The 246,089-nt window shown below is 43.2% G+C and overlaps 1 protein-coding gene across 3 annotated transcripts; it reads left to right on the top strand.

Annotated features, from left to right (window-relative positions):
- The first annotated feature begins 22,487 nt into the window (after positions 1–22,487).
- Positions 22,488–136,457, top strand: TGFA (transforming growth factor alpha). Of its 3 annotated transcripts, none has more exons than XM_055242549.2 (6): positions 22,488–22,835; positions 62,056–62,109; positions 118,738–118,855; positions 126,951–127,100; positions 130,122–130,231; positions 132,883–136,457. In XM_055242549.2, exons 1-6 carry the CDS (start codon positions 22,796–22,798, stop codon positions 132,888–132,890), a joined length of 480 nt encoding a protein of 159 aa, XP_055098524.1. In that variant the 5' UTR covers positions 22,488–22,795; the 3' UTR covers positions 132,891–136,457. The 3 variants fall into 3 exon arrangements, with proteins under 3 accessions (XP_055098524.1, XP_055098523.1, XP_063473954.1); XM_055242548.2 differs by having other exon boundaries at positions 22,538–22,835; positions 118,735–118,855; XM_063617884.1 differs by lacking the exons at positions 22,488–22,835; positions 62,056–62,109 and adding an exon at positions 102,796–102,857 and having other exon boundaries at positions 118,735–118,855.
- Positions 136,458–246,089: the final 109,632 nt, after the last annotated feature.

Consider the following 246,089-nt stretch of genomic DNA (forward strand, 5'->3'; position numbering starts at 1 on the left):
ATTGCTTGATCAACATATTTTTATCTATACAATTTGTTTAGGTATCTTGGGTTGCAATGGAGTATATCATAATTTTTCCAGTTAAAGTTAATGAATGAAAAAATCTTTTTATTTAATGGCTTTTTACCTAGCAGCAGGGTTTCCAAGAGTGGATTAAAGTCCTTAAGCAAGCCGTAGGTGTATATTGCTTAGTTTTGCCTGATCTTTGTATTTTATATAAATGGAATCATATTATATATATTCTTATGGAACATGCTTCTTTAACTAAATATTATGTTTTTATATTTATCCATGTTTCTGTATAATCTGTAATTTGTTTTGCTTATTTTTCTGTGGTTTATTATTGTTATGAATATGTCACGATTCATGTGACCTACTTTTTATTTTATTTTTTGTAGAGTCTTGCTATGTTGCCCAGGTGGGTCTTGAACTTCTGGCCTCAAGCCATCCCTCCACCTTGGACTCCCAAAGTGCTGAGATTACAGTCATGAGCCACTGCGCTCAGCCCTCATCTGACATAGTTTTGATGAAAATTTGGGTGGTTTCCTATTGTTCACTACTATAAACCATGCTGCTATAAACATTCATTGCATATAGGATATATAACTAGAAGTTGAATTTCTGGGTCAAAGAGTATCTACATGTTCAACTTTATTGGGTAATCTGAACAGTTTTCCAATGTATTTGTACCTCTCCAATCAGCCAACTATGAGAGTTCCCACTGCTTTATATTTACTGGAGCAAATAAATCCAAATATTTCAGTAGCTTAACACAATAGAATTGTCTAATGTGTAGTTTCTGGTTTGTAGTGGGGCTTAAGGAGAAGGCTGTGCTCCACACAGTCATTCAGGGACCTTGGCTGATAGAGCACATGCCATATTCAACTAATGGCTTCTAAGGTCACCAGCATCAACAGCTAGCTGGCAGAAAAGGGAGAAGAAGGTATAATGACTTTTTAACTACAGTGGTCTGGAAATAACATGTGTAACATTCATTAATGAGAATTAGTGCATGGCCTGTCCTAGATACAGGAAAAGCTGGGAAATGTAGTTCCTGTCTGGGAAGCTGCCTGCTGACAACTCTGTGCCATGGAAAGGGGAGCATAAGCTATGGTGGTCAGTTAGACAGTTCTGCCATGGATGGGTTCCTGTTCACAAATTTTGAGTGAGATGCAAGGAATTCTTCTGCTATTACCTAGAGTTCAAATACTTTTCTTCTGCCATATCTTTGATTATTTCTGGTCTGCTTTGTTCTGGTTCTTCTTCAGTGGTGTCAGTTAGCTGAATGTTGGCCGCCAATCTATACCTATTATCTTATCTCTTGTTTTCATGACTTGCCCCTTTCATCTTTATTATGAGGTGTTTTTTCCTGTTTTTTTTTCATTCTCATAACTAATTCAGTTTTCTTCAGCACTAATTCTGCTTTTTACTGAACTCAAAGTGAATTTTAATCTATTATATTTTAGTTTCCATTAAAAACTTCCTTATATCATTCTTGTCCCTTTCCCTAAAAAATAGGGTGGTGGTGTATGCCAGTTTTCTCAGGACAGTCTGGTTATACACTTAATATTCTGGCATATTTTTTTCTGTTTTTTCTTTCTACTTTTTAGTAGGGGTATAATATACATTTAGTAAAATATGTGGAATCACTAATCTTAAACGTATAGCTCAATGAATTTTTTCATATGTATTTTCTAGTGTAACTACCATCCAGATCAAGATACAGAATGCTTCTAACATCCCAGAAAGCTCCCTTGTTCCTCCTACCCCTGCAAAGTAACCACTATTCTGACTTCTATTATGTTGATTTTGTCTGCTCTTGAACTTCATATGAGGTAGTCCCTGGATTATCCATGTGGTATATGTTACAAGACCCCTAGTAGATGCCTGAAACTGTAGATAATACCAAACTTCATCTATACTATGTTTTTTTCCCTGTACTTACATACCTATGATAAAGTGTAATTTACAAATTAGGCATAGCAAGAGGTTAACAATAACCGTAAAATAGAACAATAATACACTGCAATAAAAATTATGTAAATATGGTCTCTCTCCCTCTCTCCCCCAATCTCTCCCAAAATATCTTATTGTACTCTACTCACCTATTTTTGGACCGAGGTTGACCACTGGCACCTAAACCGCAGAAAGCAAAACCACGGATAAAGGGGGACTACTATGAATGGAAACATACAGTATGTATTCTTTCATGCCCATTTATTTTGCTCAACTTACTGTCTGGGATCTTTATCCATGCTTTTGTGGTATGAGTAGTTTGTTCTTTTTATTGTTGCGTATTCTGTCGTGTAAATATACCATAATTTATTGCCCATTCTTCTGTTTATGAACATTTTCACTGTTTCCAGTTTGGGGATGTTATTAATTAAGGCGCTGTGAACATTGTTGTATATACCTTTTGGTGAACATATGAACTCTTTTCTAGTGGGTGTATACCTAGCAGTGAAATTTCTGGGTCATAAGGTAGAACTACATTTAGCTTTAATGGATATTGCCAAACAATTTTCCAAATTGGTCACACTGTTTTATACTACCATCCGCAGTATATAAAGGTTCCAGTTTCTCCACATCACTGCCAATGCTTACTCTTGTTAGTTTTGATTTTAGCCATTCTGATGAGAGTGTGGTGGTTTCTCATTGTGGTTTCAATTCCTATTTCCTGATGAATAATAATATTGAAAACTTGATATATGCTTATTAGCTATTTAGACACTCTGTTTTATAAAGTGACTGTTTAAGGGTTTTGTGAACATTTTTATTGGGTTGTTGTCTTTTTATTCTTACTTTTTGGCATTCTTTTACGTACTATATACAAGTCCTTTTGTCAGATATGGTTTATGAAAACTTCTCCCATTTTGTCACTCAGCTTCTCATTCTCTTCTGATAAGTAGTATCTTCTGATAAACTGAAGTTCTTAATTTTAATGAAATCCAATATATCATTTTTTAAAGCTTGTGGTTAGCTCTTTTTGTATCCTGATTGAGAAACTTCTGTGTATTCCAAGGTCCCTGTTCTGGCTTCTCTTGCTACCTAACAACCAATTTCAAAACAGTGATTGAAAACAACAACAGTCATTTATTATCTCTCAGGGTTTCTGTGGGAAGGAATTTGGGAAGGGCTTAGCTCTATGCTTCTGGGGTCTCTCATGCAATTGCAGTTGGATGATGGCTGGAGCTGGAACAGCAAGGAACTAGAGCAGCTAGGGGCTGGCCAGGCATTCATATCATCTTCTTTTTGTGTAGACTTGGGACCTCTCCATGTGATCCCTCCAGATAGGCTGACTTTGGGCTTCCTCACGTCATGGTGCCTCAGTTCAGCTGGACTGCTTAGGTGACAGTTGAAGTCTAAAACAATGGCTATTCCTGTAATCCAGGTTGAAGCTGAATTGCCATTTATCACCTGCTGAGGAAGCCATGAAGCATATAAACCTATCTAGATTCAAAGAGAGAAAAAGTAAACTTCTATTGATGGGGCAGTGGCAAAGCCATATTGTGGAAGAATATTTGGGATTTTGATTGGGATTATAATAGAATTTAGTGAGGACTGATGTCTTAACAATACTGTATGCTTTGATCCACAAACATGGTATATTCCTCCATTTATTTTGGTCTTTTAAACATTTTCCCTTCAGTGTTTTATAGTTTTCAATGTAGCAATCTTAAACATATTCTGTTGTATTTATTCTTTAATATTTGATGATTTTATGTTGTTGTATATAGTATTTTTACTTCATTTAAAATTATTTATTGCTAGTACATAGAAATTAATTGACCTTGTATTCTGCATCCTTGCTCAGGTCACTTATTAGTCCTAATTATTTGTACATCCTGTTGAATTTTATATCCCCTTTTCAGACCTGGAGTACAAGTTGACATGCATGAGTCCAGACCGATTTTCAGTTTCTAGCAGGCATGCACCAAATAACAGTTTCATTTTACTGAGGTAGCACATTCCCCATCTAGTTCTCTATTCTTGTGACCCATAGAGTCACCTGCAAAACTGCAATTGATAGAGTGTCCTGCTATTAGGAATCTTCCTGTCTCCACCCTGGCCTGTAGTGTTTAGCTTGTAAAGTTAAAGTTACACCTCCCAAGATACAGTACAAATTGCTGGTTCTCCTTCTTCCTACCCCTCCCCCACATATACACACACTTCCTGGCCAGTTATTTCCTGGGAGATGCTATCTCCAAATAGATGTAGTACTGGCATCCTCAAAAAGCAGCACTTGCATGGCACATGGGTGCCCGCTTAGTGTTCTGGTTGGTGCAGACCGTGAATCTCTGTGTCTCTAAGAAAATAGAGGCAGCTGGCTTCCCATTGACTTCTATTACATGAGGCATAATTTGGATGGGTTTGTATCAGTCCTATGTTTCTTGCCTTATAATTAAGAACAATGCTTCCAAGAATCTGGATAAGTCTTTGATTGGGTCAAAGTTTCTGGTGCTTGTTGTTTTGAGTTCTTGTCTTTTTCTTTGTTTTCAAAGATATCATAGGAAAGTTGGGAGAGGCTGCCCGAGACATTTCTAGCCAAATGACATTTAAAGCCAGAAGTTATTTCTTTGTGGCCACCTATTTTTATATATGTGTTTAGATCTGTCATTAGGGGAAGAGGCAAAATGCCAGAAATCTGCCAAATAGTATTGTTTTTGGTTGAGCAGAATGACATAAAGAAATAGAATCCATACACTAGAGAATGCTATTATCTTGTCACTTGTAATGACATATTTATACAAGACCTGTTTTTCTCTATATATCAGATATATCAGACATCATTGCATTGATTTCAGCATGAAGGGATCCTCTTTCTTGCCTCTCCTCCAGTCCCCCTCTTGCCAGGTCATCTTTTCTGACCATAGGACACTGTGCTAGCGTCTTCCTCATCAGCTGAGATCTCCTAGAGTGCAGATCTTCTCATAGTATGTTCTTTGCAAAGTGAACACTGCAGTCTCAGCTGCTCATTTCTCAACCTGCTTCCTGAGTTTATTCTTGTAAAACTATTTGATCAGGCAGTTAAATCTGGAAAAACATAAGAGAAAAGGGTGATCTGGTAGGACCATGAGAGGCGGAAGGTGAGCACTTGATTAAGAAATCTAATCCATAGGGTGTGAGGCCGACTCGTTGTTGTCTTCTTACCTTTTTTTAAAAAAAAAAACAACAACCTGTTTTTCAAAAGTGATGCTGTCATATCCCGAGAGTGATGCTGTATGAAAAAAAAAATTTAAAAATAAAAACAAAACAAAACAAACCTAAGCTTTCAGACTTGCAAGGCTAACATAGACTAGTTCCCAAAGACATGTGGGGTAGTCGTGGTTTTATGATTTTGCTTTGGTCAAAGGTTCCAACAAAAGGGTTTGGGATTATTGGAATATTTAAGGAGTTTCAAGGATTAGTTCACTCATTCATTAAATGAATATTGATTGAGAATCAAGCACCTTCTAGACTTTGTGCTAGGTATATACACTTCTAACAGAGGAAGGTAGACATGAAAACTAACAATTTTAGAAGTCCTTATGTAATTATAATTGTGCTATGGGCATAATAGTTATAAATTTAGATGAAAGAAAAGACCTTTTAAATCTGGCTTGAGAAATTAAATCTGGCTTGAGAAGCCCAGGCTGTCGATGTTCAGCCGTTGATCCCTGCTATTCCTGGGTGACATCATCCAGGAAAATGAGATAGAGCCCTATTCCTCAGGCTGGGTGGCTCCGACAGGGGCTGGCCTCTGTGGAGGAACCCCTCCTTCTATGCTTGACTATGGCAAGCCCCCATTGAGGGACCCAAGTTCACAGGCTTAGTGCCTGGACTTCACAGCACCTTAGCAGCTCTCCATCAGAGGCCTTATCACTGCTGGGAAGATGGCACCATGTGGTTGAGCTCATAGAATCAGCGACTTTCTTCTCTAAGCCCAATCCCCATGGTTCCAACGCCCAGCTTCGTTCCCACTTCCACCTAGGAGGCACACAGCCTCCGCATCCTTCTGGGGATCCTTCCACTGAGCACCCTAAGATGCTTGCAAGGTCAAGAGAATCCAGTGAGAGGTATATTGGGGTGGAAGGGCATCCATACCTGCATTGTGGGATCAGACAAAACACGCTGAGATGGGGACAAAGGAAGTGCTATGAGTGCCACTGGGAGGTCTATAGGGCAGTATCAGAGTCCATGGGTGCCCTGACAATGTTTAAGGAATCAAGGGGGCCCCTGAAAAGGTGAGGTTTTGGCTGAGCCCTTAAAGGCAACTAGGAGTTAACAGGAGTCATTTAAACTTGGAAGCATGGAAGGTTGTTTGTGTGTGTGTGCACACACTTCTGAGAATATGAGAATGCAGTAAGTGTGGAAATCATTCTAATAGAATTAGAAGGATGGCATTTTGATTGGGAGCATAGCTGGTGAGTAGGGTTGCCTCAACCATGTCTCATGTCTAGATATCCCTTATCTTCCTGGGACTTCCAGAGACATTCCCAAGGGCACAGTACTGGTTCTGACTGCCCAGCTGAATTCTGCAAGAGCAAGGGAACTCAGAGATGTCTCCCAAATTTTACATTGTTTATTATGATCTCCAGGGGTAAATCATTAAACATGTTCCAGGTTCTTCCTTATACTAACTACAAATTCCTTCAAATCATTCACACCACCATGCATGTGAGAACATGTTTGATGTCAAGATTCCCGTACGTGAAAGCGGCGAGGGTAGAGCCCCGCCCACAGGCCGCATACTCGGCATTCCTCATTCTTAGTCACTAGGTTCTCTACCCAGCTCCTATGTAGCTTCTTTCAGCTGTAATGTTTTCAAGCAGTTTTTAAAAACTTGTCCCTTTCTTCTCCTTTCCCCCAAGTTTTAAAAATAATACATGGGCAAAGCCAGCTTTCTTTTCAGGATCAAAATACAGAACAAATGAAAAAACTTACGGTATTTAACCTTCCCAAGTTTGAGCCTTCGCAAAGAACGTAGCCAAGTTTTATATTTGTAACAGCCCTTCTACGTACACTTTACCTTCTCTAACTTGGTTCCAAGCTTTATCTTCATTCCCAATTATGCCAATTCCATTTTTATTTAAAAAGAAAAAGCCTTCCCAGTTGTTATTAGAAACTACTATTTAGCTTCCCCTCTCTGCTACCTAGCAAACCACAGAGAGGAGTGTCCTAGGAGTAGCCAGTCCTATGTGACTCATGGGGCCACTTAGTCTTTATATGAACCTGGCCGCTAACATGTCTGTTTTATTGTGGTAATGACTCTCAACTGTTATCCTTTGTGAGAAATAGGTGATTCCCTTCTTTTACATGCAGTGGTACATAAGGTAGCAGTCTCATCAGTTGAGCTGGCAGGGGACATCCAAGAGATCCATGAAGCTCCGAGATCTGAATAATGAACATCACAACAGAACTGGGTCTTTAATTCCTCTTTGCCAGGGGTCCTGGTGGTGGGGATGTCCTTCCCTGAAGAGCTGGTCCTACAAGACAGAAGTGATGACTTTTCTTTAGCTCATGGCAGGTGTGATGGGAAGAAGAAACGTCTGCTGGGCCCACTCTGTGCCAGGCCCTGGATCTCAAGTTCAGAAGGCCAGGGTTCAAATTCTCACCCTGACGTTTCCTGGCTGTGTGACCCTAGACAAGTCACCTAGTTTCTGTGAGTCTCAGTTTTCACATCTTTAAATTGGGGATGATAACATTAGTAGCTTCACCTCCCAGGGGTGGTGTAAGGATCAAACAGATAATTATTCAGAAGCTCTTTGCAAGTGGCACCATGAGAAGGAAAATTTGGTCATCTCATTCAGTGTGATCCAACAGTAATATCAGGGGATCTATCCCACCCAGGAGTCTCATCCAGGGGAATCCCAAAGTCCTGCCCAACTGGAGAAGCAGGTTACTCACCTGACTTGTGTCTGGCATCAGGAAGAGACTGATGGCCAGATCTTTAGTGATATCTAAGTCAAGGACCAGGCGGGCACATTTTTCTCAGATCTGAGGTGCAGTTTCAGAGCATAGGTGAAGGCTGTGTCATGGGCAAGAACTGGATTATGCTGAGTTACTTACTACTATATTTGCAAACATACATTTTCAAGTTTATAAAAATGCTTGCAAGAAAACACACACACACACACACACACACACACACTAGAGGTCCAGTTACCTAACAGTAAGAAATAAAATGGCAGGATAAAACACCTTTCAGATCAGCACAGAAGTCAAAGGATTGTTGTTAATTTAAAAGACATGCACACAAAGTGGGAAAAAATTTAAGTGAATTACATCTGAATAAGGTCAACTAAATTTAGGTTTTTAATTAAAACAAGAAAAAACGACAACATAAAGATCTCTTAAAATCAATGATGTTAACATTAAATAAAAAATCTTATAGATGGTTACTTTCTCCTATTGCTGGTAAACAGAGAGAGAAAGTGAGAAATAGGAAGAGAGAGAGGACAAGAGGGAAAGGAAAATGTGATAGGAAAGCAAGGCCCAGTGGGGCGGCAAGGAGAGAGACAACACAGCCCAGGGAAAGGAAGCAACAAAAGGTTCTTTTTTTCTTTTCCTTTTCTTCTTTTTTTTTTTTTTTTGAGACGGAGTCTCCCTCTGTCACCAGGCTAGAGTGCAGTGGCGCGATCTCAGCTCACTGTAACCTCTGCCTCCTGGGTTCAAGGGATTCTCCTGCCTCAGCCTCCCGAGTAGCTGGGACTACAGGCGCCCGCCACCACACCCAGCTAATTTTTGTATTTTTAGTAGAGACAGGGTTTCACCATGTTGGCCAGGATGTTCTTGATCTTTTGACCTCGTGATCCACCTGCCTTGGCCTCCCAAAGTGCTGGGATTACAGGCGTGAGCCACCGCGCCTGGCCAACAAAAGGTTCTAAAGTGAGCGTGGAGCCCAACAAATGGCTCCTGTCCCCTGAAGCATCAATCACCAAATAAATTACTGACTTTACTGACTCTTGGTTTTCCGACAGTTTCTCAGAGCAATCACTTCTGCTCTCAACATCACTCATCTACCTGTGGGGGAATAAATGCTTGTTCTCATCGGAATTCGGAAAACATGATGTGTAAAGAAATGATGTATGTTTAGGGGATTTTCTTTGTGTGATCTTGGCTATATCTTAAAATCTGTTGGCTCACAGTGGGTCCTCAAATAATGTTTTTTTCACTGTCGTTTTGTTATAATGTTGATGAGAAAAAAAATCAATTTCTGGCTGGAGCCACTGTCTGAGTGGAGTCTGCATATTCTCCCTGTGTCCGTGTGGGCTTTCTCCAGGCTCTCCAGTTCCTTCCCACATCCCAGAGATGTGCATGTCAGGTTCTTTGTTGTGTCTACAGGGACCCAGTGAATGAGTGCGGGTGTGTGTGTGAGCGCCCTACGGTGGACCGGTGCCCTGTCCAGGGCTGTTTCCCACCTGGTGCTCTGAGCTGCCAGGGTAGGTTCCAGCCACCCCTTCCCCTGAACTGGAATAAGTGGGTAAATAATAATCTTACTTGTTTTTATTCATCTTTCTTAAATGTAAGTATAGCTCACATTTATTTTGATGTTTAATACTAGAAGTGTTTTAGTCTTTATGCAGAAATTTGGTGATTTTTTTTGTAACCAGAAATATGCCGTAAGAACTTAACTCTTGTTTATGTCAATTAGCCTATGGTAAAACTGGTTTCGTTATACGTTGCAGTTTCCAAGAACCCATCAATGATCTTAAATGAGGGTTTACTACACTTTGTCTTTCTGCATTCCTGCTGGTGGCCAGTAGAAACTCGAGATAAAAAGAAGTGGGAAGGCCCTGCCATGGTGCTTGTGATTCCACTCCTTGTGTCAGACCTTTGGAGATTCAACTCTGCATAGCACCCCCAAAAGGGCTGACTGAGTATATGACTCAAAGTTCTCCAGAGAAACAAGAACAATAGGGGCTATGGAGATACAGAGAAAGAGATTTATTAGGAGGGCTTGGCTCACACCATTACTGAAGCTAAGAAGTCCCAAATCTGCCATCCCAGCTAAGCCAGTGATGTAGTTCCAGTCCAAGCCTTAAGGGCCGAGAACGAGGGGAGCCAAGGTTGTAAGTCCCAGTCTCAGTTCAAAGATTCAAGAAGTGAGGGCCAATGGTGTAAGGCCCCATTCATGTCTGAGGACTCAAGAACCAGGAATGCTAATGTCCAAGACCAGGAGAAGATGGATGTCTCAGCTCAATCAGAAGAAATTTGCCCTTCCTCCACCTTTTAATTCTATTCAGGCCCTGGTTGGGTAGGGTAATACCCACTGTTAATGATGAGGGCAGATTTTTACTCTGTTTACCGATTCAAAGGCTAATCTCTTCCGGAAACAACCTCACTTACACACACAGCTATTTGGGCATCCCTTAGCCCTGTCAAGTTGACATATAAGATTAACTGTCACACTGAGGAACCCTTATGACCTGGGATACAACAAGCAAATGTCACTTCAGATACTTGCTCCTGATGATGTTAGTAATGGTTAGAGTTGACAGGGCAGAAGATGATAAAATGGATCAAAATTAGCAGGCTCCCTTTCCCCTTTCTGTATCATTCATGTGCACATCACATCCCTGTCGGGGCATCTCTCATCACAGGTGGGCACTCTCACTCTCACAGTACTGGAAGAGCAGGGCAGATATGGAGTACAAAAGCCCTTCCCAAGATTTCTATATCCACTTCCTTTGGTAATTACTGATATTATGGTAGTTACCCAACAACAAGCCAGTATCAGACAGAAAATCACTGTCCTGGCAAACTACTTTTCTAGTCCTATACACACGCCACTTTAGCCCCATCTTCCTGGACTGGGCGAATGCTGTAACCACCTTTTCCACGTGAGGTGACAACAGTTGCAAGTCACAGCAGTGATGGCAGCCACTATGCATTGAGTGATTTGCATGTGCCAGGCTCTGACTTACACCCTTTCATACACATTGTCTCATTTGATCTTCATAATGACTTTATATGCTGGGTACTACCATATCCCCCATTTTACAGGTAAGGAAATTGACAATCAGAAACGTTCAGAAAGTTGTCCTTAGCCATTAGTGCTGGAGCTAAGATTTGAACCCAGACACACAAAAGGCCACACAGTTTCCACCTTACCACCATGGAGTTCAAGGTCTTATTCCCTATAGTGCTAGGCACAGTCTTTCAATGTGGGATCACTTAGACTTTGATGATTTAAAGACTTCTATGTCTGATACAAACTCTATGTCTTAGCAGGTCTAATTGAGGGGGGTTTTGAATGAGCATCTGAAAGGAAAGGAGTATTTCGAAGTGTGTGGGAGGTTGGACAAAAGGAAGGAGTGTTTCCATAATTATGTGAGTACTTCCAGCCTAGAATGAGCTTATTGCCAAAGGTCAAAGGTCACTTGGCCCAACTGACCAAGGAATTGGGAATGCCTCATTTCTTGGGAAATGAATGGGCAATTCAGAGGCCTAGTCAGTCACTGCTACTTCTTAAGCTTTAAGTCATAAATCTAAAAAACATAGTAAACAAGGGAAGCTCTTTAAGACTCCTTCAGCAATCTAGTCTGATTGATTTTATTCACGGAAGATGCCAAAAAAATCTCTGACTTACTACAATTTGTTTTTTTGTAAGAAACTGAAAAGAGGAAAAACTCAAATGTTGTTGCTGTCCTTCATTTGAACATTTCTAATCCAAAGTAAACAGGGGACCTCTGTCCTTTGTGTTGGACAGTGGAAGACACAGGGCCCTTGTTCCAGGAATGAGCAGTATCGGCCCATCACAGGCCCCGGTTCACACTGAGGTGCCTGTGTCCAGGCAGTGAGATTGGCCCAGACAGCCTCTGATTCCTGCCTGCCCTGGTGCACCAGTGCAAACAGTTGATGTTCAAACTTCACTCTCCACGACCCCCTAATCATCTCTACCCACAAAGGAAGAGAAACTCTCCCACCTCTCATTCCCTGTAGCTCTGTAACCAACCAAACCATTCTCACTGCTTTTCCTTCTGAAAGAAATTAATCTGTTTCTTATTACAAAAGTGAAATATATTCATTGTGGAAAATTTAAATAAAGAAACAGAGAATAGACAAAGAATCACTCAATGTTACCACCCATAGTATTGAAACATTTTGCTATATCTGCAGCTTTCTGTTTCTCTATGCATGTATATAACATATTTATGGGGAGGGACAAAAATTGGATCATACTGTACATTTTTAGGAATATATTGTAAATAGTCATCAAAATACATTTCCATTGAATTAAAGAGCTAAAAATGTAAAATGTAAATGTGCAAGAATAAGTATAGATGAATATTTACTGCAGATGTTGTTAACCTGGCATCCATCATAAACTCCAGAGAGTCTATAAACACCTATAATAATATGTGCAATTTGGTATATAGAGACACGGATATAAATATAAATATATATGGGAGTAGTAGGCAAAACAGTTCATAGTTTTCACCAGATTCTCCAAGCTGTAGGTGACCCAAAAAATCAATAATTTATATTAACTTGGCTTGGGGAAAAAGGCCCAATGTTGGAAACAGCCTACCACACAGCTGGTAGGAATGTTAATTGGTAAAACTTTTCTATAGGGAAGTTTCGGGGGAGGGGGGTGTGTGTATGTGTGTATGTGTGATTTAAAATAGTCATAAGAACACATTATGAAGTTAAATTAATGCAAAACAGTGTGAAGTTGTGGGAGGGGACAGAGATAGAGAAATAATTAATACAGAATATAAATCCTGAGGGGGGGGCATGGAACCAAGAATATTAAAGAATTTACCATATGATAAAAGTATTATTTCAAACAATACCTTGTTTGAAGTGGGGAAAGAATGGATAAATGTACTCAGTATCAAAAAACCTTAAGATTCTTCACCACAAATCAAACTGTATGGAAAATGTTATATAATTGTGGTTAAATTGGCATCCTTGTTTGGTCCCATTAATAAGAATACTTCAAATGTCTTAATATGAAGGATTTTATCAATGCTGATTTGACAGAGGTATTCTTTACATAAATGAAATACCCTATTTCTAGTTAACAAAGAAATTTTCCAGCCACTGTAGATAATTATAAGTTTTATCTTTGATTTTAAGATGTAATTATTTATATTGATGAAACATTGCCTGAATTACTAGAACAAACTCTACTTGGTCACACTGTATTATTTTTAATAACATTTTAGTTTTGATTTGCTAGCATTTTATTTACCTTTTTTCATCTATACTCTTAGGTCAGATCGGTCTTTTGTTTTCTTTTTTGCTTTTTGTTTTTGCTAATTTAGTTAGTTTGGGGTATCAGCATTTCCTTAGTTTCAAAAGCTGAATTGGGACCTGTTTCATTCTTTTTTAATGTTCTGGAATATTTTAAACAGCAAGAACATTAAATTTCTGGAATGAAAAGAAATCCACGGTATAACTCTATGGAACAGGCCTTTTTTATAGAGTAATTATTTAACAACATATCCCTTTCTTCTTTGATTATTAGTCTTTTCAAGTTTTCTAGTTCTTGAGTCAATTTAGCAATTATATTTTCCTGGAAAATTTATTAATTTTAATAAAATTTTAAAATTCATTAACGATTACACATTTTCTTACAATTAAAATACCTTTTCTATGCCACTTCTCATTCCCAACATTGTGCATTTTCAATTTTCTCACTACTGTTCACGATTAGTCTTGTTCATTATTTTCAAAATGCTCTTGCGTTTCTTTCCAATCTTTAAATTCATTAAGGTATGCTTTAATTGTAAACCCATATTTTTGCCTTCTTTAGTTTTACTTTATTGCTTTTTCCTTCTCATTTTAGTTAAATTGTTACTTTAGTGAGTTTTGTTTCTTGATAATAAAAGAAAATTTGTGTCTACAAATTTTTCTTTACGTATAACTTTAGCTGAATCCCAAATGTTTTGATTTTGCTGTCATAACCATTTTGTAGCATACATTTTCTCTTTGATCCAAGAGTAATACGGATTAAAAAAATTTATTTCCAAGTGATTAGATGTTTAAGTTGTCCTTTGGTCATTAAGTTCTAGTTTAATTGTATTATAGTCAATGGCTATAACTTAAAAAGTGTTTTTTTAGTTTTTTTTGAGATGGAGGGTGGAGTGCAGTGGTGCAATCCCGGTTTGCTGCAACCTCTGCCTCCTGGGTTCAGGTGATTCTCCTGCCTCAGACTCCTGAGTGGGTGAGATTACAGGCGTGTGCCACCCACATCTGGCTAATTTTTGTATTTTTAGTAGAGACGGGGTTTCACTATGTTAGCCAGGCTGGTCTCAAACTTCTGACCTCAAGTGATCTGCCCGCCTCGGCCTCCCAAAATGCTGGGATTACAGACGTGAGCCACCGCGCCCGGCAAAAGTGTTTTCTTAGAATTACTTAAGATTCTGAGGGTTGGCATATGATCATTTCTTTAAAATCTTCTACAGATACTTGAAAGGAATGCACATTTACAGAGTAGAAAATTTTGATTTGTATGTATTAATTATATCAGACAAATTATTCAAATTAATCATAACTGTACTTAATTTCTTTCCTTTTGAGGAGCCACAGACAGAAAGAGATGCTCGGGTTTGACAAAGTGTGGTCATCACTTACTGCTGCATAACAAGCCCCACTAAAATTTAGTGACTTAAAACAATGGCATTTTATTATTTATCACAATTCTATGGGCTGACTGGGTTCACTCTTACAGCCAAATTCAACTGGTAGGTGGGGTGGGGGGCTGGATTCAGTAATGGGGGCTGTGCTCCACGCGGCCCCTCATTAGCCTCTAGTAGCCTAGATTGGCAGCTGTTCATGACGCAGAAAAGTTCCAAGAGCACAAGCCCTAATGCACAGGAGTTTATGAAGTCTCTGCATCATTCTCTTTACTCACATCCCATCAACCAAAGTAAGTCTCATGGCCAAACCCACAGTCCATGTGGGAGGGGACCACACGAAGACAGGGTAATGGGAAGTTTGCTTCATTGGGGGCCATTAAGGTTACAATCTACCAACACAAAGGAATTATAAATTTGTCCTGTAGTTTTTCTTATATTTCTAACAGTTTTGACTAAAATGATCCTGTGTATATATTAATTTCTTTTTTGTTGTGAATTTTAGTTTTCTCCTCATTGTATCACCTCCCCAGGTTTTGTTTGGTTTGCATTTACTGAGCAATGGTTTTTGCTTAATAGTGATATAAATCACTATTGGGTGTGTTTCTTATAAGCCTCTAGTCAGATTTTGTATTTTAAAGGAGCAGTTAAACCTATTCATGATTTACGAGAACACTGATGTATTTGTGCTTACTTCTACCATCTGATCATATTATATATGCTTCCTGGTTTTTCTATCTTGGGATTTTCCTTGTTCTTTCTTCTTGCTACATTAATGTTACACACAACATCTCTTGCTCACTCGCTTTGTTCTTTTAGAAATTTGGATAAATTCTATTTTTATTCTATTACTAGTTACCTTTAACTTTTTAAATTAATTTTAAATTTCTCTATCAGAGGAAAGATTTCACTGTAGCTATTAATTCTCTCAACAAAAGATGAGCCTGGTACGGTGGCTCACACCTGTAATCCCAGCACTTTGGGAGACCGAGACAGGCAGATCACCTGTGGTCAGGAGTTTGAGACCACCCTGGCCAACATAGTGAAACCCCATCTCTACTAAAAATACAAAAATTAGCCAGGTGTGGTGGCACATGCCTGTAATCCCAGCTACTTGGGAGGCTGAGGTGGGAGAATCGCTTGAATCCAGGAGGTGGAGGTGAACTGAGATCACACCATTACACTCCAGCCTGGGTGAGAGGGCGAGACTTGGAAGGAAGGAAAGAAGGAAAAGGAAGGAAGGAAGGAAGGAAGGAAGGAAGGAAGGAAGGAAGGAAGGAAGGGCACATTTTTACTTTCCCTTCTCCTATGCCACCCCATCCTCCCAGTTTCTAAGACAATAATATGGGCCTTTAGATTTACTTTATTATTATTTAGTCCCAATTCCTAATCCATGTATATTGTTTTAGAACTCTCTTCCACATCTCAGACATTATGAAGATGTAATTATCCCACATAGAAACATGGGTGAAAGAAACAGGTCCAGGGCTGGCTCAGCAGCTAGCTCTTCAATGTCAAGGTGGGCATGTCTCAGATTCTGTTGGCCTCCTCCTCAAAGTCACAAGATGGATGCCACAACTCCAGATATTTCATCTTTTGACAACCAACTTTGAGGCAAAAAGTCAAGCTACCTTGCTGCCTGACTTTATCAAGAAGCAAATTCCTTCCCAGAAAGCCTAACAAGAGACTCCCCCTGACATTTCATTGGCCAGATTTCGTCATGTGCCTGCCCCCAGTCCAATCATTAGCAAAGGCCAAGGGATTGTCTTGTCTCCTCCTGTGGGCGGAGGCAGGCTGTCGACCAAACAAAACTGAGATTCTGTTAGCAGGAAGGAAAGTAAAATCTCCATCCTATTGACAACCAACAGTAAGCAGTACAATGTATTAAAAATCAGGAGTTAGGTTCAACATTAAATTTTATTGCTGTCATTCACTGACATTTCTTTTACTTTATTGAGCTTATTTGCTTGGCTGGAATATTTTCTGTGGATTCTTTTGTTTTCATTTGGAGTGGTACATAAATGGTTTACTTTTAAATAGATTATCTGAAAATATGTTGGTAAGAAACAGAATTTTTTGTCACAATCATTTCCCTTCAAAATTCCATGGGTATTGCTTTGTTTACTTTGGCAATTATGTCAAATGTCAACGTCAATTATGATTTTTTTTAACTTTGGAGGTAACCTCATTCTTTTGCCTGAGTAGCTCCACAAAGCAGAAAACACTCCACTTGTCCATTGTTGAATACCTAGTGCCTAACCCAGTGCCTGGAACACAACAGGCTTGCAATGGACACATGTGGAATAAAGAGATGAAAGAAAACTATCAAGAGCCAGTGGTGCTCTGTGGGGGCCCCCGAGAGAGCAGAGTTTCACCTTCATATTGAAGAGTTTCTTTTCCCTGCATGTTGTAAACACATAAAGCCAGCAAGGAGCTTGTGTGGCTGCCTTCGCCACTGCCCCCCAGCAATGTTTTCTCTGTACCAGACACCAAATTAGGATCCCCTCCTACCTGGGCACTTCCTAAATGTTTCAAGAGGATGGAGACTTGCCTCACATGAGTTTTCTGTGGTTTATTCTTTTATTTATTTGAGACTGAGTCATGCTCTGCCGCCCAGGTTGGAGTGCAGTGGCGCAAGCTCGGCCTACTACAACTTCTGCCTCTCGGGTTCAAGAGATTCTCCTGCCTCAGCCTCCGGAGTAACTGGGATTACAGGTGCCCATCACCGCACCCAGCTGATTTTTTTGTATTTTTAGCAGAGACAAGGTTTCGCTATGTTGACCAGGCTGGTCTCGAACTCTGACCTCAGGTGATCCACGCACCTCGGCCTCCCAAAGTGCTGGGATTACAGGCGTGAGCCACCATGCCCAGCCTCTGTGGTTTATTTTTGCCTGCAGCTCTTGTCATGACCAATTTGGGAGCATTACTGAGTCTGGGGTTGGGGGCGGGGGTCCTTCCCTGGAGAGGCTTTTCTCAGAGGTGAATTGAAGGTTGTCAAATCCTTCTGTCAAACTGGTCTCATCTGCATTAAGTCTTACAGAAATTCCTTAAAACGTCTGGCATGTGGGTGGAATCCTTCTTTCAGTTTTGAACAATGACATAGATTTTCCCCTAACATTATTTTCATTTGGTTCTTCAATGGGAGTTTGGAAGCAGGGGGTGGGGGTGGGATGAGAAGTTCAAGGTGAGGGTTTGGATGTCTGTCACAGAATGTAAGTTTATCCTTGCACCTTTCGTAGTCCCTTTAGACAAGATCCTCTCCACATTATAGACCTATGGGATGCATAACACCCTCTTCCCATCACTAGTCCCTCCTGCTGGGGGATATGAGAAGTTTCTCCTCCGTCAGCTCTTTGCTTTCTTTCTGAGTGCTCTATTAGTATTTTGGATATTCTGGCTTTGGCTTTGTCTCATACCTTAGCTCTCTCAATTTATTTTCCCTTTTCCTCTGAGCTTGGGGAGAATCTCTTGAGTTTATCAGGCACACTGACCCATCACTGAAAAATAAATTATCAAGCCACCTTTTCAGCTCTCTATAGTTCTTTGATTTCTCCTTCCTTGATTCTTCGTATTTTCTTTCTCCTCTCTCTCTTTTGCTTCTATTAATCATCACTACCCTATTTCCATCAACATCATTAAGTGTACTTGCCTGAGGATTTCCGGGTGCTTGATTTAGGACCTTCCCAGGGGCACTCCTGCTGGGGCAATCTTTCCAGTCTCTGGAAGGGTATGGCTGTGTGGTTGAGACTGCTGAGGACAGTAGCAAAGATAGGAGGACAGAACTGAATGCAGAGTTATCCTGCCTCCAAGCATGCTTAATGGAACGGCTTCACGGTGGCTGTGCTCAATCCTGTGGGTACCGCTACTGCATCCTGTCGTCTAGGAAGTTCACAAACTATATAATGTCTTTCACGTGGTAGCCACCTGGTGGCCCTGAGTCCCAGAGACTCTGACCTAGCACCTTGACTAGCACATGGAGCTTCTTGGACCACCAGTGGAACACCAACCTCCACACTTCAATACTGGGCTGTAGAGCCATTCTGTGAAATCTCCTCTGGAAAGAAAAGATTTGAGCTTCAATTTCAACTTCAACGTGCATTCCAAAGGTAGGCCTGAGAGCTGGGGGTTGGAAGATGTTAAGGAGAAGGTCAGACCAGTCTTCGGACAACACTGGCAATGAAAATCACGCAGGTAGCTGAGAACAAAGCAAATGCCTCTTATCTCTTCTTACCTCGCCCATTATGCTGGTGATGAAAACTGTAAAAATGAGCCCAGCATAAGGTTTCCTACTTTTTACTTTGGCAAGAGATAAGGAACACACTAATAGCTAAGGCCCCAGAGGGAGCTGATATTTAGACAATAGATTTCTTTTTCTAAATCCCTTAACACATTAAAATCTCCTCACTCTCCCTAAACACAGTTCTCCAGAGTCCTTAATAAAACTTCCCTCTTTCTCACACACAGATGACATCTCTCCTTTGCCCTCCTACTGCACAAGGTGCCCCATCCTGTTTTCCCTCTGAGCCTGGCTGTCTGCTGCTGTCACCCAGGAAGGTCCTGCAGCCACCTGAAGCCAGCCCAGTCACTGCTCCCTGGGGCTTGACTGTGGGAATTGTAATTCCTTCAATGCTGGGCCCATGGCTGTGCTTCCTCCCAAAGAATGTCTGGGCTATTCACTCCCCAGTATCTTGGGTAACTGCTGATCTAAAACAGCCAGCTCAGCTGGCCTGAATTATTCAGGGAAGGCTCTGGTGCTCGTAGCTCCACAATCACTTCCACAAATGAATCAGGAAGGAAGGCGAGGCTGATCACAGTGAAGAAGAGGGCTCTTTAAACACACCCTCTATAATAAGCATGTAGGAGAAAGGAAAGGGAAAACTGACAGGGGGTTTTACTGGCTCTCAGTAGAGCATAACATAGTTCTCTTGTTTGCACAGGGAGGAGAGGCTGTGATTGGCTTCTCACAGAAGAGATTATACTGAGCTCAAGGCCAGCTGCAGCAAGTGTGTGCAAAGGCAGTCCAGGCAGATTCTTAGTGGGAAGGCCACATAATCATCAGGCTCCACATGCAGAGAAACAGGAGCTGCAGTGGCCACGTGAGACAGAGGCAGTGTCTGTAGGGGAAGGTGCATACCTGAGTCTCCGCACAGCTTCAAGGGGCTACAGTTGGAATTTCACTCAGCTCAGAGAGTGAGGTGTTCCAATACAAAATGTCACACCACCCTTTAGGAAAAATGATTGCTTTGCTCTAAATTGCATTCTGTCAATTTTTTTCTAATTTCTTTCACACCACAGCTGAGAAACAACTCCATACCTCCCGATTCACCTATGAAAGTATTTCCCATAGGAAGAGGTGTGCACGTGCCATGTACATGCATATGCTCAAGCAAAGGAGCTGATATGAAAATGATAACATAAAGATAGTGGTAAGGAACTAAGAGAAGGGAAAGGTGTGTCCACTGAGGGAGTTTTCTTTTAAATAACAGGTAGCTTTGTTGATGTCAAATATTATGCTAAGTATGCAAATAAATTCTTGCATTTAGTACTCACATCAACCCAATGAGTTAAGCATTATCCTTATTTAAAATGTGGAAACTGAGGCAGTATAGCATAGAAGCCAGCACATGAGCCTTGGAACCAGCTTGTTCTGCTTTCAAAATCAAGCTCTGCCCCTTATTGGCTGTGTAATTCTGGGTAAGTTACTAAATTCACTCAGCCTTGATTGTTCTCTTACAAAAGGGGATGGGGTCTATCCCATAAGATTATTGTGAGGATTAAATGAGATATATAAAATGCAAAAGATACAGCATCAACAATTTAGGATATTAGGTTTCCTCTATGACTAAATGTTTAAAAATCATTTCAATTCAGTTTACCAAAAAAAGATCTTTAAGTTAAAAAAAAACAAAAAAACAAAAAACACCCAGCCCCTGATGACCTGTTTGACATGAATGAATTGGAGGGTTATAAAACCGCAGATATGGACCAGCTGTTGAAAATCTTGGAGGGAGAATTAATGATTTTCAAGCATTAGAATGTACTTTGATTTGGATACTCTTTAGTTTGTAAGATGGCAAATTATCTCTTTTTTTTTTTTTTTTTTTTTGATACAGAGTCTTGTTCTGTCATCCAGGCTGGAGTGCAGTGGCACAATCTCGGCTCACTGCAACCTCTGCCTCTGAGGTTCAAGTGATTCTTGTGCTTCAGCCTCCCAAGTAGCTGGGACTACAGACGCACGCCACCATGTCTGGCTAATTTTTTGTATTTTTAGTAGAAATGGGGGTTTTACCATGTTGCCCAGCCTGGTCTGGAACTCCTGAGCTCAAGCAATCCGCCCACCTCAGCCTCCCAAAGTGATGATATTACAGGTGTGAGCCACCGTGCCTGGCCTGCAAGTTACCTCTTGATTTAAAATATTTTCCAATCATGAAGGAAATTGGCTTGATTCTGCTACTTCCCTCCACCTTTGACTTTGGGGTAGGGGACAGATAAGCAGAAACTGCTGAACATGACTCTCAGCCGGCTGGGCAGCCATCCCTCAGCCACAGTGAGCTTGATTTGCATGTTCCAGGAGGAAGCAAGGAGTCAGGTCCTTCTCCAGTCCTGGGGAACAGGAGAAGGGTGAGGGAACCCCTGATTCCTCCCCTTCTGTAGCCAAAGCAGACTAGTTTAGGGAGGAGACAGGGAAACCACCAGAGCAGGTCAAGATCAACCTGAAGGAAGTGGGAGTCAGGGACAACCTACTAAAGGAAGTGCATGTGTGCCTTGTACACGCATGGGGTGGACCAAGGAAAAGATTTACCCTAAAAGAATAAAGTATGCTCCGACAAATCTATTGAAAGGAATGATTTACACTGGTGCTTCCTGCCCAAATGTTGAGACCAATGGCCTGATGCTTCCTTCTTGAAACTAGGTTGCTCTGCTTACATGAAACAAACTGGGCAGAAGTCAACCGTGAGAGCCTGAGCCTCTCCAAGTAAACAGCAAAAGATTCCCCAGGCCCAACAGCCCCCATCCCCACCTCCAAGGAAAGCGGATCTACCCGGAGCACGTAGGCCAGAGGAGGCAGGAGAAGAGGGTCAGTCTGTGAGCTCCGGGTACCTGGAGAACATGAATCTCCCGGGTGTACTGTCCCCATGAGGGTCACCGAGGAACCTATGGATCTTCCACTCTTCGCCCAGAATGTCTTCCCTCTATCCCCTCCACCTCCCCAAATTCCAGCACCAGGGGCCACCCCAGAGTCACAAATCCTGAAAGGACCACCCAGGTGACTCGGGCCCACACACCCCTCTTTCGGGGTACACTTGGTGGCAGACTAGCAGGCTTTTGGCCTCAGCTGGTGGTGCTATATAACCAGATTCGTCATAGAGACCCATCTTTTATCAGTCCCAGGCCAGAAGTACGAAGACTGATCTTAACGATGTGGCCTGCCTGGGGGGTAAGGCGGCAGGCGTTGCCAGAATTGATGGGAACTGGGGCACAGGTGGGAAACCTGGTTTAACAAATTCTTCATTGATTCAGGGGACCACTTTCCTTGAGCCAAGTCTTGGCAAGCGGCCGGCGAAACTCGCAGGTCCCTTTCCTGGCTGCGTCCCCAGCCTCCAGCCTTCCCCGTCCCAGAGATGCCCCAGAAGCGGCCCCTCGGTGTAGGTAACGGGCGCCCGGGCGGCTCCGCTCCGCCGCCTAGAGCCTGGAAGCCGCCACTGCGGCCCGGGACAATCCGGCTGCGCGGCGGACGCCGACCCCGCAAGCTGGAGTCCGCCGCCGCACGGCGCTGGCAGTCGGGGGTGGTGTCTGAAGTCAGGCGCTTCCTGCCTTTTCCTCGGCCCGGGTGCCCGACTCGCGCCGCCAGGCTCTGGGATCCCAGGTCGCCCCGCCCAGCAGCCCGCGCCCTGCTCGGTGCGCTCAGCGTCCCCGCCCCTTACCCCAAACCCCCACCCTCTGTGCCCTCAGGGGGGCACCCCCATCGGGGCGGGAGGGGGGGTCAGCCGTGCCCCGGTCGCCGAGTGGCGAGGAGGTGACGGTAGCCGCCTTCCTATTTCCGCCCGGCGGGCAGCGCTGCGGGGCGAGTGCCAGCAGAGAGGCGCTCGGTCCTCCCTCCGCCCGCCCGCGCCGGGGGCAGGCCCTGCCTCGTCGCCTTTTTCCCCCGCACCGCGGCGCCGCTCCGCCACTCGGGCACCGCAGGTAGGGCAGGAGGCTGGAGCGCCTGCTGCCCGCCCGCCCGTAAAATGGTCCCCTCGGCTGGACAGCTCGCCCTGTTCGCGCTGGGTACGTACGCTGCCTGCGGCGCCCCCTGCGCTCCGCGACACCCTGCTTCCCCCGGTCCCCGCCGAGTTCCCCTTTCCAGGGGTTTCTGCGCCCGCCTGGGAGAGTGGAGAGAAGCGAATAGTCTCAATGGGTTGGCGCCTGGGAGGCAAAGGGAGTCATTAAGAATGACAAAGAGGGGACTGTCCGGTCTAGCGCCGAGGCTTCCCCGGGAAAGTGGCTGCCTGGGCCGTGCGCGAGAACGCCTGGGAAGGGGAAGCGGAGTGTGAACGGGCTTGAACTTTAATCCTCCGCGGCTGTGTGTCTGCTCAGACACATGCCTACACCTACCTGCTTACCTGGCCGCCTCCAAGCCCGGCTCAGCCGGCGTCGGTGGCGTGTAGACTGGGCCGCCTCGGAACGGGGGCCGGCGTCTGACCCTCTGGCCGGGTCTTGCCTGCGCCCCTTTGGCACCCCCTGCCCACCCCTAAGCCCCAGCGACGAGCAGAGATGTTCAGGATCGGCAAAGGCGCCTTCAATCGCCTTTCTGAGCTCTTGAGCTTTGGGGGTAGGTTTTGGATTTTTGTGCGGATTAATGGTTCCTTTAATTAACTTCCCTGGGAGAAGTGGTTTCGGTGTCAGCTGAGGGCAGGAGCGAAACCCTAGACCGAGTGTTGCCAGTTTCCTTTGAGTATGTCCTTGGAAATGAAGGAGGGATGGGAAAGGTGAGGGGAAGTTAAACCCCTCTCCCAGGTCGGGTCTGCGGAGCGGTGAGTTTTTTGGCGGCGAAGTTCAAGGGTCTGTCTGGACGCGGTGAGGGCGCAGCGCCGCGCGCCGCCTGGCCAGCTCTTGCCCCTTGTGCTGGTGGGTCTCTCTGGTGTTGAGATAGCTGATCAACAGCGCAGGTGTCCTGGTTATTGCTAGTCTTCCGTGAAGTGAATTGTTCGTTCGATATGCCCCGAGTTTAACCCTGTATAGCATGCGGCTCGCTACAGGGTGGCTAGAGTCTGTGGAAAGCCATGGAAATCCTCCCCAGAAATGCCCAGAGCCGCAGCCTCACCCAGCTCCGTGTACAACTCCAGGGGGTTCGCGGCCCCGCCTGCAAGCCTGCCCTAGAAACGCTGATTAAAAAACTACAGCAGAAGGGGAGGCATCCTCTAAGAGAAATACAAGGCAGTCTTGGAACCAGATGCTCCCAGCTACACCCTTACCTGAAACTCACCAGCAGGTGACATGGGTATGGGAGGCTTTTCCCCCACATTTTTGAAGAATTACTTTTTTTGTGTGCGTGTATTGACTGTTGCTCTGATTTAAATTTTAGAAAAAGCAATAAAACATTACCAATACAAGGGAAGCTTCCTGGATATAATTATCCCTTGTAATGTTTTTGCAAATAATAGTAAGTAGTAGTAATAATAACAGCTGATGCTATTCGAGCATTTTACTCTGTGTCAGACACAGTTCAAGTGCTTTACATTTATTCATAGTTTTCACACCAACCTGATAAAGAAGATATTAATATTATTCGCATTATATAGCAGAGGAAAGTAAAGCACACAGGGTCCACAGTTAGTAAGTAGCTGGACCAGGATTGTCGAAGAACGTGGAAGGAACGTGAGTATGAAAAGTCACCTAACTTGTAGTCATTATAGTCCCATCTCTCTTTTGGGACTTTGCCTTAAAGAGAGATTATGTGGAATACCCTGGAACTTGCTGTTAAATTGACTTTCCTATTGAATTCCTGGGATCTCAAGGTGGTTATTCCGTAAAAATTAGAGGCAGGAAATGATGAAGATAAGCACATTTGAGTAAGTGTTTGAAAGTTGTCCCTACACCCCACACTCCCATCCCAGAATACTCGCCCGCGAAGACTGCATTCATTCATCATGTAATTTTTCTCTTTTGCCTGAATGTTCTTTTCAGCTTGATCTTTGTTTCCTTCCTTAAGAAAATGATGTATAAACTTTAAAAGATTGATCAATATGTAAAAGCTGGCTCACACAGTTCCAGAATGTGAGCAGTTGAAAAAAGTGGAGAAAAAAAAAGGCAGGAGTAATTTACACCAGTGAGGACTCCTTTTTATTTATATGTCTTTAAAAGAAAAATCAGAGCCGTGAGTTCTGTGCATTTACTAGAACTGCTGCCTCCCACATATAGCTTTACTTTGCACGTTTCCTTCAAAGCTGCTTTCCCCTCTGATTTTTCTTAAATAGTTGAAGGCCGTTCCAGGAGAATCAACCAGTGTTCCATCACTACCCAAGATCCAGGAAACCTTCGTGGGGCTAGTCTGAGAAGGAACTGGCTGTTAGGAGTCTCGGTTAATGTTTGATTACTTGGAACCTGAGCATTGATTAATGTTTTCAGTAAGAGAATGTGAAGACTGTTGCCCAAATGGCAACACTGGAAACATAACCCAGGTTCCTGTGGTGGCTGCCCTCCCATGTCAGGTTTCCATCACTGGCAGGCAGACCGCACAGGGGCTTGGCATTTCCAGTTACATTTCCTCCTCTGTGTTCACGGAGCAAGATGTGTAATCTTGGGCAAGTTACTTAGCTTTTCTATGCCTTGTTTTTCTCACCTGCAAAATGGGGATATTAATAGGGTTGTTGAATATATTTAATATATGCAGAAGGGTGCCTGGTATGTAGTAAGAGCTTAATTTTATCATCATCATCATCATTGTTGTTACTTTGAGCCCCATAGAATTCCAGACATCATTGCAGGTTATGTGAGTTGTATAACTGGGAGAGTTTGTAGGTTTTCATTTATCTCATCTCCATGCTCTTTACCATTCCTTAGAAAAATATCACCCAACCTAAAAACCTACCTAGGTAATTTCTGGTGAATATGATTTGGCCGATGACAAAATTCAAGCAAATCTGGAGGTGTTTTGTTTTGTTTTGTTTTGTTTTTGAGACGGAGTCTCGCTGTGTCTCCCAGGCTGGAGTGCAGTGGCGCGATCTCAGCTCACTGCAAGCTCCGCCTCCCGGGTTCACGCCATTCTCCTGCCTCAGCCTCCTGAGTAGCTGGGACTACAGGCGCCCGCCACCACGCCCGGCTAATTTTTTTTTTTATATTTTTAGTAGAGACAGGGTTTCACCGTGTTAGCCAGGATGGTCTCCATCTCCTGACTTCGTGATCCGCCCACCTCGGCCTCCCAAAGTGCTGGGATTACAGACTTGAGCCACCGTGCCCAGACCTGGAGGTTCTTTTAGACATCATGAATTCTTTAATTCTTTTTAATTTTTAATTCTTTTTAATTTTAATTATTTTAATTCTTTAATTTTTTATGCAAATTTTTTGTATCTCCTTTAGTATTCAATGATCAGTTGTTTATGGAAGTTAACACTAAGTTCCAGTTTTCCCATCTGTAAAGTGGGAGTAATAAAACTGTGCCCACCTCACAGGCTGTTGTAAGACTCAAATGAGATGGTAAATATAGAAGCTATTTATAAAAAAAATAAGGACTGCACACAAAATGCAACTGATCTTATGATACAAAAATGGATTTTATAATCCAGAGATAAGCTTTATTATTTTTATGGCAACTCCCATAAGTAAGGACCGAATGTGGACCTAAAGAATGATGTCATAGGAAACGAAGTAGCATTAAGGATGGGCAGAGGCGAAATAGATCACCTTCCCTGTTTAAGTCAGGACTGAGGGACCAGTACGGGAACTGAAAGAAGACGTTTCTTTTCTCTATTGCCTGTACGTGATGTCTTTCAGAGTAGACAGTGGAGGTTTTCCTAGGACACATGTTTTCCGTATTGGGCAGCCATAATTAGAGAGTGTTCGCTTAGAACATGGGCTGTAAAGGTGTATATGGAAGCCTTAGAGGCTGAGTTTTCCATATTTGCTTTTCCAGATTTTGGATTCCTCAGGATAAAGTGATCTTTCTGTAAATACTCAATGTCCCCTGCAAAGGGGACTTTTCTTATAGGAATAAGTGATGCTTCTTGTTACTGTTACTGTGGCAACATATGAAAAATAGATGACTTTCCCATTAGGCCTATCTAAGGACCTTTTCAAAGTGTGTCTTGAACAAGGTCCTACTCTTTGCACTGCCGTCTAAAAGGGATGGGCAACGGGAAGAGGAGGTTTGGTTAATGGAAATGAAAATGGCTTGTACACACTGAATTAGGCATCTTGTGCTTGGTGTCACACTCAAAACCTCTGTAGTTATCTTCTACAGCAGGCCTTACATTGGAATGATCAGGAGGGCTGGTTAAAATGGATTGCCAGACCCCCTCCACTGCAGTTGTGATTCTGTGGGTGGGAGGTTTGCCTGGCTAACAAGTTCCCAGGTGTGGCTTATGTTGCTGATGGGGAAAGGGCAGAAGGGACCTTTGGAGAACCACTGCTTTTCAGTCAGTTGCTGTTAGGGAAACTTTTGACTTAACCAATCGCATGTTACCTAAAGTACGTTCAGACATTTGTAAATGCCACCGTGAATTTACAAGCTATTATTAAAGGCACTTTAAGGCCTGTTGTGCTGACCAGGACAGAGTTAGCCCTCTTGCTGAGATCTCTTCATGTTAAGTGTTCTTGTTCTTTATCCATGGAAAATGTAACGATCCCATGTTATTAAACTTAAGCTTACCAGTGCTAATCATGTCACCTTTTCCTTTGGATTGCCAAAAGCTGACCATTGTTTTGCTGCCGTTTTAAATATTTTTAATCACCTAATTAAAAAATATGAACATAGCTCTCTGCTAAAGGGCTAATATGTTTAAGATTGCACCTAGATAGAGGAAGATTGGGAGACTTTTATGGTGGCTTTTGGTTTTGTTTAGCCTTTTCTTCCCCCTAGGAAATGTCAAGTATAAAAATCTTTCATAGACTCAAGAAAGCCAGAAATCTAGACGACCGAAACCATCTCTTAGGGGCTCTTCAAGTTCAAGGCACATTCCCTTTAGAATAACACTAAAAATCTAGGTAAAAACTGGGTAAAATGGTAAATTCTGTTAAAGATTACACATTTGTTGTACTGAGTATGACTTAAGAAATAAATAGTTGCCACCTGGGCTTAGAAAAAGTTGGACGTTTATTGAGGTGGAATTTAATGTATTTTGCTAGTGCTCTAAGTCAGAGGAAACAAATTGGTTTCACATGGAGCTGCTTCCCTAGTCAAGTGAGTTCTATGCCTAGCACTTTTGGCTTTAATTTTTTGTTGTTGTTGTTGTTCCCTTACTGTGAAAGGCTTTCTGTTTTCTTCACCTTCACTTGTGTACCCTTGAAGTATTTGCTGCTGCTTAGGGTGTCCTCAAGGTGGAACCCCTTTATGTAACAACCAGGCTGGCATTGCTTCACCTGTTTTCATCTTGGAATGTGTTAACGTTTCCAGCTGGGAACCCCGGTAGCGGAGCCCTGGCCCCACTGTGTTCTGGTTTGGATTGATGTTGATTGGTGCTTAACCTCTCTCCTCTATCAGTTTGAGGGCTTCTTCCTCCTCACCTCTGTGTTCGGCACCTCTGAGCACAGGCCGAGCCTCAGCAGGGACCAATAAGTATTTGATGACCTCTTGGGGACTCGGTGCAGGATACTCTGAGGTACTCAGTTGGCAAATTCTTGGTGGTGTTCATGTTAATCCTGAAAAATTCTTTATTATGACAATCAAGGGTGGTTGCATGTAAAGTCTTGCGTCACTAATGCTGGTAGTCTTCAGGATAGTGTTTTATTGTTTTAAAAAAATAGATTATAATTTAATGTCTTCACAATTGCAAATCATATTTTTTCTCTGGAACACTTGGAAAATTAAGACAAGTGTAAGAGAGTGTTTTAATGACCTATAATACCACCACTGAAAGATAACTGATTAACATTTTGTTTTAGAACCTGATGGATCTATTCTTTATAGTATACTATCTATAGTATACTATCTATTATATATATAGATAGTATATATTGTATAGATGGTATACTATATACATATATATAATATAGTATACTATCTATATATCTAATATAGTAGTATAAGTGTAGATAATATACTATCTATGCTTATTCTATTCTTATACTATTATATAGATAGTGTAAGTATCTATTCTTGAAAAGCATATATGAATTCCAGTGGGTTCACACTGTTTAATATACTTGCTTTTGTAACTTAATCTTTCATAATAGTTTTTTTTGTTTTTTGTGTTTTTTTTTTTTTTCTTGAGATGGAGCCTCGCTCTGTTGCCCGGGCTGGAGTGCAGTGGCATGATCTAGGCTCACTGCAACCTCTGCTTCCCAGGTTTAAGTGATTTCCAGCTAATTTTTGTGTTTTTAGTAGAGACAGGGTTTCTCCATGTTGGCCAGGCTGGTCTTGAACTCCTGACCTCAGGCAATCTGCCCGCCTAGGCCTCCCAAAGTGCTGGATTACAGGCGTGAGCCACCATGCCCAGCCAACAAACATTTTTTGAGTCATTAAACATTCATCTATAGCATTTCTAGTGGCTGGGAAATACTCCCTTGACTATATATATATTATAACGACTTTTGAAGCACTTTGACCATATAGATTTTTCCTATTTGTCATTTTTATGAATAATCCACACATTGTTGTGGGAATATTAACTGATACAACATTTTTTTTTTAAAAGTCAGCATGGCAATAGCTACAAATTTTAAGTGGGCATAACTTCTGAGTCATCGATTTCACTTTTTGATATATCCTACATAAATACGTGTTGAAATGTGCGAAGAAAAATGTAGAAGATGGTGACTGTTGAATTGTTTGTAAGAACAAATTGCTAGTACCACACTGCTATAATTATTTAAGATTTCTTAAATCCTTTATTTTTCTATGTCAGTGCAATGATTTACTGTGTAGCTATTTAAAAGATTTAGCTATTAAAAGGTTTTCTGGCCAAGCAAGATGGCTCACACCTGTAATCCCAGTCCTTTGGGAGGTTGAGCAGGCAGATCACTTGAGCCCAGGAGTTCAAGACCAGCCTGGGCAACATAGTGAGACTCCCGCCGTGGCTGGATCAAAGATGGCCAAATAGGAACAGCTTTGTCTGCAGCTCCCAGCGAGAGACTCCCCCCAATCTCTGCAAAAAAAAAAAAATTAAAAAGAAAAATTAGTGGGGTGTCATAGTGCATGCCTGTAGTCCCAGCTATTCGGGAGGCTGAGGCTGGTGGATCACTGGAGCCTCAGAGGTCGAGGTTGCCATGAGTCATGATTGAGCCACTGCACTCCAGCCTGGCCCTGTCTCAAAAAAAAAAAAAAAAAAAAGGTTTTCATTGGGGTGCAGAGAGGGAGTAAGTTTTGAAAAACTATCTATTGGGCACCATGCTTACTATCTGGTAACAATGAATTGTACCCCATATCACAGAATTACACAATATACCCATGTAACAAACCTGCACATATGCCCCTGAATCTAAAAATAAAAGCTGACATTAAAAATAAAAATAAAATTAATGAAGCGTTTTCACAATACACTAAATTTAAAAGGGCAGGTTCCAGTACTATATGTATAGTACAGTGTCTTGCTCTGAATTGGTTAATTTTTTATAAGAAGCATATATTAAATCTATAGTGCCTAAAGTCAAAGAGTATAAGTAATACAACAGACATTCTTGTACAGAAATGTTTGGCACATCTTTTAATATTAGAATAAATTTCTATAAATTGGCCTTTTCTCTCACTTTCTTTATTCTTCCATAACACTATAAGTTAGATTTAACATTTGCCAAGTTGATTGGAGAAAAACGATCTCAGCCCAGTTTTCATATTTAGTATTTGTTAGGGTCAGTAAATTTGTTGGACATTTGTCATTTTGCTACTTGCATCTTAACCTTTAAAAAATTTTTTCTTATTGATTGATCATCCTTTTCTTGGAGTTTTATAATAACACTTTATATGAAAAGAATAGTAATCCTTTTTCAGTCATATATTGCAAGTATTTTCCCCCATTTATTTTTTATCTTTTACTGTTTTGTTTATGGTATTTTGACATACCTAAGGTTTTTATTTTTATGCAGCAGAAACTATACATCCTTCCCCATTAGTGTTCTACCTTTACTTATATATTTGGAAAAACCTTTTCTTATTCCAAGATACGCCAATATTTTCTTACCTTTTTTCTTGTAATTCTTGAGTGATCTCATATATTATGTTGAAATATTTTAATTTTTCTAGGTTATGTTGTGAGATGTAACTCATTTTCATTTTTTGAAACAGTCAACCAGTTAGTAGTCTAAAATGCTATTTATGGAATAATCTACCCTTCCCCCTGTGGTTTGAAATTCCATTTTCATCATATGACAAATTCTGTTTTTTTTAAACAATTAAAACCGGTTCTTTGTAAAATGATAAGATCTGGGGCACACTGTAGCATAGGAACTAAGCGCACAAGACTTGGACTCTCACAGACTCTGGATTCAAATCTCAGTTCTGCCCTACTAGCAGTTTAAAATGAGACACAATATGCTTTCTTTGTCGTCGTCATCGTCTTCTTCTTCTTCTTCTTCTTCTTCTTCTTCTTCTTCTTCTTCTTCTTTCTTCTTTCTTTCTTCTTCTTCTTTCTTCTTCTTCATCTTCGTCTTCTTTGTCTTCTTGGTCTCCTTCCAACATTTTTACAACTTTTAATTCTTGTGGGCACATAGTAGGTATATATATTTATAGGGTACCTGAGATATTTTGATATATAGGCATGCAATGTGTAATAAACACATCAAGGTAAGTGGAGCATCTACCTCAAGCATTTATCCCTTGTGATACAAACAATCCAATTATACTCTTTTAGCTATTTTAAAATATAAAATTAAATTATTATTACTATAGTCCTCTGTTCTGCTATCAAATACTAGATCTTATTCTTTCTAACTATGTTTTGTACCCTTTAACCACCTCCACTCCCACACCACTCACTACCCTTTCTAGCCTCTGGTAACCATCATTCTACTCTGTCTCCATGAGTTCAATTGTTTTCATTTTCAGCTGCCATGAATAAGTGAGAATATGTGAAGTTTATCTTTCTGTGCCTGGTTTATTTTCATATGCTAAATTCTTAAGTATTGGAATCTGTTTATGGAATATCACTTTGGTTCCATTATTTGGTATTTTTGCCCTTATTGTGAATTTGTTCCCTCATTTATTCTACAAATAATTACTAAGCACCTGTTCTGTGCTGGGACCACTTCTAGATTCTAGGGATTCAGCCAAGAATGAGGCAGAGTTCCAGTTCTCATGGACCTGTGTTCTAATGTGGGAGACATTTCCCCCTGCTATCTATTCTAATTGGTTATTGCTGGTATATAGAAGCTTTTTTTTTCATATTTATATCTTAACAAGTTTTGTTAATTCTAATAGTCCTTCAGTTGATCCTCTTAGGTTTTCTAGGTAGATGATCATTTAAGCTTGAATAATAATAACTTTGCCTCCTTCCTTTTAATATTTTAATCTCTTATTAAATATCTTATTTTAATCTTTTATTAAATTATTAATATTTGAATCTCTTCTTACTTATAGCACAGACCAGGACTTTAAGAGCATGGTTTCTTAAAAGGCAGTAGATATCCTTGTATTTTTCATGGCTTTACGGATAATGTTTGTGCATTTAACAGTTAAGTATGAAACTGACTTTTTAGTTATATATGTTATATATACACATATATTCTTTATGATGTTAAAATATGTTTCTCATCATAATTTACTAAAAGAGGTGGCATTTTTGTTTTGTTAGTTTTTTAAAGCAGGAGGCAATAATGTGTGGGTTTTTTTCCTCAAATGTTTTGAGGACATTGATTGACTCAATTATGTTAAAGCCACCTTTAAATTCTTGAAATAAACTCTTCTTGGCTATGTGGTATTATTCTCTGTATAAACTGCTAGATCTGATCCATTATGAAGTATTTGGGGCTTTGTTTTCTTTTTTAGATTTTGATATTAATATTATGTCAGCTTTATAAAATATATTTTAAAGCATTTCATCTTTTTTGTGTTCTGCCAGTTGAAGTATCAGGAAAACCAACGGTTTTGTGAAGCCTTGAAAGAAATTTCTATGAAGCTTCTGGCCTGGTCCCTTCTTAGTGGTCAGTTCAAATTTTCTACTTTTTGAGTCAGTTTTGGTAATTACGTATTTTCCTCACAATCTATTCAACTCAAATTTCTAAAATTTTAGCATAGATTTATAAATGAACTCCTTTTAATTAAAGAAACATTTTTTGTATCTGTGGCCCCAGTTAATATAACCTTTTTTTTTTTTTTTTTTTTTTTTTTTTTGAGACAGAGTCTCACTCTGTCGCCCAGGCTAGAGTGAAGTGGCGTGATCTCAGCTCACTGCAACCTCTGCCTCCTGAGTTCAAGCAATTCTTGTGCCTCAGCCTCCCAAGTAGCTGGGATTACAGCTGTGTACCATGCCCAGCTAATTTTTGTATTCTTTAGTAGAGACGGGGTTTTGCCATGTTGGCCAGGCTGGTCTCAAACTCCTGGACTCGAGATCCACCTGCCTCGGCCTCCCAAAGTGCTGGGATTACAGGCATGAGCCACCATGCCAGGCCTAGTTAATATAACTTTAACAAATATGAAATAAAGTAAGTATCAAGGCCCCCAAAATAAGACATATTTTAAAGTTTGCTTTTCTTGATGATATTTAGGGGGAAAAAAACCCTTCTTTTATTTTTTGTTTTTATTTTTATTTTTTTTTTTTAGGTGGAGTTTCACTCTTGTTACCCAGGCTGGAGTGCAATGGCGCGATCTTGGCTCACTGCAACCTCCACCTCCCGGGTTCAAGCGATTCTCCTGCTTCAGCCTCCCAAGTACCTGGGATTACAGGCGCCCGCCACTACACCTGGCTAATTTTTGTATTTTTAGTAGAGATAGGGTTTCACCATGTTGGCCAGGCTGGTCTCGAACTCCTGACCTTAAATGATCTGCCCACCTCGGCCTACCAAAGTGCAAATACCCTTCTTTTAAATAAAATTGAAGGAAAAGTTTCATAAGTAACAGTGTTCCCATAAGCCCAGGTAAATAACCTTAGTTTGTTTGCATATGTGCATATACCACAGTTGTTGTAGCAATGCCACTTCTGATTTGGAGAGTATATGACATTGTAATTTGTAGCTGAGGCTGCTAAGCAGCATCTTGATGCTTTGCTAAACTTTAAAAAGCTTAAAAACCTCCAAATGCACCTTAAAAACCTCCAGATTTACCATTGTGTCCGTTAGGTGCACAACCAATGCTTATGTGAGAGAATTTATTATTGGTTGGTTGTTTTTTGTTTATTTTCTGTTGTGTTTTTAAAGCCAGTACTTCTAGGTTAGAATATTAGATTCTTACAATGAGACCGTATCTTCAGCTTGGGTTCCTCAGGGGCTTTAGTCTGAGTTTGAATGAGGTCAGTAAACAATTCTCCTGGGCGCTGAGAGGATAGATGCACCTTTACTCGTTTTCATCATCTCTCGCCTGGTCTGAGGCATTCTCTTTGTAATTACTGTACTTCCAAGAGGCGTAGGAGATTAACTGGCTAATAGTTCAGGTAATGTGGTCACAAAAAAGTGGCTGAAGCTGATAAACAAGGGGTTTGAAATTACACACTTTCCTCCCTTCCCTCTCCCAGTTCTTAGCAACTAACAAGGAAAACTCAAATTTATGATATATATATATTTTTTTGATTGACAGAGCTTAAGATCTGTAACTTCCACCATGGCAGCAGCCCTGAGGAATTGCCATATGAGTTATGGTGGCCATAACCTGTCCATCTTATTTGTCACTGAGCGCAGTTGGAAATTTTTGGCTGGAACCCTTCTCACCTCGGGATGATTTCTGGGTTTTAAGTTTTGCAATGGAGGATTGCATCATCAGGCCGGTCTGCGTGCTGTACGCACTCCCTGACAGCAAATTTCAACAATGACAGATGTTTTTTGCACATAGCAGACCTCAGGTGTTATAATTAGGGTTTCAGGGGATGAATCATAGGTCCCTGAACTGGAATGAAAGCAAGCCTGGGGCCTGAGCAGTTTTTAGGAATGTGAGGTAAACTCAGATCACACAGATGGAGAATCCTTCTGGATCTGGACTCTCTCTGAATCTCATCAAGCACTCTCCTCCCGCAACAAAGAAAATCCTCAAAACAAGCACACCCCTGTGCTGGCCACAGCGCCAGCCTCTTCTCATTCATAGAACATGTGCATCCTCTGCTGCCATCTCCCTGTGTGAGCTCTTCACGACACACTCCTTTTCCACCAGCCTCAGTTCAATCCTGCACGTTGTTTTCCCAAAATGAAGCAGAAATCAGAATCTGCAAACAGAGTGTAAAAACATCCCCAGATTGACTCACCAGAGACATCCTCTTACTAGATTTAACTACCAGGTGTCCTACCAGCCTTCTTTCTGGGCAAGGATACAGATATTTGTATAGTCATTTTTTTCCCTTCACAACATTGCTAGATTCTGTTTTAAAATCTGCTTTTCGCTTACAGTATATGGGGAAAATATTTCTGTGGCAAACAGATAAATATATCTATAAACTATTAATTTTTAATGGCTAGGATATATTCTGTTATACAACTCTTATCACTTATTAATCCATCCCTTATTGATGGAGATATAAATTGCTTTAAACTTATAAATATTCAAGACTGAAATGAAAATTCTTGCCACTGAGTTATTATCAGCATTTTAAAATTATTTTCTATGGATGAATCATCAGAAATTGATCACTAGGTCAAAAGTTTCACACTTTTTTTGTCTCTTAATATATTTTGACAACAGAAAAGCTGTACATGTTTATACTTCTATTGTCTATGTGTGAATGCCTATTTATTGCCAAATTTGCTCATTGTGAATATTTTCATTCTCTAGACTTTGCTAATTCTGTTGGCAAAATGGTATCTCATTATTTTAATTTGTATTTCTTTGGTTTTCAGTAAGATTGAATGCTGCTTCATGGTTGAGTATTTAAATTTATTTTCTTGTGAGTTACCTGTTTGTATCCTTAGGCCATGTTTTGGGTAGGTTAGTGATTTTATTATTGATTTGTAAGCAGTTTTTAAAAATACACACTGAAAATATTTTGTCATCTTGCCTTTTAAATTCATGTGAGCTGTATTTAGGTTTCCTAAAAGTGTGATTTTTGTTTTTAACCTTTAGGGACTAAAATTCTGTTCATAATCCCTTTATGATTTCTACTTTTGTATAATACTTAGTCTTGGGGTAGAAAGGATTTTCTGTGACCCTTTGATCTCTGATTTCCCCTCATACCTTTATGTAGTTACCTTCAAATCTAAATTTTAATTCTTTGGGTATGGATTTTGCTGTAAGATGTGGGATAAACATCTAACTTGCCTTTTTGTCAAATAATGATCCAGTTATTCTAACATCATTTATTGAATAGTTTATTCTCCACTCACTGATCTCAAATCTCACTTTGTCACTTGATACATTCTTAGGAGTACTTGGGTCTGTCTGTCGAGTTTCTGTTCTGTTCCATTGATCTAAGGATCTTGGCTATAATGAACCACTCTTATGAGTTGGATGTGTTATTGCACTAGAAAATTGAGGCAGAAAATATTTAGAACCAAGAAGATAAAGTGTATTACAGTGGATACCCATCACTTCTAACCCTCATAATGAGACCTTGACTTCCCTCCTACCTAGGTGGTGTTGAAGGGAAGGATTACTTACCACGTTTCTCTCCCTGTTCTCTGGCCATTCTCTCACTTGGCCAGAGACTGGTGGGCACTGGATCTTACTGTACTGAAAGGCATGGTGAACCTGCTTATCCTCTCTCCTATTGTTTCTGGAACTTTGTGTTTTATAAGAATTGGGCTGGGTCATGAGGCAGGCCTGCAATCCTCCACATTCTGGTGAACTGAGACTGTCTATTTTTATGTCCCCTTCTCAAATGGGAGTACTAGTATAGAGTATGCCATGGCATATGTGGAACCACAGACCACACCTGGCATGGGAACAACTAGAGAATGAAAAAGGAACTTAACTGGCAAGTCATAACATTGTTTCCTATATTAAAACAAACTTAGATATGTTAATGAATAGGATGCAAGATTGAAATATCAAAGTTGTCTGGGTGCGGTGTCTCACACCTGTAATCCCAGCACTTTGGGAGGCTGAGGTGGGCAGATCACTTGAGGTCACGAGTTCAAGACCAGCCTGGCCAACATGGTGAAACCCCAACTCTACTAAAAATATAAAAATTAGCTGGGCATAGTGGCAGGTGCCTGTAATCCCAGCTACTCGGGAGGCCGAGACAGGAGAATCACTTGAACCTGGGAGGCGGAGGTTGCAGTGTGCTGAGATTGTGCCACTTCACTCCAGCCTGGGCGACAGAGTGAGACTCCACCTCAAACAAACAAACAAAAATATCAAAGTTAATTTTTAGGATAAAAGATAAGATTTTATGTAAATTGTGATTTTTTTTTCTTCCATTGGATTGCTTCAGGCTGTGTTCCCAGACTAGAGGGATAGGTATGAGTTCCCTCTCTCTGCCATTTTATGGGGGTTTGATGGAAAAGCTTGAGAAGTATAGGCATACCTCAGAGATATAGCAGGCCCAGTTCCAGGCCACCACAATAAAGCAGATATCACAATAAAGTGAGTCACATGAACTTTTTGGTTTCCCAGTGCATATAAAAGTTATGTTTACACTATACTGTGTTCTATTAAGTGTGCAATAGCATTATGTCTAAACAAATTACATACCTTAATTAAAAATACTGTATTGTTAAAAATGCTAACAATTTTCTAAGCCTTTAGCAAATCATAATCTTTGTTGGTGAAGGATCTCCCCTTGATGTTGTTGGCTGCTGACTGATCAGGGTTGTGGTTGCTGAAGGTTAAGGTAACTGGAGCAATTTCTTAAAATAAGACAACGATGAAATTTGCCATGCTAATTGACTCTTCCTTTCATGAAAGATTTCTCTGTGGCATGTGATTCTGTTTGATAGCATTTTACTCACAGTAGAACTTCTTTCAAACTTGGAGTCAGTCCTCTCAAACCCTACCACTGCCTTACCAACTAAGTTTATGGAATGCTCTTAAGTCCTGTGTTGTCATTTCCACAATGTTCACAGCATCTTCACCAGGAGTAGGTTCCATCTCAGGAAACCACTTTCTTTGTTCATCCAGAAGAAATAACTCTACATCCGTTCAAATTTTACTGCAATTGCAGCAATTCAGTCTCATCTTCAGATTTTACTTCTAATTCCAGTTCTCTTGCTATTCCCACCACATCTGTAGTTGCTTCCTCCACTGAAGTCTCAAACCCCTCAAGGTCAGTCATCAGGGTTGGAATCAACTTCTTCCAAACTCCTATTAATGTTGATATTTTGACCTACTCCCATGAATTACAAATGTTCTTAATGTCATCTAGAATGGTGAATCATTTCCACAAGATTTTTAATTTACTTTACCCAGACCCATCAGTGGAATCACAAATCTGTGGCAGCAATAGCATTATAAAATGTAGGTCTTAAGACTTGAAATTTGAAATTGCTTTTTAATCCATGGGCTGCATAGTGGTTGCTGTGTTAGCAGTCATGGAAACAACTTTAAGCTCCTTGTACAGCTCCATCAAGAGCTCTTGGGTAACCCAGGTGCATTGTCAATGAATAGTAACATTTTGAAAGAAATTTTTTTTTTTTTCTGAGCAGTAGATCTCAACAGTGGGCTTAAAATATTCCATAAACCATACTGTAAACAGATATGCCGTAATCAGGCTTTGCTGTTCCATTTGTAGAGGACAGGCAGAGTAGATTTAGCATAAGGACTTTGGAATCTTGAATGGTAAATGAACATTGGCTTCAACCTAAAGTCACCAGCTGCATTAGCCCCAAACAAGAGAATCAGCCTGTCTTTTGAAGCTTTTAAGCCAGGCATTGACTTCTCCCTAGCTACAAACGTCCTAGATGGCATCATCTTCTAATTGAAGGCTGTTTCATCTGCACTGAAAATTTATTGTTCAGAGTAGCCACCTTCATCAATGGTCTTAGCTAGATCTTCTGGATAACTTGCTGCAGCTCCTATGTCAGCACTTGCTGCTTCGCTGTGCACTGTCATGTTATGGAGAGGGCATCTTTCCTTAAACCTCTTGAACCAACCTCTGCTAGCTTCCAACTTTCTTCTGCAGCTTCTTCACCTCTCTCAGAATCAAAGAACTAGGGGCTTACTCTGGATTAGGCTTTGGTTTAAGGGCAAGTTTTAGCTGGTTTGATCTTCTTTCCAGACCACTAAAACTTTCTCCATATGAACTGTAAGGCTATTTTGCTCTCTTATCATTTGTGTGTTCACTGGAGTAGCACTTTTAATTTTCCCCAAGAACTTTCCCTTCGCATTCACAACTTAGCTAATTGTTTGGAGCAAGAGGCCTAGCTTTTAGCCTATCTCTGCTTGCAACATGCAGACCTCACTAAGTGCAATCATTTCTAGCTTTTAAAGTGAGAGACATGCCGCTCTTCCTTTCACTTCAAAACTGAGAGGCCATTGTAGGGTTATTGATTGGCCTAGTTTTACTATTATTGTGTCTCAGGGAATAGGGAGGCCTGAGGAGAAGGAGAGAGATGGAGAAATGACTGATAAATGTGTGTTCTGACTGCTCCATTGATCAGCTAAGTTTGCTGTCTTCTATGGGTGTGGTTCGTGGCACCCCAAAACAATTACAATAGTAACATCAAAGATCACTGAGCACAGCTCACCATAACAGATATTATAATAATAATGAATTGTGAGAATTACCAAAATGTGACACAGAGACACGAAGTGAGTGCTTGCTGTTGGATAGATGCCACAAACTTTAAATTTGTTAAAAAAGAAAAAAAGAAAAGAAAAAAGAAAACAAAAAACCACAGTATCTGTGAGGCACAATAAAGCGAAGTTCTATCAAATGAAATATGCCTATGCTATCCCATGTGGATGACTAATTTTCAGATACTCAGCACAGAGCAAAACAGTAACTAAAATGAATAACTTCATCTTTCTTCTGTTTACTTTGCACTTAATTGGCTCTTCTCTTTCTAGTTTCCTAAAGTGGAAGCTTAGAGTATTGATTTTAGATGTCTCTTCTTTGTAATATATTCAGTAAGTGCTATAAATCTTCCTGTAAGCACTGCTTTTGCTGCCTCCCACACATTTTGAGAAGTTGTCTTTTTATTTTCATTTAGTTCAAAATATTTTTAACTGCTCTTGAGTTTCCTTTTTGACCCATGTGTTGTTTAGAAGTGTTTCTTCTCCAGTACTGGGGGATTTTTCAGCTGTCTTTCTGTTATTGATTTCTAGTTTATGTCCATTGTGGTCTGAGAGCATGCATTGTATGATTTCTATTCCTTTAAATATGTTAAGGTATATTTTATGGCCCAGAACATGGTCTCTCTTGGTGAATGTTCCACAGGAGCTTAAGAAGAATGTGTATTCTGCTGTTGCCAGAGCTCAACTATGTCCTTACTGATTTCTGCCTGTCAGATCTAACCACTTCTGCTAGAGGGATATTGAAGTTGCTACCCATAATAGTGGATTCCTCTATTTCTGCTTGCTGTTCTATTAGTTTTTGCCTCATGGATTTTGACACTGTTGTTAGGTGCACATACACGTTAAGGATTGCCTAGTAACTTCATCATTCTTTAATGATTGAGAAGCTATTTCTGCATCTCTCAATAAAGGTCTTCTCTAATAAACTCTATGCTCATGTGGTACCTGTAGTTGACATAGTCTCCCTCAGTACTTGTGAATGAGAAGTTCCAGTGAGTTCAGTTTTCTTCCTGACTTAGTTAAACAGAACTCTGCTCAATTTTAACTTTAATTATGCAGAGAGAAAGAAAAAAAGCATTACTCCAATTTCCTGGACAAGTGTTCTACTAGGGTCAAGATAATGGGGCTTTCTTTTATTGAGGTCATAATTTCAAATAAATTCTTTTTTGAATCTTCTATGGGTTGTAGAAGATTTTGGCTAACAGACTGGTATTGCACCAGTGAACCACTTCAAAGTTAGGGATTTACTCTTAGGAAAACAACATCAACTCACTGTGTAATACGACCTTATTTTCTTGTGAAGTGTCTCTTTCCCATACTGTGCAACAGAGGGAAAAATAAACAAAACAGTCCCTTCAACTAAATTGGATGTTTTGGATTTCAGATAAAAAGCAGGGCATTTTTCTTTTAATAGTGAGAGCAGAGACATGTGGAATATCTCTGTTATCATCCCATGTAGGATATATCTAAGTGATCAAACAGTAGTTGTGATTTTTGTGAACTAGGCCTAATGCAACATTTGGTGGTTAATTCACCTGAGGTAGCTACTTTCTTTACTTAATGCTTATAGAGGCAATGGAATGAATAACAAAACTAAGATCAGCACAAAGTGGGAGATGCTATGTATCTACATATTTATTTTGGTGATTTATTTTGTGGATTGTTCACTTTAGTAAACATTTAACTATATATTAGATACTCTGCTGGGTCTGGTGTTATTAATGCAAAGAGAACCATGACCTAGCCCTTGCCCTCAGCTCCTGAATTTCTTATAGATGGTAGCAGGAGCAGACACACAGTTTTTTACAATATGACATGAGGTACACAGTGGACACCTTGGGCACCTTCTTGGTATGACAGGGCAAGGGTGCTTTCTTCTAAAAGATAATGGCCAACAGTTAGAAGGTTGCCTGGCTCATAGTTCTTCCAGTATCTTACATGTACAAACTCCTTTAACCCACCTAGCAATCTTATGAGATATGGTATCTCCATTTTATAGATTAAAAAAAAAACTGAACTGAGGCACAAAATTGTTAGGTGACTTGCCCAAGTTCCCTCTGCCAGCAAGTAGCAGAATGAGGATTTGAGCCCAGGACCCTTGCCTGCCATCCTAGCCACACTGCTTCCATTCTGACTCTCCATATCAGCCATAGAAGGCTGCGGATGCTGAGGTGCTTGGAGTTGTTTGTGTGTGAGAGCACCATCGTGTAACAGACTTGGGCTAAATGCAGCCAGACTTTCAGACAGCCACGCTCCGACATATTTACCATGATGAGAGTAATTCCCACTTAGGTGGTTGTCATGCTGATTAAAAAGAAACACTGCCGTTCCCAGTGCTAGGAAATAAAAAAACAAGTATGGTAGAGTGGTTTTTTTCTCTCCTTCAGTCAACAGTTCAGGTGTTCAGATGATCACATGAGGCACACTATTTGACATATTTTATTATGACCAAGGAACCTCTAATAATAAATTCATCAATGGGGGCTTGTTTGCTTTTCTACCATAAAGTGTTTTAAAAGGTGTTTGATTTGAAGAGTGATCTGTTGATGTAGGCAGTCTGTCCCTCAGTGAGTGACACGCCTGGAAGTCATGGGGCACGTGAGCTGCAGCCCCTGGGGCACTGGCTTCACCTCCTCCTCATCCCCCCTCTACACCTCCCCATCAACATTTCCCCCAGACAATGGCAGAAGGCTGCAGAGTCTTTAACACTTTTACTTTAACACTTTTAGTTCTTCACAGTCCAACTAAAGATAGAACCTGCGAGAGCACAGTTGCTAATAGCTGGCTTACTTTCAGACTTGTCCCCACCAACTTTAGCGATGACATGTACCTACAAAAAGCACAGGCATTTCCACTGACTTGAAGGAACAGCAGATGAGAACAAAAATAGCATTTGCTCTTTTACTTGTGTGTAAGAACTTCATTCAGCTGGCAGCATATTTGGGTGGTCTTTGTACCTCCGAATAGTGGACACTTCAGTATCTGGTTCGGGTCTGGATCCACAGGTGTTAGAGCAGGGCCGCAGTGTGTGCATTCTACAAATGTTTGTTAAAGGTGTATTTTTTTTTCCTTTAGATAAAGAGAGTTGTGCGCATTAGCAAACAGTGTATTGCTAACACAAAAAAACAACCAGTGAGACAGACTTCTTTGCAATGAATGAGCTTCTGGGAAAAAAAAATGTGAATTTTAAACATCTGTCTCTTATTTAAAGGACCTTATGGTCTTCCCTTAGGAGAGTTTCCCCTTAATTTGCTTGTAATTCCTAATCATTCACTTCTCTGAATTACTTGAAGCAGATTACATCTACTGCAGGGCCCACCCCTTCTCCTCAACAAAAGTTGACTACTTGTTAACTGTGTAAAAGCCTATGCTGCTGGTCTATGGGGGAGGAAGAGTTGATGTTTTCAGAAGCCAAGAAACTAACCTATCTCCTGAGGTTTAAACACACAGACATCAGCTTCTTTTAAAAATTCTGCTGCTCAGACCAGAGGCCCTTGTGGTATTTTCGGCAGTTTTTGTCCACATTGCACTATAGGCTTCCTTGATCTTCATCTGGGTCGGCTAATCTTTGTGACCCACAATCTAAAATTTTTCTTCCTCATCTGATTGATGTGCTTCAGTTGTAACATTCAGCAGGTGTCAGGGGGTGGGGGTAGGGGGAAAAGGTTTAACCTTTTATAACAGAGCAGTCCCTTTGGGTCGAAATTTCTTCATCTTTTCAGCTTGTACCTCAGAACACAAGGAGCCCAAACTGCACAGAGCTGGTGAGTGATAACAAGGAAAAGACGCTGTTTTCCAGCAGTAAAGAAAATAAACCGCTGGGCGTGGTGGCTCACGCCTGTAATCCCAGCACTTTGGGAGGCTGAAATGGGTGGATCACTTGAGCCCAGAGTTTGAGACCAGGTAATATGGTGAAACCCTGTCTCTATGAAAAAAAAAATACAAAAATTAGCTGGGCGTGGTTGTGTGCATCTGTCACCCCAGCTACTTGGGAGGCTGAGGTGAGAGAGTCACTTGAGCCCAGAGAGGTCGAGGCTGCAGTGAGCAGTGATTGTGCCACTGCACTCCAGCCTGGGCAACAGAGTGAGGCCCTGTTAAAAAAAAAAAAAAAGAAAGAAAAAGAATATACATTTGCTTAATTATTCAGAGATGTGCTTCACCTACAATCAGGGAACAGCACTTTCTGGCTGTTTTTGGCTCCTCTGGGGGAGGAACTGCCTAAAGCAGGGAGAGGGTTCTGCTCTAGCGGTGACTGTTCACAGGCCACGGATGGGGATGGGCTAAGAGAGGATGGGCAGTTTATCTGAGTCCCCAGCCTTGAGAAATGAATCACAGGCGTAGGAGGGTAGGGTATGTTTTTTATCCCAGTAAATAAGATATGATATGCATCTTCCCTTGAGTATACTTTAAACAAGGCAGGCACCAGCCGCCCTTGTGAATGAGGAAGAGGATTGTGTTGGAAAGGGAATCCCTATCTTTGTGTGCATGCTCCTCTTCCCTGAGCCAAGGCCCCAGAGGCTGGAGGCACAGCCAAGCGTGCCTGCTCTCTGGGGGCTGTGATGTCATCTGACTCCACTGGGGGCAGAGCAAAAGTAGATGAATGGCCTCCCTGCTTGGCCTTGAAGATAAAGTCATTAACTTTGGGAAAACTCATGTTTAGGTTCCCAATAAGATAATTAGAAAGCAAGAATGAAATCTGGATTGTTCTAAACTCCCTAGCTATGTGCTTGTTTGGGTTTTCTCTATTTTAGCTTCTCCCATAAATGGTTCCGTTGCTTTCAACTGGTCTGTTTATCACCTGATGAGCTATTTTCAGAGGCTTCACAGGCAGAAATTTTCTGAAAATCTGGAACTTTGTTTATACAAAAACCATTTGCTTTAAGGAGATAGATAGATTGGTATGAATAGCTGTTGATATTCTTGTGTAGCGCCTCCCTTATACTGGGGGGGAAAGAATCCACTTTCATTTTGTAGTCAATACCAACGAGTATCTCTGGATGACCTCTTGCTCCGTTGGCAATAATTTTGTGTGAGTATGTGAGAGTGTGGGTGTGTTTCAAGTGGAGGTTTCATTTCCTACTTCATGGACTTTTTATTTCACCTTTCCTCTTGCCCTTGTATTCATTCTCTGCAGTGACATTCAAGAGTTGATCAATGTTTTCATTGATGACATACTTTACCCTTAAGAGTCTCTCTTGACTTTCCTCTTTTTTTCCTTCCACCCACATCCTTGACATAGCAACAGATATTGTTTGAAGTAAGTGTGAAATATTCCATCTTCTGTGCCAACTGTGATCATTTGGAAGTGGCTGTTTAGAAGGGCTTGGAAGCTGCATCTGAGTTCAACAGGAAGTAGTGCTGTGATCAATTAGTAATGTCTGCTGTGGGTTCTGTATGGAGGTGGTGATACAAGCGCAGTGTATTTGCATTCTTGCTTGAGATGGTGGACTCTTTTCCTTAAGAATGAGGAAAAAGCCGGGCGCGGTGGCTCACGCCTGTAATCCCAGCACTTTGGGAGGCCGAGGCAGGCGGATCACGAGGTCAGGAGATCGAGACCATCCTGGCTAACACGGTGAAACCCTGTCTCTATTAAAAATACAAAAAAAATTAGCCGGGCGAGGTGGCGGGCGCCTGTAGTCCCAGCTACGCCGGAGGCTGAGGCAGGAGAATGGCGCGAACCCCGGTGGGCGGAGCCTGCAGTGAGCCAAGATTGCGCCACTGCACTCCAGCCTGGGTGAAAGAGCGAGACTCCGTCTCAAAAAAAAAAAAGAATGAGGAAAATATGTGTTTCTAAGAATTAGTTGAAGGTGTCCCCACTTATGTTGCTTATATCTCATGGCTTTTTGTTTTTTTAGATGCAGTACTTGAGGCTTTAAAAGGTGTTCCATAAATCTAGTACCATAGCCATGGAGAATCACTACAGAGTCCTGTTAGACAGGATTGGCTTCCCAGCAAGGCAAAGAGCCCATGAGGGTGTGGACTGGTATGTTTGAAATCCTTCAGGACACACTGGGGTATTTGCCTCCCCTCAAAGTAAGAGGCAAAAAAACGCAGCTAATGGGACTGACTCTGTGTGGACGTTCAGGTCTGTCAACCTTGGGCCCTTGTTGAGTTATCACATGAGTGTTCTGTCTGGCTCCTAGTCAGAAGGAACACTGCCTTCTACCTTTTCTTAGAGGGAAGGACTCCTTTCCCTGGAGGATATAGGGCATGTCTCAGTGCTCCTGCCCGAGCAGCCAGCTTAGCATCATCACACCCACTTCAGTGGGGGTGGCTATCTCTGTTAAACTCTCTCCCACAGATGCAGTGTGGAGATATAAAGGAAAGTGGAGACCTGGGGCCTCAGGGATTGCTGCAGAGGTGGTACATTGAGGGCATAGAAACCTAGAGGAGAGCACAGTCTTGGGCTGGGCATTTGCAGCTTGCACATGCTCTGGTACCAGGTCAGCACCAAGCCTGTTTGCTTTGCTCTTTGTGGACCCTTCACCTCTGAGCTTGGGTTGCTGTCAGACCTGCCTGCGGGTGGTATTGCTGAGGTCTGTGCTGAGCTGGATGAGACACTGTGTGAGCTTCCAGAAAGCCTTGAGCAGAGCCGTTGTCATCTGGAGGCTAATTTCTCCTGGGTGTTTAATGCATGTCTCATAAGTAAACCTGGGGTTACCTTAGACCAAGTTTGTCCAACCTGTGGCCCAGGAGGGCTTTGAATGTGGCCCAACACAAATTCATAAACTTTCTTAAAACATTACGAGATTTTTTTGTGATTTTATTTTTAGCTTATCAGCTATTGTTAGTGTATTTTATGTGTGTTCTTCTTCTTCCAATGTGGCCCAGGGAAGCCAAAAGATTGGACACCACTGCCTTAGATGGAGATCCCTGGGATCTGCCTGTGAATGACCAAGGACAAAGCCTTCATTCCAGGTGGCAGCATCCTGAAGTGTTAATATTTCAGGGATGGTGGGCAGACCCTGGAAGGGAACTTGAAAGTGCTTTAGAGAAGTTTTAAACTATCCAGACCAAGATAAGATTTACTCATGTAGATCTGACTCTCACAGGAGTTGAGCCTGCTAATGGATATCTCTAAGCCTGTGTTCCTACTTCTTCATGTTTGCTTTTTAAATTTTTTTGAGGGAGACAGAATCTCCCATCTGCGGTGGTCAGGAAAGGTTCTTGCAGACATTGGTACTTGAACTGGCCTTGGAGGTTGAACATGGCCTAGGAAGTAGAAGGAGAAGGCAGGGAATAGTATAGATAGAGGCAGAGGGAAGAACGAGGCCAAAGTATACCCCCACATTCAGTCCCTCAGGAAGTTCTGCTGGCTCTGTTTCTGTTATGTTCTATGTCTGACAACTCTCATGTCCCAGTGGCCACCCCACTGTGACCTTTGCCTGAACTTCTGCAGTGATCTCATCCCATTCTTCCAGTTCCCACTTGTGCCTACTTAAGGCCTCTTCTGTCCCCAGGACCCTGAGTGTCTCTTCTGACACATGCATCAGATGTTATTGCTCCTCTGTTCAAAGTCTTCCAGGGGCTGCCCAGCTTGGAATAGAGTCCAGGCCCCTAGTGCTGCCCACTGAAGGTGTCTGCCCCAGCATCTCTCCAGCCTCATTGCCCAGTGTGCCCTCCCTCAGGCCCAGCAGCCGCCTGCTCTTTTCTGGGACTGGAGGGGTTCACTCCTCAGGACCTTTGCACGTGCTCTTCCTCCAGATATTTCCAGGTCTGGCTCCCTCATTTTATTCAGGGCTGTGTCAGATGTCATCTGTTCAGAAAAGACATCCATGATGACTATTTATCTATTTACATGCATCCGTGATGAAAAATGCTCCAGTGTCTGTGTTATTTGTTGGAGAACTGTCATCACAGAAAGGTTTGAACAGTGTCTCCTTACTCCAGATGGAAATCACTTAGATTCCACAAGGCGCTTATAAAGTGCTGCTGCTCAAATAGGAGAGTCCAAGTGTTGTCTTCTGTAGTTCATGCCCCCTGGATGTCTCTGTGGAACTGCCCGGCAGGTTTGGCTTGAAAAGAAACAATTCATTCAGCAAGTATTTGTTGAGAGCTTGTCTATGTGTCAGGCACTGTTCTGGGCAATGAGAATACGGTGAACCAAAAACACTCCCCTCCACCTCACACACCTGACTTGGTCCCAAGGAGACAGAAAACAAACAGACATACATACCATAAAATGTCAGGTTGTAACAGTGCTGGGAACAGAGATAAAGCCAGGGATGGGACTGAGCTGCTTGCTACACATTTTCACCAGAGGTGGATGCTGGACAATTAAAAGCCCCCCTCATCCCACCCAGTGCTCTCTTGTTCCTTTCTCTCCTGAAGTGTAAGAAGGAACAGGAAGAGGAGGCTGGAAGAGTTCTGTGTAGCTGTAGCTTCATTTTATGATAAAGGCCGTGTCTGATACCCACTTGGGAGCCCTCTCTTGTATAGCTGGAGGGTCAAGAAGTTGAATTAAACCACCCTTGTAGTAACTCTTAGGTTCTGCCCTCTTGGTCACAGAGCTCACTGACAATAGATTTTTAAAAATTGTATTGATAACTTATCCCCAGCTGAGAGCCAGAGCACCTAAGATACATCATCTTTTTTGTGGGAAACCACACAAGCAAGGCCACTTGCACTAAAACCAGGATACTGGCTTTTCTTGGTTGTTTCAAAGGCTGCTCAGATGGCTGACTGTGTGCCTGTCAACCTTTCTACTAGAGGACTTCTCTGGAAGACCCCCTCCCACAACGTTCTACCTTTCCCTCCCCACTCCCCCAACCCCTGCCTTTTCCATGCCTCTTTCCACAGGGATAATGGTTTTTCTCGGCCTCCTCTCGTCTGACAAGCTCCCAGTGTGAAAGTGAGGCTTGGGGTACAGGGCAGCCCAGCCCGGCGAGAAGAGCTACTGACTGAAGCTGGTCATTGCTTCTCCCTGGGAGCCACTGTGAATACATGCTACTATGACCCTGTTATTAACATGTGATATTGGTGTAGTATGTTTATTACAATTAATGAGCAGTTGTTCAAAATGTATCAAAAATATCGATGCATTATTAACTAAAGTTAAGACTAGTTGACTAAAATTAGATGTTACTGAACATAGCCCTTCAACACCTTTCACCATAGGTGAGAAATAAGCGTGCTCCTGCCCTCTCTGTTTTCAGCAGGGTAGAATTCATAGTGATGGCAAAGGCTGGAAGTGAGCTTTGTCTGTCTTTGCAATCAGCCAAGCCCACAGGGCAGCAGATGAGGCTGAGAGCCACAATGCTCCGTAGAAGGCTGCTCGTCCACGACTAAGCAGTGTCTCCTCTGCATTTCCAGAAATGTCTGACTCAAGCTGCCCCTGCCATGGCTTCCTTAGAAGGACATTGTACTTGAACCTAGGGAAACGGTATGACTAGACAATCCAGAGTGCAGAGTAAAGTCATCCAACTTCACAGTGCTGCAACTGTCATCAGCTGGTAATAGAATACTTTTTTAGAGTAGCTTTAGATTTACAGAAAAATTGAGCAGGAGGCACAGAGAGCTTTACCCCACTGCATAGTTTCGCCTATTATTAACATCCTGCCTTGGTGTGATATGTTTGTTACAATTGATGAGTCAATTTTGGCACATTATTAACTAAAGTTAATATTAGTTAACTAAAGTTAGATATAAACTAAAGTCCCTCGTTTACATTAGGGCTCACTCTTGTAGTTGTACATTCTATGTATTTGGACAGATTTATAATGACACATACCCACCATTATAGTATTGTACGGAGTCATTTCACTGACCTAAAAATTGCCTGTGCTACACCTGTTCATCCCTTTCTCCCCCCTCCCCGTCCCCTGGCAACTACTGATCTTTTTACGATCTCTACAGTTTTGCCTTTTTCAGACTGTCATATAGTTAGAATCATACAATATACAGCCTTTTCAGACTGGCGTCTTTCACGCAGTAATATGCATTTAAGCTTTCTCCATGTGACTTGATGGCTTATTTATTTTCATTGCTGTAAAATATCCCATTGTATGAATGTACCACAATTTGTTTATCCATTTACCTACTGAAGAACATTTTGGTTGCTTCCAAGTTTTCACAGTTATGATTAAAGCTACTATAAGCCTCTATATGCAGATTTTTCTTTGAAGATAAGTTTTCAACTAATTTGGGTAAATACCAAGGAGCACTATTGCTGGATTGTATAAGGGTATGTTTGATTTTGTAAGAAACTGAAAAACTGTCTTCTAAAGTGTCTGGACCACTTTATCAACTGGTTTTGACTCCTGAACCACTTTCATTTAGATGAGTCTAATTTTTCCAGGAAATACTTCAGAAATACACTAACTGTTAGTAACCTGAAACCCTTTTCTCACTGCACTCTTACATGGGACTTAAACGTGAAATGCCTCCACCTTCATTCTTCTTTCTGTGGTCTTCCTGCTGGTCTCTGTTCTTGCTAGAACTAAACCATCCTAGCAGAAAACTTCCTCTTTTCCCTCTCCCTCCTTTTTGCTTCTCATCACCGCCCTTTCCCCAACAAAAGTTAAAGGGGAAAATGGGCTAGAGCAGGGTTGGCAGGGGAGATCCCACTCCCATTTTCCCATAGAAAAGCTATTGCGTTTTCTCCGGGATTTTTTTTTTCCTTTAAAATGTTTTAAATTGACACTGCTAAAAGGTACATGATGCTCTCTGCCCCACAGCTCTGGGGTTGGCATGCTTTGTTCCTTACTGGTTTGTCTCAAGTCAGTAAATGAGATTCTGCCCATACAACTAAGTGCATTTGGGGCATTAACTGAACAGCTTTGCTACACATGGCTGGTAAGAACATGTATTGACCTGAGGGAGATACATTAGGGGCCCTAAAATCTGGCAGTGGACCAAAAGAAAGTCAAATGCATCACCCCCATGTGTTTCTTCCCTCTTGGGGCTTCCGAGTCTCATTGGAACCCCACGACTATAAAACACCTGGAGTGGGTTTTGTGACTTGTCAGTCTTGTTACTTTGTAAATAGGCTTCATGTTGTGTAACCTGAATGCTTTCGGTTAATACAAAGAGACAGACAAGACAGGCACAGGTTGATGACCTGGAGAATAGAGGGAAGAGCTGACAGGAAAGAGAGCATTCCAGGTAAATGGGAGCAGGTTGGATCACCATGGTCCCTCTGTGACCATTTTCAAGGCTCTAATGAGTGGCTCTGTCTGCTCATGTGACTACCAGCTTGTTCCATTTCCCCTGAGTTTTGGGTACATCTACCCATATACAGTTGGAAACTAAATGGCCTGCAGTTGAAAGGACTTTCTCTATTGGGGCCTAGAATTTCTCAACAGAGTGCACTATCAATATCTTAAGCAAGACAAGGTTCTGTGCATTACAGAAATCAGAAACTTAGCATCCCTGGCCCCACCATTAAGTACCAGTAGTGCCCCCTAGTCCTTGTGACAGTCAGAAAGCACCTCCCACCACAGGTTCTCAGATGCTCCCTAAGGGGCATCTGCTACCAGTGGTAAGAACCCCTGGGCTAGCGGGTGGTCTGGTCGAGGTCTCCCAGTGAAAGGGAGTAAATCTGAGTACCACCCCGTCCACTCCTCCTCTTCAGCACCTGGAGCCTGCACTTGTTGCCCAGGCCTTTCTCCCCTACTAGCCTCTTCTCCCTCCTCCTGCCCCTTGCTTCTGGGGCCCAAGGAGGAGAACTTAGAGATACTGCCAGTTTGCAGTGTGATGTGGGTTGAGAAATGTGGGGCTGCAAGAAGTAAGTGTATTGGCCGGGTGCAGTGGCTCACGCTTGTAATCCCAGCACTTTGGGAGGCCGAGGCAGGCGGATCACGAGGTCAGGAGATCGAGACCACGGTGAAACCCCGTCTCTACTAAAAATACAAAAAATTAGCCGGGCGTGGTGGCGGGCGCCTGTAGTTCCAGCTACTCGGAGAGGCTGAGGCAGGAGAATGGCGTGAACCTAGGAGGCGGAGCTTGCAGTGAGCCGAGATTGCGCCACTGCACTCCAGCCTGGGTGACAGAGCAAGACTCCGTCTCAAAAAAAAAAAAAAAAAGTAAGTGTATTTACCCCTTAACTCTTGAAAACCTGTAGTTCTGGGGATTTGTTTCCTTCTTGATTGAACTTGCTTCTTAATCAGCCACCCTTATCAACTCAAGTGAGCACGCCTAAGGGGTATCCTGTGGCCAGCCCCCAAGGTGGACGGTGGGGATTAGCAATGGGACAGCATTGTCCCCTTCCCCCATCCCCTACTTCCAGGCTGATGCTGCATTGATCTGAAATTCTGCCAAGTCACACTGGTATTTGTGTTGGCCCAAACCCAAAGCCTCACAATGCCTTCTGCAGGGTGGTTCCGGGGTGTCCAGGGTGTCGTGCACCAGGGTGCAGGGATGAGTTTGTCATCACCAAGCTATTCACATGGAGGAAATGGGACAGAGTTCAAGGATTGCTTGTTTTTACCTCCTCCCTGCTCATACCCTACTTTCAAGCCACTTGTGTGAATGATGCCCCCACATGGCTTTGACTGAGCTGAGGGGATGGGCTTGGTTTGATTTCAGCCACCGAGAGTCTAACTTTGCTGGCCCAAGGTGCACACCAGCAGAACCACTGCTCACCTGGGCCCAGAGGATGGCAATCCTGAGACATCACAGGCCAGGGAAGTTGAGATGGGGCCAATGGGCCTCCACGGATAGGGAGGGACTTATAACATCCCCATGCATCCTTCCAGAGGTGATGTTTGGTTCCTGTACTTCTTGTCAGCCAGGTGCCCTCTGCTCAGCTGGTTCACAATGCAAAGGGCCCGGGGCCCTGTGGATATAGCTATAGCATCTGCCACTTTATCCCCAGCTTTGTCCCTAGCCCACTGCTCCCATCCCCTTCTTCCTCCCTCCTGGACTCTGGGAAAATCAAGTGTCACCCTTTCCAGAGACATCTCAAAGCCTCACGTCACAGTGCCAGTCAGCTGGAACAGGTTTTTAGAGAGCCTCAGCTTGGCACGGCTTCTCTGCAACCTCAGAACTCGGCCCTGGTAGAGCCTGTTGGTGATTCAGCAGCTGGGGAACTCCAGCCAGCCCGAGAGGGCTCGGCGATACTCACCCTGTTGCCTTGCAATTCCAGGAATTTGGATGGGGGCCCTCAGCCAGCCAGTGCGTGAGCAGGCCTGGGGAAGAGGAAGGTTGACTCAGTACCCAGCCCCTGGTCTAAGTCTTTGATAAGGCTTTAACTCTTCAGAAGAGACAATTGCTTCCTCCTGGCACAAAAGGGTGTGGCATAGATCTGCACAGGTGGGAGCAAGCACAGGGCCTTCTTCACCTCTAGCCAGATGCGTGCTGCATCCTGGTTAACACTGGCTAAAGATGTTTTACCTATCTGCTATTTGCTTTGCTTTATGAGAGAGGGTTCTCTCGGACCACCAGATCAGTGGGCAGCCTTATTCTATAAGGCTTTGAAGTGGGTAACATGTTGGGGAGAATACAGGAAGATGTCTGTGTGGCAGTGTGAGTTGTTGCATCACAGTGGCCAGGCCTTAGAAACAAAAGTGTCTCAACAGGAAGCAACTGGCTCCTCCTCCAAGGGTCTCTGTGCCTTTTTTATTTAGTTGTTTATCTTTTGCATGCTTCTCCAGATGTCAGGAAAAGCATTTCACCTCCTTTTGCAGCTATGTTGCTTCTCTGTTAACATAGCTGCAATGGGCTGTGTAACAACTATGTTACTTCTGTGGTGTCAGTTCTGGGCACTTGTTAGTGGCATTGACTCTAAAGAGTTCAAAGCATTTTGCCAGTATTCTCATTTGTCTCTTGAAGTAGGCAAAGATAGTAACCAGCTCTCCTAAATCAGTAATGGTGGGAAACGAGTTCTGGGCTGAGAGAAGGAGGGACAGGACGTACTAGTCCATACGAGTGACCTGATCTTACACCCAGCCCAGTGCTGGTGGGTGTTAGGAGGTGCAGGCAGGGAGCTCTGTCTGCCAGAGTGGTCAGGGGGCATCGTGGAGGACTTGGGGATTGAGCTCGACCTGGAAGGCTGGTAGAAATGACGTCAGGCAGTAAGGAGGCTTTTCTAGGCAGAAGAGGAGTTAGTGTTTGTAAGAGACCCGGACTAGGTAGAAACATTTGGGTGGAAGAAAGGGCTGCAATAGGGGGCATCAGAGATACAGGAACACCACTGAGTGTGTTTGCTTCTATCATCTGGATTGTAAACTCCTTGTGGCAAGTCTTGCCTTTGCTTGAAGAGCCCTGGGATACACGTTCACAACAAACGTTCACAATGAGCGTTCACTCCTCTGTCTTAGCCTCCTTGGGATATGGTCAGGCCTCTTTGGGGTCACTGGACAGAAGTCTTTGTGTTCTTATAAAAGTTTCAGGAAAAGCCAACAAAATGAGTTAAGGGTAGGAAAATAAAATATTTCAGGGGTCATCTCATCGGGTGACCAAACAACACAGGATCAACTTGACAGGCCACTTCAGCAGACTTAACTCCGGGCTTTGGGTAAGGATGACAGTTCCTTCATTCCTCATGGATTTTTCAATATTGTGGTGGCACTATTTAATATTATTTAAATAGAAAAACACCGATTTAACTTACCACCCAACTGAACAATGCTATAGCTATTTATACTGGAGTTCAATGGTTTTTGAGAATTGGAAGGATTCTTTCTCATAGGAAGGGACTTTGCATTCATCGCTCTCTGCCCAGCACCTAGAACAATGTCCCGCTAATGGTGCAGCAGGTGCTCAGTGAGCACTTGTTGAATGAATGAATGTCAGAATTCAAGTGCTCTGTGCAGCAAACCACCATGGCACACGTCTACCTAAGTAACAAACCTGCACATCCTGCATGTGTACCCCTGAACTTAAAATAAAAGTTGGCTGTAATCCCAGCACTTTGGGAGGTCAAGGCAGGCGGATCACTTAAGGTTGGGAGCTCAAGACCAGCCTGGCCAACATGGTGAAACCTCGTCTCTACCAAAAATATAAAAAATTAGCTGGGTGTGATGGCACACACCTGTATCCCAGCTATTCAGGAGGCTGAGGCAGGAGAATTGCTTGAACCTGGGAGGTGGAGGTTGCAATGAGCTGAGATCATGCCACTGTACTCCAGCCTGGGCAACAGAGTAAGACTCCATCACAAAAAAAATAAATAAAAAATAACAGTTGGAAATAAAAATTCAAGTGCTCCCCAACTCCACTGAAATTAGAGTAAGAACCAAGGCCTAGAGCTGTAGCGGCAGGGATGTAGAATAGAAGCAAAGGAATTCCGAGGATCTGCAGGTTTTCCCATTCCCCATCTGTACACCCTCAGTACTCACTACCCAGCACCTAGTCCAAGTCTTTGATAAGACTTTAACTCTGTTTTCAAGCTGGTGACCTCTTAGAGAAATTCAGTTCAACATAAATGTATTAAAATCCTATGTAGGTGCATTAGGCCAGGTGTAAGGATAGAGATGATTTAGCCACAGCTCCTGACCACACTAGAGAGGAGAGACAGGTAAGATGTAAAAACTTCTGAACTGCAAGGCAGAATAAAGTAAGGATTCCTCTGAGGAAGAAATGATTATTTCTGACATTTGAGCAAGGCTTTGAGAGGCCAATTTGATTCCCATGGGTAGAGGACGGGATATGCCGACTTGAGAGATCAGCATGATGTGAATGAAAACTGTCAGTAGGCTGGGTATGGTGGCTCACGCCTGTAGTCCCAGCACTTTGGGAGGCCAAGGCAGGTGAATCACGAGGTCAGGAGTTCAAGACCAGCCTGGCCAATATGGTGAAACCCCGTCTCTACTAAAACTACAAAAATTAGCCAGGCGTGGTGGCACGTGCCTGTAGTCCCGGCTACTCGGGAGGCGGAGGCAGAAGAATCACTTGAAACCGGGAGGCAGAGGTTGCAGTGAGCCAAGATCGTGCCACTGCACTCCAGCCTAGGAGACAGAGCGAGACTCAAAAAAAAAAAAACAATAGTAGCAGCTACCATTTGTTGCATGTTTATTGTGTGTCACTCAATATACCACATTTTTCTCATGTGTCCCTCATTTAATCTCTAAACAACCCTGTGCAAGAGTTGGATATCTTTATCTGCTTTTACAGTGAAGGAAACTGAGGCTCAGGCAGCTAAACTAAAGTCAGCAGCCATAAGAAGTTGGGTGAGGATCCTAGTAGCATGAACCCAAGGCACCAAGCTGGGAGTGCCAATTTTTGTGCAGGGAAAAGGGGCAGTGCTGGGCAGCTGGGGTCAGAGGACCTGACAGGAGGGAATGGGTGGAGTTTAGGTGGAAACGGGGTCTAGGATCAGGTTATGCATGCTAAATCTCCACTCAGGACTTGGGGCTGGGTTCTGTTTCTGCGCTGGGTTCTGTGAGTGGAGAGCTTAGAGGAAAGGAGTGATTTCATTCATCAAGGTCAGTAGTAGGAGCAAAGATTTTTTTTTAAGCTGTTGGCAAGAAAACCAGTCTAACAACTATTTTGATAGCACAGGGAGAGATGATAGGGCCTGAATTGGGGCAGTAACAGCAGGGATGCAGGGGGATGGATAGGTTGGACGGTGTGGAGGCTGGGTGTGTAGGAGGGCTTGGCTTGGATACTGGGTGAAGGAGAGGGAGGGGCTGACAGTGACTGCCTAGTTATCAGTCCCGCCCAGAACCAAGGAAGAGGTGGAAGACATGAGTTTAATTTTGAACACATGATCTGGGGTACAGGCCTTGTGGAGAGTGGTGGAGGTTGGAGATAGTGTTTGGGCATGGAAGCAGGGGAAGCATCTATAGGAATATAGGGTCAGTCCAGTGCCTTGGTGGGCTATAGTGATAACTTCAACAGCCTACACTTGTCTGCCTTTGTTGAAGTATGGAGGATTCCATTTTTCTCGGGTAGTTGCTGTCCCATGTGACTTGAACATTTTAAGGGAAAGTCAAAGGTCTCAGATTTCTCTTTTTTTACTTAATTTGCTCACAGTAGGTAGGTGCTCAATAAATATTTGATTAGTTAACATAAGTAAATAACAATTTTTTTTTTTTGGAGTGGGAGTCTCACTCTGTCACCCAGGCTGGAGTGCAGTGGCACAATCTTGGCTTACTGCAACCTCCGCCTCCCAGGTTCAAACAATTCTGCCTCTGCCTCCCAAGTAGCTGGTGTTACAGATGCCCACCACCACACCCGGCTGATTTTTGTATTTTTAGTAGAGTCCGGGTTTCACCATGTTGACTATTTAAACCCTCAAAAGGTGTAAAAGGCATGCTATTTCAAGATCAGTCCATGGAACATCAGTAGCCTGCAGCTGAGCGACCCCGAGGCCTCAAGTAAAACCCTTTGTTGAAGTTCCCTTAGTGACTTCCAAAGGGAGGAGGGTCATGACCACCTCCTCGTCATCCTGAACTTCCTGGAAGTTATGATGAAACAGGATCAACATGAAGCGCCATCAAGTGCTGTGTTCAGTGGGTGCTCATGGTGACTTATGGACCTCATGTACTCTATTTCATTTTGTTTCACTTAATCCTTGCAAGTCCCATGAAGAGCTGTTATCCTTGTTTTATGGATGAGCACACCAAGCCTCAGCAAGGGTACATAACAGAGCCAAGGTCTCACAGTGAAGGAGTGGCAGAGCCAGGATTTGCACCCAGGCTCCTTTCTGCTGTGCCATGACAGGCTAGAAAGTGGTAGGGGGTTGTGGTGCAGGCACCCGTCTGCCCATCTCTCTTGCCTCCCTGATCCTGAAGGTTCATTCTGAATACTTTGTTTTTTGCTATTGTCAGATATGTTTAGATGGATACAGAAAATTCCTATGAGCTTTCAGGTAATGCTGGATCGTTTCCTGTGATGTCATAATCATGAAGTATTTCCCGAGATTTATCAAGTTGGAACTTGCTGCTGTTCAATGGAGATGCCACATGGCTGCTTTTGGCCTTAATATCCTAATGAGTTTGTGGATAGTCCATGGTACGCTCCTACCAGCCTTGCTTGTAGTCCTTCTCTGCAGGGCCTTCCCTTTTTCCTTCTTAATCGGTTCTTACCCTGAAGCCGGCATCCTCACCTGGCTGTCAACCTCTTAGATTTAAAAATATTGATGAAATCATACAATTTAGTGATTTTTGCTACGCAGTTAAAATCCTGCCATGCTTGCAAATAAAATTTAAATGCTGGGATATAATTCATAAGGGAAGATGCCATGAGCCTATACTGACTGGTCCTGGGTTCTCTGTGGCCCATTTCTTTATATATTTGTGCCCACATGGGAGCCTTTGCAGACCTCTCCCTGAGTAGCGGGATTCCCACCGTCTACGTACCACTAACTACTTCCTGTTCCTTAGGACCTGCCAGGTCTAAGAACGGTAGGGGAGGAAGGGGGAAACCTGCAGCCCTCTGAATACCCACACTCCCTTTTGCCCTGCCCTCTAGTACAATTCCTATCCTCCCGCCCTGAGCGTGTTCTTCATCCAAAGGCCTTTCCTCACCACCTCTTCTGAATCCAGAGCATCCTTCATCCAAAAGGACCTGCTGCAGCCTCTTCATCCTCCTGCATCCCCCCGAAAACAAAAACCCACCTTTCGCCCCTTCATGCAGGAAGTCTGGCTTAGAGGATCCCAAACAGGTGAAAGGTAGAACTCTTGATATTCTAGAGGGAGCAACTGATCCATGCAATGGAGTACATAGGGGCCTGAAAGCAAACACCAGCCCCAGCAGAGGCCAGAGCAGGACATGGTCCACTCTGCTGAGGTGGTCAGGGGCCAGAGGATGCTCCTCCCAGCTCCAGGCACTATAGCTGAGTGTCCACAGAAGAGGTGGTCTCCAGGTCAATGGGTGGTTGAGGATGAAGGATGTCCGACGCTGAAGGCACAGCCTGGGTATCTGTGCAGAATTGCTAGTCCCGTGCCTGAGTGAGGGGTTGGAGTGGGGGTGTCCTGCTCTGGGGCCCAGGGGAGAGGGGTGTCCAGCCTCTCTCAAGAGCATTTCCTATTGACACATCAGCACATAGGTTTCGGGATGGCTCCACTTCTGGGGACTCATCAGCTAAATCCTTTTTACCTTGTTTCTGTTGGGAACATTTACCTGAGTACCAAACAGCTGAACTATAAGCATGGCAACACTTGTCCTTCCTAACTGCAGACCAGGTTCCCACTCTATTTTGGGGGACACAGAATCAGCCTTTCATAAGGGTTTTCTTCCGTTGCATGTGGTTTTCCCCTTGATACCACCCCCTTCTTTTCTTTTTTCTTTTTGAAGTCCACAGTCTTGGGATTCCCCTCTTTGGAGCTATTTAAACAGAAATAGGATGCCAGCAGGAGTGGCCTAGAAGGGATTCCTAGAAGCCTTCCTGTCCTGAGGGCCTGCGGCAGGCAAGGGCCAGCTTTGAAACTTAGGAAGGAGGAGCCTGTGGCTGTGGGCCACAAGGCCTGTGCACTGAGTGTCTCCCTGAGCCACTGCATGTGGCTGCGGTGCCTGTGGCTGTCCTCTCCCCATCCTTCCTTTGTTTGGAATGACCCTTGGAGCCTGCCAAGGCCACATGTTTCTGGAAGGCCCTCACACAGCCTGGCTTTCTAAGCACAGTCGTGTGGCCAGAGGGCCGGGCAGCTAGTGAGCCTGGGTGCTCATACCTTTGCCCCTCATTAGACCTTGTTCATGGCAGGGATATTGGAGGCAGTGGGAGAATCCCTAAGAGGCAATTCATGGCTCTCAGGGAGAGAGGGATCAAGGCTCAGCCACTGGGCCTACAGAGTCTGTTGTTTGGACTCACTTGGGGTTTGTGACTGCTGAATACATACATGTGTCACAATTGGCCATGGTCAGAAGGACTGTGGTGTGGTCTGGTAATTAGACACTGTCTTGTGCATGGGAGTTGCAGACACTTGAGTTTGAATGTGGCTGCAGGAGCTTGGGCAAATTTCTTAACCTCTCTAAGCCTCAGTTTCTTCATCTCTATGACTGGGCATTTCTACCGGCTGGACCAGAAGGTTGGGAGGCACCTATGTCATGAGTTATTATGAGGACTAAGTGAGAGAACACATGGAGAACCTTAGCACTGGGCCTGGGACTAGGTCATGCCCAAAAAGTGGTGCACATCCACCTGCAAAGTGAGAGACCTGAGCCCTGTCCTCCTGCTCCAGGGTCCTCTTAGGCTCACCACGTAATGAAGACAAAGCAGAGGCCTTGCTGCTCATCACAAGGCCTCAGCTGATGCTGGGCATGGATCAAGATTGCAGAGTGAAGCCCAGCGCACCAAGAAGTTGTTTTCCGTGGGAATGTGAGGGTATAGAAAGGACCTATTCTTCTTGTGTTGCTCAAATTATGAGTAAAAAGCCAGTGTCTTTCATCTGTGGAACATCGTGGTTTTGCAAACTTTAATTCATTCCCAAAACACCTCTGTGAGTTTAGCAGCTGCGAGCTCACAGGTGAGGAACAGAAGGTGAAGTAATTTGCCCCAAGGCTGGGGAGCGGGCCCCCATTGCACACCCTCATCTTCCTGGAGCAGTGGTGCTCATCAGTGCCTTGTCCTGGATTCAGCTGTACAGTGTTTGCTTTCTTGTCTGGGTTTTGCTTAAGCAGAGGCCAACACGGAGCCCAAGAACCATGCTGACTGGGTTCGCCCTGACCGACAGGATAGGGAGCAGGAACAGGGCATGAAGATAATTCTTTAGTTCAGGGGCAGTTTGTGACAGGCAAGTCATGCTTCCCCTCAGAGTATGCAAAGCATCCCCGGTGTCATCCTTGGACACTATTATGAGCCACTGGCTGACTTTAGCCAAGGGTGGTTTGTGGCAGTGCCAGCGAAGTCAGAACATGACCGTTCCCCAGCTTCAAGTGGGCAACCGCTGACTTTTCCCGGCTTGGATGGGGATGCCTTGTTTTAACACTGGTGTGTGGGTGACAGAGGGGCCCTGGGAGCCGTGCTTCCAAAATTAGCATCAATTGGACAGCAAGAAAGAATTGCACAGGGAAGACATGCATGATTTTACTGATTTTCTCTCCTTGTCCCCCTGCCCTGCCTCCAACTCCAGCCCAAACATCTGGCTTAGGATTCTGCCAAAGTCTTTGGGAGGTCCATGCCAGACCTCCAGTAAAAGCAATCTGAAGTTCTTATGTTTCTCATTTCAGAGGTTGAAACGAACGTCGGGAGCATGATTGCTTTATCTACTCCAAGTGCGTTTTGTTCTTTGAGAGTCAGGACTTCTGTGTCTACACCCTAAGTGAAAAGGGGCAAGGAACCCTCACAGCCTGCAGAGTAGGGGGCTGCATCGATCCTGTAACAGAACTTTGCTTGTTTCCTGTGCTAACTTGATTCATCTGCCTTCTGGGCTAACCTGTCAGAGGCCCTGCCCCTCGGCACAGCAACTGTGGCATCTTTTTGCATTTCAGTTTTGGGAAGTCATTCTAATGTGGCTCGTGCTGATTGCATAACTCAGAAGAGGTTCCTTCTTCACTGGAAGGTTGCTACTGTTTCCAGAAACCTCGAGTACTGTAATCTGAAGGCACATAAATGTCATCTGTTGGCAGGGCTGGCTTTATGGGCATGCAACCTGTATAGGTCACACAGGACCCCATGCTCACAAGGGCCCTGAGCTTGAGGTTTAACACTCTGCAGTTGCAGTCTTAAAAATCTTGTAGTTTTATCTTTAAATTCGTGTCTTGTAGGTGAAGTCCAGTGGGACAACACAGTATGCACCGGGGGCTTGGAGGCTTGGTTCCCACGGTCCTGCTTATTGCTATCTCCCCGCCTCCCCTAGGTTTTCTTGCTCCTGCCATGCTCTATCCTTGGTGGGGCCTGGGGTTAAGTACATGGCATCTCAGGGTACGGCATGGCAGCAGCTGTCCCCATTCTGGACTGGCAGCTCCATGGCATCTTCAGTGGGCAACCAAAGAGGGGTGAGCTGCTTGACTCCCCCTGATCCAGGTACCTAGTACATCCTGGCAGGGAGGAGGCAATATCCGTAAGGGGTCACCTATCCATCTTGGGTTGGGACAGCCAGTTCCTGGGAATAAGAGATACCTGACTAGACCCCTCAACCCCCAGCTGGGTCACAGCACATTGGCCCGGCTGCCAGCTGGAAGGAAACCCCAGAGGCAGTGGGTCCTTTGCTCCCTTACACACTCTGTCCCTGGAGTGCACCTGTGAGAGGCTACACTCAACCTGTGGGTATCCTCATACCCAAAGGACAGCAATGACATAAATAGCAAACAAACATGATGACATGAACGACAGGGTGAAGGTACTTAATGTCACTGAAATGTACAATTAAAATGGTTGAAATGTTAAATTTTATGTTATGCATATTTTCCCACCATAAAAAAATACGTATTTATAAGGTGTTAAGAAAAAACAAAAGCCAAAACCACCCTGACAGATGGAGAGAGAGACTGGGAGGAAGCGGAAGGCTCTGGATTTCAGTGCTTTTCATGGGCATTTTCTTCTTACTTTTTCAACAATGTGTCCCATGTGCTCCTTTGCACTGATATCCACAAATTCTGTACCCAAGCCTGTCTGCCAGCCACTCTGTAAAACTACCGAGCATTCGCCTGCCAAAGGGCCTGCCCTCTAAGCGTCTGAGGACATCATTTGCCAAGCAGACTCTGACCTTTTCCCTCTTCTCCTCCACCCAACAGGTATTGTGTTGGCCGCGTGCCAGGCCTTGGAGAACAGCACGTCCCCGCTGAGCGGTGAGTGCAGCTGCCGTGGGTGTGTGGATGGTGTGTGGGAAGGGAGCGGGCCTGCTGCTGTGTGGAACCTCAAGAGCTCCCTCCCTGGCCTCCTGCCCACCGAGCACACGCCTGTCCCGGAGTCCTCTCTGCCCCCTCCTCAGGGGCGAGGTGGCGCTCGCTGGAAGGTCTTAACTGCAAGCCCAAGGGGGGCTGTTCCTGGCCTCCTCAGGGGCCTCCCCTCCGTGTCTCTCTCCAGCTGTTCAGACAATTCCTGTGGGCACATGTGCCGAAACAGGGCCTGCAGAACCCCAGAGCTTGAGGCCAGCTATGTTTTCCCCACTCTCCTAATAGTACACCTGAAGTAGGACCCAGATTTCTGAACCCCCATCGGTGACCTTTGTGTAGTTATTTTCTGGTTTACGTTTTAATACTTGTAGTAAAAAAAAAATTGGTATTTTTTTAATTATTATTTTAAAGATCCTAAATCAAAATAGTGGAGAGCTTGGGAGATGTAGGAGGCAAACCACCGGTGGTCACAGCACTGCAGGGGAGCAACCTCTGTTTGATTTGCATGTTGCTTTTGCCCTTTCTCCATGTGTGTTAATATTTTTATACGATTAGTCCTGGTGAGGAAACAATGTAGATTCCTGCTTTTTAAGCTTAAATGTTGAGGCTGTGCATTGTTCCATGTTGCTGGAAAGTCTTGAAATCTATTCTCTTAAAATGTCACGCTGTCCCATTAAAGTGAACATGTGTGATTTAATGAAACATTTCCCATTGGATATTTACGGTGCCTCTAGTTTCTTAAGTTATGATGCTACCTCTTCATGCCTAGAAGCTTTTTCCTTCTTTTGGATTCTTTCCTCAGAACGTGTCTCCGGAAACAGGAATAAATACAGATTTATGACCCTTGGTACAAACTGCCAGATAGCTTTCCGAGTGAATGGTGCTGATTTTTCCCAGCAGTGTGTGAGTGCACCAGTTCCACAACTGCCTGGTTAGCATAGAGTGTGTTTCAGTAACTTCTGCTCCCATCTGTTACTGCACTAGCCTCCTGCTGTGTCTCCATAGTTATTTCAGAGAGGTTCCGGTGCGGGGGCTGGGGGGGCAGGTTTCTTACCTACTCATAAATTCTGTAGCCAACCACACTGTGTCCCTGGTACCTTGCTCTTCTCCTCCTTCAGGCCTTTCCCTCCAAACCCACTGGAGGCGACACTGCCAGTCCCACTGGGTACCACTGCTGCTGCAGCCCCACCAGCCCCCCTTGCTACTGTTATCCTTGATGCTCTTGGACCCTTAAGGTGCCTAAGCCACTTGGTGGTCCATGATGACACAGAAGAAAATGCCTCTCCCACTCTGTGTCGTGCTTTGTTGGGGCTGGAAGTAGAAGGGTGTGAGTGAGTCCACCCCAAAACAGTGCTTCCGGAGTCCAGGGTCTACTTGGGTTTCCATAAAGCAGTACTTTCACTTTTTAATTACCTCCCATCCACAGAGGACTCAAGTGAACATATAGGGAGGAAAAAGAGGATAGCTTAGTAACTCCACCATGCCGTTCTCAGAATTGCCCCAACCCCCTTTCTAGAATGCACTTGCCCCAAGCTTCACCTTCTGCCCCTCCTACAGATAGACCTGTGGTGACCTGCCCAAACACTAGAAAGTACTGATACTCTAGCAACACTTACACACTGGGTATCATTTGAGAGAACCTGGACACTGGGCCAGTTGGGCCAGTTGGACACTCATTTTGATACCTATCACTATTATCTCCAGGCATCTCCATGGGCTGAGAAGCCTCCTGTGTTTTCCTCACCCTCCCTGCTCTCTTCTAAGCCAAATTGGGTGGAACTGAGGTATAAAGGCCTTGAGATTAAGCCAGAAGGGGGAGATGGAGTCCTGTGCCCCAGGCCTCTATCCCAAGTTTCCCAGCTCTGTGGTGAAGCCTTCCTCCCGATCCTCCTGATTCACACTCTAAAGAAGGCCAAGAGTCATGTTCTCTACTGAGTCAGGTGACAAGTTGCAATGATGGCAAGTGCTGACACTGCCATGCATAGAGAAGGGGGTCCTCTTGGTTATTTGACCCCCTCCTCCAAGTCTCCATCCATTCAGACAGACAAGAAAAGGGATGTCGCCCTTGAGCCTGTTCTCCAGGAGCCTGGCATAACTCCTGCCTAGGCCTTTTGGGGTTCCCCAGGCCCTGCTGAGCAGATGTGGGCAGACCTGATAAATTTTTCCAGAAGGGGACTATTCTTTTTGCAGTTGTGAACAACCTCTGTTCCATCTTTTCTTCCTGAACTTTCTGTGAGAACATCTCTTAGGTTTACTTCCCCTCATTGTGACACACTGTGATCAGAAAACAGCAGTTGAATCCCTGCTATGTTGCATATTACCCTATTACCAGCTCGGTGCCACTCTGGGGCCTGAGGTGGTCTGTGAGAGCAGAGGCAGTGCCACACCTTCTAAAGTCCAGAGAGCCTCAAGCCCCCCGGGTTGGCTGGCAGTCTGCAGAGGAGGGAGGTGGCTGCCCGTCTGCCCTCTCTGTTGCTCTCTGTTTGATGGGTCACTGAGCTACAAAACTTGCACCCCAGGGCCTTAGAGATTTAATGAAATTACTCTTTCCAGAGTTATTTACTCTTGGCCCTGCCCCATGAGACCCAGACATGAATCCAGAGAGGGCTGGGCCAGGAGAAAAGTCCAAGTGGTGATGACCGTGTTACAGTCACACCTCCAAAGGCTGGGGCTTTATGACTAGATCAGGCTTATGCTTAACTTTCTTTCCTTTAGGGTGTCCTTCCTGTCCCCTAGAGGACTGCTCAGGCCCTGGTAGGCCTTCGCACCCCATCCCACCCACTCTCTCATCACCGCACAGGGCTGAAATCCTGTGGTGGGCGCAGCTCAAACTGGGGACTAACTCCCACCAGCCACACTCACTGCCCGTCATTGTAGCAAGTGTGTGTGTGTGTGTGTGTGTGTGTGTACTCATGGCTAATAAGTAAAACTCTCTGTTAACATTGTATTAGAGAAATCTTCATCCACAGAAGAAGAGATAGTGAAATCAGTTCCTGTATACACATCACCCAGCTTTGACAATTAGCATCATTCTGTCATTTTTCTTTGATCTATTCTCCTTATCTTTCTAATTTTTCCCTTTGCTGGGGTATTTTAAAGCAAAGCCCACTTCACTCATAACACTTCAACACGTATACCTAACAGATAAAGGCTTTTAAAACATCACTGCAATTCCATTACTGCACCAGCAAAGGCAATGATGATTCCTTTTTGTTAGATCCTCAGATATGGAAGGTAGATGATGCTGTATTTAATTTTGTGCTACTTCGTTTTAATTTGTGTTTACTTTCATGTTTTTGTATCTTGAGTTCTACTTATAATTCTTTTCAGGTGAACACTGTTTTCATAAAATGTATTCATGTCTCTGCTGGGTGACTTTCACATCTGAGTGCCCCTAACTCCCAATGTTCTGGATGCTGGTGGGCTCCTTTACTCAATCCCAGAATCAATCCAGAAACAAACCATCCAGAAAAATATAAATGGTGTGAAACCATCCCCACCAGTTAGGTGTGAAAATGGGTAATTTTAGAACAAAAGCTGTAAGGACTTTACCCATGATGTAAATTTGCAGGCCTTCTCACTGTAAGAGTTGATGGGAATGAGAAATAATAATGGATGCAAGATAGGTTTTGATACATTCCTGAGTGACAGCACTAGAGCATAGGGCAACAGGAGTACTCAGGGTGAAGCCGTCACACTTTAATGGAACATTGTGGAGAGAAAATTGCAAACTCCATGTGCTAATCAAAGGTGTCAAATGGGCTCAAAAGAGCACGGGGCTTATCTCATGTGGCTTTCTTGTGCATTTTTTTCTTTTATTTTTAGAAATGAGATCTTGCTACGTTGCCCAGGCTGGTCTCAAATTCCTGGGCTCCAGCAGTCCTCCCACTTTGTCCTCCCAAAGTGCTGGGATTACAAGCATGAGTCACCACGCCTGGCCTTTCTTGTGCATTTTGGGAAAAAAAAAAAAAAAAAAAGTTCCGTGTTCTTATTGCTTGACCATTGCTCTTGGCCTTTCTTCTTGACATTTCGTTGGTTTCTTCCTGTCTTCCTTTCTCTTAGATCCCCAAATATAGAGGGCAGATGATGCCAGCATCGTAGGAAACTGGCATTGTCATTAGTAAACGCTTCTCAGACAATTTGAGTGGGACAGCAGAGGGATGTGGTGCCTGAGGCTGGAGGTGAGAGATCATGGGTTTTGGGCCATTTGGTCTCAGTTTTTTCTGAGTTTTCTGAGGGTTTTTTTGAGTTTTTTTGTCCAGTCGCTGGGCAAGTTAGTTTTCTGGTTCCTGTTTGGATTCATTTCCTCATCTATTGCACTTGAATCAGAAGTGGCCTGTGAGATTTTTCACATGACCACACACTGATGGATTGGCAGAGATGCCTTGGAGAGCCAGGGTGGGGAGGGTTATAAGGCTGACTGCAGATTTTTAGGAAGTACTGCATTGATCCATTGGTGATGCCAATTGTCATAGGCCCAAGGTAGGGAAGTGGTAGTGTCACTGACACGTATTTGATTTTCTTGGAAATAGATGCTTTTTTACATTCAGGTTCAAAGATTCTAGTTGCTGGAACTATACAAAGGAGCAGGCTTTCTCTGCCTTGCCCTCAAGGAGCCTCCCATGCAGGTGAGAAAAGACAGCATGGGAACCCATGGGGGAATGTGTCACTATGATACGGGCAACCTTGGCTAACTGCTTAATGCATGATTTAGAAAATAGGTGCCATGGGAGTGAAATCAACAGCATGGTTGGGGACAGTATTTTTATCAAGTTGGTTGTCAATTTGTAAAGCATGCAGAGAAACATTAGCTGGAGGCAGGACAAGGGTGGCAGCACCTATAGCTTAGAACACCTGTCACACCCTCTCCAGGAAGGAGTTATGACCTATCTTCAAAAGACACTTTTAAATGCCCCTTAAGAGGGACAGAATGCACCCTGGTTAAGAAGTCGTTTGGTGGCTACTTGCTTAACCCTGAGAAATGTTGCACAGTTCCCAGGCTGCCCATCTGGTTCTCATATTTTCATGAGACTCACGCTAATGACCAAGGGGGTGTGGTGAGGGCATTACTCAGGCACCCGGGAGCCAGCCTCCAGGCTTCCATCTGCTATCTGCCTTGCATGAGCTGGGTACTCAGGGCGGCACTTTAAACCTCTGAACTTCTGCTCCTTCCTCTGGCCTGTGTCTAGGGACACCCACCTAGAATCAAGGCATGGTTGAAGGCTTGCTTAATTTAGTGTCTGGGAGACTTCTCAGAGGTGAGGATGAAAGAACAAGGAAATTTACAGTGCGATTATTCATGGGGAATGTCACCATTGTCAGCTGGCTTAGGGAGATGGTGATCAGATCTCAGCAGTGACCCTGGCCTTAAATATGTTTAGGTGGCAAGTTTGAGCTGGGGGTGCGCAGAGGGAGGGCAGATGAGATTATAGGGAAAAGCCTTTGAAGGCTTTACTTGTTTGGAAAACAGGTAGAACGTGTGTCAGCTAGCAAGCGAGTGATCTGGTTATTGCTCATCTCGCCTAACAAAAGCTTTTCAGAACTGCAAACTGCTTCCCCGTTCCATTGTCTAGAGTTTTCCCACGTGGAGCTGAAGTCCTTCTAAAATTAGAAGGCTCATGTGCTCTACCCAGGTACTACATGTCTCACCTGCTCCAAATATGTATCTATAACACAAGACACTTGGTATGTCTTAGTTTGGGGATAAAACCACATACACCCATTTGTGCTTACTTTAAAGAATGCTTAGAAGAGCATTAGGTGGGAATGAGGGATTCTTCCTTTCCTCTCCAAGATTTATCCTTGTCGTCCACATTCTCATTTCACCTTCTACTTTTTTTGCAAAGGAAATTGTGCTGGGTCAGTGCTTTTTGAGCAAAGGCTGCTCAGGGTAGTAGACAGAACACAGGATATGCAATCCAGAATCGTAATTCTGACTCACTGGCTGCAGCACCTTAACAGAGCTCTTAAATCTTCTTGAACCTCAGTTCTGTCGTCAATAAAATGAAGGAGTGGAATGAAGTCAATGTCTTTTCAAACTGAGTTGCAGAATCACTTTACGGGTCATAACCAACATTTTTTTCCTCTTTTTTATTTATTTATTTATTTATTTATTTAATTTTTTAATTTTTTTAATTTTTTTATTATACTTTAAGTTTTAGGGTACATGTGCACAACGTGCAGGTTAGTTACATATGTATACATGTGCCATGTTGGTGTGTTGCACCCATCAACTCGTCATTTAACATTAGGTATATCTCCTAATGCTATCCCTCCCCCCTCCCCCCACCCCACAACAGGCCCCAGTGTGTGATGTCAGGAAGGGGAACGTAACCAACGTTTTTAAAAGTGGAATTGAATAGTTGAGAATAGAGAATTTCAGAGTGCATTACATGGAGGAAGGACAGGTACCGTTTCATGACTCTTGGTTTAGTAATTAATAGATTCATATATTGGCATTCTGCATCACTTTACTTGCATGAACTACACCCATATCACTTCTTCTATAATTTCCAGGTTTGATTTATTCATAAATAAGAGCTTAGACACTTGCAGAGTAAGTGCCATAAATCTTTCTAGACCTATAACATTCCCCCCTTCACCTCCCTAGTTTTTTGTTTTGAGATGTAGTTTTGTTCTTGTCACCCAGGCTAGCATGCAACGGCGCAATCTTGGCTCACTGCAACCTCCGCTTCCCAGGTTCAAGTGATTCTCCTGCCTCAGCCTCCCCAGTAGCTGGGATTACAGGCACCGGCCACCACGCCCAGCTAATTTTTGTATTTTTAGTGGAGACATGATTTCGCCATGTAGGCCAGGCTGGTCTCGAACTCCCGACCTCAAATGATCCACCCACCTCAGCATCCCAAAGTGCTGGGTTTACAGGCGTGGGCCACCATGCCCGGCCCTCCTAGTCTTTTATAGTTGTCTTATCCACCCCTAACTTAACAGCAGTTCATCTTCATTTTTCCAAAACTCTCTACTTACAGAAACAACAGCTCTTTTTTTATGCACAGGTATTTCATTAATTTACATAATATGTAATTAAGTTACATAAGTACAATAATGAGTACAGCTGACATAAACAGGTTTGGCAGCAAATGCAAATGGCCTCTTGGTAAATATATAGCCTAACTGTTGAGAACAGAAATAGGTTGATAAACTAGAGTAGCCACCTGAGCTTTTGCATGCTGAGGGCATTTGTCTAGATGCTTTAGCAAAGAAATGGAGAGTATGGGGTTGGGTAAATCAGGGCCTTTGTTTAAGTAGAACTCAGTTAATAGAGCTTCTACCATCTTCAAAAGAGGCAAGGCAAATGACAAAACTAATGGATGTGAATATGGACATAACCTCCTGAGGTTATGCTTAACAATGCTTAACATTAATAGCAAACTGAATTCCTTAGTATTAGTAAGTGAAAACTTAAAAATTGTATATGCCCTGTGACCCAACTATCGTACTTAGGGATCTGTTTTACAGAACAATCAGATGTTAGGTTATTATCCAATAGAGTGAAAAGTAGCCAATGTCAACAGGAGGAAAATAGTTATGGAACAGGTAGACAGATAGGCTATTATATAGCCCTTTAAAATCATGTTGATGAGGAATGTTTAAAGATTGATCTATACATAGAAAAAGTAGTATATAAAATTGGATGATGTAACTCGAACTGATCAACTATACACACAGATGCAAAAATACAGGGCATATAGTATTCACATTAATGATCTCTGGTTAATGAGACTATATGTGAATTTCATTTGCATTGTGCTTTCCTGTTTTTCCAGTGTCTAGAAAGAAGAGGCAGTGGCCGCCCTGCAGGTCTGTTGGCCAGTGTGCACTGAGTGCAGGCTGCCTTGGCCTTGCAGTCCAGTGACTGCAGCTGTCTCCGAGGCTCAGGCAGTATGGCTGTTTCTAGAGCATGGGGAAACAGTGGCGCCTTGCATGAGGGACACCCATTTTTGTAGCTTGGCTCCCAGGCCTCACTCCCCTGCACAGCAGCCCTCACAGGACCTTTGCTGTCTGGATGAGTAGTCCCCAACATTTGCCACTTTGCCTCAGAAATCTGGGAATGTTCATCCAAACTCCTTCAGTGCCCGTGACTCCTAAATATTGACCCACTTTGCAGAAATTTCAAGTACTTAACACTTCTAGGTTTCAACAGAGAGGTTGGACCTTTCTGGGCATTCAGGTCTATGGTCAGTCTCTCAAATGTGAAGACTCTGAAACCAGACAGTCCAAGTTCAAATTCCACCTCTGCCACTTACTAGCTGTGAGACCTTGGGCAAGATACTTAACCTCTCTGTGCCTGGCTTCCTTGCCTGTAGAATGGGGATAATAATAGTACCTATCATAGGGTTGATGTGACAATTAAGAGTTGGCTATAAAGCACTTGCAACTGTTTGTATACAAGGCAGCTACTCTAAGTGTTAGCTGCTGCTGCTGCTATTACTACCCTTACTATCATTGCTGGTGACGCATATAGTGTGAAACAAAGCTGTATCTTTATGGTTACTTTTTGCCATCTGGAGTTAAGTCCTATGGTAGTGGTCTTACATTTCAGTGTGCATAACAGTCATCCTGCTGGCCCCTACAGCATGCGATCCAGAAATCTGCATTTTTAGTCATCAACCATATTTTGAGTTGGATAGGAAGATGAGACTGAATGTACTGTCCTTGTAGGCTGAGATGCTCTCACCAGAAGGTGACAGCACTTCTCCATCCCCCAAGTTCTTGCTTTACCTCAGCCGGACAGTGCTGGTCACTGGGAGTCTGTGAAATGTGTGTGACCCAGGACTGACTTTCTAGTATTCACCCAGGACTTTGGTAAAGAAAAGTCAAAAACCTCAGAACTTGGGCCACCTCAAACCTCAAACGTCTTCTCTCTCATTGGCCTTACTGTGATGAAATGATGAACACAGCGGCTTTCTGGTAAAACATCGGTTCTGTTTTCTGGCTGTGCAAGCCCAAACTCCTGGCTTCTGAGTTCAGAGATTGACCTGGAGCATCTGGTTATTTACTGATGAAGAGACCTGCAGCTATTTTAATCCAGTGAGACTCAGATGTCCCCGTAAGCAGGCTCTCCCACTGTTTGCTTTATGGATTTGTTCAGAATCTCCCTTCCTTGTTTCCTGTCTTGAAAGTTACAGCCCAATTACCTTATCAGAATGTGTAATGGAAAGTGATTTCACACATCTGGCCATTTTATCACCAGGTTGCATTGACTAAAATGTTTCTTAAATACCAGAACAGAGGAGAAAATGGATTAGATGAAGTAGAATGGAGGGCCTCAGTTCTATTCACAGTGTAGCCTGGGACTCAAAAGGAGAAAGTGTTTTTTTCCTTCCTAGTTGTCACTTAGCAGCTTCAGGAAGAATCCCTCTTTTAGGGTCTTTTTTCATTTTGACTTTTGAGGGCTTGGATTTAATGAACATCTCTCCCTGCCTTGCACAGTAGGTCCAGAAAAGTATCTTTAAGATCTTGAAAGTGAAACCTGTCAGGTATTGCTATGAAATCTGCCACAAATGAATCTTCCTGGTGCTCTTAGATGTGAAAAATAGAAATACAATTAATCACCTAACAGTCCACGGGAGCCTCTATGAAACTCAGTTTCTAGCAGGCTTTCTACCTGATATCCTGTTAAATAAACAGCCCAGCACAGTGAAAGGCTCTAGAAACCTAGACGCACACCTGACCAAATGATAACCAGATTGCAGTTGCCATTGTGGGCAATTTCCCAAGGATTCAGCCCTTGATCAGTGCTTCCCAGCCTTTTTCAGAATAAAGATCCATTTTTAACATCAAAACTGTGTGAGACCCCACAGAGAGTAGTTGTGCCTTTACTATTAACCTAAATTATATTGAATGAATTAATAAACATAATGGTCAAAAGCTGCTATGAGAACTCAGTGACACTTTAAAGTGAATTTGTATTTTATCAATCACAATAGAATTTACATAATAATATGAACTAACACTTACAGAGTACTCCCTATATGCTTGGTGCTGCTCCACTTAGCTTTATTTATTTCTACAACTCTAATAAGAAGATACTACTATTAGCTCCATTTTACAGGTGGCAAAATTGAGGCACAGAGAAGTTTAGTAACTTGCCCAAGGTCACCTAGTTAGAAAGTGGCAGAGCTGGGATTTAAACCCAGGTAACTGGCTGCAGAATTCTAAGCACTTCACCACTATGCTTCAAAAACATACACACACACAGATACGCATCCATCTCACTCAGACCACAGATGTTATTTGAGGGGAGATTTGCAAACACTTTGCATTAAATAACTGTGTGACTCTCTTTCTTCCCCTTCTCCAAGATAAATTGGAAACCACTTTCTTGGGTTTTTAACCCTTCGTTTCATTAAAATTTAGACATACAGCTTAAAGCCAGGTATGTGTGTGTATAACTATATGTGTGAATGTGCACATGTATACATATATACCAATGCACATGTGAGTATATGCATGTATGTATATATAAGCTTTTATTTTTATCTTATCACAAAACTATGGAATCTTTTCTGTGTGTGTGTGTGTGTGTGTGTGTGTGTATGTATGTATATATATATATTTGTTTTGTTTTGTTTTTGGTTTTGATACAGAGTCTCGCTCTACTGCCCAGGCTGGAGTGCAGTGACGCTATCTCAGCTCACTGCAACTTCCGCCTCCTGGGCTCAAGTAATCCTCCCAACTCAGCCTCCCAAGTAGCTGGGACTACAGGCACATGCCACCACACAGAATAATTTTTGTGTTTTTTGTAGAGGTGAGTTTTTGCCACGTTGCCCAGGCTCATCTCAAACTCCTGAGCTCAAGTGATCCACCCGCCTCGGCCTCCCAGTGTTGGGATTACAGGCATGAGTCCCCATGCCCAGCCTGTATACATTTTCTTCCACTCAACAAACACTGACTTGTTTCCTGTGATGGACTTTGTTCTGTGGTGTCTAGGTTCTTATTATTGTAAATGTTTTTGCACAAATCTGGTCACAAATAGATGTTTCCTAAAAGAGTCTTTTCGTGAATTGACTGAAGATGACTGTCAGTAGGCTTATGAAGCACAGGGGATTGAACCTGTCAGACTCCAAAATCACAAATTCAGTGGGGATGAAAACGCAGTCTTCCCTCTCCTTAGCTTGATTCTGTGCACAGAGCTCCCGATCCGCTAGCCACCTTGGGTGTACGTCCAAGGATGGGGCCTCTAGGTCAGAGAAATGCATCTCATTAACATGTGAGGAAATCATGCCTTTTTATTATTTAAATTTGGCTTGATGAAAAGTTGCCTAAAAATAAAAACTGTAAGTATTTGATAGCACAGTGGTTAAAGTCAGGAGCCAGATGACCTAGATTTAAATCTTAACTGTGACCTTAGGCAAGTTTCTTAGCCACTCTGTGCCTCCATCCCCCATCTGTAACGTGGAGATAACAGCAGAACCTACCCCACAGGGTCTCCGTGAGAAAGAAATGAGAGAATATTCGTAAAGCACTTAGAACAGGGCCAGGCTTACATAGGACACAGGTAAGTCCTATGTAAGTATTTGTTATAATTCTTTTCATTTAGATTTACAAAGACAGAAAGCAATAACATTCAAGTAAGAAATGGCATCTGAAATACCAAGATGGCCTGAGCCAGTTGATGGCAGAGACATGATTTGAGCTTAAAGTCATAAGGGCCATGACAGGATCAATCGCATAACTCAACACTAAGGAGTTATTTTCGACACTTAAAGAACAGATCAGCTGGGTGTGGTGGCTCACGCCTGTAATCCCAGCACTTTGGGAGGCCAAGGTGGCAGATCACTTGAGGTCAGGAGTTCAAGACCAACCTGGCCAACATGGTAAAATCCCATCTTAGCCAGGCATGGTGGCTCGCACCTGTAATCCCAGCTACTCGGGAGGCTGAGGCATGAGAACCACTTGAACCCGGGAAGTGAAGGTTGCAGTGAGCCTAGATCATGCCACTGCACTCCAGCCTGGGCAACCGAGTGAGTCTCCATCTCAAAAACAAAAACAAAAACAAACAAAAACAGATCAAAGGAAGCCACACTTTGGCTGTTGGGAAGTGGGGTCATGGAACCCGCTATTCCTGTAGATGCCAAAACACTGAGCTTTACTTTTAGAATTACGGCACCCAAAGCAGAGAAAACACACCCCCTCGGTGGTTTGCTTTACTTATGGGAGACGTGGAATGCTTTGCACTATATTCCAGCAACAAGATTCAGGAGGAACATTGAGAAATTGGAGGGAACCACCAGGGCTGCTGTGTGGAAAGGCTGAAGGCCAGAGAAGCAGAGGCACAGGAGGGCAGAAGAAGAAGGTGAAGGAAGGTTTCAGCTCCCTGCAAGTGCCCAGCACCTGCTACACAAGCACAGAAGTGAAAACAGCAGGACATTTGCTTGAGGAAGTCAAGTTCTCACTTGCTGGCTCGCTCCACAGAAGCCCTTTTCACACTGTTCTTTAAAATACAAACAGGTTGCTCTCCTTTGGTGTGAAAGGTTCAGGGAGCAGTGATGATCACAGGTGGAGACTACTCATAGCACTTTATGTGGGAAAAGTTAGCGCCTAATTTCCCTTTTGATGTTAATACTGTAAGAATCGAAGTGAGAGTACAAGTTAGAAATGTATAAAGATGGAAAATAATTAGCTCATTAAATGGAGAGTATACCTAATTGGGGAACTAGAGCTATTTGAGATTAAATTCTTTACCATCTGGGGGACAACATGGAAGAAAATCATACCTGCTCTAAAAAAGGAAAAGAGAGTTCTTCGGTACCCTAGAGAAAGAGGGTATTATTATACTGAAGGGCTCTTTGGCCCAATTTAAGTTGACTTTCTCTCTTCCTTGTTTAAGCATTTTTGTGAGTGAGCAGGAGGGCTTACTGCAGAAGGCTGTACTGGGCATCAGAGATGAACCAAGGACAGTCATTGCCCTTGGGTTCTTCTCAGTGGTGAAGGTGACAGATAGAACTGCAAACCATTGCCTGAATTAAATGACTGTCTGCCAGACTTATGAACAAAATGGTGTTAGAAAGGATGCAGGCTGTCCTCTCTTGAGGGCACTGAAGAAGTGTCCCTGGAGGAGAAAAAAAAACATTTGCAAGCAAAGAGCACTTTAAAAATTTTTTTCTTTAAAATTTTTTTGACCAAAAAATGTATGTGGTGTACATGTTCCAATATATGTATACATTAGGGAATAGCTAAATCAAGCTAATTAACATATGCATGAGTTCACGTACTTAAGACCCTCATCGCATAACAAATACAAAAATTGACTCAAAATGGGTGAAGATTTAAAAGTAAGATCTGAAACTGTGAAACTACTAGAAGAAAACAGAGACAGAGCTCCATAACATCAGCCTCTGCAATTTTTTTTTTGGAGATGGCCCTAAAAGCACAGGCAACAAAAACAAAATAGAGAAAAGGATTACACCCAATTAAAATGCTTCTGCAAGGCCCGGGCACGGTGGCTCACGCCTGTAATCCCAGCACTTTGGGAGGCCGAGGTGGGCGGATCACCTGAGGTCAGGAGGTCGAGACCAGCCTCAACGTGGAGAAACCCCATCTCTACTAAAAATACAAAATTAGCAGGGTGTGATGTTCCATGCCTGTAATCCCAGCTACTCGGGAGGCTGAGGTAGGAGAATTGCTTGAACCTGGGAGGCGGAGGTTGTGGTGAGCCGAGATCGCACCATTGCACTCCAGCAGCCTGGGCAACAAGAGCAAAACTCCGTCTCCAAAAAAAAAGAGGAAAAAAAAAGCTTCTGCGCAGCCAAGGAAACAATCAACAGTGTGAAGAGACAACCTATGGAATGGGAGAAAATATTTGCAAGCCATCCGTCTGATAAGGGGGCTTATATGGAAGCCTGCACAAGGAGTTCCTATATAAAGAACTCAAATGGCTCAGAGCAAGGGTGCCCAGGACCAGCTCTTCTAGGAGAGAGAGCCCCTTTGATTTAGGATACAGTGGAGGCAGCATCAGACAGTCTGTTTTACTGCACTGGGGGAAGGAGCTGAGTTGAGCAGTTCTTCCTCCCTACTGGTCACGTTTCAAATCAAAATGATCAACCTTGGTAGAGTGTTGGTACTACAGGGCTATTCAAATAGATGCTCTTGGAATAAAATAGTACTGGCTTATTTAGCCACAAGAATTCTCCAAAAGTACATTTTGCCATTAAGACTACAAGTTAACTTTTTTTTTTTTTTTTTTTTTTAACTCTGCTTAAGTAGTATAACTTTGTGAGTGAATGTAGCCCCTGAACCAGGATGTTGTTTGGGGAGAGAGCTTTGATGATACCAGTATTTTAAAATATCAGTGTATTTTTATTGGTGTTCAAAGGCTGATACTATTAAAAATCTGGTCCAGAGAGGATTCTCAGTTAATATTTAAGTAAAAGAGTTCCTGATGCCCAGGCCACTTGCATGTGGTACCTCATTGAAGAGGATGTCCTGGGAAGCCTCTGGCAGCTCTGTCTATAACTACTGCATCATCCAATATGGCAGCCACATGCAGCTGTGGAGTGCTTGACACATGGCTAGTTCCAATGGAGATGTGTTGAAGATAGATACCATATACCATATAGTGAAGACTTAGTACATTAAAACTGAATATCTTATCAATAAATGTTTGTATTGCTTGTTTATTGAAGTAACACTATTTTGACCTTATTTGGTTAAATACATTATTCAAATCAATTTCACCTTTTTATCCTAAAGGTGGCTACTAGAATATATAGAATTACTTATGCGGCTTACATTTATTTCACAGTTTTAGAACCTTGCAACACATTTGTTTTCACTCACATCCTTTCCTTCAATCCTGAGTTTCTCCCTAAACGCCAGCCCCAGGGTCATCTTTCCTCAGTCTCACCCCAATATTGTGCTGCAGCCAGCTGTTGAGTGCTTTCTCATGTTCCTGTGCTTGTGAGAATGCTCTGCATATGGATGAACCCCTAGTGCAATGTCTGACACAATAGATACAAAATAAAAGTTGAGTAAATAAATGAATACTAGCTCCCTGTAGCTCACCAATTTCTTTACAAAGAAATGAAGTACAGAAAGTTAATATGGCATTGAGGTTACTTCTAAAAGTGCAGACCATAGGCTGTTGGCATAAGAATCACCCAGAACGCTTGTAAAAATTAGGATTTACTCCAGACTAAAAGGTTCAGTAAGGAGACGTTAGGTTAGGCTGCAGTGACAAAATTTCACTGGCTTAACAGCAGATTTAACTCTCGGTCACTCTGTGTCCACTGTGGGCCCTGGGACACTCCCCAGGAAAACTGATAGTTCAGGTTAAACCTCCGTATCAGCAAGTGGGATCCATCGGCAAGCTGGGTGCTCCCACATAGTTATGCATTACTTGTCAGTGCTCACATTTCATTCTCTGAAACAACTCGTATGGCCATACCTAGCTCCAAGGAGACGGGGAAGGCCTCTGCATACCTAGAAGTAGAGGTGATTGTACACTGGTAAGCAATGGGAATGTCTGCTTCACAGACCAAATACAAATCGCAGAGGTAGGGCCTAGGGATCTGCATTTTTAACTCCCCTCATGATTCATATTCACTGTAAGTTTGAGGACCATTGAGTAGAACTAGAGTTCTCAACTATGGCTGCACGTTAGAATTACCCGGGGAGTTTTAAAAACATTAGTGTCCTGGCCCCACCTCAGAGAATCTAAGTTACAGGACCTGGGGATGGCATGCAGGCATCAGTAATTTTTAAAACCTCCCCCAGAGATTCTAGTATGCAGCCAGGGTTGAAAACCACAAGTGTAGGGGAAAAAGAGGGAAGGACTCTTGAATCCTGATTCTAACACAGACTGAATCTGGTTTTGCATGTCTATTGAAGGCAATAAAGATCAAACGAATGTGAAAGCATTTGTCAACTATAATATAGAACAAATACTGGCCATTATACACTGGCAGGTGTGGACTTTTATGCAAACTAGATGTGTGCAAGCTGTCATATATGTACGACATGATCTCACTGCCACACACAAAACCAGGAGAGGAGGGGCAGCATCCACCACACCTTTGCACCTGCCATCTTTTATAGTCAGTAAATGGGTGGTCCCTTCTACCTCCCCTCCCCTCCACTTATCTTGATGATAAAGGGGATAAAGAGAAGAAAAAACTCATTCCTTGTCTTGATTTTTTTTCTCTCCAGCCTGTTCCAAAACCCTTAGCCCAAGCCCTGTTCCCCTTACTCTCTGTTAACCTGAAACTGGTGCCTCAAACCTCTGGTCCTCTGCAACCTCATCTCCTCCTCTTCCTGCAGCCTATTTCCCACCTGCCACCCTAGTCCCATGCCAGGAAAGGCAGGGCCCTGGGGGAGCCCCAAGCCTGCTGGCTGATGGTTTGAACAGCATAAGGAATCCATATTCTCAGAAAATTTGTGCCCAACATTGTCCCTGGTGGTATTGTTAAGAATGGCAGATTCAGCAGCACTCTGTTTGAGAGGTGAGGTATGCAATAGGTTAAGACCAGCTTTTATGAGCTGCTCCAGCTCTTTCACCCACTTTTTGTAATATTCTGTTTCCTGTGGATTCTGAGATCTCACCAAATGATTTGCAAACACGCTCTTGGAATGCTACTGTTATGTAAACTGGAAATTGTACCAACAGTCAGTTTTCTTTGGTTATAAAAATACCACATTGGCTTTCTTCCATTGGCAGAGCTAAGAGTTAATGCTGGAATAAGCTGTTTTTAGTTAGTTTTCCTCTTGTGTCTAACAATTTTCAAGGCAGAACAATGCAAGAGTACCTCAAGTAAATAACTGTAACACCTTTTGTGAAAATACAGATTTGTGCATTTGATATGAATTAGCTTTAAAAAATGATGGAAAGAATTGCTCAGCCTGGATAGCTGTGATATAGTTTCTGTAAAATGATTCTTACTGGTCAGGCTGACATGGCCAAGGTTCTTGGCAGTGGAAGTTTTATGTCAAGCAGCAGATCACAGGCCACCACTGTCTTTTCAAAACCTGGAGGCCACTTTCTCTTGTCCTACCCACCAGCCTGACCCTCCTTTCTACAGCTGGTTCTTAATCAGAAGTTAGCAGGGCTGGGATGCAATGTGCCCAAAGGAGATGATGCTCAAGGACCTCAGCTCCTTGTGGGCAGTGACCACTGGCGCAGGCTTTTCTTATTTCAGTGCCTCCCATATAGTAGGTGAAGAAAGTGCTTTTCATTATTTTGTGCATGGTGTTAGGTCTGGTTGTGGACCGTGGAGATTCGCTGAATTAAACAGAAATGCTTAGCAATCTTAAAATGAGCCTCCTAAATTAAGATCTATGTCATATACTTTGTTGCAAAGAAAATAGTTAAAAATGTGTGTAAGCTTCTGGTTTAAATGGCAAACCCAATACTTCATCCCTCATATCAACAGCTACAAGAACATACATAGTAACATACTCTCAGAGTAAAGTCCAAGCTCTCCCTTGCCCTGCAGGGCTCTGACGGGTGCAACACCCATTCCCACTCCATCTGTACCTCATACCTCTTTCCTCCTTACTTTCTATGCTCCAGTTCCCTGGTCTCCTTTCTTTTTCCCAGATGTATCAGGTCCTTCTCTAACTTCTAGGCTTTGCGCTTGCTCCTCCTTCTGCCTGGAATGCTCTTTCCCCAGTTTTTCCAGTGGCTGACTCATTCATGTCCTTTGGGTCTCAGATGTGCTTCACCATTTCAGAGAAGTTTTCCCTGCATGGTGATTCTGGCAGTAGCTCTTCATCACATCTCTGTGCATTTCCTTAGTAGCACCCAGTGCTGTCTATAATGAGTTCATTTGTTTATTTACTTATTTGCCTGCCTCCCCCATTAGACTTAAGTTCCTTGAGGGCAGGGACCTTGTCTGTCTAGTTAATTAATGGATCCCCAGTGCCCAGCACAGTGCATGACACATACAAGACACTTGATATTTTGTGGAGTGAGTAAATGAAGGAAGGAAGTAAAGAAGGAAGGAACACTATGCACCATACCAAGTGCTTTATATCACCCATTTCGCCTTTATAACATTCCCTATTGATTCATGGGGAAACTGATCCCCAGAGAGTTTCAGTGACTTGCCCAAGGTCCGAATTAGTAAGTCACAAAGAGCCAATATTTGATCTCAGGTTTGTCTGCCTATAAAGGTTTGTGCCAGAGTCAGGTCTGAGGTTATGGTTCAATATTAAGTTTTTGCCTCTTTCTGTATCTTCATAGCTATAATAGCATGAAGTATTCTGTTTTTTTTTTTTTCCTGTGGCTCAAAATGTTTGTCCATGGCCTTTCAAATAGGTCCTTTCCTGCTATTTTCAGCAAAAGAACTTGGTGGTAACAAGAAAGGGTTCTGGTAGAAGCATATTTTGGAGGGAGCTGTGGAGATCTGCTTGAGCGTGAAGATTACGAATGACTCTTATTTGAGAAGCAATATGTGTCTTAAAGTCTCATTTTTAGAAAACAATAAAAATAATTTATGGCAGCAACTGGAAAGCAGTGTCCAAGCTTCAGATAACAGTGATAATGCTCTGGTAACACCACCTCCTTCCCCTAGTCTCTGGGCCTTCAGGTTCACACATGTGGGTACGGCAGCAGCTTTGCAGTGTTCAGCTCAGATCTCACGGCAGCCAGGCTCCTCGGTGCTCAGGAGCCTCTGGTTGGAAAAGAGATCGATCACTATTTCTACAAATTATATGAGTAGATATCAAGGAAGCACACACAAACCGCCACAAATGCCTATTAGAAATCTTAAAAGTAGCCAGTAGGGTGCAAGTAAGAAAACAGTCAGTAGTTTTCCTATAAACCATCAATAACCAATTAAAAATATACTGAGCAGGAGGGAAAAATGGGGAATTATTATACTATTCAAAGGGTAGAACGTTCCAGTTATGCAAGATGAAAACGCTTATTGATCTGCTGTACAATATTGTGCTTATAGTTAATGATATTATACACTTAAAAGAATCTCCCTCAAATAACAATAATCATAGTAACAATAAAAAATATACTGGAGAGAATCACCTTCAAAATAGTTGTAAAATATAGACTATAGACTAAGTAGAAATAATCTTTAAAAGATGTGTCAGAATCTATTTGAAGAATACCTTAAAATTTCCTTTTAAGGTAATTTATTTGACTAATAGAGAGACCTGTGCCCCTGGGAAAGTAAAAGGTTATAGAACTGTTCTTCCCATTATTACTTTAGAAACCCAAGGCAGCTCTAGTTACTCTTTCCACAAGATTAGGATGAATAAGGGGGAACTTAACTAAATGATTCTAAATTTCACCTTTAAGGCACAAGAAAATGCTGATGTAAAATGTGGAGAGATTTGTACCTTCAAATATTAATAAACATTGAAACACTGAAATAATTAAAACATTGCAACACTGGGACAAGAATAGACACATTCATGAGCCAGCATGGCAAGCTCCAAAAGAAACCCAGTTATGCATAAGTTGACATGTGATAGTAGTGGCATTTCAGATCCATAGGGAAGGAGCGGACGATGTCACAAATGATTCTGAGATGGTAGGTTAAACATTTAAAAAGAATCTAGATCTAAAAACGTAATGACATTCTAAAATAAGTTCTAGATGATTGAAATACTTTTTAAATGGAAGCATAAAATTTCTCCAAAGAAATAAGTGGGATATATAGCTTACACAAAGGGAGGACTAATCAGAGCATTGAAAACAGAAACCATAAAGGAAAATAGAGACATAAAAATTATAATTTCCTGAACATCTCCTGAAAACCACTATAAATAAAATCCATATTTGCTAGTGTTTGAATCCTGAAGAGGATTTATATCCTTAATATGTAAAATACACTCGCACACCAATAACAAAAATTTTAACACATCAATAAGAGAATAAGCAAATTATTGGAATAGGCAAGTCACAAAAGAAAAACTACATACGGCCAATAAACATAGAAAAGATGTCCAGCCTTACTAGTCATCAAAGCGATGCAAATTAAGGAGATATCATTTTCATTGGTCAAATTAGTGAAGATAAAAATAAGAGCTGGCATACAAAGCAGATAAGGTTGGAGACTTATTGGGTGTATAAATTGTACAACATTTATGAGAGCCATTTGGTAATACTTATCATAAGGCTGAAAAATAAGCCCTGCTTATCTGTTGGCCCAGAAATAACACTTCTAAAAATTTATCCTAGGGAAATAAGCATGGGTGGATTTGTGCCAAAACTTAGCTTAGTGTTCATTGCAGCCAGATACTTATCAGGAAAACTCCAAGCACCAAGATGGTAAGAGATGCTGGGGAAGGGTTAGCATTGCTTTGGAATGGATGAGCAGGGCCTATGTCGATGTTATTGGGCCACAGAGAACATCTTGTACTCGTCATCTGCAGGAAGTTAAATGAGGCATGCATGTAATTGGCCATGATGCATTTGGTGGTCTATTGTTTGGGGTGTTTTTTTCTCCCCATTTTGATGGAAGCTTTTCAAGTTTGTATCTTTCAAGTTACTTTGGATTCGGGGCCAAATTTCTCATTGACAGTTTTGCCATTGCACACCTACTTAGGTTTGTGTGGATATAGACATTTGCTTGAATTTCTGACTTGTGTTGGCCCTTGGCTTATAATTGTATGAACAAAAAGTACAGATTTCCTCTTCCTACAGCTCTAACTTGTTTTGCATTTTAGAAGGGACATCAAACTGGAAAAATATTTTTTCCACAGACAACAAACAGATGATTGAACAAACAGAAGGAAATTATTTTCATTTGGTGCAGAAGGCTGAATTGTGGTCCCCCAAAGATGTCCAACTCATATTCTCTAGAAACTCTGACTATGTTACCTTACATGGCAAAAGGGACTTTGCAGGTGGGGTTAAGGACCTTGAAATGGGAAAAATATCTTGGATTATCTGGGTGGGCCCAGTATAACCACAGGACCTTTATAAGAGGATGGGAAGAGGGTCACAAACAGAAGGAAAGATGTGATGAGGGAAGCAGAGATTGGAGTGACGCAGCCTCAAGCCAGAGGATTCAAGCAGATTCTAGAAAGTGGAAAAGATGAAACAGATTCTCCCCTGCAATCTCCAGAGGGAACCAGCCCTCCTGGTGATGACACCTTGAGTTTATCCCCATAAGACTCATTTCAGACTTCTGACATCCAGAAATGTGAGATAATGTGGGTGATTTTAAGCCACTAAATTTGTGGTAATCTGTTATAGCAGCAATGGGAAACTAATGCATTTGGAAAAGGAGGAAAAATCAAATTTGTACTAATGTAGAGCGTATACACGAGTTGGTCCTGAGTGGGAGATTCAGAGGCCTAGATTCTAGTCCCAACCTTAGGAAGTCACCTCTTTAGAGCTCCTTTTCTTCATCACTAAGGTTCCCTTCTTGCTCTAAAGTTCTGTTCCTCCTTAAGCATTTGTTTACCATCATTAGGTATGTCATTGTTATAGCACTGTTAAGTATGGGTGAGGCTGCTGAGTAGATTTTAGTTTGTTTTGAAAGCTGGCTACGCTGTTGTTAGCATTTTCCTTTTTTGGGATGGGTGCTTGGGTGAATAGTGTAATCTCATATGGGGGATTCTGGAACATTTCAGAGGGTACTGTGGAGGCAAACACAGAGGTTAGAAGCCATCAGAACCAAAATTAATTGGGGGTGGAGGCCTCACACAGTCTCCCATAGTGGTCCTAGGTCTTTCTGCAAAGATGTCCTAAAAGATCCCTCCTACCCAGACTCCTATGCTAAAATCACTGCAAAATTTTGCACATACAGAATGAGAAGTTTGAAGCTATAGTGTCACGTCAAGGCCATGCAGTGGAACAGCCCAGGTTCCCCTGGTCACTTGTCCAGAAGGGAAGGTGGGCCTCCTGAGTCTCCTCACATGCTCTCTGGCCCATAGAAAGCCACAGTCAGTGCTGCTGAAGGAAACTGAAACATGAATGGTGAGAGTTACTGCTTGATACTACAGGGTATATGGCATGTTTAATAACTTGGTACGTGGAGCATTTGGGTTTTATCATGTATATTCTTTCATCTATATATAAGCACAGGAACCATAATCAATATTCATTACCATTTGAGATTGAATATATGAAAGATAAATATATACATGTAGTTTTCATATTTGTATATGAGCCTATAGGGAATGAGGGCTACATTTTAAAATTTTTAAGTGAGAATGAGTTTTAAAATCAGAATGAATTAATCTTTTTTTTTTTTTTTTATTATACTTTAGGGTTTTAGGGTACATGTGCACAATGTGCAGGTTTGTTACATATGTATCCATGTGCCATGTTGATTTCCTGTACCCATTAACTCGTCATTTAGCATTAGGTGTATCTCCTAATGCTGTCCCTCCCCCCTCCCCCCACCCCACAACTGTCCCCGGAGTGTGATGTTCCCCTTCCTGTGTCCATGAGTTCTCATTGTTCAATTCCCACCTATGAGTGAGAACATGCGGTGTTTGGTTTTTTGTCCTTGCCATAGTTTACTGAGAATGATGTTTTCCAGTTTCATCCATGTCCCTACAAAGGACATGAACTCATCATTTTTTATGGCTGCATAGTATCCCATGGTGTATATGTGCCACATTTTCTTAATCCAGTCTATCGTTGTTGGACATTTGGGTTGGTTCCAACTCTTTGCTATTGTGAATAGTGCCGCAATAAACATACGTGTGCATGTGTCTATAGCAGCATGATTTATAGTCCTTTGGGTATATACCCAGTAATGGGATGGCTGGGTCAAATGGTATTTCTAGTTCGAGATCCCTGAGGAATCGCCACACTGACTTCCACAATGGTTGAACTAGTTTACAGTCCCACCAACAGTGTAAAAGTGTTCCTATTTCTCCACATCCTCTCCAGCACCTGTTGTTTCCTGATTTTTTAATGATGGCCATTCTAACTGGTGTGAGATGGTATCTCACTGTGGTTTTGATTTGCATTTCTCTGATGGCCAGTGATGAGGAGCATTTCTTCATGTGTTTTTTGGCTGCACAAATGTCTTCTTTTGAGAAGTGTCTGTTCATGTCCTCTGCCCACTTTTTGATGGGGTTGTTTGTTTTTTTCTTGTAAATTTGTTTGAGTTCATTGTAGATTCTGGATATTAGCCCTTTGTCAGATGAGTAGGTTGCAAAAATTTTCTCCCATTCTGTAGGTTGCCTGTTCACTCTGATGATAGTTTCTTTTGCTGTGCAGAAGCTCTTTAGTGTAATGAGATCCCATTTGTCAATTTTGGCTTTTGTTTCCATTGCTTTTGGTGTTTTAGACATGAAGTCCTTGCCCACGCCTATGTCCTGAATGGTATTGCCTAGGTTTTCTTGTAGGATTTTAATGGTTTTAGGTCTAACATATAAGTCTTCAATCCATCTTGAATTAATTTTTGTATAAGGTGTAAGGAAGGGATCCAATTGCAGCTTTCTACATATGGCTAGCCAGTTTTCCCAGCACCATTTATTAAATAGGGAATCCTTTCCCCATTTCTTGTTTTTGTCAGGTTTGTCAAAGATCAGATAGTTGTAGCTATGCGGCATCATTTCTGAGGGCTCTGTTCTGTTCCATTGATCTATGTCTCTGTTGTGGTACCAGTACCATGCTGTTTTGGTTACTGTAGCCTTGTAGTATAGTTTAAAGTCAGGTAGCGTGATGCCTCCAGCTTTGTTCTTTTGGCTTAGGATTGACTTGGCGATGCGGGCTCTTTTTTGGTTCCATATGAACTTTAAAGTAGTTTTTTCCAATTCTGTGAAGAAAGTCATTGGTAGCTTGATGGGGATGGCATTGAATCTATAAATTACCTTGGGCAGTATGGCCATTTTCACGATATTGATTCTTCCAACCCATGAGCATGGAATGTTCTTCCATTTGTTTGCATCCTCTTTTATTTCATTGAGCAGTGGTTTGTAGTTCTCCTTGAAGAGGTCTTTCACATCCCTTGTAAGTTGGATTCCTAGGTATTTTATTCTCTTTGAAGCAATTGTGAATGGGAGTTCACTCATGATTTGGCTCTCTGTTTGTCTGTTATTGGTGTACAAGAATACTTGTGATTTTTGTACATTAATTTTGTATCCTGAGACTTTGCTGAAGTTGCTAATCAGCTTAAGGAGATTTTGGGCTGAGACAATGGGGTTTTCTAGATATACAATCATGTCATCTGCAAACAGGGACAATTTGACTTCCTCTTTTCCTAATTGAATACCCTTTATTTCCTTCTCCTGCCTGATTGCTCTGGCCAGAACTTCCAGCACTATGTTGAATAGGAGCGGTGAGAGAGGGCATCCCTGCCTTGTGCCAGTTTTCAGGGGGAATGCTTCCAGTTTTTGCCCATTCAGTATGATATTGGCTGTGGGTTTGTCATAGATAGCTGTTATTATTTTGAGATATGTCCCATCAATACCTAATTTATTGAGAGTTTTTAGCATGAAGGGTTGTTGAATTTTGTCAAAGGCCTTTTCTGCATCTATTGAGATAATCATGTGGTTTTTGTCTTTGGTTCTGTTTATATGCTGGATTACATTTATTGATTTGCGTATGTTGAACCAGCCTTGCATCCCAGGGATGAAGCCCACTTGATCATGGTGGATAAGCTTTTTGATGTGCTGCTGGATTCGGTTTGCCAGTATTTTATTGAGGATTTTTGCATCAATGTTCATCAAGGATATTGGTCTGAAATTCTCTTTTTTGGTTATGTCTCTGCCAGGTTTTGGTATCAGGACGATGCTGGCTTCGTAAAATGTGTTAGGGAGGATTCCCTCTTTTTCTATCGATTGGAATAGTTTCAGAAGGAATGGTACCAGTTCCTCCTTGTACCTCTGGTAGAATTCAGCTGTGAATCCATCAGGTCCTGGACTCTTTTTGGTTGGTAAGCTATTGATTATTGCCACAATTTCAGAACCTGTTATTGGTCTATTCAGAGATTCAACTTCTTCCTGGTTTAGTCTTGGGAGGGTGTATTTGTCGAGGAATTTGTCCATTTCTTCTAGATTTTCTAGTTTATTTGCATAGAGGTGTTTGTAGTATTCTCTGATGGTAGATTGTATTTCTGTGGGATCGGTGGTGATATCCCCTTTTTCGTTTTTTATTGCATCTATTTGATTCTTCTTTCTTTTCTTCTTTATTAGTCTTGCTAGTGGTCCATCAATTTTGTTGATCTTTTCAAAAAACCAGCTCCTGGATTCATTAATTTTTTGAAGGGTTTTTTGTGTCTCTATTTCCTTCAGTTCTGCTCTGATTTTAGTTATTTCTAGCCTTCTGCTAGCTTTTGAATGTGTTTGCTCTTGCTTTTCTAGTTCTTTTAATTGTGATGTTAGGGTGTCAATTTTGGATCTTTCCTGCTTTCTCTTGTGGGCATTTAGTGCTATAAATTTCCCTCTACACACTGCTTTGAACGTGTCCCAGAGATTCTGGTATGTTGTGTCTTTGTTCTCGTTGGTTTCAAAGAACATCTTTATTTCTGCCTTCATTTCATTATGTACCCAATAGTCATTCAGGAGCAGGTTGTTCAGTTTCCATGTAGATGAGAGGTTTTGAGTGAGTTTCTTAATCCTGAGTTCTAGTTTGATTGCACTGTGGTCTGAGAGACAGTTTGTTATAATTTCTGTTCTTTTACATTTGCTGAGGAGAGCTTTACTTCCAACTATGTGGTCAATTTTGGAATAGGTGTGGTGTGGTGCTGAAAAAAATGTATATTCTGTTGACTTGGGGTGGAGAGTTCTGTAGATGTCTATTAGGTCCACTTTATGTAGAGCTGAGTTCAATTCCTGGATATCCTTGTTAACTTTCTGTCTCGTTGATCTGTCTAATGCTGACAGTGGGGTGTTAAAATCTCCCATTATTATTGTGTGGGAGTTTAAGTCCCTTTGTAGGTCACTGAGGACTTGCTTTATGAATCTGGGTGCTCCTGTGTTGGGTGCATATATATTTAGGATAGTTAGCTCTTCTTGTTGAATTGATCCCTTTACCATTATGTAATGGCCTTCTTTGTCTCTTTTGATCTTTGTTGGTTTAAAGTCTATTTTATCAGAGACTAGGATTGCAACCCCTGCCTTTTTTTGATTTCCAGTTGCTTGATAGATCTTCCTCCATCCCTTTATTTTGAGTCTATGTGTGTCTCTGCACGTGAGATGGGTTTCCTGAATACAGCACACTGATGGGTCCTGACTCCTTATCCAGTTTGCCAGTCTGTGTCTTTTGATTGGAGCATTTAGCCCATTTACATTTAACGTTAATATTGTTATGTGTGAATCTGATCCTGTCATTATGATGTTAGTTGGTTATTTTGCTCGTTAGTTGCTATAGTTTCTTCCTTGCCTCGATGGTCTTTACAATTTGGCATGTTTTTGCAGTGGCTGGTACCGGTTCTTCCTTTCCATGTTTAGTGCTTCCTTCAGGAGCTCTTTTAGGGCAGGCCTGGTGGTAACAAAATCACTCAGCGTTTGCTTGTCTGTAAAGTATTTTATTTCTCCTTCACTTATGAAGCTTAGTTTGGCAGGATAGGAGATTCTGGGTTGAAAATTCTTTTCTTTAAGAATGTTGAATATCGGCCCCCACTCTCTTCTGGCTTGTAGAGTTTCTGCTGAGAGATCAGCTGTTAGTCTGATGGGCTTCCCTTTGTGGGTAACCCGACCTTTCTCTCTGGCTGCCCTTAACATTTTTTCCTTCATTTCAACTTTGGTGAATCTGACAATTATGTGTCTTGGAGTTGCCCTTCTCGAGGAGTATCTTTGTGGCGTTCTCTGTATTTCCTGAATCTGAATGCTGGCCTGCCTTGCTAGATTGGGGAAGTTCTCCTGGATAATATCTTGCAGAGTGTTTTCCAACTTGGTTCCATTCTCCCCATCATTTTCAGGTACACCAATCAGACGTAGGTTTGGTCTTTTCACATAGTCCCAAATTTCTTGGAGGCTTTGTTCATTTCTTTTTATTCTTTTTTCTCTAAACTTCCCTTCTCTCTTCATTTCATTCATTTCATCTTCCATCAGCGATACCCTTTCTTCCAGTTGATCGCATCTGCTACTGAGGCTTCTGCAATCTTCGCGTAGTTCTCGAAACTTGGCTTTCAGCTCCATCAGCTCCTTGAAGCCCTTCTCTCCATTGGTTATTCTAGTTATCCATTCTTCTAATTTTTTTTCAAAGTTTTTAACTTCTTTGCTATTGTTTTGAATTTCCTCTCGTAGCTCAGAGTAGTTTGATCGTCTGAAGCCTTCTTCTCTCAACTCATCAAGGTCATCCTCCATCCAGCTTTGTTCCGTTGCTGGTGAGGAACTGCGTTCTTTTGGAGGACGAGAGGTGCTCTGTTTTTTAGAGTTTCCAGTTTTTGTGCTCTGTTTTTTCCCCATCTTTGTGGTTTTATCTACTTTTTGTCTTTGATGATGGTGATGTACAGATGGGTTTTTGGTGTGGATGTCCTTTCTGTTTGTTAGTTTTCCTTCTACCAGACAGGACCCTCAGCTGCAGGTCTGTTGGAGTTTACTAGAGGTCCACTCCAGACCCTGTTTGGCTGAGTGTCAGCAGCGGTGGCTGCAGAGCAGCGGATTTTCGTGAGACCACAAATTCAGCTGTCTGATAGTTCCTCTGAAAGTTTTGTCTCAGAGGAGTACCCGGTTGAATGAGGTGTCGGTCTGTCCCTACTGGGGGGGTGCCTCCCAGTTAGGCTGCTCAGGGGTGAGGGACCCACTTTAGGAGGCAGTCTGTCCGTTCTCAGATCTCCAGCTGCATGCTGGGGGAACCACTACTCTCTTCAAAGCTGTCAGTCAGACAGGGACATTTAAGTCTGTGGAGGTTCTTGCTGAGTTTTTGTTTGTCTGTGCCCTGCCCCCAGAGGTGGAGCCTACAGAGGCAGGCAGGCCTCCTTGAGCTGTGGTGGGCTCCACCCAGTTCGAGCTTCCTGGCTGCTTTGTTTACCTAAGCAAGCCTGGGCAATGGCGGGCGCCCCTCCCCCAGCCTCGCTGCCGCCTTGCAGCTTGATCTCAGACTGCTGTGCTAGCAATCAGCGAGACTCCGTGGGCATAGAGCCCTCCGAGCCAGGTGCAGGACACAATCTCCTAGTGTGCCGTTTTCCAGGCCCGTTGGAAAAGCGCAGTATTAGGATGGGACTGACCCGATATTCCAGGTGCCGTCTGTTTCCCCTTTCTTTGACTAGGAAAGGGAACTCCCTGACCCCTTGGGCTTCCCGAGTGAGGCAATGCCTTGCCCTGCTTCGGCTCGCGCACAGTGCGCTTCACCGACTGTCCTGCACCCACTGTTAGGCACTCCCTAGTGAGATGAAACCGGTACCTCAAGCAGAATTGCAGAAATCACCCGTCTTCTGTGTCGCTGGGGCTGGGAGCTGGAGACGGGAGCTGTTCCTATTCGGCCATCTTGGCTCCACCCCCCAGAATGAATTAATCTTATAACCATTGGACACAAATTGCTATAGAATTTAGCATTCTAACTAAATGTAAAGTTTTTTTTAATCAGAGAATAACATGAAAGGCACCTTTGTTTTTCAGAGCACATTGGAAGCACAATTGGTGATTAAGAAACATGTAAAAGGGTCATAGTTATGACTTGTTAACCCAACATTTGGAAAGGTTGTGAAATGGAACCTGGGTTTTGAAGTTAAAGATGAGAATATGGAAAATCCCTACTTTACACAAATTCAGTTCAATAATTAAAAGGGATGTCCAGAAACATCAAGGTGAACAAAGCCTCATACAGTGAGAGAAGAAAACAGAAGCCTGGGCTTGAATCACCAGACAGTCGTGGCACTCTGGAATGGCCCTGGTGCCAACCAGCAGAGCATCCTTAGACAAGTCACTTAACCTCTTGCTTCTGTTTCCTTGTCTATGAAATGGGAAAATAATGCTTGTTTAGCTGGCAATGGTAAGAAATGGGGCATGCAGCCACTCATCTTGTCCACGCCGGACCTCAAGGGACCACAGTCTAGCTGAGAAGATGCCAGGGCCATGCTCGATTGACCATGATCCAAGCCAGAGCCCATTAATTCCTGCTCTAGAGTCCTCTCCTCTGGGCTCCACCTTCACCAGGTGTGGAGAAGGAAATGGCGCATTCAAGTATCTGTTAAGGTGCAATTATAGGCTATAGGGTAGCTCGCATCAATATAGGATAAGCTTGCTCTCTCTTCTTCCCTTCCCAACTCCTGGCTGTGTCAGGTCCCAAAGTTTTGTCTATATTCTTGCCTTCTCCCATTTCTTCCCTTCTTGATACTTTTTCCTCTCCCTGTATCACCGTAAATCTTAGACCTCAGATCCTGTGAATATAAGGCATGACTTGCTCATGGTTTTTCTTTTCTGCAGCATCTAGCCAAGTATTCCTGCACAAGGAAAGAGCTAAGTTAATATTTGGTAAGAAATAAAAAAATGTAGAATTGAAGTTCTCACCTACAAGAAGCTGGAGATGTGCCATTGTGCAGCTCATTTACTGGGTTTTATGCACTCTTACTCTGTGATGTGTGGAGTGCTGCCCTGGGACTTCCCAAGGGATGAGGGTAGGAAACTGACAGAGCCATGGAATCTTGCACAGGACAGGGAAGCCATATGTGAGTCTTTCCTTAGGGGGCCGGAGGACAGCAAAAAGTGTCTTTCGCTCATAAAGAAGAGTCCTTCCAAGAGTAAAGGCAACGCCAACAGTCATGTGCATGGGACCCTGTTATGCCACTGTCTCCGGGGAAGGGGCATGGCTGGCTGGGGACAGGGTAAGAGGGAGACTTGACATTGTACACTTTTGTCCTTTTTGAATTTTCAAGAAGATAAAGGGAATGAACATTTTTAAAAACCAAGTTTCATATAGGCCAGTTCACAATCCAGAGACTCATGGAAGCACAGGTGGGCTTTGGTGGAGCCATCTTGAGTGGAGTGGGCTTTCCTTGCCTGGTGTAGTATGGATGACTTCTGAATCATACCCAGCTGAAAACTTTGGCTTGGGTTGGGAGGATTTTGGGTCCCCCACACTTTACTGAACTGAAAGCCACTGGTCCAGGCCAACTTCCCACACCTTATTGTTGCCATGCCTCAACATGGGTTTGTCCTGGGAGACCCCATTCCAACCCCATCCCTGTCACTACATACCTGGCTGCTGAATAGCCTGAAGGAAGCACCATCCCGAACCTCCACTCATTGTCCTCAGACAAACTTGCTGGGTTTCTGGTGGGGCCATAGGAGCTGACAGTGCCTTCTTAATAGGAGTTCAATTAAAAGTAGATGGGTAGGTGGGTGGGTGAACACTGTGCTGCCTCTGGGCTTGGACAACAGAATGCTGTCAGTTTTTCTGTGATCAATTCCCCACCGAATATGGTCATATCCTATATAAAACCTGATCTGATTGGGGAAACCTGAACGAAGAGCCACTTTCTATTTTTCTGAGTCAATTTTATGAATGGCTTGAATTGAATGGAAAGGCACTAATTGGTCCACAGACATATCTACCCTTTATGTTTTGTAAGAGGACTCCAGGACCAGATAAACAAAAAAGCATGGGAAGCACCATAAGCTGAGACTTGTCTTTGGAGCTGACATCCTGCCTAGGTGGCTGGAACGTTAGGGCAGATGTCTTTTCATAACTCACCTACGAGTTGAAAGCAAAATAAGGCAGGAAGTTAGAGAGAGACCAGTTCATACCCCCTTGATTATTTACTCAACATGATGCTGAAAGACATTTGTGTTTTTTGGAAGTTCTATCCCCTGGCAGTGAAACAAAACCTCCTTTCTAAGCGGGAAAGATTGATGTCCAACTGCATTAAAGGAGTGTGTGAGTAAAAGGAAACTCTGTATTCTACAAGTGAACACAAGAACTTCCACTGTACTTATGTAACTGTAGTGCAAAGCGCATTATCAGACTCAAATTTCCAGTGCTAAAGGAAAATTGTGCTAAGGCTGAAGCACAAAAATGTTCCCATTTGCCATCATTTGAAAATTACTATATGAGGAAGTTTTGTTTTAATTAGTCACAAGGTGGAAAGAAGATGGGAGAGAGAATATGTTATCTTTTACCTTCTCTGAATAGTGCAATTCGTTATTTTCTCAAGTACATCATTTATTGACACTATATGGTAAAGACATCAGATTGGTGGTTATATGTTCAATTTATTTTCAATAAATTTTGCTACAGTTGTTTATAAACTTTCTATGATTCTATTTATAGTCCAGGAAGGGATTTCTCATTTTTTCTTGTAATCTATTTGTATGTATACTAGACCAGTGGTTCTCAAACTTTGCTATATATTAGAATCACCTGAAGAGTTTTTAAAACTCCCATTGTCCTGGCTGCACCCCATAACAATTAAATCATTATCTCTGGGTGTGGGGGTGGGCCGTGGCATGGGTACTTTTCCAAGGTGATTGCAATGCACATGGAAGATTGAGAGGCAGTAAACCAGAGCCACATAGCTCAGCCTACAGTGTGTGGGGGACTCTCCTGGGTGCCTGGTTAAAATGCAGATTCGGATTCAGCGGCTCAGGGGTGAGGCCTGACACTGCATTTCTAACAAGCCTCCCAGGTAGCACGAGTGCCACTCATCTGTGAACCACACTTCGAGCAACAAGATCCTAGACTGTAAAAGAGAACCTATAGCTAGACCCTAGATTGTAGACACAGTGAATATAAAATGCCACACAGGTTCTCACTTGTCCCTTGACTGCTTTGTAAACAAACAGCAAAGCCACCACAGCCTTTATCCTCCTTTTCCTGTGAGGATTTTTGTTTTTTATTTGTAAGCACCAAAGGAAAAGCTCCTCTCTCAGACATTGTCTGATGCTTTTCTTGTCCCTGAGCACATCAGTGACCCCTGAGCTGGAGACTGGGGTGCCCCCGCCTTGAATGGGTGGCGACCGTGTGATTCTCTGCCCAGCGGCTCACCATTGTGGGAACATTCTCCAGGCAGCCCGGAACATCCTGGTGTCGTGCTTCGTCTGGTGTTGAGGAGAGATTTTAGTAAACACTGCGTGGGAAGAGGAACGAAATAGGGAGAGAATGAGGTTAAGGAATGGGTGTGTGAAACGCCAGGTTGAGCGAAGCCAGGGTGCCTCTGAGCAGCATTCCAACGCCCACCTTTTTCTAACAGCTGGTGGGAGAAGGCGCTCACCTGCCCAGGGAGCCTCTGCCTATGGCACAGAGCCAGGCACCCTCTCCCCAGGAGCAGACAGGCAGCACAGGGTACCAGGATGCATGTGCCCACAAGTGCTTACAGAGGCCATGCCTCCCTGGTGTGGCTCTGGGTACATGGTCTGTCTGAGCCTCACCCTGGGGCCTGGAACAAGGGGGCAGCTCCTGCCCATGCCTCTCACACCCAGCCCTTCACAAAAAGTCTCCTTCCAGGTACCAGGAAAGATTATCTTACTCTGTACCTCCCATGCCTTCTCAGCTCCTGGGAGGGTCTAAGACAAGGCCAAGACCCCTGAGTCAATTTAACTGGAGACTTTGATCATCCTTTGAACCAATAAAATCTTAGGACTAGGCCCTCTGTGTTTCGAGTGGATGGACTCTGTAGAACTGCCACCCCAGATGGGGCTCAAAAAAGCATAAAAACTTGCTCAAGCTCCATTTTCCTGCATCGCTACTCTAGTCAAGAGTCTAACTTGGCCGGGCGCGGTGGCTCACGCCTGTAATCCCAGCACTTTGGGAGGCCGAGGCAGGCGGATCACTAGGTCAGGAGTTTGAGACTAGCCTGACCAACATGGTAAACCCCATCTCCATGAAAAGTACAAAAAATCCCAGCTACTCAGGTGGCTGAGGCAGGAGAATCGCTTGAACCCGGGAGGCAGAGGTTACAGTGAGCCGAGATCGCGCCACTGCACTCCAGCCTGGGTGACAGAGCGAGACTCCGTCTCAAAGAAAAAACCACCAGAGTCTATCTTGATTCCTACTTTCCAGTCACATCGGATCTCATCTACCACCCCCATGCCCCCACCTCCCTGCCTCTGCACCTCTGCGCACACGTTCTACATTGGGAGACTGACTCCACATATTTGCTGTGCCTTTCCAGATCCCACATTCAAACTCACTGTCTCCAAGTTTTCTCACATTAAACTGGCTGCATTTCAACAATCACCCCTTTATTCCTTCAGCACCTAATCATTCCATTAATAATGGACATAACATTCAAATTCCCATAGGGCTCCTCAAAGGACTCTCCCATCCTCTGTCTCTTTTTTGATAGAATCAGAATTTTAATCTAAAAGGAATCTTGGCTGTGTAGACCAAATCCTTTGTTTTACAGAGGAGTAAACTGAGACCCAGGGATGGGAAGGACTTGGCCAAAATCACCTAGAGTGAGTGTGACACAGCTGCTACTGGGGCCCGTGCTGCTGACTCGGAATCTTTTGTGCCATCTTTCCAGCCCTGGAACACCCTTCCAGCCTCCAATGTATGGTATTATAGCAGGGCTTGGTGGCTGGAGGCCTTTCCTTTTTCTGTCAGGGATAGTTAAAAGTAAGCTGAGGGTGTTACAGAGAAATAATAAATCCAGCAGTGGTGGTTGTATATGCAGGACTTCCATGGAACTTTACTGCAGGGTGCACCACAGAAATGCGAATAAATGGAGAAGCATAGCACATTTGTGACTAGGCAAACTCCTTGTTGTAAATGGGCCAGTTATCTCTAACTTGATGTATAATTATAATGTCAGTCCCCTAAAGGTTTGGATATGGGGAAGAGAACTTATAAATGATTCTAACGTCATCTGGAAAAACAAATGGGGGAGAATATTCAAAGTGTTTTCAAAAAAATGAGGGGTAGGGGCAAGGGAAGATGACAAATTTGTACTGCCAGATATTAAACATATTACAAAGTTACACAAATGCTTTGGTGCTGGTACAGAAATAGAATCTCAGTGGAACTAAGTAGAAAGACTGAAAGTGAGTTAACATTTCAAAGGTAACATTTCAAATCAATAAGGAGATGATAAACTGTTCCACAAATGGAGTTAGGATAATTGGTTGGCTGTTTAGAAAATAATGAAATACATCTTATGCACTAAAATATAGATGGTTTAGAATTAAATATAAACAATAATATAATGGAAGGAAGCATAGGTAAATATTTATATAATCTTAAGAAAGAGAAGGTCTCTAATAATGTCAGGGTGACTTCTGCATAAGCAAAAGGAAGACACAAACCACAAATTATTTGTAACATATATAACAGGATACAGAGTTATTAGTATTTTAAAGAGCACTTTCAAATAGACAAGAAAGAATGTATCACTAGAAAAGTAGGCAAAAGATATAAACAGCTAATTAACCAAAGTTGAAATACAAATGTTAATAATCATGTGAAAAAAATCTACATCAAGAAATTAAGAAAATGCAGTTAACATAAGAGATTCTTATACATTGCCACGAAATTGACAAGAAAGGAAATGAAAAATATCTAGTATTGGAACGGTTATGAAGAAACACTCATCTCCTCCTCAGGGGAGTGTAAATTGTTACAAATTTCCTGGAATGCAGCTTGACAATGTGTCTCAGAAAAATGAGCATTCCTTTGCCACACTAATTCTACTCTCAGAAAAATAATCATAAATGTGCATGAACAAAGATCTATGTAGAAGGATATTCGGTTTCATATAATGTTTCATAATAGTGAGATATTGGGAAGCTATCACAATGCCCAATAAGAGGAGACTGGTTAAATAGTATATATTAGATGAAAACTTCAGCCATCAAAGATTACCATGTCCAGATTGAGCATCCCTAATCCCAAAACCTGAAATCTAAAATGCTCCACAATCTGAACCTCTTTGAGCACCAACATGACACCACAAATGGAAAATTCTACACCTGACCTCATGTGATCACAGAATGCACAAAATTATCTACAATATCGTATACAATTACCTTCAAGATATGTGTATAAGGTATATGTGAAACAAATGAATTTTATGTTTAGAGTTGGGTCCCATCCCCAAGATATCTCATATCTCATATATGTATATGCAAATATTCAAAACTTGAAAAAATCCAAAATCCAAAACACTTCCAATCCCAGGCACTTTGGATAAAGAATAGTCAACCTATAGCATAATACCTAATTGAGTTGGGGAAATGTTCATGAGTAGTATCATTTTATTCTCTGTTGGACACAGAGAACACAAAATAAAGACAATATTTATATTCCAAAGTTTTAATAGTGGTTATCTGTGAATGGCTTTTGCATACTTTGAGTTTATTCTTTCTTTGTACTCTTCTGTTCTCTCAAGTTTTCTCTCTTAAACACGAATTGCTTTTGCAATTTCAAAAGTGATTAAAAACAAGAAATAGGGCTGGGCGCGGTGGCTCACACCTGTAATCCTAGCACTTTTGGAGGCCGAGGCGGGCAGATCACAAGGTCAGGAGATCGAGACCATCCTGGCTAACACAGTGAAACCCCATCTCTACTAAAAATACAAAAAATAGCCAGGCGTGGTGGCGGGCTTCTGTAGTCCCAGCTACTCGGGAGGCTGAGACAGGAGATGAGTGTGAACCCGGGAGGCAGAGCTTGCAGTGAGCCGAGATCGTGCCACTGCACTCCAGCCTGGGTAACAGAACAAGACTCTGTCTAAAAAAAAAACACCAAGAAATAGGCAGGCATGGTAGCTCACGCCTATAATTCCAGCATTTTAGGGGGCCATGGCAGGCAGATAGCTTGAGCTCAAGAGTTTGATACTAGTCTGGGCAACATGCCAAACCTCATCTCTACAAAAAAGCACAAAAATTAGCCTGGCGTGGTAGCACGCACCTGTAGTTCCAGCTACTTGGGAGGCAGAGGCAGGAGGATGACTTGAGCCCAGGAGGCTGTGTTTGCACTCCAGCCTGAGCAACAAAGTGAGACCCTGTCTCAAAAAAAAGACAAACAACAACAACAAACAAACAAAAAACACAAGAAATGAATAAAAGCAGGGGGTGCAATTATAAGGATCTCGTTGGAATTTGCTTAGATGTTTTTGAGAGACAGCTTAGGTGTTTGTGGTTGGGGTCTCATACAACCAAGAGGAGTTTATACCTTAGAGGTACTCAGACACGGATGGAAGGAGGCAAAATATCCTGCCTTTGTTCCCTGTACCCTTCGTCCCTTAAGGGCTACTGTGGAATAGGTCAGAATATTCATTGTTTCACCATCTAAGTCTACAGAGGTCATTTTTGCCATATTGGCTGGAGGCAAAATATAGACCTCCATCTGCAAGAAGAGTGTCACAAGTGGATAGGTGTGGGAAAAGTCCACTCCAGTGGGCAGTAGAAAGCAATGACTTCCTGATGTAAGCAGGCTAGGAAAAATATGTTCAGGGCACTGTAATTAAGATACATACTTTGTGAGCTTTTGCCTTTCAAATACCATCAGCTTGGCACTTGGGAGTGTAGAAGAGTCCTCAGTTCCAGGAGGAGGAAATATGATTGTGAATTGTGACTTCCTGCTGAAGCATACAGTGTTGCTCCTGATGCAGCCAATTAGTAAGTATCTGGTCTTTCTTGACTGTTCATCTGAGACTTGATGGAAAAGGGCCAACACAGCCAGCCACCAGAGTGGGGTGGTTGCCTGCATAAATGCAATATATGAATATAATTTCACCTATAATGTCTTTGTAGCATACAAAGACAGGGAAGTAAGTAAGTACATGTTTGGCAAAAGAGCCACTGAGCTGGTCAATATGTCCCTAAGCTGAAATTGCAGGGAGAGAAAAAAGACTCAAAATGGTCAAGCCAGATGCTATGGGAAGGGTAGCAGGGGTGGTTTGAAAACTAAGCAGTGCTCAGTTCCTTTTGATTGATTCTCAGTCTTCAGAGGTGATACTGGATTTATTTTCTAATTTCATAAAACATTAAAAGGGACTGTGCCAGCACTTTGGGAGGCCGAGGCAGGTGGATCATGAGGTCAAGAGTTCGAGACCAGCCTGGCCAAGATGGTGAAACCCCATCTCTACTAAAAATACAAAAATTAGCCAGGCATGGTGGCAGGCACCTGTAATCCCAGCTACTCAGGAGGCTGAGGCAGAAGAATCACTTGAACCCAGGAGGCGGAGGTTGCAGTGAGCCAGATCGTGCCACTGCACTCTAGCCTGGGTAACAGAGCAAGAGTCTGTCTCAAAAAGAAAGGGAGGGGAGACTGTGAAGGTAGGTGTATCAATTTAGGAAGGGTGAGCTTGAGTGAAGAAAGAAGAGCGGTAAGGCTACAGAACACAGTATTGCTATAAACAAGATTTACCACCTTGGGTAACTACAGACTTACAGCTCACTTTGGGGGCAGTGAATAGATGAAACTTGGCATTTTAATTCGGTTTTTGCCTGTGGGCTTGTTGAGGAAATGTTTTTGGATAACTGAAGTAAATCAATGGTTGCAGTGAGTTGAATGGGTGATTCCATGATCCTGTGGGCACTGGAGAGTTGGTGACAAGGAATAGCATTATAAGAAGTCAGTTGAAGAACAGATCTTGTTCTGAATTCATCAACTAGGGTTCTTTGGTTGCAGCAATCAATTCCAACTAACTTGAACAAAAGCAACTTTTTTGGAAGGCTGTTGGGAGCACACAGAATCTGTGGGAAAGCTGGAGAATCACCCTTAGAGCAGAACAGTAACCCAGATGACTCCAGGAAGCCAGGAATCAGGAATGGCAGATTCTATCTCAGAACAGAAACTGTGCTCAACATGCCACAGTTATAATGCATGAATTCCATCAGCATTATCTTTTTGTCTTTCTTATCAAGATTCATATTTTAGGTAGAGAGGATAGAAGGGTGGATAGCACATCTGATCACGGTGATAAGCCAATGTAAACATGTAGGGGAAGAGGTAATTCTCTAAAAGAAAACCTGAGTGCTGTTAGGAAGTAAAGAAATGTTTGACAGGCAGCCCCAAATAAACAAATGGGCTCAATAATGACATGGACAGTTGCTTCAAGAAAAAATAATGGGGATATCAAAAGTTAAATCATCATAGATCAATTCTGTAGATAGATGGTTGATCTAAGAAATTAATATTGTCTGGATCTTGATGACAAAGTAGTCATAAGGATAGGATGTGGTTTGACAGCAAACTTCAGATGGGTACATTTTCTGGAAATCTTAGCATGCCACAAATTGAACACCTGAAGAATTCTTTACACACCTGTTGGTTATGTACTACTCAGAAGATAAAGAAGACAACAGGGACACCTGCTTCTGTGAATGCAGTCTTGATCAGAAAGGATAACAGGTTGGTATACATGTGCTATAGAAGTGAGAGAAGGAAACACTAGGTAGAGTTCAATTTCAGGCAATCAGAGTGTCCAAAAATTCAGGGTAAAACCAGATGTGATCCCACAGCATGATTCTAAAAGGGAATATGGCCAGGCCAGTTGAGAGGCTCATAGAGTTCTGAGTTTGTAGTCAGAGGGTGCATGAGAAAGTAAAGGGGAGAGAGACTGTAAGGAACCCAATGTGGCTGCAGAAGGAATTCTCTGATACATCATCTAATAAGTTATGCAAGAACATCAAAAGAAGGACGTGTCCCAAGAGGTGACAAAGAATAGAATGGAAGAGCACTTTGTTGAGTGAACAAGCATGTTGGTGCTTCCCAGGTGTTTATGAGAATGTCAGGAAAACTGAAGGACAGAAAGAACTAGAGTTGTGGCTATTGGCCCCAAACCAATGGTTTTCTGAGGCTATCTTTGGGAGCAGACAGGTAAAAAAAGGAAGGAATAAGTCCATCTCTTGTGGCAGGTAGAAAAGTTTAGTGCAGGACCAGGAAAAGACTATTATTGACATAATTTTGCTTTTATATTTTCTGTCAAAAAGAATAAAACAAACATAGTAAATATGAAATAAAAGCTTGAGTGAGTATCCTAGTAAAAGACCCCTAATACCACAGATGAATTTACTCGTCAAGGGTACAGATGAATTTTACCTCAATGTACTGAGAAACCTGTAGCAGAAATCACCCATCCCTGTTGGTGATTTTTAAGAAATAGCAGCAAATGTAAAAATTGCTCAGAGAATGGAAAAAGACAAATACATTTCTGACTTTAAAGATGTAAAATGCCTGAAGATTGTTTAGAATGTAGATGATAAAACTTGACACTCCCAGGAAAACATGAGACCAATTTATTACAGCAAATAAAGAATGAAAACCTAAGCCCTTGAGTAAATCTATCAAAATGAGTCACAGCAGATTAACTTTACTTCTTTTTTAGTGTTGTAAGACTGAGGAGGGAAATGCCACCAGCATAAGGCTGTATAAGAGAATACAAGTTGAGTTCAACAAGGCACATGACAAAATCAAAGTATTCAGTTGGACAAAATGGAGAAATATGAGTTACAAGAGTTCACAGTTGGCTAGTTAGTGAGAAGGAACAATGCCAGTGACCTCTTTAAATGAAGAGATCCCCAAACATACCCGATGTGGGTTCACCTAGAAGCTTTTGGGAAGGACAGGATGTTTTTAACTAGGTCATCTTCAGAAAACATTTGTTGATGTATTCGTATTGACCTAGAAGGGGGACTCCTGGGTGTGTCAGCAGGCTTTATCCTTCTTTCCTGTTGAGAATTTTATAAGCAAATCAAAGGAAGACATGTAAGGCAAAGTTTATCAGATTTAGAGACAACACAGTGCCCAGAATGATAGCTGAAGTATTGGATGATAGAATAAAGACTCAAGAGAAAAAAAAAAGTTTTGAGCCAGAACAATGGATCACAGCCAACCAACCAAGTTAAATTGAACAGTGACACATTCATAATAACAGTTAGTATTTAGGTTAAGAGTAATGATTTAATTAGGAAGATATGAGGCCAAATTTGACAGTAGTTTAAGTGGAGAAACAGCCAGAGGCCTTAGGTGACCACAAGCTTATATAATCCAACAGCATTCTAGAACTGCTGGCAAAATTGATGGAGAATTAAGTTCTATCATTGTAGAAATCAGGTCATGGGAGGTGGTTTTCCTACTGTACTCTGTTCCTGTAACCCAGAGCTTTAGAGCTAGGACCCTGAGGTCACAGTGCCTGTTTTTGGATTTCCCTTCTGCCTCTTCCTAGCCCTACATCTTTAGGCAAGGCTTTTAACCTCTCTAAACCTGTACTCCTCATCTGTAAAATGGATAGAATAATAGAATCTATATCACAGGGCTTTCATAAGAATTAACTTAGGTAGTAGGTATGAAACTCTTAGCACAAAGGCCAACATCCAGCGTATTTGGTAAATGTGTTTTGTTGTTGTTGTTGTCACCATTACTCTATAGTGGACTATTTTAAGAAAGACACTAAAAAAAAAAAAATCAGAATTTTCCCTGAGGTAAGAGGTTTGCAGACTTTCTTGCTTAAAGAATACTTACAGAAACTCAAAGTGTATGTTATTTATTGCTATATGACAAACTAAAATTTAGTAGCTTAAAGCAATAAACATTTATTTTCCCACACAGGGTCTGAGAGGAATTCAGAAGTGGCTTTCCTGGGTCAGGGTCTGGGTCAGGGTCTCTCATTGCAGTTGCTGTCAAGATGGCAGCTGGGGCTGCACTGTCATCTGAAGGCTTGAGTGGGGCTGAAGAATGGCTCACTTACAAGCTATTGGTGGGAGGCCTCAGTCTTTCCACATGGACCTCTCCATTGTGTGTCCCAATGACTTAGCAACTAGCTTCCTCCACAGTGACCAATCCAAGAGAGAGAGACAAAGAGAACAAGGCAGAAATTACAGTGCCTTTTATGACCTAGTCTCTGAAGTCACATCCCATTCATATTCTGTTGGTCACACAGACCAACCCTGAGACAGTATGGGAGGGGACTTCACAAGGCTGTGGATACCAGGAGGTAGGGATCATTGGGAGCTATATTGGAGGCTGGATGTCAAGGGGAATTTAGGACCACAAAGACCCAGAGGTTTGGTGGCCGACTATAGAAATGGGAAAGGACTGCTGTATAGAAGAGGGAGACTTATTCTGTGTGGCTTCCAAGGATGGAATTCAAAACAATACACAGAGGTTTCTGGGAGGCAGATGTTAATGTGTTTAAGGAAGAACCTCCTGGCAATAATCTGCCCAAATAGAATGCCTGTACTAAGGCAGCTCATTCTATTTGGGGCAGTAGTACTTAGCACTACCTTAGAGACTGAGCCCCTGAATACGGGAAGAGTAGAGCATGGGCTGGGTGTCCTCTCCCAGGGACATGATATGCAGAACCCTGACTGGCTAGAAAGTTAGCTGTGAGTACCTCCAACTCTGATATTTCACTTCTGGATTAGGGGAGGATTTTGTGAAATGAGACCCTTAGGGCTTCATTTCTTTTAGTTTTGAGGAAAAACAAATTTTTCATGGAACTATGAGGTTTTGCTTCTGAACCAGTATGGCTTGGAGAAACTATTAAGAGGTAAAATGGCCCTGGTGTTTCTGGAATCCCCCAACATTTCTCCTTTTAAGAGCAGAGCTCCAAGTTGCTTGATTTACACTTAGCCCAGGGGATTTAAACCAGGAATTCCCAACTTTTTTATGAGGCAGAGCCTTTAGATCATGGAAGAGGCAGGAATGTTGGCATTGAGTTTTCCTCACGGGGAATCCTGGCACACCTTGGAGAGAGGGAGGGGGGTTGCAGCTCTGGGGGATATTGTCCGGGGAAGGCTCAGATATCCACCAACGGAAATCAGTCCACTCTTTGAGTATGCAAAAATACTAGCTGATGCTTTGCTGGGGATTCCCATAGAGAGAACTGAGAATGCACTCATTTTTAAAATAGCCTCCTGGAGAAACTTTTTAAGTGGTTGGTAGGGGTGGCGAGGCACTGTTATATCGGTCACCATGTAGGCATATAATGTAGAAAATGTCCATAAGCAAAGGGTTTCCAGGGAAATTAACACTACAGCATACCACGTTTACTCCTCCCATAGCCCAATCTACTCTTGGACACTCACTGAAATGATCAGTGAAATATGAAACCATTTCTAAATGTATATCAGTACTAGAAGCTCTGAAGAATTTCTGCCAGTGAGCGTGCAGGTGGCAGCCCTCCTACCCTAGTCCAACAATCACTCCTCTGGAAGACAGGATTGTCAGGGGCAGAATCACCCAAATAGCCCAACCTTGGAAGGCCAAGGTATGAGGGTGAGGGCAGGCCATCTGGATCCTGCCAATGCCTCAAGAAAGGACACAGTCAAGGCCACAATAAGTGACAAACTCAGTCACCTCTCACTACTAGCACGGCATGAATGTCTGGAAAACACAGGGGAAAAGAGAAAACTCTTTGGTGTGTACCTGTTGTCTCCTGCTTCTACCAAATAGATTTCTTAGATATTTGAAGGCACTACAGTTAAACTTCCCCTTTTCTGCCTTTATCTGGCCCCAAAATATTGAAGAGGGCCATTGTCTCTGATGGAGCCCAACTTAACTCCCCATCATGCTACACGAAAGCAGATCTTTCTCTGTAAAGATGACAATGCAAGAAATCACTGGCCACAAGAAAGGATTTCATCATATGCGAAGATTTTTTGAGGAATTTCAACTAATGCCTCTATTCCTAAGAAATGGGTAAAGATCTTGAATAATCTAATTTATGTCTTCAAGACTGAAGCTGACATTGTATCTATGAAACAAGTAAGAAACAGCTACAAAGAGATGACGGAATATGGTGACCAATTTTAAATCCATAATACACTAATGAGCAGAAGATTAGATATCACAGTAAAGTCAGTATTTTTTTTTAATGGGCTGGGAAATTTCTCCCAGAACTCAGGACTGAAAAACAAAAATAATGAGAAAAAAAGGAAAAAAGGACCAGGTGATCCAATATACAGATAATTCCAAAAGGAAAAAAGAAAACTAAGGCGGACACAATCATCAAAGATCATTGAAGAGAACTTTCTTAAGCTAAAAAAGACTTGTCCTTAAGATTGAAAGCATTAACTTCAGGGTAATTTAACCAGTTCTCATTGCAAAGAAAAGGTCTTAAAAGCACTGAAGTGAAAATAAAAACAGGTTACAAAGGAATATAGTAAATCTAGCTTCAGTTTTTTCATCAGCTACAAGCCAGAAGTCAGTGGTAGGAGGCCTATGGGGTCCAAAGCTCACGACCCAAGTTGTCATTCATATGCAAAGCCATGTACATGAATGAAATACAGATGTTCTCAGACATATAATATTTCGTTATATGGATATACCTTTCACATGCCCTTCCTGGAAAAAATGTCCAAAGAGCCTCTTCAACTAGATAGCAGCTGTATCAAGATAAAAACCCCCAAATGGGGAGGATATAATGTTTTCAAAACCAGTGATAATGTGTCCAAGCAACTGTTGTCAGTTTAGTTATACTAGTATAGATGTCAAAATTAATTATTGAAACGTAAGTTTTATATATAAAATAATGAGGATATGAAATCAGATGACAGAAATAAAAACGTAACCGGGAAGAAAAAGAAGGAGGAAGTAAGTATGCTAATTTTTTATCAAATGACACATCAAATTTCATTTTTAACATTGATAATTGAGAAAATAAACTAAATTTTTTAAAAATTTAAATAATACATTATAAAGAGTATTTATATTCTAAATCACCACAAAAGAGGAAAGAAGTCAAAGAAACATGATCTTTTATACAAAAGACAAAAAAGGCAACCTACTAAAAATAATAAGCATTTGTAAAATGTTTTCTAAACACAAGTTATTTCTTCTCAGTGATAAGATGGCAAGTCGTTTGCTTAGGATATTTGTATTTCCAAAAATTATACAATGAAGATGCATAACTTTTTAAATGACAAATTATAAAATCCCTTGTGGGGGCTGTTATAAAAAGTTATTTGATGTGTAACACATTACCAGTAAAACTAAAGAATGGATGGATGAGAAGTTCCCAGTTATAATAAGATATGATCAAGATATTCTGGGCCAGGATGGTCATGCTTTTTTTTTTCCAGTGGTATCGATTTAAGATTTTGCAGCTGGTGAGATACGTGATCATGGCCATCTGGAGAACTGTAGGGCACCCATCTTCTATGTCGAGAAGATTGATGTTACAGTAGTTACCATGCTGTCCTGCCTTGGCGACTTCTGCCCGAGGGTTTTGAGAATGCAGTAAATTTGCATCAGCTGCATAGCATTTCCATCAAAACAGTTGTGCCCTGCCTGCTGTCAATTGTGGCGGCACCACTTTACATTTTGTTTTATAGAGTTGCAGAAGCAGCATTTGCCTCATCCACACTTTGTTCAAATTACAAAGCTGATCTCACTCTTCATCCCAAAAGACTGTTACTACTCCTGGAGAGGTTTGTGAAGGTCGACCTGATCCCTCCAGGATGGAGAACGGACAGAACAGACCTTAAGCTGGGGACCAGGGTTTCAAAGTGGAGTCTCCCAATCAGGGCCAGATTGACTTCAGATTGTAAGCACAGGGCATGTTGGTGTTTGGGTGAGGCTCCCAGAAGAGACAGAGAAAGACAGAAAAGGATATGATTTATTGTGAGGATTCATCCCACATCAGAAATTCTGTAACCAACCCCTAAACACTGTTCAGACTTCAGGCTTGGCATTAGAGTAACACTCCCTGCTGTAACAGATAAACTCTAAATGTTGTTTATTTCCTGCTCATGTCAAAGGCTCTGCAGGTTTTCCTAGCTCTACAGACTTCTTTCCATGTGCTTATTCAAGGACCCAGGCTTCTTCCATCCTGTGGCTCCTCCCTCCTCCATGTCCTGCGGGAGCCTCTCTAATCAGACAGCAGCTGGGAAAAGACAAAGGGAGGTCACACAGGGAGGTTCTTATAGACCAAGCCTGGAAGTGGAGCATGTTATCTCTGCTCAGATCCATTGGCCATATCCTGGTCACACGGGCACACCTAACTGCAAGGGAGGCTGGGAAATGTAGTCTCTCTTCTCAGGAGAAAAAGACTCCGGATTTAGGGGAACTTCTGGGAGTCTCTGGCCCACACTTTATCTTTTGCATATTCCCTGCCTCCTTCAGAGAGCAGTTTCCCAGCTGAACTCTTTCAATTAAAAGAAAAAAAAGTGATATAAGTATAGTGGTTGGAAATGGAATGGATCAAATAGGCCGTACTCTTTTGGGATTTTGCTGTTTATGGTGGGAGTGTGTGAGGTTTCTGTCCATAGAGACCAAGCCTGAGGTCATCTCTTACCAAACATCTTTCTTCTGAGCGTCTTCTGTCTTCTCCAAATGATTATTTTGTCTCCTTCCTCCTTCTTCCTTTTTATTGATAAAACATGAGACAGTAACGTGATTTTTCTTGTGCAGATTAAATCTAGATTCCTCAAGGCCAGTCTTCTATAACGCTACAATTCTGTCTGTGAATAAAACATTAACAATAAAAATTGGTTAAGCTTTAACTGTGTTTATAATGTTACGGGGTTTTAATTTTAAATGGTTGCATTCAAACTCTAAAATGCTCACTTCATGAAATTTGAAAATGTATAAAAGAAAATAATTGCATATAATTCAACCACTCTCTTACATCTCAGCTTCTTTCCCCTTGAATATAATCTTGATTGAAAGGCTTTTATCTAACGACAACCAAAATCATCTGTACAAAACTCAGAGGGAATAGGAAAGAGAGTCACATTTTTGTCATGGGACATAGTCCCAACTACAAATTCCCTTCTATGTTTTTAAGACTGTTGAGCTTTGCCTTAAATTTACCTCTGTATTCTTCAGTTTCCTCACTTAAAATGAGGAGTATCCTTCTTCCACCCACACTGCATCTGCAAACTGCAGATGAAAAAGGCACTGGTCAAAAGTTCTGAGGACATAAAATGTTCTAGAAAAACAATCATCCCAATAATGCTTATATGTGCTCAGTGTAGAGGGTTTAAATGGATTATGGTTCAAAGACTCAACAAGAGGAAGCATTTTTTCCTAAGGGTGGATTGAGAGTTTCCTGCCAACCACTTTACCTAACAATTTTGATATTTATAAGGAGAATAGAGGCACACAGACTGCAAAGGCAGGTAACCCTGGGCTCTAACGGGGCTGTTCCTTCAACAAAGCCAGAACAGAATTCCCCATCCAGCAGGACTGGGCTCCAGTTCCCAGAGCCATTCACATTCTCATTCAAAGCCAGCTGATGAGAGCCAAACATAGACCTCCTTGTTTACCTTGTGAATGGAACTTGGAAGTAAAGTATTTTCCAAATGCTGGTTGACACCAACAGAATGTAACTACAATAAGGGGCTTTCTGGTTTGAAGATATGAAAGAAGGAAATGATTTGTCTCTTTGAAATCAAATTATCACATATTAAAAGAAAAGGGAGGCTTAGCTTCCAGCTCTCAAAGCAAAATCATGACCTGTAATTTTCTTAATTTCTTTTTTTTTTTTTTTTTTTTTGCTTAAAATTACTAAGACCAAGGTAGTAGGGATAGAAGAAGCAACCTGGGAGCTGGAGAATGGGGTCATGAGGAAGAAGAGGAGCTTAGTGGCAGAGAGTGTGATCTTCGTCCAGTATGTTTCCTGTCTATTTCCATTGCATTTTAATCCATAATGAATATAGAATGGTGATTGGCAGGCTGCTTGTGGAGTCTCATACCTGCCTCTCTCCTCCTTGTGCCTTTTCGGGGAGGCAGTGGTGTTCCCAGGGGGAATCAGGGTACAGGTAACAGGCCAAGTTGAAGTATGTATGTTGTGCATCTTTAGATGGACACAGTCTCTGGTTTTAGCCTGCACTTAACATGATTCCACTGAGGTTTTATTTTAATTTCCCAAAGCCTCTTTGCTAATTAAAGCCATTTGCCTTGGGACTCTTAGCCCTTTTAATTCTAAAATGCCCCTAAATTTTCCTGGTAATTCCTGATTTGTTTATTTTCCAAATGAGAGTCATCTTGAGTGTGTGGAAGATGCCCATAAGGACTTCTTAACTCTCAGCTCTCTCTCACACACATCCACACACACACACGTGCCCTCTGAAGTGACAGTGTGCTGTATTAGAAAGGGCGAGAGCTTTAGAGGAAACCAACCATGAGTTCTGGTTTCCGCTCTGCCATTTGCTGACTTCGCAGCACTGAACAACTTTAACCCCCCTCAGCTCCACTTTCCTCATCTGTAAGTTGAAATAGTAAGGATTCCCTTGCAAGATTTTTGTGGGGATTAAATAGAATTCTCTCTATAAAATGCTGGGCATAGCACTTACAGTGGGTGGACAATCCAATAGTAGCTGCTCCTAATAATAATATCATCATCATCATAGTCCAACCTCAGAAAATTCTACATTGGGTTAAAAACTCTAAGACCAGATACTTTAGATAAAATTGAAAGCTGGCAAAATACTTCTGTGTTCATGTTATCTGATTTTCTTCTCCCTGTTGGAAAAGAAAAAGGTACCAAAATGATGCAAACTCTGCTTTTGCCTTCAAAGTAAGCATGATGAACCCCACTGGGGCTTTTCTGACTGTATCTTTTTTCCCAGTACACACACACACACACACACACGGCTGCTGTGTTATCAATAACCAGTATCTTTGTAGGAAAGTAGAAACTAAATTGTCTGCTTCTTTACCAATATCTTTGTTTGAATTTGGTTCCATCACATCTGATGCCCCTTGGGTTTTTCCCAAAGGGAGAAATGGTCAGAGGCAATTAAAATGGCTCAGATGTTCCCTTAGGTTTCCCCTACAGCATCTTGCTTGAAGCTGCAAAAGCAATTCAGAAGTCCATCTTAGGCCTGCCCTGAGCTGCTGGACAAGAGCACTCTGTAGCCCAGAGGTTCCTGCCCTTAGTGGAAGGCCTGATAGCATCTCATGTTCCAGCCACCACCCTACTTCCAGCAGCCCCTCAATTAACCATCATCCCTGGACATGGAGAAATCTCTTTTGCATCTGTATTTTCAACCACTGCTCCCTTGTGAGAATAATAATTTCCATATATATAATTCCCCACTCCTCCCCCAAATAAAGTAATACTTCCTCTTGTTTCTCCTGAAAGTGCCCCTTTCTGATTACTAGAAGATGTTCACTAGTTAAGTGTTCCCCCTTCCTCACTGCCAGTGTGATTTGTGGGTTGGGATCATGTGCCTTCTCAGCATTTGTCTTTCTGGACTTGAGTAGCATCCTAATTTTCTATAGCTCTTCAGTATCTCAATATCAGAGAAAACAGATCAAATTTCAGTTCTACTATATTCCAGCTACATGTCCATTGACAAAGTTATCTAAACTTCAGTTTTGTTTTCTTACCTTAAAAATAGAGACTAATAATGCTAACCCCACAGGGTGCTTTTGATGTTTAGTGAGATAATATGGAGTCCCTGCCCTTCAGTGGGGATGGAGGGGTGGGTAGGATCTAAAGTCAGTGTATGATCAGGGAAAGTTAAAAAGCAAATAGGGTCAGATTTGGTCAATATTGGAAAAGATCACTGAAGAACTAGGAGATTTTTCAGGGATTATGTTATAGGAAAAATATTGTTCTCTTTTAAGCATAGGAGTTCTCTCAGTAAATTGAGAATCTGGGGTTGGGGGATGGTAGAGACAAAAATGGCCCTGCCCCACCCCACCCAGCTGAACAAGTGGAACAGCAAGAGAACTGTAGCACTATAGTTACCTTTCTCCCTTTCACTGCTTAACTACAACGAAGGCCCCTTCTCTCTTAAATGATGGTACTGCAGAGCTAAACTCTCTTTTCAAATGGTTTTATATCCATCACTTAAAAGAATTTCAGTGATCTTGGGTTTAATAATGAATGAGTTGCGTAATTATATTTATCTCATCTCCACCATCCCACACTCCCCCCTCTAAGACAGCAAAATTGAATTCCCCTCATTAGTTGGTAACACTTGAGATCAATTTCCTACTGTCAATGTGACAGTAAAAAAAAAAGGGATTCCTTTTCCGTAACTCTGCTGACATCAGCCTCTCATTTGAAAACTCTCTTGTTCTTCTGCCTGCACACACAGCCCCAGGAAATGCCCCTGTCGATCAGTTTCCTTGATGGGGCATTGCTCTCTCTGCAAAGGTCAGTAGTATTGCCACACTAGATGCTGACAGTGCCCTTCTTCTTTGGGATCATTCACAAAGTGTAAGAATTATCCTCACCTCCCCCCATATGCCCAGGGGAGCAGGACCCCTGCTCACCAAGTCTCTCTGGACAGCCACTGGGTTCTAGACCATTTACTTCTCTAAGCTCTGGCTTAGCAGTCCTGCCACCCGAGTGTAAGCCTCTGCACCAGCCTCTCCTTCACTCCATAGCTGCCTTTGCAGGTTCACGCATTGCCTCCCAAGCTTGGAGTTCCACCCTTGTAAACTGGGCCTGCTGCTGCCCTGAAGCAGCCTCCCATCCTAGAGCTGAGTCCAGAGCTTTGGGTGACTCCAGCCTGGCCTCGGGGTGGAATGGAGGCCTTGATACCTGGGAGTATCAGATTTACACCCCCTCAGCTTCCCCAGTAGCTACTGCTGACTCCCATCTTTACTAAATTAATCTACTGCCTTTTCTCCTAGACATCCAGAAAGTATTAGTTGGCTTTGCCATTGTAGTATCTGAAGACAAAATATTTAGTCCCAGGTCAGAACCTTTGGCTGAAAGTTCCTACTAAAAAGCCAGACGTCATGATTAAATTGTTAGAAAGCCATGATATCTGAGGAAGTTATGAAATGGCTATAAATGATGTAAGCTCTGCAATGGGCAAACGTGTTCACAACTTTTGACATCTGGGGAAGAGAGTTAAGAGTCACGGGCTCAGCCGGCTCCCACTGACCAGCACAGCATGAAGTCCAATTAGGGCTGCTTTTAAAGGGGGTGATTGTGCTCAGTGGTGTGGACGCTGCCCCCAGGGGAGCAGGGCTGTTGGAAGGAGCTGTCCAGATGGCTGTCTCCCTGGCTCCTCTGAACTGCGAAGACCCCTCCTGTGAATTGGATGGGGGATTTCCCTGCCCCTCAATTGCTATTCCAGACCCTCTTCCTGTAAGTGGGGTTGGGCTCCAGGCCCTATTAGTGGGTCTGTGGTCTCTGGGCAAAGCTTTCACAGCTTCCCCAGAGAGCAGTGGTGTCTGCAAGATGTGCGTTTGGTTAACATGCTGGAGGGGCCTCTCATAAATTTCATGGCAACAGGAACTGAGTGGCTTTGAAACTCCAGCTGCTGGTGGGCTCGATATGAGGTCTGTTCCAAAACCTGGAACGTTTGCTTTTCCTATCATCAGCCCCAAGTGCTACTCAGACTTGGTGTCTGGAGGAAATGGGCCAGAGTCCTGGGGGCCAGCGCCAGTCCTTCTCTGCCCTCAGCTGGTACATCTTGGGGAGACTTTCTTTGGATATTCCCTGCTGGCCTTTGCCACCTTCCTTTTCTAAATGATTCTTTTTTTTTTACTTTTAAGTCTCTAGGACTTTCCTTCCCTCACTCGCGATTGTCTTGAATTTTCAGAAAAAACAATAGAGTGGGAAAGGGAGAGTGAAGGGAGGTAGAGAAAAAAACAGGGAGAGAGAGAAAAGCAGGAAGAAAAGACAGAGGCAGACTCTGAGAGAGAGGCTGAGAGAATCATTCTTAGGAAAGATACCAGGAATTTGGGGGTTGCCTTGTAATGCTCATTTTTATAAAATAACTAGAGGCAGTTTTGCCCCCCAAGGAGGAGATGGTACTCTAAGTTACTGAGCAAACCCTTGCCCATTGACAAGGTTGTCTAAGCTTCAGTTTAGTTTTCTTACCTAAAAAATGGAGACTATTTAGGTTAAAGCAGGCCGCCTACCCTGCCTCGACTTGGGGGATGATGTAAGGAAAGCCCCCAGCACTTAGCAAGCACTCAGTAAGTGACATCCCTGTCCCTGCCCTCCCCTACCTTCACCAAAGTGCCTTTCATAGGAATAGCCTTGTCTGCCTGGGCTGACCCTGCTGTGGTATTGGGGGTGTTCTTTGCTGAGTCTGGGGGGATCTAAGACAAACACCTTTAAAGGCCCTCAAATGAGAACAGTTACTCCTCCCTCACTTGTTGGAGATGGCTTTAGCAAAGCACATCAGCTCACAAGGCTTGCACAGCACCCTAGGGACGCACAAGCCCCCACGCTGCCCCTCCTGGAGCTGGCTCACCCTAAAGGTGCACAGGAAGAGCAGAGTGGCCACAGTGTGGCTCGCCCTTGGGACTGTGGTTTGGCCCACTCCTCCCTGTCTACTTAGGTCTCAAGTTTGAATCACATCCCCTATTAGAAAACCTGTGGCAAGCTCCAAAGCTGCCAAATATGCCAGTGGAAGCGGAACCCGTTCTGCACATGATGCACATTGAACTTCCTGGGTGGTGGGGGCAGGATAGCACCCTGCGCAAAGAACCTCGAACTTGAATTAAATGCTTGTTTTTAAGAAGTTTGGTTATGTGGGGGCGGGGGGGCGGGGGGAGAATGCACATAACAGAATAGAAAGAGTAAGCTTAGGTGCATGCTCGCATGCAGTGTGTACTTACATGGTTCTCTCTACACAGTGGATTACAGATGGGTTTTATTCTCTAATATGGTATTTATTATATATTGATTTATTTTAATTTCCTAAAATATATCACTTTTGTAATGAGAAAATGTCTTGAAACTTTTGAAAAAGTTTCAAGAGTGAATGTATCACGGTTGTAGTCAGGAAAAGGGTTTTTTTTAATAAACAACCTTTTAATGATAATCCACTAGCATCAAGCTCCCTTCATCCTCTCTGCTCTTTGGGCTGAGGCAGACAGGTGGAATTACGGAGGACCAGGAACTTGCACTCTAAGCCTCAGGCTTGTTTCCACTCTGGTCTCTGAATACACAGAGGGAGACCACCATGTGTCATCTGCCATCACTGTTACTGTTGCATGGAGCTTCTTCACAGCTTGGACTCTTCTGGCTTCTTAGTGAGCTGTGTGAAGTGAAGGAACTGATGGTTTACACAGGCAGACGCTTCTTTGGGAAATTGTTCAGGATGTCATTCACTATAGCACATGAAGTCCCCTACAAAAACCCCCGCGGAAGAAGAGAAGTTGCTCTCTGACCATTTCTCTCCAACCACAGACTTGGGGAAAGCTGAGCCTGTCCAGCTTGTGCAGAACAGGTATATATATTCCTATCTAATGAACCTTATACATCCTTGCTAAGACTGCCAGGAGGCATAGAGTTAGATTTGTCCCTCAGTTTTGGCATGTGCGTGTGATTTTCTGATATCCGTCTTTGTATATTAACCTGGTGCCTGTTTTGCTCATTGCTGCTCCTTACCCTTACTTTCCTTTGGCCCAATCTCTCCTTCCTTCTCTCACTGCCTGCCTGTCTGTTTCTTCCTGTTTCCCTCCCTCCCCTCTTCTTCTCTTCCTTCTCTTTCTTATCGCTCTCATAACCCCACCCCGTCTCTGTCTACTCTCTGTCTCCCTTCCTGTCTCCTTCCCTCCTTCTTCCCTTTTATGTCCCTCTCTCCCATCTCTCTCCTTCTCTTTCTCCCACACACACTTGTTTCTCGTTTGCATTGCCTTTTTATGGTACCTATTTTTATAACACCACCTCATGTCATTTATAAAAAGAGGCAAAGGTATCCATCAATAGGGGTTAAATGAGACCGTAGCAGAGTCCACCCTTCACCAGTTTTGGAGAAGTGTTCTAAAACAGATTCCAAGTTTTCTCTTTCTTTGAGTGTATTTCTACTGACCTAATACTTTACCACGAAGAACCTCAGCAGATTTCAGGCTTTAGAATCACACAGGAGTTTGAAGAGCTGGAAGATAATCAACTCGAAAAAGGACCCTGGCCTTTCCACGTTTGCAAGAGCCCATCTATCCTTTGCTTCTGTGTAACACAAGCCTGCATCTCAAACATTAGTGTGCATCAGAATCACCTGCAGGGGGCCAGACATGGCGGCTCGCACCTATAGTCTCAGCACTTTGGGAGGCCGAGGTAGGCGGATCACTTGAGCCCAGGAGTTCGAGGCCAGCCTGGGCAATGTGGTGACACTCTGTCTCTCTACTAAGATACAAAAATTAGCTGGGTGCAGTGGCATGTACCTGTTAATCCCAGCTACTCTGGAGGCTGAGTGGGAGGATTGCTTGAGCCTAGGAGGTCAAGGCTGCCCTAAGCCATGAACGTGCCACTGCACTCCAGCCTGGATGACAAAGTGAGACCCTGTCTCAAAATAAAAATATAAATAATAAATAAATAAGTAAATTACCTGCAGGGCAAACATTACAGTATAGCAATTCTATTTCAATAGGCCTGACTTTAAAAAATCACCCAGCAAGTTTGTCCCACAGATTTCTGGGCCTCACCCCAGAGATCCTAATTCAGTAGGTCTAGGCTGGGTAGGGGTGGCAGGCAAACTCAGGGGAATGTGAAGCTGTCTGTCTGCAGATCACACTTGGAGGAACTCAGCCCAAAGCCCTGACAAAGGGACTTCCTCTAGCCACTTGGAGGTGGTGGTTTAAACAGCCTTTTGTGGAGCCTGTCAAAAGCCTTTTTGAACATGTACATCAAATGAGATCCACTAGCCCAGCAGTCCCCAACCTTTTTGGCAACAGGGACCAGTTGCATGGAACACAATTTTTCCACGGACTTGGGAGGGGTGCTGGTTTCAGGATGATTCCAGCTTGTTACATTTATTGTGCACTTTATTTCTATTATTATTACATTGTAATATGTAATGAAATAATTATACAACTCACCATAATGTAGAATCGGGAGGATCCCTGGGCTTGTTTCTCTGCAACTAGACAGTACAATTTGGGGGTGATGGGAGACAGTGACAGATCATCAGGTATTAGATTCTCATAAGAAGCACACAGCCTAGATCCCTCACACGCACAGTTCATAATAGGTTTCCCGCTCCTGTGAGAATCTGATGCCACTGCTAAACTGACAGGAGGCGGAGCTCAGGTGCTAATGTGAGCAATGGGAAGTGGCTGTAAGTACAGATGAAGCTTTGCTGCCTTGCCGGCCTGCACTGGCCTCTAGAGTCTGGCCCCTTCATCTCTCTGTGTTTGCTCCTTGACAAGCTCAGTGAGCACAGAGAAGCCAGTTATGCAAACTACAGCAGACCCTTCCTGTCTCAATTCAGCATCCAGCGTCTACTGTTAGCCAGTGACTGGGCCTGTTCTTCAACCACTCAAGCCAAGCACATGCAGGTGACTGTAACCAGCTCAGGCAACTGGACCCAGCAGTCCTGCAGACTCCTACTCAGAGGAGGGTCCAGCAGCCCCAGGTCGACATCTCTACCTGGCTTTGGGCTTCTCTGCTTGTCCTCATGTGTGAAAGACAGTAACTGTCATTAAAGGCTAAAGGTGACACTTGGACTTTTAGTTACACCTCACTGAATGTATGGGGGGATTACATACTGTAGTGGTTTTATCACATGTGGATATTCATTCATATCTTGGGATTGTCAGTGGTGGCAACAGGAGAGCTAACAGCGAGTGTCATACCACACAATCTCTTGAGTACAGAACTTAACAAGCATTACCTCATTCAACCGCAGAGGCACCAAGGAGGCAGGGGGACCCGCTGTCTTGTAGCTGCAGAGGCAGGCTAGGAGAGGCCAGCTGCTTCAGGTGGCAGAGGCAGGATTCAAACCTGTGTCTCCGACTCCAAAGCCCATGCTTTTAACCACTACGCAATGTGTCTCCTTCAATGTCAAGGATTCTGTTGCATTTTTAGCCTCTGCTTTTCCCCCCTGGAATTATGGGATTTCTAAAATGATGACACTTCTAGAAGCAGCTCATGAATAGAAAGATAGTAACAGGAGTTTAATATTTAGTGATGGTCTAAAATCTCCCAAGATGTGAAATGTTCTGTCCTTTCTCAGAGAGCAAGAGCTCCAGGAACATGTTTTATTACCCCCCCAAAAAAAACTAACTGGGAAAGACCCACTCCTGAAATACCCAAAACAGAAGCACACGAGGACCTGTTGAAAGAAGCAATGGAGACTGTATCGATGGAGCTGTCTTGAAATAGCTACATACCGGCCGGGCGCGGTGGCTCACGCTTGTAATCCCAGCACTTTGGGAGGCCGAGGCGGGCGGATCACGAGGTCAGGAGATCGAGACCACGGTGAAACCCCGTCTCTACTAAAAATACAAAAAATTAGCCGGGCGTGGTGGCGGGCGCCTGTAGTCCCAGCTACTCGGAGAGGCTGAGGCAGGAGAATGGCGTGAACCCGGGAGGCAGAGCTTGCAGTGAGCCGAGATTGCGCCACTGCACTCCAGCCTGGGTGACAGAGCAAGACTCCGTCTCAAAAAAAAAAAAAAAAAAAAAAAAAAAAAAAAAAAGAAATAGCTACATACCATGCCTCAAATTTACTTTGGACAAAATGGGAGTGGAATAAAATAAGCCCAAAGTACTGCCTGGTCAGCAGGTCTGTTGTGCATGATGGTGCTCCGAATTGGCTGGCTATTTTTATTCCTGTCTGAAAGCCAGGGATGGAAAATGCTGAGAGGTTTTGTGACCACCCCAAGCTCGTGAGAGTCATGGTACTAGGGCTCTGAGTAGGACCCGTCTCAGCCCCTACTCGGCTCTTTTTCCTCTCTCCTCATTATGGGAAAGAGAAAAGAATTTCCCAACACTGACTGTGCTGCTCTCATACGGGTTTCTTGCTTTAAGTAATCTTTTTTTTTTTAATTATTTAATTTTTTTAAGTTCCAGGGTACATGTGCAGGATGTGCAGGTTCGTTACTTAGGTAAACGTGTGCCATGGTGGTTTGCTGCACATAACAACCCATCACCTAGGTATTAAGCCCAGCATCCATTAGTTCTTTTGCCTAATGTTATCCCCCTACACCCTCCCACAAAAGGCCCCAGTGAGTGTTCTCCCCCCACACCCTCCTTGTGTCCACGTGTTCTCTTTGTTCAGCTCCCACTTGTAAGTGAGAACATGCAGTGTTTGGTTTTCTCTTCCTGCGTTAGTTTGCTGAGGATAATGGCTTCCAGCTTCATCCATGTCCCTGCAGAGGACATGATCTCATTCCTTTTTATGGCTGCATAGTATTCCATGGTGTATATGTATCACATTTTCTTTGTCTAGTCTGTCATTGATGGGCATTTGGGTTGGTTCCATGTCTTTACTATTGTGAATAGGCCTGCCACGAACATACGCATGCGTGTATCTTTATAATAGAATGATTTATATTCCTTTGGGTATATACCCAGTAATGGGACTTTAAGTAATCTTTATAGCCTTATCACTCCTAATCCTACCAAGAGAAGCCCTGCTACCATCTTAGTGTATGTCCTTCCCAGACTCCTTCATGTCTAATTTCTATTTGTGTTGTTTTTTTTTTTTTTTTAAGGAGGATCATACTATATAGACAATACTGGAAACCCATTTACTTAACTTACTGTATATCATAAGCACCTTTTTGCATCATTAACTCTTCTGCTTCTGCATCAATTTAATGGTTACAAAATATTCTTTTGTACCTTTCTGTTCTCTTGCTTTCAAAACAGATTCTTATGAAGGCTATCTAAAAAAAAATCACTGTCACTTTGCAAAAGTGAAATTAGGTAGCTCTTGTGTTGAAATAGTAAAATTGCTCTGTTATCTTTGAATTACGTTAGTTTGGGGGGAAATTTGTTTTGCTGTTTACAAAAACAAAACGCTAGAAAGCACGCTATACAGGAGCTCTAGGCCTGTCTTAGGCTTTAGAAAGTAAGTGAGAGCTGAGGAGGGTGTGCCCCAGGTGAGAACCCAAAGTCCCAGCCATCAGGGGCTCCACCTTCTTGACCGGTAGGGTGGGAGGTGTGGGGTATGCATGTCAGCTGTTCCTGGATCTGAGCCCGCGTCTTTCCTCTCCCCCAGCAGACCCGCCCGTGGCCGCAGCAGTGGTGTCCCATTTTAATGACTGCCCAGATTCCCACACTCAGTTCTGCTTCCATGGAACCTGCAGGTTTTTGGTGCAGGAGGACAAGCCAGCATGTGTGTAAGTATCCCCTGTTCTCCTGGAGATCTGGGGCTGGGGTCAGTCCAGCATCCAATTAGAAGAGCATTTACCTTCACAAGACTTGCCAGAGGCCCCAAGACCCTTGGAGCCAGATGTGTCAGAGGATTGGAACAGTGGGCTGAGGGACACCTTTTTCAAAACCAGATGGCTAAAAATCCAGGTTCCAGGGCCCCCAGCCCACAGCCACTGAGGCAGAACCCCAGGAAGTTCAAGCCTGGGGCTCTGCATTTTTAACAAGCATCTCAGGTCATTCATGGGTTTAGCAAAGTCTGAAAATTCTTGGATTCATATTTAATTCATAACTTAGAATTTCTGGAGCACAAGGCACTGGGATGGATACCTTTGAGTGGCCAAAGTCTCTAAGATGTGGTCTCTGCCCTCCAGCATCTTCACAATCCAGCTCATAAAACAAGCCAGAAGCGCAGGCAAAGGCCTAGTGTACATAAATGGTAACAGAACAAGGAGCAACTTAGAAATAAAGATGCAGGACATGCATGGCGGTCTCCACACCTGGCTGAGCATCATCCTCCTTGAGGGGCTTCTTGAAGTATTACTGAACCCTGCTCTGACCTACAGAATCAGAATCTCCAGGAGTGGGACCTGGGAATCACATTAGTTCAGAGGCACAGTGATTGCCACAGTCAGCCAGGTTGGGGAAGAAAGCCACTCAAAGAAAGCTTCCCAGAGCAGGTGTTAGGGTTAGACCAGTTGGGGGGAGTAGAGAAGTTGTTCCAGGCCTCACGTGCTCAGGGGACCTGCTAATGCAGATCAGTGTGGCTACACCAGGGAGACAGAGAGGAGACCAGCTTAGAGATAAATTGGAGGCCAGAGCCTGTTGAAAGCTGTCTTTATTCTTTAGGCAATGGAAGCCATGTGGGTTTCAGAAAGACATAGTCAAAGACAATCAGTCTGTCTATAATAGAATACTATTAGGGGGACCTATATTGAACCTTGGCACTATTACATTTGGAGCTGGGTCATTCTGTTGTGGAAACTGACCTGTATACTGAAGGATGTCAGCGGTATCCCTGGCTTCTATCTACTAGATGCCAATAGCACTACTATCCCTGGCCGTGCCAATCAAAAATATCTCCAGACATTGTCAAATGTCCTCTGCAGGGCAAAATTGCCCCCACGTTAAGAGTCATGGATCCATATGAAATTGCCATTTTTGTAGGTCAAATATGGTTGAGGATTGGCAGTTTCATACTAATCGTTAATAAAAACTGGCACCTATTAAAGTTTTGGCTTCATGTCAAGTACTGTTTGAAGTACAATCCATGTGCTAACTCATTTAATCATACTGACCCCATGAAGAAGAAAGAGAGGCTATACCCAGCCCGCATGGCAGGGCCTGGACTTGAACCAGCCTCGTTGGCTCCTGAAGCTGAGTTCTTAGCCATGATACTTAAGGCCATCAGATGCAGCAGCCCAGGAGCCTGGGGACCAGGAGAGCCTGCTGCAGTAGGCGGTGTGGGCAGGGCTTTCCTCTGTCTGAGGTGCAGCTGTATGAGTGCCTCTGAGCCTCACCTGGAGAGGAAGAAGGAGAGGCACACTGGCCACCCCCCTCCTCGGAACACCGCAGGGCTAAGAAACTCCTCCAGATGACAGGCCTCCGCACCCTGTTAATACAAAGCACGATGATGATGATAGACACTGTCATTATTCATGATTATCATTCTTACTAATAATTAACATACTAGGGGCCCCTGGGGGACTGATGGGGTTGTTTTCATGAGTGCCCTTGTCATTGTGGAAAAACACTGGCCCTGAAGGAAGTTTGCCCTCTTGACCCAGATATCAGAAAGCTTCCCTGTACAACAGGCAGAAGGTACTCTCCCACCAGCCACGTCCAGGGGTCGGCCCAGAATCAAGCATACAGGGCCTCTTGTGTACTGGGCTATGAGTTGAGAGAATCCTCTTTGGAGAAAAAGGGCAGGTCTTTACCAAGTTCTGATCCAAAGCAAGTCAGAAGCTCAGTTTTTCTTCCTCAGGTGCCCTCCCCACCAGATCAGGGCTGGTGTAAATTTTCCAAGAGCTGGCAGCCAGGCAAGCCAAGCCACAGCCACCTGTGTGGTGGAGGAGCCCCCTCTTCAGCTGTTGGAAGCCTTCTGAACGCTAGGGTGGGTGACTGCTCTCCCATTCCCCTTAGTCCCAAGCCCTGCTCTTGGCCAAAGGGAAATATTATAACTGTCCATCACATTCACACACCCTTACACTTTGCTAATCAGGGCGATTTGCCATCTCTCCACATTCACATCATACACATTACTATTAATAATAATAGTAAGTGCTCAATAAAAGCTTAGTTCATGGCAGGCATGGTATCCAGCACTCTGCATACCATAACCATGTATCCCTCACAACTCCCCTCTCAAGTAGGGATTATTACCCTTGTTGTATAAGTGAGAAAGCCAGGGTTCAGAGAAGTTGAGAAACTTGCCCAGAGTCCCAGAGCTAGTAACTGGCAGAGGTGGGGTTCAGTCCCATCATTCCAGCGCCAGAACCCATGCTCCCAGCTGCTGCCCAGAGGCTGCTGTGCCTCTGCTTGGCAAAATTCACCTCAAACCACTCATCTCTTTTGTTTCCAGGCATTTTCCCCCTGCAAATTAACCCTTCTCCTGAGAAAGGTCAGGGTCATCCCCAAGCTCAGTCCCCTGACCACAAACTCATAACAAGTTTTTCCTATGGGCCAAGTGCGGGGCTACAGAGACAGCTGAGACATACTCACATTTGGAAAAGCTGACCATCTTGGGGGAGGCATGGCCATGCAAACAATTACACCTCTTTACCTCAGTTTCCCCCCTGGATCTTGATGGCCCAGGGACACTATTCAGTCTACAGAAATGCTTTACATGGCAACAGATAGTGAGCCACACTGTTCTTCGATGGCTTTAATCAGTTGTCAGCATTTTAGAAGGCAGATTTCATATTTCCATGCAGACGTCCAGCTCCTCTTGAATAAGCAGAATGGCAACACCGGGCCTGAACTTCCAAACGCAGCCCCTCAGCTGGGACTCACTCAGGTGTGCCACCCCAGATAGAGCTCGCGCTCTCCAGCCCTTCATTCTCCACCTCTCCCCAAAATTCCCGACAGCAACGTGGAACACTGGTCCCTGGTCACCTGTTGCCCTGCTGCTCTGCTTACACCAGGCCACTTGGCTCACTTTGCCATCCGTGGGACCCCTTGGGGCTTGCATGTGTTCAGCCCTGGGACAGGGTCCTCTGCAGGCCCCTCTGACGGCACTCCTTACCCCCCTATGGCTTGTGAGCTCTGGGAAGACAGTACCACACCTTATCCCTTTTTGTATTTACAGTACCCAAAAGAATGTTCTAATTAATGAATTCCCACTAGACCAGAAACTCTTGAGTGCATGCAGAGAAAGCAGAACATTCTGTCCCTGCTCCTGTGACTCGCCCAGCCCTGGGAAGCTGACACACACATCCTGGTCAATAAATCTGACATACCCTGAGGTCAGGCCCCATCTGTCATGGCCTCATCAAGCAAACCTACAGGGAGCCAGGATTCTAATCTTGAGAGAGGGAGCACTTTCTAAAATATCATAAGTCTTAAACTCCGTCCTCCATAAGAACAACAGTCTTTAGGTTTCCAGAGAACCTAAAATGACATCTCACGCTATAAAATGAGGGAAAGAAAAAAAAGTTTAAACAAATAACTAGTCACAGACTGCCAAAGGTGGTGAAAACTAGCCCTAGATATTTATGCTTCAGGTGAAGCCTAGATGGTATTTTACAGCTCCCTTTAATAAATCCCCTAGTCCCAACCACATCAGAAAACTAATGGGAGGAGAATTTGCAAAGACAGTAAAGCTATAGAAATGCAGGGTTAGGACTCTCATCACTTTTTCCCTGAGGCGGATTCCTCACACCATTGGTCTGCTGCCTGCAGCAGCCTTCAAACAAAGGAAAACCGTTGAAGGAAGCCACCCGGGTGACAAGTTTACCCCTGGCAACCAGTTTGAAGTTTCTTACCTGTCCCAAATGCTCCTTGGTGACCCAACTCCCTGACAACTTTCCCACAGCAAAGTAGAAAGCAAATTCCTGTCAGCCAAGGGAAACATTCCACCTGGCCCTGGCCACAGAACCTTCCAGTGGAATCTAAACAGAGTTAAACACCTGAAGAGACCTGACCGCCATCAGTTCATAACTGGCTGCCTGCGTGACCAAGGTGGCGCCTCCCCAGAGATTAGGATTGGGGACAGTTTTCTTGTTGGTACTCGAGCCCCCTTACATAGATCTATCAGCAGGTGGTGGGGGTAGGGTTAAGAAGGATGACATCACTCCCATCCACAGGTCTGGAGAAAGTGCAGGTCCTCCCAGAGTGGGGGTCACACAGCAGGCAGGAGGACACCACAGTTAAAGGCATGGATGGGAGGTCAGGAAGACCAACATAAAGTCCAGCTGAGTCTCCCATGCAAGTGACTTGACCCCTTTAAGCCTCTGTTTCTTTGTGCACAAAATGAGGATACTAATACTTCATAGGATTGTAATGGGGACCCAGTGATGATAATATAGAGAGAGCAATTGCTGCCTATGACAAGAGCTACTGGACTCTTAAGTAGTGGGACTACTTAAATTAATTGGTTAAAATTTAGTTTCTCAGTCTCACTAGCCACATTTTAAGGATGTAATACCTCAGGGTAGCTAGTGGCTACTGTATTCATCTGCCCAGATATAGACTGTCATGATCACGGAAAGTTCTATTAGTCAGCACTGGAGAACATTCAAGCCCAGTTCCCAGCACAGCATATGAGCTCAAGTGTTTGCTATTATGGCTGCTGTTGGCACCATCACCGCAGCCAAGGGATGTTGTGAGGTCCTGCCGGAAGGAGTATGTAAGTAGGGCTGACCATACTCCAGCCCTCTCCTCCCCAGCCCCCAGAGCACAGTGGTTATAGGACTTGGTGAATCTGGTTCTTGAAAAGCTGAGAATGCGTGAGCCCAATACACGTGCCCTTGGTCCTAGTGCACCCACTGCCTCATAGCCCTGTGGAATGTGCAGCCAGGTGAGAACCAGCGCCTACCTGAGGCAAAGGAGAGAACAGCAGCTGGATCGAGTGTGATTCATTTGCAGCCAGGTGAGGTGACTCTTCCCACTCCTTCTGTGACTTGTGCCTAAAATAATGAGCATAATTAAATCTAATATTAGTAGAAGCTTGGGAAGTTTTTTTTTTTTTAAGTATGTCACCAAACCTTTTTCTTTTTCCGTCATAAAGAGCAGCTGAGAAGCATTTCCGTTATTACAATTAGGAAGAGAAAGGATTGCCCTCCCCTGCCCACTGGAATCAGCTGGGAGCTTTAAAAATCTTGATGCCCAGGACTGACTCCCAGAGATTCTGATTTAATTGATCTAAAGGTGTGGCCTGGACATCAGGATTTTTGAAAGCTCTACATGCAATTTCAATGGGCAGCCAAGGTTGAGAAACATTGGTTTCACTGTTAAAAACTTCATGGTGGCTCTCAACTCTGGCCGTGTCAGAATTACCTTTTGGCCCTTTCTTTAAAATGTCCGGGCCCCATTTGCAGAGAGATTTTGATCGAGGAGGTCCCAGCTGTAGATGAGACCCACTGGGCTGCTTGGGGCTAAGACGCACTGTTCTTGGAGCTTTTCTAGGTCATGACCTGGAGTCCCAATGATGAGGCAGTTACCTAGGTGCCTCCCGTGCCTCCCACCTTGGGGAAGTGTTCACTCAGAAGCATGTTGGGCTCCCTCACTCTGTGGGACTGGGAGTTGAGCATTTGCAGCTATTACACTAGAGTGACAGGCATTCTTGTTGGCATGAAGACTTTCCTAAGGGGCTGGGGCTCCTGCTGGGGCGGTTTTAAAGCAGAGCTGATTTGCAGGGGCCAGCATGCATGAATGGCAAATGTTCCTCTGGTAGAAAAAGCGTGGAAAGTCAGCAAGGTGTGTCCCAGCCCAGGGGGTTATCTCCCTTGGTGCGTTAAGACGGCACTGTCTGGGGGCACCTTTGCACGTTGCCGCACTGACAGCAAGGAGACCTCGCTCCAGGACAATCAGTAGCCCATCTCTTGTGCCTGATCAGAATTGTGTTTGTCACTAAATCACTAGCCCAGGGTATCTTCCAAACCAACTTGCATTAACCCAGAAATGTAGCCTTACTGGGTGAGACTGTTAGTTCCCAAACCTCTAGAAGCTTTTGTTTCTTCATCTGTCAAACAAGGTAAGTAATAGCCTAATAGTCGCAACCTCACAGGTCAGTTGTGATTGCTGGGATTAAAAGAGATGATTCATGTAGGAGTTCAGCCTAATGCTTGCAGTAAATGTTATGTGTTGTAATTAGCACTTGGCTGCCACTATTTTATTTAAATGAAATGTATTGGGGTCTCCAGTATTGATGTGTTAAATCGTAGTGTTTTTAGAGCCAAATAATAGGCGAGGTGCTAGAATCCCTCTTTCCCAGAGCCTGCTGGTTAAAGTAGAAACGTTTCAAGCTGTGTGAAATTGTCACGGATTGCTCACCTTCCTATATGCTGAGACTTTCACAAAAGACTCTGCATTGGCTTGTCTACAACTCCTGGTTACAGATCTGATAATCCACTCCAAAGCCCAGGCTCCCCGGCCCCATTCTGTTCAGTGGTTCACCAGAAGTTTCTGTAGAGCTAAGCCCTGCCCTGCAAGAGCAAGAAGGCTGGGACCAGAAGTGAAGCTGGTCACAGAAGAGCAGTCAGAAAGGTGGGCATAGTCCTGGGGGGGTTCATGGAGGAGAGGTTAGGGAGATCCAAGTGAGCTGTGGAAGAATGGATGGATGGATGACAAAAATGAATGCGAACGAGTCTGTAAATTACATCCTTCTGGAGAATGTGGTCCTTGGGATGGAGCCTGAGGAGGAGAGAGAGTGAGGAATGATATTCCAGGTGGAAAAGGTAGCCAGAGTTGAGATGCACAATGGAGACAGAGATTGCAGTGAGCCGAGATCCCGCCACTGCACTCCAGGCTGGGCACAAGAGCGAGACTCCATCTCAAAAAAAAAAAAAAAAAAAGTCCCGCCTGGCAAAGGAGGTGGCGATCTTAGATTTCTATTGACGATAAGAACGTTACTCTATACAAAGGGAAAAACAAAGTAACAAAGGGACCAGTGTCTAAGCTAAGTATCTTTTATTAAGAAGAATCACATGCTTGGGGGATTAGTGGCTCAGGGTGAGGGGATGCCTGTAAAAGAAAATGACCATCCCATCCTTATGGCCAGGGCACATCCTGAAGCACCTTTGAGACCAACTTGTGCATAGCAAGGGGCTGTGATTGAAAGATTAATACCAAAGAACCTCTGAATGAATCGCCCTCCTCTGCCCACTGGAATCAGCTGGGAGCTTTAAAAATCTTGATGTCCAGGACTGATTCTGAATGGTAGCAATACCAGGAATTACATCACCTGGTATTAGCACCACACTGTACAGGCTACACGCACATTCAAACATGACCTTGCTTGTGCCTTTACTAAGCCTGGATGGAGGTAGGCCAGGTATTGATGGACAGGAGAACACCAGGGTTCACGGGAGAGTAGTGACTTCTCCAGTCCTACAATGACCAGGTAGTGGTGCTGAGTAACCTGGTAAACACTTGAAGAACTAATTAAACTTGAAGAAGATAAAAAGGCAAACCACAAGCCTATGTCTTCACTGGTTTCAGGTGTTTTCTTTCTCATCACCAGAAATTCTGAAAATACACATTTGGTTTAAAACTAACCTGGATTTTTTATGAACTGCCAAAATGAAGCTTGTGTCATGAACACATTTGCTGCCTTTATTCCTCCAGGATTTGGCACAGTCACGATAGTCACGGATTGCTTCAGCCACAGCTTGCATCCGCAGATGATAAGGATTAGATTCCCCCTCCTTCTCCACATAAGCAGTGGTGCCTGCGGCAGGGAAATAGGCATTTTGCTGACACCTTTCCCTCCAATTGCAAAAGCTGACAGAGCCCCTTTGGGCTTTACCTGCAGGCTCTGGGTCCCTCCAGGAAAGCCCTCCCTGGAGAGCTAGGGTAACAAGACCTTTTGTCAGGAGAGTGCACTGACGTTCCTTTCTTCCCCAGCTGCCATTCTGGGTACGTTGGTGCACGCTGTGAGCATGCGGACCTCCTGGCCGTGGTGGCCGCCAGCCAGAAGAAGCAGGCCATCACCGCCTTGGTGGTGGTCTCCATCGTGGCCCTGGCTGTCCTTATCATCACATGTGTGCTGATACAGTGAGTACTTGCTGCCCCTAAGGCCAGGTCCCCTGCCCACCTCCCCTACAAGGGACATCCGCAGTATATCCAGATAACAGGGCCACCTCAGCACAGCTTATTTCTGCGATGTCTGAGTGCTGTCAGGAAAGCTAAATGCTACTTTGATGACTGTTGGCATGGCGTGGCAGCCAAGCTGCATGAAGGCCTCGTGCATCCTGGGTGGATCCCCTGCTGGGGGGTTCGTGCACTGTGGAGGCCAGTGCAGAACCAAAGGCATGCTCATTCTTTCCACGGTTGTGTTGGAGTCTTCAGAATAGTGATGAAGTGGGCAGGTGCTCCAGAGAGGACTAGAGACAGCTCCTAGCCTCCTTCCATCCGCAGCAGAAGTACTTCCTCTCTGCAGAAGTCACTTTGCAAATACTAAACCATGTCGAGGGCCATTGTTGCTGTTACAGGCTGATGACCATCACTCTGCACAGCCCTTCCTCTTTGTCCACTTCTCTGCCCCTCCTCATCTTCCAAAACTCAGTTGCTGTGTTGTATCTTCCAGGAAGCCTCCCTGGGGCCTAGACCAGGAGAGACCTTTTCAGGTGTGTCCTGGCCCCATTTGCTTGCCCATATCTCTTGACTGGACGGCTGTGCAGGGTCAGAGACCCTGGGAATACAGTGCAATATTCCTAGCATTTGGAACTATGCCAGATTTATTCCCTGGAAATATCTAAAGTCTGAGTCTTAGGGGATTTATTAAGTTGGTGCAAAAGTAATTGCAGTTTTCACCATGACTTTTTAAGGCCAAAACCACAATTACTTTTGCACCAACCTAATATACCTAATTGGATATGCACAAGGAAGTCACAGAACAGTTAAAGGCTGCCATTCAATTCAGTGTAGGTTAACTCATGGTGGAGATGGTCAGTGGATGGGCCCCTCTGGCAAGGTTGTGGTCAGTAGCTACATGTCGATGCAGGAAGCCAGACTTACACCCTCCAAGGTTGCCTAAGATTTGGGCAGATAAACAAACTGTCCCTTTGGTTTGTGGCTATCGAGACATCTGAAACACATGGCCCTGGTTCTGGTAACAACGAGGCACCCGTTAGAGCCCCAGCTTGTTGACAGTAGCCACAACCTGCTCACATCCTTCTCCTGGACCAAAGCAGCACTGAGTGGTGAGGTTTGAGGTCTGAGCTGGGCTGGCCTTTCCCTCCCCACCAAGCAGTATCCATTCTGCTTCCAGGGGCCTTGGAAAAAACATGTTTGCTAGGAGAAGACAAGTAGCTGTGGTTCAGACTGGGCCACAGCCCAGGCTCTGCCATTTGGAAGGACCCTCCTTGAGGAGTAGGAGCAAGCTAGTGGGCTGCCAGCCTCGCTTCTCATGGCCAGTAGCTGTGTGTGCCGCCCCATCCTTCCATTGTCCTGTTTCTATGGCCAGGAGGGTCACAGGGACTTAGGAACGAGACTGGGGGTCCACGTGGGCCTCCCCAGGGGACCTAAGAGCTAATTTTGGCAGATTGTCTGGAAACAGGAATGATCTAGATGCCTAGACAGCATCTCTCATTTCCAGGGAGGCGGCCAGTCCCAACTCCTGTGTCCCTTCCCAGCTTTGGTCTCCCTGCCAGGGTCCAAGTTCAGAATCCATGAGCCAGAGACTAAGCTCTCACTCCTGCCAGGCTATTGGCTTCCTGGGCTTAGGGCCCTCCTGAGTTGCAGGGTCCAAGTTGGGACCAGCTTGTCCCACGCTGGAGGAATCTAGAGGCCTTGATCCTATTGCCCTGGGATGCTCCTATCTGAGAAGTGACAAGGACAAGCCCACCTGGCTGGCTGACTGTGAGAAAGTAGTCATTGATGGCTCTGGAACCAAGGCCTTTAGAGCCCCCCTGGCATGGGATGTGCTGTTTCTAGCCCAGACTCCGCAACTCAGGAGGGCCTCATGCCCAGGCATACTGCTCTGGGCTCCCGGTTTTCACCTGTGACATGAGCAGGTTGGGCAGGAAGGTCTCAGAACCTCCTCCTTAGCCCTGCTGTCCAAAGATTCAGGGGCTCCAGTAACCTTTCCAGCTTCTCACTGCGGGACAGTGCCAAGACAGGGGCTGGGATGGGAATCATGAAATGCCCACCAGATACCGAGAGAAGCCCAGCAACGGCTTATTTCTTCATCTCTGCCACCTGGCTTACCTTAGGAAATTTCTCCTAACTCCAGCCCTAGCCCAGGGATACATAAATTATATATGCATTAAGGTTAGAATGAGTGGAAACAAAGTTCTCCACGATAGCCCAAGGGAAATGGCTGGCAGCGTCTGTGGGTAACTCATCTCTCACTCACTGCTTTCTTTTCTGTTCTTTGGGGGCTTTTTTTTTTTTTTTCATGCAAAGTCTGAAAACCCTCCATTCCTGCCCACAGAGGGAGGCAGGAGCCTTTATAACCCTGATGCCTCAGGACTCCGGGTCACACAGGTTTACAGAGAGGGTAAATGTTCCAAAACCAGAGAATTTTAGTCCTGAAAGCAGGATTCAAAGCCATTGAGATCCATAACTCATTCTTCCATTTTTTTCCATGGTCAATTCAGCCATCCAAGTTACCTGTTCTGCTACAGGCAATACCAGATGAATAACCTCTTCCTAAACCCTCACAGCCCTGCCAGCTAGAGGTGGCCACTTTATCCCAGTCCTTTGTCCCAATTCTGAGGCCATTAACACTTGTGGAGTTACCCACCTGGTTCTTTATCAAGAAAGCCGGGTGGAGGACCAGTTCTCTCTGACAGCTGGGGAAGCTGGAGCCAGGTCAGCTTGCAGAAACGGAGCAAATACTTTAGGGCAGCCAACAGATGCTTTTGTTGTTGGCCAGCATCTGCCCCAAAAAACCACTGCCCTACAATGCCCTCAGCCCCCTATGGTGCCTGTCCCTCCAGAAGCCCCCATGAGGAGCTGGTTTGGAGCTGGTTTAGAGCTGGAGCTGCCCAGCAGGCCCCTAGGGCAGATGCTGTGCCACCCTGGCCCTTGTGCCAGGCTCCTGCCCAGACTGGGTCCTCTGTGTCTTTGCAGCTGCTGCCAGGTCCGAAAACACTGTGAGTGGTGCCGGGCCCTCATCTGCCGGCACGAGAAGCCCAGCGCCCTCCTGAAGGGAAGAACCGCTTGCTGCCACTCAGAAACAGGTAAGGAGCCTCTTCGGTGGTGGGAGACACTATTGGGTGGAGAAGACGACCACCTTCTCCAAGTCAGGGCAGAAGTTCCCGGAGAACGAAGCAGGAAGAGGGGAGAAAAGGAAGAGACTGTTTCATTCTACCAAGTCAGGTTTGGTTTAGTCATAGGTGCCTTTTACTTAGTAGGGATCCCTTATATCCTGGCTGGTGGCTGTGGGACCTTTGACAAGTTACTCAACCTCTCAGAGCCTCAGAGTGTTTTTGTTTTGTTTTTTGTTTTTTGAGACGGAGTCTTACTCTATCACCCAGGCTGGAGTGCAATGGCACGATCTCGGCTCACTGCAACCACCACCTCCTGGTTTCAAGCGATTCTTCTGCCTCAGCCTCTCAAGTAGCTGGGATTACAGGCTGCCCACCACCATGCCCAGATAATTTTTGTATTTTTAGTAGAGACAGGGTTTTGCAGTATTGGCCAGGCTGGTCTCGAACTCCTGACGTCAGGTGATCTGCCCGCCTCAGCCTCCCGAAGGGCTGGGATTATAGGCGTGAGCCACTGTGCCTGGCTTAGCCTGTTTTCTTATTTTTTTTTTTTTTAATTAATTTTTTTGCACACAATAAACATTTTCTAAAAATACATACAAACAAAAAGATGCGTATCAAACATATTAGGAAGGTTGCACATGGGAAGATGGGGAATAGAAATGGGGAGTGGGAATTAAAGAAAATAAATGAGAGAGGGACTTTGTATGGATCAATGATAATAACTCAATCCTCTATTTGACAAAGAAGAAGGAGAAGGAAGAGGAAGAAAAAGAAAGTGGGATAAAGGATCAGAAAGGGAGGAAAATAGAAAAAATTAGAGTATGACTCCAGGGTATGTTTTCTTATTCTTAGAAAGATGTTGTGCAAATTGGAGGAGTACTGATATAAAATACCCAGTATAGTGTATCACCCAAATTGTAGGCACTCAAGAGATGTTCATTCTCTTTCCCTTGAGAAAGTCACTTCCCATTTTTCATCTGTAAAAGGAGGAATTTGGCCTATGGAAGGTCTCTAAGGACCTTAAAACCCTTAGATCCTATGATCTTCATTAAGTTTACCTTGTTTCCTGGATATTTTCGCCAACATCCATGAAGAAGATTGGACATCGGGATGTGGGGCCCAGCTCACACCTCAGGGGCCTCCTTGGAGCGTCAGTGGCTCTGGGCTCATAGAGGTGAAGAGTCCTTCATCCCAACAGGGCTGGAAAAGTCTCACCAGCCAGCTTTTCGGGGATGCGATTTTGACCAAGAGAGCCCATCGTAAAGTTCTTCTTGAGGACGCAGTGAGTCAGGAGACAGTCATTAAAGGGAATCCACCCAGAGGTGTCCTTCCCTAGTAAACAGCTGGCGTTCAGAAGTTCCAGGGTCCATGGAGAGGGTAGGGAGGAAGGCTGCTGGGAGGCTGGACACGTGTGTTCATTAGAGCTCATGGTCATCTGGAGGGAGCAGAAGGCCCAAGAACACATGTGTTTGTTCTTTATTTCAATAACCATAGTCATTGTACACAGTAAGTGAGCACACAGAGACTGTGCGGGAGCAGCACTTAAGATTTAGGAGCCACAGCTCTTGAGGATGCAAATCCATTCAGCCTTACAGTGGTCTTAGGAAGAGGATGGTTCATGAGTGATGTGGGTAAACTGAGTCTCCTGACAGCCTGCTTGGGTCCCACTGGGAATCAGTGGGGGAGTGAGGATGAGAACCAGGGCCTCTAAAGCCCCCTCCCAACATCTCCTTTCAACTACCTTGGGCTAATCTATTGAGCTAATGAAGGTCAATATTTTTATTTTTTCTTTTAGCACCAATAGAAAAATGTTTTTAATCTTTTAAGAAAATGTGTAATAGATTCTGTAGCATTTGTCTGAACCTAACAGTCATTTGGGGTGGACTGAGTTTCTTGTTAATGTCACTTCTTCTCTACCCACATTTAAGAAGTTAGCTCTAAGCCTGGGGATGGGTCTGGCCTTTAGAGATGGCCACCTGGACTGAAGTCCCTCTCCCTCAGATGGTGCAAATCACAACCTCATATAGCACCTGCCAGGCCTGCTGGGCCTAAAGGATGGGTGAACCAGGGGTACTCACCTGTGAGCACCTCCAGAGGAACCATGGCAAGGACCTAGAAAGATGTCCAGGCTAAGCTGAACTCAGGAACTGAGGACGGTCCATGCTGCCTCACCACGACAGACACAGAGGACACCCTCAGGGCCCAGCTGTTGAAAAATAAATGGGTCCATTATTGTATGGCGTCAGGGGAAGCCTTTCTGCCACCAGAGCCCTGGACCAGGGCTGCCCACCAAGCCACCCCTTACGGGAGCTGACTGCAGGCCAGATTAAAATGAGACCCTCACAACAGGGGGCATCCCCCTGCTCCCCGCCATCTGCCTTCCTTCTGCTATCACTCACTCACTTTCAATCAGTCTCTCTAGCTTCCTTTGGCACTGAAAGCACAATGTCAGAGGTTGCGGTCCCCAAGACTGAACCAGCAGAATATGGACTTGGGCCTAACTGCCCGAGACAACTTGGTGATATTGGCTCTGCCATCTCCAAGTCTCTTTCCTAAGCTTATTTTCCCAGCGTGGCCAGGGTGTGGCCCTCAGTGCTTAACCTGTTTTTCCTTCCTGCCAGTGGTCTGAAGAGCCCAGAGGAGGAGTTTGGCCAGGTGGACTGTGGCAGATCAATAAAGAAAGGCTTCTTCAGGGCAGCACTGCCAGAGATGCCTGGACATGCCGCAGACCTTCCTACTTGGCCTGTAATCACCTGTGCGGCCTTTTGTGGGCCTTCAAAACTCTGTCAAGAACCCTGTCTGCTTGGGGATATTCAGTGTGACCTAGAGAAGAAATTGGTGGACCACAATTTCAAGACTGGTTAAAAAAGAACTGCAAAGAGATGGACTCCTGTTCACCTAGGTGAGGTGTGTGCATCAGTTGGTGTCTGAGTCCAGATGTGTGCAGTTGTCTTCTGCCAGCCATGGATTCCGGGCTATATATTTCCTTTTAATGGGCCACCTCCCCACAACAGAATTCTGCCCAACACAGGAGATTTCTATAGTTATTGTTTTCTGTCATTCACCTACTGGGGAAGAAAGTGAAAAAGGGGAAACTGTTTAATGTCACATGAAGACCCCAGCTTTAAGAGAAGCTGTATCCTCTAACCACGAGACCCTCAACCAGCCCAACATCTTCCATGGACACATGACATTGAAGACTGTCCCAAGCTATCACCACCCTTGGAGATAACGTCTTATTTATTAGATGGGTAATGGTTTTATTTTTAACCTCTTAAGTCAATGTAAAAAGTATAAAACCCCTTCAGACTTCTACATTAATGATGTATGTGTTGCTGACTGAAAAGCTATACTGATTAGAAATGTCTGGCCTCTTCAAGACAGCTAAGGCTTGGGAAAAGTCTTCCGGGGTGCGGAGATGGAACCAGAGGCTGGGTTACTGGTAGGAAAAAAGGTAGGGGTTCAGAAGCGGTGCCATTGAAGCCACAAAGCCGGTAAATGCCTCAATACATTCTGGGAGAAAACTTAGCAAATCTATCAGCCAGGGATCTGTCCCCTCTGTTGGGGGGAGAGGAAGAGTGTGTGTGTCTACACAGGATAAACCCAATACATACTGTACTGCTCAGTGATTAAATGGGTTCACTTCCTCGTGAGCCCTCCGTATGTTTAGAAATAGAACATTAGCCACGAGCCATAGGCATTTCAGGCTAAATCCATGAAAGGGGGACCAGTCGTTTATTTTCCATTTTGTTGCTTGGTTGGTTTGTTGCTTTGTTTTTAGAAGCAGAAGTTTAACTTCGCTATTTATTTTCGAGCACTAGAAAAACTATTCCAGTAATTTTTTTTTCTTCATTTCCATTCAGGATGCCAGTTTTATTAACAAAAACTCTAACAAGTCACTTCCACTATGTGGGTCTTCCTTTCCCCTCAAGGAGCAATTGTTCCCCTGAGCATCTGGGTCCATCTGACCCAGCGGGCCTGCCTGTGAGAAGCAGTGGGTCCCTTCAAATACGTAGTGGATAGCTCATCCCTAGGAATTTTCATTAAAATTTGGAAACAGAGTAACGCAGAAATGATATATAAACTCTTTATGTGAGGAAACGCTACTAATATTTGAAAAGTGAAAGATTTCTATGTATTAACTCTTAAGTGCACCTAGCTTATTACATCATGAAAGGTACATTTAAAATATGTTAAATTGGCTTGAAATTTTCAGAGAATTTTGTCTTCCCCTAATTCTTCTTCCTTGGTCTAGAAGAACGATTTCTATGAATTTTCTCTTTATTTTTTTAATAATTCAGACAATTCTATGACCCTTGTCTTCACTTTTGGCACTCTTATTTAACAATGCCACACCTGAAGCACTTAGATCTGTTCAGAGCTGACCCCCTAGCAACGTAGTTGACACAGCTCCAGGTTTTTAAATTACTAAAATAAGTTCAAGTTTACATCCCTTGGGCCAGATATGTGGGTTGAGGCTTGACTGTAGCATCCTGCTTAGAGACCAGTCAATGGACACTGGTTTTTAGACCTCTTATCAATCAGTAGTCAGCATCCAAGAGACTTTGCAGAGGCGTGGGAATGAGGTTGGACAGATGGCAGAAGCAGAGGTTCCCTGCGAAGACTTGAGATTTAGTGTCTGTGAATGCTCTGCTTCCTAGGTCCAGCAAGTCACACCTGCCAGTGCCCTCATCCTTATGCCTGTAACACACACACAGTGAGAGGCCTCAAATATACGCCTCCCTAGAAGTGCCTTCCAAGTCAGTCCTTGGGAAACCAGCAGGTCTGAAAAAGAGGCTGCATCAATGCAAGCCTGGTTGGACCATTGTCCATGCCTCAGGATAGGACAGCCTGGCTTATTTGGGGTTTTTTCTTAGAAATCAAATGACCAATAAGCATTGGATCCCTCTGCCATTTAATGGCAATGGTAGTCTTTGGTTAGCTGTAAAAATACTCCATTTCAGGTTAAAAATGTATCTTCTAATCCATCTCTGCAAGCGCCCTGTGTTTCCTTGCCCTTTAGAAAATGAATTGTTCACTACCATTAGAGAATCATTTAACATCCTGACCTGGTAAGCTGCCACACACCTGGCAGTGGGGAGCATCGCTGTTTCCAATGGCTCAGGAGACAATGAAAAGCCCCCATTTAAAAAAATAACAAACATTTTTTAAAAGGCCTCCAATACTCTTATGAAGCCTGGATTTTCCCACTGCTCTACAGGCTGTGGCTTTTTTTAAGCATCCTGGCAGGAAATGTTTTCTTCTACATGGAAAGACAGACAGCAGCCAACCCTGATCTGGAAGACAGGGCCCCAGCTGGACACACGTGGAACCAAGCCAGGGATGAGCTGGCCATTGTTTCCCCGCAGGAGAGATGGGCAGAATGGCCCTAGAGTTCTTTTTCCTGAGAAAGGAGAAAAAGATGGGATTGCCACTCACCCACCCACACTGGTAAGGGAGGAGAATTTGTGCTTCTGGAGCTTCTCAAGGGATTGTGTTTTGCAGGTACAGAAAACTGCCTGTTATCTTCAAGCCAGGTTTTCGAGGGCACATGGGTCACCAGTTGCTTTTTCAGTCAATTTGGCCGGGATGGACTAATGAGGCTCTAACACTGCTCAGGAGACCCCTGCCCTCTAGTTGGTTCTGGGCTTTAATCTCTTCCAACCTGCCAGTCACAGAGGGAGGAATGACTCAAATGCCCAAAACCAAGAGCACATTGCAGAAGTAAGACAAACGTGTATTTTTAAATGTTCTAACATAAGACCTGTTCTCTCTAGCCATTGATTTACCAGACTTTCTGAAAGATCTAGTGGTTCACACAGAGAGAGAGAGAGAGAGAGAGTACTGAAAAAGCAACTCCTCTTCTTAGTCTTCATAATTTACTAAAATGGTCAGCTTTTCATTATCTTTATTATAATAAACCTGATGCTTTTTTAAGAACTCCTTACTCTGACGTCTGTATATGTTGCACTGAAAAGGTTAATATTTAATGTTTTAATTTATTTTGTGTGATAAGTTAATTTTGATTTCTGTAATGTGTTAATGTGATTAGCAGTTCTTTTCCTTAATATCTGAATTATACTTAAAGAGTAGTGAGCAATATAAGACGCAATTGTGTTTTTCAGTAATGTGCATTGTTATTGAGTTGTACTGTACCTTATTTGGAAGGATGAAGGAATGAATCTTTTTTCCTAAATCAAGACTGGAGTGTTTCTTTAATGAGATGAGGATATTGCTCAAGGAAATGAAGACTTTTCTCTGCAAATATGAATGATGAGGAAAAATTAGGTGATCTTTTGCAAAATGTGGAAATCCTATAATTAACCATAGTTGATCCCTGTCTCCTTGAAGACTTCAAGTTCTCTGAAGCTCTTCCCAGTATATAAGTACTTAGTAGACTATGTGTCCAATAATGCTAATTGATGTGGTGGAAAATATATACAATCTCTGCCACTGCAGGAATTGAAATCTGGTCGAGAAGACAGACTGATATGCTGAGAATAATTCAGGACTATTTCTAGACAATACAAATAAGTGATGAAATTATAAGGTACAGCGTATATGTTAACAGCTGTGGTTCTCAAAGCATGGTTCCAGACCTGCAGCATTGGTATAACATGTGAACTTGTTAGGAATGCAAATCTTTGGGCTCCAGCCCAGACCTACTATACTGTGGGGGTGCTCCATACTCTCTCTGCCCTCTGGGTGATTCTAATACATGCTCAAAATTTGTATATATTTTTTAATTTTGCAGAGAGGCAGGGTCTCCCTGTGTTTTCCAGGCTGGTTTCAAACTTCTGGGCTCAAGCAATCTTCCGCCTTGGCCTCAGAGTTCTGGGATTATAGGCGTGGGCCACTGCGCTTGGCTGATGCTCAAATTTAAGAACTACTGTGCTATAGGATTCAGTGAAGGGACAACTTAGCGTTGAGCTACAGTTTTATGGAAAAGCTTTGAAAAGGCTTTGCAGAAGAAGTGAAACAGAGTTTACCTCTTGGAGTTCAAACGTAATAGCCATCAGAAAGTGTAGCCTTGAATGAAGGGCTGTATTTATCTGGATCTTCTCTGCTCAGCCTAGTTGAAGGAAAAAAATAGATCTGTCCATCTCCCACCATACCCCTGGGCTCACCCACCCCTGTTCCCTACCACCCAGTCTCTAATTATAAGGAATTGTTCTAAAACTGTCAACCGGATCTTACAAGCCCAGAGTAAGGCCTCTGCACTTTTTTTTTTTTTTTTTTTTTTGAGATGGCGTCTCACTCTGTCACCCAGGCTGGAGTGCAGTGGTGTGATCTCGGCTCACTGCAACCTCTGCCTCCCAGGTTCAAGCAATTCTCCTGCCTCAGCCTCCAAAGTAGCTGGGACTACAGGTGCAAGCCACCACGCCCAGCTAATTTTTGTATTTTTAGTAGAGACTGGGTTTCACCATGTTGCCCAGGATGGTCTCAATCTCTTGACCTTGTGATCCACCCGCCTCGGCCTCCCAAAGTGCTAGGATTACAGGCATGAGCCACCGCGCCCAGCCAGGCCTCTGCACTTCTAACCCGTGGGTGGGATTCACATATGCAACATAGGAAGCGCTCACGGAGAAGTGGAGGGTGAAATCGTTGCTGCACAGTATTAAATCCTGGGCCCCAAAGAAGGTTCTGCTCTTTGTAGGGAGGGACGAGCATGTGGAGCTTGCTGTCCAGACCCCAGAGGGCTTAGGATCAGCCAAACTTGCAGAAAGATGGAAACTCAAGGAATTCTTCATCCCAAGCTCCCTGGCCTGGCATCTGGCCCTCAATAAAGTCTTTCCCTACCTCTTAAGAGAGAGTGGGGAGACTTGCTACCCAAACCTGGTCTTCCTCCTCATGACCCTATTCAGTCTTTAGAGACATCTCCAGGCCTTCTTCCTAACCGTGGGATTTTTCACTAGTCCCCATTTTTTCTCCTCCTTCCCAATTTCTAAGCCATCTACCTGCCAAGGCCGCCTGCCTGCCAGAACCAAGGTCCAGTGATTGCCCCTTGTCCTGGTCAGGCGCAGTGAACTGTCTGAGGTGGGGAGGACCCATCCCAGGAAAAAGCACCGATCAACTTTGAATCAAGCCAGACCTTTCCTCATCCAGGTGACTTGCAGTTGACAACTTGAAAGCCATGTTCTGGATGCTTTGGGTCTAGCCTTTTTGGATCCTGATGGCCCAACCTTCAGACCCCTATCTTTCCTGGTTGCCCTGACTTATGCCTGGCTCTGTTTGGGGACATTTGAGTATAACCCTTGCCTTGCTTCCTCTCTAGCTCAGAGCTTCACTACCAGCACTTTTTTCCCCCTGACTCTTGAAACCTCTCTTCCACAACTGCTTTCTGCAGGACTTCCTTCTTCCAGCAGGCTCTGAGGTTTCTACCACAGCCTTTCACCTCCAGAAGTCAGGAGTGAATTGCTTGCAGTCACAGAAGCTGTGTCTAGCGATGCCCGTTTCATAGCGTGGTGTCTGTCACCCAAGATCAATAAAGAATTTGAATATATGGGGATGGACCTTAGGCATCACTTTTAAAATCTCTCCAGGTGATTCTAATCCATACCCTACTCCCCTCTTGAATACACCAGGCCCCAGGGAGCAGGTGGCATGGAAGAAGTGTGATGCCTGGAGCTAAGAGTACCTGGTGCTCACCCAGCCCACCCCACCCTGGCCCATCCTCAAGGAGATTCCTTAATATCCAGCAGATGTTCACCTCTGGGGAGACAGAAGCTTGGGCCTCCTCTCAAGTGGGATCGCCTAAGGCAGAGAAGTGAGAAATCTCCTGTGGGTACTCCTGTAAGGAGTGCCTTGTGGCTGGTGCTTGAGGTCATAGGTCATGCACAAGTGGGCAGTGGCTTTTTTTTTTTTTTTTTTTTTTTTGAGTCAGGGTCTCACTCTGTCACCCAGGCTGGAGCACAGTAGCATGATCTCAGCTCACTGCAACCTCTGCCTCCTGCGTTCAAGCAAATCTCCTGCCTCAGCCTCCCAGGTAGCTGGGACTACAGGCACCAGCCACCAAGCCTGGCTAACTTTTGTGTTTTCAGTACAGACAGGGTTTCATCATGTTGGCCAGGCTGGTCTCTAACTCCTGACCTCAAGTGATCCACTCACCTTGGCCTCCCAAGGCAGTGGCTTTTTAGGAGCCAAATTTTACACTTGGGAATAAAAGAAAGTTGGGCATTTATGCTGAAAGGGAAAGAGAGAAAGTGGGAAGGGGAGACCACTTTCCAGGACCATTTGCTCCAATGGAAGCCTCAGGCTTGTGCATCTGCACAGGTGCCTGGGACCCAGAGTCCTTAAGGACCTCCATCCCAAGACCTGCAGGGGAAGCCCTGCAGGAAGAAGGTGAAGTTGGAGAGCTGGGCAAGAGGACATCTCCACTAACCTGGGGCTGGGGCTTCAGCTGTTGGTCCTGCGCATTGCAGGAAGGGATTCTGGACGTGTGACATCCCAGGAGAAATGGGCTGTGAGGAGCCAGCATCACTTAAACCATGTCCTACCAGATCAGAGCAAACAGCCAGGCCCCTCCACTGCAGCATAACTCTCCCAGCAGCCCTTGTGAAAGGAGCCCCCTAACCAGAGTGCAGAGGTCCAGAGCCCCTGTGGTGGGAGGAGGCTTGGAGGCAAAGGCCCAGGGTTTCACTACAGCCTGCTTCTTGCTGGCTGTGTCACCCTGGGATGTTACTGTTTCCTTCTGAGCCTCCTGTGCCTGTCTGTTTAATTCCCACTGATTTAGCCCAGGGTGGTGAGCTGAATCTCATAAGCACAGCCTGATTCTTGGAATAAAAAAATCTGATGTGATCCTAAATGCTATCAATATATTGTCCAGCTCGAGGGAGGCCCCCCTCGCCATGTCCCCCACTGACCTTCAAGGTAAAAGAAGCCGGGAGGTGGGAGGCGCTCATGAGAAATATTTTCATAGAGCCAGTAGCAAATGGGACCAAACCCAGGGGGTGATGATCTCAGGACATCACCTTTCCAAGTGGTTAATGACCCAGAGGAGTGAGGCCAACTGTCTTCAGACATAAGGAGGTTTGGTCTGACCTCAAGGGGCAAGGCCAGGAGACAGGTTAGTTTTGTTTCAGTAGAAGCTTCTGTTTCATTGTCAGAGCTGCCTGCTGGCTCTGGCTGTCCTCCAGGCAAGTGTGCCTCCTAACTCCAAAGTGATCACACAGAGGTGGGTACCAACCAGGGCCAAGAGGGTCTCCTGGTGAACTAGAGCATGAGCCAGAAGACCTGGGTCATCTGACCACCGTCTCCTACCTACGAGTCCATGGGTTACCCCTATTTAGCTCCAAGCCTCCACCTCCTACTGCACCCTTCTGGAATAATCTTTGCGAGCCCAGATTTGAGCCTCTGTCCTCCCAGGGCTTCCCAGTGATGGAGGGGGATCTCAGGCCCTGCTCAATCCCCTTACCTCCCATCGCTAACATCAGAGCCATCCTAAGGATGGCCCCCACACAGGGACCACATCCCCAGCGACTCTCATCAGGAGAGGGCTCTCTCTGGTGCTTTCCACTCCTTAGGTGCCTATTTGTGCCAGTCATTTGCCACTCCCAGATCCATTCTCCCCATGTCTGCCCTGTGCCCAGAAGCTGACCCCTGTGGGCCACCTCCTTAGGCCTCTCTTGTCCTCTGGCTTCCAGTTCAGCCAGTGGGAGGCACTGGCAGGAGATCAGAGTAGGTATAGGAGGAGAGACATGGGAGTTTGTCATCCTCGCTCCTTCCCTGCTCCAATGCTGCATATCTGGCAGCAAGTGTGTCCCCAAGGCTAGGTTCCCTGGGCCCCTACTCCCCAGCCCCACTCCCACCGGGCTTCAGGACACCACATCCTCCACTTGCCCCTTCAGTACTGGGGTGGTAATGCCTTCCCACTGTTGCCAGTTGAACTCTGCCAATCTTACCCTTCCTCTCTCTTTAGTATCCAATGATGCTTACCCAGAGGCTGAAAAGTCAAACACCTCCTGGAGTGAAGTGGGTCATCTGAATTAGTGCAGCTGCTTGATGAAAGCGTGAATGACGACGAGTGAGTCTGAATCCAGAGTTGCGGTGGAATAGTGATGTACTGACAGGCACTGACCACCGCTGAAGGGGAAGTTCACTTCTCAGTCCCAGTCTAAAGTGGATCTCCATCAGGGAGGTCAGTTTTGCTATTTTTTTTTTTTCAAGAGACACAGAAAATCTGGCCCTTTTCATAAAATATCTCCATTCCTAAGTGTAGTTCCAGTTTAGAAACGACCCTGGGGCCCCAGCACAATCTGTCAGCAAGCCACCATTCATTAGCAGCCGCCACTCTGAAGCTGTCTGCTTGTCTCTGGCTCTGCCAGGCCCCTCACGCCTCTCTACCTTCGTAGTTCCCTTTGCTGGGAAAGACTTTTTCTACATCTTTGCCTGAGCAAACTTCTGTTCCTTCAAGAACAGGCTCACACACACCTCACTTTCTTCTGAAGCCTTCCTGGAGCATGAAAAGATAACGCCCCCACCCCAAGGCCCCTTGCATACTTGCGTTTGAATACTCCTCTCACGGTGCTGGACTTTTCGTTCCTCCTCCATGAGCTGTCTTGTGCCTCTGGCCATTCTGTGCCCCAGGTCTTGAACTCTTCAAGGTAAGGAACCTCTGTGCATCTTTGTAGCCCGGGCATTTAGCACAATGCCTGAGGCATGGTAGGTAACATGGTAACATTCTGTGGAAAAAAAATCGTCAGAGATATGAGGCTTTAGGTGGACCACCGTATGTCTCTGGAGGTAAGAGAACAATGTCATATGGGATCCCTGGGTCTTGTGGGGCTGCATTATTGGTATGTTGTGTTGGCTGCTATAATCAGACCCCTTGAAGGTCAAATAGGTCTTTGCAACCCTCCCTGGTTCCCTATCTACCATGAGGAGCTTTGCTTCTAGGCAAAAATACATTGTATGTTCTGACCCATGACTTACCAAGAATTCTGTCACAGCCAAGGTGGAATTTGACAAAAATTTTTAATCACATCCATTCTACCCTCTGTGTTAGCCTCACACAGAAGAGTTAACTCTTTGGAGAATGGTCACGATTTCATAGCTCTTTTTATTTGCTGACTGACAGTCTACACCCCAGCAACCTTCCAACAGGAAGCAGCCTGGCCTGAGCCCTGAGCTCAGACTGGAGAGGAGGAAGTTGCACACGAAGACAAAGGAGAGGAGAAAGATGGGAGGAGGTTTCTCAGAAAGCTTTCCTCTACGAGATTTCCTTCTTGTGGTTGGTTTCTTTGAAGTCTAATCTGCTCCCTTGAGAGGCCTCCGATCCAAATAGGCAATGATGTGAATATAATCTCTATCAGCCAAAACAGAACATCTATTTAGTGTTAGGAATAGGCAGAACAATGAGTCTAAGAGCGACCCAGCAACTGAGTTTGCTACAAAATTCTGTCCCTCCTCTACAATACAAAATTTTTAAATCTGGGTTTCCCCAAAGGCAGGGCCTCAGATAGTAATTTGGGGCAGATCTTTTATTTTAGAGGCAATCTCAGGACGCAGGAGTGAGAGACTAAGAAGAGTGAGACAGAGAATGAGGAAAAGCCAGCAATAGGAAATTAGCAGTGAGCTGACTACCAATATGTAAAATTGGGGCTCAATCCTACTGGACACCTACTGAGGAAATATGTAGAATGCCACCTCTGAACTGAGCCCCTGAAGATGAGAAGGCATTAACTACTGACTTCCATCACCCAATGGTGAGAGTTGCCATAGGGTCATTAATCCACCCCCACCACACACACACACACACACACACACACACACACACACACACAGCACAGATCTTAGGGGCCTGATATGTGACACTGATACTGAGCACAGGAAGCTTTTCCAAAGCTGCAACTGAAATTAGGTGGTCTGAGGGCGTATGATGTGGCAAAAACAGCATCTGCTACAATTATTAATTTTTAACAATAAAATTGTAATAATTAGTTTTTTTCATGAAATTCAGATTCTTTTCTCATAACCAAAAGTTCTTTTGAAAATGCAGATATTCTGATTTCATAGAACACTGATTCAAGCAATGGCCATTGGGCATTCTGCCAAATGTGGATTCTGTGTGCCTCTAACACCTTCCAAGATGTCGGCCAGAGACCCTCCCTTCTTCCCAGATAACCTGTCCCTTTGTTCCAGACCCAGTTACTGGACTGTGGCAGCCCCTGCGGACCCTGAGGAGTCAATGCATTGGTCACACAAGTCATAGGTCTCTGGTTAGTCCATGAATTCCTTTGAAGAAGAAAGTCTGTGAGAGAAAAAATGGGGCTGAGGGAATGGGGCCATCGATGGTGGACCATGAGCAAGTGGGTGGCTAAGCTGAGGAAGCCATTTTGCAAAAGGAAACAATGAGGCAGATTCACAGAGAAAAAGAAAGAGCACGTCTAATAAGAAGAAAGTCATACCCATTCTCAAGCACTTTTTCATTCTTGTTCTTGTGGTACCTGGTTCACAGCCACCTCTGCTCTATTGAGCCCTGAGCCTTTACAAGAATCCTCTTTTCAGCCCAGCACAGTGGCTCATGCCTGTAATCCCAGCACTTTGGGAGGTCAAAATAGGCAGATCACTTGAGGTCAGGAGTTCAAGACCAGCCTGGCCAATGTAGCGAAACCCCATCTCTACTAAAAATATAAAAATTAGCCGGGTGTGGTGGCACATACCTGTAATCCAGGATACTCAGGAGGCCGAGGCACGAGAATTGCCTGAACCCAGGAGGTGGAGGTTGCAATGAGCCGAGACCATGCCACTGCATTCCAGCCTGGGTGACAGAGCAAGACTCTGTCTCAAAAAAACAAACAAACAAAAAAAAAAATCCTCTTTTCACCTGAGCCAGCTTGAATGCATTTTTATTTCCTAAAACCAAAAGAGCCTGGACTAGAACAAATGCCTCTTCGGTATTTCTTAAGGTAATCATATGGGCTCCCCACTATTATTTATAAGGCAACACATTATATCAATATTAAATTATATCAAAATTAAATTGTATTAACATTAAACCTTGCTTTTCTGGAAAATTCTTTCTCACACCCCACCCCAGCCCTTCTATGACTGGCTCATTTTCCTTCAGGTCTCAGTTAAATGTCACCTCAAGAGACTCCTACATGTAAGTCCACTCCACCTACCCTGACCACCCCTTCCCCTCTAGTTATCCTCCATCCAGTATTATGTTCATTTCCTTCATAGAACTTAGCACAATTTATATTATATGTATATTTTTTACTAGGTTAATATCTGTCTCCTCCGCTAGATAGTAAGCTCCATGAGGGTAGGAATTATATCTGTCTTCTCCACCATTAAATATTTGACATCAAGCTCAATACTTGACACATAGTAGACGACCAAATTGGATGGATGGATGGATGGACGGATGGATGGATGGACAGATGGATGCACATCTAAATTCCTGGATAAATTGGATGGATAAATTTATCAGATAGTGTATCATTCTTTAGAAATATTGTAGGATTCTACTCACTGGTATTTTCTTAAGGACTTTTGCACCTAAATTCTATATCCACTGAAAATATCCTAAATTAATACAGAATAAAGACATTTTGCAGCCAAACAAAAGGGGAAATAATTCAGCAGAAAAAGCTACACACTACAAGTTATACTAAATGGTACTCTTCAGGCAGGAACATGATCTCACATGGGATGACAAAGGAATAAACAGTGTCAGAAAGAATAACTGTAAAAGGGCCGGGTGCGATGGCTATGCCTGTAATCCCAGCACTTTGGGAGGCTGAGGCAGGTGGATCACCTGAAGTCAGGAGTTCGAGACCAGCCTGACTAATATAGTGAAACCCCGTCTCTACTAAAAATACAAAAATTAGCTGGGCCTGGTGGCCGGTGCCTGTAGTACCAGCTACTTGGGAGGCTGAAACAGGAGAATTGCTTGCACCTGGGAGGCAGAGGTTGCAGTGAGCCGAGATCACACCACTGCACTCCAGCCTGGACAACACAGCAAGACTCCGTCTCAAAAAAAAAAATAACCATAAAAGAACATAAAGCAATAAAAACAATAATGTCTTGTGGGGTATAAAAATATTTAAAGAACTAAAATACCCAACAGCAATAACACATATACTAGAGAAGGGGCATGGGCAAATAGAGGTAAAGTGTACAAAGACCTCTTCCATTGCTTAGAAAGTGGTAAGTCTATTCATTTTTATTAGACCTTAATAACTCAAGAATGCATGTTGTAATCTCTAAAGTAACAATTAAAATAAAAGTAAAATAATGTATAACCAATAATCTAAAAGGAGGCGGGAATGGGAAAATAAAAAGAACTTAATTGAACCAAAATAAAGCACAAAAGGAGAGAAAAAGAAACATTAAAAAATGTGACAAATGAGAGATTTCGACCCAACTAAATTGGTAACTATATTAAATGTAAATAAAATAAACATTCCAATTAAAATTCAAACACTGGATTAAAAAATAAACCTATGTACTGCTCATAAGAAATGCACCTGAAAATAATGCACCCAGAAAAATTAAAGGTAAAAAGGTAGAAAAAAATAGACTATAAAACTGCCAACTAAAAGAAATCTAGTGTAGATATACTCACATAAGATAAACTCACCAGGAAGATATAAAAATACATAAAAATCTGTATGTGTGTACCTAATAGCATAAGGTATTCGAAAAATATAAAGCAGAAATGAACAGAGTTTGGAGTCTCCCTAACAGATAAGGTACTGTTTAGAAAGCAGAAAAACATTTATACCCATGGACGCTTAATTTCCAGGAACAAAATTGGAAGGGAGATAAGGGGAACCAACTTCTTGGGCACACCCTGAAAGTAGACAGAAGTGTACTATGCTCAGAGAAAGTATTAGTATTTACAATAAGTGAACGGAGCTTCCACGGCTTTTCTCCTAGCCTTTCAAGCAAAAGAACATGTTAAAGACCCTATGACAAATCTAACCCAGATATTTTCCCAGCCCTCCTCCCAAATGCAGCCTGAAATCTCCCTGTTTCCTTCTTGATAATCTGTGTGAGAAAGTCAGGGATACTAAATAACTTATCTGTGAAGCCTCCAAAGCCAGTAGTCTCCTGACCACTCCTCTGCCATTGACCTTCACTGCACTGTAGCTTAGTGGTCAGAGCACAGCTTAGAAGTCAGTCTGCCTAGGCTCAAATCCCAGCTCTGTCACTTAGCTCTGGGAACTGAGTTATTTAATGTCTATGCACCTCAGTTTCCTCCACTGTAAAATGAGGATACCTTAAAGAATGGTGGTGGAGATTAAACATGCACATTTTGTAAAGCTTAGAACGGTATCTAGCACAGAGTGTTGTCTATCATTCTTTATCTCCTTCATCTTTTACGTTTTGATCTAATGCTGTCTTCAGCTGGATCAGAAATACGTTCCAAACACTCTGCGACCTTCTTCCACCCACCTAAGGATCTATGAATATACAGTAAAGACCCCTCAGCTGAATATGACTGGCTGCTCTATATGGGGCTTAATTATGGCCACACCCAAGCCTTATTCCCTCAATATATATTCATATGTATACCAGGTTATTTCCATTCTGGGAAAGAAATTACAAATGATGTAACTCTGGCAAAGGCATATTAAACCCCCAATTTCAATGCTATGGTTTTTGAGTTGAGTTTTGAGAGGTCATAAACATCCTCAAAAGCATTTAATCTATAACTGAGATGTTTCCTTGAATTACTATTTAAGATATTGACATAGGATAAAAGGCATATCTCAAATTTTGGATGCAGTCTTTTTTTCACAAAACCATGTACACTGAAACAGAGAAAACTCTAAAGGTGGCTCACCAAAAGTGTACAATTTACATTCTCTAAAGATAATATGCTGAACCTAGAAGTTAATAATATGAATTTAGCTAGCTACAACAATAACAATAGCAACTCAATGTTTTTATTAAGCAAAGACATAAATAATTTTGGCCAGGAGAGATAAGTGGTACATGTCCACCCTCACCACTTCTATTCAACATTGTACTGGAGGTTCTAACCAGGGCCATTAAGAAAGAAAAAATAAATAAAAAGAATCCATATTGGAAAGGATCTTTATTCATATAATAGATTACAGATCTTATATATAGGTAGGAAACCCTAAATAATCTACCTAAATATATACCTCAGAACTAATAAATGAGTTCAGCAAGGTTACAGAATACAAGTTTAATACCTTTAAAAAATCATATTTCTATACACTTGCAATGAACAATCCAAACATAAAATTAAGAAAACAACTCACAACAGTAGCAAATAAAATACTTAGAAATAAACTTAACAAAAGAAGTGCAAAACTTATCCTCAGAAAACTACAAAAAAAAAAAACTGTTGAAAACAACTAAGGATGATCTAAATGAATGAAAAAATATTCCATGTTCATGGATTGGAAGACTTAACATTGTTAAGATGGCAATACTCCCCAAATTGATCTACAAACTCAGGCAATCCCTATCTGAATCTCAGCTGACTTCTTTGTGGAAACTAACAAGCTGATTCTAAAATTCACATGGAATTGCCAGGAATCCAGAATAGCCAAATCTTAAAAAAAGAAAAAAGTAAGAAGACTCACAGTTCCTGATTTCAAAACTACTATAAAACAATGAGAATCAACGCAGTGTGAAATTGGTGCAAGAACAGACAAAACAGACCTAAAAAATAGATCAATGGAATAGAATAGAATGTCCGGAAATAAAACCATACCTCTGTGGCTAACCAATCTTTGACAAAGGTACCAAGACAAGCCAATGGGGAAGGAATATTCTTTCCCAACAAATGGTGCTGAGACTAGATAATAACACGTAAAAGAATGAAGTTGGACCCCTATCTCAAATCGTATACAACTCAAAATAGATAATATACCTAAATGTAAAAGGTAAAAATATAAAAATCTTAGAAGAAAACAGGCATAAATCTTTGTGACATTGGGTTAAGCAATGATTCTTAAATACAACACCAAAGAAAAAATAGATAAGTTGAATTTCATTGAAATTATTTTGTGCTCCAAGGCATACCATCAAGAAAGTGAAAAGATAATCTACAGAATGGGAGAAAATATTTTCAAATTATGTATCCAAGAGATAAGTATCTAAAATAAATAAGGAATTCATAACTTAACAATAAAAAGGCAAATAACCCAATTTAAAAATGGACAAAGGATTTGAATAAACATCTGTCCAAAGATATATGAATGGTCAACAAGCATATGATAAGATGTCCAGCATCATTAGTTAACAGAGAAAAGCAAATCAAAACCACAATGAGATACCATTTTACACCTACTAGGGTGGCTAGAATCAAAAAGTCAGATAATAGCAAGTGTTGACAAGGATGTGGAGGAATTAGAATCCTCATACATTGCTGGTGGGAATGTCAAATGATGCCACCACTTTGGAAATAGTTTAGTGGTTCCTCAAATTATTAAACATAGAGCTACTATATGACTCAGAAATTCTACTCCTGGGTATATATATACACACACACAAAAAGAAAATATATGTCCACACAAAAACTTGCACATAAATGTTCACAGGAGCATTATTTTTAATAGCTAAAAAATAGAAACAATCCACATGTCTATCAACTGAATGGATTTTTTAAATGTGGCACAGACTGTGCAATATTATTTGGCCAAAAAAAGTGAAATACTGTTACGTGCTATAATGTGGATGAATCTGGAAAACATTATACTATGTGAAAGAAGCCAATCACAATAGACCACATATTGTGTGACTCTATTTACAGGAATTATCTAAAATAGGCAAATCCATAGATTATTTGTGGCTAGGAGCTGGGGGAGAAGGAGAGAGGGTATCTGCTAATGATCTGCTTTTGGGGGTGTTGAACATGTTCTAAAATTAAGTAGTAGTGATGGTTATGCAACATTTTGAGTTAACTAAAAACCGCTGAATGTATACTTGAAGAATTTATACTTAAAGAATTGCATGAAGAATGAATTTTTTGATATGTAAACTGTATCTCAATAAAACTAATCCTAACACACAAAAAAAGACAACTATAGATCCCATTATGGAAAAAAGGAAAAATAATCAGTTAAATGAAAATGAAACTATCACTGAACTGAAGAAATGGACTGAAATTTTCATTGTTTTTGTCTCAACATGAGTATGTATTTGCTGGAAATGCAGTCGGTCAGCATGAGGAAGACAGGATTCAAAACGTACAGGACAAAGTAAGAAACCATTAGGCGATTGTGATTTTTTTCTTATCACTGATGAGACCATTGATATAAATAATATCATACAGCTACTATACTTATTCATGGAACCCAGTATGTGTTGTTGGTTTTGGTTTTTTGGTTTTTTTAACATGAGCAAAGAACTTTTGGACATGTGCCCATGTCAGACACAACATTAGGGAATAAATTATTTTGCATAGAGAACATTCTTGAGAAGTTAAATGTAGACAGGTCAAAATTAGTCAATATAAATATAAACAGTGCTGCTGTGATGTTGGTGCTAACATGGGACCTCTTATGAAACTTTTCCATGGTGGCATCATTCAGCAAGAAAATAGGGTTTAAATTCATTGTGTCATTCACCAGGAATCTCTCTGTCAGTAAAACATGAAAAAGATAATGCATGATGACTGTAGTAATTAACTCTGTACACAAGATTCCCACTCTGGCTTGACCCAGACAGTTCAATGCACAATGAATTGTCTTCACAGTTTGGCAATCTGCTGCCCTGCACAGAGGTTATTTGGCTAACTAGTTAGCCAAATACTTGCTAAAAAGCAATTGTCTCAACTATGGGTAGGAAAATTGCATCATTCGTGTCATCTGAGGAAAAGTCCCCACCTCAGCTCACCAAATAAAACTGGATCAATTCTTGTTACTTTTCTTTGTCAAGACAACACCTCCAAAATGCCTTCCTTTGAAGGGCATTCACAAGTAGTTCCTCAAACGAATGATTTCATTTGCTCATTCTTGAGAAATTGTATCTTTGGGAAACTTATTTGGCAAGAAACAACTTGGTTGACCTTCCTGCACAAAAATCAGTTTTCTAGTAATGAAAGTGATGATCTGAAGTTTATTCTTAAATTGAGGAGGTGAAGATTGAATTCCACAAATGGGCCCCTGTTATTAAAATTATGAAAATGAATTAATGTTGCTCAGTTGTCTTTCCCAATTAATATATTAATGATGTGGATGAAGAACTATGAAGAGTTTTTAAAATCCAGTACTGAAAACTAAATAAAAAGCCATGGGTGTACCAGAATCCTATAAATGTTCCTGTGATGGTTACTGTAATTATATACATTTTTTAAAACACTGTGAGAACACTATATCTCTGTTTAGAAGTGCCACACTTTTAATTAGACTTTTTTTATTTGAAAACTAAGCATTACCTCCAAGTAAAGGATTCAAGGCTGAATTCCACCTTTGCATCATTAAAAAGGAAAATAACACCTGTCTTTGAATTGTCAGTACAAACAGAAATAATATTGGAATCCATGTTCTACAAAGAAGTAATAAAAAAATTATGAGAAAGCAAAAACATATTATTGTACAATTTTTCTTTTACTAAACTCCATATTGAAAATATAATCAACAATATCATGCATATTTATATCATATTGGATGCTTCTCTTCATAGTCTAATAAAAATAAAGTCTTACAATACTTAGAACAGCTTATCTTTCCTATCAGGCTTGTTTCACTCAGTTACATTACTTCCCTCATCCCTGCAGGCATTTTGACCGTTTTTTTCTATGCTGGTGGAGACATATACGAACATCTATACACATATAAAGGTTTTTCCAGCCAGGTGCAGTGGCTCACGCCTGTAATCCCAGCACTTTGGGAGGCCGAGGCAGGTGGATCACCTGAGGTCGGGAGTTCGAGACCAGCCTGGCCAACGTGGTGAAACCCCATCTCTACTAAAAATACAAAATTAGCCAGGGGCATGGTGGCACATGCCTGTAATCCCAGCTACTCGGGAGGCTGAGGCAGGAGAATCATTTGAACCCGGGAGGCAGAGGTTGCAGTGAGCCAAAATCACGCCATTGCACTCCAGCCTGTGCAATGAGCGAGACTCCATCTAAAACAAAAACAAACAAAAAAAAATTTCCACAAATAAGGGATTAACTATAAGTGTTAACTACTCAGATTTCTGTGGTTTTTTTTTCACATAATAATACATCATGAGCATCCCTCCAGGTCAACAGACATCAGTCTAAATCATTCTTTTTAATAACTATGTAACATTTTATTTCACCATATGGCTATTGATAGATATTCCATTTGTTTTTAGTTCTTTGCTTCCAAAATCAATGTTATACATAAATTGTACATAAATGTCTACATACTGGTACTTTCATTTCTTAGGATGGAGTCACATGTAGGAATGGCTGGGTTGAGGGTAAACATGTATCTGATTAGAGGCATATTTGGCTACCATTAACAGAAACCCTCCTAACAAAGGCTTAAATTTAAAAATTATGATTTGTTCTCCCATAACAAGGGCTTAGAGGGTAGTAGTGGTGGGTATTAGTTCAGAAGCCCAGGCCCTTATACATTTTTCTGCTCTGTTATCCTAGCATGTTGTTCTCATGCTTGTCTCCTCACGGTTACATGGCTGCTGCAGCTCTAGGCATCAATCATGTTCAAATTCAAGGTAAAGTTGAAAAGTAGCGACAGCCTCATTTGTACCTTACATCAGCAAAGCAAAGGCCTTCCTAGAGATCCTGCAACAGCAGTCTTTCCCTTACATTTTTTTTTTTTTTTTTTTTTTGACACAGGGTCTCTCTCTGTCACCCAGGCTAGAGTACAGTGATGATCTCAGCTGACTCAGCTGACTGCAGCCTTGACCTCCCAGGCCCAAGCGATCCTCCCACTTCAGTCTCCCCAGGAGGTACCACACCTGGCTAATTTTTTATTTTTTGTAGAGACGGGGTTTTGCCATGTTGCTCACGCTGGTCTCAAACTCCTGAGCTCAAGCAATCCACCCACCTCAGCCTCCCAAAGTGCCGGGATTACACATGTGAGCCATCATGCCTGGCCCCTTACATTTCATTGACTAGAACTGGGTTACATGGCCACTGATAGCTGCAAGGCGGCCTGGGAAATTGAGTAACTGGAAATTGTCATGAGGGCTTAAATCAATTGTGGTAATTCACGTTTCTACCACAGAGATAGTAGTCATTTTTTGAATCCTTGTCTACCCTAGATATAATAAACCTTTTTTATTTTTACTGGTCTGATATGTTAAAAGTATATCAATGTTATTTTAATTTGTATTTTCCTAACAATTAATGAGGTTGAGAATCTTGTAATATAATAATTGGCCTTTTGGATTTCCTCTTCTCTGTGTTGCTGCTATTCACATTCTTTCTTCATTTTTAATTGGCTTATTTTTCTCTTCCTTATAACTTATAGAATATTTTTGTGTCATATTAACTATTCATCTGTCATTTATATTACACTTTCCCAATCTTGTTGTCTCATATGTATATATTTTTTTAATTTCGTGGGTATATAGTAGGTGTATATATTTATGGGATACTTGGGATGTTTTGATACGGACATGCAATGCATAATGATCACATCGTGGAAAATGGGGTTATCCATCCCCTCAAGCATTTATCCTTTGTGTTACAAACAATCTAATTATACTCTTTTAGTTATTTTTAAATGTAAAATTATTATTGACTATTGTCACCTTGTTGTGATACCAAACACTAGGTTTTATTGATTCTTCCTAACTGCAATCTTGTCGTCCTTTGACTTCATTTATGGAATTTTTTGTTATATATATAGTCAATTTTATCTATTTTTTAATTGGTTCTGGGTTTCCTGTCTTGCTTAAGAAAATATCCCCCTCCTCCCCTAATGAATTAAAATTATTCCAGTGCTCAGAAAGCTACTCATTTCAAATTTGAAGCAAATATGACTAGATGTCTAAACATTGGGGATGGGGGGAACTGTATAGCTCAATCTCATTTATAAATGGAGATTCTTGAGGGTGGAGCCAAGATGGCCAAATAGGAACAGCTCCGGTCTACAGCTCCCAGCCTGAGCGACACAGAAGATGCATGATTTCTGCATTTCTGTTTGAGGTACCGGTTTCATCTCACTAGGGAGTGCCAAACAGTGGGTGCAGGACAGTCAGTGAAGTGCACTGTGCGCGAGCCGAAGCAGGGCGAGGCATTGCCTCACTCGGGAAGCGCAAGGGGTCAGGGAGTTCCCTTTCCTAGTCAAAGAAAGGGGTAACAGACGGCACCTGGAAAATCGGGCCAGTCCCACCCTAATACTGTGCTTTTCCAACAGGACTGCAAAACAGCACACCAGGAGACTGTGTCCCGCACCTGGCTCAGAGGGTCCTATGCCCACGGAGTCTCACTGATTGCTAGCACAGCAGTCTGAGATCAAACTGCAAGGCAGCAGCGAGGCTGAGGGAGGGGCACCGCCATTGCCCAGGCTTGCTTAGGTAAACAAAGCAGCCAGGAAGCTCGAACTGGGTACAGCCCACCACAGCTCAGGGAGGCCTGCCTGCCTCTGTAGGCTCCACCTCTGGGGGCAGGGCACAGACAAACAAAAATTCAGCAGGAACCTCTGCAGACTTAAATGTACCTGTCTGACTGACAGCTTTGAAGAGAGTAGTGGTTCTCCCAGCACGCAGCTGGAGATCTGAGAACGGACAGACTGCCTCTTAAAGTGAGTCCCTGACCCCAGAGCAGCCTAACTGGGAGGCACCTCCCAGTAGGGACAGACTGACACCTCACTCGGCCAGGTACTCCTCTGAGACAAAACTTCCAGAGGAACTATCAGACAGCTGAATTTGTAGTCTCATGAAAATCCGCTGTTCTGCAGCCACCGCTGCTGACACCCAGCCAAACAGGGTCTGGAGTGGACCTCTAGTAAACTCCAACAGACCTACAGCTGAGGGTCCTGTCTGGTAGAAGGAAAACTAACAAACAGAAAGGACATCCACACCAAAAACCCATCTGTACATCATCATCATCAAAGACCAAAAGTAGATAAAACCACAAAGATGGGGAAAAAACAGAGCAGAAAAACTGGAAACTCTAAAAAGCAGAGCACCTCTCCTCCTCCAACGGAACACAGTTCCTCACCAGCAATGGAACAAAGCTGGAAGGAGGATGACTTTGATGAGTTGAGAGAAGAAGGCTTCAGATGATCAAACTACTCCGAGCTACGGGAGGAAATTCAAAACAATAGCAAAGAAGTTAAAAACTTTGAAAAAAAATTAGATGAATAGATAACTAGAATAACCAATGGAGAGAAGGGCTTAAAGGAGCTGATGGAGCTGAAAGCCAAGTTTCGAGAACTATACGAAGATTGCAGAAGCCTCGGTAGCAGATGTGATCAACTGGAAGAAAGGGTATCGCTGATGGAAGATGAAATGAATGAAATGAAGCGAGAAGGGAAGTTTAGAGAAAAAAAGAATAAAAAGAAATGAACAAAGCCTCCAAGAAATTTGGGACTATGTGAAAAGACCAAACCTACGTCTGATTGGTGTACCTGAAAATGATGGGGAGAATGGAACCAAGTTGGAAAACACTCTGCAAGATATTATCCAGGAGAACTTCCCCAATCTAGCAAGGCAGGCCAACATTCAGATTCAGGAAATACAGAGAATGCCACAAAGATACTCCTCGAGAAAAGCAACTCCAAGACACATAATTGTCAGATTCGCCAAAGTTGAAATGAAGGAAAAAATGTTAAGGGCAGCCACACAGAAAGGTCGGGTTACCCACAAAGGGAAGCCCATCAGACTAACAGCTGATCTCTCGGCAGAAACTCTACAAGACAGAAGAGAGTGGGGGCCGATATTCAACATTCTTAAAGAACAGAATTTTCAACCCAGAATTTCATATCCAGCCAAACTAAGCTTCATAAGTGAAGGAGAAATAAAATACTTTACAGACAAGCAAACGCTGAGTGATTTTGTCACCACCAGGCCTGCCCTAAAAGAGCTCCTGAAGGAAGCACTAAACATGGAAAGGAACAACTGGTACCAGCCACTGCAAAAACATGCCAAATTGTAAAGACCATTGACGCTATGAAGAAACTGCATCAACTAACGAGCAAAATAACCAACTAACATCATAATGACAGGATCAGATTCACACATAACAATATTAACCTTAAATGTAAATGGGCTAAATGCTCCAATTAAAAGACACAGACTGGCAAATTGGATAAGGAGTCAGGACCCATCAGTGTGCTGTATTCAGGAAACCCATCTCACGTGCAGAGACACACATAGACTCAAAATAAAGGGATGGAGGAAGATCTATCAAGCAAATGGAAAACAAAAAAAGGCAGGGGTTGCAATCCTAGTCTCTGATAAAATACACTTTAAACCAACAAAGATCAAAAGAGACAAAGAAGGCCATTACATAATGGTAAAGGGATCAATTCAACAAGAAGAGCTAACTATTCTAAATATATATGCACCCAACACAGGAGCACCCAGATTAATAAAGCAAGTCCTGAGTGACCTACAAAGGGACTTAAACTCCCACACAATAATAATGGGAGATTTTAACACCCCACTGTCAACATTAGACAGATCAACGAGACAGAAAGTTAACAAGGATATCCAGGAATTGAACTCAGCTCTGCACAAAGTGGACCTAATAGACATCTACAGAACTCTCCACCCCAAATCAACAGAATATACATTTTTTTCAGCACCACACCACACCTATTCCAAAATTGACCACATAGTTGGAAGTAAAGCTCTCCTCAGCAAATGTAAAAGAACAGAAATTATAACAAACTGTATCTCAGACCACAGTGCAATCAAACTAGAACTCAGGATTAAGAAACTCACTCAAAACCTCTCAACTACGTGGAAACTGAACAACCTGCTCCTGAATGACTATTGGGTACATAATGAAATGAAGGCAGAAATAAAGATGTTCTTTGAAACCAATGAGAACAAAGACACAACATTCCAGAATCTGTGGGACATATTCAAAGCAGTGTGTAGAGGGAAATTTATAGCACTAAATGCCCACAAGAGAAAGCAGGAAAGATCCAAAATTGACACCCTAACATCACAATTAAAAGAACTAGAAAAGCAAGAGCAAACACATTCAAAAGCTAGCAGAAGGCTAGAAATAACTAAAATCAGAGCAGAACTGAAGGAAATAGAGACACAAAAAACCCTTCAAAAAATTAATGAATCCAGGAGCTGGTTTTTTGAAAAGATCAACAAAATTGATGGACCGCTAGCAAGACTAATAAAGAAGAAAAGAGAGAAGAATCAAACAGATGCAATAAAAAATGAAAAAGGGGATATCACCACCGATCCCACAGAAATACAATCTACCATCAGAGAATACTACAAACACCTCTATGCAAATAAACTAGAAAATCTAGAAGAAATGGATAAATTCCTCGACAAATACACCCTCCCAAGACTAAACCAGGAAGAAGTTGAATCTCGGAATAGACCAATAACAGGTTCTGAAGTTGTGGCAATAATCAATAGCTTACCAACCAAAAAGAGTCCAGGACCTGATGGATTCACAGCCGAATTCTACCAGAGGTACAAAGAGGAACCGGTACCATTCCTTCTGAAACTATTCCAATCGATAGAAAAAGAGGGAATCCTCCCTAACACATTTTATGAAGCCAGCATCGTCCTGATACCAAAGCCTGGCAGAGACACAACCAAAAAAGAGAATTTCAGACCAATATCCTTGATGAACATTGATGCAAAAATCCTCAATAAAATACTGGCAAACCGAATCCAGCAGCACATCAAAAAGCTTATCCACCATGATCAAGTGGGCTTCATCCCTGGGATGCAAGGCTGGTTCAACATATGCAAATCAATAAATGTAATCCAGCATATAAACAGAACCAAAGACAAAAACCACATGATCATCTCAATAGATGCAGAAAAGACCTTTGACAAAATTCAACAACCCTTCATGCTAAAAACTCTCAATAAATTAGGTATTGATGGGACGTATCTCAAAATAAGAAGAGCTATCTATGACAAACCCACAGCCAATATCATACTGAATGGGCAAAAACTGGAAGCATTCCCCCTGAAAACTGGCACAAGACAGGGATGCCCTCTCTCACCACTCCTATTCAACATAGTGCTGGAAGTTCTGGCCAGGGCAATCAGGCAGGAGAAGGAAATAAAGGGTATTCGATTAGGAAAAGAGGAAGTCAAATTGTCCCTGTTTGCAGATGACATGATTGTATATCTAGAAAACCCCATTGTCTCAGCCCAAAATCTCCTTAAGCTGATTAGCAACTTCAGCAAAGTCTCAGGATACAAAATCAATGGGCAAAAATCACAAGCATTCTTGTACACCAATCACAGACAAACAGAGAGCCAAATCATGAGTGAACTCCCATTCACAATTGCTTCAAAGAGAATAAAATACCTAGGAATCCAACTTACAAGGGATGTGAAGGACCTCTTCAAGGAGAACTACAAACCACTGCTCAATGAAATAAAAGAGGATACAAACAAATGGAAGAACATTCCATGCTCATGGGTTAGAAGAATCAATATTGTGAAAATGGCTATACCGCCCAAGGTAATTTATAGATTCAATGCCATCCCCATCAAGCTACCAATGACTTTCTTCACAGAATTGGAAAAAACTACTTTAAAGTTCATATGGAACCAAAAAAGAGCCCGCATCACCAAGTCAATCCTAAGCCAAAAGAACAAAGCTGGAGGCATCACGCTACCTGACTTCAAACTATACTACAAGGCTACAGTAACCAAAACAGCATGGTACTGGTACCACAACAGAGACATAGATCAATGGAACAGAACAGAGTCCTCAGAAATGATGCCGCATATCTACAACTATCTGATCTTTGACAAACCTGACAAATACAAGAAATGGGGAAAGGATTCCCTATTTAATAAATGGTGCTGGGAAAACTGGCTAGCCATATGTAGAAAGCTGAAACTGCATCCCTTCCTTACACCTTATACAAAAATTAATTCAAGATGGATTAAAGACTTAAATGTTAGACCTAAAACCATTAAAATCCTACAAGAAAACCTAGGCAATACCATTCAGGGCATAGGCATGGGCAAGGACTTCATGTCTAAAACACCAAAAGCAATGGCAACAAAAGCCAAAATTGACAAATGGGATCTCATTAAACTAAAGAGCTTCTGCACAGCAAAAGAAACTACCATCAGAGTGAACAGGCAACCTACAGAATGGGAGAAAATTTTTGCAACCTACTCATCTGACAAAGGGCTAATATCCAGAATCTACAATGAACTCAAACAAATTTACAAGAAAAAAACAAACAACCCCATCAAAAAGTGGGCAAAGGACATGAACAGACACTTCTCAAAAGAAGACATTTATGCAGCCAAAAAACACATGGAAAAAATGCTCATCATCACTGACCATCAGAGAAATGCAAATCAAAACCACAGTGAGATACCATCTCACACCAGTTAGAATGGCCATCATTCAAAAGTCAGGAAACAACAGGTGCTGGAGAGGATGTGGAGAGATAGGAACACTTTTACACTGTTGGTGGGACTGTAAACTAGTTCAACCATTGTGGAAGTCAGTGTGGCGATTCCTCAGGGATCTCGAACTAGAAATACCATTTGACCCAGCCATCCCATTACTGGGTATATACCCAAAGGACTATAAATCATGCTGCTATGAAGACACATGCACACGTATGTTTATTGCGGCACTATTCACAATAGCAAAGAGTTGGAACCAACCCAAATGTCCAACAACGATAGACTGGATTAAGAAAATGTGGCACATATACACCATGGAATACTATGCAGCCATAAAAAATGATGAGTTCATGTCCTTTGTAGGGACATGGATGAAACTGGAAAACATCATTCTCAGTAAACTATCACAAGGACAAAAAACCAAACACCACATGTTCTCACTCTTAGGTGGGAATTGAACAATGAGAACTCATGGACACAGGAAGGGGAACATCACACTCCGGGGACTGTTATGGGGTGGGGGGAGTGGGGAGGGACAGCATTAGGAGATATACCTAATGCTAAATGACGAGTTAATGGCTGCAGCAAAACAACATGGCACATGGATACATATGTAACAAACCTGCACATTGTGCACATGTACCCTAAAACCTAAAGTATAATAAAAAATAATAAAAAAATAAAAATAAAAATAAATAGAGATTTTTTTAAATCCTAAATAAAATTTTAGGTTTTTAATTTGAAGTGTATTCTAAGAAAAGGATTACAACCAACAGGGCTTATTCCAGACCTACAAAGATAAGGGGCAGATAAAAAACACATCACAGATATAACAAGTCATGGTCACGTGCATTGGCTTGTGATTAAGTCCTCACTCTACCACCATGGACCTTGGGAAGGTTACTCAACTTCTCTGGGCCCCAGTTTCCTCATGAAAAAATGAGAGTATCAATCATATCTAACGCAAAGAGGTTTTGTGAGACTTACATGAGTTAATGCTCTCAGCCCAAAGACTGGCACATAGCAAATGCTCAATAAATAGCTATTGCATTAACTATTATTAACAATACAAACATCCTGCATTATTCGTCTGTTTGCTTTGTTGGTTTCAGCCTCATTGATCCCTGGGAATCATGTTACGTATATACAAAGCAAGATCTCACTCAACACAGGTGTGTTGTGAATGATCTTTGAAGCCAGTTCCCACTACCATGTCGAGTGTCTGTTAAGGGAATACAGTAGAGACGAGGGGAGCCAAGTGTTTGCAGGGGAGCTGGGCCAGCCAGGTTTCATCATGCCAGCTGCCTGAGAAACACATTCAGATCTGTGCCCAGCGACTCGGCAGTCATTGCACAAGGCACAGGAACACACCCTCGGGGAGACGTACCTAGTCACAAAGCAGGTATAGTGTATCTGCCAGCGTCCCCCACCCCCAAACCAAAGGGCAGTGAGAGGTGACAGACACAAAAGTGGGGCTCAGAAGGCGGTATGACAACCTTACTCCTGAGGGACTCCAGCAGGCCCTCCTCACTACCCTTCCTGCTGGCGCCTAAGGCAGGCAGCTAGAGGGCTTCAGCCTTGGAAATTGCTGCTCAGCTAGCGTTTTAATCCAACCTTACAGGTTGGAGTTGCATTTGCCTGGACCCTTCTTCCATGCCTAACCAGGCCACCTGAGAGTGAAATTAGCAGCAGGAGAGTGAAGAAGCTTCCTACTCACTCCCAGACCCCGTAAGACTCCCCAGAGCTTGCATGGCTTACACCTAGGAAGGGCTCAACACATTTAATTACACTTTCCTAAGAGGAATCAGACCAAGGGCACGGCTGGACTGATGGCTTAAGTTCCACTTAAAGATCTGCATTATTGGTTTGGCTTTGTTCTTCTCCCCAGATTTTTCTCTCCTCTAGGTTTATTTTTTCCTATCACCCCCTACCCCACCCTGAGAATGGAATACAGGCATTTTACCACAGGTGACATTTCAGCTTAACATACATGCAGTAAACAGAACAACCAGCCAAGATTCAAGAAGGAGTTTTATTCCAACAGAATTAGAATATTTAGACTCACGTGAGACATGGCCCTTGTATTGGACTTAGATATCACCATTCAAAAATAAGTTTTCAGAGAGCCTTTTAATGATGAGAAGAAAATGTTCACAATCTAACATCAGGAGAGAAAAAAAAGACTATATGGGAAAGTATTAAAAATTAATGCTTTTTCTGTATAGCAGGATTGGGAATGGCTTTCATTTTCTTTGTGTTTCTTCTGTTTTTTGTTGTTTGTTTTTTTTGAGACAGAGTCTTGCTCTGTCACCCAGGCTGGAGTGCAATGGTGCGATCTCAGCTCACTGCAACCTCCGCCTCCTGGGTTCAAGCAATTCTCCTGCCTCAGCCTCCCAAGTAGCTGGAATTACAGGTACCTGCCACCACACCTGGCTAATTTTTTTATTTTTTAGTAGAGACGGAGTTTCCCCATGTTGGCCAGGCTGGTCTCAAGCTCCTGACCTCAAGCGATCCACCTGCATCAGCCTCCCAAATTGATGGGATTACAGGCAGGAACCACCGCGCCCAGCCTTTTTCTGCATTTTCCTTAAAGTGTGCTCATTAATGTCATTATCATGTTTGTCACCCAGACCAGAATTCCACACCTGTCCATCAAAAGCCAGTTCCCATCTCTATCTCCTCGCATTTTCATCCACCCACTCTGCACCTCTAAGCCCAAATGCCTCTGTCCCTGGATTCTGCTTCCAGTTCTGTATCCCAATCACCAGCACATGGTCAGCAAGGAAAGGGATTTATCAAAAATTATTTTTAATCAGATTTCAAGGTTTTCATGAAAAATCAGAAGACCTATCATAGTGCTCCAGGAATCCCACATGGCAACTAACAGTATACACAACCATACCTTTTAGAGGGGCCACTCTTTTTCTGCCTCCCAGCAGCTGTTCCCTTCAAGATTTTGTTGCCTAAGCTAATCACTGCAAGGAGAATAGCCTTAATTTGTTTAACTCAATCAGGATTGACCCCCTTGGCTGGAGTTATAAGCTACTTCCCTGAGCATATGAGAGGGTGAACAAATAGCATCACTGAGCAAGAAAGTGGGGAATGACAGCTGGATGGCTGACTCGCAGCATTTTCCATATTATCTATGCACACTTCAAGGCCCACCTTAAGTTCATCTTTCTTTGGAACTCCACCTTGGATACCTCCAATTCCTTTCAACCAAGAGGGCTGACTCCCTGGGTACCTTCTTTATAATTAATAACCCACAGTCTTGTGGCATTTCTTGAGTGTGCTTGGCACAAAGACAAAGTCAATTCTCATAGAATGAACAGATGGATGAATGAATGAACAAATAGTTATATGATAAAATGGACTGGAAGAGGATATGACTGGATGAAGCCAGTAGGCCAATGCATTCATTCAAGAGAAGGAGAAAGGATAGATTGAGGCAGGGATAATGAAGATGAAAACGGAAAATATTTCAGAGATATTTGGTAAGATCTATCTAGCCTACTACTGGGATGTGGGGGTGGGGAGGGGTTGGGAGGAGTTGAAAATGCCATGGTTTTCTGGCCTAGATTCTGTAATTCTATTCATAGAAGAAGAAAGCTGCAGGATCCAGAGAGCTTGGCAGTACCTTCTTCTTATGGCATTGCTAACTAATGCCTCAGGTATGAGAAGATACTTTTGGGGTAAAAGGGGCCCAGTGATCAGCCTGGAGTCAGGATTGTTGTAAGGGAAGAGAGTGCATGCCAAAAGGTCGGATATTTTCAGTTATGTCCTATAACTGGGAACTCCCTAAATGCAAGACACTTGATCAGGTCCCATAGAGGGAGAGGACCTCTCAAATGCTGGGCTAGGCTGCTGTCATGTTAACTCTAGTGCCACAATCAACATAAGCACAGGACAAACCTCCATAAATGAGCACCACAGAACACTGGGTCTCATGCTGCTGGGGGAAGAGTCAGGGCAGTTCCAAATACTGCAGCCCAAAATCATTGGAAAGAGCCCCAATATTTAATTAAATGAAATCAATTTGATTTGACCATTCACTGTATTTTAAAATTCTCTAGCCTAAAAAAGGAACACAAAGGTATTTGGAAGATTGTGCTCCATGATTTTAAGTGCAGGAGTCTGCACCAAAATTATCTCCAATTGAGTTGAAATGTCTCTAAGAATGGAAATGTAGATCATAACTGGAACTTACTTTGAATAAAGCGCACTTACGGGAATTCAAGTTGGTCCATGTTCCTGGCAGAAAGAGCACATATCAGCTGTCCTTCTCAAAAGACTCAGTGCTATGGTTTGAATGTGTCCCCCAAAATTCATTAGTTGGAAACTTAATCCCCAGTGCATCAATGTTGGGAGGTGGGCCTAATAAGAGATGATTAGGTCCTGAGGGCTCTGTCTCATGAATGAATTAATGTCATTATTGCGGGAGTGGGTTTGCTAGCTCAGGAGTAGGCTCCTTGTGAAAGGATGAGTTCAGTCCCTGCCTCTCTCTTGCCTTCTCTTTGCTCCTCCACTTATCTGTCATGTGAAGAACAGTGCTCCTCCCCTCCGGAGGATGCAGCATTCAAGGTGCCATCTTAGAAGCAGAGACCAGGCCCTCACCACACACCAAAACTGCCAGCATCTTGACCTTGGACTTTCCAGCCTCCAGAACTGTGAGCCAATCAATTTCTCTTTATTATATTAATAAATCACCCAGTCTATGGCATTCTGTTATAGCCACACAAACCATGACACTAATCATTCAGAATTGTAAGGTTTCCCTTCTTTCCCCTCCCCCTTAGTCTTCTATTTTCTGGCCTAAACAATCTTTATTCATTTCACTTTTCTATACCCTCACCTTTAATTACTTTGGCTCATTTCTGTGGCTTGTTTTGGGTTCTCTTCTGTGGCACCTTCAAATTTCTTCAGTAGGGTACAGGGACCCAAGCCACGCCTGACACAATGAGGACATTGCCATGCATCTTTCTGCCATTCTGGATGACTTTTCTCTAAAAACAGGCAGCAGATATGAGCAGGCATATCACCTAAGAAGAAATATTATTATAAGTGGTCAATAACATACACTCAACTTCACTAATAATTAAAGACATGCAAATTAAAATAACAATATAACATTTTTCACCCATCAGATCAGCATAGATAAAAAAAAAAGATTCTTAATATCCAGTGGTAGTTAGGGGTTTTTCAAACTGTTGGTAGGAATATTGGAACAAACTTTATGGGGAGAGGGAGAACTTGATAGTTCTATACAATTTTAAGACATGTATAGGTTATCACCCATCTATTCCACTTTTGTGAATTTATCCTTCAGAAATATTAGCACAGGCGTGTAAGATATAAGCAAAAGGGTTGCAGCATTGTTTGTAATGGGGAAAAAATGGAAAAAATCTAAACTTCCAACAATAGAGACTGGTTAAATAAATGGTGCAAAAATACAATGGAATTCTATGCAGCCATTAAAAAGAATGATAGAAATCCCTAATCTAGGATATGATGTAGGAAATCAGCAAAGAAATGTTATCTCGGATATTTTGTTAAATGAAAACAAACAAATTTCAAAATTATTAGTAAAAAATGGGTTCATTTTTAATAATCTGTTGTGTATACATGTAGAGATACAGAGATATACAAGTCTGTGTAGGCACACAAAGAACACTAAAGAACTGTGCTTCCTAAATGAGATTCCTATACCAGTAACATCAGCATCACCTGGAAATTTATTAGAAATGCAAATTTTCCAGCTCCACCCTAGACCTGTTGAATCAGAATCCCTGGGGGTGGGGCCCAGCAATCTGTTTTAACAAGCCCTCCAGGTGGTTCCAATGCTCACTAAAAATTTGAGAATCACTATTCTAGAAAAAGCATTTATCTAAAGGGGAGAGAAGACATGTAGCTTACAAGAAAATTTCTAATTGTTTATTCCCTTTTATACTGTTGGAAAAAAAGTTAACTCTTTTAATGAGGGATGTTTCTCAAAATCATGTACACATCTTATTAGGTTGTGGCAACTTATCAGTTAAATTGGCTTTTAAATTTTTTTAATTTTTTGTGGGTGCATGGTAAGTGTGTATATTTATGGGATGCATGAGTTTTTTGTGTTTTGTTATTTTTTAAGTTCCAGGGTACATGTGCAGGATGTGCAGGTTTGTTACATAGGTAAATGTGTGCCATGGTGGTTTGCTGCACCTATCAACCCATGACCTAGGTGTTAAGCCCAGCATGCATTAGCTCTTTTCCCTAATGCTCTTCCCACCGTCCCCCGCCCTCCCCACATACGATGCTTTGATACGGACATGCAATGTGTAATAATCACAGAGAATGGGGTATCCTTCTCCTGAATTGACTTCTTATCAGAAGAACTGACTTCTGCACTCTGCTTGAGGAAAATCCAACCTTCAAAACTTCCAACGTTTGAAGGGAGATACTTACATTACTGAATGATTTATGACATCACCAGAATAAAGGAAAATGAACACACACACATCAGGAATTGAACCTGGGTCTGCTGTGTGAGCTGAGGGAAGGGAGCTCATGGTCCCTGAGCCATGGTTGCATTGTCTATGACTGAGGATAGCAACAGTACTTTGTCTCCTCAGAGGTCACGTGGAGGAGCAGGTGACACACAGGAAAGCTTACTGCTAATTGCCATATTTTTAATACTAAGGTTTCTTAAAACAGTGCTCTCAACAACATGATCAACTGACTCCATTTTTCAGAAACACCATTATTGCATAACATCAGCCTAGAATGATCCTTCTAGGAGAAACAGCTCTGCCAAAGAGCCTTTGACACACACCTGCCAAGATTGCTTTTACTAGTAAAACATGTAAAACCTTGATGAAGCCAGTGAATAAGTGCAAATGATTTATTTGCACTCATTCCCAGGCCCTCCTGCCAGTCAGCCTCAAGCCTGCTTTGTGTGGAGTGTCCCTTTTATGATGATCTGTGAAAGCCCTTCTTCTTGCAACCTCACCTTCTTTTCTTCAGACAACAAAGCAGGCTTTTCTATTTGCACAAAGTGCTTGTTGCTTTCTTGATCCATGAGAAAACGCGGAGCAAGAGAACAATAATGTGCTGCTTCTTTCTGCTCCAATAAAAAAGGGTTATGAAACAGAAGCCTGGGGCCAAAGCAGGCTCTCTGTCGTGTGTTTTGACAAAGAAGTTGTTCCTTAAGCACAGTCTTCAGGCAGATGACAGTAAACAAGACGGTGTGGCTCAGATCACATCACTGGGAGGCTCTTGCTCTGTCAATGCCACCCTGCTCTCTGGACCCAGCTAGGTGCCCAGAGTAGCAAGCAGAACCTTTGCCTTCCATCCAGAATGCCTCAAACCCCCTTTCCCCAGTGGATAGAGGTGCAAAGACCACCCAGCTAGGTGCCCAGAGTAGTAGGCAGAACCCTTCCCCTTCCATCCAGAAGGCCTCAAACCCCCCTTCCCTAGGGAATAGAGGTGCAAAGACACGCAGCTAGGTGCCCAGAGTAGCTGGCAGAACCCTTGCCTTCCATCCGGCAGGCCTCAAACCCCCTTCCCCAGTGGATAGAGGTGCAAAGACCACACAGTTAGGTGCCCAGAATAGTAGGCAGAACCCTTCCCTTCCATCCAGAAGGCTTCAAACCCCCCTTCCCTAGGAGATAGAAGTGCAAAGACACCCAGCTAGGTGCCCAGAGTAGCAGGGAGAACCCTTCCCTCCCATCCAGAAGGCCTCAAACCCTGCTTCCCTAGGAAATAGAGGTGCAAAGACACCCAGCTAGGTGCCTAGAGTAGCAGGCAGAATCCTTGCCTTCCATCCTGAAGGCCTCACACCCCCCTTCCCTAGGGGATAGAGGTGCCAAGACACCACCTGGATCTGTCCCTAGCTGCCAGACCTATCCCACCAGCCCTCTAGAAGTCTCCATCTGGCTTCAGGAAAGCTATTGGAAAAAATTCAGGTGGATTCTGTTTTCTTCACAATACTAATTTGATAGGGTTTGAGGAGGAGCCCAGGAATTAGCCTTTGTTTGTTTGTTTGTTTTTCGTTTAACCTCTCCTTTGTTTGTTTTTCATTTAACCTCTCTGGATGATGCTGATGGGCGGCTGAATTTAGGAACACGTTTTAGAGGCATCTAAAACATTTCCCTTTCTTTGAAACTCTGGCTTACCTTAGCAGAACTGGTCTCGCCACCCACCTTAGCCTTCCCTGGGCTCTTCACACAGGCCCCCTAAGGGGCCCATATACATATGAAATCTATCACCCCCTTTACACATATCTCTTACCCCTCAAAAATAAGTAGAGGTTGGATCAACTGGGTCCAACCCCAAGCTTTGCTACTTACCAGCCCATGTCCCTGGGAAACTGATGAGCATTTGAGCCTCCGTTTCCTCAGCTGTAAGATGAAAATAATAATTATTGCCTAGGTTAACGAGGTTGAAAGGACCCAGGTGTGGGAAAGCACTACGCATGTGTACAGCATCGGCAAAGGCTATAATCGTTATTCACAGGTGTTGGTTCAGCGCTCTCCTCCCAGTGGGTGGTCCTCAAACTGGTTCGTGGCCTTTTAGAGACACCACAATGACCAGTGATATGGTTTGGCTCTGTGTCCCCACCCAAATCTCATGTCAAATTGTAATCCTCAATGCTGGAGGAAGGGCCTGGTGGGAGGTGATTGGATCATGGGGACGGACTTCCTCCTTGCTGTTCTGGTGACAGTGAGTGAGTTCTTGCGAGATGTGTTGGTTTAAAAGCGTGTAGCACTTCCCCCTTCATGCTTTCTCGCCTTCTTTGCTAGGTAAAGATGTGCCTGCTTCCCCTTCACTTTCCTCCATGATTTTAAGTTTCCTGAGGCCTCCCCAGCCATGCTTCCTGTACAGCCTGTAGAACTGTGAGTCAATTAAACCTCTTTTCTTATAAATTACCTAGTCTCAGGCAGTGCTTTATAGCAATGCAAGAACAGACTAATATAACCAGCATCCTTAATTCATTTCCAACCATTCCTCTAAATTTAAGGGATGGGGAGAGAGGAGGGTCGAAGGGCCTTGGGTGTGGATGTGCCCTGCTTGGGTTAGGGGAACTCCATTTGAACAGTTGTCTCCACCACTCAAGAGTTCCTTGAGGAAAATCGTCCTATGCTGAAAACCAGGCTGGGGTGGGGGAGGGAGCATGCTGTGTGTGAAAGAAGTGATGAGTTACCACACTTCTAATAAGTTGAACCAAGGTTTAATTTTTTTACTAAGCTACATTATTTGGGCTTTCACTAAAAAATTCTATTAATATTTTTAATGAGAAATGTGCTTGGGTATGCTTTATTACAGTTAAATCTTGTTTAATTCATTTTGATGCAGCATTTCCAAGATCTGTTCTAAAGTGGGCTTTTTTCAATACTTGTATTGATTGGCTATTATTGCTAGAAAAGATACTTCCCAAAGACATCTGCAGTACATCCGAATGGGAGAAGTGAATTGTGATATTCAGTGTTCAAACTGACACCAATTATACAAAAGCTTTTGTTGAAATGCAGCTGGTGAATTTATATATTCCTGACGCCAATTGTTCCACAAACGAATTGGAAGGTGTCACATTTTTACATTAACAAGCAGGTTCAAAACTCACTGAAACTCTTCATTTAAAGATTTGTAAATAGTGAGAAAAGCATATTCCTAAGTTTTTTAAGAAGGCAGATCTGGGCTTTTTTTTAGGAGGCCCGCTGCACTTTTTACGATAAAATTATATGACTACATTACCAAATACTCATCTTCAATTCTCTCTCCATAGCACAAGTTCCCATCATCGCAAAGCAACTATTTTCTCCCTCATTGCTAGAGGGTCGCCATTACCTCAGAAGAACAAAATACCTGTGTTTATTGTTTTAAAAATAGCTTTTAGAAAGCACACTTCTAAGGGTCACTTGTCATCACTGATAAATGAGCAGCATATTCATAGCCCTTCTCTTTATAAAAGGAAATTTCTTGTTTTTAAGCATTCTGCCACAAGATAATCAGCTAATCTCTATGTGGTATAAAAGATGCTTGTAGTCACTACCCATCTCATTCAGAATATTAAGATTCCACTGTATTTTTATAGTCTTGTTTTTTTCATTATTACCAAATTGCTGATCTAGCCCCTAGGGTACATACTGCTTCAACAGCATTATTGGAAAGCTTGCTTTTTAATAATATAGTGAATTAATTTCATCTAAGGTGTTATCTCTATAACCTTACTTCTGAATCCTCTTTTATATGTCGCTCAAAGCAAACACTCCATTAATGATTACACAATTTTTTCTAAAATTAGGTGTATTACAAAGCCACTCACTGTTGAAAAAATATACTTTTTATGATCTTCCTTTAGTAACTAAAAATTATGTCTTTTGGGTTCTTGTTTCCTGCTATAATTATGTATTTGTCTAGTCCTCATTCCATCAGTTTTTGTTTTATGTTTTTTGAAGCTTTTTACTGGGTACATAGATATTTATGATTGTTATGTCTTCTTAATGCATTGACCTCTTTAACATATGTAATGTCCCCCTTGTTCTGAAGTCTACTTTGTCTGATATTGATATAGCCACTCTTTTATTATTACTTGCATGGCATTTTTCACATATGATTTTATATTTAAAGTAGGTTTTTTGTGGTCAGCATACGATCAGTCTTGCTTTTTTTCCCAATCTTACCACCTCTGTTTTTTATTTGGAATATTTAGATATTTGCATTTGATATAAATATGGTTGGACTAAATCTACCACCTGACAATTTGTCCTATCTGTTCTTTGTTCTTTTTCTCTCTCTTCTCGCCTTTTTTGGATTAACAGTTTTTTAATAATTATTTATCTCTACTACTGGCTTAATAATTACACCTCTTTGTTCTACTTTTTGGTGATTGCTCTGGTGTTTATAATACACAGTCTACCATCAATATAATACCTCTTCAAGTACACTGACAAAACCTTACAACAGCACACTTCCACATCCTCACTCCCATCCTCTGTGCTATTGTTGTTATACATTTTACTTCTACATACATTGTAACACCCCCACACACAAGCAGGTTTCCTTCTCCTCCCCCAGCAGCAGTTGGCTTTTACTTCTACCCCTAGCCCAGAGATTGTAGCTCTTTGCCTAGGACAGAGGATGAGAGAGTTTCCTTCCCTTCAGTCTCCCTCTAAAGTGTATGGCTTTTGATTCATATGAAAGTAGTATCTGGAAAGTAAGTAGAGTCCATGCCCGTGCACCATGGAGGGAAAAGCTCTCTCAGGTTTCCTATCTTACCCCTAATCTTCATGAGTACCTGGTGGCGGTTCATACAAAAGGGCTGGCAAGTAAGCATGGGTTCCTCTTGGGTCTGGGGTTTCTAGAGATTCTAAATGGAGTTACTAGAGGCACACTTGGCCCTTAAGTATTCATTAAAATTTCTTCTTACATGTTTTTTTTGGCAAATTGCTGATAGTCCTGTGCTCTATCTTATCTCAGAGGCTTCTCACCCCCTTGAATTTAGTAAACCCAGTTGATTTGAGACCTCAGCTCTCTAATGAGCTGAAAAACATTTAATGACCTATCTTTCGCCAGCTTTTTCTCATTACCTAGGGTGGATGCAATGAGCTCATGTGACTTTCTGTATTTTTTTTTTAAAAAAAGGGAATTTTTTTTGTGGTATTTCTTTATTGAAATAGAATTTTAGAATGACCATAAGCTGATACATCTATACTTCCATCCAACAGTATAAAACATCTCTCACACTGAGCAATCCATTTTAATACTTCTTGCTCCAAATTTTAAGCAATGTTTTCTAAGCATCATTCAACAATTTCCAATGTTATTTTTCTAACAAATGACTGCATCATAGTTCTTTGCCATAGTGTGTTCTATGTATTTCAGCCAGGAACTCGGAACATTTTCCAGTGTCAGAAAGTATTCCTCTAGTAGCGTACAACTTTTTGCCTTTTGCTGTTGCATAAGAAACCTCAAAAGAGACTTTAAGCTGGGAGCAGTGGCTCACACCTGTAATCCGAACATTTTGGGAGGGCACACAGGGAGGATCACTTGAGCTCAGGTGTTTAAGACCAGGCTGGGCAACATAATGAGACCCCCATCTCTACAAAAAAAAAAAAAAAAAAAAAAAAAAACCTAAAAATTAGCCTGTGTGACGTGTGCCTGTACCTGTATTCCATGCTTCTCAGGAGGCTGAGGTGGGAGGATTGGTTGGGCCTGGGAAGGCAAGGCAGGCTGCAGTCAGTGAGCTATGATCGCACCAATGCAGTCTAGCCTGGGGGACAAGAGAGATCATGTCTCCAAAAAAAAAAAGACACTTTAAACATATATTATTATGTTTAATAAAATTTTCTGGATTCAGAGTCCAGAGTGCTCGCCATGGAACTATCTGTGTTTAATAAAATTTTCTAACAATATTTTTTTTCCTGACCTTAAATATTGCTGAAAAACCATAGAGACATGTCTTCATGTTTTGGGTGCTTAGTTTTTAAACACACTGCTAAGTGTGATGGGGTTTTTTTGTCTTTGTGTTTTTGTTTGTTTTGAGACAGTGTCTTGCACTGTTGCCTGGGCTGGAGTGTAATGGCGCGATCTCGGCTCACCACAACCTCCGCCTCCGGGGTTCACACGATTCTCTTGCCTCAGCCTCCCGAGTAGCTGGGATTACAGGTGCATACCACCACACCTAGCTAATTTTTTGTACTTTTAGTAGAGACAGGGTTTCACTATGTTGGCCAGACTGGTCTCAAACTCCAGACCTCGTGATTCGCCTGCCTCAGCCTCCCAAAGTGTGAGGATTACGGGCGTGAGCCATCATGCCCAGCCAGTGTGATGGTTTTATATCACCATTTGCTAGTCTCTTGAAGCACGATATAAACTTAGAGGGAGGCTCACCTTAAAGATTGTGGATGTAAATCCATATTCCAAATTGCCTTCTTTACCAGCTTTCTTCAACTGCTCGGATCTGATTGGATTGTCATTGTTTTTACTTTGTAACACAATGAGCCTGACACAGCTCACTTTGGGAATAGAAATGTCCCCTACTTTTCCTCAGTGTGTTTGTGAGATTTGCTTGGATCTATATTTTAGTATGATTGTCAATCCATGCCTTCTTTATAAGCCACTTGTCCACTTTGTGAGCATTATTTTAGAATTTATAAATCTAATGCTCATTGCAGTTTGTCGCAGTATGCTAAAAATAAATAAATAAATAAACAAAAGCCCATGAATGCCACTGTAAGCCTTCTGTGTGGTTGGAACCCTCATTCTGCCCTCAAGATACCTTACATGCCAGGCATGAATGTGCTAGCTTCCATTAAATGTGAGTAAACTTCATCTCTTTCTTGTATCTTGGATTGGAAAATAAATATGAGTAGGAGTACTGGCATGTTCTTCTTGCTCCCCAGTGGGTCATCCTTGGGGATCTCACAGCCCACCTTAGAGAGCATTTGTGTAAGACACATAGGGGGTGCTTCATACACAGGGGGTCTGAATTCCTGCAAATTCTCTTCCCTCGGGGGAACATGTGTAGGAAAAAACACTGGGAATGTTATCCAGTCCTCAGATCTCTGGGGAATCTCGGAGGTTTATCTCTATAGGCAGGAGAATTAGGGAAGAACAAGTAAAGGACTAAACCAAGGGGTCTTACCTGAAAACTCAAGATGAGGCTGGACAAGGCTTGTGTTAGATCAGAGCCTGGGGACCAAAAGATGAGAGTCATTGGGTATCTCACAAGGTCCTAAACATGGGGATGACTGTCAGCAGAAATGGTTCACCCAGATGTTTCTGAAGACAGATTCTCCCGAAAAGGAGGGGAGAGGACTCTGATGAGAGAGCCCAGGCTCCCCCAGCCCAGGCAACCTGACCCAAATAATAACTACCTTTCGCTGACAGGAGCCATACAGGCCCATGCAGGCAGGGGCATCTATCCGATTCCCAGCAGCACCCAATGTCCTTGACTCAGAAACACAACGCTCCTTTTTCCTAAGTGTTCTCCTAAAACCAAAGTAGATGGTGGCCAGGTGCAGTGGCTCATGCCTGTAATCCCAGCACTTTGGCAGACTAAGGAGGGAGGATTGCTTGAGCCTAGGAGTTTGAGAGCAGCCTGGGCAACATAGCAAGATCCCATCTGAATTATTTAAAAAAAAGAAAAACAGTAGATGGAGACACTGCAACCAAAGCCACCAGTCTGAGGCTTCTGTATCCCTAGATGTGATTGTGTGTCTTGCCTGCTACTTCTGGGATCTGGATAAACCCCACAGGTCTCCTTCTCCCCACCTCCTCCTCCATCCTCCTCCCTACAGAGAGGATGAAAACCAACCCTGTGGTTCCTGCAAGGGACAGCCTGACAGAGAGGCTCTGTATCCACACAGGAACAGTTCTGCGTGTCCCGCTGCCGGCCTGTGGCCTTTGATAAAGCCACACAGGGGAAACCTCTTTCAAGAAATGAGCATCGCTAGCAGAGCATTTATTGGCCTGCATCCGTCCTGTGATGTGTAAGCCACTGCCTTGGCCTCCGGCCCACTTCAGAAGCACAACTTCAATAACGGCTTTCATGTTAGACTCTGAAGTGAGCCAAGGTTTGGGAAGCTCCTAGCTTTTAAGATGCGGCTTTCCTCCTGTTTTGAATGGTCTCCTTTGACTAAGCCTAAACCAAGGTATCAGTCAACAAAAATTTATTGAGTACTTACTATTTTATTTCATTGCAAAAGTTTTTTTTTTTTTTCCACAAGCTCACTTGTACCCAGACACAAGCAAAGCTTCAAATCAAGAGAGAGAAGATAGATAAGAGGCATGGACTCCAGAGTTAGAGAGACTATAATTGAACTTCTGTTTCAAAGGTGACAAAACTGAGGCCCAAAGGTTAACTAGCTTTTCCAAGGGCTTCCAGCCAGTCCCAGTTAATAAAAAGCTTTAGAAGTTGAATCGTAGACTCTCAGAGTGGGGAGGGACTTCACAGCATGTTTTCTCTGGCCAACTTCAACACAAGTTTGCTGATACCTGAATCTTTTCCCAAGATATGCTGATTGAGAGGTCTGGGTAAGGTCCAGAGATCTGCATTTTAACCACTCCCCCCCACGCACCACCCAACTTCCCACACATATTTGATTCTGATGCAGGTGGCACGCTCTTTGAGAAGCATTGGTCTAGTCCAAATTTCCAGTTAACACCAAATTTTCAGGAAACTATGCCACCTGAGCAAAAGCAAGTGCAGTGATAGGACAATCTGTACTTCCTAAGGGGCTAGCACATTCCACTGTCGCGTGGCTGTTAGCATTAGAAAGTTCTTCCTTAGAGGTAACAGTGTTTCAGGGAGGCTCTTCTGGGTCCTGGGAAGGCATGTGCTCATGAACCTAGATGATGAGGGAGTAGGGTAAGGTCACATGCAGAAGGGAGGAGGGAGGACTTCCAAGACAGGACTCTGCCTGGATTGCAGGGGTCACTCACAGGGAAATGAAACAAGAGCCAAGTGTCACTGAGGTCCTATAAGCATTCCCAAGGACCGGGTGGGTCGTCTATCCTTAGCAGCAGGCATTTGTTCTTCCCAAGGGAACAAATCTGGTTGGGTCAATTTGTCAGCATGCAACACAGAACCCCGTGGAAATGCTCTTTCCAAGCTTCCCTGCTGGGAGGGTGTAGGCAGTGGACAGCCTCTAGCAGCTGCACCTCAGGACCCACCACAGCCTTCACAAGCCCCACACCGAATGGGCTACTCCAAGTCAGCCACTGAGCGCAGCAAGGGAAGCAGAGATAAGGCACTGTTTCCTGACAAAGGACACTTCCAGCAGGCAACCTCATCTGAAGACTCCCCATCCACCCAGCTGAGATTTTTCTCAGATGCCCTGCAGCCTGAGGCTCTTCCTACACAATCCTCCTTTCCCTCTCTCCTTTCTCTGGTGTCAGACGAGCTTCATGGTCTACAGGATCTTTCTGTCTACTCCTGCTTCCTCTCCCCTGTATCCTTCCCAAACATTTCCCTCCAGTACATCTGTTGCTCTTTTAATTCCATCTTGGCATCTGCTTCCTGAAGGGCCCAACTCACATGCCACCTGATGTGCAACAGCTTCTTTGATGTTCATCCTTTATGTCCATGCTTGCTTTGGCCTGGGCACCAACCTTGGTCTAATCAGGTGTCAGGATCGCACAACCCCAGAAATAACTGCTCTTTGAAAAATTAATTCCTGGGGCTCTACCATAGTAGAGGGCTATAGATATGACAATCCAGTAAGGCCAGAATCAACTTTCTTAAAATTCTCCTGCTGGTACTAGCTGTCCCCACAAAACCATGGTCTCCATATCAGGGTGTGCACATTCCAGGGGCAGCACAAGTCACCCTCCAGAGTGGGGGGAAAAATACAAAGACTACTTATTTTCCATCTTAAAAACAAAAAAGAACTTCAACTTTGCTAACAATTAATGTGCATATAACTTGTAAATAAATGTATACTTGCCAGAAGAGTGCTGAATATACTTTACTGTTATGGGTGAACAATTTTTTAAAAGTGGAGAGTAGAGCTTTAGAGAGATAATGAATGAAACTAATCCCTGTTTGACATAATACTTCTTAACATTTAAAGACAGCTTGTATGTCCTTCCTAAATTATCTCTTCATCAGAAGAGGTATCCTCAGGTACTTCAGTCAGCACTCAGCTAGCTGAACTCCAAGATCCTTCATCAACCCTGGTTGTATTTGTTAGTTACCATGAGAAAGTATTTGGCTAGGACTTAGTGCCACTAACCTCCACCTCAGGGTTAGTGGCACTAAGTCCTAGCCAAATACACACACACACACACATATATATATATACACACACATATATATGTAATTGTAAGAGCACTTAACAGATCTACTGTGTTAAATGTTTAAGAGTACGATACAGTATTGTTAACTATAGGAACAGTGTTGTACAGATCTCTAGAACTCATTTAGCTTGTGTAATTAAGACTATACCTTTTGCAACTAGCAACTTCTCATTTCCTCCTGATAACCACAATTCTGATTCTATAAACGTGACTATTTTAGATTCTATATATATATGTAAGATCATGCACTATTTGTCTTTCTGTGCCTGGCTTATTTCACTTAGCATAATGTCCCCAGGTTCTTCTGCATTGTTGAAAATGGAAAGATTTCCTTCTTTTTTAAAGCTGAATAATATTCCATTGTATCTATTAACCATATTTCCTTTCTATTGATTCAACATTGGGCATTTAGGTTGTTTCCACATCTTGGTTATTGTGAATAATGCTGCAGTGAACTTGGGAGTGCAAATACATTTTTGAGATCCTAATTTGAATTCCTTTGTGTGTATATATATCCAGAAATGGGACTGCTGAATCATACGGTGGTTCTATTTTTAATTTTAGGGAGAATCTTCATGCTGTTTTCCATAGAGGCTGTAACGTTTTGCATTCCCACCAACAGTGTCAAGTCCTCCAATTTATCCATGTATTTTCCAACACTTGTTATCTTTTGTCTTTTTCATAATAGCCATCCTAACAGTGTGGTTTTGATTTGTTTCCCTGATAACTAGTGACATTCAGCATCTTTTCATATAGCTGTTGGCCATTTGTGTGCTGTCTTTGGAGAAATGTCTATTCAAGTATTTGGCCCATTTTTAAATTGGTTATTAGTTCTTTTCCTTATATATTTTGGAAATTAACCCCTTATTTGATATATGGTTTACAAACATTTTCTCCCATTCTATAGGCTCCCTTTTCACTCTATTAATTGCTTCTTTTGATGTGCAGAAGCTTTTTAGTTTGATGCAGTCCCATTGTTCTATTTTTGCCTTTGCTGCCTGTGCTTTTGGGGATATATCCAGAAAATCATAACCCAGACCAATGCATGAAGATTTCTCCTATGTTTTCTTATAGGAGTTTTATAGTTCAGCTCTTACATTTAAGTCTTTCATCTATTTTGAGTTGTGTATGGTGTAAGATAAAAATCAAATTTTTTTATTGCATGTAGATACCCAGTTTTCCCAACACCATTTATGAAAAAGACTACCCTTTCCCCATTCTGTATTTTTGGCACCTTTGTTGAGGATCGGTTGACCATGCATGTGTGGATTAATTTCTGTGCTCTTTATTCTGCTCCATTGTTCTATATGTCTATCCTTGTCCAGTACTAGACTGTTTTAAATTGTTGTAGTATTCTGAAATCAGGAACTGTGAGGCCTCCAGCTTTGTTCTTCTTTCTCAAGTGTGTTTTGGCTATTCAGGGTCTTTTGTAGTTTTATATAAATTTTAACTTTTTTTTCTATTTCTGTAAAAAATGCCATTGAGACTTTTATAGGGATTGCATTGAATCTGTAGATTGCTTTGGATAGAATGGACATTTTAATAAGTCTTTCAATTCATGAACATGGGGTGTCCGTTTGTCCTTTTTTTTTTTATTTTCCCATAGGTTATTAGGATACAGGTGGTGTTTAGTTATATGAGTAAGTTCAATAGTGGTGATTTGTGAGATTTTGGTGCACCCATCACCCAAGCAGTATACCCTGCACCCTATTTATAATGTTTTATTCCTCCCCCCACCCTTCCCCCAAGTCCCCAAAGTCCGTTATATCATTCTTATGCCTTTGCGTCCTCATAGCTTAGCTCCCACATATCAGTGAGAACATATGATGTTTGGTTTTCCATTCCTGAGTTACTGTACTTAGAATTATAGTCTCCAATCTCATCCAAGTTGCTGCGAATGCCGTTGATTCATTCCTTTTTATGGCTAAATAGTATTTTTATGGCTAAGTAGTATATACCACAGTTTCTTTATCCACTCATTGATGGGCATTTGGGTTGGTTCCACGATTTTGCAGTTGTGAATTGTGCTGCTATAAACATGCGTGTGCAAGTATCTTTTTCAAATAATGACTTCTTGTCCTCTGGGTAGATCCCCAGTAGTAGGATTGCTGGATCAAATGGTAGTTCCACTTCTAGCTCTTTAAGGAATCTCCACACTGTTTTCCATAGTGGCTGTACTAGTTTACATTCCTACCAGCAGTGAAGAAGTGTTCCCTGATTACCACATCCATGCCAACATCTACTGATTTTTTTATTTTTTGATTATGGCCATTCTTGCAGGAGTAAGGTGGTATTGCATTGTGGTTTTGATTTGCATGTTCCTGATTATTAGTGATGCTGAGCATTTTTTTTATGTGTTTGTGGACCATTTGTATATCTCCTTTTGAGAATTGTCTGTTCATGTCCTTAGCCCACTTTCTGAGGAGATTTTTTTTTCTTGCTGATTTGAGTTCCTTGTAGATTCTGGATATTAGTCCTTTGTCAGATGTATAGATTATGAAGATTTTCTACCATTCTGTGTGTTGTCTGTTTACTCTTCTGACTGTTCTTTTAGTTTAGTTTAACTAAATCTCTTTAATTAAGTCCCATCTATTTGTCTTTGTTTTTATTGCATTTGCTTTTGGGTTCTTGGTCATGAAATCCTTACCTAAGCCAATGTCTAGAAGGGTTTTCCCAATGTTATCTTCTAGAATTTTTAGTTTCAGGTCTTAGATTTAAGTTCTTAATCCGTCTTGAGTTGATTTTTGTATAAGGTGAGAGATGAGGATCCAGTTTCGTTCTCCTACATGTAGCTAGCTAATTATCCCAGCACCATTTGTTGAAAAGGGTGTCTTTTCCCCACTTTGTTTTTGTTTGCTTTGTCAAAGATCAGTTGGCTGTAAGTATTTGGGTTTATTTCTGGGTTCTCTATTCTGTCCCATGGGTCTTTGTGCCTATTTTTATACCAGTACCATGCTGTTTTGGTGAGTATGGCCTTATAGTTTGAAATCAGGTAGTGTGATGCCTCCAGATTTGTTCTTTTTGCTTAGTCTTGCTTTGGCTATGCAGGCTCTTTTTTGGTTCCATATGAATTTTAGAATTGTTTTTTCTAATTCTGTGAAGAATGATGGTGATATTTTGATGAAGATTGTGTTGAATTTATAGATTACTTTTGGCAGTATGGTCATTTTCACAATATTGATTATCCATCTATGAGCGTGGGATGTGTTTCCATTTGTTTGCGTCATCTATGATTTCTTTCAGCAGTGTTTTGTAGTTTTCCTTGTAGAGGTCTTTTGCCTCTTTGGTTAGGTATATTCTTAAGTATTATTGTTTTTTGCAGCTATTTTAAAAGGGGTTGAGTTTCGTTGTTGTTGTTGTTTGTTTTTTGTTTTTGTTTTTGTTTTTTGAGACGTAATCTCGCTTTGTCGCCCAGGCTGGAGTGCAGTGGTGCGATCTCGGCTCACTGCAACCTCTGCCTCCTGGATTCAAGCTATTCTCCTGCTTCAGCCTCCTGAGCAGCTGGGACTACAGACATGCGCCACCACGCCCAGCTAATTTTTGTATTTTTAGTAGAGACGAGGCTTCACCATGTTGGCCAGGATGGTCTCGATCTCCTGACCTCGTGATCCACCTGCCTCAGCCTCCCAAAGTGCTGGGATTACAGGCATGAGCCACCATACCCAGCTGGGGTTGAGTTCTTAATTTGATTCTCTGCTTGGTCACTGTTGGTGTATAGGGGAGCTACTGATTTGTTTACATTAGTCTTGTATCCAGAAGCTTCGCTGAATTCTTCTATCAGTTCTAGGAACTTTCTGGAGGAGTCCTTAGGGTTTTCGAGGTAAACAATCATATCATCAGCAGACATTGACAATTGGACTTCCTCTTTACCAATTTGGATGCCCTTTATTTATTTCTCTTGTCTGATTACCCTGGCTAGCACTTCCAATACTATGTTGAAGATGAATGGTGACAGTGGGCATCCTTGTCTTGTTCCAGTTCTCAGAGGGAATGCTTTCAACTTTTGCCCATTCAGTATTATGTTGGCTGTGCGTTTGTCATAGATGGCTTTTATTACATTGACGTATAGCCTTTGTATGCTGATTTTGCTGAGAGTTTTAATAACAAAGGGATGCTGGATTTTGTCAGACACTTTTTCTGCATCTATTGAGATCACATGATTTTTGTTTTTAATTCTGTTTATGTGGTATATCACATTTATTGACTTACATATGTTAGTCATCCCTGGTATGAAACCCACTTGATCATGGTAGATTATCTTTTTGATATATTGTTGGATTTGGTTAGCTGGTATTTTGTTAAGGATTGTAGCATCTATATTCATCAAGGGTATTAGTCTGTAGTTTTCCTTTTTGGTTATGTCCTTTCCTAGTTTTGGTATTAGGGTGATGCTGGATTCATAGAATGAATTAGGGAGGGTTCCCTCTTTCTCTATCTTGTGGAATAGTGTCAAAATAATTGGTATCAATTCTTCTCTGAATGTCTGGTAGAAATCTGCTGTGACTCCATCTGATCCTGGACTTTTTTTGTTGGTAATTTTTTAATTACCATTTTAATCTTGCTGCTTGTTATCAATCTATTTATTGTATCTAATTCTTGCTGATTTAAGCTAGGAGGGTTGTATTTTTCCAGGAATTTATCCATCTCTTCTAGGTTTTCAAGTTTATGTGACACAAGAGAAGTTAAGAGTACATAGGGTGGGTCCAGGGGACCAATGCTAGTATGGAGGCTGTGAAGGCCCTGAATTCTGGGAACCCACACTATTTATTGGTGATCAAACAAAGAAGCAGGTGGTGAGGACATGAGGCTGTGGGGGTAGAAAGGTAGTGGTGCATCAAGCGTAGATGTGACAGTTTAGCATATGCTCTGCTACTTGAGATAATGGAGAACAGGTTCTTCTAACTCAAGATGCAATCAATTTTTGATCCTGGGAGAGCAAGAAGCAAGGGGCCAGCGAGTCTGGACACATTCCAGAGGCCACAAGGGGTTTTATGCCCTGAGTCCCAGATTCTCTCCAAGCCACGAGGAGTTTTATGTCCTGGGCTTAGATTGTAGTGTGGCAGGGCAGCCTTCCACCCTTAGGCACAGAGCTTGGTGTTCCACAGGCCATGAGGGGTTTTAGACCCTGGACCCTGGGACATGTTCCAAGACTCTTTTACATTATGTCAGACAAGAAAGCCCTGCCTCAGCCCTTCTATCAACATATATGGTTAGGATTGTGATATTTTCCTGTTGGACAAGGCCTTTTACCATTATATAATGTCCCTCTTTGTCTTTTTTAACTGCTATTGCTTTCAATTTTGTTTTGTCTGATGTGAGAATAGCTAGCCCTGCTCACTTTTGGTGTCCATTGGCATGAAATGCCTTTTTCCACCCTTTACTAAGTTTATGTGAGTCCTTATGTATTAGGTGAGTCTCTTGAAGGCAGCAGATAGTTGGTTGGTGAATTCTTATCCATTCTGCAACTCTGTATGTTTTAAGTGAAGCATTTAGGACATTTAGATTCAATGTTAGTATTGAGATATGAGGTGCCATTCCATTCATTGTGCTATTTGTTGCCTGTGTACCTTGGTTTTCTGTTTTTGCTTTTTAAATTGTATTTTTGTTTTATAGGTTCTGTGAGATTTATGCTTTAAAGATGTTCTGTTCTGATGTGTTTCCAGGATTTGTTTCAAGATTTAGAGCTCCTTTTAGCAGTTCTTGTAGTGGTGGCTTGGTAGTGGTGAATTCTTTCAACATTTGTTTGTCTGAAAAAGACTATGTTTCCTTCATGTATGATGCTTAGTTTCTCTGGATACAAAATTCTTGGCTGATAATTGTTTTGTTTGAGGAGGCCGAAGATAGGGCTCCAATTCCTTCTGGCTTCTAGGGTTTCTGCTGAGCAATCTACGGTTAATCTGGTAGGTTTTCCTTTATAGGTTACCTGGTGCTGTTGTCTCACGGCTCTTAAGACTCTTTCCTTCATCTTAACTTTAGATAACCTGATGACTATGTACTCTCCCCCTTTTCCTATGGATGTGGCTTTCTGAGAGCCAAGCTGTAGAGATCGTTATTTCTTTTCTGGGTCTAGCCACCCAGCAAGTCTACCAGGCTGTGGGCTGGTACTGGGGTTGTCTACACAGAGTCCTGTGATGTGAACTGTCTATGGGTCTCTCAGCCGTAGATACAGCACCTGTTCAGTGGAAGTGGCAGGGGGATGAAATGGACTCTGTAAGGGTTCTTAGCTTTGGTGGTTTAATGCTCTATTTGTGCTAGTTGGCCTCCTGCCAGGAGGTGGTGCCTTCCAGAGAGTATCAGCTGTGGTAGTATGGAGAGAAACCAGCAGTGGGCGGGGACCTAGAACTCCAAAGAGTATATGCCCTTTGTCTTCAGCTACCAGGATGGGCAAAGAAGGACCATCAGGTGGGGGCAGGGCTAGGCGTGTCTGAGCTCAGGCTATCCTTGGGCAGGTCTTGCTGCAGCTGCTGTGCGGGATGGGGGTGAGGTTCCCAGGTCAATGGATTTGTGTCCCTAGGAGGATTATGGCTGCCTCTGCTGAGTCATGCAGGTTGTAAGGGAAGTGGGGGAAAGCCAGCAGTCACAGGCCTCACCCAGCTCCCATGCAATCCAAAGGGCCATTCTCACTCCCACCGTGCCGCCTGTCTGCAACAGCACTGAGTCTGTTTTCAGACAGTGGACAAGCAGGGCTGAGAACTTGCCCCATGTTACCCAACTTCCAGCTGCAGAAGAAAAAGGCTTTAGTTCTTCCTGCACCTGTGGAGTCTACATGCCGGATATGTGCCCTCCCCTAAGTTCTGGCCAAGAGGCTTCTCAACCAGTTCAAATTGTTACAAAGTTCAGCTGGAGACTTCCTTCTGCCTGTGGCATTTTCCCCGAAGATCCCCGTGGTGCCAGGCAAAAATGGCCTGCTTGGGGACCCAGAGAGCTCAAAGGGCCTCTCCCACTGCTTCCTCTACCCCTGTATTTCGCTTGGCTCTCCAAACTGACTCAGCTCCAGATAAGACTGGAATCTTCTCCCACAAACTAGACCTTCAGGTTCCCCAGTGGGGGTGTGTGTTTAGGGATGGATGATCTCCCTTTCCCACTTCCACAGTTTGGGCACTCACAGTATTTGGGGTTACTCCCAGGTCCTGCAGGAGCAATCCACTTCCTTCAGAGGGTCTGTGGGTCCTCTGGGATTCCTGATTTATTCCTGCAGTCATTCTGGAGCTAAAATTCACGATGCGACCCTCCACACACTGTTCTGTCCATCCAAGTCAGAGCTGCAATCTAGTCCTGCCTCCTGTCTGCCATAATCTTGAGTATCTCTACTTCTACTTGTGTGGCACAGAAGGGCTCCCCAGCTTCTATTCCCCGAATCCTCCTCCTTCTCCCCTCTTTCTCTCTCGCTCTCCCTCGGTCTGCTGTCCTTAATTTTTTTAGTCAATGTTTTGTGGTTTTTAGTGTACAAGTCTTTCACCTCCTAAGTATTTTATCTTTTTTCAGTGCAATTGTAAATGGGAGTTTTCCTAATTTTCTTTCCAGATAGTTCATTATTACTTCACAGGTTTTTAAAGTAACTAAACAAAGAACATGACCAAAAAAAAAAAAAAAAAACCCTTTTTAATTCTAGTATTCATTCAAATGTGTTTACTGAGTAACTACTATGTAAACTTACTGTTTTAGCACTGGAAATATAATGTTGAAAAAGTTAGGAAGGGTTTCTGCTGTCATGAGCTTACATTCCAGTAGAGGAAGCAGTCAATAAACAATAAATATAAGTGCTATGAGGAAACAATAAAGCAGGATAAAAAGTTAGCCATAGGAATGGATGGCTTTTTAGATAGGATGGTCAGGGAAGGTCTCACTGATTGTTAACTCTTAAGACCCAAATAAGGTAAGGGAGGAGACATGAGACAATATGGGGGAAGTACCTTCTAGACAGAAACAAACAGCCCATGCATAGATTCTGAGGCAGGAACATACTTGGATTTGAAGAGAATAAGAAGGCCAGTTGGTTAGAGTGCAGAGAAGAAAGAGATGAGGTCAGAGAGACTGGTGGGGTTGGATTAGAGACAGAAAGAGGCTAGAGGGCCCTCGGGTCTTTGACTCTTACCAGCATGGACCACCAGACCTGTGAGTGAGTAATGTTTCAAATTATTCTAGCCCCAGATCTCAAGCTGCTCTACAGAGATAAGCATGCCCCACTGTGTCCTGTCTAAAGTTCTGGCCCACAGAATCTGCGAGCACAATAAATGGTTGTTTTACACCACTTGGTTTTGGAGTAATTTGTTAAGTGCCAGAATAACCGGAATAGAAGGGAGGGATAGTCTTTGCATCTCAAACCGTAACTAGAGCCCACTGTTACAAAGGTGACTCTGCAAATATGCGATTGAATCGTGTGTGTTGATTTGATTGGTCCTTCTATCAGAGTTATGGGATTCTCAGGAGATGCTGGATTCACTAGTAAAGGCTTGGTTACCAACCCGGGTGGTTTAGGTTCAATTAGTGGGCTATATGCTCTTCAGCTGAAAGGGGCTCTGGGTTCCCCCACTTATTTGTCACTGAGATTTCAAGTAAAATAAACTGGAGATGGCTACCCTGCCAGAGATGTTGGAAGAAGGCAGTCCTTTTACAAAGGGACTTCTTTACAAAAAGTCTCTTTGCTAAACAACAATTGGATTCATGTATTTAAAATTGTTCCTTCAGTCAATCAACTAGGAACCCACGATGTGCCTGGTATGGGATTCTGTGTAGGGTGTCTCTTTCCTGACCTCTGTATGAATTTTAATATTTTCAGCTGTAAGAAATAGAAACCTCAATTTAAAATAACTTTAAACAATAGGGGAATTTAGCTCCTATAACAACTCCAGAGGAGCACAGCTCCAGCGTTGGCTTCCTCAGTGGCTCAGCAATGTCAGCAGGGATCCAGGCTGCTTCCACTTTCCACTCAACCATCCTCAGTGTGTCCTGCCCAGACCAGCTACCCTCGTAGTCCCAATATGGCTGCTGCAATTCCAGGCATCAACACGCAGGCATCAACACGTACACAGGGCAACATCCAGAAGGAGAAAGCGACCATTTCTTCTGTATCTAGTCCTTGATTTAAACAGTTCATGATTCACCCTATGGAACTGGACATGGGGCCCAGGCCCCTCTGAAGATAGAGGTGGACAGCAGGAAGCAGGACGTGGGCATCACCCAACAGTCTGCTCCAAACTCTAAGCCTGGTTAGAGAAGATCTCTCATTACTACGGAATAATCTCTCTCTGTAGTTAAAGTTTCTCCTCCCACTTCCTAAGGATGCCAAAAGGAATAGTTTTTGTTTACAGGTCTTACTACAGTGTCCTCGGTTCCTTGGAGAAAATACATGACTCAAAGAGCTTAAAAAAAAAAAAAAAAAAAAACAGCTAAGCCTTATATTTTCTATCAATCACCTGCCCACGTGCACTTGAGCACCTTTTGCTCAGGATGAAGTTGACAGATAAATAAATAACATTCCTATCTTGATTGGCACTCCTTGTATGTGAGAGCTGGTTTGTAGGCCATTGTCAATGGAGAACTGAGAGGGTCTGGGGAGGGGAACAGATGAGGAAGCATTTACCATCTATCAAGCTGTGAGGAACGGCTGCCACTCATCTCTCAGAGCAGGGATCTGCCAGGTCAAATCCAGCTGAATCACTTGTACGATGCATAAGCTAAGAATGGTTTTAAAATATTTTTTAATGGCTGAGAAAATAAGACTATTCATGACATGTGAAGATTATTTGAAATTCAAGTTTCAGTGTCCATAAATGGAATATTTTGGAACATAGCCATGCTCATTAATTTACTTCTTGTCTATGGCTGCCTTTTACTTATTTATTTATTTATTTATTTATTTATTTAATACAGGATCTTGCTCTGTGGTCAGGCTAGAGTGCAGTGACGCAATCTCGGCTCACTGCAACCTCTCCCTCCCAGGCTCAAGTGATCCTCCCACCTCAGCCTCCCAAGTAGCTGGGACTACAGACACACGTCACCACACCTGGCTAATTTTTATATTTTTTGTAGAGACAGGGTTTCGCCACGTTGCCCAGGCTGGTCTTAAACTCCTGGGCTCAAGCGACTTGCCCTCCTCAGCCTCCCAAAATGTTGGGATTACAGGCGTGAGCCACTGCACCCAACCCTATGTCTGCTTTCACACTTGAACAGCCGCATTAAATAGTTGTGACACAGATTGAATGGCCCATGAACCCTAACATATTTACAATTTGGCCCTCCACAGGAAACGTGCTGACCCCTGCCTTGGAGCAAAATCCCTGACAGGGTCCCCAGGCATTGAGTAGGACTGTGCCTGGCGCCTCCAGAGGTACCAGCCCTCAGCCCATCTGCAGACCAGCCTCTTCCCAGCTGAATGGGATAGGAACCCCCGATGCTGTCTAATCCATTTAGCACAGGGGTCCTTAGACCTGAGTGCACATTAGAATCACCTAGAGAGCTTTGAAAAAATCCCGCGCTTGTTTTCCACCCAGCACGCTTTTTCTGTGGAGGGCCAAATTGTAAATATGTTAGGGTTCATGGGCCATTCAATCTGTGTCACAACTATTTAACGCGGCTGTTCAAGTGTGAAAGCAGCCATAGGGTTGGGTGCAGTTGCTCACGCCTGTAATCCCAACATTTTGGGAGGCTGAGGAGGACAAATTGCTTGAGCACAGGAGTTCAAGACCAGCCTGGGCAATGTAGTGAAACCAATTAAATCAAAATCTCTGGGGATGGGCCCAGGCATCTGTCTCTTTCAGAAGCCCCCCAGGTGATGGCAAAGTGCAGTCAAGCTTGAGAACCACTGCTAGATGCTTGTCGCCAATGTCAAGCCTGGTTTCTGGAGCTTTTTCTAAGCAAACACCATCACCCACCCTCAGGCAAGTGTTTTGGGAACAGCCCATCAGCACCACTCTAAAGTGGAGCTGGGCGAGAAGACGTGGAGAAGCAAGCTGTGGTTAACCCCTACCTGTCATTTGTACAGGTGTGCAGCCAAATGACCTCACCTGTGTACAGATGAGTTCCTGAGGTTTCCCAGGCTGGGGAGTCCTTGCCACCGGGTTCTCCTTGTATCTCATGCCAATTCTCAGCAGAGAAAACACAGTGTCTCACCCTAGCTGCCACTCACGAGTTTATTTTCCTTCACCTAAGAGGAGGCAAACAAAAGCCTGGTCATTGTCCAACCCAGTGACAGTTTAGATGCACATCTTTCTCGATGGCACCAGAAACCTCTCTCTTCCTTGGCATGTAGTTGGAGAATAGGAGCCACATACAGCACTTTCTTTCCTTTATTCACTCACACAACAGGTACCTACTGAGCACCATCTACTTACCAGGCACTGTTTCAGAGTACAATAGTGAATAAGAGCCCCCAAAGACTCGTGGACTAGGAGAAGCCAACTTAGCCCACTATCCTACAGTGCTGAAGGGCTGCCGCCAAGGGACATCTGCAGACTGAGTGAGGAAATGACTCTCCTTGTCAGGGGAAGAAAGGCGTTTCATGCCGAGGATAGAGCATTTGCAAAAATACAGTGGCTGGAAGAAGTAGACATGGATCTGACTGGAGCTGGGGCAGAGGGCTATCGAGGGTGTGCAGGAGTTGAGGCTGGAGATGAAAACTGGAGGCAGCATGAGAACAGCGGTCTGGCCAGGACCAGAGGAAACCATGGGAGCTTTTCTGGAGAAGAGTGAGCGAGGTTCAGAAGGAAGGAGCCCCTGGCTGGATGTGCTGGATTCTGGAGGACAGAGGAACAGAGCCCATGTCCAACACTCTGTCCATTGCTCAGGATAAGATGCAACAAGCTCCCAAACTACTGCCATGGGAGTGGGGACAGAGAGGAACCAGATTCAAGAAGTATCTCAGAAATACATTCAGTAGGACGTACAGATCAATTTAAAGGGTGGTGCCAGAGAGTCCCTGCCACAGCTACCCAAGTGCCTCCCCAGCTGCCCAAGGTTCCAACCTCTCCTGTCCCCTGCTGGCTTTGCTCTCATCCCCAGCCAGAGCCAGTGAGAGAGAACACCAGGAAGGGAAAGAATGCTATTGGGGGACTTTCTTCTGTTTTTGTTTGTGTTCCTTTTTAACATCTGTTGTTAAGCCTCCCAAAAGTTCCCCTGCCTATTCTTCAAAATGGATTTTTTTTGAAACAGCTCAGTGGGCTTCCCTTACAGACCATGATTACATTGCCAAAGCTCAGTGTTGCTCTCTGGTTGTGTCCATGAGCTCTGGTATCAGAAAGGTCTGGATTTGAGCCCTGAAAAAAAACACTAGCTGAAAAACCTGGTCAAGTCATATAACCTCTCTAACCCCCAGGCTCCCCACCTGTCAAATGGGTAAAGCAGTACCTGCCTCTTGAGGGTGTAGTGAGGATTAAATGAGATAGTAAAATAAAGACTTTAGCACCAACCCTAGCACATAAACTGTTTGATAGATAGAGGCTGAGGTGGGAGGATCACTTGAGCCCAGAAGGTCAAGTTTGCAGTGGAGCCATATTCACGCCACTGCACTGCAGCCTGGGCAACAGAGTGAGACCCTGTCTCTAAAAAAATATTAATAATAAATAATCATGAGAGCTTAAGGTCAATGGATGGGCAGTCTCAAGGAGATCAGGGTGTTCTACAGTGCGGGCACTAAAGTGAGGAAGCAAGAAAAAGAGTAGCTCATTCTCAGAGAAGAGATCCTTGAAATCTTTAGAGGGGAGAGCAGTTGCTTGTGATAACACAATCTGTGGTGTAACAGAGAGTGGAAAGCTGAGCTGGACTGAAAGAGATTTTTGGAGGTTCAAAGGTTAAGGAACAACAAAGCCATGATCTAATGGATCATGCCATTAGATTTTGTTGCCAGTGATGACAAAGGCAGAGATGGAGAGGAAGACAGTGCTAAAGTTGTTAGTAAGGGAAGGAAATCTCAGCCATGAGGAGGGGAAACAGATGGGATGGCAAGATAGCCCAAACCTCAGAGAAGTTGGTTTTAGTTGTTCATTGATTAAAAGGTTGATTTTTGTCTATTCAAAGGAGGAATGAGGAGAAATGGTTTAGAAACAGGAAATGTAAGGAAAATACCTACCATAATTCTTTGCTTATCAAAATTTAAGCTGTCATCTTTGAAAAGATTTCCCAAAAGACTGCTAGGAGATACCCCAAAATGTTAATAGGGTTGTATAAATATATATTTTCTGGTCATCTATTTACGTATAACCAACCACCCTAAAACTTAGTAGCCTAAGACATTTATTTGTCTCACGAATCTGCAACTTTGGCCAAGTTCAGCAGGGACAATTCATCTCCGCTCCACTCTGTGTCTGCTGGGGTGATCTGAAGGCTCGTTCATTCACATCTGACGGTTGATGCTGGCTGAGCTTTTAGCTGAGGCTGGGACCAGAGGACCTAAGTGCAACTTCATCTTGTGGCAACTCGGCTTCCTCACAGAATAGTGGCTGTGTTCCCGGAGTGAGTGTCTCAAGAGAACCAGGCAGAAGCTATATCGGCTTTCATGACTTAACCTTGATAATCATGTGGCCTCATTCTCCTTTAGTCACAGGTTCACCTAGATTCAAGGAGGCAGAGCAGAGACCCCACCTTTCAATGAAGGAGTGTCAAGTTCACATTGTGAGGAAAGCTTGCAATGTGAGATGGAATGTCGATGCAGCCATCTTTGGAAAATACAATCTGTCATAGTGACTTCCATTCTATTCCTCTTTTACCTTATGGGATGGTGCCCAGTGAGTTCAAACTTTAGCCATTTGGTTTTTTTTTTTTTTTTTTTTGAGACAGTCTCACTGTGAGGCCCAGGCTGGAGTGCAGTGGTGTGATCTCTGCTCACTGGAACCTCTGCCTCCCAGGTTCAAGCAATTCTCCTGCCTCAGCCTCCGAAGTAGCTGGGATTACAGGTGTGCACCACCACATTCAGCTAATTTTTTTGCATTTTTAGTAGAGACAGGGTTTCACCATATTGGCCAGGCTGGTCTCGAATTCCTGACCTCAAGTGATCTGCCTGCCTCGGCCTCCCAAAGTGCCGGGATTACAGGCATGAGCCACCGCCCCCAGCCTAGGCATTTGATTTTGAACCACCAGCCTGATCATTAAAAGGTTATCAGTCTTTCCTGTTTAAGTGGAAATACTAAGAAATCTTTGAACAGACTTTTATTTGGGGAAGAATCACTTGAGTGGCCCCTTTCAGTTATGTTGATATAAAGCAAGAAACACACATGGTTCTGGAAAGACAAAGGACAAAAATTGTATCTTTTTGTTTGATTAATGTTTTTCTTGGAAAAGTCCTGGGCTCAGTGCTATAAGCAGATAGAATTAGGCTGCCTCTCCCCAACACTCATTAATCAAAGGAACTTAAAAGTTATTGGGGAATAAGCAGGCAAATTTACCAAAAGGACAAGGAGCTTTCTGGGAGGAAGAGGATCAATATCTTGACCTTTTCCCTTTAACATTCAAAGTTATTACAATAGGTTTAATTAATTGTAGGTATTTTGTAGAATGCACCTCCATTGAGGTTTGTCTTATGTTTTTCTTATGATTAGACTGGAGTTATGTGGTTTGGGAAGGAAGACCACAGAGGTAACATCCAATTCTCATCCCATCATGTTAAAGGTACACACTATCAACATGACTTATCACTGTTGATGTTGACCTTGGTCACCTGCTCAAGGAGTGTTTGTCAGGTTCCTCCACCATAAAGCTACTCTTCCCCCACCTGCCCGCCTTCTAATACAGTACACTTTGGACAAAAGTCACTATGCAAAGCTCATACTTAAGGAGCAAGGAGTGTGGTAGACTGCCTAATAGGCCCCAAATATGTCCACATGCTAATCCCCAGAATCTGTGAATGACACCTTATATGTCAAAAGTGATTTTATAGTTGCGATTAAATTAAGGATTTCACCATATAGAGATTATCCTGGATTATCAGAATGGGCCCTAATTATAATCGCAAGTGTTCTTGTAAGAGAGAAGCAGAACAGGAAAAGAAACTATCATCAGAGTGAACAGACAACCTACAGAATGGGAGAAAATGTTTGCAATCTATCCATCTGACAAAGGTCTAATATCCAGAGTCTGCAAGCAACTTGAACAAATTTATGAGAAAACAACCCCATTAAAAAGTGGACAAAGGATATGAACAGACACTTCTCAAAAGAAGACATTCATGTGGCCAACAAATGTATGAAAAAAACTAATCATCACTGATCACTAGAGAAATGCAAATCAAAACCACAATGAGATACCTACCATCTTATACCAGTCATAGTGGTGATTATTAATAAGTAAAGAAACAACAGATGCCAATGAGGTTGCAGAGAAAAAGAATGCTTTTACATTGTTGGTGGGAATGTAAATTAGTTCAACCATTGTGGAAGATAGTGTGGCAATTCCTCAAAGATCTAGAAGCAGAAACACAATTTGACTTAGCAATCCCATTACTGGGTATATGCCCAAAGGAATATAAATCATTCTGTTATAAAGATACAAGCACATGTATGTTCATTGTAGCAATATTTGCATTAACGAAGACATGGAACCAACCCAAATGTCCATTAACAATAGACTGGATAAAGAAAATGTACATATACACCATGGAATACTATACAGCCATAAAAAAGGAATGAGATCATGTCTTTTGCAGGGACATGAATGGAGCTGGAAGCCATTATCCTCAGCAAACTAAAGCGGGAACCGAAAATCAAACACCACATGTTTTCTATTATAAGTAGGAGCTGAATGATGAGAACACATGGACACATGGTGGGGACAGGGAACAACACACACTGGGGCCTGTCAGGGAGGGCAGGGGGAAGGGAGAGCATCAGGAAGAATAGCTAATTCAGGGTCTCAATACCTAGAACAGGTTGATCTGTGCAGCAAACCACCATGGCACACATTTACCTATGTAACAAACCTGTACATCCTGCACATGTACCCCAGAACTTAAAAGTTGAAGAAGAGGAGGAAGCCAGAGGGAGATTGACCCAGAAGAAGGGAAAGCAATGTGATCCCAGAGGCAGAGAGTGGAGAAATGCGGCCAGCAATTAGAAGAAGCTGCAGGAGGCAAGGAGACCCCAGAGACTCCAGAGAAAGCACAGACCCGCTGACACCCTGATTTTAGTTCAGTGATACTGATGGCAGATTTCTGACCCCTATAACTGTGAAAATAGATCTTTGTCAAAAATCTATTTGTGGCAATTTGTTATAGCAGCCACAAGAAACTAATGTGGAGAGTTATGTTCCACCTCCTTGAGGGTGCAGTGTCTATATAAATAATTTGAAATTCTTCTGCATTGGAGATTTGCCTCTTTGCCCACTTTGTTACTTATTCATTTATTTACAAACATGTATGAACTCATAAATATTTATACTCTGAGTTATGATCCATTACTGCTTTATTTTGTTCTCCACATTCTTTTGAGAGACACATGTCTTTCTCTTTGCAGGTAACCTACCACATCCACAGGTGCCTTGGGCAGGGCACATGAGAAGGTTCTAGAGATTAGATGGAGACTTAGAAGATGAGTTTGTCTACACCCATGACAGTGACCTGCAGGTTGGGTGTGCAAATTTTGAAACAGAAACAGAGTAATAAACTTTCCATTAAAGCAAAAATGCAAAAGACAGTGTTACATGCACACATAAAATGGATTTTCACGCAAGTGACTAAATGGATAAATAATATCTATAAAATATGCATCAAGTCTTCTCAGTAGTATAAATTAACAAAATATCTCAGTTTATTCAGGCTGCTATAATAAAATACCTTAGACTGGGCAATTTATAAACAACAGAAATTTATTGCTCATAGTTCTGGGGACTGGGAAGTCCAAGATCAAGGCATCAGCAGATTTAGGTGGAAGAGAAAATCAAGCTCCCTCAAGCCTCTTTAACAAGAGACCCTAATCACACTCATGACAGCAGAGCTCTCATGACCTCATCATCTCCTAAAAGCCCCACCTCTTTTTTTTTTTTTATTATAATTTAGGTTTTAGGGTACATGTGCACAATGTGCAGGTTTGTTACATATGTATCCATGTGCCATGTTGATTTCCTGTACCCATTAACTTGTCATTTAGCATTAGGTATATCTCCTAATGCTGTCCCTCCCCCCTCCCCCCACCCCACAACAGTCCCCGGAGTGTGATGTTCCCCTTCCTGTGTCCATGAGTTCTCATTGTTCAATTCCCACCTATGAGTGAGAACATGCGGTGTTTGGTTTTTTGTCCTTGAGATAGTTTACTGAGAATGATGTTTTCCAGTTTCATCCATGTCCCTACAAAGGACACAAACTCATCATTTTTTATGGCTGCATAGTATTCCATGGTGTATATGTGCCACATTTTCTTAATCCAGTCTATCGTTGTTGGACATTTGGGTTGGTTCCAACTCTTTGCTATTGTGAATAGTGCCGCAATAAAAATAAGTGTGCATGTGTCTTTATAGCAGCATGATTTATAGTCCTTTGTAAAAGCCCCACCTCTTAATACTTGGAATGGAGATTAGGTTTCAACACATGGATTTTGGGGAGGACACAAACATTCAGATCATAGCAACATGAAATTTACAAGAATAAGTTAGTTTGGCCGGGCGCGGTGGCTCATGCTTGTAATCCCAACACTTTGGGAGGCCGAGGCGGGCGGATCATGAGGTCAGGAGATCGAGACCACGGTGAAACCCCATCTCTACTAAAAATACAAAAAAATTAGCCGGGCGTGGTGGCGGGCGCCCGTAGTCCCAGCTATTCCGAGAGGCTGAGGCAGGAGAATGGCGTGAACCCGGGAGGCGGAGCTTGCAGTGAGCCGAGATTGCGCCACTGCACTCCAGCCTGGGCGACAGAGTGAGACTCTGTCTCAAAAAAAAAAAAAAAAAGAATAAGTTAGTTTGAGTCTTGGTTGATATCACTGATGGGTTTTAGTCACCCTGAACTAACAAAAAACAGCAGCTATAGTCTATTTTCTTCAGAAAAACCTCAAAGCAAAGCAACTCCACACCTGTATGTCATTCTCACTCAAAAAATTTTCTGTTCCTTGCTGACAAGGTTTTCCTTGTTTCCAACAGAAGTCTCTTTGGCTTTAATTTCTATTTTCAGCCATCCAGAGATAGAACAAATATGTATTTCCAAAAAAGGTTTAATGCCAAATTGGGTTAGGGACAAGGAGGGCCGCAAAGGCCATGGTACTTAGAACAGTGAGAGGAAAGGGCCCTGGTCTAAGTGCTAGATACACAGGCCTTAGATTTCCTTCATGTGCCATTACTTTGCTGTGAACAAGATTGTTAATTTAAGAACATATTTCTCAAAGAAGGGAGAGATCACAGCCCAGTCTCCAGGAGTTAAAAGGGTAGTCTTTGGCATAGCACAGACCCAGGTTTTCATTTTGGCTGTACCTCTTACCAGTTGTGAGATGTTGGGCAAGTTATCTCCCTGGGGCTCATTTCTCTCATCTGTAAAATGAAGACCATCTCTATGTCATAGGTCATGTGAGGAGTATATGGAATCGTTGACAGAACATGGCAAGCCCTGAGCTGACCTTAACTAGACCTGGCAGCATATTAGGGTCCAATCCCCACCCTCTTCTCCCCTTCCTCCACTGCACAGGTGGGTTCCTGAATTGTTCTTGCTGCCTTAAATTAGTACAGCCCCAAACTGCAACCTGTAATCTTCCCTCTAACACTGAACAAAGGCCTTCAGGCCAAAAACTCATCCTCTGCCTTGGGTTTCTGAGTATACCCTTGATGAGGCTAAAAGTGGGCCCCAACCCACCTTGCTTAGCATGCACTAACCCTGACTCCTTGCCTAGCATGCACTAGCCCTGGCTCCTTGTCAAGCATGCACTAGCCCTGGCTCCTTGCCTAGCATGCTTTAGCCCTGACTCCTTATCTAGCATGTACTAGCCCTGACTCTTTGTCTAGCATGTAGTAACCCTGACTCCTTGTCTGGCATGCACTAGCCCTGACTCCTTGCCTAGCATGCACTTGCCCTGACTCCTTGTCTAGGATGCACTAGCCCTGACTCCTTGTCTAACATGCTCTAGCCCTGACTTTGTCTAGCATGCACTAGCCCTGACTCCTTGTGTAGCATGCACTAGCCCTGACTCCTTGTGTAGCATGCACTAGCCCTGACTCCTTGTCTAGCAGGTACTAGCTCTGACTCTGTCTAGCATGCACTCGCCCTGACTCCTTGTCTAGCATGCTGTAGCTCAGACTCTTCACCTGAAATGTACTAGCCCTGACTCTTTGTCTAGCACACTCTCACCTTGACTGCTTGCCTAGCATACACTAGCCCTGACTCCCTGCCTAGCATGCACTAGCCCTGACTCCTTGTCTAGCATGCTCTCGCTCTCACTCCTCACCTAGTATTCACTAGCCCCCTCTCTGGGACCTGGTACATTCTACCTTAACCCTCCCCTTCTGGCTATAACCCTGCTTTGCCTCCCACACACATCTCTAGAACTAGGGCCTCACTCAGAACCTCCTATCGCCTCACCTCAGTCACTAGCCACAACTCCAAAGACGCTGGCATAACCTTGCCCAAACTGAAGGTCACTGTGTCCTCTAAGATTCTGACATCCAAATGCCACTACCTCTTAGTCCCTGTAGCCCTAGCTCACCCTCTAGCTGGCTCCTCCTCTGCTGATAGCCTGCTTGCTTCACACCTGAGGCACTGAAGGTAGCCTGTATCTTGTTTTACCTTCCACAACAACTTTTGAATTGCCCCATTTCACAGATGAGAAAACTGAGCCCCAGAGATATTTGGTAATTTGCCCAATGTTCATGACTAATAACCTCCAGGGAACTTCGGGCCCCCTAACTAATTCAGGCTTCACTCAGCTTCCTGTGTCACAGATCCAAAGATCAGAAGAGCCAGCTCCCTAATTTGCACTTTGGATGGCAGTGAATTAAACTTTAAAGGTTTGGCAGGTAGTGCTGTTCCTGTCTCCCAGGCATTTGGCAGTGGTTGGTATATGTTTCCAGAGATATATTTCTACATGAAGGAAAAAAAAGGGAACATATTTCTGTTTGACTAATAAACATCCAATCCCAAGGGCTCTACAAAGTTTTAAGCCCTCAAATGGCACAGAGACCTGCCCAGTGGGAGACAAGGAAGTATTGAGTTGGGCAGAAACATCTGATTTTATTTGCAAAGGAGCCCTTTGGGATATAAGTGCTGTTAACATGATCCCAGGAGGAGGGAAACAGAATTTTCCAAGGCTCTCCCACAGTCAGTGAACTCTGTCTTTCAGAGGACATGGGGGTCTTGGTGTCTGACCAGCCAGAAGCTTAGCCCTCAAGTCGTGTGTGCGCAGGTAGGCACAATAGAATCAGCCCTGGTTGCCTTGAAACCACATTCAACATTATCAGGAGGCAAAGACTCCAACGTATCAGTCTGAAAACAAGATGTCTCAGCCCTCATCACCATTGGAAATGACCTTGTTAATTAAATTGTGTAATCTTTATGTATATTCCATGGGGTCAAGCATGTTGCCTATTCACTGCTGGGTCCCCAGCTCCTAAAAGTGTCTGACATACAGCAGGAGATCAGTAAACATTCTCTGAGTGCATATATTATAGTTTCCACCTTGGACCTTCTTTGTTAGACACCAGCAAGACAAAACGTACTGTGCTTTCACGATCCTGGGGTGGAGTAAGCCAGGTCGCCCGCCCTAGTCTGCTGCCCAGGGGTCAGAGGTTATTGCCTGGTGTGACCAGGATAGGGGAGGTCAAGAGCATCTATCCTACTTATACCTTTGTTTATTTGTTTTAAATAACAAGTATTATCATGAATTTCTTTGCCAAAAGGCCCATCTCATTAAACATACCAAATATCTTCCCTATCCAAAACTTAGTTGTAATTAATAATGATTACCATTGGCTATCATTTACTGATTGATCACCATGTCCTATGTATATATTATCTCATCAAGTTCTTAAAGCATCTCAGATTTGTATTATCCTTATTTTACTGATGAAGAAACTGAGGCTTGTAGAAGCTAAGAAATTTGGTCTAGGTTATACAGCTATTAAGGAAGGGGACACAAGTTGTGGACTTGAACCAAGTCTATTCGAAGCCCCTGACCTTCACCACTATGCTATACTGCCTCTCACAAGGTCATAAAATAAGTAAATTGCTTGTTTTTTCTCTTAAGTCAAAATTTCACAAGGAAAACCATCCAGCCCAGATTCTCCTATCAGACTTGGATTATTCAGTTACCTCCTGGAAAGCAGCAAAACTGCCTTTCTGAGCTGACCGGGTCACTGAGGTCATCTCTCCCTGACATGCTATCAGAGTCAGATCAGAACAACTGAAGTGGAGACCAGCCATGGCAGCCCTTACCTGCCACGAATGATATAGATGGTGGCAGCATCACGAAAGGAAATCAACTTGGGCTTTCAGTCAACTTGCGGTCTCCCCTCTGTGGGTCTTTCCTACCTTTCACCTGTCTTGGGAAGAAGTAGGCATGGGTGAATTAGTTTACAGAAGTGTGCCAGAACTCTGGGCACAAGGTGCCACTTCCTTAGGTCATGTGCATCCTCCACCTAGGAAAGACCAAAGCTCACCCAGAATCCCTCCTGATATTTTCAATAATAAAGGTTACGGTGGGTTCCTGGTATCCTCCCAGGAGGTGGTTCTCCTAAGGGTGTTAAAAATATATATATCAGTTCTCCCTCGTTAAATTTGTGGTTTCCTGTAACAGCTTGACATGGGCCATTACTCCATCCAGCACCACTCTCTCTTCTTGAACCCTCAACCTCACCAGCTTACCTATTACATTAACTCCCAAGACAATGTCATCTCTATCCTCCTGGAAGGGAATGAGGCCTAGGACTCCATCTAAAGAGAGGTCACAGTTCTGACTGACTCAGGAAAGATGGATGTCTATCAGTCTCCATTTGCTAGAGAAGGGTTCGGTAGGCATCCAAAATTCTACCCTCTCAGAAGAGCCACCGCACACCATTTCCAGTGGCTGCCTCAGGGAAGGCCATGCAATAGTCCTCAGCTTTCCATCAGAGCTGGCAGTCCAAAATCAATCTCTCATCTGCGCCACTGGCAGTGCCCTCCATTGTGGGTGCCAAGAAAGTGGTACTTAAGCTGGGGGGTCAAGCAGAAAGGAAAAGATACATAACTGCGGCTGTACCGTGTCATGACGTCAGGGTCTAGAAATTGAAGAAGGCACGGGAGGGAGAAAGAAAAGGGATGTTTGTTTGGAAACCATCTCACACAGTCCAAATTAAACAGGCTGTTTGCTCAAGTCTACTTTCCATTTCTGCCCCTCTCTCTACTAATTATTGCCTCTCCTAAAACCTCTCTCCCTTAACCCAATGTCCCACTTCTAAAAGAGTCTAAGGAATTCTTCCTGATCCTTTAGTAGCCTGAATTGCTGCATAAACTTAGTATCACTGGTCCCATTTTAAAACGCCAAGAACAAAGCAAGGCCCACGTCCTCTCCTTGAAGTCTTTCCTGAAAATTGAGCCATCTCTGATCTCTCTCCCACCTCACCAGTCTTGAAATTTACTGACTGTATCATCCATTTGAGCACTTGAGCTTCTGTTCAGCCCAACAGAGGCCATGGCTTTTTTGTCTTGACTATTCTCAGATTATTTCATGTAAGTATCTTGTCTTCCTGGGAAAATTGTAAGCTCCCTGGAGTCTAGGACTGGGTCATGTAGTTCTTTAGTATATGACACTGTGTCATATATAGTGTTCTGTATATGGTTCTGAATACACGGGAGATATTTTTTATGAAGCTGCAATGAGCTGAACAGAATCAATGGGAGGCATATGACGAAAGATGAAATCACTGGGCACTCATCAGGAAAATGTTTAGTGGCCTCCAATTTCAGGTGAGCAGTGTTTAGGATGGGGCCACGGTATAAGCCAGAATAACACATGGGCCAGTACCTGTTGCAATAGGCAAGCTGACAGAGTGCTATGAGGCTTTGGATTGAGCAGTCTGCACATGCAAAGGGAAGAGGAAGGAAGATCCATACTTTCTTTGGACTGAGACTGAACACCAAACCATAGTCCAAGCGAGGCCACCCAAATGGCAATGCTTCCCTGGAACAGGTACCAAGTTCACCAGATTAGCTGTTGATTTGTCCATTTTAGCACTATTCTACATCTCCATGGTCATCCAGTTTTCAAAGGACACCTAATTTTACCTCAACCACCACCTTTGTTGAAACAAAAAATAACTCATCAACTTACCCAGTCAAACAATATAAGTCAGAGGTAGCCTTGGGAATTTCACTGACAGCTCTAGAATTCCAGGTCTACTCCCTGCGGTTGGAAGTAGGCTTCCTTGTTCTCTCACTGGCACGTTTGAACTCTAAAAGGGCCTTTTTTCTAATGGCCTCCCTTGCAGATATTAGCAAGAATGAACCTTCGGCCAGGCACAGTGGCTCATGAGTGGGAGAAATCAGCAGCCTGAGAGCGGATGGCACTCACAGAGTGTACGGTGTGAGGCTAGTGGAGTCCCTGGAGGGTTTGTCAGCATTGGAAGGGGCTTCAGAGAGCACCTGCTCCATCGCTGGTGTTACAGGCCAGGAGCCTGAGGCCCTGGGAGACTGGACGACCTCCCAAGGCCACACAGTGTGATCACAGTGTTCCCGCAGCTGGGGCTTTGGGCTCCTAACTCCCAGTCCCAGGTTTTCCCAGTACCTAAGAAAAGAATGCAAAGAATTAAAAAATAAGGTGCAAATTCTGTGGTAAAATTTGATGGGTGAGAAGGACAATATCCTTTGAGAGCTCACAAAGAACAGCAACAGAAAAGTTCCACAGAATAGCTAGAGTGGGCTGCAGAGCTCGTCGTTGCCAGAAGTATCTATAGTGCCCACCAGACCCAGTTTGTCTTTCCTAGGGATGCTGTCATGAAGCCCACTGGGACTGGGGGGCTTTTTTCTTTGAGACAGGGTCTCACTCTGTCACCCAGACTGGAATGCAGTGGTGATCATGGCTCACTACAGCCTTGACTTCCCAGACTCCAGCAATCCTCCCACCTCAACCGCCTGAGTAGCTGGGACTACAAGTGTGTGCCATCACACCCGGCCAATATTTGAATTTTTGGTAGAGATGGGGTGTCACCATGTTGCCCAGGCTGGGCTCCAGCAATCCACCCACCTCGGCCACCCAAAGTACTGGGATTACAGGCATGAGCCACCGTGTCCAGCCAACTAAGGGGCTTAAACAACAGAAATTTATTTCCTCGAAGCTCTGGAAGCTAGAAGTTCAAGATTCAGGTGTCAAAAAGGTTGGTTTCTTCTGAGGCCTCTCTGCCTGGCTTGTAGATGCCTGCCTCTCCCCGTGTCTAGACAGCCATCCCTCTATGTGCCTCTGAATCCTAATCTTCTCTTCTTACAAGGACACCAGCATATTGGATTAGGACCCACCCTAAAGACCTCGTTTTAACTTACCCCTTTAAAGTCTCCATCTCCAAATACAGTCACGTTCTAAGGTACTGGGGGTTAGGACTTCAACATATAAATCTGGGGAGGACACAATTCAGCCGATAGCACCCGATAACATTTCATTCTGAATCTACTAGTGGGGAGTTGTCCAGTTCTCCTCCTCCTTCTCCAACAGGGGATTTGGGCTAGTCTAGTGGGACATTGGCCTAGAAGCTACAGTGGGGCTGGGGCCTCTCAATCCAGCAACCAGAGCAGGATCACAGGGCTCCTTGAAAAGCCATGAGCCAGCCTTCCAGGAGCTTCTGCCCTGAGTCATTCCACATGCCCTCATCACATTCTTCCCATCAATCTCCGCGGATCTCCACGTGCAAGTACAGAATAAACAGGAGGCTTTCCAAAAGAAATGCAGTTTGGCCTTTGGCCCATTCACATGGAACAGAACTCCTGGACTAAAGAGTAGAGGCAAATGTGATGGAGATGAAGATTATGCTGTGGACCTGGCCTGGTCCAAAATGAGCAGCGCTCGCAGGCTCTGAGGCTGGAGAGACTGCTGCCACCCCAGCTGGCCTAGCCTACCCTGCAGGGGTGAGCTGGTGGGGCAGCGCCCCCCTCTGGCTTCACATTTTCTTCAGATTCTTCACACATCTGCAGCAGCTTCCTGAAGATAGAAATAGGTTGGTGCCTACCTGTTTGGAAACCCACCAAAGCAAAGAGTAAAACAGCATCCAAAGTGGTAGGAAACACTGTTTCAAGTCTGGAAAATACTCTTTTGATTATGTTAAAAAAAAAAATGACCATAAAGATAGCATAGAAACTGTGTCATTGAGAGCAAAATATGTGTTGATTTAAAAATAAAAAAGTCCACGGCATGGGAACTGTGTTATGAATCATGTTCCACATTTGGAGGAAGAGCCAATAAGAGTACAAAACCTGGCTGGGCATGGTAGCTTACACCTGTAATCCCAACATTTTGGGAGGCCAAGACAGGAGGATTGCTTGAGGCCAGGAGTTTGAGAACAGCCTGGGCAGCAAGACCCCATCTCTACTTAAAAACCTGAAAAAGCACACACAAAAACCATAACCGAGTATGATGATGCACACCTGAAGCCCCAGCTACTCAGGAGGCTAAGGTAGGAGGATCTCTTGAGGCCAGGCATGAGGCTGCAGTGAGCTATGATTGAGCCACTGCACTCTAGCCTGGGTGACAGAGCAACGCGCCATCTCTTTAAAAAAAAAAAACACACACACAAAACCATTGTGTGCCCCTGTAACAAGGGACTTATGAGAAGGGCAGGTTTGCCCAACTCCTAGGACAACAAACATCAAGCAAACATCAAAAATGCTTCTCTGGCCTTGCCCTAGACTCACCCGATCATTTACAAATGAGCTCTGTCTACCTACAAATATGAAGTTCTCTATGAATGAGATGAAACTTTGGTTACTTGCTGTATCTAGGGTCAAAGAGCTTTTGGTCCATGTTTGTCAGAAAGACTCGATGACAAAGGACACAAGGCAAAATGCCAAAAACTACCCATGCTTTTTGTATTTTCATACCCTTGGAGTCGTGGGTCTTTCCTTAACAAAGCTGGTGGACTAGTCCAGTCACAAAAGATAACCTGGCATTATTTAAGGTGCCTTCCCAGCTCAGAGTTTGATGGCTGCTTTACTTCCCATTGACTATTCAACATTAGCCAGTCCCAGGGCTTTTCATGAGCCTGACACCAAGCACTGCCCTTATCAGAAGCATGGCATATTCAGGATAGCAAATGGCTCCCTGTGGCTGGTACCTAAGGTGTATTTTGCTTTGTATAACATAAAATTTTCCTCTCTCCAACTACCCACGAATTCTTTGTTTTCTGTTTTTGAGACAGTTTCTCATTTTGTCACCCAGGGGCTGGAGTGCAGTGGCACAATCATGGCCCATTGCACTCCAGTTTCTGGGCTCAAGCAATCCTCCCACCTCAGCCTCTCAAGTAGCTGGGACCACAGGCACATACCACCACACTTGGCTAATTTTTTTTATTTTTTTGTAGAGATGGAGTCTCTACAACTGTGTTGCCCAGGCTGATCTCCAACTCCTGGGCTCAACCAGTCCTCCTGACTCAGCCTCCCAAAGTGTTGGGGTTACAGGCATGAGCCACTGCACCCAGCCCGCACATAAATTCTAAATAGGGCCAGTAAGCCAGGCAGGTGCTATGTAGGAATTTTTAAATCTGAAAATCCAAAATCTATGTGTGAAAAACACTGCCTGAATGTACAGAGAGAAAATGTTGTGTTCTTTGTTGACGAAGAAAATCAAATCTTCTGAAATATTTAAAAAGGTTTGTTCTGAGCCAATATGAGTACCCAGGCCTCAGGGAACAGTCTCAAGAGGTCTTGAGAAAGCGTGGCTGAGATGATCAGGTTACAGTCTGGTTTTATACATTTTAGAGAGATGGAAGTTACAGGCAAAGACATAAATCAATATATGTAAGGTATATATTGGTTTGGCCCGGAAAAGCTGGGCATCTCAAAGCAGGGACTTACAGGTCATAGGTAGATCTAAAGATTTTCTGATTGGCAGTTGGTTGAAAGAGTTGAACTTTGTCTAAAGTCTTGCCAGTAGAAAGAAATGCTTGAGTTAAGCTAAGAGGGGTTGTCGTGACCAGGGCTCTTGTTATATATATGAAGCCTCATAGGTAGCAGTCTTTGGAGAGAATAAATGGTAAATGTCTTTTTTTGGAACTTAAAAGATGTTTATCCCTCCTAAATTCAGGAAAGCCCTGTCTGCATTAATGGAGATTCTCTACAGATACAAATGTCCTCCCCTAAAAGACAGTTTTGTGGGACCATTTCAAAATATGTCAAAGAAATACATTTTGGGGTAAAATATTTTTATTTCCTTCAGGGTCTGCTATCTGTCCTGGGATGCTAATCACAGAGTCAGGTTGGCATATGGTGTCTTATTCCCAGTCTGTTTTGTTAGTCTTATGATCTCTATTTTAATATTAATGCTGGTCAATTACACCTAGACTCCAAAGGAAGGAGGTATAATGAGGTGGTCCGACCTTCCTTCTTGTATTAGTTCATTTTCACACTGCTATAAAGAACTACCTGACACGGGGTAATTTATAAAGAAAAGAAGTTTAATGGGCTTACAGTTCCATGTGGCCGGGGAGGCCTCAGGAAACTTACAATCATAGCGGAAGTCAAAAAGGAAGCAAGGCATGTCTTCCATGGCAGCAAGAAACAGAGAACAAGGGGGTAACTGCCACATGCTTTTAAACCATCAGATCCCCTGAGGACTCACTACCACAAGAACAGCATGGGGGAAAATGTCCCATGACCCAATCACTTCCCACCAGGTCCTTCCCCTGACATGTGGGGATTAAAATTCCACCTTAGATTTGGGTGGGGACACAGAGCCAGACCATATCACTTCCCATCATGGCTGGGTGTGATGGCTAATACTGAGTGTCAACTTGATTGAAGGATGTAAAGTATTGATCCTCGGTATGTCTGTGAGGGTGTTGCCAAAGGAGATTAACATTTGAGTCAACGGCCTGGGGAAGGCAGACCCACTTTTAACCTGGTGGGCTCAATCTAATCAGCTGCCAGCAAATATAAAGCAGGCAGAAAAACGTGAAAAGTGTGAGTCTGGCCTAGCCTCCCAGCCTACATCTTTCTCCCATGCTGGGTACTTCCTGTCCTCAAACATCGGACTCCAAGTTCTTCAGTTTTAAGACTTGGACTGGCTCTTCTTGCATCTCAAGGTTGCAGACAGCCTATTTTGGGAACTTGTGATCATGTAAGTTAATACTTAATAATATATATTATATATATATATATATAAAATCTCCCATTCTGTCCCTCTAAGGAACCCTGACTAATACACCGGGAATTCAGTTTTTCAGGTTTCTCTGGGGTCCCCTTGGTCCAGAGGGGATCCATTCAGTTTCAGGTAGGTGGCGAGGCGGTGCTTAGGATTTTACTTTTGGTTTACACCTTATTTGTAAGGACTTAGCAAACATACAACTAAAAGTGAATGAATAAATGATCCTGACGAGTTTGTTCCACACTAGTCCCCATCCTCCATGGAAGTAGGAATGCCCATGGGCCCTTCATCCCCTCGAGACTGAGTTCCCAGAGGCTGCTCCACAGGCTACCCAAGGAGTGCAGGAGGTATTTGCCCTGTTTTTTGCATGTAAGATTTATCTGCTAGAACTCAATGATAGTAGTTAATATCCATGTTGATTTAATTAAAAGAATTAGTTTTTCTCCCGTATAATTAAAATGAAACTTGATGTCAGAATACAGAAGCACTCTGGTAATATACATCCAATTAGATATCCAGGAGATTTCATAACAACAGAATGCTAAGAGTTCTGTGGAAAGAGAACAGGGTAGATGCTCATTTGCAGTAACATTCCAGTTCTTTTTTCATTCATTAAGGAAAGGCTGCCCATTGGCCAAATTCAGGAAGTTATTATTCTAATCAAGATAAAGACCCAGACCTGACACACTATAATAGCCTTAGGAATGCCCAGGGCAGGATGAACCAACCCAACCTACTAGGACAACAACTGAGGTAGAGACCCAGGTGTGGGAAAAGTTTAAATGTAACCACCACAGCCTGGATGAGGACAGGAAGTTCCAATCCTATACTGGAATGGGTGAGAACATTCTACCAGGGCCACACTTCCTGCTGCACCCAGAGTCAGCCCGATCCCCCAGGGCATGGCAGATGAGGTTGGCAGCACAGCCCTGCCCTGCCCTTGTGGAGATGACAGCACAGGGAAGAGGAGATTAATGCCGGGGACTATCAGAAAGCAATCCAGACTGCGTGTGAGCAAGTGTTGGGTAGAAACTCTGACCACACACACCAGAAATGCAGAAAAGACAGTGACGAACGGACGGGATTGCCCAGAGGAGGCTCACCAAGAGGGAAAAACTGAAACTGGGCATTCAGGGGACAGATAAGGACTTCCTGCAGCAGAGAAGAGAATGGCAAAAGAAAAAAGGAAAAGAGAGATTTCTTTATAAAATGGAGTCACATCTAAAGAGTTGGTGGGAGTTTTCTATGTCATAGGTTATTATAGAAACTTCATGAGGGCCCAGTATATTCTCACCCCCAACTTTCTCACTCTCTCTTTCTCACTCTTTCTTTCTCAACTGTTGATACGCATTTTGTCAAGTTATGAAACCAGACAGCATCATTCTATAAATTAGAACTTTCAGGACAGTAGAGGCAAACCTCTGAGGTCATTCAGGGTCATTTAAACATTGTCATTAGCAAGTAAGGGTGACTCACTACAACCTCTCACAGGCAGGTAGATTGGGTCCAAGAGGGTCGTGATTCATTCTTCCTCACCCCAGAAATCAGGCTCCCTAGCAGGGCAGGAAGCGGCCCCTGCCTTCTCCAGGGCAATTGACCAGGGACTTCCAGTAGGTTTCATGAGCCTGCTCAGCAGCCCTCTCCTGAAGGCCACTAAGACTTACTGTAAAGGGTGCAGCTCAGAAGGGGAGATCCTCATCACCTCTGGGGAATTCAAGAATGAGGCATCAAGCCAGAATTCATTATACCCTTCCCCACCTTCCACAAAACTTCTTTCCCTGAATGTTTCATAGGTTCAAAATGTAAGTCCCAGAAAGTTGACCACATGGATGGGCCTTATAAATGAACTGTTTGTTTCAGACATTAAAGAAGGTCTAAATAAATGGAAAAATTCCCTGCTTATGGGTCAGTAGACTTAACACTGATAAGATAGTGAAACTCCCCAAACTGATCTACAGATTCAACAAAAACCCTATCAGAATCCCAACTGATTTCTTCATAGGAATCAATAATGATTGTAAAATTCATATGGAGTTTCAAGGGACCCAGACTAGCCAAAACAGTACTGAAAAATAACAAAGTAGGAAGACTACACTTCCTGATTTCAAAACTTACTACAGAGGTTCCTGGTTACTATAAAGCAATCAAGACAGTGTAATACTAGCACAAGAATAGACATGTCGATGAATGGAGTAAGATTAACAGCCCAGGAAGAAACCCATACATCTATGATCAACTGATTTTCTACAGGGGTACCAAGACTACTATGTGGGGAAAGAAGAGTCTTTTCAACAAACAGCACTGACTAGACACAGGCAAAAGAATGAAGTTGGATCCTTCCCTCACACCATATGCAAAAATTAATTGGTCATTCAGAAATGTAAATCAAAACCACAATGACATACCACTTAATACCTATGAGGATGGCTATAATAACTTTTTTTAAAAAACAGAAGGTAAGTATTGACGAGGATGTGGAGAAATTAGAACTCTCATGCATTACTGGTGGGTATGTAAAATAAAGCAGCCACTATGGAAAACAGTTTAGCAGTTCCTTTGAAAGTTAAATATAGAATTACCACATGACCCATCAATTCCACTCCCGTGTGTGTGTGTGTGTGTGTGTGTGTGTGTGTGTGTGTCTGTCTGTGTATATATATATAATGTATATATGTGTGTGTATAAATATGTACAAAGTTTGTATATAATATATATACACATACATACAAGAGGAATGAGAACATATACCCACATAGAAACTTGTACATGGATATTTATAGCAGCATTATTTACAATATCCGAAAGGAGGAAACAACCCAAATGTCCGTCAGTGGATGAATATATCAGCAAATGGCACTATATACATACAATGGAATATTCAGCCATAGAAAAAGCAATGAAGTACTGATATATGCTGTAACTTGGACGAATCCCTAAAACACTATGCTAACTGACAGAAACCAGGCACAAGAGGTAACATATTAGAATATTCCTTTTATATAAAATAGCCAGAATAGGCAAATTCATCAAGACAGAGAGCAGACTAGTGGTTAACAGGGGATTTGGGGAGGGGGCTAATAGAGAGTGATTATTTCATGGATATAGGTTGTTCTTGTGGGGTGGTGAAAAAGTTTTGAAACTAGAGAGAGATAGTGGTTCACAACATTATAAATGCACTAAATACCACAGAATTGTACATTTTAAACTGGTTAATAGTGTGTTACATAAATTATACCTCAATTTTCAAAGATTAACTCAAAAGGGAGGAAAGATCTAAAAGCGAGAGCTAAAGTCTAAAAGTTAAGGGCCGGGGCCAGGAGCCTTGGCTCATGCCTGTAATACCAGTGTTTTAAGAGGCTCAGGCAGGAGAGTTGCTTGAGGCCAGGAGTTTGCGATGTTGCCTGGGCAACATAGTGAGACCCTGTCTCTACAAAAAATTTTAAAACTAGCCAGTCATGGTGGTGCACACCTGTAATCCCAGCCACTGAGGAGGCTGAGGCAGGAGGATCACTTGAGTCCAGGAGTTTGAGGTTACAATGAGCTATAATCATGCCACTGCAATCATGTCTCTCTGGGCAACAGAGCAAGACCCTGTCTGTATTAAAAAACTTATGACTCAATGTAAAAAGACTAATTATCCAATATTAAAATGGGCAAAAAAATCTGAATACCCATTTCTCCAAAGAAGATATATAAATGGCCAATACGCATATCGATAAATGTTCTAGATCATTAGTCATTAGGGAAATGCAAACAAAAACCTTAACACCACTTCGCACCCGCTAGGATGACTATGTTTTTTTTTTTAAAAAAAAAAAAAAGAAAGAAAAGATTTGGCCAGGATGTGGAGAAATTGGAACCCTCATACGGTCAGGCAATTCCTTAAATGATTAAACAGAGTTATCGTATGATCCAGCAACTCCACTACCAGGTATATACCAAGAGAATGAAAACACCCCCTCACAAAAACTTGCACACAAATATTTACAGCAACATTGTATAAGAGAAATGAAAACATATACCCACAAAGAAACTTGAAAACAAATGTTTAGAGCAGCATTATTCATTATAGCCAAAAGGTAGAAGCAACCTGAATGTCCACCTGATGAATGGATAAACAAAATGTAGCAGATACATACAATGGAACGATAGTCATAAAAAGGTATGAAGTGATGATACATGCTACAACACGCAGGAACCTTGAAAACATGCTAAGTGAAAGAAACCAGGCACAAAGGCCACATATTATATAATCCCATTCATATGCAAGTCTGGAATAGAGAAATTTACAGAGACAAAGTATATCAGTGCTTGTTGAAGGCTGGGGTCGGGGGAGAAGACGGGGTGATAGTTAAAGAGTAGGGGGTTTCTTTTGGAGGCAAAGGTTCTAATACTGGCTGTGATGATGGTTGCACAACTCTGCACATACTAAAGCCCAGCGAATTGTATACTTTAAATGGACAAATTGCATGGTATGTTAACTATATCTCAATCAAACTGTTTTTTAAAAATTAAGGCTCCAGGCTGGGCATGGTGGCTCACACCTGTAATCTGTGATTCCAACGATGGGAGGCCAAGGTGGGCAGATTGCTTGAGCCCAGGAGTTCAAGACCAACCTGGGAAACATAGCGAAATTTCATCTCTACAAAAAATACAAAAATTATCTGGGCATAGTGGTACAACACACCTGTAGTCCCAGCTACTTGGGAGGCTGAGGTAGGAGGATTGCTTGAGCCTAGGAGGTCGAGGCTACAGTGAGCTGTGATCGCTCCACTGCACTCCAGCCTGGGTGACAAGAGCAAGACCCTGTCCCAAATAAAAATAAATTGAGGCTCCATTCCTCCCCTACACGTCTATATACCCATACAAAGCCATGCTGTCTCCAGATCTACACCTAGAACTTTTCAAAACTGGGTTAGTCCATTCCCTGATTTTGGGGAACTGATCTTGAGACTTCTGGGCCCTTCTGACAGTTCGAGGTAATTGGCCCTTTACACACAAGGGCAAAGTAGTACTTTGATAATTACTAAAGCCACAGTCCTGAATCACAGGAGTTAGGAGTTTGGGAAAACATCAACCACCCAACAGCCAGGTTTCCATGAAAGGAGGCCTCAGCTCCTGATAATCTCCAGCCCATTCCTAGTACATTCCACTCGTCTCTAGCTTCTCCTTTCCCATTTTGGCAAATATCCCTCCCTCTCCTATCTCCCAGACCAACAGATTCTTGACTCTGAGAAAAAGCAAGCACATGCCCACCACCCCCTTTTCCACCAAGATCAACTGCCTCCAGCCCCCTGCTCACATGTAAAGCCCAGCTGAACTCTGATCTGAGTTAAAAAACTTTGTGTGTGCTAACAAGCTGTGGGTTTTTGCCTTTTTTCCACCAGCTCAGATTACCTGGTTTCCAAGTGGGCCAACTCTGGGAGAAACTCTTCCAATCAATGCCTTCAGTTGAGGTCTAAATGTCCATGCCTCTTACTCCAAAGGAATAAGAAACCAGAGGAAAAACACATTGCAACACAGTTATTACATTAGTTCTTTATAGCCAAGGTCTCCAGCTTAGAGGTGGGGTGGGGAGGGGAATGAAAGCTTTTCATATTTAATGAATAAATGCCTTGTAGTCCCCTTTGGTTTTTCTTTTAAAAACTCCAAACATGTAGCAAATATTCTTTCGGTCCTGCACATGGCACCCTCTCCTCTGGAAGAGAGGTAGAAAAGTAAAATCCATTTTACAGATACAGAAATGGAGGCAACAAGTCACCTGGTAACTTTCTTGACTCCCAAACAAGTTCTAAGGCTACAACTTTCACCATTAAATTTACTTTCCACTTCAAATGTTCCTCTTAGACTCCCACTATCTGCTTTTCCAAGACAAACCCTACTTCTATTCAAATATTCAGACCCTCTTGGTCCATGATATAGCCACCAAAACATAGCCCCTCCTGATCCTAACTTTGCTGGAACACACAAAATCAAGTCCCTGATCATACTGTATCATATTCTCTAGTTGTTTTCACGTGGAGTGCCCTAGCTGAGTGGTGCCCTGCCAGAGATTATATTTGTTTTATTTTTTTCTTTTCTGTAGAGAGAAAATGACCAGTTTCTTCAAGACATTGGGCCATGACATAAGATAAAATAGCCTAGATTGGTACAGCCATTATAAAAAAAAAAAAAAAGTATAGAGTTTCCTTAAAACATTAAAAATAGAGCTACAATGTGATCTAGCAATCTCACTTCTGAGTATATATCCAAAGGAAATGAAATCAGTATCTTAAAGAGGTATTTGCTCCCCCATGTTCATTGCAGCATTATTCACAATAGGCAAGGCATGGAAACAGCCTAAGTGTGTCAACAGATGAATCGATAAAGAAAATGTGGGGTGGGCGCGGTGGCTCATGCCTGTAATCCCAGCACTTTGGGAGGCCGAGGCAGGTGAATCACTTGAGGTCAGGCGCTCAAAACCAGCCTGGCCAACATGGCAAAACCCTGTCTCTGCTAAAAATACAATTAGCCAAGCGTGGTGGTGTATGCCTGTAGTCCCAGCTACTCAGGGAGCTAAGACACGAGAATTGCTTGAACCTGGGAGGTAGAGCTTGCAGTGAGCCGAGATCCACCACTGCACTCCAGCCTGGATGACAGAGGGAGACTCCAGCTTAAAATAAAATTAAATGTGGTATACATGATGAAATATTAGCCATTAAAAAGAAGGCAAGCCAGGCACGATGATGAGCACCTATAGTCCTAGCTACTTGGGAGCCAGAGGCAGTAGGGTCACTTGAGCCCAAGAGTTTCAGAACGGCCTGGGCAACATAGGGAGACCTTGTCTCTACAAAAATTTTAAAAATTAGCCGCATATGGTAGTGCATGCCTGCGGTCCCAGCTACTTGAGAAGCTGAGGTGGGAGGATCACTTGGGCCTGGGAGATCAAGGCTGCTGTGAGCCATGATCACACCACTGCACTCTAGCCTGCGTGACAGAGCAAGACCCTGTCTCAAAAAGAAATCTTGTTATTTTCCACAAAATGGATGAACCTTGGGGCATTATGCTAAGTGAAATAAGTCTGAGAAAGATGAATACTCTATGATCTTCCTTATATGTGGAATCCAAGAAAGTTAAGTTCATAGAAACAGGGTAGAAGGCTGATTACCAAGGACTGGAGATTGGGGGAATGAAGGAGGTGGTAAAAGGATACAAACTTTCCGTTTTAAGATTAAAAAGTTCTGGAGATCTAACGTACAGTATGGTGACTGTAGTTAATAATACTATATTGTATACTTAAAATTTGCTAAGAGAGTGGATATTAAATGTTCCACCACCACCAAAAAAAAAAAAATGCTAACTATATGAGGTGATGAATGTGTTAACTAACTTGACTGTGGTAATCATTTCACACTATTTATGTATATCAAAGCATCACGTTGTGTACCTTAAATATATACAATTTTATTCATCAGGTATAGCTCAATAATGCTGAAAATTTTTAAATAATAGGCTGGCATGGTGGCTCACACCTGTAATCCCAGCACTTTGGGAAGCCAAGGCAGGAGGATCACTTGAGGCTAGGGGTTTGAGACCAGCCTGGGCTGACCTCATAGCATAGCAAGACCTCATGTCTATAAAAAATTTAAAATATTAGCCTGACATAGTGCTGTGTGCCTGTAGTCTCAGCTACTCAGGAGGCTGAGGTAAGAGGATCCCTTGAGCCTAGAGGTTTGAGGCTATAGTAAGCTATGATCATTGCCATTGCACTCTATCCTGGGCAACTGAGTGAGACAGTCTCAAAAAGTACAAAACTGGGCCGCCCACAGTTCACATGTATTATTTAGGAGATGTACAGTCTGTGGAGTATCAGGCTGACTTACAGCTTTAGGTAGACATTAAACACTCAGATGTAAATGTGGGCTCAGGAGTGAGATATAGAATGGAAATGTGGGTTCCAGAGCCAACCCTGTAGTTGAAGCCACAGGTATGGATGATATGGATGGAGAGAGAGTAGTATCTGGAGGAGTCTAAAGATGGGGAGAGGGTTTCTTAAGATAGAAGAGACATGAACTATTGGTTATTCTCACCACTCCTACATTTGCAACCTCTCTTCACATCTCCTCCTTCCAAGAAGAATTAGCAAGGGCCAGGGCTGCAAAGAGCACATCAGTAATTGACTTTGGTGCCAATGCAGGCTGCAGCTGTGTCTGTAAGCAATACAATTCAGGATTTGTCACAGATGGTGCCAGCCAACGAGAACGTGCCTAGGGAGTCAAAGCAGGGTATCTTAGTCCATTTTCTGTTGCTTATAATAGAATGCCTGAAACTGGGTAATTTACAAAGCAAAGAAATGTATTTCTTGCAGTTGTGGAGGCTAAGAAGCCCAAGGTTGAGGAGCTGCGTCTGATGAGAGCCTTCTGGGGTCTCCGCAGAGTGCTGAAACACAGGGTATCACATGATGAAGGTGCTGAGCATGCTAACAAGCTCAGGTCTCTCTTCCTTTTCTTTTAAAGCCATCAGTCCCACCGGGCACGGTGGCTCATGCCTGTAATCCCAGCACTTTGGGAGGCCGAGGCAGGAGGATCACCTGAGGTCAGGAGTTCAAGACCAAACTGGCCAACATGACAAAACCCCATCTCTACTAAAAATACAAAAAGTAGCTGGGCATGGTGGTGGGCTGCCTGTTATCCCAGCTACTCATGAGGCTGAGGCATGAACCTGGGAGGCGGAGGTTGCAGTGAGCCAAGATCATGCCATTGCACTCCAGCCTAGGCAACAAGAGTGAAACTCTGTCTCAAAAAAAATAAAAAAGCCACCAGCTCCACTTCCATGATAATTCATTAATCCATTAGCCCATTAACCCATGAATCCATTGATTCAAGAATGTATTAATCCACTCATAAGGGCAGCGTCCTTATAATCCAATCATCTCTTAAAGGTCCCACCTCTCAATTGGGGAATAAATTCCAACAGGAGTTTTGGAGAAAACATTCAACCCATAGCATGGGGTTTGCTATTTTTTTCAGTAGTTAACATTATATGTCAGTTATTTTCTAATAAAAATTGGATGATATACATATTTAACTGCTATATATATGTACATATATATATATATGTACATATATATATATATATTTTTTTTTTTTTTTTGAGATGGAGTCTTGCTCTGTCACCCAGACTGGAATGCAGTGGCACGATCTCGGCTCACTGCAACTTCTGCCTCCCGAGTTCAAGTGATTCTCCTGCCTCAGCCTCCTGAGTAGCTGGGATTATAGGCATGCGCCACCACACCCAGCTAATTTTTGTATTTTTAGTAGAGACAGGGTTTCACCATATTGGTCAAGCTGGTCTCGAACTCCTGACCTCAGGTGATCCGCCTGCCTTGGCCTCCCAAAGTGCTGGGATTACAGGCGTGAGCCACCATGCTGGCTCCCAAAATATTTTTATATATAGCTTAATTCATATGAGTATGTGGTAAATTTGGCATAAACACTGAAAATTATGCACCCCCTTTTCATGAACACTCCAACTTACAGTTAAGTAAAGCACCTAATTTAGGAAATTTATGTTTGGATATGATTTGGTTGTTTCAAGAGTAAATGTTATGGTGTGATTTTATTGTAAATTGTTCAATATGTGGTACACTAAAAAGTATTTTCTATTAAAGATATTCAGTTAAATAATGAAATAGCCTAGATAAATTGTTTATGAAAAATAAGATTGAGACATGATTAAAGAAGAATGCCTGTTAAACTAAACAGAACTGAGACCTAAACCAATGAGAATGGAAAGAAATAAACAATATAGAGTGTTGGGATGATTGGTTAGTTAGTTGTAAAATAAATCAATTTAGGTCCTTTTCTTGTACTATATATCAGATATAACATATATCAAAGTCAAATCCAGAATTATTAACCAAAATTGAAAAAATCAAATCATACCTGATATAATCATTAATATGTACCAACTTGACTGGACCATAGGATGCCCAGATATTTGGCCAAACATTACTCTGGGTGTTTCTGTGAGGGTGTTTTTGGATGTGATTAACATTTAAATCAGTAGACTGAGTAAAGCAGATCCCCCCACTCTTCCATAATGTGAGTGGGCCTCATCCAATCAGTAGAAGGCCTGAATAGACTAAAAGGCTGACCCTCTCCCAAGCAAGAGGGCCTTCTCCTATCTGACAGATCTTCAAACAGGACCATCAGCTTTTCCTGGTTCTACAGCAGCCTACTGGCCTTCAGATTTGAACTGGGACATTGGCTCAGCAGATTTTGAACTTGCCAGCCTTCATAATCATATGAACCAATTCCTTATAATCTTTCCATATATACACATCTCATTGGCTCTGTTTCTCTGGTAAAGCCTGACTAATACATGTAGGGGGAAAAGTTAGAATTATAAACCTTTGGCTTAGAAATGACTTTCTAGCCTCAAAAATAATGGTAAAAACATAGAGGCAAAAATCCTCAACAAAATACTAGCTAACCGAATCCAACAACATATCAAAAAGATAATCCACCATGATCAAGTGGGTTTCATACCAGGAATGCAGGGATGGTTCAACATATGCAAGTCAAGAAATGTGATACACCACATAAACAGAATTTAAAACAAAAATCACATGATCATCTCAATAGATGCAGAAAAAGCACTTAACAAAATCCAGCATCTCTTTATGATTAAAACCCTCAGCAAAATTGGGATAGAAGGGACATAACTTAAGGTAATAAAAGCCATCTATGACAAACCCACAGCCAACATTATACTGTAGGGAAAGTTGAAAGCATTCGCCCTGAGAACTGGAACAAGACAAGGATGCCCACTCTCACCACTCCTATTCAACATAGTACTGGAAGTCCTAGCCAGAGCACTCAAAGAAATAAAGGGCCTCCAAATTTGTAAGCAGGAAGTCAAACTGTCGCTATTCACTGAGGGAAATATTATTTGGTCATAAAGAGGAACGAAGTACTGACATATGCTACAACATGAATGAACGTATAAAATATTATGCTAAGCAAAGCCAGACACAAAAGGCCAGATATTCTATGAGTCCACTTATATGGAATTTAAATCCAGAATAGGCAAATTCATGGAGACAGGAAATAGATTCACGGTTGCTAGGAGATTAGGGGAGTGGAGAATGAGAAGTGACTGCTTAATAAGTATGAAGTTTCCTTTTGGGGCAATGGGAAGGTTTTGGAACTAGGTATTGGTGATGGTTGCACAACACTGAACGTGCTAATTGCCTCTGAGTTGTCTAATGTAAAATGGTTAAAATGGTAAATTTTATGTTATGTGTATCTTACCACAATAAAAGTAAATACCTCCCCAAGTAATATTTGTTGAAAAATGCAAAAAGTTCCAAATTTAAACGAGAAAGTAAAAGCAATATTAGTGGCAGAGTACTAAGATCCTTAGTGGTCACAGCCTGACACTGTCTGTTGCTTTTCATCTCACTGAAACCAAGGGCTTAGTAGCCAGGCCCACTGTCAACCAGACACCCAAAGGTCCTTGCTGCTGCCTTTATGGGGCCACTCTCATCCTTGGAATGACCTCTGTGGATCCATTAGAACCAATGGGATGGGCAGTGGTCTCTCAGGGCTTCAGGAATGTTTCTAATACAGCCCCCAGAAGCCTCTGAGTTGGCTCACTTCATCTCCCCAGCTTCTGGAAGAATTTTGGAAAACTAATTTTATTTTATTTTATTTTATTTTTTTAGCCGGAGTCTCGCTCTGTTGTCCAGGCTGGAGTGGAGTGGCACGATCTCAGCTCACTGCAACCTCTGCCTGCCAGGTTCAAGCAATTCTTGTGCCTCAGCCTGCCGAATAGCTGAAACCACAGGCACCTGCCACCACACCTAGCTAATTTTTGTATCTTTAGTAGAGATGGGGTTTCGTCATGTTGGCCAGGATTACAGGCGTGAGCCACTGCACCCAGCCTCAAAAACTAATTTAAACATAGATTTTTATCTTATCACTCTTGGGCTTAAATTCAAATATGGTACTGCTATCCTACATGTATAATCTTGCTAAAAAGAATGACAAGAGCAGAGAGACAAAGCAACAGCTGTGTCCCCCATGTGGGCCTTTGCCTCGAGTTAATTAGGGAACTGTGGACATCAGAGCTTCGGGAAAGGCTTTTAGGGACCATCCAACCATCCTCACTCTACAGATGAGGGCCTGTGGGCCCCGTGAGGTTCAGTGACTTACTACTGCCTCTCAGATGGGTAGAAAGCCAAGCCTCCCGTGGCACACACATTCATGTGGGGATACGACACACACAATCCTAACAGCCACGTAAAATCACATACATCTTACTAGGAAAAATTGTAAAGGACATTCAAATGGCCAAAAAAGATGACTGGGTTATAACTACCTTTCTCTGTCTTTAAGCTATTTTACAACTATGCAAGTTGCAGAAAGGTAGAAATAACTGCAAATTCTCTGTATCCATAGCAATGCAAATAGATTGTATCCAGTGGGGTGTAATTGATTGTTGCCCTCTGCAGAGTCCAGTTTTGCATCAACTGTACTTGTTAATTCATTTCAGCATTCCTTATCTATATATCTGTAGCTCTTTAAATTCTTCCTTTTGAACCACTTGTATCTTACTGGTTTCCTCATTAATCATTTAAGTAAAATCTTTGATGTATTGATTTTATATTGGTATGAGAATCATAATTCTACCTTTGAAAAATTTCCCATTAATCTGCAGGAGAGAATGGCAGACATTTAAAAGTGTGTTTACAGAGTATTTTGCTTGAATGACAGTGAGACTGCAGAAGAAAGGATGTCAAATGAAGAAAACAAGATGCAATATTGACAAATACGGTGTGCGGCCAGTTGTGGTGGCTCATGCCTATAATCTCAGCACTTTGGGAGGCCGAGTAGGCGGATCACCTGAGGTCGGGAGTTCAAGACCAGCCTGGCCAACACAGTGAAACTCCATCTGCACTAAAAATACAAAATGATTAGCTGGGCAGCAGTGGCTCACGCCTGTAATCCCAGTACTTTGGGAGGCTGAGGCGGGTGGATCACCTGAGGTCAGGAGTTCGAGACCAGCCTGACCAACATGGAGAAACCCCGTCTCTACTAAAAATAGAAAAAATTAGCTGGGCATTGTGGCGCATGCCTGTAATCCCAGCTACTTTGGAGGCTGAGGCAGGAGAATTGCTTGAACCTGGGAGGCGGAGGTTGCAGTGAGCCGAGATTGCGCCATCGCACTCCAGCCTGGGCGACAAGAGTGAAACTCCATCTAAAAAAAAAAAATGAGCTGGGTGTGGTGGTGTGCGCCTGTAATCCCAGCTACTCAGGAGTCTTAAGCAGAAGAATCACCTGAACCTGGGAGGTGGAGGTTGCAGTTGTGCCAAGATCATGCCATTGCACTCCAGCCTGGGCAAAAAAAAGCAAAATTCTGTCTCAAAAAAAAACAAAAAAGAAAAAATACAGTGTGTGGCCAGGCATGGTGGCTCACACCTGTAATCCCATCACTTTGGGAGTCCGAGGCAGGAGAATCACTTGAACCCAGGAGGTAGAGGTTGCAGTGAGCTGAGATCATGCCACACTGCACTCCAGCTGGCAACAGAGTGAGACTCCATCTCAAAAAAAAAAAAAAAAAATAGAGTGTGGTTCAATGATGTCAAAAATACAAAGAAAGTCTAATGGAAAGAAAGCAGGCAAAATATGAATAGGGGTTGCCAGTAGGTACTAAGATTTATGAGGGTTTTTTTTGTTGTTGTTGCGGCTTCTTTATACCATTCTGCACTTGGCATGTTTTTACAATGAACATGAATTGCTCATTCATGGCCACACATACAAAATCTTTGAAGAGGAAAGAATAAAATATATTCTCTGCTAAAAGCAAGAACTAAGACACCAAGAAACAGGTAGAGCAGGACTTGGGAACAAACAGCCCCTGCAAGATCATAAGCCAAATGCCTCTACAAGGGAGATGGAACTGGCAGGGTGCCAAGACCCTGAAGGCCCCTGGAAGTCTGTGGATATTTTATTTTTCCTTTTTATGATGGAAATATGCATGGCTCCATGTTTGCTTCTAACAACTTCTAGATTAATCTATGTAAAATAACAATTGAAATTTAAATTACACGTAGAGCCTGGAAAAACACCTGCTTAACCTTTAATCTCCACTGAGAACTAAGATGCTCATTTGGCAGTTTGGTGAACGCTTATTAAACACCCCTGTCAGAGACAGGATCAGGGTCTTTCTTTTACATCAGGAAGCCTACCAGAGCCTCATTCCAGAACTTTGCAGAAATACACAAACCAGAACAACATTCCAAAACCTGTGTTTAACAGATGACAGTCACTAGTACGAAAAGACACATGCCATATACAGATGAAGTTTAATGCTCAAACAAGGTAGTAAAATGAGTTCATTTACCCCCATTTTTATATCTTCCTTTATAATAAAATTACACATGTATGTTTGTCAGGTGCTTAGGCCAGAGCCCAGCTGCCTCTCACTTCCCCTGCATCTGATGCAAGGCATCATCAGTTACAGAGCTGGGATTACAGGCGCACACCACCACACCCAGCTCATTTTGTATTTTTAGTAGAGACGGAGTTTCACTGTGTTGGCCAGGCTGGTCTTGAACTCCTGACCTCAGGTGATCTGCCTACCTCGGCCTCCCAAAGTGCTGAGATTACAGGCATGAGCCACCACACCTGGCCACACACCATATTTGTCAATATTGCATCTTGTTTTCTTCATTTGACATTCTTTCTTCTGCAGTCTCACTGTCATTCAAGCAAAATACTCTGTAACTGATATCACAGTTGTCACTGCGATATCAAGAGAGAATAAAGAAGGCAAGAATAGAAGTGACCCTGTGGAATTAAAAAGCTACTGAAACCTCCCTTCACCCCAAGTTCTTCTTGCCTCTGGGCAGGGAGAAGAGAGTCAGCATTGGAATCAACTGTGATCCACCTGTGACCAATTTAAGTGACTCCTTCATTACTTTTGATGCAGGGCAGGTAAGCCCCAAACTGGGGCTTAGCCTATGAGAGTTCTTGGCTTTGCCCAGGAAAGAACTCGAGAGCAAACTGGAGGGAGAAGAAAATGGCTTTATGGAAGCAGCAGTGTTACGGCTCTGGCGGTTATCCAGCTCCGTGACTGCTCCTGCAGAGCAGGGCTGCCCCATAGGCAGAGAGCAGCAGCTCAGGGCAGTTTTGCAGTCATGTTTATACCTACTTTTAATTTCATCTAGATTAAGGGGTGGTTTGCAGAGAAATTTCTAGGAAAGGGGTAGTAACTTTTGGATCACCGGATCATTGCCATGGAAAGGGGCGGTAACTCCTGGGTGTTGGTCCTAGTGTTGTCATGGCAATGGTAAACTGACATGGCACACTTGTGGGCGTGTCTTTTGGAAAGCTACTTGCCAAAAGTACAGCCCTGTTTTAGCTAGTCTTCAATTTGGTCTGGTGTCCAAGCACCTCCAGAGTTGAGTCCTGCCTCCTACCTCATTTTTGCCTAGGTAAAAATTAATTTACAGAGAGATGGAGAGGATTCGAGGCAGGCAGTGCAGTAAAGAGGCTTAGGTGGAAGGTATTTGGGAGAACTGGCAGCATTGAGCAAGGCCCCAGGCTTCTGAAAGGCTCATCTTGACCATTTCTCACTTGGCACAATACTTAAAATATTCGTGTTTATCATTTATACCACTTACTATGGAATGAACTGTGTCCCCTGCCCAAAAAAAAAAAAAAAAAAAAAGTTGAAGCCCTAACCCCCAGTGTGACTGTAATTGGAGACAGGGCCTTAGGAGATAATTAAGGTTAAATGAGGCCATACGGGTGGAGCCCTGGTCTGATAGAATCATTGTCCTAAGAAGAAACACCAGAGAGCCCTCTCTCCTATTCTCTACATTCATGGACACATGCCAAGGAAAGGCCACGTGAGCACACAGCGGAAGGGCGTCATCTTCAAGCCAGGAAGAAAATCCTTCATCCCATAGCAAAGAGAAACTTAGGCTGTTGGCACTATAGCTGCCCCTTCTAAAGAGAATGACTTAGTGTTGCTGGAAGTGAGAAATTTCATAATTGGGTACCCCCAATAGGAGGCTGGGTAGGTCTTAACTACGGCTGGGAGGACCCATCTTCTCAAATAGGAACTAATGCCTGAGCTGGGTACTCGGCTGACCCAGCCAAAGCTAGGAGCTAAGGCTCAGAAAACAGCACTGAATTAGAAAAGTTTAGGAATTCCATTCCTGATGATTCTGCTCCTAGAAAGGTCAAAGCCTAGTCGGATGAGGTGGCGGGTGCCTGTAATCCCAGCTACTTGGGAGGCTGAGGCAGGAGAATCACTTGAACCCGGGAGGCAGAGGTTACAGTAAGCCAAGATCGTGCCACTGCACTCCGGCCCGGGCAACAGCGCGAGACTCCATCTCAAAAAAAAAAAGAAAAGAAAAACAAAGCAGCCCTATGTGCCTCAATCAGGAGGTTTGGAAGATGTGGAACCCAGAAGCAGAGGAAAGGGCACTCAGCAGCCGTCAAAGGTTTAGAAAACATTTCTGCTTCTTTAGAATTCATTCTCCCTGCACCTCTCACACATGTAGGCCCACCCACACCCTCTCACCCACCTGGCATCCAGCACATCTCAAACTAGCCATGCCCAGAAATACATTCCTTGAGAACCCAGTTTGCACGTCAAGAAAAGTCGCATTCTCTAATTTCCTTTATATTTACCTCTTCTACTGGCCAGTGCCAAGCTGCTGGAGCCCCCTCCACAATAAGCTGCTTTTCTTTGCAACAGGAAGTGCCATGTGGCCCAGCCTAAAAGGAGTGTTCCCTGAAGCCTCCTGGAGGAGCACCACCTGGGATTGGCTCTGGCACCTTTCTCTGTCCAACAGCTTTGGGCTGAGGGGGGCTGTAGGGTGGGATCAGGCAGTCCCTGGTGGGAGCAGGGGTTGGGGCCATGGCAGTAGCTCTCAGAAAAACCTCTGTAGCTAGAACTGGCAAAACTGGGCCCATGTCTGCTGGGGAAAGACCAGGACCTTTCATCTAAAATAAACTGAAAGGGACCAGGCACGGTGGCTCATGCCTGTAATCCCAGCACTTTGGGAGGCCAAGGCAGGAGGATCATTTGAGGTCAGGAGTTCGAGACCAGCCTGGCCAACATGGTGAGACCCTGTCTCTACTAAAAATACAAAAATTAGGTGTGGTGCATGCCTATAGTCCCAGCTACTCAGGAGGCTGAGGCAGGAGAATCACTTGAACCCGGGAGATGGAGGCTGCAGTGAGCTGAGATCGCTGCACTCCAGCCTGAACAACAGAGTGAGACTCCATCTCAAAAATAAATACATAATAAAATAGATTGAATGTCCACTGCAAGGAAGACTAAATAGGTAAGTGGCCATGAGAGCTCTATGAGCACTGCTGGGGTAAGGGCCACGAGATCAGAAGGTGGAGCAGCAGGGAGAGGGTCCCCCACTCTTTGCCTTGGTAACAGGGCAGCTTACAGGTCCATATTAGCAGCAGCTGAATGAGATTCTTCCCTTGCCCTTCAGTCCCCAGGCACTGCCCAGTCGCCAAAACTACAGCCCTGATTAGAGAAGGCTCTGCCCAGTTTGCCCTCCAGGTGGTGGGAGGCAGGCCGGGGCTACTCTGTGAAATTCCAGGCTTGTCTTTGGCTCTGGTGCTGCCATACTACTATCCCTTCCTCTCACTCCACCAGATCTTCACCCAAAGGTCCTGAATTCCTTGCTAAAGGATGATAAAGCTCAGAGCATACCTAACCATGGTGGACTTTCTGGTGGGAAGAAGAGCACTGAGGGTCAGGAGGCCCTCCATCCTTCAATTCCCACGGTGATGGGAGCTGCCCACTGCTGAGAGGACTTTCCTATCTGTGGAGTCTGAACCGCTCCTGGCCTCTAAGTTTGGCCAGAAAGCAGCTGTGTGTGGAAAGGGCCCCTAGAGGTTGGAATGCCATGAGGTTAATCCCGCCATGGGGTCAGGCAGGCAGGAAGCACCATGGACGTGGGGAAAACATCCTCTCATCCTTGTTCTCTTCTCACCATCTCACCAGGGGCAAAACTGAGGTAGGAAATTTGCATTCCGACCGGACAGTCTGAGACCACTGTCAGGCTCCAGTCCTCAAAGATTAAACAGGGATTCCAGCCCCAGCTGTGACTCCATTTTCTGACCACAAGGTCCTTATGTAGCTGCTTGGATCGCTGTAGCAAATCTTTATACCAAAGGTCCTGGCGTCCTTGGTAATGTGACGTCTCTGCTCATCAAGAGGTGGAGTCCAGCAGTCAGGGCAGCAGCTCACATCTGTAATCCCAGCACTTTGGGAGGCCAAGGCAGGAGGACTGCCTGAGCCCAGGAGTTTGAGGCCAGCCTGAGCAACATAGCGAGGCCTCACCTCCACAAACAAAACAGTTAAATAAAGAGGTGGAGTATATGTCCCACCCCCTTGAATCTGGGCAGTCCTTGTGACTCAGAATGTGGAGGAACTGTTGAGGGCGAATTCCGGAGCCTAGGCCTCAGAAGGCCTTGCAGCTTCCACCCTCGCTCTCATGCCCTCCAGTGAGTCTAGCATACTCTCAGATGAGAGGCTGCTTGGAGAGCAAGGTGACCCGGCCAACAGCCAGAACCCCCTGCCAGATGTGTGAATGAGACAAGCTTGGCCCATGCAGCTGTTTGAGGTACCACTGACCGTTCACAGCATTAGTGAGCCCAGGCAAGGTCAGAGAAGACTGAGCGCTTGGCCCTCCACGCAGAAGAGTTGTCATCTGAATGTCCTCGGGTTTTACCCATACTGTTAGCCTTGCCTAGATGAAGGGGCCTCAATCCAAGCTGCACATTAGAATACCCTGGGGAGTGTTTTTTGTTTTCTTCAAATCCCAAGGCCCAGGACACATCTAAGACCAAGCAAATCAGAATCTCTGGAGGTAGCACCCAGGCATCAGTATTTTTTAAAGCTTCCAGGTGATGTCCATACACAATTAAGGCTGAGAGTCACTGGTGTAGAAACTTGCTACTCAAAGTGAGTTCCCAGACCAGCAACTCTGGAGCCACTTGGGAGCTTATTAGAAACAGAATCTTGGGCCCCACTCCACAACAAGGTGCCCAGGTGATTGGAATGCCCATTAAAGTGCTGGCCTGGAGCACTGCCCACCGCGCCTTCCTCATTCCACTTGCCCAACTCACACTCACACTCTCACTCTCTCAGTGAAGCCTTCCCAAACCACCCCACCCTGACTCAGGCGCATCCCGTGCTGCTCTTGGGGCACCCTGTACTTCTGCGTGGCTTTTCTCACAACTGAGCTTCAATCGTTGTGCACTGATTCTGTTGATGTCTGTGTCCTCTAGTAGAAGGTGAGTTCCAATGGGGCAGGATTCAGTTCTGCCTTATCCACTATTGTGGCCTCAGCACCGAGAAACGTGCCTGACACACAGTAAGGCTTTAGTAAGTATTTATTGAATTTCAAAGTTACTCCTAGGCAGCAAAGAGCTCTTCCAAATAGTGCTCACTATGAGACATCTATGGCTGTGGTGGAGAAGGTAACGGAGTAACAGGGATGAAGGCTTACTTGCTGTGAAAGGAGGTTTCCAGGGGTGTATGAGAAGTGGTGTGGTAGCCCCCGGAGGTCGAGAATCTCCATGGCAAACTGGTGGTGCTGGAGCCAGAAGGACATGGGAGCTGCAAGGGATATAATGTACCACCTGGATGAGGGCAGCCACCGCCAGCAGGGGACAACAAGGCAAAAGAGGAAAGAGGTGAAATCTAGAATGGTGGAGGCTTAGGGGTGTTCAGTGATCACAGGATGCAGCACAGACAGGTTCCCATGGATGTGAGACACTCATTCTTGGGTAGATTTATTGATCTCAGAATTTTCTTTCCAGACACATGCATGCACGTACGTATTCTCTTGCACTGGCAGTCTGGAGTCCTCTCCTCTCTCTGAATAGAAAACTCTAGTTTTGGCAACACCTCAGTTCAACTGCAGAAATGCACCATGCTAAGACAAGGAACACAATTTTTTTTCTATGAAAAGAGCTGTAGAAACACACTTTTTTTTTTTTTTTTTTTTTTTTTTTTTTTTTTTTTTTGAGACGGAGTCTCGCTCTGTCGCCCAGGCTGGAGTGCAGTGGCGCCCTCTCGGCTCACTGCAAGCTCCGCCTCCCGGGTTCACGCCATTCTCCTGCCTCAGCCTCTCCGAGTAGCTGGGACTACAGGCGCCCGCCACTACGCCCGGCTAATTTTTTTGTATTTTTTAGTAGAGACGGGGTTTCACCGTGGTCTCGATCTCCTGACCTCGTGATCCGCCCGCCTCGGCCTCCCAAAGTGCTGGGATTACAAGCGTGAGCCACCGCGCCCGGCCCACACTTTTTAATAGTGAACTGGAATGGGACATGCTGCTGAGATCAGGCATGGATGAAGGATTGAGCTCCCCAGACTGGGGCCCCCAGCCCCTTGGATATCAGCAAAGTTGCGGGTGCAGGGATGAGCCAAAGTGGTCTCCCAAGTCCCTGATGAGCATACACTCCGTGGTGGCCCTGAGAAGGTGACAGTAGGGCTCCAAACGAACTTCTCTTCTCAGATGAGGATTGTTTGGAAACAATGAGGGGTTCATTCCACTTAAACTACTAGTGAAGAGCCTGGGCTCCCACAGCTTCATGGCCACTAACCTTGTCTCTCTCCTCACAACCACCCCCAGCTTAAGGATTCACTCATTACTCATTCATTTGGCAAATATTTGCTCGGTATCCAATGCACTCAGGCACTGTGCTAAACCCTGGTGATACAGTGGTCAAATAAAGACTATCAGGGCCAGGTGCAGCAGCTCATGCCTGTAGTCCCAGCACTTTGGGAGGACGAGGTGGGAGGATTGCTTGAGCCTAGGAGTTTGAGACCAGCCTGGGCAACATAGCGAGATCCCATCTCTACAAAAAAGAGAAAAGAATTAGCCAAACATGATGGTGTATGCCAGTAATCCCAGCTACTGTGGAGGCTGAAGCAGGAGGATCACTTGAGCCCAGGAGTTCAAGGCTGCAGTGACCTATAATTGCACCAACACACTCCAGCCTAGGCAACAGAGCCAGACCTTGTCTCATTTAAGAAAAGAGTATTCCCTGTTGTCCCAGAACTCAGAGTCTGGGTTTTAAACGTTACTAAGAAGAGTTGTCACATAGCCCAGGGTTCACAAGGCCCAAGCTGTCTTCTTTAAAATTCATTAATTAGATTTTTCCTTCACAAAAGCAATGTGTGTTTATTGCATTTAAAAATACAAAAAAAGTAGAGGAGAGAAATAAGTACCTTTTTTTTTTTTTTTTTTTTGAGACAGAGTCTTACCCTGTCACCCAGGCTGGAGTGCAATGGCGTGATCTCAGCTCACTGCAACCTTCACCTCCCAGGTTCAAGCGATCCTCCTGTCTCAGCCTCCCAAGTGGCTAATGCGCGCCACCATGCCCAGCTAATTTTTTTGTATCTTTACTACAGACAGGGTTTCACCATGTTGGCCAGGCTGGTCTTGAACTCCTGACCTCGTGATCCACCTGCCTCAGCCTCCCAAAGTGCTGGGATTACAGGCGTGAGCCACCGCACCCAGCCAAGTACCTATTTTTAAACTAGCAGGCTGCCACATCACATGTATGTGTATGTGTGTGTGTGTATAAATAAATATAATTTTCGTTTATAAAGCTGTGATCATAGTAGATATACAAATACAGTCTATTTTTCACTTACTATTATATCTTATGTATTTCCTTTGTTATTTTAAATTTTTTAAAGCATCAATTTAATGGCATATAATATGCCATAGAATGCACATTTTATGTAGCCATTCCTTGAATTTAGGACATTTTGTTAATTTCTATTTATCAATGTCATATATAGTACTTATAGAATATCTGTATGCATAAAACTTAACTTAGATTTCCAGAACTGAGGTTTGGGGGTCAAAGGTGGAGGAAGGAAAAAGGGAACATTTTAGGGGAGCTCCTTTTATTCTTGCTTATGCTGACATGCTTTAGAATTCAACACAGCTCCTCAGATTTTAGAAGACCACACCTTTGGCCAGGCACAGTGGCTCGCACCTGTAATCCCAGAACTTTGGGAGGCCGAGACGGGTGGATCACCTGAGGTCAGGGGATCGAGACCGGCCTGGCCAGCATGGCGAAACCCCATCTCTACTAAAAATACAAAAATTAGCCAGACATGGTGGCACGTGCCTGTAATCTCACCTACTGGGGGGGGCTGAGGCAGGAAGATTGCTTGAACCTGGGAGGTGGAAGTTGCAGTGAGCCGAGATTGTGCCACTGCACTCCAGCGTGGGCAACAGAGGGAGACTCTGTCTCAAAAAAAAGAAAGAAGACCACACCTTTGCCATAGGCACATTCCTTTGCCTGCCCTGCCCAGGCAGTTCCCGAAGGAACTGCCACACCCTCAAGACTCTGGAAGAGGCAGGCCTCTATGGCCAATAACTCTGCTCTTCACTGCAGATGAAAAAGTTGACTGGAGCAGGTTTGACCACATGACCCAAAATCAGCCAGTCCATTGGCTGGCTAGAAACCAATCATATTTCTATCCTCTGAAAAATTGAACTAGGAGGCCCAGAGACCATAGGAAACAGGTGGCCTGAGGGCTTACGGAGAAAAGACATTAAATCAAAGTTAAGATGAAGCAACATAAAAGATGTGTGCCTGGAGGGAAAGGGAGAAAAGGGGAGATGTGCCTAGAAAAACAGAGAAGAGAAAGTGGCCTTTGTTTCTGCTGGCATTCCAGTACCTGCCCCAGGCCAGCTCTGTTTCCTGCCTTTGTGTTTTGAGAGATACCCCTGCTTCCCCTTCCCCCAAACAAATCTCATTTATCACTTGATCTAATTTGATCAGGTCTCTGTTCATTTCAACCAAAAGATCAGTGATTAAACCGATGGAATGTCATTTCTTCTTAGAGCCAAAGAACATTAGAACTGAAAAAGGTCACTGTACAATAAACAAACCCCCTACCCTGCTCAGCTGTGGCTATGAGGACCGTGGGACCGGCCCCACCCAGTTCCAGAAGTGGCCTCCAAGCCAATCAGGTGAATCCCACTCATGTGGCCATAATGATAGACCCTCCTAGCTCTAGCTCCTAACAGTGATGTGTTCAGGAATAGGCATTTGACCTAAGATAGTCCCATCAAGGCAAATAGTCCTCATCTGTGTGCTGTGTCTGTTTTAAGAAAGAGGAGGAGAGAACTCCTTTCGATATTATGAAAGTAGTGCATGTTTCCTGAAAAAAAAAAAAGGTTAAATACGGGAAAAGATGAAGAAATAAAATAGCCTCACTGGTAATCAGGAAAATGTCAAAGAAAATCAATGAGACGTCACTTTTTATTCAGCAGATTGGTAATTTTTTCCTTTTCATTCACTGTTGACAAAGTTATGGGAAACAGTTTAGTAATGCAATTGGGAATATCAATTATTACAGCCCCTCTGGTATCTATTGAAGATTAAAATCTTAGAACCTAGTGGTTCCTCCATACCTGCCTTGGGGAAACCCTTGCACATGTGACCAAGGAGTTACGTTCGAGGGTGTTCACTGAAGCATTATATGCAATAGGCTAAAATTAGAAATAATCTAAATGTCCATGAGAAAAGGAATAGCCGTAAATATAGTTCTGAATTTCTCCTTAACTACTTCAATGCTTAAGCCACACTATGGACTAGTATGCTATAGTTAAAAGAATGAAGTAGATCAAATTGTCATAACACCCAACAAGACCTGTTGAGTGAAAATGCAAGTTGCAGAAAGAAATGTACAGTCCAATGTCATTTCTGGGTTTTTTTTTTAAGCCATTCACACAAAGCAATCTGATTCTCATTCATGTGTTTCTATATATGAATGTGAATATATAGGAAAGAGGTGATGGTCAGGGGGACAGTTTACTCTTACCATGATATAGTAATTTTGTATAAAAGGACTGCAATAACATGTTAATTGCATAATTTTACATTAATACAATTAAGGTTTTAAAAATATGTGTGCAAGGCCAGGTATAGTGGCGCATGCCTGTGATCCCAGCACTTTGGGATGCTGAAGCGGGAAGATTGCTTGACCCCAGGAGTTCGAGACCAGCCTGGGCAACATAGCAAGACCCAGTCTCTATGTAAAATAAAAAATTAGCCAGGTATGATAGCACATATCTGCAGTCCCAGCTACTCAGGAGGCTGAGGTAGGAAAAGGATTGCTTGAGCCCAGGAAGTCAAGGCTGCAGTGAGTAGTGATTGTGCCAATGCACTCTAGCCTGGGTAACAGAGCAAGATCTTGTCTCAAAAAACATATATGTGTATGTGTGTGTGTGTGTATACACACACACACAATTTGGAAAACATGCAAAGAACAAAGAAGTAAATAAAATAACCTCCAATCCCACCTCAATTCCTAACTCTCTGGAGCTCTTCCTTCCAGTGTTTTTTGGAGTCAGGGGTCTGCTCAGCGTCACTCAAAGCATACCCAATCAGGCTATCAGCTGCCCGTCTGCCCACAGGAGAGTCTGGGACCATCCAATCCGGAGAACTTCTCATCTAAATAGCACCTTGGCTCTACAAAGTCATTTGAATCACCCACCCTTTGTGATTCAAAATACTAAACAAAGTTATGCATTTTCCTATGACTATTTCAATGCTTTTTTTAAATCAGTAAATGTCAAAACCTTTCCAAACAAATGCTCCCCCTCCCTTTCTTTGTTTGGGCATTTGTTTTGTTATGTTTTGCCTTGTTTTGTCAGGATTTTTCATGTCCCTGTTTCTTGGTGCCCTAAACCCACACACAGTCTGCCTCTTGATTAATCCTATCTCTCCCCACCCCCAAGAAGGCTATGTTTGCAAAGACACACCCAGCTTGCCTGCCCCCACCCCACATCTATTCCTCCTGTCTCAGTCTTGCCATTGTGTCCAGGGCAAGCTACAGAACAATGAATTCTTAGCAGATGATGGTATTGCCCTGTCTCCATGTGCGGAGCCAACCCCAGTTATGCCTGGCATCTGGGAGTCAGCGTTTTGTAGGCTTCTGTGACATTTGAGAGCTCACATCCCACTTCTTTCAGCATTTGGAGCAGGAAGGACAGAAGGCTGCTCTTGTCACCACCAATGAGCTCATCCTTCTCCAAGAGGCAATAAGAAAGCGAAATTTCACCCCATGAATCAGGAAGCCTGAACTCATGACAAGGCACACATTCCCCAGCTGCCTGACCCACCGGCTGACCTTTCCATAAAAAGGAAAACTAGACAAGGCCTCCTCCCTAGAATAAAATAACCGATTAAACAAGGATAAGACATTTTTTATTAAAACAAACCTTTCACTCCATTGACCTGAATCCTTCGATTTCTGTATACCTTTCAAGGTCAGAACACTTTCTTTTCAGTCCTCTTGAGGATGAAGTCACACATTTCTGGGAGCCTTTCCCAACTTCAGCACTTGGAGCAGCGTAACCATGAGCATGTCACTTAACCATCCCAGTTTCTTAATCTAGAAACTTAAACTAGAACACTCATTTCTATGTTTTTGCATTGTTGAAAGGGTTCGCTCTATAATCCTGGTGCAAAATGCGCCCTCAGCATCATTCACTATCATAATGGAGGCTGCCCAGCTAGTAGATAAATGGCACCTTGGGATTCAGATTGACCCTCCTTGGCTGTGCTGTTCTTGAGAGGCTAAGTCTAGGAAGGAAGTAATACAATGTAAGATCAACGGCACATGTTCCAGAAAGTTAGACTGCCTGGCTTTAAACATTCTCTCCAACACCTACTGGTGGTGGAACCATGAACAATTTCTCAAGTTCTCCAAACCTTAGGTTCTTCAAATTAAAAGTAGGAAAGTGGAAATAAATCATGCTGTGTAGGGCTTTTGTGGTGAGTAAAGGAAACGATGCATACAAAGCACTTAGCACGGTGCTTTTGATAAGATTTTGATTCTAAGATGTTGGCTGTTCTTACTTTGGTGGTTGCTGTAGTAACACTGTGTGAGTACACTGTTGGAGATCAGAATCATTAGGGGTTCCATCCATAGTAAGATCACACATTCCCTGGAGAAGTGTCAGGTGTGGAAGATTGTCAAAGTTGGTATAGTCAGCTGTGGACTAATAAGGGCTCTTTGAATTACAAGTGTCAGATGTTCAACTCAAAACTAATTTTAATGAAAAAAGGGGATTCATTAGCTCTTTGTGGCAGGGTTGGAGTTCGCCTTGAACATGACTGGCTCCAAAGACTGAAAGTCATTAGGGCTCTCTAACTCCTTCCCTCAGTCCTGCTTCTCTCTGTAGATTGGTCTCATTCTCTCTTCGATAGACGACTTCCTCTATGGAGCAAGTAACCCCAGAGGAAAGACAGAGCTTCTCTCTTCCAGCATGTGTGTGTGAAATCCAGGGAAAGATTAGCTTTGAGTTGAACATCTGACACTTGTAATTCAAAGAGCCCTTATTAGTCCACAGCTGGCTATACCAACTTTGACAATCTTCCACACCTGACACTTCTCCAGAGAATGTGTGATCTTACTATGGATGGAACCCCTAATGATTCTGATCTCCAACAGTTGGCCCTGTTTAGATCATATTCCCACCCCTGGACTAATGGATATTGGATATTCCCACCACTATGGACAAATGATGGAGTATCTAGCTAGCTCTATGCCTTTGGCCAGGGTACTCTTCCTACCACGTAGAATGGGGTTTGTTCAGCTCCACAAAGGAGATGGGCTAATGCTGTTACCAGAAAGGAAGAGGGTAAAGAATATTGATCATATCAACAGATGCCAGTGTAGATAACATCTAGGGGTCATATTTCTTTTTTTTTCTCCAATTCAAGGTTCAGCTTTATTACTTGACACATTTCCAGTGTCTGGAACACTGATTCTTCTAAATTTGACTAATTAAAAATTTATTAATGTGTAATATCTAATGTAATGCCAATGTATAATAGTCCCTGAAAAGCATTTTCAAGTTAAGAATGAAAAATAAAGTATATTATATATAATTAAATACAGTTTCTATTCAATCAGGTCCACAATCAACAATCAGCAAGATCAGTCTTTTTAAGTTCTTCAAACTCTTCTGTTAAATCTTCTGTTGTTTTCTATGATGGGGGAAGGAATGAAAATCTCCATTGTTTTTCTACCTCCATACATGCTTGTGATGCTGGAGTTATTTGCACAAATTCTTTAAGGTCATAAGCCTTGCTCTTCAAGATGCATCTCTTGGAAAGAGGGTCCCAGGAGACATCTCATGCAGAGATGAGGCCTGGTCCTCAGATGCTTATTCTAGGTTCCTGGAACTTCTTGAACAATTTGGTCTTTTGGTGAGTTTTTTTTTAGAGCTCGTCAGAGCAAAAAACTTCAGCCAGACCACCAAAGTTGTTACTGTTTTCAGTGCTGTGAACCCATTCTGGTTGTTAGACATCAGTTGGCCTGCTGTATTTCTGTAGCCTCCATGTCTTTTGCTGTGTCAAGTATCCTACTGTGAACTTCATCTTCGGGTGATAGCATTTCCAGCTCTTGCGGGATTCCAGAATGCCCTCCTTTCATTAGAATATCCAGTAAACTACCTGCCATAATATATGAGTATTCTTGGCATATAACAACAAAAATAAAGACCAAAACAAAATATGGATGCTGAAACTACTGGGAAGCTCAGCGTCCTCCCCATAAGTTCGGTCACTTAAATTTGAATCATCCTTACTAATAGTCATAAATGTGGAGTCACTGCATACTGTGAAAGAACTTTAGGGTCTATGATGCAAACATAACACTGGAATAACATGATTCCTTTGGCCTTCTTGGAACCTCCACAAGACAGTCACTCCAGACTGAAGCCATTGAGTTGTTATCCCGTCTTACAGGACAGTGGGTGGGTTCTCCTACCGCAGGATCTTCAGAATGGAGAAGTCTCCATGTTGCTGGCCATCTGGTCTTCTTTCAGACTCCCCTGACTATAACAAGCCAGCTGGTCAGCTTTCCTCCAGATCCTTTAACTATTTTTAACAGGGCCAGTCTGCCTCTGTTCTCTTTCTCAATTATTGCTTTACAATTATCTTAGTGCAAGTCTCTGACTTCCTTTTATTTTCCTCAGTGGGAATTTTGAAGTATTTGGCATCAATGCTACAGGGTTTTCTTTCTCCCTAGGGTGGCAGCCATGGTTCTCCCCATCTCTGCAGGGTGTGTGATTCAGCCTTCTGCTCTGCAGTCTTTTTTGAGTCTGTCATGAAATCTATCCTCTGACTCAGGCTCTGAGTTTGCTCCAAGCTAAGAGTCTGCACCCCTGAGTGTGATAGCCTGTTTGCAACTTTATAATAAATGGTATTTGTTTGTTATAAAGCATGACACTTCATATCTTTTAGTCTCCCTGTGGACTGGTAGCCATTATTCTAGGTCTCCTCTTTTAAGTACTAAAATCACTAATATTTAATAATTACAGAGTAGTCAGGAGTCACAGGAAGTGAAAAGAAAGCTCCTGGGTCCTTTCTTTGCAATTGACTCATCTATTGATTCAGAACTTCTGGAAGAGATGTCTATTGTCCTAACCAAAGAGCTTTCAGGAAAGTTCAGAGGTAGAAATTCCAAACTTATAGGAGCCTGGCCCCAGAAGCATCCTGTTTTATTCTCCATAAAGTGTTGGTCTTGCTGCTGCTTATGATCCTTGGCTCTTCTTTGTTTTTCCCTTTTTTCTTCTTCTGGGAACCGCTTTTCTCCTTTCTTTCTCTTTTTCCTTTTTCTGCCCTTGTTTGTCATGATCATTTCTGTCCTCAAAGAGGCTTAAGGCAAAGAGACTTGCCGATCAAATTAAGCCAGACCCTAAATCCAATGACAGGTATCCTAATAAAAAGAGGAGAATCCCTACTAAGGCACTAAAATAGAAAAAATGGAGAAGAGGAGGAGAGAACACACAGAGACACACCCAGAGGAGGAGGCCACATGGAGAGGGAGGCCAGGATTGGAGTGACGCAGCCACAGCCAAGGAATGCCAATGATGGTCAGAAACCACCAGAAGCTAGGAGAGATGTGGGCAGACTCGCTCCAAGCCTCCAGGAAGAGCCAGTCTTCTTGTTACCTTGACTTCTGACTTCTAGCCTCCAGCACTGTGAAAGAATAAATTTCTGTTTTCTTAAGTGCCTTTCCACCTCATCCTCACCCCACTGGTTGGTTGTGGTTCTGGTCGCGTAACTCTGTGAATGGTACATTGTGTATTTTTTGAGACAGGGTCTCACTCTGTTGCCCAGGCTGGAGTGCAGTGGTGCAATCATGGCTCACTGCAGCCTTGACCTCCCAGCTCAAGCAATCCTCCCACCTCACCCTCCCAAGTAGCTGGAACCACAGGTTGCGCCACCACACCCAGATAATTTTTTTAAATATTTTGTAGAGACAGGGTCTCCTTATATTGCCCAGTCTGGTCTTGAACTCCTGTGCTTAAGTGATCCTCCTGCCTCAGCCTCCCAAATGTACAATAGTACATTTTAAATGGGTAAATTTATATGATATGTAAATAATATTCAATAAAGCTGTTGTAAAATTTTGTCCTGACCTGCCAGTGGCCTCGTTTCCTCCCACTTTCAGAAGCAGCTGCAGAGGCTTCTCTACACATTCCTTGTAGCTGTGTTTTCCCTACACTGCTTCTCCAGCTTCTCTCCTACATTGATCCCAGCCCTGGGGCCTGCCCACCACCCTACCACCCTGCCAGATCCAGACAGAGAGGGAGAGAGAGAGAGGGAGAGGAAGAGGGAGAGTGGGGAGACAGAGGGGATAAAATGCTTCAAAGAAGAGAAAGTACCATAGAAAATAATAGCATGGACCTACTGAAGGGCATTTTAGGTTGCTTCCACTTTTCCCCCTACAAAGAAACTGTCATTCGCTGTTACTTGTGCACTAGTGTGAGAGTTTCTCTAGGATATAGACGAGCGTGGAATTCCTGGGTTATAAGTTATATGTTCAACTCCCCTAGATATTAATAGTTTATTCTCCAAAAAAGGTTGAAATAATTTACAATCCTACCAGCAATGCGTAAGAGTTCTCATTTTCCCACATCCTCCCCAGCCCTTGGTATATTGGACTTAATGCTTTTTTTCAGGACGATGATTATAAAATATTATCTCATTGCTTAAAGGGACATTTCTTTCTCTGATTATCACTTGAATGTCTGTTCATAGGTTTATAAATATACAGGTTCTTTCTCTATTAGTCACCTGTTCATATCCATTGTTAATTTTCTAGGGGTCATCTTTTACTTTTTGGCTTGTAAATCTACATATATCCTGGGTACTAATCACTTGCCAGTTATGTGCATAGCAAACATCTTCACTCGGTCTGTGCCTTGTCTTTTTACTTCGGTTATGGTACCTTTTATTATTTGACAAGTCTTGGGGTCTTTCTGGGGTTTTTTTTGAGATGGTGTTTTGCTCTCGTTGTCCAGGCTGGAATACAACGGCGCGATCTCGGCTCGTTGCAACCTCCGCCTCCCAGGTTCAAGCGATTCTCCTACCTCAGCCTCCTGAGTAGCTGGGACTATAGGCATGCACCACAATGCCCGGCTAATTTTGTACTTTTAGTAGAGACTTGGTTTCACCATGTTGGCCAGACTGGTCTCAAATTCCCAACCTTAGGTGATCTACCCACCTCGGCCTTCCAAGGTACTAGGATTACAGGCGTGAGCCACTGCACCTGGCCTATTTGACAAGTTTTAATTTTGTCAAATATTCCTCTGGGGTTCGTGAGAATTTTTTCCTTTCTTTGACAAATCCATCTCTACTTCATAAAAATATTCTTCTGTGTGTTTCTTTTTGAAGTTCTATACTCTTTTCCACACTTAGGCTTTAATCCATATGGGATTTATTTTATGTGTGCTCTGAGGTAGGAATTCAACTTTTTCTCCATAGATCTCCATAGATATGGTTTCAGCACATTTATTGAATAGTCTTTTGTTCCCCTATAATTTATAGTGGTTCTGCTATTAAATCTAAGTTCTCACATACAAATGGAGACCTCAGAAATTCATCCCCCTTGACAAAAGTGCCAACAACACACAATGGGGAAAGGATAATATCTTTAATAAACAGCATTGGGAAAATTGAATATCCACATGCAGAAGAATGAAATTCGACCCTTATCTCACACCATCTACAAAAGTCAACTCAAAATGGATTAAAAACTTAGACATAAGACTGGAAGTTGTAAAACTACTGGAAGAAAACATGGGAAAAAACGTATTTGTCATTGGTCTAGTCAATGATTTTTGGGGGGTATGACATAAAAAGCACAAGAAAGAAAAGCAAAAATAGACAAATGGGATGGCATCCAATTAAAAAGCTTCCACACAGCCAAGGAAAGAATCAACAGAATGAAAAAGCAACCTATGGAATGGGGGAAAATATTTTCAGCCATGTGTCTGATAAGGGGCTAATATTCAAAATATATAAAGAACCCATGTACCTCAATAGCAAAAAAAAAAAAAAAAAAAACAAATTTTGAAATGAACAAAGGACCTGAATAGACATTTCTCAAAAGAAGACATACAAATGGCCAGTAGGAGCCAGGCACAGTGGAACTCACCTGTAGTCCCAGCTACTCGGGAGGTCGAGGTGGGAGAATCACTTGAGCCCAGGAGTTCAAGTCTAGCCTGGGACACATAGACTCTATCTTGTAAGAAAGAAAAGAAAAGAAAAATACAAATGGCCAACAGGTATATGGAAAGGTGTGCTCAACTTCACTAATCACCAGGAAAATGCAAAGCAAAACAGTGAGATATCATCTCACACCTGTTAGAATGGCTATTATCAAAGAGGAAAAAAATAAGTGTTAAGATGTGTAGAAATGAGAACCCTTGTATGCTGTTGGTGGGGCTGTAAAGGTAGGTATAGCCATTATAGAAAACATTGTGGAGCTTCATCCAAAAAATAAAAATAGGACTACCTTATGATCCAGCAATCCCATTCCTGGGTATATATCCACAAGATATGAAATTAGTATCTTGAAGGGATACCTGCACTCTCATGTTCATTTCATCATTATTCACAATAGCCAAGACATGGAAACAACCTAATTGTCTATTGATGGATGACGGGATAAATATGAGATAGACAGATAGATAGATGTCACACACACATGCTGGAACACTATTCAGCCTTTAAAAAGGAAGGAAATCCTGTCATTTGGAACAACACAGATAAACTTAGAGGACTTTATGATAAGTGAAATAAGCCAGACACGGAAAGAAAAATACTGTATGATTTCGCTTATATGTAGAATCTAAAAATGTCAAACTCGTAGAAACAGAATGGTAGAATGGTGATTACCAGGGGCTGGGAGAATGAGGATTGGGGAGGTGTTGGTCAAAGGATACAAATCTTTTGTTTATACAGGAAGAATAAGTTCAGGAGAGCTATTGTATAACAAGGTGACTATATTTAACAATATTGTATTGTATAGTACGCTCTCTGCTGAGAGGGTAGATCTTAAGTGTTCTCACCATACACACACACACACACACACACACGTACACACACACACAAAGGTAACTGTGTGAGGTAATTGATATGTTAATTAGCTTGTGATATTTCACAATGTTTACATATACCAAATCATCAAGTTGTACAACTTAAATATAGGCAATGTTTAACTGTCAACTACACCTCAGTAAAGTTGGGGGGAATGGGAATTCATCCTTCTGCAAAAGTTATACAGTTTTAATTCCTACAGTTTTATGATGTCTTCATAACTTAAGGGCAAATATCCTCATCATACTCATCTTCAATATTGTCTTAGCTCTTCTTTAACCTTTTTAATACTAATTTTGTCAAGTTTCATGAATCCCCTTCACACACATATAAATTCTTCAACATATTAGGGTTCTTCCCATTACAATACACCACATGACATCATACTCAAACCTCACTGCAAGCCGAAATATAACATCTCTTCTATTAGACTTAATTGGAATAGAAAAAACAATATCAGCAAATGTAGCCTAATTCCAAAAACTCTAAGTAGTTTCTGCTGAATGTGTATCACTTTTTTACCATCTAAAGTCAAAAAATCCTAAATCAAACAATCCTAAGTCAGGGACCATCCACACAGTCTTCAAGAGGTCCCTGGTACAGGCAGGGCTGCCTGTCTCTCTTCTCTGTTCCCATCCTGGGGCCTCCCTGGTTGTTCCCTGCTCTCCCTCAGGTGCTGTCAGTCCACAGAGAGAAGAGAAGCCTGGGAGGTGTCTGTTCAGAGGCATGGCCAGGTTCTAACAAAAGGGGAAGCCAGTAGCAGTGCCCAGGCTCAAAATCTCCCTCTAAAATCTCATCAGCACCCCCTCACCACCACCCCACACAAGCCGCCTCCTAAAACACTCGGTGCAAAACCCTGCAATTGCAGCTTCAAGACAAGTTCCCTAACTCTGTTCCACTCTCTTCCAGCTGGATTGCATCCCCTAAATCCAGTGGTCCAGAAATTCTGGAGCCTCCACCAGGAAGAGAGAGCATAGGGTTGGATAACAGGACAGGCCCCAGGCATTGTTTTGATTCTTGCTCTAAAGCGGCTTGGGTCCTCAGAACAAACTGGAAAACCCACCACCTTTTCATACCAGAGCATATCCCTGGACTGCTTGAGGAGGACTCTCTAATGGCAGAGTTTTAGAGCCTCTAGGGGGAAAGGGTGAAGGTTGCATAATTGCTTACAAAACCTAGGCTAGGCACAGTGGCCCACACCTGTAATCTCAGCACTTTGGAAAGCAGAGGTGGGAGAACCACTTGAGCTCAGAGTTGGAGACCAGCCTGGGTAACATAGTGAGACCCCATCTCTACAAAAATTAAAAATTAGCCAGGCGTGGTCCCAGCTACTCAGTAGGCTGAGGTGGAAGGATTGCTTGAGCCCAGGAGACCGAGGCTGCAATGAGATGTGATTGTGCCACTTCACTCCACTCTGAGCAAGAGATCAAGACCTTGTCTCAAACAGGTCTCTAAGGAGTTCTTGGAGAACCCAGCAACACCTGAGGGACCCTTAAGGACTCCTACAGGTAGCCAAGACTCATAAAACTAGGACTAGGGCACAAAGGACTCAAAGAAAGAGTCTGAACTGAAATGAAGACACACTTAGCATGATTGAAGAGAGTTTAATAAAGAGATCAGTGACATGGTGGGAACCAGATTAAGGGCAACAATCCTGTGATTTATCCTGAAACTAGCAACAGTGGGGAGCTGTTGCTATCTCTAGACCTGAGGGGCAAGGGAGGGAGTGGACACACAGAGAGACCCATGGCCATGGGAGCAAGCTGTTTAAAGGGAGTCACAGCCTTCAGCAGAGAGAGGCAGCCATCGCCAGCCCAAGCCCTTAACGAGACACATTAAGCCTCAAGCCCCTTTAACCACTTTTGCACTTGAAGCAGAGGCCCATTGGTGAAGCAAAGGAGAAATCATAGAGTGGCCCTCTGCTTCTTACTCTCATTCCTTGGCCCTAGAGTTGGGTACTTCTTACAACCAGGGGACCTGCAGGCTTCTGTTCATTGCCCCCATAGCAGGAAGACAAGGGAGAGCGGAGTTGGATCTTACCTTGGTGGTCCTGGGCCAGATGAAGGATGCCACCTAAACCTCTCTCACACCACCACCCACGTGCACACATACACTTGTACATCTCTATGCATATGTATTAAGAGCTATCAAGAGGCTGGGCATGGTGGCTCATGTCTGTAATCCCAGCACTTTGGGAGGCCAAGGTGGGCAGATCACCTGAGGTTGGGAGTTCGAGACCAGCCTGACCAACATGCAGAAGCCCTGTCTCTACTAAAAATACAAAAAATTAGCCGGGCATGGTGGCACATGCCTGTAATCCCAACTACTCAGGAGGCTGAGGCAGGAGAATCACTTGAACCTTGGAGGTGGAGGTTGCAGTGAGCCAAGATCATGCCATTGTACTCCAGCCTGGGCAACAAGATCGAAACTCTGTCTCAAAAAAAAAAAAAAAGCTATAAGTACTCTGCAGTTGTTAGTTATTTTATGATCAGGGATGCTCTTGGTGGGATAAATTGGTCTTTAAAATACAAAGAGATTTTGAAGGTCCTGAAAGCAACCTGGAGTGGAAGCGATGAGGAGAAGAAAAAGAGGAAGGCAAACAAGTAAAGAGAAGATCATAAGATGGCTTAAGACTGGAGTCCACTGTAATAAAACAACCAACAAGACATCTCTAGTGGTGGGATGTCAAAGGATTGTAAGAATACATTTAATTGGGAACTGCTGCGTTGTCATGATGTAAACTCCTCCTCTGCCCCAACCCCTAGTACCACAGTGAAGTCTGATCCACACACAACTTGCCTTGTTTGGCGGGAGTGTGGATCGTGGGGAAAAAGGAAGAGATTGTACTGCACACATAGGAGAAGGCAGAGTTGGATGGAGACAGTCTTTAAACTGAGGAAGCAGAAGTTTAGAACCAGTGGAAACCATAAGCCTCTCTCCCACTATTTCTCCATCCACACCCTAGCCCACAGCCCCAAGAACCCACAGAAATGTTAAGGAGACCTCTGGATTTCTCATTTATGAAATAGATGGCTCAAAGGAAGTTTATCTAATTCTTAAGGAATTAGGTGACCCTAACTGACACTTGGGCAACACTTCAATAGACTCAAAACAGGCTGAGACAAGGTTCTTGCATTTGCTTTATTCTGTTATTCAATGGTTAGTCATTCATTCATTTATTCACTCATTCAGACATGCAGGCAGTCAATGAATCACATCTACAGAGGACTGGCCACAGGGAAGGCACTGAGCAGTAAGCACTGGAGATTCAACACTGAACAAGTTCCTGTCCCCACCCTGAAGGCACTTCTGACTGATGAGTGACACAGGCAAGATGAGCACAGAGAGACAAGGAGGCACAGGACCCCATGGTCATCCAGGCTCTAGGCAGTAGAAGTGGCACATTGGAGGGAAGTGGCAAGGAAGCCCTCCCTCTGGAAATGATTTGGCTGTGGCTGGCATCACCCAGGTCCCTCCAAATGCCTTCCTTTCAGCTGTACTCCAAGACCCATCTTGGCTACTTACAGTCCCCTTCCTCTAAGCAGCAAGTTCTTCTCCATCTCAGCTGCAGTCACTCTGACTTCTAGATTCTCCTCACTCCAGTCCAAGCAGTGAAGTAAGACAGTCTTCCCGGCTGCCTTTTTTTGTTACTCCTCAAAAAATGAAGTACCCAGAAATCTCGGTTTTAAGGATTTGACTGCTAATTACTATAAGGTCATAGGGGACATAAAAAATGATAAAATGGGTCCGTGTTAGTTACAAAGATTCCAAAATCTTACCACATTCTTAGAGTCCTGATCCTGAGTCAGGAGTTCCTGACTTTCTCTGAGACAGTAAATGAAATGATGATGATGATGATAATAATAGCAGGGGCTGGGCGTGGTGGCTCATGCCTGTAATCGCAGTACTTTGGGAAGCTGAGGCGAGTGGATCACTTAAGTTCAAAGCCAGCCTGGCCAACATGGTGAAACCCCATCTCTACCAAAAATATTAAAAATTAGATGGGTGTGGTGGCACGCACCTGTAATCCCAGCTACTCAGGAGGCTGAGGCAGGAGAATCACTTGAACCCAGGAGGCAGAGGTTGCAGTGAGCCGAGATTGTGCCACTGCACTCCAGCCTGGGCAACAGAGTAAGACTCCACCTCAAAATAATAATAATAATAACAGCAGGTATTGGGTGTCTAGGATTTCCAGGTACTTTGCATTCCACAGATATACAAATTTAATAGAATTATCCCCTTTTTGCAGATGAAGAAACAAAGGCTTATACAAAGCGGCTTGTCCAGGGGTGCAAAGCTAGAAAGACATGGATGGTAGGGCCCTGCTGTTTGCACTGCACCCCACTCCACGTGTATTCCTGAAGGCAGAGTTCACCACCTCCCCCTCCTCCCTTTGACTAGACCTTGGGCAAAGGTCAGAGGGACCCATTCCTCCATGCTAGCCCCTCTTCCCAGACTCCAAACAGAATCATGGTTGCTTTCCCTTGTTTCAAGTAGGCAACCAGCCTCATCTAGGGTCCCTGGGCTAGGCGATGCCAGGCTGCTCTGAGCTTCAGGACTGACCTGGATTCCATACCTTCCTTTTCCTCACAAGCACATTCTTATGCTCAGGTGAAGCAAGGAACTCACTCACCAAGGAAGAGGTCGGAGCCTGCAAATAAGGATGTTTTCTGTTTCACATTCTGTGAAACAGGATAAAATAATTTTTGTGAAAACATGTGACACAGAGTAGGTACTAGATATGTGTGAGTTGATGCTAAACAGGCTTTTCACTCATCTCTAACAAGTAAACTCTTCTCAAGCCACCTACCCAATCCTCACTGCTCACTTGAACTAGCTCAGCAGACCACCCGCTCTCCCTAAATCTTCATCTCTTCCTTGTTTTATTAGTTCCCATCTCTCTCAGAAGGAACACCCACCTTACCCCTCCAAGGCTGACCGCTCCATCTGGATGCTGGACCCCATGCCTCACACCAGGCCGTATCAGTTATTCCTTTTTTGTTTGTTTTTGTTTGCTGTTTGTTTTTGTTTGCTTTTTTTTTTTTTTTTTTTTTTTTGAGACGGAGTCTCGCTCTGTCTCCCAGGCTGGAGTGTAGTGGTGCGATCTCCTGTGTTCAAGCAATTCAGCCTCCTGTGTTCAAGCAATTGCCATGCCTCAGCTTCCGAGTAGCTGGGATTACAGGTATGCGCCACCACACCCAGCTAATTTTTGTATGTTTAGTAGAGATGGGCTTTTGCCATGTTGGCCAGGCTGGTCTCAAACTCCTGGTCTCAAGTGATCTGCCGGCTTTGGCCTCCTGAAGTACTGGGATTACAGGCATGAGCCACCACGCCCACCCCAGTTATTCCCTTTTAGTCTTTGGTTTCTCATTCCATCTCCTTTCCCTTGCCTATGTGCCAGCTTAGTCTTACCCAAGATTTAAAAAACAAAAACCTCATGACCCTTCCCTCTTCTCAGCTTATAGCCCTTCACTCCTCCCTCCCATCTCTACTGCACTCCCTAAATGCCCTGCCTACCTGGTTTCCTGCAAATGGCATCATAAAAGTCACCAGGGACCTCCTCATTGCCACATCTGATGGTTCCCTTTTTTCTTGATTTTGCAGCCACACTTGACCCTGAGGGCCACTGCCTCCTAGAAACCATCCCAGCCCATGCCACCATCTCACTGGGTTTGCTCCTGCATCTCTGACCATGCCTTCCCAGCCTCCTCTGCCACCTCTTTTTCTCTTTAAATGTGGAAGGCCCCAGTTTTCTTTCCTTGGCCCCTTTCTCTTCTTATTTATCACTCTTCCTGGACAATCCCATCCACTCATATATCTGCATCAGTCTTCCAAGTCATCATTGCCAGCACCCAAGCACCAGAAGTATGGAACCAGTCATGCTTTGGTGGAAATTGTGGGTACTGTGAGGGTGCTAGGCTTGGTGCTATCCTTCCCAAAGCTCAAACTTCTGCCTGGTGACCCATGGACACTTTATGCTTAGCTGTCAAATTGATCCATGGGCAAGGACTTCTGCTAGGCACTGGGGAGAATGCACAGAGGCTTAAAGCCCTGCAAGCTGGTCACTAGCCCCCCTTCTCCTTTGCTGGGTTCCCCTCCCTTAGGACATCCACATGGCCACACCCCCCATCACTGCCATCACAAGTTCTATGCAACAGAAGGAATGATCAATTCAAAAAGGATAAGCCGCCCCTTTGCCAACACCCAAATTCCTTATTCTGTCTCCCCATCACACTTCCCATCACTCCACCCCATTCCCCAGTCAAATGGATCCAGCGTCACATGACAACAGTGCCCTCTAGAGGAGTACTTTTCAAATTGCAGTGGTGCTCTCGATGTGGCTAATTGTATTTTCCAAAGATGACTCGTACGTCCCATCCCACTTGTTGTTCTTACGATGGGACTTTGACACTCCACCCATTATGAAGTACAGTCTATGTTCCCTTCACTTCATTGGAGTGGGCTTGTGATTCTGAAGAAAATGATGCTATATGACTTCCACTTGGAGCTCTGAGGCACCTTAATCAGTTCAACTGCCCTGAGGCTGCCATGCACAACGAAGCCCACACTGAGACTACACGGGGATGCTACCTGGAGAGAGAGACAGCTAATTCAGTCTGTCACTGTTCCAGCCCCAGCTACTGACCACAGTCACATGAGACACCTAAATCAGAACGGCCCTGCTGAGCCCTTCCCAAACTGCTGCCCCAAAGAAACCATGAAAGATACTGAAATAATTACTGTTGTTTTAGGTCATCATGTTGGAATGATTTGTTGTGCAGCAATAGATAACTAGAACAGTGGGTCATGAAATCATTCGAGTGTGTCATGACCAGCATTGATTTTTAAGAATTAACTGGTAGAGAACAGAATAGAATGGAAAATGTAATAACAAAAGTTTTGTTGAGAAACTTTCTTCAATATGTGTGTTTGCATATGTGTATACTGGATCAATAATAAAATGTGTTTGTTTCTGTGCATCATGTAAAGTTTTTAAGGTTTTAAGAGGCTAGATTATTGGTGTAATTCCAGAAACTACAAAAACCAAACTCCACTAAGATCATCTCAGTGAGTCAAAGAGGCTGGAAACTCTAGTACCTTATAAGCAAGTTACAGGTGCACCCATTTAGCTTTGTCATCTAAAGCAGAGGAACAGAAATGCCTTCTGCTTGTGAGAGCAAGAAAGGAGGCAACTCCTAGAAAAGTGGTGTTCTAGATGGCTCTTGGATATTTTTACTATAATACTTGGTGCCTTCATCCTCTCAGTAATTAATGGAATTTCTGAGACAGTTTGATGGTATGTTTCTCCATAAAACTCCTGCATCAGCATCACATGGGGGCTTGTAAAAATGCAGATCCCTTGGCCACAGTTCAAACGTAAGGCAGGGGGCCCAAGACTCTGTATCTTAACTCAGCCCCCCAAAGGAATTATAAACGCACTAAAGTTTGAGATCTACTGAGTCACAGGGAAGATTGTATGAGTATTGAAACTTAGGGCTGGGCATGGTGGCTCACGCCCATAATCCCAGTGCTTTGGGAGAACATGGAAGGAGGATCACTTGAGCCAGGAGGTCAAGACCAGCCTGGGCAACATAGTGAGATCCCATCTCTTTAAAAAAAAGTTTTAGGTTAACAGTCATGCAAAGGCTGTTAACTATCATGCAAAGGCCTGCACTCCAGCCTGGGTGACAGAAGGAGACTCTGTCTTTAAAAAAAAAAAAAAGTTAACTCATCCAAAGACCTAATTGGTCAGAATCCTGAGACATCTTCACTGCACCATGGATGTAACTGGAAATAGCCCTGATTGTCAAGAAAGCTCATCCAGGGCTCCTGTAAAGTAAAAAGCAAGGCTGGAAATGCCTTCATTTCTTTAAAAAAGAGGTTGTATTTCTGAGGAGTGTGTGTGTGTGTGCATGCACATGTGTGTATGTCTGTGTCTGGCTGTATGTGTCTGTGTATCTGGGTATGTGTGTGGCTGTGGCAGGAGTCCTGAAAAGGCTCGTTAGACAAGGCGTTTCCTGATAAGCTCCAGGACAGGCCTATCTATTCAGCCTACTTTAAGCCTTGTCATACCTGCATGTTTTTCTCATTCACTCCTGCACACACAGGTACACACACATACATGCTCAGACTTTACTTTGATTGGTAGGTAACTAAATTCCTACTAGATAAAGTCTCTGCCTCTTTCTTCTTCTTTCTTTCCCAGAATTACATCCATATTAGTATAAATTCACTGGCCTAAAGGGAACATTAGAGATTCTAAAATTCAGTGCTTTCTTAAGAAATTTGACAAGAACACTTTGTTAAAATCATCATCATGCCTTGACAGAAAGCTGGTAGGTCACTTGGATTCGATTAAGCAGACAAAATGGTCTCATAGGAGAGTTAAATGCTCAACAAGATGCAAAGTTTATTTACATGTTGTTTTATCTCATAATAAAGTGAAAATATTCGATAGATTAAATCATTTCATTGCATTAAGAATGAAAAGCACAATTTATGATAAAAAAAAGTGTAATAATTACAAGACAAGAGACCTAACATAGAGCAGTACCATCAACCCCACTATCGGTTGGAAATCAGTGCCTATCCCTGCCTAGCAAGCTCAACCTCATGTTTCCAGGCCTGGGTCACTGTTCCTTAAGGATAGTTTATTATGTAAAAAAATACACACACACAATATATCTGTCTTTCTATTTTATTACATGTTCTTCAATACATGTAAGAAAAAATATTGTGTCTGTGCTTTGACAGTTTGGTTTTGGTTTTAGAATGTTCGAGTTGGTTTTAGGATGTTTAGGATCACTTCACAGATGAGAGATTTAGAAACACTGATTTAACCTCATCTTCAGTGGGGAAAACTGAAGCCAAGAAGGGGAAATAACCTGCCCAAGATGGTAAGTCATTCTTTGCTTCAGGTTTTCAGGAAGAAAAGACTTAGAGAAGATTCACAGGCATGCTAAGTACCTGCTGGTCTCTGATCCCGAGGGGAGTCTGGGGCCCACGAGGGGCCAGTGGCTGCTGGGAGTCACAGGCAGAATCAGAAGAATTGAAGCTATTCCTGGAATTTATATATATATAAATTTATATATTTATATATAATTTATATATATTTATATATAATTTATTTATATATAATTTATTTATATATAAATTATATATATTTATATATAATTTATATATATAATTTATATATATATAAATTATATATATATAATTTATATATATATATAAATTATATATATATAATTTATATATATATAATTTATATATATATAAATTATATATATATAATTTATATATATATATAAATTATATATATATAATTTATATATATATATAAATTATATATATATAATTTATATATATATAAATTATATATATAAATTATATATAAATATAAATTATATATATAAATTATATATAAATATATATAATTTATATATATATAAATTATATATATTTATATATAATTTATTTATATATAATTTATATATAAATAAATTATATATAAATAAATTATATATAAATATATATAAATTATATATAAATATATAAATTATATATAAATAAATTATATATAAATATGTAAATTATATATAAATATATATAATATATAAATAAATTATATATAAATATATAAATTATATATAAATATATATAAATTATATATAAATATATAAATTATATATAAATATATATAAATTATATATAAATATGTATTTTTTTCCCCTTTTTTGTAGAGATGGCGTCTCACTGTGTTAGCCAGGCTGGACATAAGCCACCATGCTGGAATTGTTAAAATGTCAAGTATTTAAAACAGAGATCACGGCCGGGTGCAGTGGCTCACACCTGTAATCCTAACACTTTGGGAGGCCAAGGTGGGCAAATCACCTGAGATCAGGAGTT

This window comes from Symphalangus syndactylus, chromosome 14 (genome assembly GCF_028878055.3).
Source record: "Symphalangus syndactylus isolate Jambi chromosome 14, NHGRI_mSymSyn1-v2.1_pri, whole genome shotgun sequence".
NCBI classification, from domain to species: domain Eukaryota; kingdom Metazoa; phylum Chordata; class Mammalia; order Primates; family Hylobatidae; genus Symphalangus; species Symphalangus syndactylus.

What these genes read in the sequence shown, in the direction of transcription:
- TGFA (XM_055242548.2), top strand. Translation starts at nt 22,796, where the DNA reads ATGGTCCCCTCGGCTGGACAGCTCGCCCTGTTCGCGCTGG. An exon ending in CAGCACGTCCCCGCTGAGCG is followed by an intron (nt 62,110 to 118,734) that starts GTGAGTGCAGCT and finishes CCTCTCCCCCAG; the next exon opens with CAGACCCGCCCGTGGCCGCA. An exon ending in GAGGACAAGCCAGCATGTGT is followed by an intron (nt 118,856 to 126,950) that starts GTAAGTATCCCC and finishes TTTCTTCCCCAG; the next exon opens with CTGCCATTCTGGGTACGTTG.